The sequence below is a fragment of the Puma concolor genome, chromosome E4 (assembly GCF_028749965.1).
Source record: "Puma concolor isolate L17-30 chromosome E4, mPumCon1.1.hap2, whole genome shotgun sequence".
Taxonomy (NCBI): Eukaryota; Metazoa; Chordata; class Mammalia; order Carnivora; family Felidae; genus Puma; species Puma concolor.
Genome location: NC_141683.1, coordinates 45,114,685 through 45,377,364, shown reverse-complemented (window position 1 = coordinate 45,377,364; position 262,680 = coordinate 45,114,685). Strand labels below are relative to the sequence as shown.

The 262,680-nt window shown below is 44.0% G+C and overlaps 2 protein-coding genes and 1 non-coding gene across 5 annotated transcripts; 1 reads left to right on the top strand and 2 right to left on the bottom strand.

Annotated features, from left to right (window-relative positions):
• The first annotated feature begins 19,799 nt into the window (after positions 1-19,799).
• NMNAT2 (nicotinamide nucleotide adenylyltransferase 2) lies at positions 19,800-184,498 on the top strand. 2 transcript variants are annotated; one of them, XM_086694172.1, is made up of 12 exons: positions 19,800-19,992; positions 36,930-37,075; positions 150,853-150,941; positions 151,755-151,822; positions 153,873-153,951; positions 156,993-157,119; positions 158,785-158,865; positions 160,051-160,095; positions 164,239-164,315; positions 177,925-178,026; positions 178,164-178,231; positions 180,189-184,498. In XM_086694172.1, the coding sequence occupies exons 2-12, from the start codon at positions 36,991-36,993 to the stop codon at positions 180,289-180,291; spliced, it is 924 nt and encodes a 307-aa protein (XP_086550298.1). In that variant the 5' UTR covers positions 19,800-19,992; positions 36,930-36,990; the 3' UTR covers positions 180,292-184,498. The 2 variants fall into 2 exon arrangements, with proteins under 2 accessions (XP_086550298.1, XP_025776924.1); XM_025921139.2 differs by lacking the exon at positions 19,800-19,992 and having other exon boundaries at positions 36,849-37,075.
• A 2,994-nt stretch (positions 184,499-187,492) lies between these two features.
• LAMC2 (laminin subunit gamma 2) lies at positions 187,493-245,497 on the bottom strand. 2 transcript variants are annotated; one of them, XM_086694171.1, is made up of 24 exons: positions 245,226-245,497; positions 244,849-245,102; positions 224,538-224,726; positions 216,387-216,522; positions 213,111-213,209; positions 210,587-210,723; positions 209,496-209,618; positions 207,963-208,152; positions 206,896-207,008; positions 205,623-205,841; positions 204,811-204,993; positions 203,842-204,087; positions 201,788-201,933; positions 200,698-200,854; positions 200,231-200,436; positions 199,141-199,220; positions 197,688-197,837; positions 197,066-197,210; positions 196,269-196,418; positions 195,645-195,759; positions 193,929-194,128; positions 191,836-191,994; positions 191,643-191,742; positions 187,493-189,241 (listed from the first exon to the last, which is right to left on the bottom strand). In XM_086694171.1, the coding sequence occupies exons 2-24, from the start codon at positions 244,925-244,927 to the stop codon at positions 188,988-188,990; spliced, it is 3,576 nt and encodes a 1,191-aa protein (XP_086550297.1). In that variant the 5' UTR covers positions 244,928-245,102; positions 245,226-245,497; the 3' UTR covers positions 187,493-188,987. The 2 variants fall into 2 exon arrangements, with proteins under 2 accessions (XP_086550297.1, XP_086550296.1); XM_086694170.1 differs by having other exon boundaries at positions 244,849-245,063.
• TRNAQ-UUG (transfer RNA glutamine (anticodon UUG)) lies at positions 228,579-228,662 on the bottom strand. The gene has a single exon. It is a non-coding gene; the product is annotated as a tRNA-Gln (tRNA).
• Positions 245,498-262,680: the final 17,183 nt, after the last annotated feature.

Below are 262,680 nucleotides of genomic sequence, written 5' to 3'. Positions count from 1 at the left end.
GTAGTTATATTACAGAGTAATAATCTGTGGTAGAGGTCTTTGGAATCATTCCACCTTGAGATCAGGTGCAGGCATGAAATCAGATAACCCACTTACATGTCCCAGTCCACTACAAAGTCCTTGAGAATGAGATTTTGCAGAGTTAACTTTTCCAAATTCTATTACTTAGCAGGAAAAGGAATATATACAGTTCAACTGTCCAGAAAAGTGATGGAAAACTATAGCCAAAAGTATTTTAGACTACAATATACCTGAGAGATACAAAAACACATATATGAAGTATGACTACAAAACAGAATTGCATAGAAAATAGTCAGAAATACAATAAAATATTAATAGCGTTATTTCTGTGAGGCAAACTGTTTATGGGTGGCTTTTATTTCTCACATGTGCCAGTATCTCCCATCAACCAAAGAGTAATAAAGTAGATTAGATGGTTGTTGTTGCTATTATTGTCAGGAGTTTCATTTTTTGTCATTGTTTTTTAAAGAATGCCTGAGCTATCCACAACATTACAGGAGTTTAAAAGGAACATTAGAAATTGAAAAAAAGACAGATGAAAGATAAATGTAGTAGGTTCTCACATCCTGGTGATTGAAACAAAGATCTTATTATAAGCAATTCCTAAGGCATTTCCTAAGGCTTACCCCAATGCACTATCAGGTACTGATACTTTCATACAAACAAAAACTGATGGGGGTGGTCATGTTTGAAATGCATCATGACTGACCCTCTTTGGTAATTTTGAGTCCAGTGGAAACCATAACAGCCTGAGAAAGATGGAATTCCCTAGATGGGATTTACAAAAGAAACATTTTAAGTAAAAAATATCCAAAATTAAACCTTGGCTTAACCCTTCTGCCTTTTTACCTTTATATTACTCTTCTCTTCCATCAACTTTAGGTCACACCTCTGACCCCTCTAGTTATGTATAACCTGCATTTCCACATTTCTCTGGAATGTGACCAGTTAGGAACCTCAGCACTGTGCTTTTTTTTTTTTTTTTTCTTTTCTTTTCTATTTATGGGTGAGAAAGCAAAAGAGGCAAAAGAAGATCATCAAGTCTGGAGGAAGAGGAAGAATTGATGGATGAGCAAAGAAGTACACCCCCTGGTGGTAGTAATAGTTCTTAGATACCTACCTATTAGAATCTACTTTCCATGAGAGACATTAAGAAGAGATTAGATCCCCAATCTGATTAAAAACAAGAAAGGTGACCTCTAAAATATACTTCGAGGGGCACCTGGGTGGCACATTTGGTAAACGTCCAACTCTTGATTTCAGCTCAGGTCATGATCTCATGGTTCGTGAAATTGAGCCCTATCTTGAGCTCCATGCTGACAGGGCAGAGTCTGCTTGAGATTCATTCATTCTCTCTCTCTCTCTCTCTCTCTCTCAAAATAAATAAACTTAAAATATATATAGACTTCCAAACTCAATAATCTCTGTCTTCTGCATGAGACATCTCTGGTCTTGCTGCCTATAATCTGTGACAGTTAGAGATGATTCCATATAATGATACAGACGAAGGAGGCTGGTATACACCAAAAGAAATTGTGTATTGCCATTTTAAATTGATATTCTCTAAAACAAAAGGTATCATCTGAATTTAGCCTATCACTACAAAGTGGAAATGTCACCCTACAACAAACAAACAGGGACACCTGGATGGCTCAGTCCGTTAAGCATACTACCTTGGCCCAGGTCATGATCTCACGGTGAGTGGGTTTGAGCCCCAGGTCGGGCTCAGTGCTGACAGCTCAGAGCCTGGAGGCTGCTTCGGGTTCTGTGTCTCCCTTTCTCTCTGCCCCTACCCTGCTGGCTCACTGGCTCGCTTGCTCGCTCTCTCTCTCTCCCTCTCTCCCTCCCTCTTTCAAAAATAAATATTAATCAAATTTAATACTTTTTTGTAATTTTAAAACAAAAAATACAAAACATTACAATCCAGGCAGTTGCTAAACTGCTATCTACTCCACAGAAAGTCCTTTTTTACCTCTCAGGTAACTGAAATCATAAAGAACCAAATCTAAAAATCTCTTGTTTTTATTTTTTTCAAACTTTATGTTCCACTGGGCAATATGAATCCTATTTTCTTTACTGAAACTATTTTTACCTTGAATCTAGTGACATTTCAATTTAAAAAAAAATTTACCACCTAATCCCATCTTTAATTCATTTTATCGCTATGGCTCTAGTGATACCTAATAAATAACTGTAAAAATTCCTTAAATTAAAATAGAATGACAAGACTTAGCCACTTATTGGATGTGAGGGAAGGAGAGGAAGAAATCAAGGAGACTCCCAGGTTTCTGCTTGGGAAACTAAATGAAAATAGAAAACATAAGAAATCAGTTGGAGAGATGTATGGCTATGAAGATAAAAATTTGTTTTAGACATATTGAACTGCAGTTGTCTGGGGTTGAGAAAGTCTTGTGGATCTGGAGCATCTGAGAGAAATCTGAGCCAAAGTTGTAGATTTTGAGTCATTAGCATGAAGATGGTAAGAAAAGATACTTGAGGGATTTCAGAAAGCTTGCCTATGAAATGAGAGAGCTAGGAGAGGCTTTGTCTTATAAAGAGGGGAGAGACTTCAGCAAGAAAGGATCCAGAACAGAAAATAATAGATAAGAGATGCTAAGTAGACAGGAGCATGGCTTCTGAGGAAACAGAAGATAGATTCAGCACACAAGGGCAGAAAGGGGAAATCTCTTTTCTAGTAAAATAATAACGAGATTGTAATTGTGGGGTTTTCCTCTCCATACTCTCACTCCTATTTCTTTTATCTCATGTCCTTATGGATTTTAAAACTTAAGGTTACAAGATCTCATAGTCTAAAGAATCCAGGACAAAGACTGATGATATAAGGCTAAAGCTTTCAGCACTGGAATATATAAACAATTCCTCTAATTGCCTGCAGAAAATCAGAGATGAGAGCAAAACACAAGGAGACATTGTATTCTGCCTCCCACCTGAAACCAGAAGCCCCGAGGAGATTTATAGATATTCTAAATAGGTTTATGGCATTTGAGAATAGAACAAAAACCTCAATCCCCATTACTACACAAAGCCGAAGAAGGTAGCAAGACCACAGAGCTCCTCGCATCCACACTGGCACAGGAAAATAGTTAAAACAGTATTGTGAGCTCATGCTTTGAATTTCTACATCTTCAAGAACTGCAATCATAAAAACATTTTTTTTTTTTTTAAATTAAAAGACATCTCTGGGTTCATTAGCAAGATTATTATCTCTGGACATCAGGATTGAATGAGCAACACAACTGGGTTAATGAGGATAGAGCTGTGGCCCTGATATTCCGGGTCTGAAAGCAGGTAGATGTAGGCTAGGAGTCTGAATCCTCAGAGTAATGGAGAGCAATGGCACCCCATACAGAATATGGCCCCTTTAGTCACACTCACTGTGAAACTGGGATTTGGGAAAAGCTATGACTTGTACCCTGAGCTGGAGTTTAAAAAACAAAATGAACAAATGAACGAACCAAACATTACTTGTGTCTGGTAGTGGAAGGAAGGAGAGAAATTTCAAGATTTGTGCCAGAATGCTTTCCAGTCCTCTTTGCCAATATCCCTGATGAGGAACAGGAGCACTGAGACATGTACTTCTGGACTGGGGGCTGGGACAGGGTCTTAGGATCTACATGGGGGTTACATGGTGTAGGTAGAAAGATAAAGCTACCACTTAAGATGAGCTGCAAATTACAATTTGCACACAAGGCAAATTAACACTAAAAACATAGCCAACCCCTTAACTTAATTTTTGTTTTAATTCATCTGTTAGTTTCTAGTAAAGATACATTAAAAATTCCCAATACACTTGTTGATCTACTTATTTTTTTCCTGCAATTTTGTTACTTTTTAAAAATTTCATAGTTATAGGGTTAACTGGATAGAACTTCTTGGTGATTTTTTTCATTTTTTAATATAATGTAATTTTTATCAGTATGTAATGTCTCTATTAATAACCTACTTGCTTTAAACTATTTTGTCTGATACTGATATTCTATTCCAACTTTCTTTTGGTTAGCATTTGCTTATTATAACTTTTCCATTTCTTTATATTCAAACTTGCTGTTATTTTATTATTGGCAGATCTTTTATAAACAGCATACACCCCGGTTTTTGTTTTTTAATCTTGACTGTCTCCTTATTAATTGGGAAGTTCAATTAATGTAAGTATGATCTAGTTGAAATTCTCTGGGTCATTGCTGGCATGTACTTTTGATTTTCTGTTTATAGTGCTTTCTCCTGTTTTGTTTTTGGGTTTGTTTGTTTGTTTGTTTGTTTGTTTTTTTGATTGGTTGGTTTGCCTTTCCTGCCTTTCTTAGATTGAAAACCTCTTTTTATTCCTTTTCTTTTACTTCCACTGATTTGGAAACTACAGATTATATTTTGTCTGTGCTACAAGCAGCTACTTTTAAATTTATAAATGAATACGTAACCATTAATTTTCCTATTTATAATTTTTAATTTTTTAAATTATTTATTTATTTTGAGAGAGAGACAGAGACAGAGAGACCACAGGTGGAGGAGGGGCAGAGAGACGGAGAGACAGAATCCCAAGCAGGCTCCACACTTTCAGAGCAGAGCCTGATGTGGGGTTCGAACTTACAAACTGTGAGATCATGACCTGAGCTGAGATCAAGAGTCAGATGGATGCTTAATCAATTGAGTTACCCAGACACCCCAATTTCTAATTTTTTAAATACAACTGTCCTACTGTTCCAGTAAGACTGTGTTTTAGCTATCAAACATATTGGGCAGTTTTTGGTATCTAAAATTTTAGTTCCATATTTATTACAACATAACATAAAACAGGTACTATACAATCAATGTATAATTAATCAGTCTAATTTCTCAGTTTTTGCATTTAACACATTTTTAACACCACACTTTCATTGTTAATTCACTTTTCTTTTTGCTGAAATACATGCTTTATTAATTCATTCCATAAAAATTTGTGGTTGATAAACCCAACTTTAAAAGAAAAATTCTCTATTTCATCATTCTTAAATTATAGCTTAGCTAGGTATAGAAATCTGTGTTGCCAGTTATTTCCCCCTTAATGCTTTGGAAATATTAAACATTGGCCTCTGGTATTTGTTGTTATTGATGAGAATTCTGGCATCTAATTGTCATCCTTTTATGAGTAATCTATGTTTTCTTGATGGTGGTTTTTGAAATTTTCTCTTTGTTGTCAGTGTTAGGCATCTTCACTACAGCACATCTACGTATGAATTTATTTTCATTGTTCTGTACCTAATATACGCTTTCATTTCAAGAACTTCAGAAAATTCTCGGTATCAGATCTCCAAATATTACTTCCACCATGTCTTTTATTCTCAGACACTGCTAATTAGTTGCATCCTTCATGTGTTCTAGGTATTGCTGTGTAACAAATCATCCCAAAACATAGTAGCATGAAACATAAACCATTTTATTATACTTACAGATTCTGTTTGATAGGATTTCAGGGATAGCTTGACTCAGCTTCATGATGTTTAGAGTGTCAGATGAAAAGACTTGAACAGCTGGTAGTCACTTGAATGACTGGGTTCTTTTTCACTCCTGTGTCTAGGCTAGAGTGACAAAGGCTGGCCTCTACTGGAACTGGAGATTGGAGTACTTACACATGACTTCTCTATGTGGCTTTGGTTTTCTCACATCATAGTAACCATCTTTCATCAGTATGAAAAATGAAAATATGTATATGTTTGTAAACACATAGAATATCATGGAAGGATAGTTCAGAAATTAGTAATAAGAGAGGTGCCTGAGTGGCTCAGTCAGTTGTGTGTCTAACTTCAGCGGATCCTGCAGTCTGTGAGTTCAAGCCCCACGTTAGGTCCTGTGCTGACAGCACAGAGCCTGGAGCCTGCTTCGGGTTCTGTGTCTCCATCTCTCTCTCTTCCTCCCCCACTCACACTTTGTCTCTGTTTAAGATAAAAATAAACGTTAAGAAAATATTTTTAATTAAAAAAATAAATTAGTGGGGCACCTGGGTGGCTTAGTTGGTTGAGCGTCTGACTTCGGCTCAGGTCATGATCTCACGGTCTGTGATTTCAAGTCCCGCGTCAGGCTCTGTGCTGACCGCTCAGAGCCTGGAGCCTGCTTTGGATTCTGTGTCTCCTTCTCTCTCTCTCTGCCCCTCCCCTGCTCATGCTCTGTCTCTCTCTGTCTCAAAAATAAATAAAAACATTACAAAAATTTTTTATAAAAAAAATAAAAGAAAGAAATTAGTAATAATTGCCTTGGGGAAGAAAATGGAATCACAAAGGGAAAGAAAAAGGACAGAAATACACTTTAATGATATATTCTTTTGTGCCCTTTGCATGTTATGTGAGTGCATTATCTAATAAAAAATAAAAATTAAAAACAAAAAAATCCCCAGCCGTGCAGATAGCCATTTATTTATTCTTTAAATGTAAATAGACACTGCCCTACACTTGATGTTACATATGAAACACTGCACCAGCAATTCGAGGACTACTGAAAAGAAATATACCACACAGTCAAGCATGGCTCCTTCAAATAGAACATCGTACTACAGATTGAGTCCCCTTCATGTAAAGACACGAAGTGACTCTCAAGTGGTACAATCTACAGATCATTAAAGATCCATCTTACCCAAAACATTTCCTCTTGTTAACCTGCTTCAGTTCTGAAAACCCCAATCTTGAACTTTCTTTGTTAGGGTAAAGGCATATTTTCAGCAAGCCCCTATTATGCTGCAAATACATAACCTGGCTAACCTGGTAGCAAGATGGGGTTATTCATAGGTTCTCTCTAGTAGAAAGTTAACTGAGAAATGAGGTTGGTTTTGGTGGGAAGGAGTTAAAAGCCTCTGATGCATGCAACCCTGCAAAGGATTGCACCCTCGAGATTTGCCAAATGAGAATTCCTGCATAGTTAAGAGGATAATGAAGCTACTGAGCATTTAGGAGAAATGGAGAGAAGTATGCATCTTACAAACCTCACCTAGTTTTTATGAAGCAGTGTCTGAGTATATAGTAGAGTGAAGCCCTACACTGAAATTAACAGGAAAGTCAAAAGTCACAATAATTGACTATAGGTTGACAATTGATTTATGTCCCTCAGTAGTTTTTTTTAAGTCATTAGAGTAACATAACCTGTTATAGGGGCTCCTGGGTGGTTCAGTCAGTTGAGCATCTGGCTCTTGGTTTTTGCTCGGGTCACAATCTCACAGTTTGTGGGTTTGAGCCGTGTTTCAGGCTCTGTGCTGACAGCATGGAGCCTGCTTGGGATTCTCTCTCTCCCTCTCTCTCTGCCCACCCCTGCTCATTCTCTCTCTCAAAATAAATAAAACTTTTTAAAAAATTCTTAATTAAAAAATAAATAAATAAAAAAGAGTAATATAACCTATTATAAAATGGTTTCATACACATCATCTATCCTAATATTAATCAATGTATGTTCTGGACAATACTAGCCTCTTTGGATGTTAATAGACATTGCTAACATAATGTATTTCATGATCAAATACATTTGAGCAACAGTAGTTTAAGAAGGATTTTTTTTTCTTGGCGAGACTTCTTAGAGCTTATAACATGCAAGTGTATATTTCCCCAAACAAAAAATAAAAATGCAATGTGCACAAAATTATCTTCCCTCAGAACCCTTTTTTAAATCATAGCGCTTCTTATGGACTAATGTTATATAGGACACTTGGGAATAACTGATCCTTTCTACTCTTCTCCTGAGTAGAAATTTCTACTGATGGTCACCTTTGTCTTATCTTACCCTCCCCTGAATCATTCCATATCCTTCATTATGATGTTCATACTTGGAAAATGTTGATGACATCAAAAGTAATGATGAACTTCATGCAAGGTCTTCCTTACCGCTTGTTACCATATGCCTAGGCATGAGTACCAGCAGGAGGCTCTGCATTTTCTGAAGTAACTACAATCTGCAGAAAGACTCAGAGAGATCAGTGGCAGATAGGAGCAGACCTGAATGTAGTATCTCCTTGTCAGTGAGGCCTGTCCTTCAGGTGTCATGATGCTCTCTGTAATCTGGTCTTGCCTTCTCTTAGGCCTCAAAAACTGGGTCTAGGGCTTGGCCTTAGCCCTCCTTGAAGCAATAATAGTGACTTTTATACCCTTACAACTAAATTCCAAATGCTTTAAAGCTAAAATTAAGTTCCTTTGAGTTAGAAAGTCCAGGCCACAGAATGCCGCCCATCGCTGGCCAATGTATTCTCCAAAGGCAGGAGATAGCCATAGATGGTTGCACCACTGATTATGTTCCTCAAGAGAGTCTAGTAAAATATAGATGTATTAGTAAAACCGAACTAGGGCTTACTCCAGCCTTAATGTCCATCTGAATACTTCATCTCTTTCAAAAGAATCACAAACCCATCTTTAGAGAGCTTTGCAAGATAATTTATCTTCACTGAAGTCTTGAAGATGTAGCAAAGCAGTGAATCACACCATATACCTAAAATTTAGTTAACATCCTCCTTATTTATTTCCCCAAAGCCCCACGCCACAGAGCAGCTGCTGTCTAAATACCCCTTCTTTGCTTTTCAGTCACTCCCTCATCCCTCACTACCCTACTTTCTCTGTCCCTTTCCACTTACAGCTTCTCCATGGTGGGTAATCTCTTATCTTTTTAAAAATTAATGTAAAGGGGCGCCTGGGTGGCGCAGTCGGTTAAGCGTCCGACTTCAGCCAGGTCACGATCTCGCGGTCCGTGAGTTCGAGCCCCGCGTCGGGCTCTGGGCTGGTGGCTCGGAGCCTGGAGCCTGTTTCTGATTCTGTGTCTCCCTCTCTCTCTGCCCCTCCCCCGTTCATGCTCTGTCTCTCTCTGTCCCAAAAATAAATTAAAAAAAAAAAATTAATGTAAATCACTTTAGCTTCTCCAGTTCTATCTCTTATCACCCTTTCTTTCCATTACCTTCCCCAACTTACCTCATCAACTCAACAAGGAAGCTGGAGGAGAACAGAAATGGAGAAAATATAGTCTGTTGTTATATGTTACACTTTTCCTTTGTTTTATACATATGTAATATGTAACATATGTGTATATCGTGTATATAATGTTATGTAATATGTACAGCAAATCTTCAATATAACAATCCTTGCCTGTTAGTCTGTACAGTAAAATTGCTAGATTAATGAGCCAATCAGGTATTTGTTTCTGAAATCCAATAACTAGTTTAACTAGTTCTCTCTTTTTTTTTTTATGTTTATTTATTTTTGAGAGAGAGAGACAGACAGAGCATGAGCAGGGGAGGGGCAGAGAGAGAGGGAGACACAGAATCTGAAGCAGGCTCCAGGCTCTAAGCTGTCAGCACAGAGCCCGACATGGGGCTCAAACTCATGAAGCATGAGATCATGACCTGAGCTGAGGTTGGACGTTTAACCAACTGAGCCACCCAGGCACCCCCCCCCCCCCAATAACTAGTTCTCTTAAAAGTTCATACCCTTTAGTCAGTTCTATACATAGCCAATGGTGTTCTAAGTTCTCCAGAGGTTGTATAACTGGGCTGTGTGAGATGAAAACAAATGGGCAAAATATCCAGGTACTGGTCATTCGCATGAATAAAGCTGCCTATCTATCACCCTCTGATCAGACAGTCTGAGCTCACATGGGAAGACCCTTTTATGTCTACTTGTGCTAAGCGAGATAAGGAAACCATTGAGTAGGAACTAGGTCAGCTGCCTCCCACTGCTTATCACAAGTCATCAAAACAAATTTCTTAGCTTAGAAGTTTCATGTCTTTTAAATGGATTCCCTGTTCTCGTTTCTTCTCTACAAACCAGGACTTTGCTAAGCACCCCGCCTTCAGACAAGTTTATACATCATTGGGTGTATAGGCTTGTCTGATATTTCTCAACTTATTATTTTTTGGCCTGCATGCCTAATCATTTACTGGACAAATGCTTCATACATAAACTGCAAAAACACACATTCAGGCTGAATTTAAGGTTTTAGAATCAGAAGTAAGAACTTCAGATAAACTAGACTTGAAAAAAAATAGAAAATGTCAGCGTATACTCCCCAGTCTCCCTGCTGCTTGATGTTGGTCAGAGTGAAATCAGGATTCAGTGGTGAAGACCACATCCTGTTACCATGGAAATTATTGTACTGTCACAAATTTAGTACTATGACTTCATGGTGAAGAGGAACAGATGGTCTGGAAAAGAATGGAGGCCTAGGGTTAACAAAATTGTTTGGTGAATAAGCCATCGTACATCCTTTCTGGAAGTGGATAAGAACATAAATAATAAGCAAAAACGACTTTATCGGAGCCTTACAAAAGCCACTGAGGAAGGAGTTTAGCCAGGGTAAAACTACAAAGCTCTTTTCCAATGAGAGAAAAACAAGCATTTTACTGTAGGGTGAAGCACAGGGGGGAATACAATACAGCTTACAATAAGTCCATGTTCCACAGCTGCCCCTTCACTCCTTACCAGCCTCTCACTTAACCACCATTGAAGTAATATCTAGAGCCCTTAGGGCCAGCAATCAGGCCCGCACTTGCCACGCTTTCACACTGTCCCATTTTTAGGTATTTCTGACTCTAAGGTTTGATTCCTGCATCCTGGGTCACATGCTTCCAAACAGCCTGAGGAACACAGGCCAGTAGGGGTGGGCAGTAGGGTTACAGCCTGGCATGGGGGTGGAGGTAGCTAGCTCATCTTGTCTGAGTGGTCGCAGTCCAGACTGAGTTCTTGTCCAGCCAAGCTGGCACTCTGGAAACCAGTCCCACAGATTGGGCAATAAAACCAAGGTATTGCCAGCAACTCAAAAATTGACCCAAAGCCCTGATGTTTAGAACTGTCTGCCTAGCAACTTTCCATCGTGATACTGTTCATTTAAAGGGCAGTGAAGTTTCCCAAGCTTATAAATGCCACTAAAATCAGTCATCCTTAGAAACACACTTTATTTGGAGTAGAGGCAATGAGAAATCCCAGCATCATCATCCTCCGGGGATGATTATCAAGTAAATTAACTAAAAGAAGCTAACATTAGCTAACAACTAGTGTGTGCTAACCTAAATGCTTAAAAACATTTTTTTGTTTGTTTTTTAAATAACTTTAGATTTTATTCACAGGAGAGTTGCAAATACAGTACAGAGAGCTCATGGGTATCCTTCATCCAGCTTCCCCTATGTTAACATGTTATGTAACCACAGTACAAGATTGACACTGTGAAGTTAATGTTGGTACAATACTGTTGACTAAACTACAGACTTCATTCCGGTTTCACCAGTTTTTCCATTAATGACCTTTTTTTGGTTCTGAGATCCAGTCCGTGTTAACATTTAGTCATCGTATCTAAGTCCCCTTCAATCTGTGATAGTTTCCTGGGCTTTTTTTCATGGTCTTGACAATGTTGAAGATTATTGGTCAGGTATTTTGTAGAGCCTCCCCAAATTGAGGTTTCCCTGATGTTTTCTCATTACTAGACTGAGCTTATGGATTTTTGGAAATGACATCACAGAGGAGAAGTGTCCTTTTCATCACATCATGTCAGGGGTACATGATATCAATATGACTTATTACTGATGATGTTAACTTTGGTCATTTGGTTAACATGGTGTATGCCAGGTTTCTAGTAGAGAAATTTACTTTTTCCCTTTCCATACTCTGTTAGAACAAATCAATATGTCCAATACACATTCAAGAAGGCAAGGAGGCTCTACCTCCTAGAAAGGTGATTATCAAAGAATTTGTGGTCATATAAACATTTCATCCATCCTAATAACTAATAAATATTTTTGGTGTAATAGTTTGAGGCTATGTAAATATTCTGTTTCTAATTTTAGGGGATCTTGACTGCAGCAATTATTACCATGGTACGTCAATGGTTATTTTAAATGTCCCTGAGGGTGCCTGGGTAGCTCAGTTGGTTAAGCCTCTGACTCTTGGTTTCAGCTCAGGTCATGATTTCACAGTCTCATGAGTTTGAGCCCCATATCAGGGTCTGTGCTGACAGTGTGGAGCTGCTTGGGATTCTCTATCTCTCCCTTTCTCTGCCCTTCCTCCACTCATGCTGTCTCTGTCTCTCTCAAAATAAATAAATAAACTTAAAAAAAAGTTTTTTTTAAATCCCTGACTCCTACTACATGTATTATTTGAAGTCCTTCTGTAAGAAAGATTTGGCTTCCCTCACACACACCCTGCCACTACTAATGTATTTGTTTTCTTATTTATATCAGTATAGACTCATGGATACTTATTTTATTCTTTGAATTATAATCCAAAACTGTGACTCTTTATGTTGTTTTTTGGATTGTTCCAATTTTGGCTTTGGGGGCAGTTTTGGGTTGGCTCCCCTGTCTTCTTGATATGCCTTATACAGGAAAGAGCTAACATAGGTCAGAGGCTGCTATGTTCACTGCCTGCAAGGTTGTCCTTGGCCGGCATCTGGAAACCTGGCTTGTGAAAAAGTTCCCCATACTGGTATGAAAAGCTCTATATCCTGCTGAACTTGTTCTGCCCATTTAAGCAACTGAATACCTGCCTCCTTCTGAGAGACTGGGGTTGTCATAGTTGCCAGGCAGAGAATGCCAACACTACCAGCCCCCAAGTAAAACCCTCAACTCTGACTCTCCAATGGGCTTCCCTAGGAGAAACATTTAAGTACATGCCACTGCATTTTCACTACCAGAAAAGGGAGCACACCTAGTTTGCCCCCTCCTGGACTGGGGGGGGAAAGCCTGTGGATAGATTTCTCCAGATACTGCTTAATGCATCTTTCCCCCCTTAATGATCTGCTGTGTAAGCTTACTGTGTCATTGGAATGGATTTTAGCCATTAGTGCAACTGAATCCTGTGAGTCCTGCTAGCAGAGCACTGCAGTTGAGTGGTCTTGGATACTTCTAAACATGTCCTATCCCCCTTCCCTCCTTCCTTCCTACTTCCTTCCTCCCTCTCTCCCTTCCTCCCTCCCCCTCTCATTTTCTCTATTTATTTATCAGCACTTCCTTACTTTGTAGCACTACAAGAAGCTCCAGACTTGTATTTTCCTTGTCCTAGTCCTAGAAGGAGCCTTTTTTTTTTTCTTTTTAAGAGAATGATATTTAGAAAGCAAGGTTTGTGGATCATTGCTAATATGCTATCATTGCTTCTAAGCCCTTTGGGCAGATAGACAAGGATGTGTATATGTGTGTTTACTAACTCATACACACACGCACACACACACACACACACAATTTTTTTGAGGGGGAGGAGGGGTAGAGAGAAAGGGAGAGAGAGAATCGTAAGCAGGATCCATGCTCAGTGAGGAGCCTGATTCAGGGCTCGATCTCACGACCATGAGATCATGACCTGAGTGGAAATCAAGAGTCGGAAGCTTAACTGACTGAGCCACCCAGCTCCCCCAACCAAATGCATTTAAGATACATCTATGTTGTGTGAATCCATAGTTTGCATTTTTTTTTAATTGCTGAGTAGTATTTTACTGTATGGATGTATTACAGTTTGTTAATCTGTTCACCTCTTGAGGACATCTCAGCTGCTTCCATTTTCGGGTGATTACGAATATAGCTTCTATAAATAGTCATTTACAGGTTTCTGTATATACAAGTTTTCGATTCGCTTTTGTAATTACCTAGGATTCAGATTGCTGGGCCATATGATAAATGTATGTTCAACTTTGTTGAGAAGTGCCAAACTAGCTGCACCATTTTGCATTTCCACAACCAGTGACTCAGAGTGGTTGTTGTACCACATCTTGACCAGCACTGGGGGTTATCAATTTAAAAAAAAATGTACTTTTCTTTTTGCCATTGTAATGGAGATATCTATTGTGGTTTTCATTACATTTCCCTAATGACTAATGACAGAACATATTTTTATATGCTTATTCTCCATTTGTATATTTTCTTAGAAAAGTATGTTTTGTCTTTTTTTTTTTAATTGGGTTATTTGTGTTCTTGTTGAGAAATATAGCAATTCTTTATATTCTGGCTATAAGTCCTGTATTGTACATGTGATTTACAAATGTTTTTTCCAACTCTAGTTTGTCATTCTAACCATTTTTTTTTTTCAAAATCAAAGTTTTTACTTTCTGTAAGTCCAATTTATCAATGTTTTCCTTTTATGGGTTGTGCTTTTGGTGTCATATCTAAAAACTAGTTACCAAACCCAAGATGATACAAATTTCAATATTTTCTTCTAAAAGCTTGATAGTTCCTGCATTTTACATCCAGGTATATGATCCACTTTGAGTTGATTTTTGGATAAGGTGTGAAATATGTGTTAAGGTTATTTTTTTTCCTTTCTGCATATGTACATTGAAATGTTTTAGCACCATTTGTTGGAAAGATTATACTTTCTCCATTGAATTGACTTTGCACCTTGTCAAAATCAGGTGACTATATTTTGGTGAATCTTTTTCAGGGTTTTTCTGCTTCATTGATCTATGTGTCTCTCCTACTGTCCATACTATAGCTTTGTAGTAAATCTTAAAATTGCATTGTATGACTCTCCTCTCTGTGTCTCTATATATTTATATATAAACATATTTATATATTCATACATATATCTATTTTTATATTTATATATAATTATATAAACTATATTTGCTTCATATGTAAAGTGTATTTATATGTAGCATGCAAATATGAAATATAAATATATATATTTATATATAAAATATATAAGTAAATATATTTTTATATATTATGTATCATGTATATTATTCCCTGGTCTAGCTCTAACATCTATATCCTGAGTTTACTTGTGATGATTGCTTTGTCTATTCATGCTGCCAGCTTAGATGTTTTAAATGAGTTATCTCAAAGTTTTCAAATGCATCTATGACTTCAAAGAGGATTTTTTAAATGTTGCATCTACATTTTATGATCATCTAATGTGAGATTATTCTGGATCTTGTCACACAGTCTTAGTCCTCATGTTTGTTTCTAGCTGAGTTTGTACCAATGAATATCTAAAGTAACAGCATATAGTATTTAATTAGTGGAAAAGCATGTCAGACTGTTATTAATTTGCATGTCTTAAAGTCAAAATGACAATAATTTTCCTGCATATAGTGTTGTACTCATGGTAAATTTACCTGTTATGTAGCCAAAACTAAGCTTTTGCATTGATAATAATAATTGGAAAGATATTTTCATAGAAAAATGCTTTGGCTTAAGTTATTTAATAACTTGAAATTTTGGCTGATGAAAATTATGTAGTGCCAGCTAATTAGTAGTGGCTGAGCTAGTATGTAAATTTCTTATTTGCATCAAGTGAAAGCTAAATTATGTCATGCTAGCTCTCTTTTCACACAAAAGAAGTCTCTAGTAGTTTAAATAAAGGAGTAGAATTAAATAATCTGCACCATAAGAGTTTTATACTGCAAGTGGATGTATTGCTTCAGTGTTGTCTCTGTCAGTCCAGTTTTAACAGAGTATTAGCATAACTGTTGGTAGTATAAACTTAAAAAAGAATTTTGTATTAACTAGTATTTTTCCCAGAATTACATTTTGGGGTACACTGTTGAATCATGGACAATTTAATATTGGATTTGGAGTTAAAAACAAATTCATTGTTTAAAATGAAAAGTAGGGTATCTAGGTGGCTCAGTCAGTTAAGCCTATGACTCTTGATTCTGGCTCAGGTCATGGTCTCACAGTTTCGTGAATTTGAGACCCCAAGACAGGCTCCGTGCTCATGGTGTGGAGCCTGCTTAGGATTCTCTCTCTCTCTTTCTCTCTCTCTTTCTCTCCCCCTCCCCTACTTGCATTCTCTCTCTCTCAAAATAAATAAACTTTAAAAATATATATGTGATTAAAATAAACAAAAATAAATAAAAATGAAAAGCAGTAACAATAACAACAGCCCGAATTTTAGCCAGTTAAAAATCAAATTAAGTCCACAAGTGACAGAAAGCCCTCTCCCCCTTATTTGGACCTGGCAACTTCAACCTGAGTCCTTTGAAGAGAGGCAGCCCTCCCATGTATCTCATAAGGAGGTGATTTGGTAATCAACAATGGGACCAGGGCACGTGGCAAAGGAAGCGGGACCTGAAATCTATCTAGAGAAAGAAACAACTTTTCTAACTTATGAGAAGGTGTCAAATGGGGGTAATGGTGCCCTAGTTGAAGAATCCTTTACCAAGTTGGTTGTATTAGTCAGGATACATACAGCTGCAAGTCACAGAGCATGTGACAAAGACTGCCTCAAGTAATGAACACACTTATCTGGAGATAGATGGTTCCAGGGTTGGGATGTGGCTTGATGATGCCATTAAAGATTTTTTTCTTTTTTTTAATCTTTCCACACTGACATTCTTGAGTGCTGAAGGTTGATCCTTGCATAGTCATCTCCTGGTAACAGAATTGCTGCTACAGTTCCAAGATCACATCTTCATGGAATAGTACTGGACCCCCATCTCTGTTTTCATCAGAAATAAAAATTACTTGCAGAAGTGGGGCTCCTGGGTGGCTCAGTTGGTTGAGCATCTGACTTCAGCTCAGGTCACGATCTCACGGTTCATGAGTTTGAGCCCATGTACTGGACCCCCATCTCTGTTTTCATCAGAAATAAAAATTACTTGCAGAAGTGGGGCTCCTGGGTGGCTCAGTTGGTTGAGCGTCTGACTTCAGCTCAGGTCACGATCTCACGGTTCATGAGTTTGAGCCCCGCGTTGGGCTCTGTGCTGACAGCTCAGAGCCTGGAGCCTGCTTCGGATTCTGTGTCTCCCTCTCTCTCTGCCCCTCCCCCACTCCTTGTCTGTCTCTGTTTCTGTCTCTCTCAAAAATAAAAATAAATAAACATTTAAAAAATTGTTTAAAAAGAAAAGAAATTTTAAAAAAAATGATTCACAGAAATAAATCCATCCTTCCACCCCAGCCAACTTCCCCTCATGTATCATTGGCCAGAACTGGGTCACGTAGCTACACTGGCTTCAAAGAGAGGTGGGAATGACTGCCTAAAAAGGATGAAAATTGGCAACCAACAGTGTCTACCACACCCATAAAAGAAAAGGCTCTTTTTTTACTTTGTTTCAAAGGCAACCTCCAAACCTAGGGAGCAAAAAGCATCTCCACCACCCTTTTCTTGGACTCTGGAATTTTTCTTGAATCACTTTGTAATGTTTATACGATCACATTCATTCATTCATTCATTCAGACTAATTGGAAAGAAGATAAATCTGAGTTAGTTTGAAATGAAAAAAATAATAGAACAATCTTAGGAACTTGTATGTCTATCACTTTAAACTGCACATTATCAGTAAAAACTGGGCTAGCCAGAGAAATCCAAGGACAAATCCTTCGGAAGAAGCTTTACGGAATGAACACGCATCACCCGGGATAAATATGTTCTTTGTACGCAAACGGACCAAGCTTCTTAAACATGTTTTTTTCTGCATTCCCCTTGCAACACTGTTTGGCGTGTGTATTTTTTTGTATGCAGGGTGGAGGAGTGGTTAATTAAGGGAGCAACCAGGGGCACCTGAGTGGCTCAGTGGGTTAAGTGTCAGACTTTGGCTCAGGTCGTGATCTTCCAGTGGCAAGGGCGCTGGAGCTCTGCCCTGGGCTTCCCTGGCAGCTCAGAACCTGCTTCAGGTTCTGTCTCCCTCTCACTCTGCCCCTTCCCCGCTTGCTCACACACACACACACACACACACACACACACACACACACACTCTCTCTCTCTCTCTCTCTCTCTCTCTCTCTCTCTCAAAAATAAACATTTAAAACAGGAGAGCAACTAAAGGAAACTTAAGTAAATTAACATGATACCAGCTTTTCAAATTAGTTTAGTTTTAGTTTAGTTTTCAGTTTGGTTTCCTAACAATTCAATTATCAGGAATCTTGGTATTTAGGGAAATCCTATTTGTTACTCTTTCCCTAAAACAAGAACACATCAATAATCAAATAACTACTCCCTAATTATCTCTTGTGTAAATATGGATTTACATATCTGAAGTTTGGCTAATATATCGCATACTTTTCGGCCTTGGTTCCCCTTAGTTGTATTATTTTTAAAAGTATTCACATCTCTCATAACAAAAATTTCCAGGTAAACTCTTGTTTTTATGCTCCCTGAGCAAGACACTTCCCTCTCCCCACCCCCCACACACCTCAAACGAATATACCAAACCTCACTTTATGTTTTATCCAAACTTGCCTTTTTTTTTTTTCTTAGCAGAGCTTTTAGGAAAAGGTGTGAGCAGGATTCATTCTTCCCTCTCTGAATTCCATTCCCAAGGTTGATAAATTAAAGCTGAACCAGGTCATTCTTATGTGAAAAGTACTTTCCTTTCTTTCGGTGTCCTGGATTTGCTGAAGATCACGATGGCGACAGAAGGGAGAACATGTCACAATCGGCCACCAAGGCAGTTTCTTATCCATTGATTTGTGAAAGCTACTCCTTTTCAGTAGCATACTTCATTTTTTTTTAATGTTTGTTTATTTTTGAGAGAGAGAGAGAGAGAGAGAATGCGGGGGAGGGACTGACAGAGAAGGAGACAGAAAATCTGAAGCAGGCTCCGAGCTGTCAGCACAAAGCCCAAAGTGGGGCTTGAACCCACGAATCGTGAGATCATGACCTGAGCCAAAATCAAGAGTCTGAAGCTGAAATGACTGAGCCACCCAGGCGTCCCAACATACTTCACTTGAATCCACATTATGGCCTGCATTTTTCCAGAGGCTGAGTAAGCAAAAGACCCATCATTTCTAATTATACAGTTTGATTACTTCAAAGAACATTTTGGGTGCCATTTAGATGAGGAAATGATCCCTTTACTATTTGTTAACATTTCCTCTACTGTGATGAAATTGTTGAGATCATGTTGGAGACCACCTCAATGCATGGAGAGTCTTGAGTTGGGGACCTAAAATGGCCCATGCTTTCCTTTCGCCAGGAAGTCTTCCTCGAAAAAGATGTCCCCTGGGATTAAGAGATCCTAGAAGTAGGAGAAACTTGGAAGATCAGCTGAGCCAGAACACTTTCAAAGCCTCGCAATGGAAGGGGAAAAGGAGGCTCCAAGTAGAGGCGGGCTGGTGTGGGAGGAAGCAGGGCACAGGTGCTGGTGATCAGAGGCACTGAGTGCTGCCTTACCTACCCCATGTATCACCAGGATTCCAACTGGTAGGGCTCTGGCTGGCAGTCACTTCTGGATAGGTTGTTGTGTTCAGCCTCTAGATGGAAATGTCACTGGGCTTCAAAGTGGGCTGGCATAGCCTTCTGTCTTTGTCTAGGCTAGTTATCGTGTTTGAGAGCCAAAAGACCCACACCTACTTGATTGTCCCGCAATTGAGAAAGGAAGGTGTGTACCCCCACCCACAGTCTCCTTTCAACAAGCAGCTTGGGGCCTTGCAGTAGGAGTGGACCCTGGACTCCGACAGCCCTGGTTCCAATCCTGGCTCTGCCACGTGTAGTGGCTGAATGAATGATCTAGGGCAAATTATTTGACTCCTCTGACCCTTTTCTCATTTGGAAAATTGTAATAACAATCCTTGCCAACACGCAGGCTTTTAATAAAAAGTCAGAACACATGACTTTTAAGCTCACCTGACAATTTCCTTTCCTCCCTTCACTTAAAAATACAATTCTTTCAATAGTATGGAGAGTGAGAAGGGCTCCCATTCAGAGGGATGGCAGGAGAAAAATTTGCAGCCTATGCAGGCCAATGGATGTGTGCACAAGGGCAGTTCAAGAAGACAACATTAATCACAAGCAACTATAAAGGTGAGTCATATAATGCACCCTCCCCACCTTTACAAAATGAAATCTCAGCCCTTCCAGAGCTTGGGACCTCTCAGTGCATCTTTCCAGCTTCACTTCAAATATCTACATGGCCATCTGTCAGCATTAAAACTGAGAGTGAATTGGAGGGGAGGAGCCAAGATGGCGGAACAGCATGGACGCCTTTTGTGTGCCTCGGGTCCATGAAATACAGCCAGACCAACACTAAACCATCCTGCACACCTAGAAAACTGAGGATTAACACAACAATCTGCACAACCTGAACCACAGAATTCAGCAGGTACGCGGCGCAGAGCAGTGAACTGGGGGAGGGAAAAGCCGCGGAGGGCAGGGAGCCGCTTTTGTGTGTGGAGAGGACGGAGACGGGCGGGGGCGGGGAATACGGGAAAAGCACCCCCGCCAAAAGCAGCTGGAGAGAAAGTGGCAAAGTAGAAACAGCCGCAGGGAGTGAACTAAAAAGGGAGAAAAGAGAAAGGAGAGGGTTTACATTCCATTAAGACAGTAAACAGGGGGAGCGCAGAGTCTGAAACTCCGCAGCTCCATACCTGGCGGTGCTCTGGTGAGAAGAACGAATCCTCAGCAGCAGAGTGGAGTCCGGGGTTCTTCCAGCCACAAGGGGAGAGGCGGTTCCCCTGCTGGCAGGACACCTGGCTGTGTGGGTCCCCCAGAGGCAAGGCCCCAGTGGACCTGGGAGAACAACCACATTCGCTGGTGCTGGAACAACATCATTAAGGGTGAAGCCTGGTGCCAGATGTGTGTTGTGATTTGCCATAATCCCTGAAACGCTGCTGCTATACTATCTCACAAACTTTTTCTGGGGCGGGCTGGCACCTGGTCACAGTCTCTGGCCATTGACAGCATCATGGTCCCACAAACATTCCTGGGTGCAGCTGGCACCCAGCCATTTCTTGGTGGGAACCTCCTGCGGAAGGGCAGAACAGGTCAAAGCTGCAGTCCCTCAGAAGTAAGGGGACGGGAAAAACAGCCGCATCTGAGACAAGACTGGGGAAGGTGGTGCTGCCTGGCACTTGATCACGGACTGTGTAGGAGCTGGGGGTGGATGGAAGCCTAAGACAAAGGACAGGTGAGTGATTGCTGATCAGGGAGAACAGAATTCTCATACTAGAGACTGGCTAGCAGGGCGACCCCATTTTCATCACTACTGGCATGCGGATACGCACCTACAAGCGCCTTCTAGTGGAGAACGGAGTCATTACACTAAGCCGCACCCAACTGGGCCAACCTTACTTATCAAGAACACAAGTCTCACCACCTGCTTAGTTTATGGGCTGTAAAGCTCTTCATAGCTTGACTTATAGGGGAAAATGAAGTAATTTCAATCGTATTTCAGTCTGTTCAATGGTCCACCTATTCAATTTTCTTTCTTTCTTTTTTTCTTTTTTTCTCTTTTTTGTTTCCTTTTCTTGAATACAGAAAGAAAAATTCATTTTTATTTTCCATTTTTATTGAAAATATTTTTAGTTTTTCTATATTTTTTACTTTTGTGTAAATTTTTTCAAATTCTATTTTACTTCCATCATTTCATTTTAGTCTACTTCAGTGTATTCATTTTTTCAAATTTTCAAACGATTTCCTTTTTTTTTCTTTCTCCTTTTCTCTCTAATCTATCAAGCCCCTTTCAACACCCAGACCAAAACACACCTAGGATCTAGCATCATTTATTCAATTTTGTGTGTGTGTGTGTTTTTTTCAAAAATTTTTTTACATCATTAACTCCGTTTCTGCCTTCAAAATGACAAAACAAAGGAATTCACTCCAAAAGAAAGAGCAGGAAGAACCGACAGCCAGGGACTTAACCAACACAGATACAAGCAAGATGTCTGAACCAGAATTTAGAATCATGATAATAAGAATACTAGCTGGAGTCGAAAATAGATTAGAATCCCTTTCTGCGAAGATAAAAGAAGTAAAAGGTAGTCAATATGAAATAAAAATTGCTATAACTGAGCTGCAATCTTGAATGGAGGCTACGGTGGCATGGATGGATGATGCAGAACAGAGAATCAGTGATACAGATGACAAACTTCTGGACAGTAATGAAACAGAAAAAAAGGAAATTAAGGCAAAAGAACACGATTTAAGAATTACAGAAATCAGTGACTTATTAAAAAGGAACAACATCAGAATCATAGGGGTCCCAGATGAGGAAGGGAGAGAAATAGAGGTAGAAGGGTTATTTGAGCAAGTCATAGCAGAAAACTTTCCTAACCTGGGGAAAGACACAGACATCAAAATTCAGGAAACACAGAGGACTCCCATTAGATTCAACAAAAATTGACCATCAACAAGGCATATCATACTCAAATTCACAAAATACTCAGGCAAGGAGAGAATCATAAAAGCAGCAAGGGAAAAAAAGTCCTTAACCTACAAGGGGAAGACAGATCATGTTTGCAGCAGACCTATCTACAGAAACTTGGCAGGCCAGAAAGGAGTGGCAGGATATGTTCAATGTGCTGAATCAGAAAAATATGCAGCCAAGAATTCTTTATCCAGCCAGGCTGTCATTCAAGATAAAAGGAGAGATAAAAAGTTTCCCAGACAAACAAAAATTAAAGGAGTTTGTGACCACTAAACCAGCCCTGCAAGAAATTAAAAAAAAAAAAAAAGTTTTTTTTAATGTTTATTTATTATTGAGAGACAGAGAGAGAGCATGAGCAGGGGAGAGGCAGAGAGAGAGGGAGACACAGAATCCAAAGCAGGTTCCAGGCTCCGAGCTGTCAGCACAGAGCCGGATGTGGGGCTCGAACTCACAAACCACGAGATCATGACCTGAGCCAAAGTTGGACGCTTAAGCAGCCCTGTAAGAAATTTTAAGGGGGCTCTCTGAGGGGAGAAAAGAAAAAAACAAATAAAGACCAAAAGCAACAAAGACGAGAAAGGACCAGAGAACACCACCAGAAACCCCAACTCTACAAGCAACATAATGGCAATAAATTCATATCTTTCAGTACTCACTCTAAACGTCAATGGACTAACTGCTCCAATCAAAAGACATAGGGTAACAGAATGGATAAGAAGACAAGATCCCATCTATATGCTGTTTACAAGAGACCCACTTTAGACCTAAAGACACCTTCAGATTGAAAATAAGGGGATGGAGAACCATCTATGATCTTAATGGTCAACAAAAGAAAGCCAGAGTAGCCAGACTTATATAAGACAATCTAGACTTTAAATAAAGACTGTATCAAGAGATGAAGAAGGGCATTATATCATAATCAAGGGGTCTATCCACCAAGAAGACCTAACAATTGTAAACATTTATGAGCCAAATGTGAAGGCACCCAAATATATAAATCAATTAGTCACAAACATAAAGAAACTCATTGATAGTAATACCATAATAGTAGGGAACTTCAATGGACAGATCATCTAATCAAAAAATCCACAAGGAAACAATGGCTTTGAATGACACACTGGACCAAATGGACTTAACAGGTATATTCAGAACATTTCATCCTAATACACATTCTTCTCCGGTGCACATGAAACACTCTCCAGAATAGACCACATACTGGGACACAAATCAGCCCTCAACAAGTACGAAAAGATCGAGATCATACTGTGCATATTTTCAGACCACAATGCTATGAAACTCGAAATCAACCACAAGAAAAAATGTGGAAAGGTAACAAATACTTGGAGACTAAGAACATCCTACTTAAGAATGAATGGGCAAAAAAAAAAAAAAAAAGAATGAATGGGCTAACCAAGAAGTTAAAGAGGAAATTAAAAAGTTCATGGAAGCCAATGAAAATGATAACACCACAACCCAAAACCTCTGGGATGCAGGAAAGGTGGTCATAAGAGGAAAGATATAGCAATTCAGGCCTTCCTAAAGAAGGAAGAAAGATCTCAGATGCACAACCTAAAAATCCTCAAGGAGAAAGCAGGAAAAAACCTCTTTGATCTTGGCCACAGCAGCTTCTTATTCAACCCGTCTCCAGAGGCAAGGGAAACAAAAGCACAAATGAACTATTGGGACCTCATCAAAATAACATCTTCTGCACAGCAAAGGAAACAATGAGCCAAACTAAAAGGCAACCGATGGAATGGGAGAAGATATTTGCAAATACATATCAGATAAAGCGTTGGTATCCAAAATCTATAAAGAACTTATTAAACTCAACACCCAAAACACAAACAATCCAGTGAAGAAATGGGCAAAAGCCATGAATAGACACTTCTCCAAAGAAGACATCCAGATGGCCAATTGACACATGACAAAATGTTCAACATCACTCTTCATCAGGGAAATACAAACCAAAACCACAATGAGATACCACCTCACACCTGTCAGAAGGCTATCATGAACAACTCAGGCAATGACAGATGTTGGCCAGGATGTGGAGAAAGAGGATCTCTTTTGCACTGCTGGTGGGAATGCAAAATGGTCCGACCACTCTGGAAAACAGTATGGAGGTTCCTCAAAAAATTAAAAATAGAACTATCCTACGACCCAGCAATTGCACTACTAGGTATTTATCCAAGGGATACAGGTGTGCTGTTTCGAAGGGACACATGCACTCCAATGTTTATAGCAGCACTATCCACAATAGCCAAAGTATGGAAAGAGCCCAAATGTCCATCGATGGATGAATGGATAAAGAAGATGTGGTGTATATATATATATATATATATATATATATATATATATATATACACACAATAGAGTATTACTTGGCAATCAAAAAGAATGAAATCTTGGCATTTGCAACTACGTGGATGAAACTAGAGGGTATTATGCTAAGCAAAATTAGTCAGAAAAAGACAAATATCATATGACTTTACTCATGAGGACTTTAAGACACAGAACAAATGAATGTAAGGGAAGGGAAGCAAAAATAGTATAAAAACAGGGAGAGGACAAAACAAAAGAGACTCTTAAATATCAAAAAGAAACAGAGTTACTGGAGGGGTTGTGGGAGGGGGGATGGGCTAAATGGGTAAAGGGCATTAAGGAATCTATTCCTGAAATCATTGTTGCACTATATGCTAACTAATTTGGATGCAAATTAAAAAAAAAAATTAAAAAAAAAAACTGAGGGTGAGTTGGATGTGTTCATTAACTTGGTTGTGGCAATCATTTTACAATGTATACAAATATGAAATCATGCTGTACACCTTAAATATACAGTTTTATTTGTTAATTATATCTCAATAAAGCTGAGGGGGGAGACAGAGTGTATTTTTTATGGACTTCCAATGTTCTTTTTTTTTTAATGTTTTTATTTTTGAGAGAGAGAGACAGAGTGGGGGAGGGGCAGAAAGAGAGGGAGACAGAATCTGAAGCTGGCTCCAGGCTCTGAGCTGTCAGCAAGAGCCCGATGCGGGGCTTGAACTCATAGACTGTGAGATCATGACCTGAGCCGAAGTCAGTCGTCCAACCGACTGAGCCACCCAGGTGTCCCCAGACTTGCAATGTTCTATAGTGTCCTCTGTGCTTTTCTCTAGAGTGCATCTACTGAAATTTAAGAAATTTCCACACACACATATCCGTGTAGAGTAGCTCTCACTTCCCATACTCTCCTCTCCTTCCCTGAGTCCCCTTTATTTTTCAATGTATATTTATTTTTGAGAAAGAGAAAGACTGCGTGGAGGAGGAAGAGGGGCAGAGAGAGAGGGAGAGAATCCCCAGCAGGCGCTGCACTATCAGACCAAAGCCCAACACAGGGCTCCATCCCACGAACAGTGAGATCATGACCTGGGCTGAGATCAAGAGTCAGATGCTTGACAGACTGAGCCACCTAGGTACCCCTCTTTGAGTCCCCTTTAGATCCTCCTCTCTAACATACAATTGCAAGTGAGGTGAGATCCTCCCTTCCTTTCATTTTCTCTTTTCCCAGGGCAGCTGGAGGCCCTGCTAACCCTAAAGAGACTATTGTTTGCATTTACTGAGACAGGGGCTAGTTAGGGCAAATGCCACTAGACCTGGCCAAAGTGGGGGAAGCTCTATAGTCCCCCTAAGACAGTGTTTCCTCTCCCCCACAATTCCAAAGTCAGGGCCAGACACATCCATGTTTATCTGGTGCCAGTCATCCCAGGGACAGAGAACTATCTTCCTTTCACCAGATAATAAAGTGTCCTCCAGGCAGAAGAAATAAATCATGGAGCCAGCTCCTTTTGGTTCCTCTGGATGACAGCTTATTCATCCTTCCCTCTCCCCTGCCATTTCTGAACAGCTGTTTGAGAATCACACTGCCCTGGTGGAGATAGCTCTCTCTCTCTCCCAAGCAAGAACCCTTGCTTATCTGCACCTTAAAGTAGGATTGACCCATGTGATCGTAAGTGTTACAGCAGAGGTGGACACAAACATCAGGGGCCCTCTGTGTCCCAGTCACCATAAGTCACGACAGGAGCGCTCAAAGGGTGTTCTGTCTTAAATGTTACCTTTAGAACCAAAACTTAGTCTCTCACTTCACCCCAGTGCCTTTTTCCATGATGAGTCATAACAACTCAGCCAGACTTTTAAGTGCAAGAATAACTTTACTACAATATGGGAGCATCAAGCCAAGACTATCCACAGAATGCCAGATTTACCCAGTATAGAGACTGAATCCACTCTGCTCCTCAGTCCCACTGCCAGGCTGCACACACTCCACTGCTCAGAAGACTGTAGCTGAGAAACAAGAAAGAGGCACCCTCTGATCTCGAGAAAGGCAAGAATTTTTATGACTAGGCTCTATAGCCTTTGTGTTCAGATTTAAAAATAGCGTTGTCTATTCTTCTCGATGGCCTGAAATCCTCAAATCCCCCTCATTCTTTTTTTAAAGTTTTTTTAATTAAAACAATTTTTTTAATGTTTATTTATTTTTGAGAGGGAGAGAGACAGTGTGTGAGTGGGGGAGAGGGAGAGGGAGCAGACTCTGGGCTCTGAGCTGTCAGCATGGAGCTCGATGCGGGGCTCAAACTCTCAGACTGTGAGGTCATGACCTGAGCTGAAGTCAGACACCCAACTGACTGAGCCACCAGGTGCCCCCTAAGTTTATTTATTTTGAGAGAGAGAGAGTGTGTGAGTGAGTTGGGGAGAGGCAGAGAGAGAGAGAAAGAGAGAGAGAGAGAGAGCAAGAGAATTCCAAGTAGGTTCTGTGTTGTTTGCATAGAGCCTGACACAGGGCTTAAACCCATAAACCATGAGATCATGACCTGAGCCCAAGTCAGATGTTTAACCAGCTGAGCCACCCAGGTGCCCCAAATCTCCCTCATTCTTAAGCTAAACTAATTTCTGTAGCCAGCAGCCTGGAGGTTCTGATCTGGACACTTACTGGTTACAACCTTGAGGAAGGCACTTAAACTTCCTGAACCTTGTTTTCTTTCCTCATATCAAAAATTCAGAAAAGGGCCTGCAAATGCTTAGCTCACAGAATCATTCCTTGTAAGGATCCAATAGAATAACATATGTGAAATCACTGTGTATGCTAAATGGTTCCACACATGTAAGTAATTTTTGGGTCAAGTTCTTAATAAAAAATGTATTAATCACAACTGTGCTCATTCCCTTGTAGAACCCTGGGGTCCCCTGTGCATCTTTCTCTTTTCCCAGTCATTACCCATCATTCTGCTTGATTCATCCTTCCCACATTCTCCCTTCCCCTGCTCATGAAAGACGCATGCACAAAACCTATAATTCTTTCACCCATTATTCTAACTCCTGTCAATCAGTTTCTTTTTCATTGCGTATTTACATTTCCCAAATAACTGCATTTACATATAATTTTCTCTTGCCCGCACAAAAAGAGGGTACAGCTAGATACAGCATTTAAGGGGGTGTGTCAGATTTCAACTCAGGAAACAGAAACAATTGTAGGTATTTTAAGCAGAAAGGGATTAAAAACAAGGAATTAAGGGCTTATGAAATTCACTGGAAGAGCTAAACAAAAGGAAGTTAGGGGCCCCCACTGGGGTCTAGATTGTAAGGGCACATCACAACAGCTGTAGTCCAGAGATCAGCTGCCAAACCACCTCTCCACGCCCACGACTTCAGTGACTAAGATCTGGGGACTACTGGAATACGGGTTCCGGCTTCGGATGTCAACAGTGTTGCTTAGCAGCAAGAGCAGTAGCAAGATGGCCTTAGCCTCACTTCTGCCTTCCAAACCTCAGACAAGGGCATTGCCCTGGTAGATTTAATTAGTATCCAGAAATCTAGTTGCAAAGGAGCCTGAGAAATGTCATTTCTGACTTTCTAGGGCCAAAAAGTTCAGGAGTGTACATACAGGGCTTTGAGCATGGATGCCTACTTCCATCTGAAGATAATCTCAAAGGAGTGACTTTACGCTTTATGGAGTACACAACACTGTGATGACCTAAAAGAGAGCCTGTGGAAAGAGGGAAAGCAAAAGTGCACAGATCGTGTAGTTGCAGGCATTACCATCACCTGTTGGGATTTGTTTGGGCCAGTCTATTTCTTCGACGTTTATTTATTTTTGGGATAGAGAGAGACAGAGCATGAACGGGGGAGGGGCAGAGAGAGAGGGAGACACAAAATGGGAAACAGGCTCCAGGCTCCGAGCCATCAGCCCAGAGCCCGACCTCACGGACCGCGAGATCGTGACCTGGCTGAAGTCGGACGCTTAACCGACTGCGCCACCCAGGCGCCCCTGGGCCAGTCTATTTCTTAAAAACATGTAACTCAGAATAGGAATAAAAAAATCTCAGCCTACCCTCTACAAGAAATTGGAGTTCTAAATATTAACAAGACGTTCCTGGCTTCAATCAGATTGTTGAACTTGATATCTATAATATATATTTTCTTCTTATAGCAATGTTGGGGGCATAATTTTGCCAAGTTTGTCTACTGTGCTCTATTACAATCCTGCCCAGCCAAGTAGTGTGGATAGAGTTGGCCTCCTTCCTGTTTTCCTTCCCTTTCCAAGCCCAGTATGGGTAAATGACCCATGTTTGGCCAATTAGAATACTTCTCTTTTTAATCACAGTAATTGATCAGGGATGGGCACAAGATGAATGCAGGATAATGAGAGTCTTCCTTAAGAGTTTACTGGCATTCCTGGGAAGGATGTGCCCTCTTTCAAGGTGATTATGATCTGTAAGACAATGTCTTGATGGGGTGCCTGGGTGGCTCAATTGGTTAAATGTCCAACTCTTGGTTTGGGCTCAGGTCATGATTTCACAGTTTCGAGAGTTTGAGCCCCACAAATTCTCTCTCTCCCGCACTCTCTACCCCTCACTCAGTCTGTCTCTGTCTTTCTAAACATAATTAAATAAACTTAAAAAAAAACACAATGTAATTTGAGGCTGCCAGCAGCTACCTTGCTTTGATGGGGAGAGCACCCATCTGAAAATAAAGCAATCACAAAGGAAAGTAGATTGAGAGATGGTAAGAGACAGAAATGGGGTCTTAATGATATTATTTGAACTACTGAATACAGCTTTGCCTAAAGCTAGATCTACCCTTTAGGTTTTTGTTATATCTATGATATATTGTGATGTTTTGGTATCTTTAAACAACAACAAAAACAACAACAACTCTTCTCTTTCTGGGGAGAGGCTCTGTCCCAGAGGTAGTCAATTCTTAGAGATAGGAAAGGGCCCAACAAAGAGTATATGCAAACGACTTTGCAAACTTTGATATGCAAACTACTCCAGAGCCAGACCTTCTGTACCAGGCTCATGAACTCCAGGAGGCAAGATTCTCTGTCTTTATCATCCTAGGGCCAGGCACCAGGCAACTAGGTACCACCCCTGCAGCCCAAAGCCCTCCCAAATTATTCAAATTAGCCTATCCTGAACTGCTTACTCTGCTCTGCTTTGCCTTTTCTATGGAAGTAAAGGTCCATGGCCTAAGCTTTCACCTCATTCCTCTCTTCCACCTCCTGACTATCCTAGTGTTTTTCCCTGTGGCCCTTGCATGACAAGTCTCTGTCTCTTGTCTCTAGAACCTGTGAGAATATTAAACTTTGTTTTCCTGGGCCTCTCCTGTGTCTCCTCTTATTTATTTATTAACACTTTTTTTTTTAACATTTGTTTATTTTTGAGAGAGAGACAGAGACAGAGTGCAAGCAGGGAAAGGGGCAGAGAGAGAGGGAGACACATAATCTGAAGCTGGCTCCAGGCTCTGACCTGTCAGCACAGAGCCCGATGCAGGGCTCGAACTTGCGGACCACAAGATCATGACCTGAGTCAAAGTCGGATGCTCAACAGACTAAGCCACCCAGGCAGCCCCTGTGTCTCCTCTAATACCCTACTTGGCTGACCATCTCATAAACAACTGTAAAGTAATTTCCTACTCACATAGATCAATAAAATCTCTTTGTCTTAAGCTAGTTTAAATAGGGTTTCTGTTATGGATTTCTGAAATAGTCCTGAGAAAAGCAAGCAATTTATAAAATCTAAAAATGTACCAGACCAACCTTGAGCCTCCTCAACTTCACCAACAAAAGGAATACAGGTGGTGAAGATTCAAACTAACAGGTCCAAGTGGTACAAATTTTTCTTATGTCTCTATTCTTCTGAAATCAGTTTAATTAGTGCTGGCAAGTTGTGAGAATAGCTCAGCTGTGCCACTGTTGTTTTCTAGATCTCATAGGTTTGGGGGATCATGGGATTGAAATTCTAGGTTAGATCTGACTTAACCAAATTTTGAGGTAGTGACATCATGGGAAAGCATATTTTGTAGTTTAAGTTGCCTATCTTTTATTTAGCACTCCCTTGAGCCAAATGTTTTCCATTTGGGCGGCATAAAGGAGAGGCAGAGATATTCTCAGATGTCATTTCAGGGAATACTAGACTTTGTAATTATACTTCTAAGTCTGCTACAACTGATTTTTTCTATCTCCCACTTCTGCTCTTGGGAAAACTTTAAAAGTTGTGAGATTCTCAGTCTCAGGATGAAAATAGTGATTTATACTCTCCTCTCCCCGCCATCTGAAAGAAGCCATGGTGAATAAATTAGCAAATATCTGAGCTAGCTGAGGAAATTTATCTTTAATGATATACAATGCTTATTGGTTATAAAAACCTGTGTACTTTTTCCCTTTTGCCTGTGGCACCAGCAGAATGGCCATGTTTGTAATTGACAACCAGGCTTTAAATTTGGGCAAAGTTGGGACACCTGGGTGGCTCAGTAGGTTAAGCATCCGACTTCAGCTCTGATCTCGCGCTCCGTGAGCTCGAGCCCCACATCAGGCTCTGTACTGACAGCTTGGAGCCTGGAACCTGCTTCAGATTCTGTGTCTCCTCTCTCTGCCCCTCCCCTGTTTGCACTCTGTCTCTGTCTCTCTCTCAAAAATGAATAAACGTTAAAAAAATTTTTTTTAATTTTGGAAACATTTTTCATTTGTGAAATATCATTTGAATGATTAGAGAAATTATAAGTCTGAGTGAGGTTTTGGGGATTTAGAGCTAGAGGAAGGAGAATTTTGATCTAGGGGCATTTTTCACCTCACAGATGTAAAAATGCTTGCGGAGAAGATGGGGAGGGTAATGACAGCCATTTTAGCTGTATCCCTGAAGACATTTATCTTGAAGAAAAGTGGAGAAAACAAAGGAGAGAGAATTATACAAACACAGAGGAATGTAGAGCATCCCAAAGAGTCATGGTTCTCTCAGAACAATACTTTTACAGGGAAAATATAAGATATTCACTCTCTGACTTTATGTCAAGAACTAAAGAATTCACATCTAGGAGTGCCTGGGTGGCTCAGTAGGTTGAGCATCTGACTCTTGATTTTGGCTCAGGTCATGATCTCACAGTTTCATGGGTTCAAGCCCCACGTCGGGCTTTATGCTGGCAGCACGGAGCCTGCTTGGGATTCTCCCTCTCTCCCTGACCTTCCCTTGCTCACACTCTCTCTTTCTCAAAAGTAAATAATAAATTAAAAACTTTTTTTAAAAAAAAAGCAGAAGTCACATCTATGTGTGTGCCTTTTTGCTCTTCCTATAAAGGATGACCCCTAATACTACCTTGGAACCATTCATAAACATGGAATGTGATGTAAATGGATGATTAGTCTGGACTAGGTGAATAGGGAGAGAAGGGAGCATGCATAGCCACTTTGCTAAACTTTACATGTGTACATTTCAAATCAGACCCAATACACACTTATGCCTACCCATCAGAACAGATATTTTCAGCAAGGAGAGTTCTGGGTTGGAATGTCTATCTTGACCTATTTGGAAACTGAACTAGCTATAGCAGATTGCAAGATTTAGGTTGTAGGAGAATGACTCTGGTTCCTTTTCAGCCTAAAACAATTACCCAGCTGTTGGAAAGTTGAAATATTGGACCAAATTATATTACCTAAGTTAAAATAAGCACTCCTGAGAATAGATCACTACATATATTAAGGTACATGTATTATGCAAGAGTTGACATTCCCATTTCTATATCTTATAAACCAGCCTTGGAATCTTCCCTGAAAATAAATTCATTGTCAGTATGTTTTTGGCTATTTGTTTTTATTGGTTAATATATACACTATTGGCACATTTCCAAAGCTATTACCCTCTGTGATCAGAACTTTCAGAAACCTCCTTGACAAAGCCACCCATAGAAACAACTAAACACTGAAAAAACGATAGGTGTTTTGTATGGAACAACTATAGAGTATGACCTAAAGATGACAGTATGCTTTTTAAAAAGTCAGTAAGTCACACATGGTGTTATTTGATCCATATTGCACCCCTGTAAAGTACACATGGCATGTTTTATAGTATTTCCAGTTGACAAAATAAAGTCAGCAATAAATGACTCGCCCAAAGCCAAACAATTAACAAATGGCAGAACCAGGATTTGCTCTCCATGTTTTAATTTATTTTTTTTTTTTTAAATTTTTACTTATTTATTTATTTTTAAGTAGACTCCATGCCCAACCTGGGGCTCAAACTCACTACCCTGAGATCAAGGGTCTCATGCTGTACTGATGGAGCCACCCAGGTACCCCTATCCATGTTTTTGTATTCCAATTCCAGAGCCTTCTTTGGGGATGCAGAAGTTAGATATAAGCATAAGGAAAATGACAAGAGACAATTAGAATAACAACCAATTAGGAGCGCCTGGGTGGCTCAGTTGGTTAAGCGACCAACTTCAGCTCAGGTCATGATCTCGCAGTTTGTGAGTTTAAGCCTAGCATCGGGCTCTGTGCTGACAGCTCAGAGCCTGGAGCCTACTTCAGATTCTGTGTCTCCCCCTCTCTGTACCCCTCCCCTGCTCATGCTCTGTGTCTCTCTCTCAATAATAAATGTTAAAAAAAAATCATAACCAATTAATCTAATCGATAGCATTTAAACTAATCTATAGCATTTAAACTATTAAGACATAACCTACAAAATTGAAAACATTTATTGCATTGTATTGACACACTCCTGTTTCATTGTTACTCTCTGGGCACTGGGCTGGTGAAAAGATTTTTTTATCTTAATTCATCAGTAAATATTTACTGACCACTATTATGTGTGGAGATTCTGAGTTGGATATGTTTTCTTTCTTTTTACTAAAATTAACCTGTAGGGGCACCTGGGTGGCTCGGTTGATTAAGCATCTGACTCTTGGTTTGGGTTCAGGTTATGATTTTACAGTTCATGAATTCAAGGCCCACATTGGGCTCCATGCTGACACTGCAGAGCCTGCCTGGGATTCTCTCTCCCTCTCTCTGTGCCCCTCCCCTGCTCATGCTCTCTCTCTCTTCCAAAAATAAATAAATGAACTTTAAAAAAAAAAGCATGAAATTAAAAAAATAAAATTAATAAAATCAACTTGTAGCATTGAGTGTCTAGTCATTCCAGCAGGCTAACACAGAATTTTGTTGTCTACTTTTTCATTTCTCCTGGATAAAGAAGGGAAAACCTAAAGACGTGGTAGAGCACTTCTCAATCTGTTCTTCAAATCTCTGCTAAGAAGTCCCACTCTCTCATTTATTAAATAGGTATCACTTATTGATCATCTACTATATGCTACATAGTCTACATCCATTACCAGGAATCCTCAAATCTCGGTGGCTTGGTATCGTTATTCTCATTTTTAGGAATGTGGTTAGTATAGGGTAGCAGTGAAACACGGTGAGATAGTAGCATTGGATCAAGAGCAGGGCCTTCAATCAAAAACTACTAGAGTTGGAATCTGGCTGCATACATACTCGTTGTCTGAACTTGGAAGAGTTGTTTCATTTCTCTGTTCTCCCTTATGCTCATCTTTAAAATGGGGTAAATTACATGAACTTATTAGACTTATATGAACTCACAATCAGAGTTACTTTGAGTGTCAAATGAATTAACATCTGTAACCAGCTTATGGTGCCTGGGCTTCTTAGTGATACTCAAGGGATGTTAGCTACTATTAATTTGGTGTGCCCCAGGGCTGAAGCTGATGGACTCTTTTCTCATTTAGATATCTGTTACTCCCTAGATGACCTCATTTAATCCTATGGTTTTAAATATTAAGCTATACCGATGACTCCAGAATTTGTATCTCCTGCCAAGCTGATACTTTTCCAGTGTAAGTTAGCTCATGTCACTTCCCCACTCAAAACCCTCCAGTGACTTCCTATCTCTGAAAAAATCAAAGCCCTAACCATAGCTATGAGGCCCTATCTATTTGTCTGTTCTATTTTTCTGATGTGTCTCCTACCACTTTTCACTTTCTTTCTTTTCTTAAGCAATACAGGCATGCTTGCTGAACAATCCCAACCATTCCTGCTCCTTCAGGGTCTTTGTATTTGCTATTCTGCCGGGTATATTCTTCTCCAAATGACATATTCCTTCACTTGCTTCACATCCCTGCTCAAATACCATCTTAACAGAGATGCCGTCCCTGACCGCCTCATAGAAAGGAGGATTTTCCTTTCCTTTTCTTCTTACCCTGCTTTATTCTTCATTGTATCTATTGCCATTATATTTATTCTTTTTTTTTTTTTTTATGGTGTGTTTTCCCCTCTAGAATGTGAGCTCTATTAAAGTAGGGACTTTGTTTTGTTCACAGTCCCTAAAACAAGTGCCTGGCACAGGGCAGACACTCCATAAATATTTATAGCTTAACTATAATTATGCTAATTGCCCAGCTAGTGTCAGAGTTTCATACCCAAGTCAGCTTCCCTTCAATATCTCTTGTTCTTTTTACTCCACTAATCTGCATCCCATGCCAGGAAAGATACTAACCCCATTATAAATGTACATCAACTTGTAGGACTTTTGTATCTGAACTAGAAATTTTGTGCACATTAGGGTTGATTTGCAATTCAGCATAATTTAGCAAATATTTACTGCACAAATATTTATGTGATCTTGGATAAGAAACAACAATCAACCAGTAATATAGGGTAGCAATTTATTCAAGAAATCTAGAAGCCTAGGAAAGGTAAATATTTGTACTTGTGGAACTCTAAATTCAGAATTATTATGGACATCTAAAATTAATACAATGTAGTATGTCAATTATACCTCAACTTTTTAAAAGGCCATTAAAAAATAAGAATTATTAGGTCTATCTATTGTATCACAATGGAACACTTAGTTATCCCCCAAAGTTTCTTTCCCCACTTTCTCAATCTCAGCCCACTCCTTTGCTTACCCCAAATTTCTAGACATTTTCTTAGATTTCTCTTTTCCTCATCCCACACATCCAATCCATATGCAAAGACCATAAACTATCAACAAAACTTGTTGTTGTGAGACCATCTGCTTCTCACCAACTTCACCTTTATAAATCCTAGTCCAAGGACAACTCTACTTAGCCGAGGCCACCAGCAGAATTTCCTAAATGCTGGCCTTGCCCTCCTACTTTTCAACTGCCAGCCAGAGTGATCTTATAAAAATGTAAATTACTCATCACTCCTCTGCTTAAAGTTTCAGTGGTTTCCTTTTCTCATTCCTAAGTTATTCCACTTAGAAAAGCATCCCAACCCTATCCTAGCCCTGAAGTCCCATTCGATTCTGTCCTGATCAACAGTCCAATCTTGTCTCCTAGCATTTTCCCCTTATTCATGAACTCTAGTCACACTGGCCTTCTTTCACATCTATGAGCACAAAAAGACCTTTCTTTGTCCCAAAATATATGTACTAACAGGTACTTGTCCTTTAGGCTGCAGTTTAAATTTCACCTGCCCAGGGAGGCCTTTCCTGACTCCTGGATTTGAAGTGGTCCCCACTCTTCCATTCACCTTTTGTTTTGTCAGAGTGAATGGCATTCACTTATTGTGCATTGCACAATTGGCATTTAATATTTTCCTCCTGGGGTGCCTGGGTGGCTCAGGCAGTGAAGCACACGACTTCGGTTCAGGTCATGATGTTGTTGTTCAGAGTTCGAGCCCTGTGTCAGGCTCTGTGCTGACAGCTCAGAACCTGGAGCCTGTTTCAGATTCCCTCTTTCTCTCTCTCTCTCTCTCTGCCCCTCCCCCACTCATGCTGTCTGTCTGTCTCTCAAAAACAAATAAACATGAAAAAAAATTTTCCTCTTCTGTGTATTGTCTATCTCCTTCCAGTAGGGTTTATAACAGTGCCCCAAACATAGTGAGCACTCAAGAAACACTTGTTGGATGGGTAAATCTTTGTCTCAACTTTGGTGACTTATGTAAGATCACAGTAGTTTTCTAATACAACTTTAGTCACTCTGCCCCATCCATGTTTTCAGCATTGCTTCAACCCCCCCCCCCAAAAGTCCATCATTCTAGGGGAAGGATTCAGGATTTCAGATTCAGTTCAACAGTTCAAAATCATCAGATAAGGGGAAAAAGAAAGACAGAAATCAGTATTCCTGACATGAACAATTGTCATTTCTCACTTAAAAAATCGAGGAAGAAAAAAAATCCCAATTCTTAAGATCAAACACTTTTGGAGTTGGAAATGTTAGAGAAAGTAGATGTGGACAGGAAAATGTTAGCGTGTGGGAGGAAAAGTCAGAAGGAGGTAAGAGAAAGAATACTCACCATGCTGTGAGTATTCATGGTTCTGGGCGTGGGTACCACGTCTTACCTGCAGAAACACTAGGGAAGAGCGTGATGGAGTGAGGTGGGTGGGGGCGAGGAAAGGGAGGGGCGGGAGACCAGGACCAGAGACCTGGAAAAGGACAACACAAAAAGAAAAGAGAAGGACGGAGCAGAGCAATACAAAAGCAGCTTCGGATCTGGCCGGAGCTGCAAGCGTTAAGGGGAGGCGGGGAGTGACGCGGTTTGCGTCTGGAGCGGCTCCTTGGAGTCCACAGCATCCACCGCCGGAGCCTCGCCTTCCTTTCTCCCTCTGCAGACATATCGAGACACAAAAAAAGAGGCGACCCCTGGACCAGCGCGAGGGACCCACCCGCAAGATGACGGAGACCACCAAGACCCACGTTATCTTGCTTGCCTGCGGCAGCTTCAATCCCATCACCAAAGGGCACATTCAGATGTTCGGTGAGTCCTCCCGCCCACCCCCGGAGGCTGCTTCCGCCTCTCTCCTTCCCCGGCACCTGTATTTTCCAGGGCGACCCAACAGTAAGGCGTGTGCCCCTCGGCGGGATGCGCCGGCTGATCCCTCTGGTGGGAGGTCAGCCCCTCTATTTCGGGCTCCTGGAAGGGACGTAGACTGCGCTTCCCAGGCGTCACTTGCTCGGGCCAGACCCGGCACGCTGGGGGCCAAAGGGGTGGGGGAGGGGAGGGGCCGGAGGTGACTGGGTTTAGACCCGGTGGAAGATCGAGGTTCCAGAACTGGGGTGCGGTGGTGTGGTAGTTTGGTCACTTGGCGGGTGAGGATCGGGGTGGGGGCAGAGATTGGGACGCGGAGAAGGAAGGAGGGGGTTGGAGATAACGTGCTGTTTGTTTAGGATGGATGGAAAGCTCGCAGGAGTTAAATGATGTACATGCCTTGGAGACACAAACACACTGACACACAACACACCATTAGCAGGGCTGGGGCTCCGGGGAGATTAATTTAGGGTTTGGCTAATGGTTCAGGGCGGCCCAGGGGCGAATGTGTGAGGGTTGTGGACCGTATATTGCCCGCGCGAGGTGGATGGCTGAGTGAAAGGGGTGGGGGCTCGCCAGCCAGGGCTTGGCTGCCGGGACCCACTGCCTAGGAAGGGGAGGGGGCGGGGCGGCCGCTGCGGGCAGCCCTTTTCGAGGCAGCGGGTGTTGATGGATCCGGGCCCAAGTTGGCTGAGGCTCTGCCCAGGGCGGCGATGGCACCCGGAAGGCTTGCGGCGTGCGAGTGTGTGTATGAGTGTGAGTGTGTGTGCGCGCGCGAGTTGGGGCGGGGGGAGCGCGCATCGTTGCGCGTTTGTTTCTTGGAGGTTTTGGGGCGTGGAGAGAAAGGGAGCGAGCAGGGGCTCCTGGCTGCTGCTTTGGGATTCAGCAGGGGCAAGGGAAATGTGGTCAGTGCCTGTTGGAGATCTCGGGCCACTGGTGGACGCGGCTTCGCTGCTGCTCCGGTAGGACCCAACGGCGCGGGGACGTGCGCATTTAGACCCTGAGGGAGGGACGCGGAGGTCACTTTAAAAGCAGGCATAGAGTAGAGGTTAGAAGTTGGAGGTGCTTTTTCTCTGGCACTGAAGTAAACGAGAAGAGGAGAGAGAGTGGGCTGGAGATGGATGAGAGACGGGTGGGAGGCCCGAGCCAGCCTGCCAGCAAGGCGCTATCCAGAGGCGGCAGTGCTGAAGCGCAGGGCGATCGGGAGCTGGCTTGGGGCACACGTGTTTACGCGAGTCGGAGGATTGCGCGAGCCCTCGTCGGGCTGTTTAATGAAAGTCACATCATATTGGTAAAGAATGGGCGAGGTGGCTTTGGTTAAAAATACTCTGCTCTTAAACCTAAAAGGTGCGTTGAACTGGGCCCAATTATTTAAAACCTCATGAAAAGAATATAGAAAGACTATGAGCTGAGGGGAGACCAGGTATGCACATTGATAGGATCCAAGGAGGGAGACTGGGAGATAGCCATCCCTTCCTCACCATCCCTTCAGCTTTTAAAAGTGTTTTATTAGGAGCTAATGCTAACTTACTTGTTAAGTAAAGACTTTTGTTTAAGCATCAGAATAGACCAGAGCATCTCCTCATTCTTCTAAGGGAATATCGGTGCCCTGGGAACACTGTAAGTTCGCTGGTGCTTTTATCCCTGTCCTGCCTTTCTTCTCTGTCCATATTTCCTCTAGCCATTTTATGCCACTGTACTTTGTTCCTCTCAGTTGCCCAGGCGGGCTTCGTTGTGCTTTCCTATAGAATTCTTTGGCTCTAGAAATCTTTAATGAGCCAGCCAGTACTCTGCCTTTTTTCCTGGGGTTAAAGTAGTTAATTCCACTTGTTTTGGGTTTTAGGATGAGTCGATTTAACTTGAGAACCTAGTATTCCGTCTTGCAGCTGAAAAGAGTTTGGTAACAGTGATAAAGGCTTTTGTTAAGTCCATGCTGACCTGCCAATTCTCCATGAGTTTAGAGGATAGAATATGTGGAAATGGGCATGGATTACAGCAAAGAGGTTTAGACATAGAATAGGTGAAAGGAGACTTTCTCACAGGGGTAACTATTTGCTTGATATTGGAACTGAGGGATAAGAGAGAGAATATCTGTCAACAAAGCCTTATGAGTGTCCATTAGTTATGCATAATCTGAAGAGCAACATGGAAAGAGGATATGGTATGCTCACTGTGGCTATAAGGAGCTTATAACCTAATGGAGGATTTAGCACATATACATATGAAAGGAAACAAGAACAAGAACACAAAATACATATTAAACTATTCTTTGTGGACTCTCTCATGGCAATCTTTGAGCTCATGAAAAATTTTGTGATTTCTTTCTGTATATATGTGATATCACTTATTCCTAATAACAAAGTTACCAGAAAGGCATCATGATCTCCATTTTATGAATAAGAAACTGATGTTCAGAGGGGAAGTGACTTTCTTAAGTGGCTTAAGTGATATGGAGAGCAGGTGGCAGAGTTGAGACTTGAACCCCACATTCTTAATTCCTCTTGCAGAGACCTTTGCACTGTACCAAATGCAGGAACAAGTGCTCACTGATCTGACTGCATAATTCCATGAAGTCTATTTCCTTCAAACATATACTAACAGAGATTAGAATTAAGTTGGACATCAACTAAATGGGATTCCTAAATATGCATTTTGAGAGCTTCCCACCATCTCTAAAGAAACCAGTTATCCATGAACTATTTTCTTCTTTCAAATAGCTTTTAAAATCTTCTCCACACATTACAGAAATAATTAATGCAATAAAATTGTCAAACTTTCTTTAAGGTGTCTGAAATCTGTAATAGAATTTTTTTTAAGATTTGAACAGGACTTTAAAATTAGACATCTTTATTAGAGCTCCCATGTTTTGAAATCTAATTGTTTACCAAAGAAAAAAGAGAAAGATTTTAAACAAAAAGGGATGTGATGTTCAGAACTGAAAGCTCACTCTTAATCTCTGTAAAGTAGTACTTTTATAGTTCTCAATATTTGTAAAATATTTTAGAATGAGCTTTTCCTTTTATTTTGATGAATGGGAAGTTGTATTCCTAATTGTGGCTACAGAAACATATAGAAAAATTTAATATTTGTGAGAGAAATAGTTGACACCTATATACTTAATTATAAGTAAAATGTTTTCAGGGATAAGTAAATTTTTGGAAAAATCAATTCATAAACTAACAATGTTTTACTTCATGAGTCTGCCTTATTACATAAGAAACTAATATGACACTGGAAGGTTTTTTTGTGTTTTTTAACTTTTAAAAAATGTTTATTTATTTATTTTGAGAGAGAGAGAGAGAGAGAGAGAGAGAGCAAGCATGAGACAGGGAATGGCCAAGAGAGAGAGGGAGAGAGAGAATCCCAATTAGGATCCATGCTGTCAAGCACAGAGCCTGATGTGTGGTTTGAACTCAGGAATCATGAGATCATGACCTGAGCCAAAAATCAAGAGTCAGATGCTTAACCGACTGAGCCACCCAGGTGCCTCTTAACTTTTTTTTTTTTTTTAATGTCGATTTATTTATTTTGAGAGAGAGGGAGCTCAAACAGGGGAGGGACAGAGAAACAGAAGTGGAGAGAGAGAATCCCAAGCAGGCTCCATGCTCTCAGTGCAGAGCCTAATGTGGGGCTTGATCTCACAAAGCATGAGATCATGACCTGAGCTGAAATCAAGTCAGACACTCAACGTGGAACCCCTAGAAGGTGTTTTTTTTAAAATACCTAAGATCTTAATTATTAATTATGTAGTGATTATATTTCAGTATAATTTCTTTGCATTTATATTGCTGTGTTTGTCGATATATTCATGCCTGGGAAATCAGATAATAAGTTTAAGTAGAAAAATAAGAAAGGACTGATCAGAAAAGTTTTGCCATAAAAAATAAAGGAACTGAAACAATTAGAGCAGAAGTGAATTCTGGTTTTTGATGATTGAAAAATAACTAGATTTTCCAGTTTTTCTACTGGAATAGAAAATAGTAATATTTTTACTTTGAACAAGTGGGTCTTTTGAAAAGAGACATGATCCAATTCTGTTCCTCTTCAAGGGTAGTGAAGAGGGCTTTTTAATTATTGTAGAATTGGAAAAGCAGCCCCTATTGCTATAACTAGAAATCATAAGAAAAATGAATTTGAGTTGCTACTGATATAGATAACTGTCAGAAATCAAGAAACTGTTTAATATGCTCAAAATGGCTATAAAAAAAAGACCATTAAGCACAAAGTGGTGCTTTTTACTTTTGGCACCATTATCTTATTTGATTCTACTCTGCAAGTTAAACTGGATAATATTATCATCTCCCTTTTACAAATGAAAAAGCAGAGGTACAGGTGTAAGTCATTTGGTCGAGGTTGTAAGCAAAAGTCAAGATAAAACTAGTTTTCTGATATCTAGATTCTCTTTCTCCTTCAAGATGCCTCTTTATTCCTTCAGTTGCAACAGCACCTATGAAAAGAAAGTCACCTAAATTTAGTTATTAACAAAGGGTTATGGGAACTTTGTGAATATTTTCCTTGGTAGTACAGGCAGCCAACAGAATATATTCAACAAAGATATCTGTTCCCAATATCTTATACTATAACAAGGAAAGGCTGTTTCTTTTCTTAGTACCCTGTATTTTCCATGTAACTCTATCACTGGAACATTTTTTCCACCACTCTCTTACCTCCTCCTTCCTCCCCACTCTCCTGTTACCACAACTAACACCTACTTATTCTTCAGAGTTTACCTTCAGTGGTACCTCCTTGGGGAACCTCCACTGACTTCTAAATTAAGTATGGTTACCCTGACATTTGATCCCACATCACTTTATACTTTCCATGACATAACTCTCATCTCATTATGTTTAATGACTACTTTCCATGTGAGACCTTAAGCAATATTAGAACACAAACCATGCATGGTTTCATTATGGATTGATTTCCTTGTGCCTAGCATGGAGTAGGCTCTCCATAATAGTATAATTAATAAAAGTTACAAATAGCAAGTCTTTGCTCCATCATAGTTGTTGAGTAAATACAAAATAAATGAGTGTATAAAATCTTGTTCAGATAGAGGAATCAACCATGCACAAAGGCTGGGGTGGTAAGACAGAAAGCCATGACGTATTAGAACAAAGGAAAGTTTAGGATGGCTCAAGGAGAAGGGGAGTAAGAGGTAATACTGGAAAGACAGATGGAAGTCTAATCGATTATGAAAGCTTATTAAGTCATGTTAAGGAATTACGATTTTATCCCAGGGAATGAAAGAATATCACATGGTTTTTAAAGTAAAGGAACGTCATAATTGTATCTTTGAGGTTATGATTTAATTGAATTTTGAATAGATTAGTGTAAGGGTAAGAATGGAAATGTAGTGACCAGCTAGGCACCTATTTCAACAATACAGAGTTCAAGTAAGAGACGGTCACCTCACTCTGGTTAGTGGTACCTGGGATGGAAAGTAAGTGTATTTGAAAACATTTGATGGGTAAAAGGGATACTTATTTGGTGACTTGATGGGTGGTGGTGGCAAAGTAGACCAGGGTAACTCTCAGGTTTCTGTCCAAAGTACATGAATAAAGAACACTGGAAGAGGAGTTCATTTAGGGTTTATGGGGAAAGCGAAGATTCATACTGACTCTAAAATTTTGGAAATGTGCATTCTAATCCAGCACTGATGCAAAAGAAGGAAATACTGAAATTCAAAATGTCTTTTAGCTGGGACATCTGAATCTTCAAATAAAAGCTCCCAGTGGGTTCTAGTTGGGTTATTCAAAGTTCCTCATGTGAGAAAGATATTGAAATTCGTTAACATTATGGAAATAAAAAGATAAAAACGGGTGTGTTGACTTTTTTAAAAGTATGAAATTGGAGAAAATCAAGGTCCTAAAGTTGATTCTTTTTTAATTTTGAGGTTGTAAAATTGGGAATAGTCAATGCAGTTCAAAAGACCATTCTAGAACTTGCCCACCACTGTGATGAAGGCTGTGATAGTATATTCAAGTAGATTTGGGCATGCTAACTCACTGATGAGATAAAAGTCCACAATGGAAACTCACGGATCAATCATGGTTGTTTCACTGGCAGGAGCTGTGTCTGTTCATGACATGAGAATAAGGACTGAAAAAGAAAATTTAGACATTTTTGTTCACAAGAAGAGGTGGTTTGATTTACTTTATCCAGCTGAATTCATTAACTGAGCCTCATGTGGACACAAGCTAACTATGAAAGGCAAATATCCCATCTAGAATTCACCCCAAACCAAGGAATAAGATAAAACCAAGATGGTTGATGTTCTAACAATTTTGAAATGAAGTAATATTCATTTTCAGCTTTTCTTCCCTTTTTGTTTTACTTAATTTTATTCTATGTGTCTAAGCCTTTTATTCTAAGATATGCTTAGAACTATGAGAATTGGAGGTTCTATGCCTTTTAGGAAGAAGTACAAATTATTACTTGATACAAACATCCTTTAAAATGTTACGAATGTCAAGAGAAACATTTCTGTACACATTTCTAATGTTAGACCAAGCCAAATGAACAACCTAGAAATGTGGAGGCAAACTAAGAAACATACCTGCTAAGCTTCAAGTTTGGACTCCTCTGTTTCAGAGATATCCTCAGACATGAGAGGAAAATGCAAAACTAGATGGGTTATCTGCATTTCTGTTATTTTTCTACTGATAGGCAATAGATGTGAGAGTAGTATATGGATGACTGGGAAAGAGAATGAAAACCCAGTTTTAAAAGTGTTTCCTTGAGGAGTACCTGGCTGACTCAATCAGTGGAGCATGCAGATCTTGATCTCAGGGTTGTAAATTTGAGCTCCACATTGGGTGTAGAGATTACTCAAAAATAAAATCAGTCTGTTAAGTGTCCTACTTCAGCTCAGGTCATGATCTCGCAGTCTGTGGGTTTGAGCCCCGCATAGGGTTCTGTGCTGACAGCTCAGAGCCTGGAGCCTGCTTCAGATTCTGTGTCTTCCTCTCTCTCTGCCCCTCCCCTGCTCGTGCTCTGTCTCTATCTCTCAAGAATAAATAAACATTAAAAATTAAAAAAAAAACTTTTTAAAAACAGTTTCTTTAAAAAAGGTTCAAGTGCAAATTTTATAATATCATTGTCCTTTCAGCCACAGATACAGTGTTCTGAAACAGTGATTGTTTAATCAATATTTAATGATACTATAAAATATACACTTTCTGGTAGAGTTCTTGTTCATTTTCTACAAGTTTTCAAATCATCTTGAATTGCTCAAAAAGATCCTAAGGAGGGGGTGCCTGGGTGGCTCACTTCAGCTCAGGTCATGATCTCACATTTCTTAAGTTCGAGCCCCGTGTTGCTGATAGCTCGGAGCCTAGAGCCTGCTTCAGATTTTGTGTCTCCCTCTCTCTCTCTGCCCGTCCCCAGCTCATACTCTGTCTCTGTCTCTCTCTCAAAAATAAATAAACATTAAAAAAAAAAAAGATCCTAAGGACCCAAAGGAATACATTAAATAATTTTTCAACAGTACCTTTTTAAAACAATATTCAACTCACAAAATTTTGGTTAAGCAAGGCATTTAAAATAATCCTAACAACTTGATATAATAGCCTAAGAAATGGGATATAGGAATTTATTTTATAGAGAATTACATAACTTTATTTATGAATATGTTCCATATAAATGCAGCATTAGTTTACAAGGAAGAAAGTTTTCCATTGCCAGAGGTTTTCAAATCATAAGCATTCAATTGCATGAAACAAATATACTTTTTTTGGATACAGTTTGGCAGATAGCCTCAGAATTATCTTAGCCCAAAAAGATGTTATATGGTATGACCAAGGCCATCCTCCTAACATTGACATCCTCTTTCCATCTCTTGTACTGTACAATATATGACTATGAACTTTGCAACAAAGTCAAGTGTTTTAACCACTACTAGCATCATCATCTTCCACATTATCATTTTAATAATGGAGCTACCTTCTTTGAGCTTCTTTAAATTCTACCACCATTAAACTGTTTTCCATTAAAGTTATCACACAATTCTCTTTAGTTCAGAACAAATGAGACATTCATGAACATTCTTGTAATTCTGGAGATAAAGGGGTAAGAGGAAGAAGTAGAAAAGAGCAAGACAAAGAGGCTAACCCATGGAAGTGGTGGCAGCTTAAATAGCACTCTTTTTTTCTACTTTCTTCTGCATCAGGTTACCTCCACAGCAGTAGCCATGCTGCTACATGTTGACCTCATTTCATATTTACCAAACAGTAGGAGGGTGAGTGAAGCATAACCCCCAGATAAGACTAAATGCATATGGTTTTGCTCTTGTTCCAGTTGCTTAGGTCAAAAACCTTGGACTTTCTTGATCTATCTCTCTGCACACAACATCCATGTCTGCAAATGATTTTGGATCTCTCTGTCTTCAAAATACAAGTAGGGCCAACCACTTTTCCACATCTACAACCCTGGTAGAAGCCATTGGTCTCCTTCACCTGCATTATTTCAATAGCTTTTTAACTGATCTCCCTGCTTTCAACCTTGGCCCCAATACTCAATCCTCAACAAAAATAGCCAAAGCAATCCTTTCAAAATGTAAACCAGATCTAAGTCAGATCATGTTGCTCCTTTGCTCAAAATTCTCCCATGGCTCTCTTTCTCATTCAAGGTCACTGTCATTAAAATGACCTACAAGGTCTCCACAATTTGCCACCTTTCTCCTCACCGCACCCCCCCCCCCCGCCATAACACAGCTCTTTCCATCTAGTTCTTATCCAACCATAATGACCTCCTTGCTTCGACCTTACAGTCTTTGTACTGAATGTACTCTCTGCCTGTAATATGCTCCTCCCACATATCCCTATGTCTAATTCACTCTCCTTCTCAAAGTTTTTTTTTTTTTATTTATTTTTTTAATGTTTATTTATTTTTGAGAGAGATAGAGACAGAATGCAAGTCGGTTAGGGGCAGAGAGAGAGGGAGACACAGAATCCGAAGCAGGCTCCAGGCTCTGAGCCGTCAGCACAGAGCCCGATGTGGGGCTCGAACCCACAGAGCTGCGAGATCATGACCTGAGCCGAAGTCAGGCGCTCAACCAACTGAGCCACCCAGGTGCCCCTCAAAGTTCTTGCTCAAATGTAACTTTCTCATTGTCTACTTGGCAGATCCTATTCCTCTGATCATATAATTTAAAATTATATTTAAAATTATAAAAATTATAAATTATAAAAATTTAAATAACAAGTTTAATAATATTTACATTTAAATTATAAAAATTTAAATTATAATTTAAAATAATTGCAGCTCACACACTCCCAGGCCCCCTTATTCTCTCTTTTCCCCTTACCTCTTATCACCATTTAACAAATCATGTTATTTCCTTTCTTGTCACATTTATTATTTAATGTCCCCAGCTAGAATGTGAGCTTTTCATGGGCAGGGATCTTGGTTTACTCTGCTTACTAATGTGTCTCAGGCTCCTGGAAGAGTCCCTGACACATTGTAGATGCTCAATAAAAGTCTGTCAAAGGAGTGAATGAATGGGGCACCTGGGTGGCGCAGTCGGTTAAGCGTCCGACTTCAGCCAGGTCACGATCTCGCGGTCCGTGAGTTCGAGCCCCGCGTCAGGCTCTGGGCTGATGGCTCGGAGCCTGGAGCCTGTTTCCGATGCTGTGTCTCCCTCTCTCTCTGCCCCTCCCCCGTTCATGCTCTGTTTCTCTCTGTCCCAAAAATAAATAAAAAACGTTGAAAAAAAAATTAAAAAAAAAAAAAAAAAAAGGAGTGAATGAATGAAGTGTTATAATTACTTACCACCCTCACCTCAAGCCTGTATTCTTTTTGTGGCAGAAAGGGCAAAGAGCCTTGAGAGGAGTCAGTGGCAGTTGATTCAACAAAGGTTTATTGAGTTATGAAGGTGCCTCAGGCACCATGCTAGGCCTCAAGGACGTGACAGTTAAAGGCACTCTTCCCCATGCCCCTGGGAGGAGACAAGCTAAACATAGCACTTCAAGTCATAAGTGCCATAAAAGAGGTAGAGTGGGAACATAGAGGGAGAAGACATGGTGTGAAGGCCATCAGAGCAGGTATTAGTGAGAGTGAACTTGAAAGTAGGAGCTGCCCAGCGGACAGAATGTAGGATGGCATTCTGGGCTGAGATCGGGGTATGTGTAAAAGGCCTGTAACAGCGTGACACATTGAGGGATCTCCAAGGAGCTTGCTAGATAACCGGGTGTGGGTGGAGACAAGGAAGGGCAGGAGATGAGATAGCCAGAAAACAGGGTTGAGTGAAGAGGGGAGGGGGCAGTTTCAAAGAATTCAGGCTTTACCCACCACTGTCAGTGAGCCCCTGAAGGTTGATGGGCAAGGGCATACATTTCAGATGTGAGGCCTTGCATCCCAAATGTCAGTGTCCCTGTCACTGTGATTTTATCTAAATATCTTTAAGTTATTTCTGTATTACTCTTTGAAAGAAGGAAGTAAGGCTTTTCCTTTAAAAAAAAATTTTATTTGTTTATTATTTTCCTAAATGGAACCATTGTCTATCACACAAGCCATATCTACTAAAAAAATACATTAAGTGAAAAATAATGCTACGGTACAGCCCACCCAAACAACCAACCTCTTCCCTGATTGGAAGTTGTCCTCACCTATGTTCTAAACGTATGCCTTCTGTACATCAATAGGATGGCCCCTCATTGTTCAAATACTCTCAGATTTGGTGAACTTGATTCACCCTAGTTTGATTGTCCATAATTTGGTAGCATTTTAGATCACGTGTTTTCTCTCTTTTCCATAGGCTTAATTGTCAGGAGAGTAAAGACCATAGAGATCCTTTTCTCTGATGCTTGTTTTTAGCTCTCATCCTTTTAGGAGGTCTTGAAGAAGTATATTTATGCTCTTGCTATAAAACTATGAGTTTCCATGACTTTGAAATTTAGTGTTCTATCATTTTAAATCCTCAAGTAAGTGACATTCCAGTGGGGGGCTGGGCTCGACATGCTTTATTCTTCAACATTTCCCAACCCTTCATCTTGGTACCCACAGAGAGGCAGAATACTCATTCCATGCAGCAGTGAGATTAAAATACATCAATAACTATTCATATTTCTTTTGAAATATTTATGTGCTGATAAATATTTAGCAGTGTGTGGTTTGTCACATGAACTACGAGATCTGTAGGCAAATGTTTTTTGTTGTTGTTAAGTTAGAGACTGCTACCCATTATAAATTAAGGAAGACAACAAAATATTATACATATAAATTTAAGCCATAATTGCTTCACTTACCAGGAACCAATCTGGCTAAGCACAGTTTAAATTTACTTGTGATGCCCTGGGAATCAAAGTTTATAGATAATATGTGATTTTTGAATGTGAATAGTGTTGATAAAGAAGGGATAAATGTCTTAGTTTTTCCTATTGCTTCATTATTTCTCTATATATGGATATTAATAAACTGAATTGGTATTGATTAGGGAATATACTTAGTCTCCTTTAGCCTTTGTTTTCTCATGTGTAAATAGAGTGATTGATATAACCCAGGGTCAGCAAACTATAGCTTGCTGGCCAAATGTGGCTTCCAAGCCAAGAATGGTTTTTATATTTTTAACTGGTTGGGGAAAAAAAAGGAAAAGGAGAATATTTTGTGACACGTGAGAATTTTATGAAATATAAATTTTAGTAGTTATAAATAAAATGTTATTGGCATACAGCCATACTCAGCAGCAGATGTGAGCAGTTGTGGTAGAAACCTTATGAATTATAAAGCCTAACCTGTTTACTATCTGGCCATTTACAGACGTTTGCCTATCCCTGATATAACCTACCTCTGGGGGTTGGAATGGGGAGTGAATCTAAAGGTTTCCAAAAATATAAAGTATGTTGAAGTCCATTACCCAGAGGAACTCTTTAATGAACAATTTTCAGTCTAAACTAAATCACCAAAAAGACTTGTTTAAGCAGTAAATGCAGTTTCAATTTCATAATTGTAATTTTTCCAGCTGACTGAGTAAATGACCGTGTTCACAATGGGGATGATTTTCTGGTTTTCGGTTTACATTGGACATTGATTAGCCCCTCTGGCTGCTGTTGGGCATTTATCTGCCATTGAACATTAGATGTATTTTCCCAGAACATCCTTTTCTTGATTCACAGCTACCTCCTTCTTTAAATCTAATATCTTACATACTTTGTATTTGAGGATTTTAAAAGATTAGCACAACAGTTGCATCAGGCTTTTGCAGCCTGCTCTTGGAGTTACATCTCGTTTTTCTGCAGCATCTCACCTCTCTGTGAACTCTGATAGCACTTGGTTTGTACCTCTCTTATAGCACTTAGCACCTTGTGTTGTGGGGTGTAGCTATTTCTGTCCATGTTACATGTTCTCTATCTGATTTAGGCCCTTGCCAGGGTCATATGGCGTTCTGTATCTCCTGAGGTGCCTAGCACAGTGCTCTGGGCACATGGAAGTTTCTGTAAATATTTACCAAATAATTGAATGATTGAACTTTTAGGAGTATTTAGAATCCTAAACTGTTAGGAATATTTAGAATTCTCAAAGGTAAACTAGGTGATCAGAAATCAGACAAGAATTGGGGAATCGGCAAATACAGGGAAACAGAAATCAAGTATGACAGAGTCAGGCAATAGGACAAATCACAGAACACTCTTCAGGGACTTCAAAATTGAGATGACTGCTGTCCCAAGATGAGAAGTCTCATGTGTCCCAGAGTGGAATCCTATCCCAGAGTATAGCCTTTCCAGATATCCACAGAGGGAACCTACAAGTCATTTTGGGGAGCTATTAAGTAAATAACTTAGCAGGAGTGAAAACGTGGGGTCAAGGATGAAGGTGAATCCTACCACTGTCCCCTGGATTGCTTCAGTTAGATGCCTGGTACATCTAGGGATGGCTTCTCAGGGAGGTGGAGTAGGTTGGAGGATGGCTGAGGAGTTAAGTTTTATTTTTGTTTATTGACAGTTTGAAAAAGGTTTTATGCACAAGTCACCTGGCAAAGGAAACTCTGTACATTGTTTACTTCCAATAGGCAAAAGGAACAGAAAACCTGGTTTGTTGATTGCAAGTCTCCATCTTCGGAAATTGCAGAATCCCCACTTGAAGGAGATTTCAAAATCATGCAAGATATTCTGTACTGAAATCCCCTTTAAAACATTTCTGCCAGTGTCTGTCCAAACTCTGTGTCAGATCTTCCTGGCCAGAGAAGGCAGTGTTGTCCAAAGCAGTCAAACGGCACTTGGCACAGTCTTACTTTCTTTCAAGATTGCTCCTTCTATTAGGCTGACATTGGCCTTCCTGAGACTTTCCTGTGTTGGAAGTTCTTTTCCTCGTTTTTTTCCCTTGAGATCCACAGAAGAGGTTTAATCTGTCTTCTTCTACTTGTGAGACATTGGAATGGCTGAAGACAGCTACTCTCCTCCCCAGGCCTCTCTTTAGGCCTAAAAAAAACTCAAATTCTTTCAGCAAGGCATCCATTACTGTTTCTAGTCTTTATAACACTCTGGCTCATCTTCTTTGAACATATCTTCGTTGTCTATATTCCTCGTTAAATGTTATGTTCCGTTCATGATGCTGCATTCTTTTTTTTTTTTTAATGTTTTTATTTATTTTTGAGATAGAGAGAGACAGAGCATGAGCAGGGAAGGGGCAGAGAGGGGGGAGACACAGAATATAAAGCAGGCTCCAGGCTCTGAGCTGTCAGCACAGAGCCCGACGCGGGGCTCGAACTCACGGACCGTGAGATCATGACCTGAGCTGAAGTCGGACGCTTAACCGACTGAGCCACCCAGGCACCCTTCATGATGCTGCATTCTAATGTGGCCTGGTGTGTGTGTGATGTCTTATCTATTATTGGACTTAACTTACTGGATGTTCCCTTTATTTATGGGGTTCTGTGGATCTCTTTCTAATTAAATCAGGTAAGACAAGCTATTGCTACCCGCATGCTATAATGTCCTGATATTCTGAGTGATCAATCAATTTGGTGGACTAAGCTGTTGAACTAGTCCAATTTATTTAAAGATCTAGCTGGTTAAAACAACAAAAAACCTGACTGGTATATTGTCAAGATGTGGTATCCTCTGGAACCTTGCAGGTCTGCGCACATGCCTAGCTATGTGAGATGTCAGCCATACACTGGGAATGACATGCTGCCTTTAGAATAAGAAACTTTAGGGGCGCCTGGGTGGCTCAGTCGGTTAAGCATACGACTTCAGCTCAGGTCAGGATCTCACAGTTGGTGGGTTCAAACCCTGAAGCGGGCTCTGTACTGGGAGCTCAGAGCCTGGAGCCTACTTTGGATTCTGCATCTCTCTCTCTCTCTCTCTCTGTCCCTCCTCCGCTCAAGCTCTCTGTCTCTCTCTCAAAATAAATAAATAATTGTTTAAAAAAAAAAAGAAACTTTGCAGGTTTCCAGACAGGGATGAGACTAGAAGTCTCTGAATTCTTGAATTATCAAGTCTCTTGATATTTCATTGCAGGGTATGTTATTTTTTTAATGGGTTCTGTTGAGAGCTCCAAATAAGCTCTCATCCATGTTAAGTCTTGCTTTGGGGACTGAACTCAGAACTTTCTTCCTATCTTGTCTAACTCTTCCTGTCATGGTTATGCTATTGGCACTACCCTATTCCCAAGGTTCCCATAAGAGTGGCAGAAATGCTCTTGTTCCCAGCAATGGTGACTTTGTCCCAATAGAGGTGGGCAGTATCACATTTAAATTGGGCAGGTGGTGGGGCGCCTGGGTAGCCCAGTTGGTTAAGCGGCCGACTTCGGCTCAGGTCATGATCTCACATTCCTTGAGTTCGAGCCCTGCGTCGGGCTCTGTGCTGACAGCTCAGAGCCTGGAGCCTGTTTCAGATTCTGTGTCTCCCTCTCTCTGACCCTCCCCTGTTCATGCTCTGTCTCTCTCTGTCTCAAAAATAAATAAACGTTAAAAAAATTTTTTTTTTAAATAAATTGGGCAGGTGGAATTTAAAAACAAATAACAAAAAAAAGTCATTTTTCTTATGGAAATTTCCAAACATGCAAAAGTAAACAATGAAGCAATGATACGCGGAACCCCAAAGTACCTGTCACCCAACTTGAATGATGATCAATTCTTTGCCCATCTGGAGTCATTGATAATCAGACACAATTCCCCACGTTTGCCCTATATTTTTTGAAGTAAATCCCGGACATCCTATTGTTTCAAGGTAAGAGCCTTTCACCTAGTACATAATTGCTTCTCTGTCTATGTGAGACCTCCGTTAACAGACTGGATCTTTCTCCTCCTTGCTTCATGTTTGTTTGCTTGACAGCTCGAGTTGCAGTTGGGAAAGTGGGGGGACAATGTCTAATTTCCATCTTTGAGCAGACATAATAATGCCTTCACTCCAATCGACAGTAAGTGACACTTTATCATTGGAATTGCCTTCACAGCAATCTTTCTCATGTGGGGCCTGGAAGGCTCCCCTCCAGAGTTGAACTCCCACCGGACACAATGGGCCATTCTTCCTTGACCTACAACATTCAGCTCCTTATCCCTTGTCATTCAAAGCCATGAATGTCTGTGTTAGAAGATGTTCTACATCAGCGAGCCCCAAACTGGGGCTCTGAAAACCAGAGCTTCTCATAAATCAGAAGAGGGGTCAAGGAACTGTTTCGAGAAAGTGTATACATTCACCCTCCATATGGCACAGGGTAGGGGCATCTGGAGGGCTCAGTCAGTTGAGCGCCTGACTCTTTATTTTGGCTCAGTTCTTGATCCCAGGATCACGGGATTGATCCCTGTGTCACATTCTGCACTGAGCTTGGAGCCTGCTTATTATTCTCTCTCTCTCTCTCTCTCTCTCTCTCTCTCTCTCTCCCCCCCCCCGCCCTTCTCCCTGGCTTGCACTCTCTATCACTCTAATATATATATATTTTATATATACATGTACATATATATATGTATATATATAATATATATATATGGCACAGGCTAAGCATCAAGTTTCTGGGCTTTTACTTGCATTGTTATCAGTTTGGTGAGGTAAGCTCATGCTGATCAGGAGTCCTGCTTAGTGGTTATAGATGTCATTGGTGAACAACAACCAAAAAACAGTGGGAATTTTTTTCTTCCATTTCTTCTTCAGAGGAGGAAAACAAGTAAATTCTGTTTGGTGACAGTTTTGCTCCTGGGATAACATTTGAATTCTGAGCTTCCGTTTGGCCTAACTTTTACCCCTTGTAGGAAATTAAAATAAAATCCTTCTTATTGGTGCCTTAATCCTTCCCTTGTGCTGTTTTAAATCAACTTTTCAAAGTGTATTGTCATGCAGTTTTGTCACTATTTGCATTTAAATGTAGTGAATAAAGAACTCCCTGCAGAATCCTTTGGGGAATGTTGTAGCCCAACATCCCAGTTTGCCCGGTAAATCTAGCAGCTGTGAATATTCATAAAAGAGGTTTGAAAGACTTCTCCATTGCGGGCTGCTCTGGTTTCGTTAAGATTGGTTCTTCATGGTTTCATGCGTGGTCTTGGAGCTCTGGCCACGGACAGGGAAGCTGGTAAGGACGTTTTCCGGAGTGGGGGCTGTCATCACCGTGGCCAGTTGGGTACTTTAACGATGTTTTTCTGGCTTTGCCTGCCTGCATGTGCTCCCATCCCCCACTGCAAGCAACCCACAGCCATTTACACACTTGCATTTCTTTTAGATGCAAATTGGTTTATTTCAGTCTATTGTGATCAAAAAAATTTTTTGGTTTGTTTGTTTAAAGAACTGTAGAAACACTTTGTGTTTGAAAAGGCTGGGAAGGTGAAAAGGAGTAAGAAATGAATGGCTTAGGAGAAATTGTTTTATCATCTGACAATGGCTTTGGGGTAAAGTCCGAGCTTTGGAAATTAAAAGGATGAAGAAGAGGAAAGAAAACCCAACTTGTCAATTAGGTGATCTCAGCCTCCTTTCCCCTTCCTTCTCCTTAGGCTTGAAACATACCCAGAGGGTTCATGCCCAAAGGCCTTTGTGGGAAATGGAACCACAGCTATTCTTCCTGCCCCCAGGAAGCAGGGAACGACTGTAGCCTGACCTCCTTAATACCATGGAATTTTTCTGGCCTATGTTGTGACCAACCCTGCTCATCCTCTCTGTTAGGGTCAGGCGTAAGGCAGGGCAAAGACAGGAGTCAGAGGCTAAAAAATTTTAGCAGTCAAAGGCTTTATTTGGGAGGTAAGGTCTCGGGCGAGGTTCCGTGACTCGGGGGGGGGGGGGGGGGGGGGAGAGAGAGAGAGAGAGAGAGAGAGAGAGACAGGAGTCAGAGAGAGAGAGAGAGAGAGAGAGAGAGAGAGAGAGAGAGAGAGAGACAGGAGTCAGGGAAGTCGCGCCCAGGTGTGGTGGGGTGGGGTTTTTAAGCTGCAGCGGTTCCGGGTTTAGGTCCGGGTGGGCCTTTTTCGCGTCAGGTGGTGCTGTCGCTCGGTGATTGGTTGACCTCCAATTCGTTCTGGCAGCTACTAGGGCTTTAAGTTGGGTTGCGCTGGCAAGATGGCCGTCCCCTCTACTGTGGTTCCAAGGACATCTTAACACTCTCCAATAAATAATCACCATAAATGAACATAAGCTAATGTTTATTGAGTACTTACTTTGTGCCAAGCACTTTTTTTTTAAAGGTTTGTGAATGTTTCTTCTTCTTTTTTTAATGTTTATTTTTGAGAGAGAGAATGCAAGCAGAGGAGGGACAGAGAGAGAGGGAGACAATCTGAGGCAGGCCCTTCACTGTCAGTGAAAAGCCCCACGTGGGGCTCGAACCCACTAACTGTGAGATCATGACCTGAGTCCAAGTTGGACGTTTAACCGACTGGCCCACCCAGGCTCCCCATGCCCCAGGAACTGTTTTCATGCTCTTCTGGTCTTACTTCATTTAGTCCTTATTAACAATCCTATTAGCATTCCCATTTAGCTAGTGATCTAGCTAACTTGTGTTAGGTAACTTGTGTCAAGTCACACAGCAAATGTGTAGAGGGCAGAAATGTAGACCCAGATGCTGTGATTCTGGTTACTATTTTAGCTCCTGCAAAATGCTGCCTTGATCATTTGCTGAGTGAGAAGGGATGCTGAGCACTGGATTCAGGGCTGTGACAATGCAGAAACAGGCTGGGCCTCCTCTGACACTTGTATCTACCAAGTGGGCCACTGCTAGGGATCCTGCCCAAAGCAGCCAAGTGTGGAAGGGCCAGAGGACTCTGTGGAGCTCCAAGGAGACCTGTGGACAAGTCCAGAGGGACAGAGAAGAGAGCTACAAGAAGGGCTCAGCCCAGAAGCAGGGGAAGATCGGGAGCAAATCAAGAAGGGCCCTGGGTGACAACCGTACACGGAGTGAAATAGCCGTAGTCACCTTTCTGCTAACCTTTTTTAAAATGTTTATTTATTTTTGAGAGAGACGGAGTGAGCAGAGGATGGGCAGAGAGAGGGAGACAAAGGATCTGAAGCAGGCTCCACGCTGTCAGTGCAGAGCCCAACTTGGTGCTCAAACTCATGAACCATGAGATCATGACCTGAGCCAAAACCAAGAGTCGGATGCTTAAGTGACTGAGCCCCCCCAGGAGCCCCCCCCACCCCCTTTCTGCTAACTTTAAGGCACAGGGTCAGAGTGGACAGATGGAACTATAATATTCTCTCCTTTCACATTGTAGCTGGCAAGGGTGTCTACAACAAATTATTCAGTAACCTCCCTCCCCCGACACAGTAAAATGAGTGTATAATAGTCCCTAACCTACTGGGCTATTGTGGGCATTAAATAAAATAAAAGTGGATATATTGTCTTGTGTGACTGCCTGGCTTTCACTGTGGGCCCCAGTGCATTGTTTCACCCCTTGCAAAATCACAGATCTGGTCCCTAAGGACTGAGTGATGGAGACTTGACTCAATATTTTACAAAGAGATAGAAGGGGTTACAGCGTAAATCACCAGTTTCTAAAATGTCGCACTCACATCTACAGAAAGTTGGGTTCTTCCCCTGTGACAGCAGATCTGCCTCTCTTCCTCAAGCAGCTGCCCCCCACCAGCCCAAGTCCTTCCCACAAAATGCCATCCTTTCCCCCTCACTTTAACCCCACGCTTAGCTTTCCTGGCTCAGCTCCCTCTCTGTCACGCTCCCCACCTCTCTCAACCCCTCTGCCAGCCTGCCTACCCCACTTAGTAAGCAACAGCCCCTAGACAGACTCTGCCCAGCTGTAGTTCTCCAAGCATGCCCCAGCCCCGTATGCAAAGACTATAGCCCATCCCGTCACATACAGAGTTTTTAGCAAAGGGTCCGGCCCACAGTAAGTGATGGACGAATGTGGGGAATACTTGCAATCGTTTCAGTGTCTGTCCCCTGACATCTTGCCTGGGCCAGCATACAGCCACCCCGGAGGTCTGCCTGCCAGTATAGTGGGGGATTTGGGAAATGACAGAAAGGCAGAGTGTGGGTGATTGACGTCAGTGGATGCTGTGAGTGGGCTGAGACCTCAAGAGAGGCCTGCAGAAGTGTGGGCATTGCCGGTGAACATCCAGAAGTCACTGGGGAGGCAGCCTCCTGTCCAGCACAATTTGCTCTTCTCCTGTTTGTAATCACTGGTGGCTTACCTGTCAGCGAGAATAGAGTGAGTGCCGAAGGCATCCTGCCTGTTCCTGCTGGGCCGAGCGCCTCGTTTAGATGAGAGCCCTTGGTAGATCCTGCAGGGTAAGGATCTGTGCCCCTTGTCTCCCTGCAGAACAGTCTGCTTTTGCTGCTGCTGGAAAGATCTAGGGCCAACAGTCAAGTGACTGCTCATCCTCTGTGAGGGCTGGCAAGAGAACCAGGATCTAGGTCCAGATTTTTGCACCTGTCCTCACCCCATCATCCACAGGAACTAATGATGACTTAAGGTAGACAGAGTCTCCATAGAATGGACCATAATCAGATTTGTAGTTGGAAGAGACTTCAGAGGTCATGCAGTCGCTTATTGGATACTTTTCATGACAGCTCATTTCCAGTCTGTTTCATTGCTGGCAGCTTTATTTATTAGAAAGCTCTTCTGTCATGAGCAAAATCTGGGTTCTTATAACTTGGGGCTGTTTGTCCTAGCGTTGTCCTCTGAAACTGTCACCCAGGTTCTGTTTAGCTTTAAGACCACCCCAATTACCTAGCATCTAGAGTGGGACTCTTGCACATCTTTGTTATTCAAATGTATGATTTTACAGGGTCTCCATTCAACAGTTTGAAGCACTGTCCACCCTGCTGCCAGAGGAAGGATTTGTGGGTAACATGTTAATGAGTTATTGCTGGACATCCCTAACGTTAGCTCATCTGCTCTACTCTGCATTGACCTTTATCCCTTTCCCTTCATAGAGCTATCACCCCTGACGTATTTTAGGGGTCTTTAATTGTTTACTTGTTTATTGACATCTCTTCTCTAGCAGTAGACACCCCATGAGAACATAACCTTCTCCTGGTCTGTACTTAGCCTGTACCATATGCCCAGTGTTTAGAACAGTGCTGGAACAGAGGAAGAACACAATATTTGTGGAATAAAATCAAGAGTAGATTAGGAAAGTGAAAGTCCCAGATCCTGTCAGTACTCATTTGAGCATTCCAGGCGGAGAGAACAGCAAGTGAAAAAGCCCTAATGTGAGTGCTTCTCTCAAATGCCCAAGAGAAAAATAAGGAAGCCAATGTGCCTGGAGTGGGGAGAGACAGAGTGGTAGATGAGGCTAGAGAGATAATGGATGGCCTGATTGTATAGGACAGGTTGTTTCTTTATTTTTTTTTAAGCTTAATTATTTATTTTGAGAGAGCGAGAGAAGCAGAAAGGGACAGAGAGAGAGCGAGAAAGAGAGACTCCCAGGCAGGCTCTGTGCTGTCAGCGCGAGAGCCTGATGTGGGGCTCAAACTCACAACCTGTGAGATCATGACCTGAGTCAAAATCAAGAGTTGGCTGCTTAACCGACTGAGCCACCCAGGCGCCCCCAACTTGTTTCTTTAAAGACTGACTGGTAGTGGCAAGAGCCCTAATCCTGGACTCAGGGGACTTGGGTTCATCCCAGTTTTGCACTCATTGGCTGGGTGACCCTGAAGCTGATATTTAACTGCTCTGGGGCTTATCCTTCTCATGTGTAAAGTGGGATTGACACTCTCTGCCTTGTTCAATTTCAGAGTTGTCCTGAGGATGAAATAAAATTATATGGGGCCAAGAATTCTGTAAACTGGAAAGCACTATATAAATAGGAGTTATTACTTTTATGATATTATGATTAAAGATGTGTAATCTTGATATAGCAAAAGTATATTTAGTTCGAGAATGAACTTATCTCCGTCTTGAGTTGAATTAATTTCTGGAGCAGTGAAGGATCATACAATTTCCAGAGATTGCTCTTTATGATTTTTAGCAACATCCTCATGACCAATACTTATTTAAGTGCTCAGTATGTGTAAGCACTTGTCCAATTGCTGGAGATATATCAGAGAACAGAACAGATACAAATCCCAGTTTTAATGGCATTTGCAGTCTAGAAGAGGCAGAAAGACAATAAAGAAAATAAATAATTATGTAGTGTGTTAGGTTTATAAGCGCCGCAGAGTGCAACGGAGGAAAAAAAGAGCATGATAGAGAAATAAGGAGGACCTGGGATGGGGGTTGCAATTTTATTTATTTTTATTTATTATTAAGAATTTTTTAAAATGTTTATTCATTTTTGAGAAAGAGAGAGACACACAGAGCATGAGCAGGGGAGGGGCAGAGAGAGACACAGGAGACACAGAAACCGCAACAGGCTCTAGGCTCTGAGCTGTCAGCACAGAGCCCGATTTAGGGCTCAAAGTCACAAACTATGAGATCATTACCTGAGCCAAAGTTGGACACTTAACTAACTGAGCCATCCAGGTGCCCCATGGGGGTTGCAATTTTAGAGGGTGGTCAGACTTGAAGGAGGTGAGGGATTCAGCCATATGGGTATTGGGGTGAGAGCATTCCAGGCAGAGGGAACAGCAAGTGAAAGAGCCCTAATGTGAGTGCTGCTCTCAAATGCCCAAGAGAAAAATAAGGAAACCAATGTGCCTGGAGTGGGGAGAAAGAGTGGTGGATGAGGCTAGAGAGATAATGGATGGCCTGATTATGTAGGGCCATGAAGGACTTTGTCAGAACTTTGGATTTTACTTCAAAGGAGAAGGGTAGCCATTTGAAGGTCTTGATGATGTTATATCATCTGACTTCCATTGACTTACTCTGACTGCAATGATAAGAATAAACCATCAGGGATGAGAATAGAAACAGGAAAACCAGTGATATAGCTACTACATGTAATCTAGAAAAGAAATGATGGTAGTTTGGATCAGGGAGGTAAAGGTGGGAAGAAGAGATAGGATTCGAGATGTAATTTGTAGGAAGCTCCAATAGGATTTACTATTAGCTCTGTTTTGGTGAGAAGAAAAAGGAATCAAGGATGAGCAGAGGTATTTGGCATGAGCCACTGGAAGAATGGAATCACCATTTTTTGATGCGGGGTGACTGTGGGAAGAGCAGGCTTGGGAGGGAATATCGGGGGCTCAACCTTGGATATGTTACTTCTGAGAAGATGATTAGATATTCAAATGAAGATGTTGAGTAAGCATATACCAGCAGGAACCCAAAATACAAATAAACAAATAACTCAAAAGTCATCAGCACATAGCTTATATTTGAAGCCACTAGACTGGCTGAGAATACTGAGGGAGTGAGTGTCCGCAAGGCAGAGGTCAAGGACCAAGTGTTGTGGCACTGCAGTGTTTAGGGACTAGGGGCTGGGTGGGAGGGGTAGAGGGAAGGGAGCGACATTGACTTTGAAAGACAGCCAATGACGCTGTCTCGAGCATGCTATGAAGGCACACACACGAGTTGTGTCTTTCCACAATGTCAGCTTTATTCGATCATAAAGCAAGATTAAAGCAGGTTCAGGATTCCAAACTCAATGACATTTCTACGTATTTAACTTTGCTTCATTCAAGTCACACAAAGCAAAGCACAATACAAAGTCACACAACCAACAAGATACAACAAGGGGCAGGAAGTTAACGAACCAAATGTGAGGTCAGTCCATGAGTGCACAGTTGAGATGAGGCCTTGGTCCAGGTCAGCTCTTGACATGTACAGCTTATTTTGTTCAAGCAGTGGAGAATCCCTTGTTATGTTCAGAGATCAATCAGGCAGAGCCTTCATTGGCAGTTGCCTTTTTTGATGCAATCAGACATGAAAGGGTCAGCGTCTGGAGAGTCTACCATTTGCTGCAAAAGTCCTCCTTTTTAAAGGAGTTTAATCAGCTGTGGGCTTCTGTAGGCTTCCTTTGTTTCTGCTGGTTATCAGTCCTGGGTGCCATCGGCCTGTGCTGGTCTCAGTGATCTCTGGTCTTAGCTACTATGCCCTTGGCTGCTTACATAACTGCTTGACACGAGGGACTCCATCTTGCTCTCTACAGAGGCATAGGGAAATCAGGACACTGTGAGGTCCTGGAAGCCAAGTGAAGCTGGTGCTTCAAGGTGGGGGCAAGATCAACCACACTGAACATTGTTGAGAGGTCAACTAAGATGAGCTCTAGGAACTGACTGCTGGTGTCTCAAAGCAGAGGCCATCAAAGGCTTTGACAAGAGCAGATTTGCTGGAGTGGTGGGGGCAGAAGCTGGATGGAGTGAACATAAGAAAGAGGAGAGTAATTGGAGAGAGCAAATTTAGATGCTCTTTTGAGGAGTGTCACTCTAAAAGGAAGCAGAGAAAGAGCCAATGGCTGGAGGCAGCCATGCATCAAAAGGATTTTGTATTATTTTCGTATTATTGTTTTTTGAGATGGGAGAAATAACATCATATCTGTATGCTGATGTGAGTCATCCAACGGATGTGGAAAAATGGATAACATGGGAAGAGAGGAGAGAGATCTTGGAAGAAGGTTCTTGATTAAGTAAGAGGGTTGGGTCAAGGCAAAATTGCCTGGTGGCACTGGTAGTTCACTCATAGGAGAAGAGAAATCAGAGAATATGGAGTCACACGCGGAAAGGAGGATAGATATGGTGGTGGAAGTGTGTGGAGGTTCTCTTCCGTGAGTTCCTCCTTTCTCGGTGAAATAGGGGGAAAGGTCATCAGGTGAGAGTGAGAATGAGGGGGTAGGTACTGGGGTTTGAAGAGAAGAAAGAATGCAACAGGAGCAGGGACAGAGCATCACTGACGTGGTGCAGGTGTTTCTTTAAGGGCTTTGGTGCTGCACTCATGTGAGAGAGCCTCAGTGCTGCTGTGCCACAGAATACTAGTCGTCCCCATCCCTCCTCTAAGATTTCTTGGTCAGGTTTTTATTAATTTTTAAGCATAACTTTTGAAATTAGAACTCACTTGTGGGGACCCTTGGGTGGCTCAGTCGATTAAGCGTCCGACTCTTGGTTTCAGCTCAGGTCATGATCTCACGGTTTGTCGGTATGAGCCCCACATCTGGCAGCACAGAGTCTGCTTGGGATTCTCTCTCTCTCTTTACCCCTTACCCCCCCAACCCCCCATTCCCCAACCCCCGCCAAATGAGTAAATATTTTAAAAAAACAAAACAAAACACCTCACTTGTGCATCACTCAAATGATTCTAGGTTGTGGGGACTTTCAGAACTGTCATGGTCTTTTCAAAAATTGACTTCATAGGGGCGCCTGGGTGGCGCAGTCGGTTAAGCGTCCGACTTCAGCCAGGTCACGATCTCGCGGTCCATGAGTTCGAGACCCGCGTCAGGCTCTGGGCTGATGGCTCGGAGCCTGGAGCCTGTTTCCGATTCTGTGTCTCCCTCTCTCTCTGCCCCTCCCCCATTCATGCTCTGTCTCTCTCTGTCCCAAAAATAAATAAAAACGTTGAAAAAAAAATTAAAAAAAAAAATTGACTTCATAAAAAAAAAAAAGGGGGGCGGGGAATGCTATGCTCTGACCTAAGCTGACCTTCAAAATGTGCCAAATTTATGCAGTGTTCATGGCTTACCTTCTTCCTCACATCATTAGTTAGGGAGTCAATCAAGGCCTGGGAGAGGAGTTTTTTATTTCTGTTGTTTCAGATAAATGTGCTAACCTTTACGTTTCTCCCTGCCAAAGTGACTTTGGTTTATCTGGCCAGACATTCCTAGCCTGACTTATTTTATCTTTTTAAAAATTCCAAATGCTCCCTTGAATCACACTAGCTTTTAGACAACCAAGAGTCTTCAATTTTGGTTTTAAGTATAATTTGTCTAACTACCATTAGAATCAAGCATCTAACAAGTATTTGTAAGGCAATTAGGATGGGCCAGCCAGGAAATCATAATGTGCAGTGAAAGCTCTTCCATACTTGGCGTTAACAACGCGGCGGCGAAGGCAGGATGGGGCGTCTTCTTTGGCTCAGCTGCCTCATAATAAGGAACCTGAGGGCCGAGGGAGTGCTCACAGAATTAGGGTGGGAAGATGACCTTGGCATGTGACATTTCCTCACCATAAACCCTAAAGCATGTTCATTGTGGTCTTTAAGATCTGCATGTCTCCCTTTCAGGGCTGGCTGGTATCAGGGGCGTGTTTGAGTAGCTGTTTTCATAATGATGTACATGCTCCCCCTATTCAGTCACCTCTGGTTTAGAAGCAGCACACACAGAGAAAGCAGTGATGTTCCACTGCCTTCTCTCACCACTGCTACCCACAGGAACTGCCCTGTGTTATTAGATGCCCTCTGTCCCTGGGACAATGGAAGCAATGTTCTAAATAGTGATGAGCTTCATTTTTTTAAATTTTTTATGATGCTTATTTATTTTTGCACGTGTGTGTGAGAGAGATTGAGAACATGCATGAGTGGAGGAAAGGCAGAGACAGAGGGATTCAGAGGATCTGAAGTAGGCTTTGCACTGACTCCACAGAGCCCGATGCAGGGTTCAAACTCACAAACCAGGAGATCATGACCTGAGCTGAAGTCGGACACTTAAATGACTGAGCCACCCAGGCACCCCACAGTGATGAGTTTCTATGCATGATTCTGTAAAACCTCAGCTCTCCTTGGTTCATGAGTCCTTTTGGATAGTTGAGAATTTACTTCAAGGACAAAAAGAGGAGTAACATTTTTCTTTAATACCTAACTCTGTATCAGGTGCTTTTGCCTATTTTGTCCCATTTAATTCTTACAATAGCCCCTGTAGAGTCGGTCTTATCCCCATGTTTACAAGATGTGGTGACCAAGATGGTGAAGAGGTTATGTGATCTGACCGAGGCCACGCAGCTATAAAATCAAAAACCTTGGATTCCAGTTCAGGTCTTTGTGTGTGACAGAAAAAAAATAAAGATATGTGTGAAAAAGAAAAATGATTTATAATTTCCATATTTCCATCTAAGGAGCATGGATTCCAAGGGGCATGTCTTTCTACCTAGGGACCACAGATGTGAGGAGGTGCACGTGAGGAGGTACACAGGAGACCCAACATTGCTCAGGCCCAAGGGGAGCACAGAGATCCTGGAGGAAGGACAGCTGGAGACCTACAGTGCTGGGGGGGAGGGCACGTGGAACGGTAGAGGGATGGCCAGCTGGCAGGCCAGGAGCTTGCTGAGCACAGAGATGCCCAGTGGAAATTGGGGAAGAAACAGAAATGCTGTGCTCTATGCGAGGTCCTTCCTTCCTCCATCTCCCAACCCACCTCCGGCAAAACCCTTCCTTTCCCTTGTGCTTCATGACCTGTGTTTGCTTTGAGGGTAAGGGAATAGCATTGAAGCACTAACTCAGGGCTGGCCGGCACCAACAAAGGCCGCCCACAAGGGTCTGGTGAGCATTTTCAAAGTCTATTCTTTTTCAAATATTCGCTTCATGAATATTTACTGAGTTCTTTCTCTGTGCCAGGCTTTGTTTTAGGGTGCCAATAACACAATGATAAACAAGAAGGAAGTCTTTGCCCTTATGTAGCTTGTATACTAGTTGGGGGAGACCAACAATGAAAAACGAACAAGGAAACCTGTAAGGAAAAAGACACAACAGAGAATTCTTTTTAAAGGGTCAAATAGAAATATTCCTGAAATATTTTTAACACGTGACTGCTTTCTTAAGACAGAGCTGAGAATTGACAACTAATGGCTTATGACATTTGTTTAACAAAGTTTTATTGATTCATTACCATGTGCAGCGTCCAATTCTAGATTCTGTAGTGAGTTGTACATGGATCTTCAAGGAGCATCTGGTTAATAGCAGAGATGTGCTGGGTTTGTTAGTGATGACTAAGCTGCTACAAACTTTCCAATGCAGCTGGTAAGAGTGCATTTAAAAAATATATATTTATTTTTGAGGGGGGAGGGGCAGAGATAGAGGGGAACAGAAGATCCGAAGCGGGTTCCACACCGACAGCAGAGAACTCATGAACCATGAGATCATGACCTGAGTGGAAGTCAGACGCTTAACTGACTGAGCCATCCAGGCACCCCAGGAGTGCATTTCTTTAGGATCCTGAAATTGGTCTAGAGTGGGAGGAAGCCTCAGACACTCCACTCTGTGCCTTCACTTTGTTATATCCCTGCTTTCTTAATGTTTGACCTTTGCTTCACTCAAATAAACACGTGTGCCTCCGCGTCGCCCAGTTTATCAGCCTGTCTTCCTGCCCACGGCTGGTCTCCATTTTCTGGTACTCCTAACTGAGGTAGAAAAGCATAATGATCGAGTACATGGTTTCTTAGCTCTGTCACTTATAGCCAAGCCACCTGAAACCAGGCTGTCATCTCCTTATCTGTAAACTGTGGATAATATTGTATCTGCTTCATGGAGTTCTCAGGAAGATCAAGTTAATTAATTTTTTTTAAATTTTTTTTTAACGTTTATTTATTTTTGAGACAGAGAGAGACAGAGCATGAACGGGGGAGGGTCAGAGAGAGAGGGAGACACAGAATCTGAAACAGGCTCCAGGCTGTGAGCAGTCAGCACAGAGCCCGACGCGGGGCTTGAACTCACCAACCGTGAGATCATGACCTGAGCCGAAGTTGGACGCTTAACCGACTGAGCCACCCAGGCGCCCCTCAAGTTAATTTATTTATGTATAGTAATTAGAGGAGTGCCTGGCACATAGCAGATTTTGAGTTAGAGTTAGCTATTATTATTATTCTGGTGTTGTCTCAGTGCCCATTATTGGTATTTCAACTGACCTCACTCACCCTCAAGACCACCCTGCACCTCCCAAGCAGAGAGGCCACCAGTGCTAAGCACTTGGCACTTCGTAGTTTCAGAAAAGAGGTCTACTTTTTGTTTCCTTTTTAATGTTTATTTATTTATTTTGAGAGAGAGAGAGAGAGAAGCAGAGAGAGAAGGAAACAGAGGATCCAAAGCAGGCTTTGCACTGACAGCAGAGCCCAATATGGGGCTCGAACCCACAAACCATGAGATCATGACCTGAGCTAAAGTTGGACACTTAACTGCCCGAGCCACCCAGGCACTCCAAAAAGAGGTGTACTTTTACTTGAGGCATATGAAGCACCAGTGCAGTGGTATTTGAGATGGACCTTGGAGATGGACCTTGGAGATATTTGGGAATGGCAGATAAGGGGAAGGGATGCCATTCTAGTCAGCGAGAGTTCCATAAGCAAAAGAACAGAGGCCTGGCATTTGGGATGGCACCGATGCATGGGGCGATGTGATTTGCCTGAAGACTGAATGCATGAGGTCAAGGCCAAAAGGTAAGCGTGGAGACATTAGCTGACAAATTGTGGAGGCATATGAATGTTAAGATTATTGGTGGTAGACTTTACCCTACAGGCAAACAGGGAACTATTGTGGATTTTTAGGAAGCTGGATTTATTCTCAGCTATAATGTAGGTGTGTTTACCCCAACATTAAATACCCAAAGCAACTGTAATAATTTGAGGTATTCATTTTTTCCCCACTAGTTTTTTCTAGCTATTAGATGCTCCCCAGGGATTGGTCAAGAAAACCTAAATGAATTCATTATCTACAGTGTATATTCCAAATCAAGAATATTCCGTATTTTCTCAGCAAGAAGATGTAAAAAATAGATAGGGGTTTTCCATCATAGATACACAAACTTTTAGGGCTTCAGATGACATTTAAGATAACATTTAAGGGGCTCCTGGGTGGCTCAGTCAGTTAAGCATCTGACTTTGGCTCAGGTTGTGATCTCGCTGTCTGCACAGAGCCCGCTTCCAATCTTCTGTCTCCCTCTCTCTCTGCCCTTCCCCTGCTTGTGCTTTCTCTCTCTCTCTCTCTCTCTCAAAAATAAACATTTAAAAAATAAAATAAAATAACATTTAATTCATGTACCTATTTACTCTTGCATATTTAACATTACATACCATAAGAAATAGTGTATTCATTTATAAATATTGCCTTTCTTCATGCATATTTTATCAGCTTTATTCAAACTCATCATAGGCATTTTCAGCATCCCTGTCTTTGTCACTGCTAAGTGAATTTTAGAATTGTCTACTAGTTTTCCAGGACACAATACCTTCACATTTGTCTAAGTGGTTTGATATAAAGCCCTTTTTGCATCTGTGTATAATAAAATTTTATCCTAGGCTACACGTATTTGCAGAACATAAGGGTGGTTTTGATTTTTCATTTTTCCTATAGCTAGCTATTCGTAATTTCCACAAAATAACTAATACTATGTTGCTTTTTTTAATTAGTGAAGGATTTTTAATTTTGTGCAAAAATTTTGACACAAGGTCAAATGAAAAAGGCAGGTTACATAATTATATAAATATTATATGACCTTAGCTATGAAAAAATATCCAAAACAATTATATTTCTTTTAAAAGGTAATTTTTAAAAAGGTTACATATAACATCCAATCCCAGTTATCATAAAGTTATATCCCAGGACTAATTATTAAATGTGTGTTGAGTTTCTTTGCCTTGCTTTTTACTAATTTCATCAACTGTTTTCTATAAGCACCAAAACTTAGCATAGACTGTGGTTGTTTTTCAATTACCTAGTACAGTCCTCACAATGGGCATTAGGTATGTGTCTTCTTTCCCTTTGCTTCCCTGACATAATGACTTGGTGTCCTCCTTCTGTAACCTAGGCACCGGGGACTTATCTCCTTGGGCCCCCATCAACTGGCTTCATTTGCACCCATTTACTTGTCTGGGTCTCTAACTAGACACCAGGTGTCTTGAGGGCAGAGACTGTGTCTTGTTCATTGTCCCTGGCACAATGCCTGAATGAATAAATGAACAAATAAGTGTCACACATTCTCCTGTGATAAAGGACCATTCCAATATCTTAGAGAGCTGGTTCAAATTTCAAATGATGCCATATGCAGACTTTCATGTTTGTTGATTCCAACTATGTACACACTTTAAGACAGTTTCCATCTGTCGTCTAAATGTATGGGTGGCCAAATCTCATACATGAGGTGATGAATGGAGGACAGGCAGTGCCTGGAACTTAAATATAAAGGCTTCTCTGGAAAAAAAAAAAAAAAAAAAAAGCCAGGCTCAGCCTGTTTGTTTCCATTGCATGACTTTGGACTCTGTCTTCACAGAATATGTGCAAGTTCAGCAGGTCTATAAACCAGTAATCTGCTTTGAGTTTGTTTTATCTCAACTAGAACTTTTCCTGCCTCCTTCCAAAGTTGCCTTTCATAGGTGTATTTTTAGATGGTTAGATAGTTAGTGGATGGTTTTCCAGGAATTTCTGCCATCTGTGGGTGGTAGGCCATTGCTTCAGCCAACCTCCACCATCCATTGCTCATAGTTTCCACATAGACAAGCACACGTAGGCACGTACCCACCCAGAGATTGGGATTTTCACAATATTTTTCTTGCACCTATTTCACGTTGCTGTGGTCTTGATCACAGTTTTTATACAATGTCTTGCCACAGAACTCCACTCTGTCATACCTTATGACTGACAGGGTACCAAAAATATCCCATAGCCTTTCATCTTCAATGCCTTTCTTGACATTTCTGTGATTCTCTCAGCCGGGAATATCAGCACTTTCTGCCTCAAGGCAGTGACAGGCACTCACTCTCTGTGTGAGGGTATGATTTGGGAAATTATTACAGGGCCCAGAGCATCAACATTAGGACATGATGGGATTCTGGAATCAGATGCCTGGTTTGAATGTTGATCCTGCTGTTGACCAGCTATGTGATATGGAGCAAGACTCTTGTTATTCTCTCTGTGCCTCAATCCTCTCATCTGTTGACTGGGTATATAATAGTTCCTACTCCTGCTCTGGGAGCAGTAATTAGCTAAAATATGTGATGGGCTTAAAACAATACCTCATACAGAATAACTGTTAGTTTTAAGTGTGACTTACTATCATTTTTTATGGAGGTAAAATAGTAGCTGTTATTATTATATATGATACTGGCTCTGGTCAACTGAAAAGGAAATGACTTCCACAACTAGCCTAAATTGGGCTATCCTCTCCCAGCTCCCTCCCCTGCAAAGTAGAGCTTAGTTTTTGGTAGGACTCTTGGACTTGCTCTGCTTGCAGAGGTTGGGAGACCTGCCACTTTTCCATCCAGAACAGGAATCATGTGAATGCCTGTCCTTCTGGTCATTTATATAGTCAATTTCTTTCTCAGTTACCTTTACAACTAATCCTTTTATCCATCCAAGAGATTTCCTTACACTGGGCATCCCATTTAATCTCCCTCTCATCTCCTAATGGCTGGCCCAGGTTCTCCTTATCTCTCTCCTGGACCATTAAAGAAGCTTCCCCACAGTCTTCTCTACCTCTTATCCTAATATCCCCATCCAGTCCTCACAGTTTCCACAGTGGTCTTTCTAAAACAAATCTCATTATGTTTCTTCTCTGCTGAAAGCCTTCAATGGCTCCCTATTACCTGCACAATGATGTAAGAAGACACCATTTGGCTTTCAGAACCTCCTGCAACATGGTTAGAAGCTTACTTCCCCATACTCTTCCTGCTCACCTACTATTCCAGCCAGACAGAACCAGTACTTGTATTTCTGCTTCCTTCTTTTACTCAAGATATTTCCTTTCCCAAATTACCTTCCCTGCTACTTCTATCTGTTGAATTTTCATCTTTAAAATCTAAGGTGAGATATTAATTTTTATTTTTTAATTTTTAAAAAATTTTTAATGTTTATTTAGTTTTGAGAGTGAGAGAGAGAGAGAGAGACAGAGCATGAGCTGGGGAGGGGCAGAGAGAAAGGGAGACACAGAATCCAAAGCAGGCTCCAGGCTCCAGGCTCCAAGCAGTCAGCACAGAGCCTAACACAGGGCTCAAACTCACAAACTGTGAGATCATGACCTGAGCTGAAGTCTGATGCTTAACCAGCCGAGACATCCAGGCACCCTTGAGATATTAGTTTTTATTTATTTATTTATTTATTTATTTATTTATTTATTTATTTATTTAATTTTATTTTTTTTAACGTTTATTTATTTTTGAGACAGAGAGAGACAAAGCATGAACAGGGGAGGGGCAGAGAGAGAGGGAGACACAGAATCTGAAACGGGCTCCAGGCTCTGAGCTGTCAGCACAGAGCCCGACGCGGGGCTCGAACTCACAGATCATGAGACCATGACCTGAGCCAAAGTCGGACACTTAACCGACTGAGCCACCCAGGCGCCCCGAGATATTAGTTTTTAAAATGAGACTTGGGGCGCCTGGGTGGCGTAGTCGGTTAAGCGTCCGACTTCAGCCAGGTCACGATCTCGCGGTCTGGGAGTTCGAGCCCCGCGTCAGGCTCTGGGCTGATGGCTCAGAGCCTGGAGCCTGTTTCTGATTCTGTGTCTCCCTCTCTCTCTGCCCCTCCCCCGTTCATGCTCTGTCTCTCTCTGTCCCAAAAATAAATAAACGTTGAAAAAAAAAATAAAATAAAATAAAATAAAATAAAATGAGACTTTTCCCCCAAGATTTACCATCCCCCAACCCATTACCCCTTCAGTCAGAATTTTTTTTTTTGATTGAGAGAGAGAGAGAGAGAGAGAGAGAGAGGGCCCAAGTGAGTAAGGGGCAAAGAGAGACAGAGTTTGAAGCAGGGCTCAAACTCACAAACTGTGAGATCATGACCTGAGCTGAAGTCAGACTCTTAACCGACTGAGCCACCCAGGCGCCCTCCAGTCAGAATATTTTAGCCTTTCTCATACTACCATAGTAATTTGTGTATATCTCTATGATAATGCTTAGCACAGACTGCCTTGTGACACTTATTTTTAACTTTACTTATTTCAAAACTGTTTTCAGATGGCTAACAAAACAGCATGGTAATATTTGTCAAAATTCATTGACTAGTACACTTAAGATGGGTTTATTTTATTGCATGCAAATTATACCTCAAAAAAATGATTTTAAAAGAAAAATACAGTAAAAGCAAAGCTGAATAAAAATAAACAAATGGGAAAATTAGGATGAAGGGAAAATAAAGATGGAAAAATAAAATAGATTTAGGGGTAAAATTAGTATAAACATGCATGCCATAAATTTCCATGATCTAAAAATTTGCCTCTGATTAAATTTCCCAGCATCCAAAGGAAATAGGGAATTACAACCAGAGAAATAGAGATTTTCCTAGTTCTGAAACTTGAGCAAAATTTTCTTATGGCTTGCTTGCTTGCTTTCTTCCCTTCTTTCTTTCTTTCTTTTTTTCTTTTGTTTTATGTTTATTTATTTTGAGAGAGAGAGAGCAGGACAGTGGCAGAGAGAGAGAGAGAGAGAGAGAGAGAGAGAGAGAGAATCCCAAGCAGGTTCTATGCTGTCAGTGCAGAGTTCCATGCAGGGGTCAAACCCATGAACTGCAAGATCGTGACCTGAGCCGAAGTTGGACACTTAACCAACTAGGCCACCCAGGCGTCCCTGTCATGGTGTCTTATGAAGAGAACACCGTGTGATCTAAAGGACAGCTTTCTCAATAATAACCCTATGTTAAACCTAATAAGGAGTTATATAGGACTATTTCTTATAATATCTCTTAGTTTATGCTGCTGGAAGAACATCAAAGTGCAATTAAGAAAACAGCCCCATAAGGGACTAAACTAGTGCAATTCAAGTGCATGGCTTTCAGCTTTTGGCTAGATTAGGAAATAAAACTTAAAATAACTGTATAAATGGATGGATTGTTTATCCTTCAAGAAATCCTTTAAATTAGGAGTGCCTGGGTGACTCAGTTAAGTGTCTGACTTCAGCTAAGGTCATGATCTCCTGGTCCGTGAGTTCAAGTCCCACATTAGGCCCTGTGCTGACAGATCAGAGCCTGAAGCCTGCTTCAGATTCTGTGTCTCCCTCTCTCTCTGAACCTCCCTCTCTCCCTCTCTTTCTCTCTCTCAAAAATAAACATTAAGAAAAAATTTAAAAAGAAAGAAATCCTTTAAATTAATATGAATCCATCATGAATATATCTTTTGTTAATATTTGAGAGAGTTTAAAACTACAGAGTCTGTGGCCAGATCCTAGAATACAGGTGGCTTCTGTTATCAGTCAAGGACAGACCTTTGTTTTGAAACTGTTGTTAGCTGAATACACATTTATGATTGTTATGCCTTTTTGTTGAATTCACCCTTCTATCATTACGTCATGTCTCTCTTTGTCTCTGATAACATTCCTCGGTCTGAAGTCTACTTTGTGTGAAATTGATATGGCTACCTAGCTTTCTTTTAGGTAGTGTTTGAAGTCTTTCTTTGCCTTTTACTTTTATTTTTTTATTTTTTGTAATGTTTATTCACTTTTGAGAGACAGAGAGAGACAGAGTGTGAGCAGGGGAGGGGCAGAGAGAGAGGGAGACACAGAATCTAAAGCAGGCTCCAGGCTCTGAGCTGTCAGCACAGAGCCCAATGCAGGGCTCAAATCCATGAACCATGAGATCATGACCCGAGCTGACCCTTACTGACCCTTAACTGACTGAGCCACCCAGGTGCCCCTAACATTTCTTGTAGAGTAGGCCTGCTAGGAGTGAATTCCCAAAGTTTTTATTTGTCTGAGGAAGTCTTTATTTCTCCCCCACTCCTTTTTTTTAGAGAAAGAGAGTGTATGTGAGCAGGGAAGAGGGGCAGAGGAAGATAAAGAATCCCAAGCAGGCTTCATGCTCAGCATGGACCCTGACATGGGGCTTGATCCTACAACCCTGGGATCATGACCTGAGATGAAGTCAAGAGTTGGACGCTCAACCAGCTGAGCCACCCAGGCACCCCTCTCCCTTACTTTTGAGAGCTATTTCTGCTGGGTATAGAATGAAGAGTTGGTTTTTGGTGTTTTGTTTTGTTTTATTTTGTTTTGTTGTTTTGCTTTTCAAAATAGTACTCCATTGTCTTCTTGCTTAAATGGTTTGACAGTAAGTGTGCTGTAACTCTTAGCATTGTTGCTACGTAGCTAATGAGATAAAGTGCCTTTTTCTCTGGTTGCCTTCAAAATTTTCTCTTTGAGCTTTTGGATCTGTTATGATTTGGTGTGTCTCACTAATTTTGGAAAATTCTTGGCCATTATTTCTTCAAATATGTCTTTTGTCCACTCTCTCTCTTTTTCTCTTTTTTGTATTTCAAATACATATGTATTTAACACTGTATTTAATATTGTCTCACATCTCCCAGATTCTCTAGTCTGTTTTGTGTGTGTGTGTGTGTGTGTGTGTGTGTGTGTGTGTGTGTGTGTGTATGTGTGTGTTCTTCCTCTTTTTCTTTCAGTTTTGGTAATTTCTGTTGACCTATTTTCAGGTTCAGTAATTTACTGATTCTCCCGTCAGCCATGTCAAATCCACTGATGAGCCAACTGATAACATTCTTTATCTCTGTTCCTGTGTTTTTTATTTCTAGTATTTTCATTGGATTCTTTCTTAGAGTTTTCAACTCTAATGAAGTTATCTGATTTTTGATGTTGCTTGCTTTTTCCATGAGAGCCTTTAACACATGAATCACAGTTAGTTATTTTAAATTCCTAATTTAATAGCTCCAACATCTGTATTATTTATGAATCTGGTTCTAGTGATTGCTTTTCCTCTTCAGGCTTTTTTTTTTCTTCCTTTTTGTATGCTTTGTAATTTTTTGTGGAAAGTCAAATATATTGTATAATACAGTAGCTAATGAGGCGAGTTCATATTTTTTTATGCTTGAAGATGAACATACCTTTCCTTTTGGTAGACCTTTAGTGTAGGGAGTTTATGTTAACCTAGTCAAGAAGTTAGGCTGGGTTTGTTGTTGCTGGAGTTACACTTAGTGCACCAAAGCCTTCAAATTCCTCTAATGATAACTTCTGTTTATGGTATGGACTAATTTACAAGAGTTTTTTTGTCAATGTCTATTCTCAGCTTGACTTTTAATCTTTGTGCTTGAATTTCTCTTTTTGCACTGCACTGCTACCCAGTGAGAATCTGCCTTTTGTAACTCTCCCGGCTATATTTCAGTGTTATTTTTACCTGATGCTTATTAGTGCAGAGAAGATGGGTATGTGGAAGGGCTGTTCCCTGATGTTCTGATTAAGCCTCAGCTGTAGGCAGCCACTATCCATCTGGAACTCAAGGCAGTAGCTTTCCCAAGTGTTCTTGCTCTTCCAGATGTAATGCTGCAGCCAGCATGCATTTTCGTTCCCCTACCACAGGCAGAGTTTTCCCTTTCTTTCCTATTCCCTTACGCCAACTTAAGTGAGTTTCCACCAATGCCCTGAGACTACTGTTTTGCTGCCCTTCCTGCTCAATATTTTCTTCCTTAGAAAAGACAAGGGAGGTAGAATTTCAGCAATGGTTGTTGTTCCCTGTCAGCCAGTACCACGAGAGGAGCTTTCTCCCTAACCTTCCTTGGAAGACTTTGCTGGGATTCCTGGAGAAAATAATTTATAAGGGAAGCCTTAATTTTTGGCAATCAACTGAACAGAATTGGACTCCTCTTTATGAAAGTTAAAGATCCCAAACAGTTCTGGGGCACCTGGGTGGCTTAGTCGGTTAAGTGTTTGACTTCGCTTCAGGTCACAATCTCATGCTTCGTGATTTCGAGCCCAGCACCGGGCTCTGTGCTGACAGCTCGGAGCCTGGAGCCTGCTTTGGATTCTGTGTCTCCCTCTCTCTCTGCCCCTCACCCGCTCACTATCTGTCTCTCTCTCTCAAAAATAAACATTAAAAAAAAAATCCCAAATAGTTCTTAAGCCCAAAGAGACTGCCACTCTACCTTAACATGGAAGGGGCTGCTCGGGTTCGTGTAGACGGGGCCATGGTATTTATTGGACAAAACCTTCCAAGACTTATCTTCACTCTACCCATGGCACTACCCACCATACAGTCAAATGCATCTTCAAGGTTATAAAGGATTTCATGGGACAGTAAAATTAAAACAACAAATCATTGGGAAATCAACATCAGGAAAATCAACATCAGGTTCTCAGCTTTTCATTTTTCAGACCAAAAAGCACTCATTCTGCCATCACACCATTTCAGTATTAAAGGACATTTAAGATTCCCCCCACCCCACCCCCACAAACTACAAACAATGTAGTCTTGGAATAGTGACCAATCCTTTACTTGGAATGGATATAGCCCTTTGAAAAACTCAATATGGTCAACTTCAGTTTTCACCTTTAGCATCACAGATCAATGGGTGCTTAGTTATGGATCAGTACAGGCCCTTAGCCTGGTGCTCATGGGTTTGCTGCAGAGTTTGGCTATCTTTTCATGTAGTTCTGTTTTTTTGTATTTTTGTCGTGACCTTCTGGAAAGCAGGATCTTGTCACAATCACCCTTGTTTTTCTAACTTGGCCCTCAAATGTAGCCTACTTAACAGGTATTCAGCTAAAGATGATTAATAGCAATTACTAATAACATAATATATGTATATATATACATATATGGTGCTGTATGTGTGTGTGTGTATACATATGTATAATAATGTATAATAATGTATAATAAACATTAGCCGAGCTGAATTGACATCCTGTCACAATCTCTCCAGCACTCCTTAGATTCTCTCCCAGTGCCTCCCTAAACCTCCCTGGAAGGATGCAACATTTACTTTTATTTCTTTTCATCTTAATGGCATTTAGTGAGTGCCCACTTTGAGCAAGGAGGGTTTTTTATTAAGTTTATTTATTTATTTTGAGAGAGAGAGAGAGAGGCAGGGAGAGAGGGAGAGACAGAATCTCAAGCAAGCTGATCGTGTGGGGATCGGATCATGACCTGAGCTGAAACCAAGAGTTGGATGCTCGACTGACTGAGCCACTCAGGCGCCCCAAGGAGGTTTGTTTTTTTTTTTTTTTTAAGATGCTTTAGGGGATAAAAGGATGAATAAGACAAGAGTTTTGTCCTTAAGTGGTTTATAATTATTATGTACACAGGTATTTATAATACTAAGCAGAGTGTGATCAATGACCTAATTAAGGGTACAGAGTGCCATGGGAACAGAGAGAATGTTCATGTGCCCGTGTTCTCATAAATACCCTGAGTGGCTGCTTTGTTTTGGACTTAAGGTGGCGGGAGGAGAATAAGCATGGGTTTTGCTTTGATGGATGATTACAAAGAAATACTACTACCAAGGGATAAAGAAATAACCGATGTGGAAAGAGCATATGGAAAGGAGCTCAGAGAGGGGACAGCCACTCCCTTCTGGGGATGGGGGAATGGCAGGTGGTCAGTCAGACAAGTGATTAATGCTGACTTGGGGAAATCTGGAAAGGTTTCATAATGAAAGTGTGTCCTTGAGCCTGGACAGAACTTGGATGTCTGGATACGGAGGAGGGGAGTTGGTTACACAAGAACAGCCTGGGCAGAATCACAGGGGAGGACAAGTCAGAATCAGGAAATATAAAGTCATAATGTAGAGAGCAAGGTGTATGGAGCAGAGGGAGTGGGGACTACAAGATATGACTGGAGAGACTGGCCAGAATCCAAGTGTGGCTGGCACAGAGCAGGTGCTTAATGTATACTTGTCAAATGATTGGATGAGAGAATGACAGCATCAGACACGGGTTGTTGTTATTTTGTTTGCTTATTTATCGCAGTAGCTAAGGGTGAAGACTTTTAAATAGGGAAGTGGTATGATCACATTACAATGGCAGCTCTGTGGAGGAAACATGAGAGACAAGGCCAGCCATGGGCGGGACCCGAATGAGGAAACTATGGCGATTGTCCTAAATGGCCTCCCTGCCCCCAGTCCTGGAAGGCCTGCTTCTCTGCCTCTGTGAAAAGCCAGAATTGGAATGCTTCCCTCTTTTGAAACATTTATGGGTCAATGAACCTAGGGCTCAAGTTAAATGCAGGGTGTGCTTAAACATACACTGGGAACATCGACACACATCCTATTCCCAGGGAGGGCACCAAGAATCTCCTGGTTGCATATGTGTTAGGGTTCGCCTGGCTCCCAGGCGATGATCTGGGAGGTGACATGTGGCTTGACTCTCAGTCAGCTCTGAAGATTGCACAAGCCTCTAAATGTCCTAGGCTTGATGACTCTCGTTCCTGTCTCCTAGAGGGAAGATGGAAAGCCATCTGATCTTCCTTTCTTAACGCTCCTCATCTACTTGGTATTGACACCAATAAACGATGAAATGACAGGATTCAGATTCAGTAAATCTATTTTCCTTGCATGTGGTACAACACAGTTTGAAAATAAAAAAAAAAATTCAAATGCTCTGATGAAAGCAAAACTAATGCAAATTAAGGTCTGGAGAAATCCATCAGCATCTGAGCATTTATTGTGCTTTCTACTCCCCTTTCAATTAAACTAACACTATTTTCCAAAGCTCAGATGTGAATCACAGCCCCTTCTGGAATGAATGATTATGACTCTAGCCTAATTCAAACAGATGATCCCCACAAGTGTGGGGAAAGAGACCCTTCTCCATAGGGTAGGAGGGGCTCAGGCCTTGGCCTCGTGCAGGCAAACTGGCAGGTGAGGCCAAATTGCCCAGGTGAGGTTGTCTGAAGCCATGGGAGTGAAAACAGACACACGGAGAGTGTAGTTTTCTTTTTGATGAACCCATCACTTGTGCTTTTTAAATTTTGTTAATGCTTCTCATTAAACATTTTCAGTGGTACTATAGCATAGCACCCATCCCTAGATGTGTGACCTTGGGAAGGGTTAAATTCTCTGAACTGCAGTGTCCATCCCTCTAATTTGAGGACCCAGCACCTGGAGGACTGTATGGGGTTATACGAAATTATACATGAAATGTACTTAGCAAACTGGCACATGGTGAGCTCTTAACAAAGGGCAGTTCTTCCTCCTTATTAATAAAGAGTAAAGTTCAAGTATCTTAAAGGAGAAGGCAGAAGTCTTAGAATAATCATGGATACTTATTCTGGACATTTGTGCTTTCCCTGGTGATTCTGAAGTTTCACGGCTATTCTGAAGCATTTTGCCCAGTAGTTATTGCAGAAGAGACCAATGGGGGCTGGTCAGCTATGGGACTGTCCTGAGACAGTGAGAACCTGTTACATCTCCATTCGGCTCTCCATTAGGTCCCTGGAGGGAGCAGAGGGGAGAAGAAGCCGGTGGTGCATTAAGCCCGTGTAGAGTGTCCCTTTGCAGTCAGACCCCACACACAGGGCTCCGGGTGTCTGCCTCACATAGAGTACTGGCTTTTTGAAAACAGAGAGCCAGGTACTTTATTGGGCAATGCTGTCTGAGCTTTTCCTGTTGACGATTACCAGGAAGTGATCATTTGAAGTGTGCAGTGGCGTGAGCAGAGAAGCTATTCTGAGCTGGAGGGAATAGCCCGGACCCTTCTCATCCAACCCAGGGTCAGGTGCCTCAACAACTGTCCCAGGTGCTGGGGGTGGGGGGTGGTGCCCAGGGGCTCTGCTTAGAATCTGTCACTTCCAGGGATGCGACACCTGGACCTGGACTCTGTGGTCTCCGCAGAGGAGATGTTCCTTCCATATACATCCCAGAAGATGAAAGACATTTGTGCCCTCTGGTTTGCAGGAAGAATCCATGGAGGGTCTCTCCACCTGGGACTACACTGGGGAATTGACCTTCAATCCTTGTTTCTGCCCCAACTCCCAGGCTGAGCTGTTCAGACAGCAGCAGGGCTGGATTCCTTCCTGATCCCCAGAGTATGTTATCCCTATAACAACATCCCTTTAGACCCAGCTGTTCAGCTTGGTCATTTCCCAGAATCACACTTTTGAATTTTGATTTCCAACATCTCCTTGGAAATAATCTGGGCCATTAAATGAAAGGGAGGGGGCATGTTTGTGGTTGTGTTTGCAGAGTCCAAGTATTCCAAGGAAAGGACAAGGACCCAAGCAATTTTGCAGTAGGTTCTGAACTTTAGTATCACAAAAAAAGTCTGTTTTATTTTGAGGAACAGGAAGGATCTGGCGTTCTACCTGCTGTTCTGCACAGGTGGGCCCACACAGATGATATTTCATTTTCTGTATCTGAAGGCAGAGGCTGGTTCTCTGCCTCACCTTCCAGCTTCGTTTTGAACCCTGGCTTTTCAGTCCGTCAATCAATGTCTACCCCCTGGCCTTGCTGTTCCCTTCTTTCCTTGACTTTCTTCCCTGGCTTTCTGTAATGTGGAGTTTATTTCTCAACCATCACTGTTTCTGCTTCTGCCTCATCTCTGTCTTTCTGGCCTGCTAAGCATTTCTCTCTTAATTTTAATTTTTTTCACCAACCAACGCCCAGCAGCCCGTTTCCCTGAGAAGCATGCCTCGGTTACCTGTTCCAAATGTCCTTTGGAACTGCCCCTGATTTCTCAGGAGAAGCAGACAGAGCATTCATAGCTCACCTTTTGTTTCTCTAATCTTGAAGTTCCTTGCAAAAGAGAAAAGAAATTAGGGAAGCCCACCTCCCCCTTTCCTTCCTCTCCAGCCACCAGCGGACTCAGTAGAGCTCAGGACATCCCAGAGTTTCAGGTCTTTTCAGCTCTTTGGATTTACAGTCTCAGGAAGTTTGCCTTATGCTCCAGGTGGCTAAAAGCATCAGTCAAAATCTTTCTCTCTGCCCCCCCCCCCCACTCTGCTTTTTTCCTCCCCCTGTGGAAGGTATGGGGGAATCCATCCTATAATATTTTTCCAGGCAGTTTGCTCTTCCTAAGTAAAAACACATGCTAGGCACTGCTGTCAATTGCCACGCACTTGCTCACCGGCTGATCCAGGGGATATTTACCAAGCACCCCTTGCGTGCTACACCCCATGAGGCTCTGGGTCAATGGAGAGCTGCGCCGCGCTCTGCAGGAGCTGTCCAGCCTGCCTGCTGGCCAACGGATGGAAGTTCAGGCAGGGACTGGGCCATTCATGGCCTCAGTATTACTGTGAGCCCCCCGGGGGTCACCCCATCATCCTACTTTTCCTGCCAATACTTGAGGGGCAGGAAGCGGCACATATTTTTCTGGGGATGTGATTTCATTCCCCCAGTATTAACAAGTCTTAACCACTCCTCCTCAACCCTACCTCCTCCCCTTCCTCATTCTTCTCTCCCCTGAGCAGCCGGGCTGGCTGGGCTCCAGCGTGTTCATGGAGGGTTTTCAGTTTTCTCTCTGCAGAAGGTGAAGGGGAAAAGGAAGGAACGGGAGCTCTGTTTCTGCTCCGGGTCAGGAACTATGCCTGCCTGATGATTTACTGCACGGGGAACCCAGGTCTGTCTGAATCCCAAAGTCAGAATCTTGCCACTACAGCCTGCGTGCGGGTGCGCATGCGCGCAGGTGGTGGGCGGTGCTAGGAGAGGATAAAGTGAGCTGTATGAATCACCCCAGTTTCTTTTGCTCCCACCTTGAGTCCTGGACCTGAAGAGGTTTGCCACTCTTTTGCTTTTGCTCGGGGTGCAGCCGTGTGTCTCGGACAGATGGGGCATTAAGGACACAGGTCTCTGGTTGTTTCCCCAGAAGGACTCCTATTCTCTTTCCCACGGTTTAGTGGGCTCTAGGGCCACCTTCTAATCCCAGCTCTTCTGTTTGCTAGCTGTGTTATCTTGGGCAAAGTACTTAAACTCTCTGTGTTTCAGTTTCCTTTTTGGAAAAGAAGGTAATAATAATAATACCATGCTCATTTCTAGTCAAATTCAGAGACAGAAAGTAGGATGGTGGTTGCCTGGGGGTGGTGTGGGGTGGGGAAGGATGGAATAGGGAGTTAGTGTTCAATGGGTACAGACTTTCCATTTGGGAAGGTGAGAAAGTTCGAAAGTGGATGGTGGTGATAGGTGCACAACAATGTGAGTGTCCTGCAGACTATAGACTTAAAAATGGTTACAACAGTAAGTTTTTTTAATTAAAAAAAAAAAAAAGAGGAGGTGCCTGGCTGGCTCAGTTGGTAGAGCATGCAACTCTTGATCTCACGGTCATGGGTTCAAGCCCCATGTTGGCCACAGAGCTTACATTAAAAAAATAAAACATTTAAAAAATGTAAAAAAGAAAAAAAAAGTATTTTCTGCAAAGGATTTGAGGGAAGTTTGAATGAGATAATGCACATTAAACGCTTAGAACAGAGAGCATAACAAATACTGTAGAAAGGAAAGCACATTTGTGCTCCAGGCTCGCCTTTTCCAGGGAGATCCTCGAAGCCAGGGGCAGAGCTTTGTGGCACACACCTGTCTGTTGGCTCAGGGCTACATGAGAAGGCGGTGTCACAGCCAGCGTCTGGAGCGGTTCCCTGTGCGTGATCCGGCAGCTGTCAGGATGGGCTGGTGACTGTGCATTTTAATGGAAGAGCTTTCACTGCCCATGTCAAGCAGCAAGGTTATAAATGGAACACTGCTTGCTTAAATTACCCCATTTTGCACAGACTCACTCCGTGAGTTGCCGGGCTCTGACGTGAGGCTGAATTTGGTGGTTAAGCTAGAACAAAAGAATTATGAACCCACTGAGGACAACATCCAATTAAATGGCATCAACACAGTATGTCTGAGAAGAGAATGGTGTTTCAGTGTTTTCACTGGCCTTGCCCACAAATATTTATGGAGTGTCAGCAGGGGAGGGAGGAAGGCAAAGCACTTAGACTTCAGACCAGGAAACAGCTAGCCAGGTGTCAGGGAACCCAGGAGGGAAAGCAGACACGCACAGTAGAATGTCCCTGTATTGTGCTGGATCTGGGGGTGGGAGCTCCTTCACACTTCCTGCGTGCAATTCTCCCCAGACACTCCAACTCAGTCCAAAGCAGTAACATTTATTGTCTGGTATACACAGCTCGGTGAATTGAAGACAACCTGGACCGGGGCAGGGAGGGGGCAGTCAGGAGAAAAGACTCCCCTGGCCTTGTGTTCTTGTTTGAGCCCCCGAGGACCCTTCCTTGTTCACTTCAGCCATGATACTCACCCAATTCTGAACCCAGAGGACTCTGCCACCTGCCCAGACAGCTCTCCAATGCCCTTCCAGCTCAGGGCTCTAAGAGTTACTGTCTCTTGTCTCTTTTCCACATCTCCCATCTTAGCATAAGCCCTGGATATTCATCTGTTATTTATTTATTACTTTTTATTTTTGAGAGGAGATAGAGCATGCACACGATCAGGGGAGGGGCAGAGAGAGAATCCCAGGCAGGCTCCATGCTGCCAGTGCAGAGCCCAATGCGGGGCTGGATCCCACGACCCTGGGATCATGACCTGAGCCAAAATCAAGAGTCAGACACTCAACCAACTGAGCCACCCAGGCACCCCTCATCTGTCTTTTTTTTTTAAACATTTTTTTTTCAACGTTTATTTATTTTTGGGACAGAGAGAGACAGAGCATGAACGGGGGAGGGGCAGAGAGAGAGGGAGACACAGAATCGGAAACAGGCTCCAGACTCTGAGCCATCAGCCCAGAGCCTGACGCGGGGCTCGAACTCACGGACCGCGAGATCGTGACCTGGCTGAAGTCGGACGCTTAACCGACTGCGCCACCCAGGCGCCCCCCCTCATCTGTCTTTTAAATGTCCCCCTGTCAGCTCACACTCAGCGTATCAATGGCATCAGCCTCTATCCCTGTACTCTCATTACACGCTTCCTCTCTCTCACTTCCGGCATCTCTTTTGTTAATATCTGTTCAATTCTACCCCCTTCCCATGTCTCACATGCATCAATATTAATGATGATAATACTTTTTATACGGCTACTATTTTCGACCGCTGTGTGCTCCTATCAATCTAGGCACCTCCAAGCCAGCAGAGTACTGAGCCTGCTGTATAGGACTAAGATTAACAAGTGATGATAATGAAGATATCTAATTCTAATATGGTGCTTAATATGTGCCAGGCACTGTTCTAAGCACTTCACATGTAGTAATTCATTCATTCTGACAATTATCCTAAGATGTAGATTATTCTTTTTCTGTCATTCTATTATTCTTTTTACAGATGAAAAACCGAGGCACAGAGAGGTTAAGCGACTTGCCCAGGTTCCACAGCTTATAGAGGCTCAATGTTGAATGAATGAGTGAGAACACGAATGGGAGAACCAATGTAGGAGGCCAGAAAGAGGGGCTGAGCTGCATAATGACAATCTGTGTCATGTGTATAGTTAGTAGATTGGAAGCCATTCCTTGGGTTTCTTTCTAAGGAGGTGCTAAATGTTTGTTTTGGCGGTTGTATTTTGACCCGGGGCCTAGTAGTGCATCAGAGAAAATAAGAGTTTTATATACGTGATCAAGATAAATAAGGGGATGAAACATTCTTGATGGAGAGGGAAAGGAAATTGGCTGGTCCAAGGTATGATTTTAGCTGGAGATGTGAGTCGGGGGTGGTTTATCTGCAGTCTGTGCCTGCAGAGTGATATTGGCATCCTGCCTCATCCATCCCTTGCTACACAAACATCGTGACCAGCATCCCCCAGGGAGCCGTATACCTGGGATTTATATAGCACAACGTCCTGGGCATCTACTGGGGCTGCTGGCCACCTGTCATTGTCGTTTATTTAAAAAACCCATTCCTGATACACACAACTCCTCTATCACACTAAAGCCTGGTTACCACAAACTATTAACTGAACATTTCATAATCTAGAAAAATCGTGCTGCCTGGGCCTGTTTGCCATCTTCCCCAATTCTTAACCCTCCCTGAGCTTCCTTTCTGTTTCCATAGGGCTCCATGCTGTATGTCTGTGGTTCTGCCCTAACCACTGAGAAAGAAAAACAATGGACAGGGTCCTCCTCCCTCTTTCACTGTCCTCTACAACCAAATAAACATCAAGACACCTCCATTTTTTTCCTGCTATTCCTGTTTTCTTCCTTTCTCTCAGCTAAAAATAAACACTCGAATAAACTGCCCACTCTGACAGCCAGTCGGAACTATAAGAAATCTTCAAGACCTGCTGGTTCAACCTCTTCATTTTAAATATGAGCAAACAAATCTAGAGAAGGTTGAGGATCCTGTCATGGGGCACGATTTAGACGAAAACGCTTTTTGGGGAACATGAAGGATAGAAAGCATTCTCTCCTTGCCTAAATTCCTCCCTCCAGCTTCGACTTATGGGACATGACTATACTGTAAATTGATTCTAATACTTTCCTGTGATTTCTCCTTTTATTTCTATTCAGAAAAATGACTTTAAATACTTATCATATTTCAGGATGTCTAGGTGGCTCAGTTGGTTAAGCGTCCGACTCTTGATTTTGGCTCAGGTCATGATCTCACAGTTTGTGAGGTCAAGCCCCAGCTCCAGGCTCCACGCTGACTGTGCACTATCAGTGCAGAGCCTTCTTGGGATTCTCTCTCTACCCCTCTCTCTCTCCCCTTCCCCTGTTCTCTCTCTCTCTCTCTCTCTCTCTCTCTCTCTCTCTCAAAATACATAAATAAACTTAATATTTCATTTCTTCTCTGCTGGTTCTCTTCTCCAGAGTATGCCTTGACAAAAAAAAAATGAAAGCATGTGTAGGTTTTTCTCTCTTCCCTTCTAGTGGTTGTATGCAAATGGAGGAATTGCCATAAGATACCCGAGGAAAGGGGAAACCTCAGTGTCTGCTATTTTTGCAAGTCCAATCCTGTGTACTCCCATGATGAAAATCACTTTAGGGCAATCATTGAAATACAATGTTATTGGTAAACATCTGTTTATATACCCAATTTACCCAACACATGATGAGCTCTTTGAAGGTGCAAAACTATGTCGTAGTCCTTTTTGTGTTCCCACTATATTGCACGATGTCTTGCACATAGTACATGCTCAGTAAATGATTGCAGGATTATGGCTGAATGCAGTTATCAGTCTGGCCACTCATTCAGGACTTATACTCCCTTAATAGAGAATATTACTTAGAGGAAATGACCCTCAAGCTGAGCTTTAATGCAAAGACAGCACATGATAACAGGAGGAAGAAGGCTGTTTTTATGCACGTGGAACAGCCAGGCAAAGGCTTGGAACAGGAGACTAAAATTACTAGGTTGTCCATCAGGAAATTAAACAGCCTATCCATTCATTAGAGGAAGAACAAATGACAGGCCTTGTGCATTACCAGACTGTTAATAAGCAAGAACCAGACTTGCTTTTATGGAAAGCCAGACTCTGAATGTCATGTTACCCAGCTCTCAAGCTACCCATTCTTAAAGTCTTGCTATTCAAAATTGTGAAGATTGTATAGAGTACTGGTGCTAGGATAAGGGGTTACAATCCCTCTTTTATAACTGTCTCTGCCCTCCTTTTTTTTTTAAGGCCACTGAGATGGTTTATATTTGCTCAGATGATCTCATGCAGAGATCAGCAGGGCCATGTCACCCATCACCCAAAAGGGGAGGCATTGTTGTATGTGTGTGGAGGGGACCTCATAATAAACTCACTGGCCTCTTCGCATTGGAGGCCTTGCCTTTTGGACTTCAATCCATTCCACTTGCCACGTTGAAATTGGTCCACCTGGGTCAAATACATCTTCCTAAGGGAAAGCATGTCTACAGTGAGGGTGGGGTGATGAGGGAGTCTAATACATTTTTGAGTGTCTTTTGGGCACCCCAATCTATGCTTGATGCTTTTACATCTCATTTGTTCTTCATAATAGCCCTGGGAGAGAGGTTTGACCTCTTTTTTATGGATAATAAAGCTAAGGTTCAGAGAAATAAAATAGTCTTGCTTGAGGTCACATAGCCTAGTGGTGTAGCTAGAATCAAATACAGGTCAAATACAGGCAAACCTGTGATCCTTCCAACATGCTGTTCATTCAACAGCTGTTATAAAAACATCTAAGGCCAACAAATCACCCAATTTTAAAAATGGGCAAAGCGTTTGAAGAGATATTTCTCCAAAGAAGATACGCAAATGTCCAATAAGCACAGAAAAGAAGCTCAACATTATTAGTCATCAGGGAAATGGAAATCAGAAGCACAATAAAATACCATTTCACACTCACTAGAATAGCTATCATAAAAAAGACCAATCATAACAAGTACTGGTGAAGATATGGAGAAATTGAAACTCTTGTACATTGCCGGCGGGACAGTAAAATGGTACCACCACTTTGGAAAACAGTCTGTCAGTTCTTCCAAAAGTTAAACACAGAATTACCATATGATACCAACAATACCACTCCTAGGTATATACCTAGAGAATTGAAAACCCAAGTCCTCACCACAACTTGAACATGCATATTTATAGCAGCATTATTTACAACAGACAAAAGGTGGGAATGACCCCAAATGTCCATCAAATGATAAATACATGAATAAATCGTGGTATATCTACATAATGGAATATTATTCAGTCACAAAAGAAATGAAGTACTAATACATGCTATACTATGAATCAACCTTGAAAACATTATTAGAGTGAAAGAAGCCAGTCACAAAAGGCCACCCACTGCAGGATTCCATTCAGACACACAGTCCAGAACAGTCAAATCCACAAAGATTGGAAGTAGTGGTTGCCAGGGGCTGGTGGGGAGGGGGGATTGGCAAGTGACTGCTAAGAAGTGTGGGATTTCTTTACCAGGTGATAAAAGTGTTCTGGAATTAGACCGTGATGATGAGGGCACCACTCTGTGAATATACCAAAAAGCGCTTCATTATTCACTTTAAAAATAATGGTAAATTATCATAAGTATATTAAATCTCAATAAAGCCATTACAAAATATATATCTGAGGCTAGAGAGTTGGTTTAAGCTAATGTCAGGTAAGGGGTATGTGAGTGGCTCAGTCGGTTAAGCGACTCTTGGTTTCAGCTCAGGTCACGATCTCAAGGTTTGTGGCTTCGAGCTCCACCTCTGGGTCTGTGCTGGCATTGCTGAACCTGCTTGGGGTTCTCTCTCTATCCTTCTCTCTCTGCCCTTCCCCCAGTCTTTCTCTGTCTCTCTCTCTCTCTCTCTCAAAATAAATGAATAAACTTGAAAAAAAAAAACCCACCCTAACTCATTGGGCACATGCTACCAAGATACAGGATTTAACAATAAAATGACCAATAGAATGCTTGCAGGGAGTGTCTGTATATGATAGGCTTGAAAATGAAGTTCTTGATAACCAGCCAAAAAGGTGAAAGAATGTCCGTTTTGGTTGTGGTGTGAGACACATCACTCATTACAAATAATATTAATCTATCTCACAGAGATTAAGGTGCTGGGAGTATATGGTCGATAGGAGACATAAACCATCTTTTATAATCCAATAGTAAAATAAAGGCAAGCACAGTGCTGGGACCACTATTACTACTTCCATTTGTTCATTTGTTAAAAAATACTTATCCAGCATCTAGAATGTAGCAGGTACTTTGCCATTTGTGTTAGAATTTATCAGGTCTATTCTTCACAAACACCTCATAAAGTATTAGTCTCCCATTTTACATATGAGGAAACTGAGGCTCCGCAAGGTTTAGAACCCTGCACAAAGTTACATAGTTAGTGAGTAGTAGGAACAGTATTTGTGCCAAGATTTGTCTGACTCCAAAGCAAAGGGCCAGCAGATTGGATTGGAGAGTAGAGAACAAGCAGTGGCTGGCCATGTGTGGACAACATCAGGATGGGAAGGATAAGCACGCTGGTAGAGGGAGTTATGTCTGGCCCAGACCCTGGACCCAGATGCTTAGGTTTGAATCTTGCCTCTGCCATCTCATGGGGATGGTGTGCAGATGTAGTAAGTTGTGAATGTAAAAGTGCTTACAGCAGTGTTTGGCGTGTAGCGAACATTCAATGTGCAGAGCAATTATTATTATTATTATTATTATTATTATTATTATTATTATTTCATCTGCACACATGCATGGTCATGGCTCTGAGGTTAGGGACTGTTGCTAAAAGGGTAGAAAAGCCTCTCACAGATTTACAGTCAAAACAATGGTTATTTCTGCAGAGTGGGGTTAGGAGAGGGGGAGTGTAAAGAAAGAGGAAGTGGGGGCACCTGGGTGGCTCAGTCGGGTAAGCATCCAACTCTTGATTTCAGCTCAGGTCATGATTTCACAGTTCCTGACTTCAGTCAAGCCCCACATCAGGCTCTATGCTGACAGCATGGAGCCTGCTTGGGATTCTCTCTCTCTCCTTGTCTGCTTCTCCCCTTCTCTCTCTCTCTCTCTCTCAAAAATAAATAAAAAAATAAACATTTAAAAAACAGGAAGAGGAAGGATATTCTCACCCTCCCTTATTTTTATATTTGAACTTGTTACAATCATGCATTACTTTTTAAAATAAAACACAGCTGATAATTCTTTCTCCAATAAAAGAACATTTGTACTTGGGGAAAAAAAACAAAACAAACCTGGGGATATCTGTATTTATTTTAATTCCTGGGAAACCCAGAAATTCAGCCTTCTATATGCAACCCACAGACCAGAGTCTTTGCAGTGAGGGGCATAGTGCCAATTTTGCACATTCATTACCTTGCTCTCTCAGCCTCTTTTCCATTATGGGCAAATTTGCTGTAATTTGATCTTGATAGATGACCTGGCAGGCATTTCTAGGCCTCAGCTCTGCAGGGGACACTTCTCAGATTCCTCCCTGCCAGGTACTCCCTGGATGGGTGATATTTACAGGAGTCTACCAGCAGGACCTTCCTCCAGGAGATTGGAAGGTGACAGGGAGACTTGTTTGTGGAGGTGGAGCCTGAGAATGTCAGTCATGGGTGGGATCTGGGGCTCGGGAGAAGGAGGAAGAGGAAGAGGCAGGCAGTCACATCCTCCCAGATGTGAAAAGACAAGCTATGTCCATCATCTCACCCTAGGGAGCAAAGGTTGGCCCTACATCTCTCATCTTACCCAGCCTCAAATTTTCCAGGTCGACCCTACCAGGCTGTTCTTCCTTGGTTGAGATGCAGCTTTCTCATTTATGAAATGGGCTTCATATTTCCTTTTTTCCAAGGGTTTTAGGAAATCAGTTAGCTTTGGCCTGAAATGTATCCTATAGGCTTCTGGAAGCAAAGCAGAAATGATACAGAAATATGGACAGGAGAGAGTGGAGTGACTCATCACTGGTTTGTCTCTCGACAGGAAGAATAACTAGAGGATTTAAACAGCCCACCAGAAAAGAGCCTTAAACCAGCAAAACTCTAGTGTTTTACACTTAACTTTATATAAGGAAGGGTATGCTTGGGACAGACAATAAGGACACAGGAAGAAAGCTGCTAGAATGTTGGAAGCAAAAATGCTGTCATTATCTTGCAGGTCTCTCTGTAGGAAGAATAACTAGAAAAATTTTAGATCCAGGCTAAAGTTCCCAGAACAAATGCCTTCCAGTGCTTCCTGCCTTTAAACCACACTTGTATCCTACCTCTATTGGATTCTGTCTCACACATTTCTTCTTTGTCCCTCTCCCACTGCTGAGCCAGATCTTGGCAAGGGGACAGGAAGGAGACAGCCCCAAGGGACATGTTCCCACCAGCCTTGAACTGACTCCATCTCCATCCCTTACAAATGACTCAGATGCCCTCTGTCCCATTCTCCCATACTTGGAAAAAGATATACCCAGGACCAGTACAGCCTCACCCAGAGGAAGGACAGAGTTCATAGCTCACATGGCTCAAAATATAAAGTGATCCAGGAAATTAAGAAACAAAGACAACTGGCATCTGCTTTCCAGGGCTGTTCTTCTGTTCTCATCCCAGAGCGACCAGACAGTATAAGATGGGATGAGTTGTCATTCCAGCTGACAAACAAATCTGGTGGTTCACAGCCCGCTATGTTTTCTTCTCTAGCCTATCTGTTGGGTTGGAAATGGGAAAATGAGGGGATTTCCATTTCCAGAGACTCCTTTGTCTCCTTATGAGAAGGTTCCTAATGGCAGCACTATATGTGTGTTATAAAGAAGTTCTTGGGGCACCTGGGTAGCTCAGTTGGCTAAGCATCCAACTTTCAGCTCAGCTCAGCTCAGATTCATGATCTTACAGTTCGTGAGTTTAAACCCTGCCTCGGGCTCTGTGCTGACAGCTCAGAGCCTGGAACCTACTTCAGACTCTGTGTCTCCTTTCTCTCTGCCCCTCCCCCATTCATGCGCATTCATTCTCTCTCTCTCTCTCTCTCTCTCTCTCTTTCTCTCTCTCTCTCTCTCTCTCTCAAAAATAAATAAACATTGGGGTGCCTGGGTGGTTCAGTCAGTTGAGCGTCCGACTTCAGCTCCCATCATGATCTCGTGGTCTGTGGGTTCGAGCCCCGCGTCGGGCTCTGTGCTGACAGCTCAGAGCCTGGAGCCTGTTTCAGATTCTGTGTCTCCCTCTGTCTCTGCCCCTCCCCCGCTCATGCTCTGTCTCTCTTTGCCTCAAAAATAAATAAAAACAGTAAAAAAAATTTTTTTTAAATATTAAAAAATTTTTTAAATAAAAAGTTCTTATTAACCAACATAAACTTTCGGTAGCATGGCATTAAGGAGGCCTGAAGGGACTGGGAGATGCCCTATACCCCACTTCCAAAAGGAAAGGACATTTTTGGAAATGTAATAGAATTATATCAAAATTAAAATAATAAAAGGAACTATATGATGAAATAAGTTTTATGTGTTCTATAATTGGTATTAAAAGTCACACCTTTTAAAAAGAAAAATCAAGATAGGACATTTTATAAGTATATTTAAACAACTCAACAAATAATGACACTTTAATTGTACCATCTCTGCACAGCTGTTTGCTGCCAGCCTGCTTGCACAAGCTTTGTTCTCATGAATGCCTGCATGGTTCTGTATTGTGAGGCACACACATTCCTGTTCCCCTTCAGTCAGGGACTGACTTGCTACTATTATATTCAAGTAATTCAAGCTCTTCCCCTCTATTCCCAATCCTTAAGCATTTTGTTTATGCTATCCCATTAAATCTTGTTTTGATTATGTGATGCTTCCTTTCAGAAAGAAGGGATTGGTCCCTTTAAAAGAGAAGTCAAATGATAAAATGGAAGGAGCCAGAAAATTTTATAACAGAAAGTCTTCTGAGACTTCTTTATCGAATCCTCTTGTTTTATAATTGAGGGAATTGGGAACCAACAGGTTAAGACATTTGCCCAAGGTTCCACAGAGCAAGTGTCAGAGACACCAGAGGCCACATATCTTGAATCCCCTTTCCTTACATCATCAGGATGTTTCTACTTTTGGATCATTCATGCAGTGTAGCCTGAAGGGATTAAGAGAGGCTTGACAGGGGGCATGTACCAGCTTTAGTGTGTGCCCCAGACCTTTCAATGTGCTGCCATCCAGAAAAGAAGAGCAGAATGTGAGAGGGCAGAAAGAGTCCAGCTGCACACTTTTGGCATGCTGGAAGATTATAGAAATCTTTTAGACTCAGCATGTTTAGGAAACTGAAATTGTCAGGCCAAGGAATAAGGGAGAAAAAGTGATGAGGCAGGTATACCTCACAGTCCTGGTAGCTCCACTCCCCCTTTTGCTCTGCCTTCGTTCCAGGTCTCTGGTCTTAGTCTGGTCACTCAGCTCAAGATGTTGCAAATGTGTTTGCAATGTTTTCACTTTTGCACCTTTGCTTGAGCTCTCCCTCTATCCTCCCCACCTTTATGGCCCAACTCAGAAAATCATGTTCTTTATGAGGGCAGCCCTGAAATACTCTACTGAATTTGATGTCTCTTTTCCCTGAGCCACCCAAACCCTTGGCTGTGGCACCTAGGTTCTGCCGTAGATTATTTTACTGCACTTCTTCTGCTTCTCACCAACATCCTCCACACTCTGCATGCAGCACCCCCCCCACCCCGCCCAAACATTCCATGTAATCAATTATAAGCTTTTTGAGAACAAATGTGTCTTGTTGATTTTTATATTATCTATAGCACATGGCACAGCCCCAGACCACTGTGGGTACTGAAATTGAACAGAATATTGGCTATGAATTGTAACAGTAGACCTGATTCTGTTAGTAAAAAGTTGTTTGGGTTTTAGAGGCTCATTTTCTGACAAATACAGTTTAATCTAGAAGAAAACCATCTCCTGGCAGCCCAAAGGAATTTTAGCACCTTTCAAAGGTGAACATTTCTCACTTTCTTGCTAGTTAACTCTGCTTGTTTGTATACTGTGAACACAGAGAGTCACAACCACTTGACTCAAGCCCACAGTTTCTCCAGTTGGTCTTGTCTCTGGCCTGGTGTTAGTGGGGTCCACAATCTAATGGGAGTCAGGTCAGAGCACAAGTTTGAACAAAAGATTTGAGATCCAGGATAAATGCACATGGTAATGATGCTGCATTTTTGCACTCTGTAATTTAGCAGGTACGTGCTAAACCACACACTTGGCTGGTGGTGTCCTAGCACCCTAGGGCACTTCCTGGCATTGCTGAGTGGAAAGCCTTTGGTGCCAACAAGCTGCTCAGATGCACCCAATAGGCTGGCTCTTTGCCCCGGAAGTGGTTCTAAGAGTCTGTGGCTCTCTCTAACGGGGAATAGCATAGTATAATGCTTAAGAACAAGAAGTGTTTGGACAAAACTAGATTAAGTCCTGGTTCCACCGCTACTAAAGGAGTGATGTAAGACAACATACTTAATCTCTTTAAGGCTTATTTAAAAAATATATGTGAAGTGGAGTAAGAGCCCACTTCATGACATTGTTCTGAGGATGATGTGGAATTGCACATTTCTCTGTGGTGTCAGATACATAGTCAATGCTCAGTACCTGCCACCTATTGTGAGTTGACTACTCTCATGTGCTTAGTCCTCTCTGGAATCAGTTCTTCATTAATTCTGGCTTTTAAGCAGCAAGTGCTGCTCTCAAAAGACTAAGTTGAACCCACGCTACCCTCAGTGTAGCTCTGAGATTTCCAGAAGAAGGATTTAAAGGGTAGAGAAAATAATGATACGACTCTAGTTGTCAAAAACCTTTCCTCAAGTGTGTAGGACTGGAAGAAGGGCAGCAGATCTGCTGTCTCTACATCAGGGGCTCCATGGGTTAGAACAACAGCATAACACATATGGCCTAGAAACATGCTGTGAACAGAGTCTGAGCTGGATGGGACCTGGCTACAGGTTAGCCGTTAAAGTCTGTGGAACAGAGCAAGCTTCAGGAGCCTACACTGGGACTACATTTCTGATCTTGGCCACAATAGTATCTATCTTTCCCAGTAAACCCTTGTAATGCACATTTATTAATTCGTTCACTCAACAAAATCTTATTAAGTGCCTGCTCTCTGCCAACCACTGACCTCATGGAGTTTTCATTCAAATTGGGGAGACAGGTGTCAATCAATTTGCCACAGGAATAACAATATAGTACTAGTTCTCAAACCTTAGTGTGCATCAGAATCTCCCGAAAGATTTGTTAAAACACTTCATTTCTGATTCAAGAGGTCTCAGGTGGAGCCCAACATTTGCCTTCTTAATGAGTTTCCAGGTGATGCTGGTCTAGGAACCATAGTTGGAGAACCACTAACATATAATAAGGAACTGAGATAGGCTCTCTGGGGTGAAAAATAGACAGGGTTCTGGTAGAGTGTATCAGAGGGTCATAACTCAGATCAGAAGAGTCTTAGAACTCCTTTCTGAAGAAATGGCATTTAAACTGAGATCTGAACAGGTGGGAAAGAGTGGGGGAAAGAACATGGGCGCTGTGAGGAGGAAGGGAGTATGGTGAGTTGGAGAAAGAGGCCGGTGTGGTAGGCCCATGGTGGGTGGGGGGAGAGCCATTCAGACAAAGTCAAAGGGGCAAGAATCAGGACCTTGTGGATGGGCAGAAGGTTTATGTGCTAAGCACAGTGGGAAGCCATTGTTGAGCAAAAAGTGGCATGCTTTATAGTTTTAAAATTTAACTGATTGCCACTATATGAAAGATGGATTAGATAAAAGCAAAAAATGGTAGTGGGAGAATGGTTAGGAAGCTATTATAGAAGTCCAGCTCCCCCACCCCAAAATGGTGGCTTGGATATCGATGGTGCCTGTAGTAGGAATGAGGGAAGTAGGTAAATCTTGGATATTGTTTGGATGTAATACGGCTAAAATTTGGTAATGGGTTGGATGTGGAAGAGAGGAAAAGAAAACAGTTAAGGATGGTTACAGGTAAGTAGGATGAAATTGTAGCCGTGGGACATGCCTGATGACCTTCCTGAGAAAGTGATGGAAATTTTGTGTCCACATCCACTGGCAGTCTTCATTTGACCTTACCTTTCGTCCTTCTTTTCCCTTTCCCCTCTCATCTCTTTGTCATCAAGCCAATCTGTATCCATCTGCCATTTCTCTGGGCTAGTTAAGCTATTTGCTGTGGCAGTAGGCTATCTGAAAATGAGGGCAAGGCTCTGGTAAGTTTGACCAAAACCTGTGGGCATTGGTTCCCAATCTGACAAACATAGTGGGGAGAAAGGATTGTCCATATCTACAAATGTTGTATCCCTTTCAAGCTCTATTAAACTCTTAAAACATCAATAAATCTTTTTTTTTAACGTTTTTTATTTATTTTTGAGACAGAGAGAGACAGAGCATGAATGGGGGAGGGGCAGAGAGAGAGGGAGACACAGAATCGGAAGCAGGCTCCAAGCTCTGAGCCATCAGCCGAGAGCCCGACGCGGGGCTCGAACCCACGGACCGCGAGATCGTGACCTGAGCTGAAGTCGGCCGCTTAACTGACTGAGCCACCCAGGCACCCTAAAACATCAATAAATCTTAATATTGTCATCCTTATTTCACTGGGGCAACACTGAACCATGGAGCAAAATGACGTATTCCCTGCCAGAGAGGGAATGAAGCCAATTCCAGAGCACGGGTGTGGGGCTTCCTGGCTCCCAGGTATCTCACCAAGGCCTCTTGCTCAAGTAAGTAGAAGTAGGTCATGAGCTGCAATTAGGGACAGGGACAGGATGTTTCCAGCTGGAGGTGTGAATACCAGTGAGTCAAAGTGGAGGTTCCCATGGCAACGGTAATGCCATCTCTTTTTTGAGACCAGCAACCTAACAATATGGGGGTGAGTCAACTGCTGCTTTGAAAACCTGTTGTATTTCTCCACAATCATATCTCAGATTGGGAATATCTGTGATGGCTTGGTTTGCAGGGATTTGATAGCATTTCAGATGGTTTTCCACATGGTGATGTAGTCTTAGGATAGAAGCCTAGAAGCACCATTTCGTTCTGTGTCTTTCCCCTTGTCCACTGAACCATCCCCTGGGAATGATAGACTTTAGGGCCCCAATGGTGTGAGATTTTTTACTAGCTTAAAAGTCTTTCTCAGGGCATTACAACAATTTCCAACTTTTCTGATTCTAAGAAATATCAAGATGGAAAGGATGAATGGAAAAGATCCTTCTGTTTCTAAAAGATCTCTGAGAACCTTTGCTCTGGCTCCTCTGTCTCTTTAGGAGGTTGGCTTCAGCAAAGATGGCCAGGGGCTCCTCTCCAAGTACCCTCTTCATGCTGCCTTACTCATCTGGTCAGATCGCATGCCAAGGCCATGCGGATACCCTTAGGCTCTATCTCAGGATGAGTCAGAGAACTCTTGAATCACAGAATATCAGAGCTGGAAAGGGCTTCAGTCAGAAAGGGGTGAGCATGGAACTACCTTAGAATTTCAGACCTCATTCAGGTGAGGTTTCTCATAATGTAGGACCTTGGTGTGGTCACTGTGTTCCTCCTGCAGCCAGCCATTTGTTTAATAAGTCTAGGCTTCGTAGACTGACATAATAGCCAGGTTTGCAATAAAATGGCATATAAACTCAAATGTCTTCATTTGCATTTTATAATGGGAGAGATTCCATTTCAGAGGCAGGATTTCTCAGGTCTCTTATCCAGTGTCAGAGTATTTGAAAGATAGAATTGATAACCAGGAGCTTACTTAATGATTAAAGCTTTAGAGCAAAGGGAAGTAGACGACCTTGAATGATCTTTTATCTGTGACAGAAACTCCTGCTGAAGTATACCTGCCCAGCAACACACATTTTTGGGTTACAGCAGAATGTTCACATGCCCCTAAGCTAGCTGTTCCCTTCCTAAGACAGTCTTGGGAAAGTAAATACTGATAAATTCTGTTCCTTTCAGCTTATGTGGAGCCACTCAGACCATATCCCTGTCAGTAACATATTACATTTCATTGGATTTCAATGGTCTCAATGCGAAAATCACTTGCAATCATGTCCACTCAAATCACATCCTGGTCACCCTGTCTCCTGATTTATTGATGTTCTCTTAGTATAGGTTGACTGTCAATAGTGTCCCTTTCCGAGGGTACCCAATTTGTATATTTTTACAGGGAGCCCACTAGAGCCTCCTCCAGGACTGTAGAAGGACCAATAGTTCTCCCAATCTAACACTTTAAACACAAATTCCTAGGGCACCTGGGGGGGGAGGGCTCAATCAGTTAAGTATCCCACTCTAGGTTTCGGCTCAGGTCATGATCTCACAGTTTGTGAGTTCGAGCTCTGTGCAGACAGTGTGGAGCCTGCTTGGGATTCTCTCTCTTTCCCCCTCTCTCTGCCCCTCCCATGTTTTCTGCCTCTCCCCCCTCTCAAAATCAATAAATTAGCTTTTTAAACAAGTTTAAAAAAAAATTCCCAATGCCATATCCCAGCCCACCTTTACTTGAATACTGCCAACAGTGCGGAGCTCTCCACCCTCTGGGGCTTCATTTTTTCAGCAAAGACCCTAGGCTGTAAAGGATGAGCCAATGAGATAATATTATCAATGCCCTTGTGTGTCTAGCACCTGCCTTGTGGATGAGGTTTTTTCTTGAGGTGCCACCAGAGAAGAGTAAATGACATCAGGAATGGGTAGCTGGCCTGTTGCATAATTTCCACAGAGAAGGAGGGTCCAGACCTTCAAAGACTCGGCAGTTTGTGTCCTCCACATCCCTGGTGCTGGTTCAATCACTTAGAACAACTGCTGTCTATCCAGGGCTCTAGGAGTCTGCTATTTTGATGGAAAAAGCTGAATCCTGGAGCTCCTGAAGGGGAATATCCTGCTACTAGGTCCCCCTGAGGCTTACCAGAGTGTCTGAAAATCCCTCCATGGTTTCAGACCCTCGTTTAGTTTATAGCACTGTCTCCTGAAGGTTCCTTTTATAATGCAAATCATTTTACATGAAATCAGTAACAGATGACAGCATAAGTGGCTGAGCAATGAACAAGACCTCCCAAGAAGGGGACCCAGGTGCTGGAGCACTGATTTGGAGGATGGGACCCTCTTCTAAAAGAGGAAAATGGACTTTTTGAAGGATAATTGTTTGGCTGCTAACAGCGATGGGACATGGCTCCCAAGGACCCCCATCCCCACCCCAACCCTCAAAAACAAGATTCCATGGTGAGATTTCATTGCTATTTTTGCTGACCCAATTCTGGAACTGGGGAATTTTTCCTCCAAATTTATCTTGAACTCAGTAAACTAGCTTATTGTTCAAATCCCAGCTGTACCACTTAATAGCTTTGTGATCTCATGTATGGTACTTAATTTCTCTGAGCCTTAGTTCACTCAGCTATAAAAAAAGAAGAAATCGTACCTACCCAGAAGGACTGCTTGTGAAGAGTAAATGAAATTACATGTGATGTGTGGCATGCGGTAGACATGCAGTAAATGGAAATAATCATTTCTCCTCTTATTTCTTATAGCAGCTTTCTTTAGTGTGTCCATAAAGAATTCCTTCTACTCTATTTCCAATAGTCTCACCCAGATGTACAATCATTCACTCCAGGAGTTGAATTGCAATCAAGCCTAATAACAAAAGTGAGTTGTGACAAATTAGCATTGGCCTCTGAAAGTCAGACATGTATATGCCTTACTAAAGATAACTTCCAGACTCTGAGCTATGGAATCGTGGTAATAAAAGGAGGGTCCCGTTCTTTCCTTTGGTGCTCCTTTCCCCTTTATGCCTGTTTCCTTTATCATCTAGACCTTCAAACTGCAGGATATCTTTGAACGGATTTATCTCAGTTTTTGCTCCCAACTGACCACGGCTGACTGGGACACTTCCGTGATCTCAGTGGTGAGCAGAAAAGGGGACTCCCTGGTCCTCCAGGACACTCTAGGTCATGGCTTTTGCTTGGCGTGTAAAGGAGGGGGAAAGAAGGAGGACCGTGACTATCATGTTATTCAATTTATGTATTCATAGCACTTACCATCCTCTACAGCTCTGTCCGTTGGAACCGGAGCTCCACACAGGACTGTGTGTATCTCATATACTTTTATGCGCTCAGGGTTTACACAATGCCTGTTGCAGAGCAGGGATTCAATAAATATAGAGTGAATGAATGCATGGATGTGTGTGATTGTAGCCTGGGAGGGCAGGGCCACAGGCAAGTCTGGGAAATTGCTGAGCTTAGGAGCCCCAGACTACACTCTGCCAATCCCTGAGACACGCATCTTCTAGCAAGGGCCATGTTGGGATGGTTTCTGTGCTTTCCACCCGGGAAGGGTAAATCTCTCAGTTCTCCCCACCGCCACACCCCCAGGCTCCCAGTCTGCGAGGTCAAGGTACATTTCCAGCGGGAAATCAGTATTTGATGTTCCCTTCCTTCCCCAGCCTTTACGTTTGCAACTTTGGGAATCTCATGTCCTCTTCACACCACCCAGAGAGGAGATTTCTCCCTCGGCTTTTACATTCTGGGCCCAGGCCACCCGCTGGTGCGGGGGATTCTAGGCATATTATTTTCTTCCCTGAGAGCCAACAGCACACTCAGTACTAGACACAAACATGCAATGACACAGCTCTCGCCTGCCCCAGAGGCTGGCTGGGTAAGTTAAACAGATAATAAAATGCAGACTTCAAAAATGTCAGAGGAGAAGGCATTTAAAATTCTCAGCGGGGGCTGGAAAGAGAATGCTTTTAAAGTCTTTTCATTTCTTTCTCTTTCCTTGCCTTCTCATCCGAGCTGCCTGAGAGCTGTCCTGCCCCTTCTCCATCTGTATGACCATATAAGGATGACTGGTCCTTTTGTGAGCGGGCAGAGAGTTTGAGCTGCTGGCGCTGCATGTGGACAGCTGCTCCCAGGCTCCTCCCATGCTGCCTGAAGGAGCAGAGGCACCTACACTTGGCAGCAAACATTTCCAAACCCGCTTTCAATTCTGCCGTGCAGAACGGCGGTGTAAGCTGATGATTCAGGACTGCAACCCAGCAGAGCTCTGTCCTTTGGGGGAAGTGTAATCCACATGACAGGTTTCACTTGAGCTATTTCTGAATACCAGGAACCAGTGTGCAGGACAGTGTAGATCAGGAAGCGGGTGAGCTGGGCCCCATGGGTCAGGATCCATCTGGCAGGAGTTTCATGGGTGATGCTCTCACTGCTTGCCTTGGTCTTTGCAACAGACCTCCCTGGGGCAGCATGGGTCCACCCTGTGTTCACACTGGTGTCCCTTTCTCCTGGTAAGGACCTAAGCTGCGTCATCGGCTCTCCTAAGTAGACACGAGGAGAGTCTACAACGACGTCCAAGGATTCACGCCCTCGTCTTCTGCAGAGGCTGTCTTTTCGAGGAAAAGTTATGCTCATTGGCTGATGAAGGGATCAGGACTCAAATAGTGAATTCAATAGGTTGGGCATCAAGATCTCACCAAAACCCAAGGCCTCAGAGGGTGTATTATCTTTCCTGAATCTGGAATGTGTGGCAGGAACAAATGAAGGAGAACAGTTTGGGGGTTCATTTTGTGAAAGAAAAAGACCCTGCTGAGATGTTACTGATCATGCAGGTACTGGGAAAGACCCTTTGTTCCAGCAGATTTCCAAACACCATGTGGGCTGCAAGGATGGTCTGGCGCATTAGGCAAAACATGTACATTTTCTCTATCATTCTCCCTCCATTTCCCTCTTTTATGTTGTGTCCCGTACATTCCTATCAGTACACAGGTCTTAGCAGCAAAGAACACAAATATCTTTGTAACTAACATTTTTTGCATTTGGTTCTACTCCTCGTTCACAGGGAAGCACCCTGGATGGACATTTATGGTGAGGGGGACAGAAGTGATCTAACAGCACTCACTCAGTGTTGCCAGAATAAATTACTTCCATTCCCCCTGCTGCCTATGCATGCACTTACACACTCATGCATGCATGCACTTGTGCGCATGCGTGTGTGTGTGTGTGTGTGCGCGCGCGCACACACACACACAGAGATTAGGACCAAACAAATCATGTTGCTTATTATTTCAAGGGACTAAAAAACCTCTAAAAGATGTCTTTGCTGGGTTGCCATTGTTTTAACTAAACCTCAGGCTGGATTGCAAAGGAGAGAATGTATCACCCATGTTGGGAAAATAAAGGAGCAGGGCATTTTATATACAGCTCCTGTCTTTTCAAGAGAGGCGGGCGAGGACACATTTATCTTTTCTTTTCTTTTCTTTTCTTTTTTTTTTTTTGGTAATATTTATTTATTTTGGGGAGAGCACAAGTGGGGGAGGGACAGAGAGAGGGAGACAGAAGATCCTAAGTGGGCTCTGTGCTGATAGGCTGACAGGCTGACAGCAGCGAGCCTGATGCGGGGTTTGAACTCATGAACCACGAGATCATGATCTGAGCTGAAGTCAGACACTCAAATGACTGAGCCACCCAGGTGCCCTGAGGGCACATTTTTCAATATGGGGTGTGGGGGGTGAAAGGAGGTGGAGCAGGAATTCTCTTGGGAATGATTTTCAATGTTCTCATTCACTCCTCCTACCCTGAGTTATTGCTGAATGTAGCCACATTTCTGAGAGTGTGTACCAGCTCACAGAGTATTGCCATAAAAATAAAAAGGTTGAGGTCAACTGATGTGAAAGAACAGGATGGTTTGGGGCCTACCTAACAGGTGGAGCGTGGTGGCATTGGAGAACAAATAGTTCCCATTCAAAGGTCTGCAATGGAATAGGAACCCCTCTTATATGCTGCAGTTACAATGATCTTCAAAGAACCATGCTGTTGCATTCATGCATTTGTTCAAAAATATTTTTGAAAATTCCTACATCCATAGCATAGTGCTAAGTGCTTCAAAGAACAAAGCTATAATTAATAGCAACATTTTTAGGATGCTTACTATGTATTAGGAAATTTCCCATATAATAACGTATTTAATTTAATCCTCTCCACAGCCCCATGAGAGAGGTGTTATTCCCATCTTATAAGTTATGAACCAGGAATTTGTGCACTACAGCAAGGAGGAGTGAACGAGAACACTCACAGGAGAAAGTGATAAAATGCCAGAGAAGAAACTACAAAGGATATGCTAAGGTAGTTTGTAAGAAGGAAAGGTCAGTTCCAACCAGGAAGATCAAGGAGGGCTTCATGGAGGAGCTAGCCTCTGAGTGGACTAAAGGAATTCCATCTTTAGCTGTGCTGGAGTTCTTCAGTGATAGGAGGGCCAGACCAAAGTGTGGTTTAGTTTTATTAATGGTAGGTAGTGATCAAATTGTATGGAAAATTAGATCTATTTCATTTCTATTAGGATTGGTACAAAGGTCAGGAGAGAACTACTTCTTAACTCTTGAGATCTATTTTGATGTCAGGATCATAATTAGAAGTTGGCCCTCACGAGACCATGAGTTGCTCAATTTGGGCTGCAGAGGCAAGTGAGATAATGAGGACTAGGTTCTCAGCTGACGTTCATTTACTATCTACCCTAATACAGTGGTCCTTAGTTTGGGGCAATTTGTTCTCCCAGGAGACACTAGCCTTTTTTGGTTGTCACACCTGGGGTAGGAGGGCTCTACTGACATCTAGTGAGGAGAGGCCAGGGATGTTACTAAACATCTGTTAAAAACCAAAATTCAACTGACTAATTATAAAGCTCCAATTGGCTTTATTTAACAATCCGTGAATTGGGCAGCATCCCATTTAATGGACAGAAGGAAGCTCCGAGGAGTTGTACAAAATGGAAGGACAGAACAAGGCAGAAATAAGGCAGGACGTGGAGGTTATTAGCCAAAGGAAAGAAAGGATTATAAGCAAGGTCAAGGCGAGGAGCAGGGGTCTTATCATGCAGATGGCCTCACTAGTGCTGATCAGGAAATTCTAGACTGATTGGTTTAAAATTCCACTCCTGGGAGAGGCTGGAAGTGCACTGGAGTTAGGGATTAAGTCTTATTGAGGTTTAGCAAAATACTCCATTTTGGGCCTGTTGTTTCTTTTTAACATATCTTACAACTCACAGGACAGTCCCCACAATGAAGAATTATCTAGTCCAAAGTATTAACAATGCTGAGGCTGAGAAAGCTTACATTAATGCACTTACTTATTATTCATAAAGCACCTACTAAATGCCAGCTCTCAGCACAGTGTTGAGGATATAAAGATGAAAGTCAAATTTGTGTTCTCAAATTGCTAACAGTATTATGAGGAGACAGACATGCTCAATGATATGGAAATAGGATGTGTGTTATCATGGGGGTATATGCAAAGACCAGTGGAAACAATGGAAAAGAACCCAGTATGGTGGTTGAGAATCAATCTCTTTGGAGTTGGTCAGCCTTGGATTTGAGTCCTACTTCTAATCCTTACCTGGGCAAGTTACTGCACCCCAATGAACCTCAATTTCCTCACCTATAATACAGATAATTATGCTGACCTTATTGTGCTGTGTGAGGATTAAATGAATTTAGCACAGTGCCAGTATATAATAATTGGTCAATAAATGGTAACTAATGATAATGATGAAGACGTTGCTGTTGCTGGTGATGACGATGATGATGATGATGATGATGATGTTTACCGGCCTAAAGATTTGGGAAAGCTTCACAGAGTAGCACTTAATCTGAGGCTTGAAGGATGAGTAGAGGTTTTCTAGGTGAGCAACAAGAGGCATTTTAGACACAGAGGACATCATGGGCAAAGACTCCAAGAGAGGTTAATCAAGACTTGTTTGAAGGCCAATAGATCAGTACTGCTAACGTTTACAGAAAGTAGGGGTATATCTACTCAGTCCCAGCTGAGGTTAGGGGCTAGCAGGAGAAGAGGCTGGAGAGGTAGGTGAGGCCCCATCTTTTATTTAATGCCAAAGAGCTCAGATTTTGCACAATAAATGGTGAGGAACCACTGGAATATTTAAAATGGGAGAGTGATGAGATCAGGCTTAGGAGTTGGGAAAAATAAATCATTCTTTCTGAAGTCTGTAGGGGAGATTGGAGGGAACCAGTAGACATATAAGGAGACTTTTGCAAAAATTCAGGAGGAGCTAGAATTGAAGCGCCCAGAGTCTAAGAGACCCCAAGAACGAACCACCAGAGTCCAGAGTCAAAGCTAAGCAGCAAGGGTCATTTATTGCAGGTTCGAACCTGGACCTCTGCGTACTCGTTGCCGGTGACGCTAAGAGGCCCCGAGAGAGGTTTTTACACCCCTTTTATAGACAGGTAAAAACAAGTCATGGGGAAATCAGGGATTTTCCACAGTTACAGAGCTGCGATTGGTTGATGTTTAAAGTTGGACACTTAGCAGTATTCGATTGGTTCCTGCCTTTAGGTCAGACCACAACCGGGGGTACGGGTATCTCAATGATTGATCAGGAATACACGGGCATGCCAAGCAACAATGATTGATCAGGAATACACGGGCGCGCCAAGCAATTGTACAGAAGCGGAACAAGCTGGTTAGGCTTGGTTAGGTTTCAGTTTCCCGTAACTTAAGCTTTTAAGTTTCAGTTTTCTCAGACCTCTGAAAATAGGAGCTAATGCCTTATCTCTAAGCATAGTCTCCATTCACTCAAGTAATTTTTACTGAGCATTTACCATGTTCTTGGTGATTGGAATACCATGATAAAAAAGATAAAATCTCTGATATCATAGAGATTGCCTTCTAGTGAAATAAACATAGAATAAATGAAAAAATGAAGAAGTTAAATGTTGTGTAAAAATTAAATTAGGCAGTATGATGAAAAGACTGACTTAGAGAAGCAACTTTAGGCAGGATGGCCAAGAAACGTCACTCTGAGCAGATGACAGCCAAACTAAGACCAGCAGATGAAAACATTGTGGTTGTTCAGTAGATATGTGTTGAATGAATGAATGACCAAATGAAAGAACAAATGAATGAGCATATAAACATGAGTACTAGCAGTGGGGAAAAAGAAGAGGGAACATCAATCAGAGAGATTTAGAAAGAAGAATTGGGGCACCTGCGTGGCTCAGTCAGTTAAGCGTTCAACTTTGGTGCAGGTCATGATCTCAAGGTTCATGAGTTCAAGCCCCACGTCGGGGCTTGGATGTGGGGATTAAGAGAGGAAGGAGTCCAGGATGGCTAGCCTCAACGATGGCCTCAATGGCCCAATGGTGATATCCACTGAAATAGGAATGAGAATGAAGAGTGGATATGAAGACAACAGATCCTGAGTTACACTGTGGTTAAAATGAACTTGAGGGGGCGCCTGGGTGGCGCAGTCGGTTAAGCGTCCGACTTCATCCAGGTCACGATCTCGCGGTCCGTGAGTTCGAGCCCCGCGTCGGGCTCTGGGCGGATGGCTCAGAGCCTGGAGCCTGTTTCCGATTCTGTGTCTCCCTCTCTCTCTGCCCCTCCCCCGTTCATGCTCTGTCTTTCTCTGTCCCCAAAATAAAATAAAACGTTGGAAAAAAAAAATTAAAAAAAAAAAAAAATGAACTTGAGATGACTTTAGAATAGTCAAAGGATTAAGTCAAGGGACCATTTGAATTATAGGCCTGAATACCAAGAGAGAATTATCTGGGGTTGTGGATTTGGATTACCAACATACGGGTGACTGTTGAAATCATGGTCCAAAAAACAAGAGTGTATAAAGTACTGGGTGGAGGACCAAACCCTGAAAAACCTGACAGACAAGAAGAGGGGCATCTAGCTCCTTCTTAGAAATATCGTAAAGATCTGCACCTCAGAGAGTTAACAAATAACAGTGTGCATTATGTGTCATGGTGGTTTCAATGTTCCTCCAGCCTGTTCCAAAAAGGACTTTATGAAGCTCTCTTCAAGGGCTAGAAGTACAAGCCTAAGAAGGGTGGGGCCACTCCTAGTGAGATTTTTCTGGCAGTGTGGGAGGTTTCTCAATCAGAGACACTGCTTTGCAGGTTTGGGTCACAGATGGGGCAGCAGGCAGGGGCCCTAGATGACAGAAGGGGCAGCAGAGAGGAGAGTGGTCTGTAAGGACCACTCCCCCCAACCAAATTCAGAGATGGGATTCTACCCCCATGTAAATGTCTTTGGGGCAAGCCATCCAAAAGGAATGGAGCTTGGTTTCCATCAATTAATTTGATAATTGTGTGTCCAGACAAAAAACACTTTAACGAAATCAAGGGAATATAAGTATATTGATATATTTTCCAGTGGGCTTCTGAGATGCTTTCCTCTGAGTGCTCTTGATGGAAATCAATCTTAAATACATGAGTCTGGGAAGTAACCTTAATCAAAGGAAACAGTTTATCATATCTGACAACAATTAACATTTATTGGGTGCCTACTATGTATGGCCATTTGTCCCAAAGCACTTCACTTATCCTATTTGAAAATATTATGGTTGCCATTTCAGAAGCAGGACAACTGACTGGTAGGTACATAATAGAGGTCCTGAATTCCTGGAATCTCGAAGTGAACCACAGTGAAATGCCTTCTTCTGACTCACAGCATTCAGTCCTACCAACTTGAGCAGTCCAGTGTGCCATAGAGGAAAGGGCCAAGGACACAGAGTTAACAGAGTTGGGATCAAGTTCTAGCTCAGTTGTCCATTATATGCACAACCTCGGGGAAATCACTTAGCCTGACAGAACCTCAGTTTCCTCACCAGTAAAATGAGGACAAGTCTTGCCTTAGCTCACAGCTTGTCATCAGCATCTAATGAAACAGTACATATGGAACCTTTGTGAACTACAGCCTACCCCAGGTAAAAGATATTATTCTAATAATCACTACCTGCCTTCAGCAAAAATCCAGGTTGTTAGGTGGGGCTTCTGGGTCACAATTATTTTGCTGCCCTGCCAGCACAGCACTTGCTGGATGCTGTAATTAAACCAGCGACATGGCAGATCATCTTTGGGTTATGCTTCCTCAGTCCAGCATGGCAGGCCTGGAAGGACAAATATCTCCTAGCATCAGGGCAGATGTCTTCACGCCTAAGTCAAGGAGGTATTTGGAAAAATTTCCCAGTCCTGCTGTCCACAAGAAGCAGCTAAACAGAAGAAACAGTGGTAGGATCCAAATGGCCATTAGTACCAGCCACTTCACCTCCCGGGTACCATCCAGCTAGCTGTATTTGAGGATGTGCCTTCTGTGGAAGCAGGGTGAGAGGCTGGGTTTGCTAGCACAGTTGTTTGCCCTTTAGCACTTTGGTCCCCTGCAGGGAGGCAGCTCCCAGGAAGGGAGAAGCCAGGCAGTTTGATTCTCTGGCCTGAGGCCCCTTGCAAGGCTGGTTAGAAGTGGACCTTAAGGAAGGCGATGGGACCAGGATCTCTGCAGATTGCAATCATTCTAATCAGCCCCCTGGCTCTTTTGATGGTCAAAGGGGCCACTCCTCTTTCACATGTTTGGGTTTCCAGGATGCTGATTCTTAACAGTAGTAATGGCTCCACCTGTGTGTCCCAGACATGAACACTTCCAACCCTCCTCTCCTCCCCCTACTCCCAGCAGACATGTTCTCGTCAGAGACCCACTGGACCATCCAGAAGGCAGAGATAAAGGTGCTCTTTCATAGGCAATGTCACTTTACTGGTGCACATGGTACCTCTCAGGTACCATGATAATTGCCAGAGCAGTTATCAAAATTGCACTGTGTGACAACTGAGATAATCCACGTCAAGTGCTTAGAACAGTGCCCAGCACAGTGTTTAATTAATATTAATCAGCATTATTACCTTTCTTACAATACGTTATGAAGACGTATTGTTATTATCAGAAAATTTAGTAGGAAGAAATTGGAGCTCGGAGAAAATGGATCTTTTCCCAGGAAGCTTCAGCTTGTGAATGATGGCCTTGGGACTTGAACTCAGGATTCCTCAGAGCTGCACTTGCACCCAAAGCAGTGTCCAAGCACTTACTCTGGGCATCAATCCCTGAGGACTTAGAACTGTGATCTCAGGAACAGGAGCTGCTGTACCTGTCATAATGGGATGCCTGTCCCCAGAGGAGCCCTTGTGGAGGGACTGGGGAAAGAGGGGCCTCTGGCAGGACACTGTGCGCTCAGCCAACAGTGAAATAGAGGCACTTGGTTCTGATGCCCCGAGACATTTCCATCTCTCTTCCAAGCCCTGCCCTCTCCGCCGCACCCCACTGCCATTGTTAGCCTGAGACTGGCAAGGAAGCATCCAAAAAAAGGCTGCCTGGCCAAATTCCCCAATGTGGGGGTGTTTCTAGTTGCTTCTTGCCCTAACCCAAGGCCGCATTGTCCATAGCACTATCGCGGGCAGCTGCCCTCCTCTTCCACAGCCACCTGAAGCCAGGTGCTACTTCCTGAGTCACTAATGAATAAGTGGTCTAGAGGCCATTTTTCAGACTGATGGAGTGCACTCCGGAAATCTGACTTCTAGATTTAGCTTTTCCATTTACCAACTTGTACAATAGTAATTGCAAACACTAATACAGCATTGACAAAACAGCCTTTTAAGCCCTGTTTCATTTAATTCTAAGACCATGTGGGTGGTCAGGAAAGATTCTTTTATTCCCATTTTACAGAAGAGAATCCGAGGAGCGGTTAAGAGCCTGATGGAGACTGTACCTCTAATACGTGAAAACCAGGACACGAACCCGAGATCCTAGTAGCATTTCTGCAATGTCATTTCTCTCCCTTCTCCCCTGACCCCATACAAACACACAATGAACCTCAGGTTTTCATGTGTGAAGTGAAAGTTTGCAATGAATGAGCTCTGAGGCCCCTTCTAGCTCAAATAGAATTGAGTGTCTTTCAGGTTTCTGATGCACCCCTATTCATCTGAAGAACTCCGAGTTTATGATACCTTTGTCAGGGTTATGATTTTTCAGACTTATGTGCACTCTTCTAGCTGTATCCTGTAACATTGCCATTCTTATAGCGCATGCAATATACTTTCTTTGGGGACGGGACCTATTTGATGCCAATAATAAGAGAAATTACCAGGTTATTCCTTAGATTGCACTAGCAAATAAAGTATTCTACAAGGGTGTGTACATTTAAGCAGTTCCTTACTCAGGCATTAAACCTCTGAGTGCAGCTCAACCTCTCTCCGTAAAGAAGCCTGGTTTGCAACATCTTCTAGCATCATCTACGAGGCATTTAGACCTTTGGAAGATGGCAGTAATAGTGCAAATGGATCGAGAGTATTGATGGCTCAAGGTATTTAAGTGATTAAGAATTTAAAAATGGAGCAGGAAATGATTGTTGCCAACAGAGAGAAGCTTCTTCTGAATCCTTGGTCCATTACTCTTGTAGGAATAATTATAATAGCCCACAAACTGATAGCGATTCTCCATTATAGAGGCTTCTCAAACATATGGCATTTTTTGCTGCAGAGAGGAGGTGGTTAAGTTTATTGGTAGTAAGGAAACCTAAATTCAGGGCCTTACTTTTTAATAAATTACTTAACTTCTTTATGTCTCCAGGTTTTATTTATAAAATTTTTGTTATGATAATAACATAAATAATATATCAAATAGTGATGTGATGATTTTAAAGTAAAAATATAACTTGTATCTTTTTTCCTTTTTTCCTTCCCTCCATTATCTCATTCTCTCTCATTGTAGAAATGCTTCCCCACCCCCCATTCTTTTCATTCTTGAAAACTGAGGTAAAATCTATACAGAGTGACAAGCTCAGATCTTAAATGTACAGTTCAGCGAATTTTGATAAATAAATACACCCATGTAACCAACTCCTTAGCCAAGATATAGACCATGTCCACCACCCCAGAAAGTGTCCTCATGCCTGCGTCCATACAGCCCTTATCTCTTACAGGAAGCTATTTTTCTGATTTTTGTCATTGTAGGTTAGTTTTGCATGCTTGAACTTCACATAAATGGAATTACACCTTATATATTATTTTGCATTTGGCTTTCTTTGCTCAACACAATACTACTGAGATCTATTTGTGCTCTAAAGAGTAGCAGAGTTTATCCTTTCTAAACTGCTGAGTAGTCTTCCATTATATGAGTCTTCCACAATTTGTTTATCCAATCTGTTGATGAACGTTTGGGCTGTCTCTGGTTTGGGGCTATTATGAACACAGCTGCTATAACCATTCTTGTAGAAGTATTTTTGTGGACATATGTTGGCATTTCTCCTTGGTAAGTATTTAGAAATAGAATTGCTGAGTCATATGGGAACTGTTTAACTTTGTAAAGAACTACCCAATCGTTTTCCAAAATGGCTGCCATTTTACAACTGTACCAGGACCAGTTCTACCACATCACCACCAACTTTTGGCTTTGTCAGTCTATTTAACTGTAGGTCTTCAAACTGGTATAAAGCGAGGTAAAATGTAAACAGTGGGAGAAACTGGGTGAAAGAGTACATGGGACCCCTTTGTACTCTGCAACTTCCTGTAAATCTATAATTACTTTTAAAATAAAAAAGGTTTAAGAGTACGTTGTTTTTTCAAAAGAACAGGTGTGCAGTGGTATCTCACTGTACTTTTATTTTGCTTTTCTCTGATTCCTAATGATGTCGAATACTTCTTCATGTGGCTCTCGGTCGCTCATCTATCTTCTTTTGTGAAATGTGCATTCAAGTTCTCATGCATTTTCCTTTAATTTGGCTGTTTCTCTTCTTATTGAGCGATAGTTGTTTATATATCCTAAATAGAAGTCCTCAGTTACATATGTCGCAAATATTTTCTATAGTTTATAGTTCACCTATTCATTTTCTTTAAAGTATCATTTGATAAGCACAACTTTTAAATTCTGTTGGAAGTTTAATTTATCACTTTGTCTTTTATAGTTAATACTTTTTCTGTCCTAGGAAAGCTTTGCCTATTCCAAGGTCACACATTTATTTGTATTTCTCATAGAAGCTTTACGGTTTTAGCTTTTATATTTAGATAAATGTGCTGTGCTCCATCTCATACTAATGTTTGTGAATGTTGTGGATAGGAGTGGAAGTTCTGGGTTTTTTTCCCATATATGTATCTAGGGTTAGCGCAGATTATCGACAAGACTTTTCTTTCCCCATTGATCTGCTTTTGTTGCAAATCAATTGACCATGAGCATGTGGGTCTCTGGAAAACCTTTTAGTCAGATTGGATCTTCTGAATTCATCTTCTACCTTCTTTTTCTCTTCTATTGTTCTTTGTCTTCATGGTTTACTTTATGTGATTTCTTCAACCTGGTCTTCCCACTTTTCTTAGAATTTTAATTTTTGGCCGTGATATTTTTTTTTTTAATTTTTTTTTCAACGTTTATTTATTTTTGGGACAGAGAGAGACAGAGCATGAACGGGGGAGGGGCAGAGAGAGAGGGAGACACAGAATCGGAAACAGGCTCCAGGCTCTGAGCCATCAGCCCAGAGCCTGACGCGGGGCTCGAACTCACGGACCGTGAGATCATGACCTGGCTGAAGTCGGACGCTTAACCGACTGCACCACCCAGGCGCCCCTGGCCGTGATATTTTTAATTGGCAAGAGTCTTTTCGTGTTCCCATGTTTGCTATCTAACCTCCCTCGTTTCTATGTTCAAATGTTACATTCTCAGTGAGATTGACTCTATGTTTAAGTTTATATAATCCTTCCTTACTAGATCTGCCTGACTCCCTTCCCTATTTTTTTCTCTCCATAGCATTTGCCAGCAGCTGGCATACTATATATTACTTATTTCTGTGTTTGTTATCTATCTCTCTCCATGGAAATGAAAGCTCTGTGAGGGCAGGGTTGTTAAATGTGTTCTATACTAAGGCTATTGCTGCTTTCAGCACCTGGGATAACGCTGTGCACAAATAGGCCCAGTAAATATCTACCGAATGAACTAATAAATACTTGTTCCTTTGTTATAGTGTTTCCATCTTCATGGATGCAAAATCTTTTCTCTCTCTGATATTATACTACCTTTGACATTTTTATCTATTCTCTGCTTTTCTTCTGTTTCTCTGAGTTTCCTCCTCAACTCCATTGTTTATTTTGATTTTCCTCCTTTATGTTGACTGTGATCCTTGACTGTTCATTCATAAGCTGGGCCTCATTGATTCAGAGATGGAACCTTTTGACTAGTGGGTTTTATGGACACATAAGGGTGGCTCCACCAACACCCATCCATGTTTTCTTCTTGAGCCACTCAGTTTCCCCAGAGAGGAGTCCTCAGTCTTCTGCTTGAAGAACATAAACCAGTCTGCCAGTGTTTTGGGAACCTCATGAGAAAGGAAGCTGTTTAGCATGGAAACCTTCACTATTTACCATGGAAACTTTCCTTTAATCTCCTTGTATTCCAGAAAGCACTTCCCCTCTGCCCTTCACTTTGGCTTGTTTCTCAAAGTCTAGAACCTCTTAGGGTTATTTGCTCCAGAGGCAGATATTCCAGTTTCCTTCATGGATCAGAGAGAGGCAATAAACACACTACATGGAGGACGTCAGGGAGTGTGGGGGTCTAATCACCCTTTTTGCCTATTCTGTGTTCAGAATACCAATTTTTCCCTATTCTGTGTTCAGCTCCATGCTTTCTAAGGTAATGGCGCTTCAAACCCTGACTCTTAGATTCAATCATGTGAATGAGCTTTAGGCCCTTAAGTTTGACTTTCTCCACTCTGCTATGTCAATTACCACTCACGCTTCTATTTTTCACCTTCCAAAAACTTGTGGGTATCTTTTGTCTGGTGTTACCCCCCCTCCCACTTTTTTTGTCCTTAACATTTTTACTTTTTTATTCCTTTGCTTTCATTTTAGTGGGGTTTTAAGAGAGTGGAAATAAATGTACATATTCAGTCTGCCATGTGTAACAGAAACCTGCTATAAGGAGTAAATGAAAAGTGAAGGGGACAGTGAGTGACTCATAGCATTAATTGTTACCATGTTCATTCAAGTCCCCCAGCTTGATTCTGAATTGAGTCCGGTAGGTTTAGATTTGATCGTGGTACTGCTCTAGTAACACCACAGTGCTCATACTGCTTAAAAACCAACAAAGAGAAGTTCACTGTCCTGATTTAGGGAGGCTTTAAAGTCTGTTGCCAGGGAACAAAGTTGGTATTAGAGGAAATCACATAAATTCAGGGAGTAATTCTGAATTCTGACTAGGCTTTAGTTCTTCCCAGAAGCAAGTTTCATAGAGTTCAGGTGCTTTGCTGTGGAAGGCTCTGGGTCCTACATCCCTATAAACCTCTTCATCTCTTAAGAACGTCCTATGCACAGAGGACAGGCCAGCTTCTCATATTCACAGATTATTTATCCAGCAGGCATTAATAAGTATCTATAATATGCCAGGAACTGGCTAGGCTGGGGATTACAAAATAAGCTAAACCTTGTCCTAACTTCTGAGATCATACAATATAGTTGTAAAAACATAAAAATAATAAAATGGAATAAATAACCTTACTTAGGGTTAACTACAAAAAGAGGTATGCTTGAGGTAGTGTGGAGGCACAGAGAAAGGTATGGTCAAGTTCATCCTGGAATACAAGGGGAGGATTCCAGAGGAATGTTATGTGTGATCCCTTCTGGGAAGTTATACTTTTTTCCCCAAGCTTCAGGAAAGCGTTATACAGATGGGAGAAATGCCCCATACATAGCTATGCTGTAACTGAAGGTGACCTGATCAGAAACATTTTCAAGCAAAAGCACCTTTGGATCAGAACAAGAGCCCTTTGACCCTGAACCACCGCAACACAGAAGGGGACATGGAGGTGATGACCACAGTGGTGGTTCATTCATATTTTACATTAATGAGTGAAGGACTGTCTCCTTCCCACCTGCATCTGTAGCCAGAGATGTAGATTTTCCAGGACATAAGGGTGAATTAAGTGGAGAGATGTAGAGTAGGACAAGGCCATGTGACTTCTATCAGACATTTCTATTTGGACATCTGAATGGATGGTACTGCTGTTAATAGAAATGGGATCTAATAAGGAGGAGGGAACCTGTTCTGTTGGGAGTTGTAATTTTGGCTGTGGTTTGGTGACCTTTCACAGAAGCCCAGTAAAATGAGAATAATGGGATAGTAGAGTGAATTAAATGAGGGAGCATCTGTAAAGTGGTTGGCAGGTTATATTTGATAATTATTATTAATCAGCATGATAAGGAGGTGGGAGACACGGCTGAATCACACTTTTGTGACAACCTAATCCCACACTGTGCTCCAGTTCCTTAATTCTCTTCACTGAGGACAATATCATGTGACCTCTTCCTGACCCACTGACCAGAGAAAACAGGAAGTGGGCCCAGAGTCTCCTCACTGGAGCCTCCCAACACCCATGCTCCGCCTTACATAGGTGTTTGAATTGGAACCCAAGGTGCTAGGGTTCTTGTACTCACCTCAGTTGCCCACCCCAGGGCCTATGGCAAGAGCAGGCAAAGGTAGACTTTGATGTATTTGTATGAATTTAGTAAATATGGCTTTCAGCCTCAGTCAGCTTTCATGGAAAGCACAGACTGTGTTGAAATGCAACAGGAAGCATCTCTATCATGGGGCATTAAGGCCTGGGAGCTGCTGCCTTTGGTGACAAAGTTGGAACAGAAGAGAGTGCTTATTCCAACTGGGGCTCAGTGAATCTCGATACGGGCTTGTGTCTGTGCAGTGGGGAATAGGGACAAAAACCTTCCCCTTGAGGAGGCAGTGCAGAAGGCCACAGAAGGTCTCCATTAACATTTCTTAACCAGACTGCCTAGGTGACCATGAGGGATGGAGTAGGCCCAGACTCATGACCTGCTTGTCCTTCCAACACACCCTGGGCCCTGGGCTCCAGGACAGTACTGTGTGAAGGCAAACCACAGTGTGTGTGGCATGGTCACGTAATATGGTGCTCCGAGTGTGGTGGGAAGGAAGCTTTGAGAAGCTCATCTGCTGGAGGGGATCCTTTCCAGTGTCCTCTTCATTCAGTGAGGAGGAGCCATCATGCACATTTCTCAAAGCCTCTGGACTCGTATTTATCATTTCCTCCTTCCAGCGTTCATACCTCTGGGAACAGTTAGACTGCACTGGTGGATCCCTGAGATAGCTGGAGAGAACGAATTCACAGCCAGAAATGACAGAATTAATGACAGCATTATTAATTAGGCAGGAGAGGGAAGCACAAGCCGTAGATTCTCTGTGAAGAAAGCTAAGAGGTGCGCCATGTTTCAGGCTTACCCAGAAATGGTTTGCGTCATGGGGAAGTCAAATACCTTAGTCAGTGTATTTGGTTTCTATTACTGCTGTAATAAATTGCCACATGTTGATGGTTTTAAACAACATACATGTATTTCCTTACATTTCTGGAGTTCAGAAATCTAAAATCTGTCAGGCAGGCTGCTTTCCCTTCTGGAGGCTCTAGGGGAGAATCTGTTTCCTTGCCCATTTCATCTTCTAGAAACTTCCACATCCCTTGGCTTATGGCCTCCAGACTCTAACCTTCTTGCCTCCCTCTTATAAGGGTGCTTATGTTACCTTAGGTCTACCCAAATAATCCAGAATAACCTCTCCATCTCAAGATCCTTAACTTAATGACATCTGAAACGTCCTTTTGGCCATGCAAGGTGACATATTTACATGTTCCAGAAATTAGGATGTAGACATCTTTAGGGGGACATTATTCTGCCTACCATGGTAGAGATGACCTTCTCAACACACCCCCAATTTGAACTTTCTTATGACGCAAGAGTCTATCTTTGGATCTATCTGAAGATGTTCAGTAATACCTCTGAGTGCTGGGATATCCAGGATTCACTTAACCAGCTCCAAGCATTCTCTGGAGGGTTCTCTGGGCAATAGCCTCCTCTTGAGTTTTGTTCTTTTCCCTGAAAGAATTTTGTGTAACTGGGTAGAGTCCTTTTCCATGGGGTTTTTAGTGGGGGCTGGATGCATCTCAGCTCTGTGCCAGCATCACCCGGTGACATGGACATCACAGCCTTGCCCAGCCATAAGACCGAGGGCAACCTCCCTCCATTATTATCTCATTTTCTATTACCCTGTGGTTCCTGATAGGCCGACGGCTGTTGCTGTTGCAAACAAAATGAGGGCAAATGTGCAGAGGTTTCAAAGGCCCCGAAGCCAGCAGGAAGGGTGGAAGGGCAGGGTGCCCGGACCTGTGTCAGGCTGGGAAAATTCCATGGTGAGTTTGGATCCCCAGAGAAATAGTCACATTCAAGGAAGTCATGGAATTTCCTTCTGGTCCAGCATAGCTTAAAAGTCACTCTGGGGTGGCCCTCCTGGGCTTAGATAGCATGCTGTCATTCAGACAGACTCAAAGGCAGGCAAGTGTCTTTTTGACTTTTTTGAATTTCTTTCCCCGTTTGGTGCAGGGCTGGCTGATGACAGTAGCTGATTGCATTTCACTTCCATCCCACGTGCTCCCGCAGCTCCCAAAGCTCATTTTAAGTCTCTTCTCCATTGTAGCTGCCCTCAGTTTCCCCTCCCTTTGGTTCCAGTCTACATGACTAGAACCTTAATTTATTCAGCACTCAGTGCCTTTTACACTGAGTATTCTCAGTGATTAATATCATATCCTGCCTCTTATCATTTAACTCTGTCACACCTCCTGGGTTAATGGCATCCCCAAAAGACAGATACGATAAAGTTGTCTTGGAAAAAAAATTCCATGTTGGTGAGATCAGATAATACAGAAAGTATTCTCTTTGGGCTTAACTTTGTGAATCTGGGCCCTGCATTTGAATTCTAGAACAGGCCCACTGGCCCTTTGTTTGCAGTAACATAAAGTTCTCTAGCAGAGAGCCAAACTGCTGGCTGCAAGGCACCTGCGATATTTTGGCAGAGCTCTTATCAGGGGACACAGGTTCAACCTAGAGAGTTGCAAAGGGGTGCAAGATGGGGCATGTTGCTGGCAAGACGGTTGCCTGGGTGAGTGGGGGACAGACTGCTCCTCTGGGATTTGTCAGCATTGTGTCTGGCCATCTGAAAAGGCTGCTGCGTGAGAACCCAACAGAGTGAGCAGGGACCGCCCCAGAAAGAAAGGGGGGGGGGGTCAAAAAGGAAGCTTGGTAGCTTCTCATTATGAGGAAAGATGTATAGATTCCAAGCTCCCTGATTCCCTGGGCCCGCCCCTGCACCAAACCTGCCTCCGCTTCCCTCTGCCTCTCAAGGGACGGTATCTGCTTTCCTTTCATCTTGTCTATGCAGCAGGGTCCCCTGCCAGCAACTCGCCCTCCACCTCCCTTCCCTACGCCTTCTGGCTTCCCTGTCACCCTCCTCCTTCCCATCCTCTCCTCATCCCCAGCTGCGAGCTGCAAACGGGCCCTGGCAACCCTCCACCAGGCCCTCTCCCTGGTTGCTGTGCATGTTTTATGACAGCAGCTGTGACGGACATCTGCCTCTTTCCAGCGCGAGTGCTCAGTGCACCACTGCCCCCCACCACACCTCAGTTCTTTCAGTGGAATCGCCCTGAGGGGTTCAGGTGGGAGGGGACCCCAGCTCAGTCTCTTTGCCTGAAAATCCAGCATGGACCTTGAACAAACCTAGGGAAATGAGGGGGATTGGGGGGGTGGGGGAAGAGAAGCGGGGAGCGTCCTAGCAAAGGAAGGAAACAGAGGATGTTCTTTCCATATTTCTGAGAGGCTGAATTAAGATCTGAGTGAGATGTTGGGATCATTAGATGGAGACTAGGAGCTCTGAGCCCTGAAGGGGTGAAAACCTTTTTCCACATATTTTACTCTAGACCCCTGAGAGGACATTAAAGGGAGGGGAACTGCCAGTTGGAATTGATTTCAGCTCACTGTCCCTGTTTGAATTAATCCTTAAAGATGCAGGTTGGAAAACACCAACAAAAAACAACCCCCAAACCTCAGATGCTTTGGGGTTAGTAAGAAATGCCTCCTTGGCTTAGGAGTTCCTTTTGTGACCCAGCGCTCCCCTCCCAGGCCCACCCAGACTTCAGGAAGCACTCACACCTCCTCCAGCAGGAGCCTCTGAAGCCCTCTCCTCCCACCAGGCCCTGCTTGTTGAGAGTGGGCGGAACTGGCCAGTCAGCATGTGGCCCCACTGCCACCCACAAGGTTCTCAAGGGCACCGCTAACGAATGCACACTTAGAATATGGAGCTTTCCTGAGGAGGGCTGGTGGTGGGCAAGGTGATGGGCTACATGTTGATGTAGCACAAGCTGCAAGCCAGCATCGTTCCTACCCCCCTTTCTGTGGGTCTCCGCCTGGCTGCTTTTATAACACAGCCCTGATGTTGAGAGACTGTCCACCTGATGCCCCAGGATGGCTCTGCCCCCAGACTCCTCATGAGATCTTGGATCTCCAGAGGCTGCTTGATTTTACTTAACAAACAGAGAGAGAGCACTGTATGTGCCAAGCACTGTTCAACAGGCTTTACTCACATTAATTATAATGCTGTAACAACCCTCTGCAATACTCTTTTCATCTCCCATTTTACAGATAAGACAGCTGAGGCACAAAGTTGTTACATCGCTGGCCAGACCCAATGCCGCTGGGGAGTGGTGGAGGTGGGATTTGAACCTGGGCACCCTGGAAGCGGATCCACTCTCTTTATCACCCATTATGCTGGTGCCATGCTGGCTCCCTTTGTCTCCCTGCTGGGTTCCCTGTCACCCTACTTTGGGTGGTAAGAGGTGTCTTGGAGAGCAAGTAGAGCCCAGCCCGGAGGTGGATAAACCTGGCTCTAGTATCTGCCCAGGTGTCCCTGTGCACCTCATTTGAGCTCTCTGTGTCCCAGTTCTACATCTTTAGCTCAATGGCTTCTATACCACTCTAACACTGAATGCTTGCAAGCCCTCCATAGAACACTCGTCTCTCCTTGGGCCGAGCCATCCCTGCAGCTGCCTGGACCTCACCTTGGGGGATCCCTAGAGGAAGAGGAGGGAGGGAGGGAAATGAACACACTTGGCAGAAAGGCAATGGGTGGGCAGCCTCATTTGGAAAGATGGACAGCTTAATGAGGCTTTGTCCTGCATGAGGGGGACAGTATGGGTTTGGACAACAATCTTAACAGAGAGAGCCTGTTATGATTATGATCCCCATGGTGGTAGTTATGGTTATGGTCCTCATGGCAGGATTAGTAGGAATAATCAAAGGCTAATGCAAGTAGATCTCTCACACAGGTAGTAATAGATAGATTTCGCCTACTCCTTAATGACTCGGAGACATATACACTTTAATTGCATTTAAATGAACCATTTTACCTAATTAAGAGTCAGGATCAAAGAGTTAAAAATTGAAGTGTCCTATTTCCTCAATGCTAAGACACATGCTTTTCATGTTTAACATTTATTTAAAAAAATTTTTTTTTAATGTTTATTCCTTTTTGAGAGAGACAGAGACAGAGTGTGAGCAGAGGAGGGGCAGAGAGAGAGGGAGACACAGAATCTGAAGCAGGCTACAGGCTCTGAGCTGTCAGCACAGAACCCAACATGGGGCTCGAACCCATGAATGGTGAGATCATGACCTCAGCCGAAGTCAGATGCTTAACCGACTGAGCCACCCAGGCACCCCATCATGTTTAACATTTCTAAAATTGGAACAAGTCATACAAACTTATTTTTAATGTAGTGTCTCTCCCCCAACACATACACACATATACATACACACACAAAAATTATTGAATGCTCATGGTGCATGTTAAAATTAAAGAAATATAATAGGGTTATTGTTGCTTTCATCTATGTTGGTGGTAGGGACAGAAATCACTTCAGCAAGAAGAGGGACTTTTTATAATAATCATGACCTCTGTGGGCAAGGATGGGCTTCAAAGAGGCTAGAAACTCAAATTTGGAATGCTGTGGGGATTCCTTGAAGTATATTCATCTCTCATAATTGCCTCTTCTGTGTACCTGATTCATCATTCACTCATTCTGCTGACTTGTGACCTCTAAATCTCAAGATTCACAGCGTAAGGTGGCCAACCATGGCCTCACAGAAGGGCCAAATCTTTCTGTCTCCATGTTTTTCTGTCTGTCTGTCTCTCTCTCCTCCAGTCCTAATATCAAGGGGGAAATTCCTCTCCATTTTTCTAGTCCAATCAACTGTGAATGGAGTGGAGAACAAGGACACATTTTTCAAGATGGCTGCCAGCTCCTTGTCTCTGTGAGTTCTCAAGTCAGTATAGGGAGACATTGTGAATCGGGCAAACATTCCTTAAGATCTCCCCACAGGAGGCAGAAGTTTACTACTGGGGAGCAGCATTCCAGTGGCACTATGTGTTGGAGCTGGGAAGAACTGTAGGCAGGACACCAGGAGACAACTCCCTCAGACTAGAGCAGGATGACTTCAGGCTCTGATGGCAAACCTGGTAGGCAGGTCAGCAATGGCAGTACTGGCTCATTCGGGGCTGCCTGGGGCTTAGTACAGATCTCCACCTCCAGCAGGAAGGACTAGAAGACAGAGGGACCATTGCACAAGAACATCTGGGGAATGGCAGGGAGGCAGAGACGGTGAATCACAGAAGGGGACTCTTCTAGAAAGGCTTGTTGTCGTGTTAGTACCACAAAGGCACTTTCCAAAATGCTCCCTGAGGGTCCAGATTTGCTGATCTCAGTCTCAGACTATATCCAAAGAAAGCTTAGCCCCTTCACAGTCTTTGTAGGTAAGAGGGGTGGAGAGGAAGCCAGGGTCCTGGCCGGTGGTGTCTGGCCCCTCACCTTTTTCAAGGACCTGCCAATTCAGCGTGCTTGAGTGGCTGGGGTCCAGCTGCAGTGCTGTGCGGTCTTCAGTTCCAGGACCAAGTGATAAATCCCTCACATGACACCTTCCTCTCTCCTCTCTGGCCCTGAATTCTGGCTGCAGCAACCTCCCTGTCATGGAAGCTATGTGGGCAGCTGACATTGATGAGCCACCGACCTAGAGTTTTGGCAAGAGAGCGGATTTGCTAATTTGGAGAGGATGTTAAGTGAGAAAAGGTAGTGTTCGGTGCTAGCTCCTCTGAAACCCAGGGGAGCCAGGGAGCAGACAGGGGCAGGGAGGAGCTGGGAGGAAAAGCAATAGCCTCCCAGGGCAAAAGAAGAAAACCAGCAGCCAAAAGGACTATTTTCATTTCCAATTCTCCAGGCACCAATCCCAAGAGATCTGCCCTAATGACTCACGAATGTCCTTGTGCACAGAGAAATCACTTGGTATGTGGGCACAGAGAGCTCTGTGCTGCCAAATAAATAGCCCTTCTCTTCTTCAGTCACTCAGCCCTACCACCCATTCCATGGTAAACCATTCTAGGAAACTCTAGTCTCTGTGCAGCGTGCAGATTTCTGAACCGGTAAGGTTGTTAGAGGAACAGAGACAGTAAGAGGCAATGGTACATGTGAACTGTCAGGTGACAAGGGGGGTTGCATGCAAATATAGTCTATTTGGCTTGCTGGATTATTGATTCTTAGGCCAACACATGTCCATAGTTTGCTGTGTGGATGGAGATCAAGTATCTCACCAATTTCTGTTTCTATTTTCCTATTAAAGAAAGAAAAAAAAGAACATGAGCACTGCTGGAAAGTGGCAATGGCAGCAAGCCATCCAGGACCCTTTTACTCCTGTGTGGTGTGACTGGAGACTGATTCCACTCATCTCCTTACCTTGGTTCTTCCCCAGTCTCTTTCCATCCACCTAGTTATCCAAGCCCTTCCCTACCCCCCAGAGCCAGATCCTCAGGTAACCTCATAATTCTTCCTCCAGTGTGTATCTTGAGTCCGTCCTCCTCTTTCCATCGACCCGCCAACTCTTACCTCGTCCATGGCAATATCCCTCCTCTAGCTTCTCAATCCATTCTCTTCACAGCCCAGAGTACTTTCCTAAAATGCAAGTGCGACCATGTCACTTTCTTAAATCCCCTCAATGACATCACCTTTCCCTTAGAGGAAACGTCCAACATGGTCTGTTGCCTGCAGAACCACTCAGTGATGCTAGACTTTCCATGTTCTGGAGCACGCTGAACTTTCTCCTGTCTTCGACTCTTTGCTCCTTCTGTTGTGTCCACTTGGAATGCTGGGCCTCTAAATCTCTGTCCCTGGATCCTCCACCTCCTCCATACTTCAAATGAAAAGTATTGTTTCCAACCTAGCTTCCCTGACAACCATATCTAGGTAGTTCCCTTCCCCTGTTGCATGTATTCCTAATTGCCTCATTCTGCCCATTACCTGATTATTGCATCCTGTTCATGTTTCTCAATTTGAATTTATGTGGGTGTTTATGTATACACTTCAAAATAAATACTGGTCTTCTCTGTCTCCCTGCTCCAAGTTATAAGCTCCACGAGGGCAGGGACATGTTCCTTTGGCCCACCTCTGACCATTAGCACTCAGGCAGGGTACCCAGGATATAGCAGGTGCTCAATAAATATTTATATACTTCTTTCTTGAGCACCTATAACGTGTGAAGAATTGTATTATGTGATGGGCAAAGAGTGAGGAAGTAAAACAGACTGCCCACATAGGGCTAATGATCATAACATATAATTTAACTACTTTTTGATTGTGAGGGGAAAAGGTGATGCCTCTTTTAATATCCAAACCACACTGAAATTGCATTAAAAAGAAAACAAAATAATAACAATAGACTGATCAGGCTTGCTCCATTGGGGAAATAATACAAGGTCGAGGTGTAATACTTTGGGTCTCTTTAGACATATTCTTCACAGGTTTCTGCTGCACTTTCCCCAAACCATCAAGCATTAAATTAGCTTGAAGAAAACCATAAATATTGCCCTGAGTCCCTTAAAGAACATGACACTTTTCATTTTTCCATTTTTTGTTTCATGCAGATAAATGTATGTATCTCTCCAGAGTATTTATGGATTTTAATCCTTTTACAAGGTGGCTGTGTTTGCATTCAGTTGAAAGAAAGGGAATAAAATCCTTTTACCTACACTGAGGAAGAAATAGAATATAGAATGGAACTTCCTGAGGTAGGGAAAGAGCCCTGGCTAGGGGTTGGGATGCTCAGATGTGGGGGTCAGTCCTAGCGGGAAGTAACGGGCAAGTCAGATCATCTCATGGGGCCTGGGGTTTCTCACTTGGAGAGTCAAGGGGCTGGACTTAGTTAGGTGTCCTGATCTGCTGGGGGCAAGAGACCAGGAAGGACCATGGTGAAATGGGATACCCTGAGCCAGTGGCCCCTAATGATATACTCTATACCCAGAAAGAGAATTTGGTGTGACTGCTGGTTCCTGGGTAACCCTGAGGATTTCTTGTTTGGACCACAGTCATTGAACCCACATTTACTCTGTGGTAGACACTACTGGGTGGGTTCTGGGGATCCAATGATTCATTCACTCAACAAATATTTATCAACAACCTACTCATAGTAACAGGAACTAGGTACATAATGGCGATGGATGAAAAGTCTATGTTCCTGCCTTCAGGGAATTTAAATCTGGGGGAGATAGGTAGCAAGCCAAAGAGAAAGAAAAAAAGCACAATGTTAAGTGTTGAGAAGATGGAAATGAGGGGCAGAGTCACAAGAGCCTACTTAGAAAGGGGTCCGAGAAGACTTTCCAGAGAAGGTGGCATCCACCTGAAGGATCAAAAAGGAGGAAGGGAGGGCACATTCCAAGGCAGAAAAAGGCTTGGAGTATTGAAGGAATCCAAGGAAAGCCAGAGAATCTGGCATTCAGTGTGGTCCAGGAAGAGAGGTTTGAAATGAGGATGGTGAAGAAGATAGAAGCCAGACTATGGAGGGGCTTGGGAGTCAAAGTGAGGGATTTGGGTTTGGATTTTAAGTAAGGGAAATAATTGGGTTGACTTGTCACCAGTGTGAGATTATCCACTTTGAACAGTACAGTGTGCAGACACTTAACTTTGTTTATTTCCCTATGACGAAACTTAGCTAATGAGAGTCCATTTCCTCTCATCAGTGCAGATGACATAGAAAGTTCTGGCGCTCTCTTTTAATACCCTGTGAGCAATTCCAGAATTCCTCCTTTCCTTTTCCTTCTCTCTTTCTCCCTGGATTTGCTCAAAATTCCAAGGGGCATGTGTATCTTTCTGATGCTGAAGGAAGGGCACCTGACCCCTGCTTGTTCTCTGCTGGCATCTGCTGTTTTAATGTAGCTTGGCTTTTGTTCTCTTGCCCTGGACAGCATGAAGTCATTTCTCTAGGGGAGCTGAGGGGTCACCCCTTCCGAGTTCTGCTCTTATCGCTGTGCCCCCTCTCAGATCCCCAGTTAGGTCATCTACCCTGAGGCTTCTGACTTGGGGTCCCTTTGCACATTTTATGAAGACCCCTCCATCGGGCCCCCAAGCTAACCTTTGTCCCATTTTGGCACATAGGCATTGGTCAGATCTCCCCATTTTATACGAAGCAAAGATAATGGGGCAGGGCAGGGGGAAGATGGCAGAGAAGGTAGTATCCCAGTCCCTTTCTCTGCCTAAATCTGCTCATTTACAGTAACAGTGCATTCCTTGATGGCACTGAAATGTTTTTCAAGGTTTGCAGAGGGCAGTGGGGTCAAGTTTTTTCCATCTCAGCTTCTCAAACTTTGCCGATTTTAACTCCAGGCCATAGTAATGAGGGGTGGGGGCAGCAGTGAGCCGGCTTCCAGCCTCGGGGTTTAAACGTGCTGCCTTTCCAATCCCCGGCTCCTCTCATCTCCACCCCTCTGGTCATCCAGACAGAGATGAGTGTCACTTGGAGTATGGTGGTGGTGGTGGTGAGGATGGAAAGGAGCCAGTGGGGTTTAGAGGCAACTGATTGGTCAGATGGGGCTAGGGGTAGGGGTTATGGGAGAGGGAGAAACCAAGGATACCTCCCCAGAGGTGTCATTGTTGCAGGGAGGGAGCAGATGGTGAGTGGTGGTACAGATTTGGGGATGGATATCAAGAGTCTAGTTTTGTATGTATCAGGTTTGAGATATTTGTGAGAGACATCCGAGCGAGAGACGTCAGGCAGATAATTTGATTTCTGAGATTAAAACTCAGGGAGAGGTCTGCAAGGTGTCGATATTTTGGAGTTGTCAGCAGACAGATGGTATTTTAAAAAAAATTTTTTAAGCGTTTATTTATTTATTTTTGAGAGACAGAGCACCAGCAGGGGAGGGGCAGAGAGAGAAGGGAGACAATCCGAAGTGAGCTCTAGGCTCTGAGCTGTCAGCACAGAGCCTGACATGGGGCTTGAACCCATGAACGGTGAGAGCACAACCTGAGCTGAAGTCGGATGCTCAATTGCCTGAGCCACCCAGGCTTCCCTGCAGACAGATGGCATTGAAAATCAGGGGAATGGACCTTAACCAGTCTCAAGTGTTCAGGGAGTGCTTAGGCTTCGCTGTGTAGTCCTGAAAGTTTCACCTTGTGGTTTGGCTGAGAAGAGCTTAGGCTCCAGATGGCTGTTCCAGGGGCCCTGGGGACCCAGGTGGTGGATCAGTGGTCCCCTGACAGCTGCTGAGGCTGCTACTCACTCTGCAGACTGTTAGTCTGGTGATATGTAGGAGGTCCCAGCTGGGGACGGTGACTGGGACAGGCCCCGCTTGGGAGGAGTCAAGGTAGGAGGAGGGAGAGGTCTGGCCATCTGGATGGAGTGGGTGGAGCACAATATTTCTAGGCGAGAAGGAGCTATCTCGCCCTAAGTGGTTGTAATTATTCCTTGAGCATCAAGTCTGCAGGTGCAGCACCGGTTAGTGAAGAAGGAGAATTCGGGGCCCAAGGAGAGCCTGGGGCCAGACGCCTGAACATGTTCTCTCCCTCAAGGGTCCCACAGTCAGATGACACCACAATCCCTCATATTTGTCCCCCTTCTTAACCCATAAGTCACATAGTACAGTCTCAGGGGGTGTCATATTCAGGAACGGCCATTTAACACTCACTGGTAATTTAAAAGTTATTCCATCTTTACTGTCAAGGATGTTAAAGGCACTCAAATGTGTAGTCCTGGTAATGTTAATTAAAATCCTATTTTTTGTTCTATTCATATAATTTACATACCACAGCTGCTCCGGCCGGCCACTCTCAATCCTGTCCCTCCCTCCCCCATAAATAAACCCTCTCCTACGCCAGCCTCTCAGGATGCCTCCCTCCCTGGCCTGCTCTTGCACTAAGCCCTTTATTATGTATGTGTCTGGCCTTTCTCCTAGGAGGAAAGCATGCATCCTTTTTGAAAGTGGGGAAGGAGGCTTAGGGAAGTAGGTTGGAATAACTCTCTCTAGTGGGGAGGAGGAATGGACCTTTTTGTGTCATTGCACACTTACAGGTTGACTGACACTTCCATGCCCTCCTTCCAACTTCTCAACAACCTTGCAGGGTAGTTGTTATTAATCTGACTCTATAGAGGAGGAAACCGAGGCTCAGATATGAGGTAACTTGCTCAAAGCCCATGTCGCTTTAAAAAGACAGGGAGAGAGGGGCGCCTGGGTGGCTCAGTCGGTTGAGGTTGAACGTCTGACCTCGGTTCAGGTCATGATCTCACGGTTCGGTTCATGGGTTTGAGCCCTGCTTTGGGCTCTGTGCTGACAGCTCACCAATCTCCCCTCATTCCCTTTCAGCTGCAAGGATGCGGCAATTCTGCTCCTTGGTCAAGAAATTAGGTGAGAAACAAGGACCTGGGGCCTGTCTGGCTCCAGTCTGTTTCTTTTTCTGTAACAAAATGAAGAGGTTAGAACAGGTGACTTTGGATGAAGTTCTGTGAGTGTTGGTGTAACCCACCCAAAACATAGCTGCCTGGTGATCCAGTCCCGAGATGGTGATATACTCAGAGAAACAATCTTTAGATAGCCAAAAAGTCATTCACGAAGAAATTCAAGCCTCTGCTAAAACTGCTCAAAGAACACCAAAAGGGTGTTCTGCTCAAAATAGAGCAACACTTAAAAAAAAAAAAAATCTCTCTCACCATGTACATTTTGAATACAGCTACCTCTCAAGTATTGTCACCTCCCTCCACACTCCCCAAAACTGTCCCCAAGCCCAGAAGGTTCAGATCCTTCTCATCTCACTGAGGATCTATTTATTTCTCTTCCACCAACGACCCAGAGTTACTTTCCAGAGGAAATCAGTCCACCCAGTGTGGTCCCTCTTTACCCCAATTCGGCACAGAAGACAGTGCTACTCCAGAGCTCCCCTCCACAGGCAGAGTAAGGAAGAGGCTGTTATAAAGATGTATAAATCAGTTTTCTGCATATTGGGATGGGTCCCGGAAAACAGGAATGAGGGGATAGGGATTCTCCACAACACAGGTGCAGGACAAGTCCTGGAAAACTGCCCCCCCCAAGGGCTTCTTAGGTTGTGCCCCACCCTCAACCCCACAGCTGGGATGATGCCCTGACTGCTAACTCCAGTATGATCCGGAAGGAGTATGCTGGTGGTCGCCCTGTTGAGGACTCCCTTGGGACACTCATAGAACAGTGGCAGACAGAGCCAGAGAGGGAAGGCGGGTGGGGAGGGAAAGGGTAGGAAAGAAGGAAAGGAAAGGAAGAATGGCACTGTCACTGGACCAGGTGGAAGCAAGAGGCACCCCCTGGCCTGCTGTGTGGAGAGGCACTGATGAGAGCGGAGGGATTGCCCTGAGCTGCTCTGGAAGAGTTTCCCATCCTGCTCTTGGTTCTCCTTTGGCTTCTAAGGCAGCTGGCTCAATCTCAGGAAAATCAGGGCGATCCTTGGATTCACTCAGCATCTGCACATGCCATCTCATGAAACTCTACAACCACTTGGGCACGTAGGCATTGCACTGAAATCATCTGTTTAAAAGTCTTTCTCCCTCCACTAGTATACCAACTACTCAAGGGCAGGACCGTGATTTTATAAATCCTTGTATTTCCTGCCACTCAGCACAGTCATTGGCACATAGGAGATACTCAGTATTGGTAGAACGGAAGGCTGCAGGGCAGATTTTGTTTTCAGGAGAGTCCACTAAAGCCCAAAGCCACCAACTGGTTTCCAGTGGAGTCAAGACCGGAGCAATTCAATCTTGACTTCTACTTCAGTGAAGTTTCCATTGTGGGAGTCCTGGGGGGTATTACGCGGGAGTATACACACACGTGTGTCCCCAGGGCATGCGCTTCTGAGTCCAGACCTGATGGGATCCTGACTCTGCCATTTTTTAAGCAAATCCTTCATTTCTCATCTGTAGACTGTGCTTAAAGATACCACTCCCCTCCCCTTCCCGGGGTGCCTGGGTGACTCAGTCAGTTAAGCCTCTGGCTCTTGGTTTCTGCTCAGGTTATGATCTCACGGTTCATGAGTTCAAGTCCAGCATTGGGCTCTGTGCTGACAGTGCGGAGCCTGCTGGGAAGTCTCTCTCTGCCCCTCCCCTGCTCTGTCTCTCTTTCTCTCTCTTTCAAAAACAAACAAATAAAAACTTAAAAAAAAAGATACCACCCCTAATAGAGGCTGGTGTAGTGATTAAATAAATAGTAACAACCAAAAGGCAATTTAAGAAATCCTTAGTGGATTTGCACTCCTTAGCCCTTCCCTCTTTCCTCAGGCACCCAGACCCCAGACCACACAGCTCTATGTCTGGGACACGAATGTCCTCTGCTCCTGCGGCTGATTGTGGAAGTCTAGCAAGGTGGAGGCAGAGATCAGCAGCTTGGTGGTGGTGTGTGTTCACAGACCTCATCAGATGGAGCCCAGGGCCTCTGGCTCACCCAGGCAGGAAGGACTTAGGACTTTCCCAGGGCTGTGCAAGGTTCTGCTGCCCTCTCCTCCTGACCCCTCCCCACCCTGTTCTGGACCTGCCAGCCCCAGAAGTTCCTCCCCTGCCACCCTCTCTGTGGGAGATTTCCTTTCTCAGGGAGGACAAGATGACTTCGCTCTGGTTTCGGAATTCCAGAACTGAACAGGAATAAATCTTCTAGAGCTGACCTAGCCTCCAAACCCAGAACTCGGCTCACTTCCTCCTTTCCTGTGGGCATCGCCTCTGTATCGCCCTCCTCCTCTCACATCAGGAGCCAGCTCCAAAGGCAGGCCCCGTTTCTTCATCTAGCCTGGGCTTTTCTCAGACAGGCTAGGCCAGGGTCTGCAAACAGGTGGGAGAGCTTCAGGGTGGAGGCCCGGGAAAGCCAAACTGAGAGGAGCGAGGGGCTCAGGGTCTGCTGCTGGGGCCCCAGGCCTGCTGGGGAGGCAGGCATCGAGCAGCTGGACCAGGGTCAGAGGTGTACTTTCCCACCTCCATCAGTGGAGCTCAGAGCCTCCATAGCATGGCGAGCTTCTCTCTGTCATTAAAATAATTAGGAACTGTAAAGCCTGTACACAGTGTCCAGCACATAAAAAACACTCAGAAGATTTGACTATTATTACAACTCCGAATGCTATTGTATTTGTCTATTTATGTGTCTCTGCCTCACACTGGGGGAGTTATCTGTATCTAGTGCTTAGTACAATATCCAGTTCACAGCTGATGCTAACAAAATATATATATATACATATATATATACATATATATACATATTTTTACTATATATATATATATATATATATATATATTTTTTTTTTTTTTTTTTTTACTTTGGACCGTAGGCAAAACTTTTTGAATAGCTCCTGTCATTATCATAGGTAGGTGCCTGTCTCTCGACCAGTGTCGAAAGCCCTGGAGTTAACAGCCTTCGGGTGGGGGTTCAAGAATCCTTTTCTAGCTCTAGAGGTTAGCTTCTGCACTCTCTGGGCCTTTACCTGTCTGTTAATAAAGTGAGGAGGAAGCTGAATCAACTCTAAAGGGCTTTTCTGTTTGCAGAGACTGGAGAGGTGACTAGAGTGCAGGTGGGGAGGCGTGGGGATCAGAGAATGCAGAGGGGACCAGAGCTCAGGCCCAGGGTGGGGCTGGGGTGTGGGGCTGAGATCCGGCAGGGTAATGCTGGGCCTCCCCTCTGTGATAGAAGGGCGGACTGGTCTGGTCACATTGCCCCGTGGCTGCCACTTTTGAGATATGACCCAAGGGCTCCGACCTAGAGTGACCTCCCCCAACTCGACACGGACTGCTAAGATGATCACTTTAGAGTTGCTCCTTTGGGGAGGCAGGCTGAGGGCTCTTGTTCAAATGTATGTGTTAGAGTCAGATCAGGTAACATTTAGAAAATACACACTCGTCTAGTGCTTAGTCAGGTCGGGGCGCTAAGTAACATCTGGCTCAGGGCGGGAGGGAGGCACTGAGGTCTGGAACGTGGGATGCTGAATGAGAGTTCCAAAATGCAGAGCCGGGGCCTGGCAGGAGGCCTCAACGCTGCTAGCAAAGCCCTAGGTTTCCACTAGTGGGGAGACGGGGAATCAGAAGGGGCTGTTCCCAACGTATGTTGCCTACTATGCAATATTCCTATGAATATTGGTCTGCTTTTATTCACTCGCTCACTCAATGTTCATGGAGTATCAGCAGTACTTAAGATGCTCTGCCAAGGGCTGGGGGTGGGGTGGGTAAGGCAGCAAGCCGCATGGATACAGTCCTGCCCTCCAGAACACCAAGTGTCCACGTGCCTGGATAGTCCACCAGGAACACATGCCCTGCCAGCTTGGAGTCTGGGGAGCCCCGTGGGCTGGTGGGCCTTGGCACTCCTGTAGCCTAGGGGAAAATCTGGGATCGCTGTTTGGCTCGGCACAGGATCTTCTCAGACACAAAGAGAAAAGGTTAGAAAGAATGAATCCTCTCCCTTTTCAAGCTAGAGAGCCTACAGGGGAGAAAGGAATGGGCCCCTCCCCCCTCACTTCCCATCCCACAGAGTGGCCCTTGGTGGCACGGAGGAGTCAGGGAGATAGACACGCCCCCCCTCCTCCAGGTGGCACAGACCCTGGGCCCTGCCACCTGCTCCCTCCTCATTGGCTCTCTGACCTATGTCAAAGTAAATTCCAGATCCTAGGAGAGAAGGTCCCTGGGAAAGCAAGCACATGGGGTGGGGTGGGGTGGGGAGGACCCCATGATGTCCCTAAAGCTTTTCTAAAGAAAGCTGCCTCACCACCTCAAGCACCCCAGTCTGTAGATGCTGTCCGGACTGGCACAGAGTGAGCCCAAGGAGAACAATACAGGCTGACCGCTCCCACAGAATGGTGGCTTATTTTGATAGTCACTAAGGAGAAAAAGACATCTACAAACCAGAAATGAAAGACTGGTTACTCTGAATTTGGTGGTTTGCTCAGTCCCTGGGGTACTCTTCTATTTCAAAAGCAGTTTGAACATGATGTCTTTAATTTGGGTTGAATTAAACATATACCTACACACATACAGCACACATCCTGTGTAGACTGTGCCGACGAAAGGAATGCTGGACTAGTTACTACAAATGTCACCAAATATGCATGATGTGTGTGTTCACCAAGGTGAAAATGCTGTGCCATTGGGAAACTTGGTACTTATTCTTTATTTTGTTAAAACAGTGGAGATATAAATGAACCCTTTTGGGTTTTTTTTAGTGTTTTTATTTTTTGAAAGAGAGACACACACAGAGTGCAAGAGGGGAAGACCCAGAATCTGAAGCAGACTCCAGGTGCTGAGCTGTCCACACAGAGCCCAACGTGGGGCTCGAACTCACGAATGGTAAGATCATGACCTGAGCCGAAGTCAGACACTTAACCAACTGAGCCACCCAGGCGCCCCTAAATGAATTCTTTTAAAGGCAAGTAGAGAAGTACTTTACCTCTGGGGCTCCTGGGTGGCTCAGTTGGTTAAGCGTCTGACTTTGGCTCAGGTCATGATTTCATGGTTCTTGAGTTCAAGTCCTGCATTGGGATCTGCACTGATAGTGAGGAGCCTCCTCAGGACTCTCTCTCTGTCACTGTGCCCCTCTCGCACTGTCTCTCTCTCTCTCAAAAATAAATAAATACATAAATAGAAGTATTTTATTTCTATCTGTGTGTCTGCCTCACATGATCTCAGAGTCAACTACAGAGAGCTGTCACAGTAGGATGGATAGTCCATTGAATAGACTCCATTTTTTAATTTTTATAATCATCCCTGTCTTTGTGTTGTGGTAAACCAATGTTCTAGATAACAAGAGAAAAAATAATTGGTTGGAATATGTACATAAAGTGTTAATTTAAAATTGTTTTGGGCCTAATTATTATTTTATCTCTTGAAATCTCTATGAGGTAATGTTAGGAATTTGAATTCACAAAGGTTTTTTTTTTTTTTTCTAACAAGTTACTATATTTGCATGCGAAAAATTCACCTTCAGACTGGCAATTCTAGCTCTCAAGGTGGCTGCACTTTTGCACCTACGTGTGCTGTAATTCAGTGCAACGCTGTATACATCTCGAGCGCTGGTTGAGTATTGCCTGATGTCTAAGTGATCAGGAGGGGCCAGGTCCTGGAGATGCCAAAGAAGAGTCAACCACAATCCTTTGGCAGGGGTTACCGAGCTGGGGAAGGGCATTTGAGGTGGAAAGAACCCAAGGGTGAAGGCACCAGTGGGGCGTGTTCACGAATCCCTGTTGCTGGGGGAAAAGGGCATGCTTGAAGCAGGAGCAGAGGTGCAGGAGAGAGCCTTAAGGTTCAGATTTAAAGGGGTCTGCTTGGGAGTTTGGGCCTTATCCTCAAGGAGCTGTGCAAGGCTTGCAGGCGTGTAAGAGGGTGCTTGGGTGCCTCTGGAGACAAGCAGAAGGTTCCATGTGGGGCACATTGAAGGCTGCTCGACTTTCAGCTGCAACCACTGTTGGCAGAGGCATCCTCATAAACATGAGGCCCCAGGCTGTGCCTCAGCCAAAGCCACCCTGTTCCCAGTAGCCACACACCTGGCAGGTCCCTGGAGAGAAAACTCAAACCACAGCTTTCTGCTTCAAGGCATTTCTTCCAGCCTTTGCCTTTGGAGCTGCCCATTGATAGTAGCTAGTGATTAATTGATCTGACCTGTTGTCACTGGATTTTTAAAGTCTGTGTCCCAAAAACAAATGCTTGGAAGTGGAAATATCTAAACATCTTGTGAAAGGGCCGGGGACATAGTAAGCGTACTTTAAATATTAGTTTTTTTTTTTCCTTCCTAACCAAATACCCAATTATCCATGTCTAGGGAAGGAAAGTACAACTGGTTGACCCAAATACCCCGAAGCCAGGGGTCTCCCTGTGTTCAGGGGTAAATAGCTCAAATCACCACCACCCCATTGCTTGTGAAGAGATATGATCTCATGCACACTAGGTTCTTTGTGGTTGTCCTACATTTCTTAATTTTTTTTACTTTTCAATTTTTTAATTTACATTCAAAGTTAGTTAGTATATAGTGCGATGATGATGTCAGGAATAGATTCCAGTGATTCATCCCCTATGCATAACACCCAGTGCTCATCCCAACAAGTGCCCTCCTTAATGCCCCTTACCCATTTAGTCCATCTCCCCACCCACAGCCCCTCCAGCAACCCTCAGTTTGTTCTCTATTTAAGAGTCTCTTATGTTTTGTCCCCCTCCTTGTTTTTATATTATTTTTGCTTCCCTTCCCTTATCCTCATCTATTTTGTATCTTAAATTCCTCATATGAGTGAAATCATATTTGTCTTTCTCTGACTAATTTTGCTTAGCATAATACCCTCTAGTTCCATCCACATAGTTGCAAACGGCAAGATTTCATTCTTTTTGATCATAATATTCCATTGTATATATATAAGTGGTTGTCCTACTTTAAAGCACAGGTATTTTAATAACCTTACAAGAAATGAAGTTTTGTCCTATTCTGTTCTGTAGTATGCTTATAAATTTCTAAATGTGTCATGGTTAAATTGAACAGAAGACTGATGTGGGTGTGTGGGGAGGGGAACTATCAGGGAGAGAAAGAAATTAGGGAGATTACATGTTTGATGTCAGCTCTGCCAATGAAAATAGGGGGACTAGACTTCATAGCAAAGGGTACTGGCTACAGAAATACTGGAGAATAATAATCCTAAATAATTACAGGGAAGTAAGAAGTGGAAAGAAAAGGAGACAGTAGCTACCATAAAGACTATTGTTATTGTGTATTGTTTCACACGTTAAGCCTGTCTGTGTGTAGTCTTACTTGGTGACTTAGTTCATTTGGTCCTCCCAGCGACCTATGAAAGAGATACCAGCATTTTCCCCATTGTACAGATGAAGAAACCTAAGTAGGTATCCAAAGTCACACTGCCGGAAAGCAGTGAGGCCAGGATTTGAACCCAGATGTAACAGGAGATCCTTGGAAAATCCTATTCTGCTTGCCAGACTTTTAAGCCATTTGCCAGTTGTTCAGCTGTCCTTCAGTTGGAAAAGGACGAGCTTAATAAACTGTCACTAATATGCCCTTCTTGTTAGGACATACACACGGGAGTATTTAGGAGCAAAGAGGCAGCTTACTACCAAATAGTTGAAAAAGTAATAATAATCGAGTATGCACAAAGCAAAAATGATAAAGCAAGGGTAAGATATTAACAAGTGGGGAATCTGAGTGAATGGTATGGTGTATGGGAGTTCTGCAACTTGTCTTTAAGTCTGAAATTATTTAAAAATAAAAATATTTTGGGGCACCTGGGTGGCTCAGTCAGTTGGGCATCCGATTTCGGGTCAGGTCATAACCTCGTGGCTTGTGCGTTCGGGCCCCGCGTCGGGCTCTGTGCTGACAGCTCAGAGCCTGGAACCTGCTTCGGATTCTGTGTCTCTTCCTCTCTCTGCCCCACCCATGCTCACGCTCTGTCTCTCTCAATAATAAATAAATGTTAAAAAAATTAAAAATAAAATAAAAATAAAAATATTTTAAAAGACAACACAAACCTGTGACAATGTGCTTAGAAAAAGTGATTCTCCGTCTTTCCCTATTTCATAGTATGCTCCCAAATTTCTAAATCTGTTTGGTTAAATTGGGTAGAACACCAGGAGAGATGTGTGTGCGTGTGTGTGCGCGTGCACGTGTGTGTGTAGGGGGCCAGAAGTGTGAGCGTATTGCACAACTATCTTGCCCACTTCTCAGGTTCTGAATGAGAAAAGTAGTAACTGCATTTTGTGGCTCTTACTCATCAGGTTACAAAGCAGACCCTCCTGTCCCCTGACCTGAGAAGCGGGAGGCAGGTCCTTCCAAGGGAGCTTGGCTAGAGAAAGCCTCTCTGTCCACTGCCTGCCAAGACAGTGCAAACAAGTCCCTGCCATTTGAACTTCCAGAAAGAAAAAAGAAATCTTTAGCAGCAGAGTGCCAAGAAAACAGTGCAATTTGTTTTACCTGATTATTATATAATATTACTTTGAGCCTAGAAAATAGATGGCTGAAAATCCTTTTGCTGTTGCTTGTCTGAATTATTCCCCTCACGGTTTTTCATAAGGAACCATGAATTAATTAGGGCCTGCAAGGAGAAAGGGTCTCCCTTGATCTCTAGCCAAGGATTCCCTAAATCACTCAGTCTGCTTGGTCCAAACTCCTGTGCTTTTTAAGTACTATGCACAGAAACCATTCGTTCTGTCAGCTCAGGGGGATTTCTGGAGCTTAGATGCATGACTCCCTAAGCTGAGGTTCCATTTGTAAAAGCGAAGGGATGGGAGCAGCTAGAGGGGGAGAAGGCAGCTGAACAGAAGCACCATCCTTCATTCAGAGGCGAGTCTGGATATTCAGCCTCTTAGGGTGACACGAACCTCCGGACTAATCTCTTACAACCCTCCTGGATCACTTGGAAATCCTTTTGTCACACGGGGCATTTTGTCCTAATGATATTTGACTTGGTCACTTTTCCCAGTAACAGCCCCTTGAGCTAGAAGGGGTGGAAAGGTGGACACTGAAATCTCAATACCCTTGTTCTTCTTCTCTTGGGGCTATAATTCTTCCACCTGTGTTAGCATCATTAGTTCCCACTTTACCTTTCAGACAGAGGCCTTGTGTTATGTATCTGGAACATGGTCTCTCAATCTTGGTACTGTTGACATAGTGGACCAGGTAATTCTCTGTTGTGGAAGCTGTGCTGAGCACTGCAGGATGTTTAGCAGTATCCTGGCCTTTACCAGCTAAAAGCTAGTCGTACCCCCCTTCCAACTGCAACAACCAAAATCCTCTCCAGACATTGCCAAATGTCCCCTGGAGAGCAAAATCAACCTGGTTGCAAACTGATCTAGCACTGCCTTAGGAATAGTGGTCTTCCTGGTCTTCTTGAGAAACCACTGGGGACAGGAGAGGGATCAGAACAGGTTAAAGGCATTTGATTCAGCTTGGGCTGATGGAGCAAAGAGAAATAGTTGTGATTTGACGTGTGAGGCGTTCTGGAAGACAGGGCTTGCGGTATTACCCTGGGTGCTAGATCGAAAGTCTTAGGACTCTGTCATGCTCTGTGCTGGCTGTTCACACAGGAGTTTCTGAGAGCCATCTCAGGATCAGGGCAGTATGGGAAGCTGACCTAGAGGTAGTAAGATCCAGATTTCCTCTCCAAGGTCTTTCAATAATTAGAAACACGGCATCTTAAGAATGTTTGGGAGCGTCCGTCTGGGCCCCGCCCAGACTGGCTGCACATTTACCTGATCCTGGCAGTCTTTCTCTTTGCTCTGTAATTAGAACTGCCCTCCCGGCAGAAGGTCACAAAGCTCATCTTGTACATTCCAAAGAGCCGAGCTGTGGACCGCCCAGGGTGAATTTCCATGAGTCTTCAGGTGTCCACCCTAATTTTTCAGGAAACTGCTCAGAGGGTTCATCCAAGAGAAAATACTTGTTGTGCCTAAAATTAGGATGAGAATATCAAATCTGGTCTTCTAGGGGGCACTGTAACTTCAGCTAAAAAAAGGAACAAAACCCAGAGAGAGAAGTATGCTTAAGCACATGCATAATATACTTAAGAGCATGAGAATATGGGATTTACTGCTTACTTAGGCATTTTGCACAGGTTTTCATAGTTCTTGGGGTCTGCTTTCAACTCTTGGGTTTGGGGGAGCCATACTGCTACCCATTTCATAAACTAACAATATAATATCAGATTGTTGAATAAAAAGCCATGTTCTAGAGAAAGGATCTGACCAGATCAAATATGGTCCTGACAAAATAACCTTCATAATTAATCAGCTATTGCAAAATTTAATCCCACTGTAATATTACTCTCTACTTCATGCAGGCCTTTATACTTTTTAAAATAATGTTTAGTTATCAACCACCTTATAAGATGCCATTTACCGTGGCTCCTTCAGATGGGAGGCCTGGCCATTTGCAGTTTCATGCCTGTCATTTCTCTCCTGGACTTGTAATCGTCACCTAATCCCCCTTGCTCCCCCCACAATTTTTCTACCCAATAGCCAGATGAGCTTTCAGGTTTTTGAAAATTGCAAAATTGTCAACATTTCAAATTTTAAAATTTCAAAAAATATCATTCTCCTGCTTACAACCATCCAAGCGCTTAAAATAAAATCCTAAACTTCTTCCCTGTTCCCAAGGCCCTTCCCGGTTGGTCTCCCTCCAACCTCCCTGACATCAGCACCAGCCTGGACTTTGTACCCATTGTACCCCATGATCATCCACACTTTCCCTCCTGGTCTTCGTGTGGCTGGTGCCCTGTCATTCACTTCTCTGCCTCCTTGTCACTTCTGCAGAGAAGTCCACTCACAACACCCAATCTCCACCTCCCCTCCCCATTTTATTTTCTTCATTGCTCTCATAATCACTGCCTGAAATTATTTTACATGCATATAGTTTTATTCAAACGCCACCATACTATAGGTATTGTTCTGTGACTTGAATATTTTTCAAAATTCATTGTTGAATTTATTTTTTTATAATTTTTTTTTTCAACGTTTATTTATTTTTGGGACAGAGAGAGACAGAGCATGAACGGGGGAGGGGCAGAGAGAGAGGGAGATACAGAATCGGAAACAGGCTCCAGGCTCTGAGCCATCAGCCCAGAGCCCGACGCGGGGCTCGAACTCACGGACCGCGAGATCGTGACCTGGCTGAAGTCGGACGCTTAATCGACTGCACCACCCAGGCGCCCCTGTTGAATTTATTTTTAACAATGTGTCTTGTCTTAGAGCCCTTCCCTTGTCAGACCGAATAGGTCTACCCCATTCTTTTTAATGGCTACATAATATTCCTTTGGCTGTATGTGTTGTAATTTGTCTGATAGCTTCCACATTTATTTCTGATTTTTTATTATTACAAATAATGCTGAAGTGAAACATCCTTTTGAACACACGTCTGTGTGCATGTGCAGGTTTTTTCTGTAGTAATGATTCCTGGAAGTGAAATTGCCAGGTCAGAGGTTATGCCCATTTGTCATTTTGATAAATGCTGACTGCCATATTGCTTTCCTAAAAGGCAAATCAATTTGTACTCCCACCGACTGTGTGTTAGAGTGCACACTTCCCCTCATTCTCACTGACACTAATTGGATCATTTATAAAAAAAAAAAAATGTTGCCTTAAGGAATACACAACAAAAGTATCTGATTTCACATCACGATCCTGAAGGCCATTGTAGGATCATTTCCTGCTGATGTCCCTTGGAGTCATGCCTCCAGGTCAGCTTGGGGAAAGGCAGCAAAACCCTCTGTGAGCTCTGAGAGTTGCCGAAGACAAATGAAACCTTTGAAAGCAGTCTCATCCATTGCAGCAGAAAGCCCCTCTGTCCAGCCACCAGCAGAGTGCGATCAATAACCTCAAGAGCAGTGGGCCAGCCTGACATTTCCTGCATGTGCCATTCTCCTCCATCCATCATCCAAACACATCCCGGCCACTCAGCTTACACTGAAGAGAGTTGAAATCTGCCCAAGCACAGCAAGCCCCCACACCCAGTCTTGGCTTGTCTGGCATTACTCGGAAACTTCTGTTGGGTTGCACTTAAGGACGAGGGGAGTTCAGGGGCTGGGGATAGTCAGACACTCGTTCTCCAGAAATGGCTTCTCAAGCCCAGAGAGGCACATCTGCTCTCTCTAATCGAGGGTAGGACAGCTACAGCAAGCACCAAGAAAAATCTCTCATTGCAGGGGCACCAAGAGCGTTAGGACGAAAGTAAGATTTACACTTAATAGCCCTACAATGACAAGCTGCATATTTTTTTTTAAGAGTTTTTGATTTTTCCTTGTCCCACCTTCACTTTTGTAATAAGGAAAAAACTCAGTTTTCCACCTTCTATGTAGGGAAAAACTCAGTTCTTCCATACTAGGACTCTCTTCCCTGGATGTCTCCTTTATTGCTCAAGCTTCTGACATTTCTGGTCACCAGTTGCGTGGAGGTTTTTCCCCAAGACAAGCCCTTCTCTGTGACACTAGCTGGATGTCCTACAACTTAACTCAATTCTGCCACTACCTACCTGGAGATAGCACCAGATCCCACAGGTAAGGTCTCAGTCCCGCCAGCATGGCCCCCTCCCCCTACTCACACACATCTCAGGAGCCAGTAACAAGCCCAGGTTTGTCACCTGTGCTTTTGCCCAACCACCGGCTGTAGATCGGAGGTTCTAAAGACCCTTCCTTGGGTTTGATTAATGTGCTAGAGTGGCTCACAGAACTCAGGGAAATACCTATATTTACACTTACCTGTATTTACCAGCTTACTTTTTTTTTTTAATGTTTATTTTATTTTTGAGAGAGAGGGGGTGTGCAGAGACAGAGAGAGACAGCAGGTCTGAAGCGGGCTCCACGCTGACAGCAGAGAGCCCGATGTGGGGCTTGAATTCATGAACTGCGAGATTGGGAATGAGCCGAAGTCTGGGGCTTAACTGACTGAGTCACCCAGGCGCCCCCATTTACTAGCTTATTAAAGGATATGGTAAAGGATATAGAGGAACAGCCAGATGAAGAGATACATAGGGTGAGGTCTGAGAGGGTCCCAAGCTTAGGAGCTTCTGTCCCCATGGAGTTCACATGTGTCACCTTCCCCATGTTGTATTCAGCACCCTGGAACCTCTCTGAACCCCCTACTACTGGAATATTATGATGGCTTCTTCACATAGGCAGACCAAATATTAACTCCTTTTCCAGCTCCCTCTTCTCTCTCTAGAGGATTGAGAGTGGGAGTAGGTAGGGACTGAAAATTCCAAGCTTCTAATCATGGCTTGATCTCTGCTGACCAGTTCCCATCCAGGAGCACCAAGAGTCATCTCATTTACAGCAAAAGACACTGCTATCACCCAGGAGATTCCAAAGGATGTGGGAACTGTGTGTCAGGAATCAGGGTTATAAACCAAATATCAGAATAATAGATGTTCCCAGTGCTCTTGTCACTTAGGAATTTACAAGGGTTTTAGGAATTCTGTGCCAGGAACCAGGGTCAGAGACCAATATGTGTGCACATATATATATATATATATATATATATATATATATATATTTTTTTTTTTTTTTCTATTATCTCATAACTTTCCTCCCCAAAGGAATTGTTAGACTTCCCCAAGAAAGAAAAGTATGGCCAATGTTTCCTGGGTTCTAGTGTTATTTTACATCTATTATCTGACAACCCTGTGAGCTGAATAATATTATCTCCAGTTTAGAGATGTGTCGGTGGCCAGAGCAGTTGAGTAACCAACCCAAAGTCACCCAACTAGTAATGCTTGGGACAGGATTTAAACCTAGAGTCTATAAACTTATGCTCTATTGCCTCTTAGGCAAGCTCCATGTCTTAATTTAAGGAATTCCAAAGGCTTAATTTTGGTTGTTCATAGGTTATTATACATTTCTTTACTTATAGTTTCCTTCAAAGAGAAAACTCTACAATATCAATGAAATTGTTTCAAAACCGTGCCCTTTCTGCGACCCTGAAAGAGTCCAACACATGGTACATTTCTGTGAGCCAATTTCCTTTCTCCACTTCTGCAGGAGTTGATACTTGTCCCTTGGTTCCATTCATGTAGAACAAGACGGAGTGGTTCATTGGTTCACTGGGCACGCTGATTCAAGGAACAGGAAGGGTGACCAATTGTATCAGCTTCTTATTGCTGCTGCAATCAATTACCACAAACTTATCAGTTCAAAACAATGCAAAGTTATTGTCTTATAGTTCGGAAAGTCCTAAAACTATTGTTTTATAGTTCTTCCTGGAAGCTCTGGGGGAGATCTCCTTCCTTCCCCCTTCCAGCTTCCAGAAAACCGGTACCTTCTTGTCTCACAGTCCCTTCCTGCATTTTCAAACCTCTCACTGCCCTCTGCTTCCATTGTCACATCATCCCTGAATCTGGCCCTCCGGCATTCTCTCAGTGAGTACATCGGCCCCACCTGGAGAATCCAGGATCACCTCCCCATCTCACCCCATGGCAAGGTCCTTCATTCATGTCACACCTGCAAAGTCCCTCTGGCCATGTTCAGGTGACCTATTTACAGGTTCTGGGGATTAGGACGCAGACTTCTTTGGAGGCCTGGCTGTCATTCAGCACACCACACCAACCATCTCACTTTGCTGGGGACTGCGAGCCCTTCCAGGTCATGGAAACTTCAGTGTTGAAAGTAGGAAAGTTCCAGGCAAGCCTGGAGAGTTAGTTGCCCATAGCTGGGGGGGGGGCCCTGGATTCAGGAAGATATTTTTACTGATTCATGGGAAAATAGAGAGGGAAGATGAACACAAGTAAGAAAGCTGTACGAGACACAGTGTTTTTCCAATAACATTCTTAGGGGGAAAGTAACCTTTAACTTTTAAGCAGGCCCGTGCCGTGTGGCCCGGCCCTAGAGCCTCAGCAGGACCACATCTCTACAAAAGGGACCCTTCTCTGCCTGATGCGCTCTACTTGTTTTACTTGGTAAAAGCAAAGCTATTCCCTCGATAAACTCTACTTCAGAGCCTGAATTATCCCTAAATAAGAAGCCTGTGTGGTGAACCTGTGTTCAAAAAGATTAATGGTTAATAAAGTGTGAAATAACAGACGTGTAGTTAAAAATAGAGCCTGATTCCATGCAAATGACAGAAACCTGTCAAAAAACTACAGTGGGATTTTCACATCATGTGTGCTCTTCTGTCTTTATTCCTTCCCCCGCCTTTCCCCTCTCTCCCCCACCCCCACCCAGCCACCCACCCAGTTATATTTAGTATTACAGTCTGTGGGTTTTTAAAATAATTCTCCCATGTGTTTATGAGTCTCACTGAAGGGAAAACCAGTTCACGCCATATTTTTACATATATATTTAGCTTTCTATTTCTGAAGAAATAAATAGAAAAAAAAATCATTCCCAATAATGGGCGAATTCCAAGAAGTGTGGTTTGGAAAGAGTGGAGGCAGGGATCTGGGGAGCTTTTCCAGTGGACAGGATTCAAATGGAGAGGCCAGACTTCGGGGTGGGCACCTAGCAGCCGGGACACATGAGAGGTTCACCCTGGCTTGGTGTGTCAGAAGTGGCAGTCGTGGAAGTGAGGGTCATAAATCATTTCCTAGCTGTGAAGATGAAGGGACATGAACTCTCCCAAGCCAGAGGTAGTGGAGCAAGTAAGATGAGCAGTCATGAGAAGGGAACCATGCCGCTCTGTGCTACTCCCCGACAGCTGGTTCATCCTTGCACATAGAAGGGGCTGCAAAAGCCAGACACGTGGATGAAAATCCAGGCACCAGAGGAAACCCAGGTGTGCAAGGAGTTCCGGGAAGCATTACCCTCCCTGGTCAATTAAGGCAGCCTGAGGTGCATGCACTGGGAATGGGGGCAGATGGTGGGAGCAGACAGACGGTTAAGAGAACTGGATTCTGTGTCCAGGGTCGCTGGTCAGGGGGTGCAGGGCTGCCCTGAACATGGGTCCGTTCAAGGGCCTCAGATGGACCCCCACAGGCATCCTGGGGACCCCGTCGTCATCGCCTTGGGAAATGTAGCCTTCCTGAGTCAGAGAGATAGGAGTAAGCAGGTGAAGAAAAAACTGTGCTCTCATAACCTCAAGAGACTTTCTATTTCACTGCTTCTCTTACAGTTAAGAGTACCCGGTGAGGAGAGGAGGGGCCATTGTTCTGGTGAATGGACACCTTCTCCGCCAGTTCCACTGAGATGTGATGGGAGCGTTGGTACATGGCTGGCTGGGGAGCAGGGCTGGCCAGCTCCTGGAAGAGCTAAGCCAATTGCTCCCCATGGAGACTGGGTCCATAACTAGCCTGCACTTATTACAGGGGGCCTGCAGCCCACTCAGCTAGCAGTGACCAAGGAATGGCCCGGTGGGCTTCCATGGTCCCACTCATGGGTCAATGTCAGGCACAATGCTCCCTTTCGTACTTCTTTCAGATTCAAGTGGTTCGCTCACTTGAATACTGTCTTACGGCTTAGGTTAGACATCTCAGAGAGGTAGGACCTGGTATGATCCATCGGTTCGCCCACCCAGGGGAACGTTGATCACCCGGCTCTCTGCTTCCCAAACACATTGGGACTGGAGGGGCTGGGAGTAGAAGGAGATCCAGGAGGGTCCAGGTCACGTTGGGGAGGGCAAGACCCCCTTAGTGATGAGGCATAAAAACAGTATCATTGCTTTTCAGGCAAAGAAAGCCAAGCTCTAGAGCCTTCTGTAGGACCTGGAGACTCCATTCCTGATTCAGTCCATTTGCTCATGCCACCTTTTCCCCCTGGAATGAGTTTCTTTGTTCTGCTTTAAAAATCTAGGTTTTACTGTTGTTTGGGTGTGGCGAAGCCAACAGATCAGGGGACCATCGCCACTGAAAAGATAGTGACACTCACAGATCCCGAGAGTAGAGGGCACGTCTTGCTGCAGAAGGGCCACACAGGGGAGGCACCAGTCAGGAGATTGAGGGAGCCAGGGAAACACAGGCCAGAGCCTTTATTGTGGTTTCCGCAGGAAGGAAGTGGGGAGGCAGGGGAATGAGGTTTACAGTTAGCCAGTATGAATACTTCCAGTGGTTCTGTGATGTAGAAGCTGTCTCTATTGGTTTGGCACCTGGTCCTGGGGTGATTAGGGCAGGTGGATGGGGCAGGGGAGGGGTGGCCTGCAAGAGACCCACACAGAGGGTGTGTTTGTGGGTATGGGCTCTGAATTGGTTAGTTTGCATTTGAAAGGTGTGCTCTCGGGTGCGTTGTTTACTGTCTTTAGGATTTAGCTAACCCTGGGAGTGGTGTCCCCTTGAGGGCCAGCAAGGCTCCAGGTGTCCAAGCATCAGAAAACAGAAAAATAAAAAGACACCGTTAGTACGCCTTCCTCTTCTCTACTGTCAGGACCCAGCCCAAGTCTCATCTGTTCCAGGAAAGTTTCCCAGGCCACCTGATCGATCCCATTGGGATCACTTCCTCCCATGAAATCCTATAGCATTTTAATGTTGCTGTTGTTCAGGTTTATGTCCATTATCTAAGCAGAGCATATTGTGTCCCTGCATCAAAAACCAAAGATCCTTGGAAGTAGGGACTATGTCTTTTACTTCTCTATGTCTCCCACAGCACCACCTGGCACAGAGCCTTGAACATGAGAAATGCTCACTAAATTGTTGTTAAGGAATGTCCAAGGTTCAGTTTGCTAGGCCACAGGGTTGGTTCCTTTAAAAGAAAAACAATTTCCAACCCCTGAGCAGGAAGAACCCTACTTTGTTTCTTCCCTTATGATCCAATAAACATTCTAATATTTAAATTAAAAAAAAAACAACTCTAAATTTTAGAATGTGTACAAATCCAGATCATGATTGTGAAACTCACAAATAAGAAAAATTCAGGCAGTTCCAGCTGTGAATACAACTCAGAAAGGGTCATTTCTAATTGCAGCTGAAAAGGAAAAATGGAGTTAGTATCGATGCCCTGACCACAGTGTTTCCTCCACTAACTCTCTGGAAGAGGAGAATAGATTACACCCATCAGCTGGTTTCACTGTGTAGCCAGGAGGCAGACGAGACATGTCTGTCTCATGAATTATTATTAATGGACAAATCATCTGTGTTGTGTCTGTCCGTGGCTGGTAGGTACAGCACAGGCTGTCAGGGGGGGAGATTTACCTGGTTTAAAGTGGCCTGGAATGAGTTGTGAGACAATAGTGGATCCTCTTGGTGCTGAGGGCAGGAAAAAACAAGGCCACCCCATGGCATGGGCGCCTCCTCTGTGAATACAGGAGAAAGGAGGGTAGGCCAAATGGAGGATGGGTTGGACCTGAGTGTAAAACGTTAGAGGGATTTGGCTCTGCCGCTGGGGCAGAGCTGAGGGACAAAAATAGACCACATCTCGGGAAGCTTGGCATGAAATTAAATTCCAGGCCCTAGCCACAGCTTTGCCAGGAAACTACCTGCCAATGTCCAGAAATGCCCTTATCACGCAAAGTGGAGGTGGTGGTGGAGTTGGGGCGGGAGGAGAACTTCTTTTGCGGGGACCCTAATGTTGCAGGGGCTGCCGCACCTGTCTGTAGTCCCTCTCTATGCAAAATATAGTCTACAGGCCAGCAGCAGTGGTCCCTTCAGGAGTTTGCTGGAAATGCTGACTCTGGGGCAGGGCTGGGAGTAGTGTGAGGCCAAAGGGGAGAGCTCCCTCCGGTGCAAAAATTAAGGGGGGAATTCAAAAACTCAGTAATGGAGATAAATAACATTTAAAAAAATCAAAATTATTGCAGAATATCTATGGTGAACAAAATAAAGTAATTTTAAATGAAGACAGGATCTGACCCTGCACTTGAACGATCCTGCCCTTTCCCCCTCACCCTAATCCTGGTCCTGATCTCAGGCCCCACCCAGACCATTGGAATCAGAATCGACATTCTAACAAGATCCCTCAAGAGGATTCACATGCACATCAAAGTTTGAGAAACACTGTTTTGGACAATACCTCCGAAGCCATAACAACCCCAAATCTTGGAATCCAGACAGCAACAAAAATGGAAAAGGCTGAAGAGAGAAAAGTTTTAGAAGCACCCAGCCCCACGAGTTTGCTTGTTCATTTGCCTAGATTTGCACACTACCACCTTACAATTGTGCCATGTTCCATAGTTTACTGTAAACTTAACAAAAAAATTTTATTTTGAAATACAGTTTCATAGGAAGTTGCAAAGATAGTACAGAGAGTTCCCCCATGCTCTCGACCTCTATTGGTTACATTTTATGTATCTATAGTACAATATGGAGGTGAGGAAATTGACATTGGTATAAAGTGTATCTATAGTTACATGTCATCTTATCACACGTGTACATTCATGTAACCAACACAATTAAGATATAGAACTAGTCCCTTACCACGAAGATCTCCCTGGAGCTACAGCTTTCTAGTCACACCACCTCCATTCTCTGCCCCCACCTCTGTCCCTAACACTTGGCCATCACTAATCTGTATAATTTCTGAGACGGTTATGTAAATGGAATCATACAGTATTCAACCTTTTGAGATTGGCTTTTTTCCCCACACAGCACGATGACCTAGAGATCCATCCTAATTGTTGCTAGTTTTTTTCCTTTTTTTGCCAAGTAATATTCCACGCTATGCATATACCACTGTTTGTCTAACAATTTACCCATTGCAGGACATTTTATTTATTTACTGTATTTGGTTATTATAGGTAAGGCCAGTATGAATAACCATGTGCAGGTTTTTACATAGACATGTTTTTATTTCTCTTGGAAAAACATCCAAGAGTATAATTCCTGGGTTATATGATTGAGTATATTTAGTTGTTTTTTTTTTTTTTTTTTTTTTTTTTTTTTTAAGAAATTGCCAAACTGTTTCTCAGAGTAGCTTTTTGCCATTTTCCATTTCCACTGCAATGTAGGAGAAATCCAGTTTCTCCATGCCCTTGTCAGCAGTTGGTATTGTCATTATTTTCTCTTTTAGCCATTCTGACTGGTGAATTGGCAATATCTCCTTGTGGTCTTAATTTACATTTCTCTGATGCTTAGTGCTATTGAACATCATTTCATAGACTTATTTCTCATCCACATGTCTGATTTGGTGAAATGTCTCTTCACATTTTTGCCCATTTTCTAGTTGGATTGTTTGTTTTTTTGTTTTTTAACTATTGCGCTCTAAGAGTCCTTTTTATATCCTAGACATGAATCCTCAAATATGTGGATCCTCCCAGTCTGTAACTTGGTTTTCCTTCTCTTAACAGGGTCTTTGACAGAGCAAAAGTTTTTAATTTTGTGAAAGTCCAATTTATTGGGTTATTTCTTTTATGCGTCGTGTTTTCAGTGTCATGTCTGTCTTCACCAAGCCCCATGCCCAAAGATTTTTCTCCCACATTTTCATTTAAGTTTCTATTGTATGTAATTTAAATCTATGATCCATTTTGAGTTAATTTTTCTATAGGGTAAGAGATTTAGGTTGACTTAGGGTTTTTGTTGTTGTTGTTCTTGTTTATTTTTGTCTTTGGCTGTCCAGTTGTTTCTGCATCATTTATTGAAAAGACTATCCTTCCTTTATTGAATTATTTTTACACCTTCGTCAAAATGCAGTTGGCCATACGTATGTGGAGCTATTTCTAGACTGTATTCTGTTTCATTGATTTATGTGTCAGCCTCTCTGCCAATACCTCACAGTCTTGATTACTATAGCTATAAAAAAAGACTTAAAATTTGGATAGATTGATTTCCCTACTTTCTCATTTTTTTTTTAAGTTTTAACTATTCTAGTTCCTTTCCCTTTCCATGTACATTTTAGAATTATTTTGCCTGTATTTACACAAAAGAATTTTGCTGGAATGTTGATAGGAAGTGCATTTCATTTACATATTGGTTTGGAGATAATTAATATCTTGCTATGTTATGTCTTCTAATCCATAAACATGGTGTGTTTCTACATTTATTTAGATCTTCCTTGATTTTTTTTAATCAGCAGGTTGTAGTTTTTAGCATGTAAGTTCTGTATATGCTTTATTATATTTATATTTAAGTATTTCTTTTTTTTTTTAGTGGTCTATTTAGTGGTCTTTTATAAGTGGTCTTGTGTTCTTAATTTCAGTTTCCACATGTTTGTTGCTAGCATACAAAAATACAATTAACTTTCTTTTGTTGATCTTGTGTCTTATGATCTTACTGAACTCATTTATTAACTCTAAGAATTCCCTTGTAGATTTCTTGGGATTTCTAAGTAGACTTTTATGCCATATGTGAATAGAGATAGTTGTTTTTTTTTTTTTCTTTTTGATCTCGATGACTTTTCTTTTTCTTGCCTTCAAGTACTATATTGAACAGCAGTGGTGACAGCAGATGTCCCTGCCTTGTTCCTGATTTTAGGGAGAAAGCATTCTATCTTTTGCCATTAAGTATGACATTTGCTGTAGGTTTTTAAGGATGTTTCTTATGTTGAGGAAGTTCCTTTCTATTCCTCATATTCTGAGTTTTTATCATGAATGAATTTTGAATTTTGTCAGCTGCTTTTTCTGCATCAATTGATACAATCATGTGAATTTTCTTCTTTATATTGTTAATTTGGGGAATCACATTAAATGATTTTTCAGATATTGAAACATCATGCCTGAAATACATGCCAATTGGCTATCATGTATTATTCTTTCTATGTATAGCTGGATTCTATTTGCTAATATTTTGCTAATGATTTTTGCATATTTTGTACTCTCTTTGCCTGGCATTGGTATCAGGGTAATCCTGGCTTCATGAAATAAATTGGAAAGTGTTCCTCTTTTGTCTATTTTCTGCAAGGGACTCTAGACTTGTTTCGTTTTTAAAATTTCAGCTTTACTGAGGTATAATTGGCATATAAAATTTAAGATACTTAAAGCATACATTGTGGTGATTTGATAGACACAGACATTGTGAAAGGACTCACACATCTAGTTTATTAACACATCCATCACTTCACATACTTTTTTTGTGTGTGAGAACATTTTAGTTCTACTCTCTTAGCAAATTTCAATTATACAATACAATGTCATTGTGGTGTTGTGAATTATAAAAAGCACCTATCTGGTTGTCATCCACAGTTCCTGGCCCACAGCTCTCAAAGCCTTTGAAATGAGAGCAAGAAGAGCATATTTTGTTATAATATTTGGTCTTTTTTTCTCAGTTCCTGAAAATGCTTCAGAACCATAAACGTGAAATGGGTGTCTTGTTATTCATAGCAAACCCCTCTCGCCACAACTAGGTTTATGTTAATGAAGCGACTTTTGGAAACACCTAAGGATGGAGGCTCCTGGCCAGGGAAATGAGCTATAAATAGAGGGTTGGGACTTTCAGTCTCACCCCCTGATTTCTGGGGAGGTGACTTGGCTTGAGGCTGACTCAATCATCAATGGCTACTGAGTTAATCAATTATGCCCATATGATGAAGCCTCCATAAGATCCCCAAAAGGAGGGCATTAGGAGAACTTCTAGTTTGGGGAACCAGAATGCTTCCATTTACCTTTATGCTGGATCCTAAACACCATGAGACCCCAAATTCCACAAAGGCAGAGGCTCTTTTGTTTGGGACCCTGCCCGGTGTATCTCTTCATCTGGCTGTTGATTTGTATTCTTTAATATCCTTTGTAATAAATTGAGTGAGTAAATGAGCTTCCTGAGTTCTGTGAGCTGCTGTAGCAAATTAATCAAACCCAAGGAGGTGACGGTGGGAACCCCTGATTTATAGCCAGGTGGTCAGAAGTATAGGTGACAATCTGGCCTTGCAATTTGGCATCTGAAGGGGAGGAGGCAGTCAGTCTTGTAGGGCTGAACCCTTAACCTATGGGGACAGATACTATCTCTAAGTAGATAGTGTCAGAATTGAGTTGGACTGTAGGATACCTGCTAGTGTCTGAGAATTGCTTCGTGGTGTGGCTAACACACAAACACATACACGTTAAAATTGGGAGTTAAAACCATTTTAGTTTTCAACTACAGTTAGCATGTTTTATATTAGATCCATCTGTAGCTTTGTTTTAAACTCTTCTTTAAATGTTTAATAGAATTCTCCAGTGAAACTATGTGGGGGTTGTGCACCTTTATATTGAGAATTTGATTTGATTTTCGTAGCAACCTTGCAAAGAAGGCATTTTACAGATATGGAAGCTTAAGGCTCGGAGAAATGAAGTGGCTTACCCAAGATCTAGACATCTTCTGATTCCAAGTTCAGTATTGTTTCCACAAAACCACACTTCCTGAGTTAGATGTCACTAGGCAGACTCTTCAGGCATTTGGAATCTTTTTGAGAAACAAGGAAAGAGAATAATCATATCTGTTCCTGGCCACTTGTGTTTAGCTGGGTGCCAGCTCTTTCTTGCTTGACATTACATTCAAGTTAGGGGATAATCAGGCAACTAATGAATTGCTGGGTATAAAACCTAGTACTATTAGCACAATCATAAAGGTGCAGGCTACGAGATTGATGACACATACATTGACACATCCCTCTGCAAAGTCTCAGAAGCAAAGCAAACAAAAATGTCTGAAGAGAGAAGGAAATCCTACTTTCGCGGTCCCTGGACATTCCCTGGGAAGTTTCGATGGGTCATCTCCCTCCTCCATCCCTCAAGACCTGACCCCATATTTCCCACTAGGAATGACTATCTTGTTTAAGACAGGATTTTTCACCACCTTCACTCTCCCTTCTGCGAGTGAATTTTCTTCCAACTCAGAGCATGTCACTTCCTTGTTTAATAGCCTTCCACGATTCTCTGTTGTCTATACTTCTCAACTTTATGGTTGTTGTCTATGTATGCCTATGGTTCTCAAATTTCAGAGAACAGAAGAATCACCCAGGGACACTAATGGAAAATGTAGACTCTTAAGTCCTAACCCCAGAGATTTTGATTCAGTAACTCTGGACTAAGACCCAGGAGTCTATATTTTAATAACCTCCTCCTAATGATTCCCATGTAAGTGGTCCAAGGAATATTGTTGACCAGATAGCAATCACTGGCATAAAAGTTGTAGTCCTTGGCCTGGCTTTCGGGGCCCCCTGAAGTTTGATTCCAACTTGCTTGGTCAATAGTACTCCTCCCTCACCCTCACCCTTACCCCTACCAGGCCTCCTATAGACCAAAATAATGGGTAAGACTGAACCATTTGGCTAGAGTGCTTTGGAAAGGCAAACTTAATCTCTCCTGTCCCTTTTCCCCCTGCCCTTAACATCTCAACATCAGCACAGAGTTGTTCAAACTATAGGTTGCCACACAATAATAGGTTTTGATCAGCTTTTTATTTAAATTTATGATTGCTGGAATAGAATACATGGAAAATGTCAGTGTGCATTGCTGTAGTTAAGGGTATTGTAATATATTTGTTTCAGTTAATTATACATATACATGGGTATGTACTATGTCAGGATATGAAATGTATTTCTTACTGTGGGAGTACTACAGCAATAACATTGAAAGCCACAGCTATAGAACTCACCCACTTTGCCTCTCATTGGATCCATCAGGATAGCCTTCTGTTTCTCCATTATTGTGAACCTTTGGAGAATAATAAATACTCTTACCATAAGATCCAGCCATTGCACTCCTAGATACTTACCCAATCGAATTGAAAACCATGTCCATGCAAAAACGTGCACATCAATGTTACATCTGTTTTTTTCATAATCAGTGAAAACTGGAAACAACCAAGATGTCCTTCACTTGGTGAATGGATCAACACATGGTACAAATGGATAAACAAATTGTAATACATCCAGACAATGGAATATCATTCAGCAATGAAGAAAAAATGAGATATCAAGCCACAAAACTACATGGAGGAAACTTAAAAGCATACTGTCAAGTGAAAGAAACCAGTCTGAAGAGGCTACCTTCTGTATGATCTGCTTGGTGTTTTGGAAAAGGCAGAACTAGAGAAGTGATAAAAAGATCAGTGGTTACCAGTGGCTGTGGGGGGGCGGGGGGGAGAGGTATGAATAGGTGTGGAGCACTGTGGACTTAGAGCATAGGGAAGCTATTCTTTATGCAACTGCAATGGTGAATACATGTCATTATGCATTTGTCAAAACCCAAAGACTCTACAACACAGAGTGTCTCTTCATGGGAACTATGGCCTATAGTTAATTAATCATAATGCATCAGTATGGACTCATCAAGAGTAACAAATGTACCACACTCATGCAAGATATTAATAATAGGGGAAAACCGTGTCGGGGCAAGATAAGAAAGAAGGTGCGGGCTGAGTATATAGAACTCTGCATACTATCTGCTCAATTATTCTTTAAATTCAAAGCTTTGCTAAAGAATAAAGTCCATTAATTTTTTTTTACGAAACTAAGAGATTTCACATTGAAAGAAAAAAAGGCAAATGTGATGAGAATTATTTTTGAGTTGTAAGAGAGCCAACAAGGAAATCCTGGAAACTTGCTTGTGAACTACACAGCCAGCCTCGCCACTCAAGACCCCCCTTAATCCCTCGCCTGTCAAATAAGTCCAGGCCACATTTCCTCAGCAGTATAAGCTCGGGCCCTGTTGGGTTTGCACGCTGAACCCCTTTGGAAGTCAGAACCAAAATTTTCATGCCCTTCCTCGTTTTCTAGATTTTCTCATGGAAATGAGATTGGGCTTGTCTGGTAAATTTGAAAAAGCAGCATCACGAATTCCTTGCAAAGGAAAAAAAGCTTTTCTGTGTCTGAAGTTTTCTCAATCAACTATAATGATGGCTTTCCTGTTAATTCTCCCTAATTATGTAGGAGGCCTTTTAAGTTTGTTTTGGTGGTTTTTCTCTTCTGAGAGAAGGCCATCAGCCCACCTTTCATATTATAAGAAGGTGGTGGCAGTTACTGCTTCTCCTTCCTCCTTTTAAGCCACTCGTCCATTTTAGAATTTCTGTGAGTGATCACAGGTGTAAATTCCCATTTGTCCCTGGAGTGGCTCTCAGTGAGGTGATTGTTCTAAATCCCTCTAAGCTACCCACTCGTCAAGCAGAGGACCTTTACAATTGGACGAATCCCCTATTGTAAAGCCTTTTGCTTTGAGGGCCAGAATCTCGCTCCATAACCTTTTTGAATCACCAACATAACTTCAAAAATTGTCACTTTCCATTTAAATGGCAAGAAAGCTGTCAGGACATAAACCCTACAGAGAGGGAATGTATTGATTTCAATGATCACCTTTAATCCACACCTTTCCTCTTTATAACGTGTGGTTTTCTTCTCTTAATTAGAAAGAGCCAGGGATTATCTGCACAAAACTGGAAGGTTTATTGTGATTGGTGGGATAGTCTCTCCTGTCCACGACTCCTATGGAAAACAGGTGGGTTCCTCCTTCACCCTCTCTAACCTGATGGCTCCTCTGGCTGCCCCTGCTGCCATCTCCACTTCACTCCCTGGAAACACAAGATGCCCGAGAGCTGGCGTCCTGCTCCCATCTCTGAACCACAGTCAGACCTGGGCGGGTGGGGGCCGGGCGGCAGCTGGCAGGAACAGCTGCCCGTGACCGCGGCTGCGCGCAGCTCCAGGCCCCATCGGCACTCATTAGCAGCAGAGCCGGCACACCCGCTGGGGGCCAAGAGTGACTTGGCATGGAAGCCACCCTGGCAGCTGGTGATGGGCTGGGCAAGTCTTTCCCAGATTTTAGGAGGAAAAGACCTATCTCTGCCTCTTACACTCTGGTTTAAAATTCCTTTCCTTGTCGCTCCCTCCTTGCCTCATGTCTGGGAAAATCTAGGGGTCCTCCCGGCATTTCCATCCCCCTCCTTCCCCAGATACACCTCACACCTCTGGGGAGGTCACCCAACCAGCCAGCTTGAGCCCAGAGACAAGGCAACGTTTGCCTGGTTAAGTCTCGTCCCTGTGCCGGGCACAAGTTGGCCACTTCATCGGAGAGGTCCACCTACTGACCCTGTCGGGAGTGATGTACTCCCACGCCCTCCATTCCTTTTCTTTTCCCTCCGCCCCTCCCTGTGTGTCTCTGTGGCAGATGGACTTGCAGGGCGGCCACACCCTCCTTCCCTGTCACCACTGACAAATGGCTGCCCTTGAATAACCGGGCGGCTAGGGATGGCGTCTCAAGGGCGGCTGTGGGGAGTGGAGCCAGCCTCCTGGTGATTGCTCTGTTGCTCCCCAGGGCCTTGTGTCAAGCCGACACCGTCTCATCATGTGTCAGCTGGCCGTCCAGAATTCCGACTGGATCAGGTAGGGCTGGCCTGGTGTGTGTGGATCAAGTGGGTGGCCCTGGGCCTCACTGGGGGTGAGTGCAGGAGGAGGAGGAGGCGTCCTCTCAGCCATTTGGATCCCACAGGGGTGGGGAGGCCAGCCCAGACGTTAGCCACTGTGGAGGGAATAATTATACTGACCTTCAGAGGTGGCCCAACTGAGAGCTCTATCTTTTAACCAAGCCATAACGCCCACCAAACTGAAGAGGGAAGCTTCAGTGTTGATTCTGCCCCTGGACTTTTGGATCCAGTATTCCTGAAGCATCATTGGATTTAGGGTGAGGCCTGGCCAGGAAATCCGAAAGGCCTCTCCACTTTCCTCCCCAGTTGCTTCCTGCGAACTCTACCTTTTAAGGGAATATTCCCTGGCCCTGGCTATTTCCCCTTCCAGGACTCTGGCTCCCTAGGGCTCCAGGCTGACCGTGGCACAGAGGCACTGCAAGCGAGCACTCAAGGCCTTTCCCTCATACTCTGGGCACAGTCCTCACTGAGATGGCAGACACCATTATCTGCACGGCTTGCCTTGTAATTAAAGCGAGGCTCCTCCACTAGTTATGCTAATTACGCTCCCCAAAGTTCCTACGGTTATCATTTGCATGAGAAAATGGCGTTTAAAAAAAATAATGGCGCACCATTTGTACCGTAATATCTCCCCCTGGAAAAAATAAGCAGCACCTAGAGGTTTCCGTGAAAGGAGGGAAACGAAGAAAAGCTGACCTCAGAATGAGACGGAAGAGACGGCCTGGGCGGGAAGGAGAGCAGCGAAGTGAAAATTAAATAGTGATCCTCACCATTTGTGTGCAGTGATTTGTGTAAGAAACCCTTGCCCTTTACAGACTATCTCATCCCCTGAAGATGTAGGTTGGGTCGAGAGACAGCTGCCTTCTCTCTGATGAGAGACATGCCCGGAGAAGTCGAGGGGTTTGAGCATGTACAACACATCTGTGGTCAAGTTAGGGATAGAAGCGAGGCCTTTACACATTCTGGCTCCCGATCTTCTGGGGAAAGCGGGGTCCAGGGGGGAAATACTGGGCAGGAGGTCTATCCTGATTGGATGTGATTAGAAGATCCTGAAATAATTGCTTCATTCATTCATCGAATGTTCACCCAGCACTTCCCACCTGCACTGCTCTAGGCAATTGGGAGAAGGCAGAATTCTAAGAACTGAGATCACTAGCAAGGCTCAGGTAGCTCTAGAGATAAGGGCTGAGCCCCAGGACTTGGCCAGTATGGTGTCTGCCTGTCTCAGGGGAGGCGGTGGTTAGGGGTATGGGGAGCCTGACACACAGGCTGACTCTCAGGGGTTTTTGGTTAGGGAGATCTTACCCCTGGGAAGCTTAGGTGCATGTGCATGGTGGGAGGTGGGCAGGGAATGCTCAACTGCTTAGGAAATGTTTGAGAAATATCCCAATTTACCAGTTCATTAAGTTGGCAATTAAGCCCGAGTGCTGCATCAGTCTGGGGCTGGATCCCTGCTCATTTCACATCTGCGTGTACAGGAGGGGTGGACCAGCACGCGGGTCTGCACCTCTCAGTCTGACTGATATACCCCCCCCATGCCACAAGGCCCCCCACCTGCACAGGGAGGCAGACAGGGGCCGATTCCCCAAGTCAGATATCTGCAGCCACCACTCAACAAGGGCCTGGCTTTTAATCCTGATCACAATCCTAGAAGGCCCAGAGGAGAATTTCCATCTCGTGGGCAAGCACAAGAGACTCTATATATAAAACTCATTGGGCCCTTCCAATAACCCCACAAGAGAGTTACCGTAGTTATTTTACAGGTGGGGAAAGTGAGAACCCAAAGACAACGTAACTTTCCCAAAGCCCCATACTCCTCTGGTTTTATAGAGGGGGCAGCTGGGGGGTAGAAAGGTGTTTCAAGCCCACGTTTGTTCTGATTTGGGATCTAAGTACATGGTGTGAGCAGGTTTGCTAAGTGCTCTGAGCTATACAGTCTCTGGAAGGAACTACTAAAGAAAAAGTGTTGAGAATGGAAACCCAGGGAAACCTGTTTCTGGTCATGTCAGGGTGGACCCGTGGGAGTGCTATCAGGACACCTGGCAGACAACCTGCAGTGTGCTGGAACATCATCGGGACCTCATGAAGGTGAGCTGGGCTGCGGCTGAGGGGCGGGTGGCCCCCAGAAGCCGGGCGGGCCGGTAAGGGTGCTGCTGCTGGCCTACTGACCTGGTTCAGTTTCCTGCTTCCCAGACAGCTGTGTGGGAAACCAAGCCCCGGGCAGCAGGAAGGAGGGCAGTGAACTCGAACCCAAGCAGCTCCAGAGCCTGTTCCCCTGTCTTGCTTCCTCTGCTCAGTATGACTCGGGGCGATGTTCACCTTCCAACAGCAAATCCAAGGTGGGATTAAGGAGACCCCCGTGGGAGGATTTCAAGGCAGACAATGTCCTGATCCGTGTTATATTAGTGGATAAAAAAGGAAGCACAGAGAGGTGAGCCAACCTGTCTGAGGACACACAGCCACTGCTCAGTGGCTTGTGCCCAGGTTGTAGTGACTGAAGAGCTGCTTGCCAGGTTAGAACGAGTCCCACACCAGTCAGCAGCACTGGCCAGAATATGTAGAAAGCACCCTTCCCAGATCAATACCAGCCCATCGACTTCCACAGTAACGGATGTAGAGCTGTGCCATCCATAGGAGGAGGCCCGACCGACCGAGACAAGATGCAGTGGACCCTACTCACCTCCACTGGCATGGCCACCATGCCTTCCCCAGCCCGAAATGGCAGTCCAGATAGCATTGTTCTGACTCAGGGAGCACCTCTACCCACCTGTGTTTTCTGTCAGTGGGGCCAGAACCTTCTCCTTGGGGAGCCATCAGCAAGCCCCCATCTCCTCACACTCCACCAACCATGCAGCTGTGCTTCATGTTAATAGTGCTGGAGTTTAGGGCTCCCAAGAAGCCAGGGAGTCAGGAGTAAGAGGAGGAGGGAAAGGGCCTAGCTGACTGTTGCTTCATCTACTAGGTTTGTCCCTCTTGGAATTGAAGAAAACCCATTTTCCCTTCCTTCTGTTTTCAGAACCCTTCACACACATCCTGAGTCTTTTCCAGTCCCCTTGAAAGGATTCTGAGACAGGGTGGCCCTGACTTGACCCTCTGTGCTGGTCTCAACAACGGCAGGAAGAAAAGACATCCTGTCTTACTACATAAGGGTGTATCAGTCAGGATAGTCTAAGATATGCTGTAGTAACAAACATTCTTAAACACTTAGCAACTTCACATAAGTTTATTTCTCACACTACATGGCAGTGGGGGAGGGCGACAGCTGGGGGCCTGGGCTCCTTCTAGTCACATAGGAGCCTCAGGCTCCATGATGGAAAGGAGGAATCAGGGACCCTGCAGACATGCCTGAGACCTGGCTCTACCAGCCATGAAGCCTGGCTGCTATTTTGCTATCTAAATGCCTGGGCCTCCCAAAGCCTCCCTTTGTTACTCATGCCCAGAGGCAGGAGTCTGGGCCAGAGGAGCTCAGCCAGGAGTCCCAGCTGTTGCAGGGACGGGCACAGGCTGGCAGAGAATGTAAGTCCCTGTCTTGGAGCAGGAGCTGATAGCTCCCCATCTCTTCAGTTCTGGCGTCAGGCCATGCTCCTGTTGGAGAGACTACCACAGGGCACACTTCACAGGTGACTCAAGGCCGTGCTTGGAAAGGACCCTGAGGATCTGAGAGCCCACGGAGGGCCAATGAGGGCAGCACAGGGCATGTGGCTAGTCCTTTTCTTCTCTACCCAGAACAAGTCCATTGGGATTAATGGTGCAGTGCAGCGGGAGGAAGAAATTCTTCAGCTACCAGACCTGTTATTAAATGAGAATGTGGCCTTTTCTTTTCTGGAGCTGAAATAATACTAAAAAGGAAGCAGGCTGCCCCTTCCACTCCAGCAACCACCACTGGGCAGAGAATCCCACAAAACAGGCTGAGAAGACCGTGCTGTCCCGGCCTCAGCTGGCTCCCAGATGTGACTGGATGCTGCTGTGACCTCCTCCTGTCCGAAACACGACAGAAGTGACAGGTCACCCCTCAAAACAAATGTCAGCCCTTCTGGGGCTTGGAAGGATGCCGTGCTGCCCTGCTTGTGTGGAAGGGGTCCCTTCCGAGGGTTGCCACAACCGTGGGGCTTGGGGCTCTCTGGCCTCAGGACTCCATAATCCAGAACGAGTCATGGGCCGCGGGGTGGGATGCTGGCTTTCAGGGAAGGGACCTTGAATCAGCAATGGCCCTTGTGAAGCTAAATGGATTGAAAATCCATCCTTTGTTTCTCAGTTGCCCAGTGGCAGGCCTCCCACCCACCATGGGGAGGGGGGGTTGCTTCTGGGTCAGCTGTGAAAAATGCTGCCTTATCAGCTCTCTGCTTTCTGCGGCACCAGAGGGAAGCAGCGGGCCAGATAACACAGGACAATGGATAATACACATAGAATTTCCGTTTGGCTCTGGAATGTGTATTCACACTGGCAGGCAAGCGCAAGAGTGCCCAGAACCCCACCCCCTCTTCCTGCAACACAAACACATCCTGCTCGGCCTGGCACCACTCTCTGGCTCTGCCCGACATTGGCATCTCTGGCCTGGAGAAGCGGCAGGTGGTGATAGTGCCTGGTGTTTGTATGACCTTTCCCAAACTCACACAGCCCTTTCGCAGACATGACCTCATTTGAGCCCCGTGAAGCAGGCAGGGAGGGCAGGTATGCACGTTACACAGAAGGTTACAACATCGGCCGTCATGTGGCAAATACTCTACCTCTACGGGCAAATGCTTTGCAAATGCCCACGTGTTAATCCTCCCACAACCCGGAAAGGCAGCTATGTGGCCTGTCCATGTTCAACGCCTGAGCTGAGGTTCAAGAGAAGTTAACTATCCAAGGTCACGTAGTGACAGAGGGGGCTCAACCTGAACCAGTGTCCATGCAACAGTACATCGCATGCTTTTGCAGCACTGAACTGTCCGGCCTCCTGCCAGCCTAGTGCAACCACGCAGTGGGGCCGTGTCTAGAACCCGCTCTTGCCACCACTGCGCTCTCCCTCAGCTCCGAGTGGCCTCCCCATGATAGATGAGCAGATGAGCATTGGGAGATAACTGGGAAATGCTTCTCATAAGTAACTTGGCTAATGACACTGACCTTGCACCTCTCCCTTTCCCCAGCGGGTGACTGGCTGCATCCTCTCCAATGTCAACACACCCTCCATGACGCCTGTGATCGGACAGCCCCAAAATGAGACCTCTCAGCCCATTTACCAGAACAGCAATGTGTCCACCAAGCCCACTGCAGGTAGGGCAACATGGATGTGGGGCCATGGTTCTCAAACTTCAGAATCACCTGGAGGGCTTGTTGAAGTCCAGGTTGCTAGTCCCTTCCCCAGAATTTGATTTAGGAGGTCTGGGAGGGAGCCGATAATCTGCATTTTTAACAAGGTGATACGGATGCCCTGGTCCTTAAAATAGAGCATCAGAGAGAAATAGTCACAATGAGAGAGAGACTGAGAGAGACAGGGTTGGTGGTGTGCATTTTTTCCCCTGCATTTAAATATAAATAGAATTCCTTTAACTGGGAATTAAAGATACAATAAGGCAGCATTTTTCTCTGCCTCTTCCAAGGGGGTTGAGGATCTTGCCCAAGGTCACACAGTGAGGAGGTGGTGGGACTAGGAGTCAAACCCAGGCATCTGCATTCAGCATCTCACACTCTTAGCCACCTTTTCAGTGACAGAAACGGCTTCAACATTTACTCAACACCTGTTACTGTAGGCCTGTACGATGTTCAGTACTTTCCACAGATTCTCATTTAGTGCAGTAATTCTGCGATATAGATATTATGTTCCCATTTATCAAGAGAAAACTGAGATTCAGAGAGGGTAAGGAGTTTGCCGAAGATCACACAGCTCAAAAAGTAAAAGAGCCAGAATTCATATTCAGGACTATCTGATTCCAAGGTCCCTGTTTTTTCTTTTTAAAAAAAAAATTTTTTTTTTCATGTCTTTATTTATTTCTGAGACAGAGAGAGACAGAGCATGAGCAGGAGAGAGAGAGGGAGACACAGAATCCGAAGCAGGCTCCAGGCTCTGAGCTGTCAGCACAGAGCCCGACGCGGAGCTCAAACTCACGAACTGTGAGATCATGACCTGAGCTGAAGTCAGTTGCTTAACCGACTGAGCCACCCAGGCGCCCCGGTCCCTGTTTTTTCTAATATACACAAATATATATATATTTTACCAGACCAATTGTAAGAGACAGATCCTGGTATTACTTTTCAAGCCTAGAGGCCATAAGCTGTTATGTTATTAGTCTGTTATAAACAGGGTAGTCCATAAAGAGCCAGAATTACTTAGCTCTCATGTGGGGGCTCAGAAAAATTTTTTGGATTACAGCCCAGAGAGATCATCCAAAACCAGATCCCCCTCAGCCAAAGTGGGATGTCTGATTATTACAAAGTCTATCTTCATGGGAAGGCATGAAGGCCAAGGCTCATATTAAAAAATGAAAAAAGCCAATAGCCTCTATGCCTTTTAAATGCAGACTACAATCCAATTTATGCAAACATAGCTGCAGAATATATATATAAATATTTTTAATGGAGGAAAGGAAATACTATACCAACATGTCAGTGGTGTTATTTCCAGGGGTGGGGTTATGGGTGTTTTTTATCTTCCTCTTCTTATATTTTCCTCTTCTATATTTTCCAACTTTCAACATGAAATAATAAACATGAGCAGAAAAGAGATTCCAGTCTGTGGTTCAAAATGCCTGTGCCTTGGACTGCAAATGAGAAGGAATGTTTGCTGTCATATTTCTGTTCTTTGTCTCTACCCTCCTGCCTCCCACCGCTCAACCCCTGCCCCCTCCAGTGCAACCCCGGTGTTTAAGTGGCCCAAATGCTGGGCATAAGTTGTGAGTGGTTCTCTCCCTCTGTCCCTGTCTGTCTTGCTCTCTCCTATAGCCAAGATCTTGGGGAAGGTGGGAGAAAGTCTAAGCCGGATCTGCTGTGTCCGCCCACCAGTGGAGCGCTTCACCTTTGTGGGTAAGGGAGCAAAGACCTTTCCCGGTCCCGTCTCTTCTTGGTCCCCTCCCTTCATTCATTCAGCAAACATCGCCCTGCCTTGGGGTGACCATTTATAAAGCAGTGATGGAGAGAAAACAGTGGTAAACAGGAATGTCCCCAGGCCAGCAGTGCCAAGCAGTTAGGGGAACCCCAAGGGCGTGACCCACCTGCACTCGGGCTGCCGGGAGACCTCAGCAGTGATGTGTTCATTTCCCATCTCCCACACAGAATGAGGCCACATGCTGAAGAGTTTTCAGGGGCCCAGAGTCCTCCCTCAGGTCCTCCCAGTTCTGGCAGTGTCTGTGTTCCTGCTGATAGGCTACAAACACACATGCTCTTTCCTTAATTTTCTGCTTCTGGCTGTTCCCTCAAGGGCTCAGCAGGGATGAGAATATCTGAAGTCTGTGGGGCTCTTTCAGGGTCCCCCAGTTCAACTCTGCAGAGAGCTAAAGGTCCAGACCTCATTCCTTTGACTCTTTGGGGCTGATTTCTGCCATTTCTGAGATGTCCATTTTCTGGCATCTTGGAAAGGAACTAAGAGAGATGGAAGAGGAGGAAAGGAGACAGGGGACCAAGGTGGCACCTCTGTTGTTCAGTGCACACCCAGTGAACCCCCATGCAGGCATTGTACACTTAAGAGCACAGGTCAAAGTCTCTGTCTTTCTCATCTTCCATGGGTGTTTGCTGTATCTGTCACGTGACAAATCTCAACATACTCAGTTTTGCTTGTTCTTTGAACCAGGTAACCACCAAGGAGAGAGGGTCACCTCCTTGTGAGTCTAAAAGCGGTCTCCCTAGGCTTAGAGGACATTGCTTTTGTGGACTACCTCCCTAAAATACAGAAAGAAACAGAAGGCTCTCAGCATGAGTGTGTGTGTGTTCGTCATTGGCTTCCCAGAGAAGCTGTCTAATTCTTAAAGTCCCAGAGATGTGAACTCCTACCCTGGACCGTGAGGAGATGCTCCCTCTCCATATTAGGCTGGACATCTCTCCACTCACAGATGCCCCCTCCCCTGCCACCCCCATGCAAGGAGGCGATGACCCCCTACTCCCACCTACTCCATCCCATCCCACATACTCCTGAGTAGGCCCCCAGGCGGACCATGTGTTGGGTAGCATTAAGTCAGTTCCCTAATGCTTCTCTGTTCCCTCTTTCCTCCCTAGACGAGAATGCCAATCTGGGCACGGTGATGCGGTACGAGGAGATTGGTAAGTGTGGCTGGAAAAGCGGAAACACTTGGAGCTTCCTGCCTCAATTAGGGGCAGAGTGGGGAGGAGAGAGGCTTGACTCCCTGGGGTTCTGTTTGCAATAGGGTCTACTCTCCGAATGATTGTTCCAAGCTTGATCATTCTCTTCGTTATCTATCTGGCCAGCTCCCAGGAGGGAGGACTGAATGGCTGGTAATTTTCCCTTCCGAGCCTCTTCTCCCTCATCCAAAACATGTAGACCTTACTCTTCAGTGCCAGCCAAAGAGATCATTCTTTTGCCCACGACATTGCATGAGACAGAAGAGCTCCCCTGCCCTTCCTTATCTTCTTCCTTATTTTGTGAGCTTGGAGGACAAGGAAGAGAAGGAGTGGAGAGCCACCTCCACAACCTCCCCCCAGTCTTGGGTGGACACTAAGGCACCCACTGTCTGTGTGAGGGCGTGTGTGGGCCCAAGGCCAGAGCAGGTGGACGGTGGCTCCACTGAGCTGTCGGATGGGAAGGAGCTGACCCATCGGTGGGAATGAGCCGAGTCCTGTGTAACCCTGGGGAGCGAACCAGAAAACTGAATTCTTTCCAAGGTTCCAGAGTGGGTGAGAGACCCAAGTGTGTGAAGCTGAGGAAAGAACAGACAGATGCCAGGATGGAGCTGGTTTTGTCACAGTACCAGGTGACAGGGAGGGGCCAGTGACAACTGGAATGCTTGGGGCTCTAGCATGATGGGCAGCCTGGTGTCCAGCAGACATACTCGATCTTAAACTCCAGCTGCCAAGATACTCCAGGCCATCCCTTCCTGGTATTCCTGTGTCTAGGGCTGGAGGTCAGGTGTTCCTGCCATGGCCCCGGGAGCCTAAGACTGTGCCTAGAGCATCAGGTTCTCTTCCCGGAGGCCCAGCAGATGTGACATCATTTCCAGGGGCTCCTCGGGGTCACGTCCTCTGATCTGCAGAGCAGTGGCATACCTGAGTTAACTCCTACTGTTTTGTTAGAACCATTTCTAAGAGTTTCAGGACTTTGGCCAACTCGTTGTTAAATGCAGCCAATACCAAAGATTATATTAGGTAATGATTAAATAAACTGTATTAACAACAAAGATAGTGGCTACTCAAATCTCCTCACTTCTGAATTATTTTCTGCATTTTAATGTCCTTTATTTACTGGCACTTCACTGTCTTAAGGTCACACAAATCCCAAACACCCCTGACGGCAAGGATGAGAGCAAAGTCTTGCACTCCTACTTCCTGCATTTCCATACCTGGCAGGGAACTACCTTCCCGGGGAAGTCTTCCTGAGCGGCCAAGCTCAGAGCAGTCTTTAGACTTTCAACTGTGTTCAATGTATGTTTCTCTAGTTCCTTGTTCCAGAAAGAACTGATGGTGGCAAGCTTCAGCCGTGACCTTGTTCACTTTCCCAGCACCCAGGGCCAGTGTGTTAGGCCACACCTCTTGGGAGCTCCCCCTGCGGCAGAGGCCATGCTGATGGGTGTTTGCACAGTGTGTTGGTGTGGCCAGCACCCTCAAGTTCCTTACCTCACTGTAGCCTTGTCGGGGGCAGGGCTAGCCTCACCCCGTCTTACTCTTCTTTCCAAGAAAGAAAAGCTGGGTGGCCACAGCTGTCAGGATAGATTCACGGCCTGGTGTGATACAGGCGGCCATTGCCTCAGCCTGCAGGGAGCTGGAAAGGGCCCCAGGGCCTGGGCTTCACATAGCCAGGATTCCTGGGAAGGGAGGGTGGCAGGACAGTGCTGATTCTGCCTCCTGGCTCTGGATCCCTGGATGAGGATGAGCTGGGGGGCGGAAGGAAGGTGGAGAGGAGAGGAGGTGGAAGGGGAAGGAGGCTGCCTTACCTCCAGACTGCTGTACCGGGAGGCCCTGTGGCTCACGAGTCCCCTTTTTGAAATCCCCTTGCACCTCACAAGAAACAAAAAGCCACTTTCTCTTAGCTCAGGTAGCATGTAGGGCTACATTTCCATGTCCTGCTCCTGGGGGTGCCCCAGACCAAAGGCTTTGTGGGCTGGAAACGCTTACATTCATCTCACGCAATAAACCAGGAGAAATCGCTGCTGCCCCCCAGCGGCCATACGTGGGATCCCAAGCTCTGCTAAGGCCTCTGGTCTGTGACAAATGCATCTGTTCCGGCCCTGCGAGAACAGGTGGAGGCCCCACTTTCTAACTGTCTGCACATTGGCTTAAAAAACAAAACAAAACATTATACTCCAGTGGAAAAGTGAGTTCCTGGCTTGGGAATAGAAAAGAGATTCATTTTCGTGGCTGTAGAGCAGGCCTTCTCAACTGAGGACCATTGACATTTGGAAACAAACAATTCTGTGTGGTGGGGGCTGCCATGTGCATTGTAGGGTGTTTGACGGCATTCCTGCCCTCTGAGCACCAGATCCCAGTAGCACACCCCTCTCCCCGGTCTTGACATCCAAAAATGTCTCCAGGCATTGCCAAGTTCAGGAGACAAAACTGCCCCCCACTGAGAACCACAGACGTGAAGAAAGGCAAGGGCCAGCACTTCCTCTAGATAATGCCACCTAACTGAAATTTTAGGCAATCAGAGTTATAGAGTCTCAGCTTCTTTCTCTTCCAACAAAGGACTGACCTGGAACTTGGTGGTTCCAGGTGGGAGATGGGGAACAATAGGATCCCAGGAATGAGCCCAGTCTTGCTCCTCTCAGCCATACGAAGGCTGGTTCATCTCCACAGATAGGGAGTTGGGTCAGAAATCCCACGGCATAACATGGAAGGAAGGAGACACCAGCGGCTGGGACAACACTTTCCCTAGGACCCCCATGCTGCAAAACAAAGGCCATAATTGTCAGCACAGCCATCAGTCTGCCCAGAGGCTCTTAGCAGCTTGCCTGCATGGCCTCTGTGGTCAGCCTGTCTATTGTTCACTTACTCAGTACATCCTGAGCACCTATCATGTGCAAGTCATTCTGGCAGGCCCTGGGGACATAAGATAAATTAAGGTCCCTGCACATAAGCAGATGATTGGGCTACAGGTTGACTTGGAGAAGAGAAGAGGAGAGGCTGCAGGAATATTTAGGAGTTAAGACCCCAGTGCTCCCAAGGGCTTCCTGAAGACGAGCTGCATGGTGGGTCAATGAGATACAGGCACTGTCATCAGCTCAGCAGCCTTCCTTTTTTGTACCATCTGGAGACTCCTGCAGTAGGGAAAAGTTCACCTTCTGAAAGTCCTTGTCAGGTCCCCGAGCAGACTGGGGGGTCTAAGGCAGGCAGACCTACCAGCCATCTCTCAGCGTCAAGGTCCAGGGAGGCAGTGGTCTGTGGAAGGCTCTGAGCAGGGCTGTCTCACTGTTTCGGACAAGGTGCCCACAGCCGTGGCCTCTTGTTGGAGGGCCCAGGATGCCTAGGAACTAAACACTCCACACCGAGGCACTCCCTGGCAGAGGTCTCTCCCTCCCTCAGTGGTTCTGAGAATCTCAGGATTCTTTGCTCCCCATTGCTCAGTGTCAGTAAGTCAGTCAGTTTGCTGCCTGTGTGGATGAGCCTTGCTGGGGTAATTCAGAGTGGGCTTTAGGAGGGGAGGCGAACAACAGAGAAGCAGGAAGTGCACCTGGGCCGGGGCAGGGCAAGGCACTCAAGCCCTTTGCTGAGGACAGTGGCCCTGTAAAGAGAAGACATCTGTAATTCAGCCACTGCATGGGTACACTCAGTGTTCCCTCAGACCCCCCATCATGTCGGCATTTGTGATGAAAGACAAACCCTGCATAATGCACAGCAGCAGAGAAGCCAAACTCAATGTTGACACTTGAGTTCGCTATGGAGTCCAAAGGGCCCTTCGACCTTAGATAAGGCACATACCTGGTTCCGTCTCTGTTAGGATGACCAGTCGTCCTGGTTTAGCACAGAAAGACCCGTGTCTCCAGAAACCCTTCAGTACCAGGCAAACCAAGACCCTCCTTGAATGGGTAGTTCCTCCCACAGGGGACAAGAGTGGTCTGTAAATGAGCCCCGGGGGAGTGGCAGGCCAAGGTTTCTGCACTGCACACACCATGGTACCAGGGAGCCTGGAAGAGCCAGGTGTTGGAACCCCAGGAATTGGTGGCTTCTGTATTTCTCAGGGGAAAGGCTGGGAGTCTCCACTTACCCTTTGCAAACTTTGTTTCCCCTCCTCAGAGCTGAGGATCTTGTTGCTGTGTGGCAGTGACCTGCTGGAGTCCTTCTGCATCCCGGGGCTCTGGAATGAGGCAGATGTGAGTAGCAATGCTACGGCAGCACCACACACAGCTGCCATGGGAAAGGTGGGGAGGGTGCACTGGGTTTCAGCCTCTGGTCTCCCCTCCTCCCTACCGCTTCTCCCCCACCCCCAAACCTGACTCTCCTATCTCCTCTGAGCTCCCAGCAGGACCATCCATTCATATCACTATGGGAGAAAATTCTCACCTACCCCAAGCTTTATCTCTGACTGTATTTTTACAGTCACTCTTCCTGGTGCTTGCTCCTGTAAAGCCCCTGGGAAGAAAGCAATCATCAAATACCTTCTCCAAGTAGTACTTGCAGCGTGGGTGTGTGGCAGAGGCGGTAGGTGGAGGAGGGGAGGAAGGGATTAAAAAAAGCCTTTACCCCTTTGAGGTTATCGTCTGTTTTGTTTTCCTTTGATTCCTTTTGAAGGGGTAGTAAATACCACGCTAGCATTCCCTCAACAAGAAAAAAGGGGGCAGAAGGGGAGGCGTGAATGGCAAAAGGTCAGTAGGATCCTCCTGGAAATTGACCGGGGGTAGAGGGAAACAGGAAGTTAAACTTGTACCACTTAGAAGCTGAATCAGCATCTTTTGTTGCCAGATCTGATGGTGATGGCCATAAACCAGCTAATTCATAAGTTACTCACCCTTCATACATACATTCATTCTTGCTCTTCCATTAATTCATTCATCAGATAACCTGATCTATTGCTACCTCTCAATTCCAGAGCCCTGTGCAAGCTGGATTCTCAAGGCAGTAATTCCAGACCCAGTGCTTTCTTTATTAACTTGTTGCATGACCCCATGCCAAGCACTCAACTCTCTGGGCATCAGTGTTTTCCAGTTTTATTGAGATAGAATTGATATGTAACATGGTATTAGTTTAAGACGTACAATGTAATGATTTGAGATATGTGTATATTGCAAAATATTATCACAGCAAGTTTAGTTACAACTCGGTTGTGTTTTTTAAATCTGTAAATCTATAGAATGCTATCTATCACATTCTAACATTTCAAAAAATATGCAGTACAGTCCCTACCCACAAGTGTCAGGTGGCAAGACATATACCTATGAAATTTTTTTTTCAGGATATATATACAGATATATATATCTCTGGAGAAAGAGAGAGGGAACATTCAAGACCAGACTCAAGATTCCAGTTCTATTCCAACACAGCTCATGACAAAATCCATTTTGAGCCCCAGTTTTTCCCATCTCTAAAATGGTGTAATAATAGTGCCTACCTCATAGGATTTAGGGAAAATTAAATGACAGTGTGTACCTCAAGTGCCTAGCCTAGTGCCTGAAACACAGCTACATGCAACGAACATTCATAAGTGAATTCACCTAAATAACCTCATAGACATACACATAGGTATTCCAGGTGAAGTGCTGTGGGAGGAACGGGAGGGCAGGGAGAGTTTCCCGGAGGTGAATTACACTGTATGGGCCTTTCATCTCCATCCCTGGACCATTTCTCGGAGGTGAAATTCTAAACCTTCATTCAGTTCTGGATTAAGTGGCTTAATGAACTTTTACTTTCCTCTCTACTTCACAAGGTGCTGTGAAAGTAGACAGTCATGTGGCCCAAGTTATGTACAAGATCTCAGCAGAGCTCTTTGAAGAATCTAGGCACATCCGGACAGCTGCAGGGGAGTGCATCCCTTGGGGAGGCCTGGGCAGTCCTGGAGGGTGCACTCGGCAACTGGGGGCAGCCTGCAGGGCCGCTTACATGAGCGGAGAATCTCTAGGGCCCCCTCTCAGGGGCAGACCCAGGCTTTGTGGAGCGTGAAACTTACAGCATTTGGGACCCTGGAGGCACAGCCGGTCCCTCTCTGCTCCTCCCAGTTAGATTGCTGATTTCTGGTCCTCTGACTTCTCTCCAAAATGGCTGCTCTTGCGGTTGTCAGATCCGACGTTTGAAGACCGAGAGAAGGAGCCCCAGGTCTCTCCTCTTCCCACTGGGCCCTGGTGCTGAAATGACATGGTGGTTAAGACAAAAAATTGGAGGAACCAACAGCTGTTGATTTACTGGGAATGTGACAGGGAAGGTGGAGCAAGACCCTCATTATTCAGCTGTGCTCCCCCTTGGTTGGTTACTCTGAAGACCCAGAGCCCCCAGCCTGGCTACTCCCAGAGGGCACAACAAGGGGCCCAGCAGGAGCCCATATCTATACTGGCCGGGTGGTAAGAATTCCAGTCCACAGCACAGAAAGCAGGGGTTTGGGTGCTCAAAGCTCACTCCAGAAGGCTTTCTGGAACCTAGGGCTCTACCTCCCCATCCCCACTCAGCCAAGTCCTCTGTCCCCTAATTTAATCCACAGCCAATCTGTGGGGTCCTTAGAATTATGGCACCTGAGGTAGAGGCCAAAAAAAAAAAAAAAAAACCTCAAGGAGCTGTTTTCTTACATAACGAGTGTGAATCTCAACCCACAAAAGAGGTGTGCTAGAAATATCACCTTTGATTTATTTAAATCAAATTAAAATTCAACTCCAAATCTATCCCACAGCGTTGATGGGAAGTTAGTCTCAGTTATTATGTTAATGATTAGTAGAACCTGAAAGGCTTTGGTGGACCCCGAACATGAACATTAGTTCATCAGGTTCCCCGCAGACATCGTCCCTGTCTGGACCTTTGTGGTCACTTGAAGGTGGTAACGTTCTGCAGGGCTCATGGCTGAGTCTGGAAGTCCAGCGCTGGGTCTCACCTGCCAATGATAACCAGGCCCCATTTTCTTCTGAAGTTTTGCTCCTAGGAGGGAGCAGGGAGGAGGGAGTAGCTCCCACAGACCTCTAGCTTCTTTCTAGAAGTGGGGGTACGGTGGGCAGGGAATAGCAGAACCTCTTCTTTCTATTCTACAGGTATCTTTCCTATTTTCTCTCTTCCTCGGGATACCTGGCAAAATCTCTTCAGTGAGTTTAAAGCCACTGACTGCAAAACGTTGTTTTCTGCTCTGCAAATTAGAGAACCAGGTCCAGTAAAGGGTCTGGTCCTCTGCTAGAAGTGGGGTTGGGTTGGGCAGAGGGGGATGTAGGGAGGACAAAACTAGTTAATAGCTCAGTGGATTACTCCACTGGCCTTGTTTGAGGATGGTTGGATCTCAGGGTCTAGAAAAGGAAGGTCTTACTTTCAAGACAGGGTACAGGGTGAGTCCCGCTTACTCTACTAGAAAGTTCTGTCATCTGGAGTTTGCCTGGAAGGACTCTATTTTAGGGTTTTCAGTTCCTAACATGAGAATACCAGGTATGAGGTTTGTGAGACCTGCTTCTATCCCAGATTTCATTCCTTCATTCATTCCTTCATTCATTCAAGCCTTATCAGAACACATTGTTCTTCATTGCCTGGTATCCCAAGTTATATTTGTTGACCACAGACCTCCGTTTAGTGATCATGAGCCCAAACCCCTGAATCTGCCCATGACTGGGAACAGGAGGTGGGGAGGAGAGCCAAGCTCCTTGGGAAGGTTATAGGCCCTGGCTCCACACCCAAGCCTCCCCTATCCTTCAGACGCCTCAGGATTCTGAAGGCAGGAGAGAAGCCACTAGTTCAGACAGGTCTGGGGAGAAAGGAGACTCTCCACCCTGCTGTAAAGAAAGCTCAAAGGGGTCTGTGGAGCAGCTTTGCCCCCATCCAGGCTGGGAAGAGGCTCATTTGATCTGTCCTGCAGCAGCACTACCAAGGTGTCCTCCAGCCGGGTCACAATTTCTATTCTCTTCTCCGCTGAATCCATCTAGTTCTTTCAATCGGGATTCCGGAACCAGGGCTCTCCACCCAGAAATCTAATCACACAGCTAAAGGAACAACCCCACCTCCTAACACATCCCTTGGGCATTTCCTATTAGGCACAAAGATCCATTAGCCCACAGTGAATTCTGACCTCTGACCAATGACACACCCTTCCCCTTACATTCCAGGGGAGAAGATTCCATACATATTCATCAAGTTTCTCTCCATGGAATACAAAAGAACTGCTTGTGCAGCCTGGCAGTTGGCTTTTTCATTCTTGGTTCCTGAGAGAATTCAAGATCCAGGCTCCTGGGCCAGCCTTGGGGATCAGCACTCATGTTCCATAGCCCCATAGCCCCATAGCCACTGAGCCCATCCCATCCCTGAGTTTTTATTACAGAGCTCGTCTACCCTTAGGGGACCTGATCTTTGCTGTGCCACACCCAGGCACCAGCACCAAAGCAGGTATCCAAGCATGGACCAGGATCTGTGGGAAGTCAAGGCCAAAGGATAGACGGTGACCAGGAAATTTGTGACCAGGAAATTATACTCACTCCCTTCCCCCAAAAAAACCCATTGTCTAGGGCTCTTATGCTGTCAGCTTCTTTGTCCATCATATTATGATGGAAGGCAGTCTGGCAAATTAATTCCAATTTAAGCATTCTTTCCTTCAATCAATCTTGCAGTGAATACTTACTGAGTGCCCAGTACTAATATAAGTATGCTATTTGTCCTTAAGGCACTTGCAGTCTAAAAATATCTTTTTCATTATATCAGTTTTTTGTATTACATAAAATAAAATCGTAAAAAGTTTAGAAGAGTTCCTGAACCTCGTAAGCACTCAATAAATGTTGGTTGTTATTCATCTATTGGTTTTAAAATATTCATTGGGTACCTACCAAGTGCCAGACATTGTTCTAGGGCCGAATGAGCAGAGAAAACAAAATAGCCAAAGTTCCCCACTGTGTGCACTTTACTTTCTAGTGAGGGAGCTACACATAAACACTTCGACTGTTTTTCATGGATTAGTGCAATCAACCCCTAACACACTCCTGTGAAGGGGAATCTCTATTCACATGTACAGGTGTGAATGCCAGGGCTCACATGGATTGTGACTTGTCAAAGACCACATAGCTGTTAAACAGCAGAGCCCAACTTCACACAAGTCATCAGATCCCTAATCCATAAAAGACAGACAATGAGAAGAATTATATATATATATATGTGTGTGTGTGTGTGTATATACATATACATACATATGTGTGTGTGTGTGTGTGTGTGTGTGTGTATAATTCATGGCAGGCTGTAAGAGGGGAGCACCTGGGCTGGGCTTTGAATGAGGGGCAGGATTGTGTTAAGTGGGTGGAAAGAGAAAGGGCTTTTCGGTTTGAGAGTAGGCTGTAAAAGATCTAATGGTGGGAACAAGAGCTTCTGGGGAGATGGTTCTGGCTGGTTGAAATAGAAGGTTTATCTTGGTCTTTATTTGAGAAAGCTTTTTGACTTTTCAGCAAATAGACAAAATCATTAAGTTCAATGGTTAAATGTATTAGCTGCTTTTGAATGTTATTTGCATTTTAAATGAGCAACATTTGGGGCGCCTGGGTGGCTCAGTCGGTTAAGCGTCCGACTTCGGCTCAGGTCATGATCTCACAGTTTGTGGTTCAAGCCCCGTGTCGGGCTCTGTGCTGACAGCTCAGAGCCTGGTGCCTGCTTCAGATTCTGTGTCTCCCTCTCTCTCTGCCCCTCCCCTGCTCATGCTCTTTCTCTGTCTCAAAAATAAATAAAAACATTAAAAAAAATTTTTTTTAATGAGCAATGGTTACTAATTGACCCGAAGGAATGAAAATCTAAAGGTGGAACAGTAGGCACCAGAAGTAGGTTGATGAGGAAATTGTTTTTTCTTTTTCTTTCTTTTTGTACTTCTTGAAACCCAGCATTCTAGCCTCTGATTGGCTATACCCTACATTTTTCCAGCCAACGAGTCATGGGCCAACTGCTTCCTACATCCACCAGCTATGGGAAAACAACCAAGGAAAATAAACAGAGGAAGAGCCTGGGGCACTAGCCACTCCAGAAGAAATCCCAGGGCTCCAGGACTAATAGAGCAAAGACAAACATTTGGTCTTTCAGGCTCAGATGGTTTTTATCAGACAGTCCAGCTCCAGCCAGGAAGCCCGATGGACACTTCCACCCCGGGGAATTAGGCCCCCACACTGATAAAAACCAATGCCGAATTTACAGGCTCGGGGTAGGAGGCTTAGCTCCTACCATGGGAGATTCTGGTTCTCATGTGAAAGATAATGTTGGTTTGGAGTTCAAGCTTTTGACTTGAGTCTGGAATCTCTTGCCTTCCCACACCCCCAGTCAAATTGGAAATGGGGATGGGGATAATTTCCTCTGGGAAACCCCTCTGAAGGATCATTCATTTGCCCTTAAGAGAACCATTGTGGAAATGCCTTCCCACTTTCTCAACTCAGATCATACTAACCTCTGCCCTGATTTCCCTCCAGAGAGGAAGAGAGGCCAGAACAAGGGTGGAGGATTCTTTTTTATTTAATTCTTTAATTATTTATTTATTTATTTATTTATTTATTTTAATTTACATACAAATTAGTTAGCATATAGTGCAACAATGATTTCAGGAGTAGATTCCTTACTGTCCCTTACCCATTTAGCCCATCGCCCCTCCCACCACCCCTCCAGTAACCCTCAGTTTGTTCTCCATATTTATGAGTCTCTTCTGTTTTGTCCCTCTCCTTGTTTTTATATTATTTTTGTTTCTCTTCTCTTATGTCCATCTGTTTTGTCTCTTAAAGTCCTCATCTGAGTGAAGTCATATGATTTTTGTCTTTCTCTGACTAATTTCACTTAGCATAATACCTTCCAGTTCCATCCACGTAGTTTCAAATGGCAAGATTTCATTCTTTTTGATTCCCGAGTAATACTCCATTGTATATATATATACCACATCTTCTTTATCCATTCATCCATTGATGGACATTTGGGCTCTTTCCATACTTTGGCTATTGTTGATAGTGCTGCTATAAACATGGGGGTGCATGTGTCCTTTCGAAACAGCACACCTGTATTCCTTGGATAAATGCCTAGTAGTGCAATTGCTGGATTGTAGGATAGTTCTATTTTTAGATTTTTGAGGAACCTCCATACTGTTTTCCAGAGTGGCTGCACCAGCTTCCATTCCCAAAGGGTGGAGGATTCTTTACTGAAATGGGTGGGGCATATTTCAGAAGCTCCTAACCCACCATGTGGCTTCTGCTGGACATCTTTCCTTGCATCTTTTGCAACCCAGTTGGAAGTATACAAAATTCTATACTCCAGAGGGCATTGTAGAGTAATGAATTGAGAATGGCCCATGATAAACTTGGAGGAAAAATAAGAGAATATATTTTCAAACCAAAAAAGTTTCAAGTTGCTAAAATGCAAGTAGAGTAATGAATTGAGAATGGCCCATGATAAACTTGGAGGAAAAATAAGAGAATATATTTTCAAACCAAAAAAGTTTCAAGTTGCTAAAATGCAAGTCTTAGAAAATGGATCTAGAAGAGGTTTAATGTGGCAGAAAGAGCCTTTAAAGCAGACCATGAGTGTCCCATGTTCATCCCTGAACATCCTCATCTGAAGAAGAAACACAAGTGGGCCCAAGTCACCTATGTGCTGTACCTACAGAAGAGAGCACTGTTTGGGGGAGATGGTCAGGATTCTGAACCCTGATTTCAGAATCATACTATAGAGGATCTAACCAGGTAGGCTTGCCTGGGTAAATCAATGTACATTGGATCCTATTGTCAATGGAAGTTAAACCTTCTGTTTAAAACACTCCAATGGCTTCTGTTTGCAATTGGAATGAAATCCCATCTTTGATCTCTGGTCCTTGTCTGCTTTTCCTACTTCTCTGTGCCTCAGTCATACCTGTTTGTTTTATTTTTGAATAGTTTTTCCCAGCTCAGGGCTGCAGGCTGTGTGCTAACTGGGAGTGCTCCTGCCCCAGGTATCTCTAAGTCTGGCCCCTTCTTGTCATTTTGGTTTCAGCTTGAAGATCATTTTTGTTTTACATTCAATATTGTACTTAATTCCACCTCATGTTTTTTTATTTACATTTTTGTTTATGGTCTCTCTCTACTGGAAGGTAAGGTGTGTGAGTACACTATACGTGCCTGTCTTATTTGGCAACACCAGGATAGTGCCCCGTTCACCATATACACACTTTGTTGAATGAAAGAATGAAAGGGCACCTGAGTACGGGTTGATTGGAGGAGGTTAGCCCATAAGATAGTTAAGTTCACCATGAGATATGGCCCAAACTTTTACCAGTTACCCATTAGACATTAACCACTAGAAGATATTAGCCACTCAATAGTAACCTGCCCTTGTCCTTCATAGCAAGGGATACAGTTGAAATAATTAATCCTTTGTTTAATGCCTCCTGCTAGATAGTGATTGATCCAGGAGATGAAGCCATATCTGTCTTATTCAACACTCTGTCCTTGGTGCCCAGGAAAGTACTAGGCTAAGAACACAGGGCACCCCCAACTCGAAGCATTCCCCAAATCCAACAATGCAGATTGTGAAATTCAGTCTCCTGGAGAAGTTCACATCCCTTCTAGGAGATCTGCCGCCTGGGTCCTCATGAGTGTTCTCTTTCCCAAGGCCAAGTTGCTTCCTGCCTCAACATGTCTCATATCCTTCCTTCAGATTCCCCACATTTGGGGAAGCAGAGTCTGCCTCCTCCCACTTCCTCTCTCCATCCCCACCCCTGCTTCTCCTGGGGAACCTTTGACCAGAGGATGAAAAGATATAATCAAAAAGCTGTGCCCAAGAGCAGGAAGTTGAAACAGGATAAATGTCACAGACCCCCACCTCAGACATGACAGACCAGAGCTACACTGAGAGGGCCACTCTATGCCGGGGGTAAGGGGAGATTGTACCCTGATCCTGCTAACTGTGCTGTGGCAGTATGGGATCACATTGGTCACCATCGGGAAAGGGACTTGCCAACCAAGACAGCTCTGCTACCCTGGCTACTCACCCACATCCCCACCCCCAAGGCAAGACCTGCAGAGAATTCTTCATGAACATACAGGAGACATTGGCCACATCCTGCTGGAATAACAGCTCCATTCCAGGGGCCTGAGCACACTCCTGCAGGCTTCTTGGGCAGGGAGAACCTGAGCAAACTTCTGTTTCCTGGGGTCAGATGTCAGCCCCAACCACCCCCACTCCCTAGGGCACAGGGTGACCTCCTCATTTTTGCTGGAACCCTCAGAGGTGCTTGTCTCACGAATATCTCATTTTGGCCTCCTCCCAAACCAGGCCAGAGAACTAGCAGTTTAGGCAACTGCTCATGTGATTTACAGCAACAATTTCCCAAAGGTTGGTGCACATCAGAAGGATTAGGGAGCTTTGTGAAGAGAGGGGCTACAGCCCATCCTAGACATGTTATATCAAAATCCCTGGGGTAAGAGCTGGGGCATCTGCTTTTGTTGTGAGTTTTAAAGCTCCCCCAGGTGATTCTACTGACCAATCAGATCAAGTCTAGGAGTCTGCAAAAGTAAGCTCACCCTTACTTATCATAGGATGTGAGAGTCTATCTTTCACATAACTTCTTTGGGGCTCCAGAACTCCCATTAAGTAGCATGGGCTCCTTGCCGGATCCCGAGACAGGGAGACCTTATCAGTTAATGCCTCAGAGATGGCTGCCAGACAAGACTCTGCAGGAATCTACTTATTCAACAGCATTTATTAAGCATGTTTGAGGTGCCAGGTTCTTTTCCCTTGGGACAGTGATGACTAAAACACACAAGATTCCCTGCCCTCATGGAGGCTACCTTTATAGGAGAGAAAGGGACAAAAATAAGGTTAAACAACAACAACTCTGTGTGTGTGTGTGTGTGTGTGTGTGTGTGTGTGTGTGTGTATGATGTTAGATGGACACAAAGGCTAAGGAGGGGTGTGAAACCTAGGAAGGTGTAGGGACTGTGAAGGTGTGGGTTGCATGTGGGTCTGTGTACATAGCATGGTCTTGAAATGGTGTGGTCTCATTGAGAAGGTGATATTTAAGTGAAGAGTTTTGAGTCAAGGAGCAGCATGATCTATTTTAATACTTTTAGTCTGGCTGTTGGGAATAGACTGAAAAAGGCAAGAGAAAAACAAGGAGACCTGAGCAATCCAGGTGAGAGGCTATGGGGATGAATTAGTCTTCTGTTGCTGCAAGTTGGTGGCTTAAAACCACACACGTTGATGTTCTTACCCTTCTGGAAGCCAGAGGTTCGAAGAGGTTTCACTGAGCCAAACCCAAGTTGTTGGTAAGGTCACATTCCCTCCAGAAGCTCCAGGGGAGAATCTGTCCTTGCCTTCTCCGGCTTCTTGAGCTGCATTGGTTGTCTTCCTTGGCTCATGACCCCTTCTTTCCATCCTCAAGACCAACAGTGGAAAATCTTCAAATCTTCTGCTCTCTCTTTGCATCATCTCTCTTCTGTGTTAAATTTCCCTCTGCCTCCCTCTTGTAAGGACACTTGTTATTGCCATTAGACAGCTCACCTAGGTTATGTACGATAATTTCAAGATCCTTAGCTTAATCACATTTGCATATATGTTGCTTTATAAGATAAAATTCACAGCTTCCAGAGATTAGGACCTGGTTATCTTTGGGGGCCATTATTTAACCTACCAAAGGAGGCTTGGACCAGGATATACTTGATGGAAATGGTGAAAAATAAGCAGATTCTTGGATTTGTTTTGAAGATGGAATTGATTTGGTTACCTTTAAAAAAAAAAAAGGTTTTTTAACATTTATTTATTTTTGAGAGACAGAGAGAGACAGAGCATGAGCAAGGAGGGGGCAGAGAGAAAGGGAGACACAGAATAGGAGGCTCCAGGCTCTGAGCTGTCAGCACAGAGCCCGATGCAGGGCTTGAACTCATGGACCACGAGATCATGACAAACACGCTCTAGACCCAGTGCCCTAGGGTCTGGCCAAAGTTGCAGAAAAGCTCTGCAGTCTCTGACCCAAACCTCTGCAGATATGAGGCTTGGATGTGGTTAAGCTGTGTCTTGTCCTGTAGACCCTGTCTCCCTTGCCCCGTCTGGGATCCCCAGGGGGCAGGCCTGCCACCTGTTTCTGGAAAAAGAATATATCTCAAGCAGCAAGGTCTCCATCTGCTCGCCACCCACTGAGCCACCTGGCACTGTTACTGATTGAGTGCTCAGATCATTAGTTCCTGAGTGGGAAGCAGCAGCTGCACTAATGTCACCCATAGGGTGATCCCCCGTGAGGCCCGACTCCACTCTGAACCACTCCGAACGAAAGTTTTCATGCTTCCAATGAGAATGCTCACTTCAAACAGCCCCATTATTTCATGCATCATATATGGAACACTACCAGGTTCTCAGAATCAAATTGAAGGTATTACACCACGTACACCAGGTATCTTGAAGCAACTACATAGCCAGGCAGTTGAGGAAGGTCCATGTACACCAACTTGGATGGATTCCTCTCTTCCCCTCCCCCACCTCCCTTCCCCTCTCTCTTTCCCCTCCTGTCCTCTCCTCTTCTCCCTTCTCTGTCTCTACACTACCATTTCCCTGGAGTTTTTTTAATTTTTTTGTTTAACGTTTATTTATTTTTGAGACAGAGAGAGACAGAGCATGAATGGGGGAGGGGCAGAGAGAGAGGGAGACACAGAATCGGAAGCAGGCTCCAGGTTCTGAGCCGTCAGCCCAGAGCCTGACGCGGGGCTCGAACCCATGGACCGAGAGATCGTGACCTGAGCCGAAGTCGGACGCTTAACCGACTGAGCCACCCAGGCACCCCTCCCTGGAGTTTTAAGCAAAACTTAGACCACCAGTCCTCAAGCTGGTTGCGTATTGGAATCACCTGAGAAGTTAAAAAAAAACCTATTGATGCCTGGGTCCCATTCCCAGAGATCCTGACTTAACTGATCTTGGGTGTGAGCTGGGCTTCAACAATGTTAAAAGCTCTTCAGGTGATTCAAATTTGCAGCCACATTTGAGAGCCAGTGCCTTGGGTTACCTACCAAGTAGTTGGGTCTACCTCCAACTCCTTGCCCGGCCTCTCCCTAACATTCTGGTTTATAGGACAAATGTGTGGTGCCAGTTTGCCCAATCTGAACACTACCGGGAGATGCAGCATGCTGTGTAAGGCTGTGTTATCTTCCAAATGGCCCGACCCAATGGGGGCTCTGATGCTGTATACGTAGCTTCCAAATTCTCTCCACAGTCTCCCTCCCAGGGTACCTTCCACCAGCTTTTTGTCTCAGCAACATCAGAGTTCTAGCCGCGACTATAGCTCCAGGTGTAAGCAATGGAGAAGTAGGGTAAAGGTGGATGGAAATACCCAAGGACACGTGTGCACATGCACGGGCGTGCACGTGCATACTCAACCATAATCGATAAATTAGACTTAGAAGTGGAATTCTGCTTATACAGAAATTGTCTGATAAAGAAGTGGCCACAGTGCTCCATTATGTCTGTTTTTGTGGCACTTATTAGGAGGAAGACCCGGGTCCCTTGCCACCAGAGCAGGTCTTACTCAATGAGCTGCACTGCTTAAAAGCAACCTGTCTCCCCCTCCCTGCTTTCCCCGTCTGGGATCCTTAACTGGCAAGATCTAAACAGTAATATGCCTGGGCTAGACCCAAGTCTATTAAATGCCGTAACTTTCAGGCTTTTTGAAAATAAAAATTTGCATGAGTTTCCAGATAGCAACTTGGTAATATGTCTCAAGAGCTTGAAATATGTTTGTGATACGTTCATCTATATCATGCATCATAAATATGTTCATATATATCAGTTTTTATGCTTTAATCTAATTATTTTACTTCTTATCCTAAGACAATTAAGAAGGGGAGAAAGATTTATATATAAAGATCTTCAACAAAGTGTTATGTATACTTATAAAAAATAAGAAGTAACTGTATACATTTTATAATACCAGATTGGTTTAATGTCATGTATAGCATAGTACAGATAATGAAGTATACAGACTGTTAAAACTTAATGTTTTCAAATAATTTTTAACAATGTGAAAAATGCTCACAATATAATGCTAAATGAAAAGTATAGGAAAATGATTAGTTTTTTCAATTTAATCCAGTTGTAGATATATACACTTCTTTGTAAAGAAGGAAACACTGGACAGAAATACACTATGTTAAGAGTAGTTATCTGGATTGTGTGATTGTGGCTGATTTTTACCCCCTGAATTTCCCAAGCTTATACTGTGTCTGTAACCAGAAAAAAACATTTTTTTAATGAAAAGGTTTCATTTCTCATTATGGCAGCAAGCATTTATCAGAGGCTGATCTCAGAAGTGACCCCATAATCATCTTCCTATCACTGCCTGTGGGCACACAGGCATTCCAAGCCCTTCTGTGCTCTTCACCACCCTTAAGCCCCCAGCAGCTTTGACATGGGTGAGCGAGGGAGCATTCCATCCTTCTGAGTAGTCTGGCTGGGAGCTGGGGTGCACTTGCTGGGCAGCGGGACCTGTGGCCTGTGAGGGTGTCTACCACGTACGGACTATGTGTCCTTCCTATTACTCTTCAGTATAATGAACTCAGCAGGAGCCTCAGGAATTGGAGAGGTCTTGCCCAGACATGCAGGAATGCATTTATTCATTCAGTCTGGAGGTATTTATTTAGCATCTTCTGTGTGCCAGGTGAAGTTCCCACTCGTCCCACGAACACTGTTACAGGTTGTTACTTGAAGCAGCTGACTCGTAGAGTTGAGAAGGCAAGCTGAAGACTAAAGCTTGCGGTTCCACATGGAAGATCATTCCACCTGCTAAGGAGTTCCTTAGCAGGAACTTAGGAGTCATGGTCTCATCAAAGGATGCTTTCTCTGTTTTTTCAGATGGAGGTGATTGTGGGGGACTTTGGGATCGTGGTGGTGCCCCGGGACGCAGCTGACACAGACCGGATCATGAATCACTCCTCAATACTCCGCAAATACAAAGTGAGTCCTTCATCTCCTGGCTGCTATAGCTCTGTGGCGTGTTCCTTCTCTGAGAGGCCTGGGGGCTGGAGGAATGAGGGCACCCACGGAGTGTAGTGTGAGGGACTGGCAACCCGCTTTCTCTGCTCTATCCCCAGAACAACATCATGGTGGTGAAGGATGACATCAACCATCCTATGTCTGTTGTCAGCTCAACCAAGAGCAGGTACGCTTGGCAAACAGCCAGAGGGAACTTGGTCAAATGGGCTCACAAGTTTTATACAACTTTCCTCAGTTCAAGCTGACCCTTACATTTGCTGACACCCTGCTGCCTGGTATTCAGCCTTCTTTGGGGACTTCATGTATTTGTCCCCAGTCATTTACTTAAAAAAAATTTTTTTTAACATTTATTCGTTTTTGAGAGGCACAGAGAGAGAGACAGAGTGCAAGATGGAGAAGGGCAGAGAGAGAGAGAGAGAGAGGGAGACACAAAATCCGAAGCAGGCTCCAGGCTCTGAGCTGTCAGCAAAGAGAGGGAACCGGGGCTCAAACTCATGAACCTTGAGATCATGACCTGAGCTGAAGTCGGATGCTTAACGGACTGAGCCACCCAGGTGCCCCTCCCTCCAGTCATTTACTTTTAAAGGGGAGCAGGTCCTTGACTAGTTTTAGCTGGTTTGTGGGGGGAAGGGGATGTTTTTAATTTGAGACTCTTTAGTGTGAGGTAGTTATGAAGTACTGTATTAATAAGAGTATAGGCTAAGCTGCTATAACAAAAAGAGCCAAAATAGTCACAGTTTAAGAAAATGTCTATTTCCCTCTTACTGAAGTCAAAAGAAACTGACCTCTGACCTCTTCGATGTGAAGCCCCTATCTGTGGGTCCACAGCTGCTGCCATGACTGCTGGAAAGAGCAGGAACTTGGTCTTTAAAAAGGTGACTCAGAGTTGTGCAGATCACTTTCCCCTGCATCCCACTGGCTCAGCCTCAGTCACACGGCTATACCTCCCTTCAAGGGAACCAGGGAAAGAGACAGTATGTGCTCATGTGTAAATAGTTAAAGAGTAGCATCAAATTGAGAGGTGAGAGCTGAAACCCAATGGCAATGGCCAATGAGGGGAGAGGAGAAGGATTTGGCTCCAAACATGGCTGCACAATAAAATCACCCCTCACACTTACACAAGCACACAAATTCCTGTGTCCCATTCAATCCCACTGAATCGCAATTTGTGGTGGATGGGCCTAGGAATTTGCTTCCTGGGTGATTCTGATCAAGTTGGGGTTAGCATTTGGAAACCACAGATACAGACCACTTTTTCAAGAAGTTCCCTGTGAACTGTTCAGGGAGCCACTTAGGGACCTAGCTTGCTTGCAAGATCAGGACAGTATATGCATTGAAAAGGCAACGAGCCAGCCTCTGAAGAGGTCTCACAGGGCAGGGCTCAGATGCCTTTTAGAATCTCAATATCTGGAGGAGTATGTGCATTTTTTACAAATAGCTCCTTGGGGCCTGACATTCCCAAGACCATCATATGAGTAGAGAATGGAAGCAGCCAGACCAAGTCTGGAGCACAACTGTGAAGAAACCAAAGTGTATCACCAGAACGCTTTCGTACCTGGTACTGCCTTCCTCCACAGCCTCCAGGGCTTGTGAGAAGGGGCTCAGAAGAGGTCATCTTCTTCTTCTCTGTCAGGGCTCCAGTAGGAAGGAAAGGCGTGGTCAATCAGGAGATTCATTTTCATGAATGCAGAGAAACACAAAGGAGTGAAATAAGAATAGCTAACACACTGAAATACCTACTGTGTGTTTGGACTATTCTAAAGGCTTTGCATAATGATGCATTCAATCCTTTTATTTTTTTCAAAACCTTTTAATAACTGAAGGAGATAGGCCCAAACATTACCCTCATTTTACAGGGGAGAAAACTGAAGGACAGGCTTAATTAACTTGCTTCAGGCCCCTCAGTTAGGAAATGGCAGAGCCAGGGTGAAATGGAGTCACCGGGGTGTGGGAGGGATCCTGGGACAAGCAAGCTCTCCCCCCCATAGGGAAGCCATTTATGGAGCCCAGCAGAGGCAGACACCGGGATGTGGGGTAAACCCTTCCTCTGATGGAGAAGGGGCAGGCCAGTCCTCCTGCCTTGCAGGGAGGGTGTCCTCTGACGACCGTCTCTTCTCATCCAGGCTGGCCCTGCAGCACGGGGACGGCCATGTCGTGGATTACCTGTCCCAGCCGGTCATCGACTACATTCTCAAGAGCCAGCTGTACATCAATGCCTCGGGCTAGCAGCCACACGGCGCTGGGCTCCACTCTCCCCTCGTCCTCCACCAACACACTGGCCCCTCGTTTTCCTCTCTGTTGCTCCGTCTCCTCATCCTGACTGTTCTCCCCACTTGCTGACTCAACCCTCCACGGTGTGGGGGCCTGCAGAGAACCACGGCACACCCTATTCAGCAGTCATCTTTGGACAGACTTTCCTCTAGTCTCCGGGTCGGGGGTGGGTGAGGGAATAGGGTGGGAGTTGGGGGGAGTGCAGTCCTTAGAGATGTGCTGGTATCTGTCTCCCAGCATGCTCTAGAGAGCGGCTCCGGGGCCCGTCCTCCCAGCATGCTCTGGGGAGGCGGCTCTGGCTCTCGCCTTCCCAGCATGCCCTTTACCATGAAGGGCTATTTTTCTTTCTTTTCTTTTTTTCTTTCTGCTCTTGTTTTTTGGTGTGGTTTTTTGTTTGTTTGTTTGTTTGTTTGTTTGTTTGTTTTGGTTTGGTTTTTGGTTTTTGGGGGGTTTTTTTGGTTTTGTTTTGTTGTTCACTCCTCATAGAATTTGGATGAAATCCGTTTGCGTGGTTCTTTATGTTTGTAGTCTCAATGCATTCCTGTGGGGTTAACCTCCCTTTTGATCGGACACTGTAACCAGCCTCAGCGCTCAGTATGTGGGTGAGGGCCACACCCGGTAAAGAAGGTCAGGCTGCCTCCACTTTCCCAACACTCCCTCCCCCACTCACCCACTCACACCCTCCACACCCATACACCCACACACAGCAACAGTCTAGGGTCAGGACTGAGGCTTCCAGGTTCTGAAACCTGGAAGGCATATGTGGGAATAGTAGGGTTTCTCAGAAGAGTTTGAATCTGTTTCCTTTGTTTTAGAAGATCATTTTCCTGATGCTCTGGGCCTGTGATCACACGGAGCCAGTCTATCGTCATATCCTAGTGGCATTTGTACAGTTTCTCCTTTGGACTGTGACTGATGGCACAGTGGGTTCCCTGCCAGCCCAGCATTTCCAAGGAAGCTTCAGGTCACCACCTAAGCCCTTGGAGGTCATAGCTAGCTACATCCCTGCCTCCAAAAAGAATCACATATTCAAAGCCAAATCCTACCAATGCAGTCATTTCTGAAATAAAACATGCTAGGAATTCACTCAACCCTAGAGATCTTTGCCAATTGGAATTATTTTTTGCCTGTTTGGCTGGGAGATGTTTTTGTCGTGCTAGAAGTCCAGGATGGCCAAGGAGAGAGCAACTTGTTGCCCTGATGGAATTGATGGCTCTCACCTACTCTCGCTGTGCTGACATAGCTGGTGCCTGAGGTCAGTTTCTTCTGCAGACACACTACTTCGGCCTTGTTTCTTGAGCTACTCATATCTCCTGCAGAGCCCAGAAACCATACTCATCGCCTGAGGAAACGTGTCTGGCAGGGGAATGGGTTCACAGAACAGAGGTCATGGCGGGGAGGGCATCAAGAGCCACTAAATTGTTTCATTTTTTCTAACTTCTTACCTTGTCTGCTGCTCCTGGAAACGGTTCTGACAGACTGTTCTAGTTGTTCAGGTCTCATTCAGGCCCTGTTTCGAGAGCCAAAAGAAAATTATTCTCTTATGCTCTGTGTCTCTCATCTAGTCTCTGGCTCTGGGGTTTCTGGTTGTCTTCATGGAATGGGTCTCCAAGGAGCTGGATAATTTTATCAAAATCTAGTGCCAGTTATGGTCCGGGAGGGGTGGGGTGAGATCTGACATCAGGGACACCATTCTTCAGCACACATTTCACATCTGTGACATTCTTCAATGGCCTCCAGGAAAAGGAACAGGATTCAACAGAAGAGCATGTTACAGCATCATCTAGGAGGGTGTTATTCCTCTTGGATTATGAAAATAATCTCCAGAGGAGGGAATGAAGATTCTAATCCTGGGTTTCGGTGTTTGGTTAAGGCTCATGAAATCATAAATGGAAAAAAAAAACCCACAACTTCAGAGATTAGTTAATTCAACATTCTCCTTTAAAAGATGAGGGAGCAGAGATCCACTGGATTAAATGGCTGGCCCAAGGTTACACAGCAAGTGTAGAGCCTGGCAAAAGGATGTTGTTTCCCTGACCCTTAGGTCATCCCACCCCGTTCTCTCTGTCCCTCTAGTTCCCCCATGATATTGACCAGGTAGCATGTGGTTTCTACACTTTTCAGCCTTTGTCTGGCATCTTTCTTTTAAATTATGTCTCACCCAGGTGCTCCTATATAGGGCATTGTATATGGCAGTCCTGAGGGAAGGGAGGAAGGCCATAGCTAGGTTTCCCTTAGAAATCAAGAGATCTCAACAACTTAGAGGAAATCCCAAAAAGTGACCCACTGAATCCAAGAAAGGATTGCTTTATGGAAGGCTAAGAAAGACCTGGAATGTTCAAGATGACACTAGACAGAGAGACACAGAAGAGGCTTTTTCTGGGCAAAACGGTCCTAATCCAGGAAAAGAAAACAGGGAACTGAATTCCCTAGGGCAACATGGCATTTTTAAGGATGTGGAGTTTCTCTATGGTTAGAGTTTATTATGAGGATCTACATAAGCACATCTGAGAAAACCCAGACGTCATTTGTCTCTTTGGTGCACCCTGTTACTCTGCTGGGCTCTGTGATCAAGTCCCATTTGGTCCGCAGCCCATGATAGGGAACTGGGCTGGCTGTGTATACTCTGTGTGGGGATAGGCAGGGAAACAACAGGGGCAATAAATATGTCTGGAATGAAATGGGGCAGATCTTATCTTGGTGGATCACAGAGATTATATTAAAATAGCTTTTCTTTAATATAAGGAAATGTGAATTTCCTTTTGGGTAGAATTGTCCATTCTCCAACCTGCCCCATTCTTCATTTGCTAGGGGGAGGTCAGAGCCCCTATCTCAGTCCAGGGCAGGACATTGTGCCTGTGATGCTGCAAAGGCTGGCACTAGAATGACTCAGAGTTTGAAGTAGTGCCCCAGGTGCCACAAGGATGACCTCTAGGCCCTGACTTCCCCCTCTGGGGTCCCACTTCTTCCTACAAAGGCCAACTCAAGGCTGGCATGGCTCAGAGATTTTGAGAAACACGTGGGGTACAATGATCATGTTAACAGAGAGGTCAGGAGCCTCATTTCCTGCCTATCGATGAAAAACATCCCTCTTGCTCTTCTGAAAGTGGCTGAACAGGCAGGAGGGAAACCCTTTGTGCCAGTGACTCTCACCTCAAGGAGTGGCCCTCTGGGGGGTTCTGTGCTGCTACCTGGTACCTCATTCGCCACCCCCAACCCCAGGCAGTCTCTGGGGCCTTCTTGCTTTCATTTTCCTTGAATGTACATAAGAACAGGGGAGGAAAGTCTCTTACTGAAGTGCCTGAAACCCAGAGCTAGAGCTTCTAGAGACGCTATCTATTCTTCCATCTCCACTTGGCCAACTTTCCCCAGCGTTCTCTGGTCTCATGCTTCAGCTTCTCAGAAAGAAGAACTTGCTGTTCTAATTAAGTAGAAAGTGAGACTCAATAATCAAACTGCAGCAAAAGGCAGAGGATTACGAGGAGACATGACTTGTATTTTAACAGCCCAAATCTACTCTCCCCAACTGATAGAAACACACACTTTAGGGGACTAAGAGAGAGAAGCATGTTATTATATTCCATTCATCAAAAGAGTAATGCAAAAATAAATCCATAGAATATGAAAAGCTCAGGATCTCTCCCAAGGCTACTGCAGGAAGGCTGACAGGTGAGATGGGGAGGATGGAAACAGGGACTGATTTTGTAGCTCTTCCAATTAGGATACCCGAGGAATAGCACTGTGGTCCGATTCATCCAGTCTGCACCTTCCTATAGCTGCCCAGTGAACTGAATTCTTCACGTGGTTTCTTTGTCGTGTAAGTTTGGGGTGTCCTATTAGCTTGTTCCAGTTACTTAGGAATGAGTTACACTCTTTCCCTTCAGTCTAGCCCAGGGCCAGAACTCAGTTTGATCCAAACGGTCTCAAGGATTGGCGTGGGGAGGGGGAAGCTTTTTTTCTGAATCACTTTTGGTCACTGAGTCTGCCGTTTTGAGAGTAAGATTTGCTTTATGAAAATCAATTCATTAATAAAAACTACATTAAAGTTGCGACACCATTTCACAGTGAAATATTTTGAGTAAAATTTTGTTGCTAGAATAGTCACGGACAAAAGTTTTATCAGCGAAATGTTTCAATTACGTTAATAAATAAGACAACGATATTTGTATTGTGTCTTTGTCCAGAATCTTCTCTGTAAGCTGCAGAATTAATCACTTTTTTGTCATAGTCTTACTTGACAGGAGCCAACAGTTGCAAAAATGTTCTTAGAGCAGAGATTTTCTGCCCGGTTTAGCTGATGTCACATGTGTAATATGAAAGAATATACAGCCATACCCAAGGGTCATAAGCAGGGAAGGATAATTAGCAAAGTTGTGAATTATGCCTAAGAGTTTTCAATTAAAAAAAAAAAAATCAGATCTTAGAACCTACCTAATCTGCATTGTCTCATCTTGGTTAGCTTTGGCTCCCGAATGAAATTAGCTCTTTATAAAACAAAAATGTATTTGTAAAAACTCAGCTCAAATAACTCACTTTTGGTATAAGAGATCTTAAGACAAATCATTAAACTCTCAATTTGGGCAATGTAAATAAGCAAAAAAATGAATAATTTGTTAATTGTTCAGTTCTGTTCTATTAGTCCTTATTTCATGTGTAGTTGTAACACATATTGTGTGTTGACATAGATCTAAATGGTGATTGTCATTAGCTAGTATCAGTCGTGATTCAGAAGGTAAGATAGCAATTCCCCTTTAGGACCCTCATTTAGGGCTTAGCCACTTGTTTGTCAGATTAGTTGTGATTTTTTTAAAAAATCATTTTGGTTTTTACTATGTGTTTTGTTGTTACTGTTTACGATTGGGAATAGTTAGCTTTTGTGTGTATCCATCTGGGTTTGGTGGCACATCATAATGATGCTTGATATGCCTTGTAAATTGATTACTTGTGTTTACATTTGTTATTTTGGCCACAAACCGAAACCATTTTTTTCTGTGTCCTGAGAGTATGTAATGTTGAAAGCTTGGTTTAAAATTGGGCATAAACATTGGTTTAATTTGCTAACTTACATGAACTTATAAAAAAAATATGCACTCACTATGAACTAACATACATGTACCTACACATTTCTTCTCTTATGACCCATAAGTAAGCTTCAGAGCTTAGAATTTCTTAGGAAGTTCCATGTAGTCCATAGTGTAGTCCAAGCAAAAAAAAAAAAAAAAAAAAAAAAAAATTTAATGTCTACTTTCCAGGTGGGAAAATTGGACCATAGTGAGAATCCACAACATTTCCATGACCATGTAAAAACATTAAAAGAAGACCTAATAAACATATTCCTGGTCCTTGAGCCTCACTCCAAACAATGGACATTACTGAGTATCTTCTTACCCCTTTTTTCTGGCCTCCCAAGAGTACTGACAAGAAACCACATCCTGGGATAAGATCAGAAATACATCTGCTAAGAAGCTATAGTCTATGGGCAGCTCCATTCCTACCCACATCTCCAAACAGAAATCCCTGTGAGTCAAAGTAGATGATGATGTGTGTAATAGTCTACCAGCAGCGCAGTTAATCAGAAAACTCTCAGGAGAGAAGTACAAGAGAGTTTTCAGTACCAATTAGAAATACTGATCAGAACCAGGAAACACAGCTCCCTTAATCTGGCAGAGTCAGGACAAGACTCATAACAGAGGCTAAGTCCTGAGTAGGCTATCTCTCAGCCACACACCCCTTCTCTCTTCTTATAAACAGTTTGTCAGGTCCACAGAAATGATGGGATCATGTCTACATCAAGGGAGTCATATGAGTCACTTTTCCACTTCCCATCTCTACTCAGGAATCCTCTCCCATTCTATGACCTTCTTAATGATTCATCCCATTGAGGAATAGTTTTATAATTGTGTGTATTTTTCTTGATGTTTATTTATTCTTGAGAGAGAGAGACAGTGGGAGCAGGCGGGGCGGGGGGGGGGGAGACATAGAATCTGAAGCAGGCTCCAGGCTCTGAGCTCTCAGCACAAAAGCTGGATGTGGGGCTCAAACCCACAAACCGTGAGATCGTGACCTGAGCTGAAGTCAGACACTTAACTGACTGAGCCACCCCGGTGCCCCTATAATTGCATGTATTAACTAATGGAATCCCGCAGCAAGTTCCCTGGAACATGTACTGCCAAATCTCATACTTGGCAGAGACAGACGCCAATCACTTAGCAAAGCATTCTTCCCTCTCATAGTGTAGGATTGTCACTGAGACATGGCCTCCTACCAAGGGACTCTATTTCTCAGACCCCTTGCAAGTCAGATATGGTTCTAAAACTGGGTTCTGGACCATGGAATGTGAGAGAAAGTGACTTGCATCCCCTCCAGGCCTGACACACAGAAACATTTCAGGTGTCTCCCACTTCCATGTCTTTTTCCTTTTCTACTCACTGGAATGGAAATGAGTCCCAAGGCGACCTTGCAAGTCACATGTTACAAATGGCAGGGTCCCTGGAATGACTATGTAGAGGGTCACCCTGCCCACTTGCTCCCTATCCGTTATTAGAGCAGAAAAAAAGTCTATTGTGTTTGAGCCACATACATTTTTAGGTCGATGTGATATAGTAGTTAATCTAAGTAATACATATACATTTCCTGGGTACTAGTTGTTAGTTACAGTGAGAGATTTATAAGATATGTGATTGACTATGCCAAGACAGGATAATAAATTCACTTCTATAGAAGGTAAAGCTAAGTGATTAGACCTGTCAGAATTTGAGGGATTAATGTGGACTGGAGCAGAATCTTTTTCCTTGGCCATTTGGGTAGATGACCAATTCAGGATCTTAATTTATTAGATTTTAATTTATTAAAAAGCATGACAATATACCACAAACTATTGATTTTACCTTAATTTCATAGCCAAAGGAAGAAAGGCAAAAATATTAATTATAACCCCACTCTGCTCAGGTTGTTCCAGAAATAAGTCCTTCTTTATGCTTAGGAGACAGCACCAATTAACTCTCATAAAGTGCTCTCATGGGTGGAAATGGCAAAACAAGATGTTCAGAAAAATACAAACTCTAGGACCCACTGCTCTGTGACATTTTGGTTTCTATTGTTTTGGTTCCTCCATCTTAGGCTTAGAGTTTGACAAATTAGAAACTGACTACAGGCATCTAAGAATTGTTCTTTATTTAAAAACACATCCATGAAAAGCCAAGGAGCTATAGAGGCAAGGCTGCACCAATGTCTTCCAAGCCGAGGTGGAAGTGTCTCTGGATTTTCCAGCAATTCCCAGGGGTGTCATAATGACTCAACAGTCTGTTGCAATCAGATGTGGAAAGGGGAGGAGTGATGGCTGGAATGCAAAGCAGTGTGCACAACCCAGACCCATCCCAGCTTTGCCAAACCCAAGTGCCCCCATGGGAGTGTCTTGCAACATGTTCTGTTGAGAAATGAGGTTGCCAACCAAGGGGTTATTGCAATAAAAACTACTTGTGATGAACAAGAGTTGTAATTTTAAATATATTTTTTTTAATGTTTGTCTTCCTTACTAGACAATCAACTCTGTGAGGGCAGAGACTACGTCACCACTGTACCCCAGCCCCTGACACACAGTAGGTACTCAATAAATATATGTTGTAAGGATGGATGGATGGAGGGATGGATGGATGGAAGGATGAAGGATGGAGCCTACCCAGCTCAAGTGTGAGTAGAAACATTCTCTGCTACAGGGAGAGGGAATGAGAAAATAAAACACGTAGACACACATAATTTTTAGTGTTTGAAAAGTGGGATTGAATTAGGACTAACAAATCTTCTAGATAATTGTAGTTCTTTCAATGCTCAAGCTACATTTTTCTATCACTTTGAAACCCAAAAGTAAATACTTTCCCAGTGTTTGCTTTGCTGGTCAGAAGTGCTTTAATAAAAAAGTAGTCTCTAAGTTGCCATGGCGTCACTGGAGAAAGGATGGCACTTCTAGGCCCCAGAAGAAACTGAAGGTGGCAGGACCCAAACAGGCACCATTGCTCCAAATGGACCAGCCTTACAGCCTCTCACTCCACCACTGCTCATTTCTCCCAGCTTGAAAGTGGACGACACGTTGACAAACTGGGTGGTAAGTGGGAGGAACTCTGGTCAATGAGAAGCCTGTAATTGGACACTACAAGGTAATAGTATTTCACTGGCCACAGTGTGACTGGACTTCACTCTCTGTTCAGACATTAGGGAGAACTGTATGGGTGGGCAAAGTAAAAATATTTCTCCTTTGGTCATATTATTCAAAGAATAAGCTGACTATAGCCCAGCAGCATACTCCATACTCCATACACTGTCCATACTCCAGGACTCAGTGTGTGACTATCCCAAGGCAAACACCTGCCCATGCAGCTTGCCCTTCCATCCAGTCTACCCTTTGGGGTCTAGGCCCTTGACCAGTCTCACACCCAGTGCTATTTGCCTCACTGCCCAGCATCAGGAAGCAAGTAGTGTCACACTGGTGCGATAAGACATTTATCTGGCCAAGGTCTCAGGGATGGGATCAGGTTCAGTTGACCTGAGCATACCCATTCAACATGCTCAAGTGTCTCCATCCCACCCCAACCACACGAGATGGCTCCTGAGGTCTGTATCCCAAGAACCTCAGCTGAGAAATCTCTATGGCAGATTCACTGTTGCTCAAGAGCCTGTGTATTATAGCAGCCTGGCGGCAGGTTGTCCCTGATGTTCTCCAGGTTCTTCACATCAGCCAGAATCCCGTCGATGCTCGTCTCCAGCAAACGAAGGTGGCGCTGCTGCCGACGTGCTCGATCTTCCAGCTCTGACACCAAGGGCCGCAGCTGGCTGTTGATCTGAGTCTTGGCTCGGAAGAGTTTCTGCTCCAGTAAGATCAGTCCCTCTTCATCCACACTGCCAGGCTGGTCTATTTCAGGGAATGAGAAAGGAGTTAATATAGAAGACCTGTGATTAGATCTCCTTGAACACACAAGGGCCTTCTACACCCTTAACTAAAACCTGTTTCCACCTGCCCAGAGAAAATGGTATGCCATGCCTTTAAAAGGCTTATTTCACATTGGGAATAATATAGAAAATATTCTGAGAGCTCTAGCCTAGTTACTAGTTATGAACAGCCCAGTTCAAGCCTCTGAACTCTATAGTTAAGCAATATGAAGCTTGGATTTCTTTCACTTTAGGGCCAAGTTCACGCTCTGAAAAGACGAAGGCTGAAGGCCATAGGAGACTGAGTACTGTCCAAGGTGTCTGCCCAACACGGCTCACCCTAGGATCAGAATCAACTCCAAATTATGTTTACTGAACTAACCTTGGGAAATATCTTGCTGTTTTCCATTAGAAGACCTTTAGAAACTGGCTGGGTTTGGGGTTTAAAGAGGCCAAGGTATGCTTTGACATTTCGGGGATAGATTCCAGCTGTTAGGAGGTGATGTAAGCTATCATTCTAGCCTGAAACAGTGGGAATCTGGCTAGTTATTCGTTTATTTCCAATATTAAATGTAGTCATATTTGTTGAGGTATGTTTCACCCATAAATAATCTAAAACTAATGTCAGCAGGAAGGGCACCTGGCCAAACCTATTTAATGTGGAAAGGGTTTGAGTGGCCTTTGGTCAATTCAAACTCAAGGTCAGGTTGCCTCACATATCTGAGCCGTGGTGTGAGCATTTGACTGCCTGAGTTTATTACACCTAGAGATTAAGCTGTTACTGTTCCCGGACTCCAGAGAGTAAACAGGAGAAACAACACCCTAACAAAAATGTATATCTGGTAGATCAGACCTTCACCTCAGAGCAGGGGAGAATTCCAGAATTCCGGGTTCTATGACATGCTGGGAAAGTTAAATAAGCTTGGGAACAAAATAACCATGTCCTTGGAGAGGCAGGACGATCTGCTCAAAAAGGGCAGGAGCCTTGGAATCAAAGAGTCCTCAGTTCAAATCCCACCTCCACAGTTTACTATGTGATCTGTGGGACTTATCAACCTCTCTGAGCCTCAGTTTATTCCTCTGTGAAATAAAATAATAAAAATAATAAAACCTGCCTCACAGGACCTCAAAAAGGCTTAAATGACCAGAGAACACCTGGCATGGTGCCTGGCACCTGGTAAAACGCTCTCATTTTCTCTTGAAGGGCCCTGTTTGTTGCATTACCTTTTTCAGGACACTAAACAAAGCTGCTTGTATCTCCACTGGGGAACTGGGTTTTGTGTTTTTTTCACCCTCAGAGGGTATTTACTCTTTGGAGCTAATGGGACTACAAAGCAGACTCATTAGTATAACAACACAGGCAACATTGATCTGCCAGGGTGAGGATGGTACTCCACAGAAAAATCAGATTTTAGAGTTGTCCTACCGAATTGAAAAGGTAAAACCAAACCTTTCCCTGAATGTGGCTGGAATCCATGATCAAATCCCTCGTCCCCTATCTGCTGCAGCCCCTGACAAATCAGGCCAAATGAGGGTTCGATATCAGGGGGAGGGATACTGTGGGCAAATCTGAATTGTTGCCAAACTGTGCCATTAAATCTATTTTATCCGAAAATTTTGCAGTATCTCTTGTCCCTACTATCTTTACATTTCTTCCGGGCTATCAATCAGGCAGGTCAAGTTCCCGCTTATATCAAGGTATAACTGTGGGTTGGGAGGGACAAACAGTAGAATCAGCAAGTGACTCTTGACTTCACAGTCTGGGAGAATCTCCCCCACTCACTACTACTACCACTATTGTATCAGAGTTCAGGCTTGGCCACCTCCCTCCTCAACTCCTTCCACCATTTCCAAAATGGTCTCACTCTGCCTTTTGTCTAACCCACCTCCAAGCTCTCCTCCACTCACTCCTGCACTCCACTCAGTGATCTTTCTGAAATATACAGTGATGATGTTATTACTCTGCTTTAAATTGTCCACTAGCTGCTCAGGATGAAGGCCAGAACCCTTAGCAGGACTGTCAAACTGTCCAGTCTTCTCTTTAGCTGTGAAGGTTGAATATACTGCCTCCACAATTTACTATGTGATCTGAGGGACATGATTAACCTCTCTGAGCCTCAATACACCTTCTCTAAAGACACCCAGATCTTTGACCTACAGATTTTCACCTCCAAGGGCAATAGGTACTCAATGACCCATCTTACAGACGTTAAAATAGAGTCCAGAAGATGTAAAGTCATGTAAAGCCCAAAGTCTCTGGGTGTGGAAACAAAGCAAATACCCTTTAAGGGTATCAGACTTCCATTCATCAGGGCTAGGTCTAGCTAATTTTCTGGGCAAAGCCCTGAAGCATGGGGCTGGAAGATTGTGGATACTCCACATACCCATTAGATCTAAGATGCTGTCCAACGTGTTGAGGGTGTCTTGGATCGTAGCTCCAGCATTCTTGGCTCTGTTATCAACTCTTTGGGCTTCTGTAATTACCTGGAGAAAAAGAAATACAAACCAGTATTGAAAGGGTGTCTCTCACATTAGCAAGTTTAAAGGGATCTCCCATGGAAAACGATGGAAACTGACCATCTGTACTGTGTCCATATCCAGGTCAAATTCTTGCTCCTTCCTTGCCAGCTCTCCTTCCACTTCCCTCATCTCGCTCTTCAGAATGGCTAGTCCCTTCTCCATGGCCAAGGCTCCATCTGCTGTCACGTTGGCTTCCAAGTTCAGACTCCCTATCTCCTGGGAGAAGAAAGGGAGCCAGGGACGGGAGGAGATATAGGGGTGAGGCACAAAAACATCCCAGAAACAAATACGGAAAAAACACAGCTGCAGCCAGGCCCTGATGGAGTGAGTTGGATGAACAACGGGACAGTCAGACTTGCAGACACACCCTTTCCCAAGCTCTGCTTGAAACAAGTTACTTTGAGGGTCTGGCTGTAGGTCCTAGGAGGGTCAGAAGTGAAACACTGGTTCCCTGTCAAGTCAATGTTCACCAAAAAGTGAACGCAATAAAAAACTATTTGGGAAAACTCAGAGGGTGAGAAATTCACATCATTTCCTGTCATAGTTCTTTGCTGCCACAGACTTTTGAGTGATTTTACTAGGATCCCTGAGACAGTTGAGTTTGAGGTGCAGAGAATGAATGGGCTACAGCTGTGCTTTTGTTTCTATTAGAACAAAGTTCATCAGTACCTTTATCAATAAGCTGTTAAGCATCAAATTGCAGTTATCTGTGTGCTAGAAGCTATACAAAGAGAGGCACATGAAACTGGTCTCTCCCCTCAAGGGACTTACAATTAGAAATTATTCTTGCAAATTACCAAGTGGTCAAATAGTCCAGATACTAAAAGTTCCCTTTGGGCTTTCTAGAGCTGCAGAAGCTTTTTAGAAGTCATGCTTAAATGAGACATAAGAAGCTCTCTTCCAGCCGAGAAAGCAAAGCTCCTACGATAGCATTTAACATGTGGGTTGTGGTGTAACTAGTCTGTCTCTCCCCATTGCACCAAGTGCTCCTTGAAGAGAAGGACTGGCTCTTTCTCATCTCCATATCCCCAGCACCAAGCACAGTGCTGGTACATTGTGGGAGGGGGGAAAAAAGGATATGTGGTGCTTAGACATAGAAAATAGAGATAAGGGATGCAGAACTCCAGAATTTCATAATCTTGAATCAAACATCGATGATAGTTGTTGAACTGTCATCCAGTGGGGTTGAACTGTGTCCTCCAAAAAGATATGTTGGTGTCCTGACCCCCAGTATCTCAGAATGTGACCTGATTTGGAAATAGGGTTGTTGCAGATTCAATGACTTAAGATTGATTTCTGACTTCTAGCCTCCAGAATGGTGAGAGAATAAATTTCAGTTATTTTAAGCCACCTAGTCTGTGGTACTTCATATAGCAGCTCTAGGAAGCTAATACAATAGTTGATAAAAGTATATATACATATATCTTGGATGGCTCTGCTCATGGTATTCTCCAAAATGGGAGCTGCAAATGAAGCCTGCAGCTTTCAGAGACAGCCTTGTGAATCAATCAACAAAAAGAGGCACCCGTGGGGAGACAGGTTCTACTTACATAAACGGGTTAGAAGAAAGCTTAGGGCGGAAAGCCACTGCCACGTGGCGAAAACGCCCGAGGTTAGCCAGCGAGGTATTGTAATGGGATCACAAGTAACTTGTTATATCACCTGCAGGAAATTACCTTCCAACTGATGCCAATATACTGATGTATCTCGATCACAAACACCACTTACCCCCCCCCCCCCCACCCTTTGCTTCCTACACCCACAAGTTAATGATTACTGTTTGATTGTTTTTCCTCATTCACACGTGTAAGGTGTTGTTTTCTTCACGTTCACCACGTGGGTAGTATCTCGGGAGCTCCATAAATACGGAGACAGAAGCCCTGTGCGGGTCTCTTGCCTCCTCCCAGGCGTTAGTTTCTCTCATGTTCAATTCTGCCTTTGTTCTCTTGCAGCTAGGGAGTACTCCAGAGTCTTAGTCTGTGATAGGTACCTGTGTGGATCTGGGGCTGCTATAGGCCCCAACGGGGCTTTAAGTTGTAGGGATCAAAAGTGAGCCTGCTGCGCGCTCTCGCTCTATCTCTCTCTGGCTTCCTACGCCGCTCTTGCGTTTGGGACTTCTAATGCCAGCCTACACTTCGACTTCAGTTTACCTGTTCTATCTTGTCCGTGATCTCCAGGGCCTCCCTGGCTGCGGTCTTTGCCCTCTGGGCATCGGCAGCAGCACCGCCCAGGGCTGCTTCTGCCTGTTTAGTCTTGTCACTAGCGCTTGCAACCTTCTGGCTGATATACGAGAGTCTCTTCATGGCCTCTTCGGCTTCTGCTTTTCTGTCTTCAACCTGCAAGTCAAACTCTGAAAGGCAAGAAAATATTGCCGTGAAGATAAAAAGTGACTTCTAGGGGCACCTGGGTGGCTCAGTGGGTTGAGCGTCCGACCTCGGCTCAGGTCATGGTCTCACAGTTCGTGAGTTTTAGCCCCGAGGCAGGCTCTGGGCTGACAGCTCAGATTCTGTGTCTACCTCTCTCTCTATCCCTCCCCTGCTTGCACTCTAAGAACTCAAAACCTCAAAAAGTGTTTTTAATGGCTCATAAAGCTTACAAATGAAGGTGAATGGGGCTAAAGTTTTCATGAAAAATTCTAGGAAGAGTGTTATTACTGCCTGGGGGCAAAAGCAGGGGAAGTTGTGGCTCCTTATCTAGCAGAAAGTATCTTAAAGGACCCATTGAAAGAGCCATAATCAAGTTCTTAGAAAAGCTGACAATCAGCCTGTACTTGGTCCCCACCACTGCAAAAGTATTAAGACCCTAAAGTAGGTAAAAAACAGGTAGAATCTTTAACATTTATTTTTGAGAGCGAGCACTCAAGCATGAGTGGAGGAGGGGCAGAAAGGGAGACAAGGATCCAAAGAGGGCTCTGAGCTCGAGCAGAGAGCCTGACGTGGGGCTCGAACCCACAAACTGAGATCATGACCTGGGCTCAAGTCAGATGTTTGAGCCATGCAGGCACCTAGAAAGCAGGTGGAATCTTTGAAGCCCAAAGTTTCAAGCCAGAGCCTTAAACCTAAGCTACCAATGAGGATAGTTAGAGGCTGGATAGAGGGAGTAGAGGCTCTTTCTGTGAGGAAAATCCCAAGACTCTAGGAATGTTTTCTTTTTGTAAGTTAGTAAAGAAACCTGAAATCCTAAAACCTCTACAAGGCACAAACACAAATTTCCTGGGATCTAGATGTTGTGACAAAGCTTGCTCTATCACCACAAAACAACCACGTTGATTCTACACTTAAAAAAAAAACCTTTAATGTTTATTTTTGAGAGAGCACCAGCTAGGGAGGGGCAGAGTGGGAGGAAGACAGAATCCAAAGCAGGCTCCGGGCTCTGAGCTGTCAGCACAGAGCCCAAGGCGGGTCTCAAACCCACAGTGAGATCATGATCCTAGCTGAAGTCGGACCCTTAAGCCACCCAGGTGCCCCTAATGCTGAGCCATCCAGGTGCCGTTAATACTACATTGGAACCAGCCAGGCTACGAAAAAAAAGGAAAAATATCTGTGGTAGTAGGATGCTGGATCTGTGAAAGGACCTTAGAGATCACTTAATTCAACCTTTTCTCTTTAAAAGAGAAGACCTTAGGGTCTGCAAAGGCTGTGACTTTGCCTGCAGTCAGCCCAGCAAAATTCAGAACTCAAGCCTTCGGACATCAAGCTAAATTCTTTCTGCTACATCCAATATTAATACTTTCTAAGAAAGATGTTTATTAAATGTCTGTTAATATCCCAACGTATCTATCATTTAGAGAGCTACATATGGATTCGAGATAAAGTCATGGTTCTACCTTTAACCTAGTCAAGTGACCTGACCCATGAGGTACTTACCTCTGAGATTCTTCAAGATGTTCTCAACTTCATAAAAAGTGGAATTGCCCATACTTAGTGCTTCTTGGGCTCTGCTTTTAGCGAGGTTGGCACGGGAAAGCAGCTGATCTGATTTCTGTAAAGAGGCAGAATAAGATTACAGTAAACGTAACCTACACTGAGGAAGAGTATTCCTGGCAGAACAGCAGAATCACCCGGGCACACTTCATGACGACAGAGTGCTGCGATTCACCAGGAAGTCTTAGGGGTGTTGTTGCAAAGCCCTCCACAATCTGGGACAGAGCGAGCTTTATAACCTAACGACAAATCCCATATAGAGAACAGTCACAAATTCTAGTCTACCATCAAGGACAAGTACAGTTTTGCAAATCATAATCTTCTACTCTGGATACTTCCTAAAGCCAAGCTAGTAGAACAAGCTGGACCAAAATTGAACTCAGGCCTGAGTCCAATTCCTAGGTTTGAGGGCTGATCCAGTGGGTGGAAATGAATTCTATCAAGTTGTCTGTTACTCCATCTATAAGATACCATGACCTTCAGAGTTTTCTGTGGTTCCTCTTGCCATACTTATTCTCTTAGTAGGCATCCATTACCTGGTTGTTGAATGAATTAACAAAAGGATACCTGTCTCCCATTCTTTCCGTTCTGTAAGAGCTGCTGGGTTTCTTCTTCCCAGTTTCCCAGATTGCTTTGCATGTGCTTGAACTCCTCCATACGTCTAGTCACCAGGCCTGAGAGAGAATCTGCTTTTTGTCTGATCCTTTTTGCTTCTACCTATAAGCCCAAAGAAATGGAGTCTGACTTTCGGCCTATCAGTCACCACACCAGCTGCCTTAGGAGCTGGCATCATTGTTTGAGAATAACTGCAAAATCTAACAGAAACGAAGCAATATATCTAATGATAGCAGCATCAGACAAGTTTTGTCTCTTAAAATTTACATGTTTACATATGCATGAAAATGTTGTAGGAATCATGGTGAGTGCTTTTTGCATAGGTAGAAAGCTGAATCTTTAACTATGTGACAGTTAAAGGAATTGATGACAGAAACAACGTAAAACTTCTGAGAAGAACAAAAGGCTTCTGAATGGCAGTACATAGAGATGTACTATGGTTTGGACCCAAATGTAAAGACCAAGCTTCATCCATGGTAACTTCCCACAGGTTTCAGTAGTCCCCAAAACAAAGGAAGAGACCTAAAATTCTTATCAGCCAGCAGCTTCAGGATGTGGGCTAAGGCTTTTTCAGAGGCAGACTAGGGTTTAAGAACAAGGAAATAGTTAAGAAAATAAATACACTCCCTAATACAATGCAAGAAAGGTCCATATGGAGGGAAAGCTGAATGATTTGAGATTATGGAACCCCAGAAGAAGCAAGCACTATGGCCCTTCTGTCCACCAAGCACATCAGTACATGCCCTCACCTGAAAAGACTGATCACTGACTCCCTGAAGCTGAGACACGGAATTGAGAAGGCGAAGGCTATGCTGATAAGACCTGTCTGCCTCAATGTCAGCTTGAGTGGCCTCCCCAGACAGCTGCTGGGCCAGGGACTTGGTTTTCTCCAACCTGCAGGGTGGGGAGAAAGAACTTTGAGGAATCCCTTATTAAAAGCAAACATTCATCCTGTCGTGTAAAAAGTATGGACGTTGGAGTTACCGGAAGAACCAAATGAGGTTATGTGCCAGATGTGTCCCTCTCCATGATCTAAACATAAACCTTGAAGTTTATACAGATTAAATCAGAATTCAGCCCGAGTTTCCCACTCGTTGATAACATTTCTACATTCCATGCCACCAGATGGGTTTACTCACATCCTTCAACCACAACTTCCCGCAAGTACTGCAGTCTCTCAAAACACAAATTTTACTTAATCACCCTTTTCTTCCAGCCGTAAAGGCATGTCCTTTCCCCCAAATCAACACACTCCCCTTGTCCTTTAGCATTATTTGCTAACGAAACATGATGTGCCCCTCACGTGGTTTGCACCACACCACAGAAGGATGCAGATTATCTTGACCCGTGTGAGGACCCGTTGAAACCTACTTTCCCATAAGGCCTTGCACCGCAGAGCCCTCCAGGCTGCCCCTTCCACCTCCTTCCCGCTGAGCCTTGCGTGCCAGCGACAGCGCTTGTTTGGAGTAGTCCTCGGTTTCCCTCACCAGCCGCTCCATGTTACCGGCTGACGCAGCATGGCTGAAAGGATTGAAAACAAAGAATCTGAGTTTTCATAGCACAGGGCCTCCTTCAGGTGTCCTACTTGAATGAAGGGAGAGGAGTAAAGGAGCTAGTTTGGCTAGAAACGCCAGACGTCATCGATCCAGGTTAGTCGGAATGAGGGGATCTGTAGGTGTTCTGGAGATGGAGCCCACATCTTAGACCGTGGCTGCTGATTTTTTCCGTTCATGGTGGAACCAGGGGGAGCGGGGCGTGGAGACGGGTGCGAGCAGTCCGGGGGGGGGGGGGGGCGAGGACGGGCGGATAAAACACTGCGTTTATAAGCTGTTCTGTGCCGCAAGAAACGCCTAGGTCTGATTTCATCCAGAACCCACACCCCCGTACTCTTGCTGCCACTCGACATTGGACCCTCCTCCAGAAGGGGGCAGAGCCTGTCCGTAAAAGTCCCCCACAGGCTTAGAAAGTGATTTTAAAAAAGGAGAAACAAACTCGAGGCAGCTCATGCTACAAAAACACAAATCGGCCCCCTTCACTGGCTGAATTCCATCTGGATTAACTGAGCCTTGCCACCGTGCTGAGCACTCTTGCTAAGAGCAAACCACTTCACCAGGGTGGTAGGATTTAGTCGGGCTAGGACTAGGGAGCCGCCTGGTACCACTGGGGCCCTGCAGAGCCGGTTTTTGGGAGGAGGCTCCCCGTCTACAGCCCTGGCCCCCACAGGCTAGTGAACAACTCGTTGCTACTTGTTCCCAGGCTCGAGGTGGGAGCCTGGGAGTCCCTCAAAGCTGCAGAGCGTTCTCTTCCAAAGGCTGATTTCATTTCACGGACCAAAAAAAAAATCCCCTCTGACACACACACCAAAGCCATACTGTGAGTCAGAAAAATCTGTGGTAAAAAACACCTCCACCCGCAACACTTGCCAAACGACCGTGGCCCAGTGGCCACCTACATACACTAAAAGCCAAGAGGTTTAAAAAAATGGCCCCAAGGCAAGGAAATGGCTGCAAAGGAGGCTGGAGGCATCGAATATGTCGCTTAGGTCCTGAGGATTCTACAGTCTTTATAAGGCTTTTTATTTTTTAATGTTTGTTTTTGAGAGAGAGTGATAGAGGAGCAGAGAGAGGAGACAGAATCCAAAGCAGGGTCTAGGCTTTGAGCAATCAGCACAGAGCCCGACACGGGCTCAAACTCCCAAACCACGAGATCGTGACCCGAGTGGAAGATGCTTAACCGACTGAGCCACCAGGTGCCCCCTGAGGATTCTACAGTCTTGCTCGAGTCTGGCCTTGCAGAGGCAGCCTGAAGCAGGGGGTCTGCTCACCTGTCTGCCAATCTTGTGGCCTCCTGAGCCAGGCTTTGAAAACCATTTGGCCCCACGTAGTGCTCTGAGGGAGGAATGTTCTGAAAAAAGGAGACTTGGTTAAGACTTTGCACTCGGCCCTGAAACCTAAGCGGGTTTATGCATCTGTCCTGTTAGAACTTGTTATTAGCCACACAACATTCTACACCCTGATGTCAGGAGTCCCTAGTCACCATAATTATTACACTAAAAATAAGAATAAAGTAGAAATCCAAGACCAAAAAACCCTGTATACAGATACTGATGCATGTAAAAATATATTCATGTTAATATGTATTTTCATATGTATTTAAGGTCGATAGACTATATACCAAGTTTCAGTGGTGGTTATTAATGGCATCAGAGGATTATTTTCTATTTTCTACAAAATATTTTTGTAATGAAAAAAATCAATATGGATTTTTTAAATCCTTTCCTCAGCATATGATGGTCTTGCAATCTCCTTTATTCATCTTTCACCCACTTATTGTCACCATTGTCCTCTGCATTGAGAGGAGAGGGCTCATTCAAATCTCTCCCTCCTACCACCCTAAAAACTACAGCATTAAGAAAATCATACTGGCAACACTCCCCCCCGCCCCCCCTACCACCCTAAAAACTACAGCATTAAGAAAATCATACTGGCAACACTCCCCCCCCGCCCCCCCTTTTCAGAATCCTGTCTTCAGAGATTCCTTCCTTCCTTCCCACCTTTCCTCTTTATTCATTCATGCATCAAACATTTATCACAGCCACACACTATGCTGCGGGCTGGTAATGCAAATATGAACAAAACTAAATCCTGCCCGCTGGCAGCTTAGGGAGGTGTGTAGTGAGAAGGGAGAAGAGAGCCAACAAGAGGGGTACGGTTAGTGAGAAACGAGCTAGGAAGAACACAAATGCAGTAAAACCGGGAATTCCAAGAAGCCAAACAACACGAATAGTTGTGCCTGTTTCCAGAAAAAGTCCAGCTACCTGTCAGGCGGACCTAAAAATGGGAGAGACGGAAAGTCTGCAGGGGGGTCTCCCGATAGAGCGGGGATCTTCAGTACCCTATCCCAGCAACACCTACAGTGTTTCTCAGGGAGGCCTCGCTTTCCTCCAGGCTCAGGCGCATCTGCGTGACCAGCCTGTGAGTATCTTGAACTCGGTTCTGATACTGACTGCCCAGGGCCCGAATTCTTTCCACGGCCCTCTTGAGGTCATCCAGGCGGCTCAGGTAGCTTTTCTCTTCACTCCTTGCCTTGGCCAGCTGGAGATTGAGAGATCTAATAGCACCTGGTACAGTAAGGAAAAGAAGGATGAGAACTTTCACAATCAGCACAGGGTAATCCAACGTGGAGGGTTGAAAAAGTTACTTTGACTGGCTTAGGGCAAAATGGTAAAAACCCAGTAAATGAATGAATGCACGGAACTGCTTTCATTGCCATCATTCAGGTCTCGGGAGAGTCCAGGATAGTCCTCCTCTCTGCAAGTGCTGGGCAGAGACACCTGCTCAACTGATACCCACAGGAGATTATGGAAATCGGCCTTCATCACCTTCTGAAATCTGGGCTTCTCTCAGAATGTCCTGAAGGGTCTGCTCAGCTTGCCGCATCCTGCCTTCCAGCTCCGTGCTGGGCACTGCTCCACCACCACTCTGAGCCCTTGAAACCAGGGCCTCCAGGCTCTGGAGCTGCTGCCTAAACTGGTCCATCTGAAACCACATAGGAAAGAAGATCAGAACAGAAGGTGGAGATCACCGTCCAATACCAGGTACTCAGGGGGGATAATAGTTAAAAGCCCAGAAATGCTTGGCAGGTCATGGTAGTAGTTAGACTAGAGCCTAGACTCTAAGTTTGAATCCTGGCCCCCCTATTTATTAGCTGTGAGTGTGACCTCAGGCAAGTCACTTTTATCCATTAAATGAGGATAATAAAATATCTCCTAGTTATTTGGGCTAAGTTAGTACCTGTATAGGGCTTAGAACAGTGTCTGGAACAAAAAAGTGCTATAGAGGGCAGGTAAAACTGATAAATTTAAAAAAAAGTTGAATTTGTTCTAATCTTCAGGGTTTGGGCCTTCTCTGCCTCCGCCCTTCACCCTAGGAAATAGTAACTAATAATTAACATCCATGTCCTTCTCTGGAATGTGAAAGAAATTTCTGGAGGCCATTCTTTGATGAACAGTCTTGACACCTTCTAGACTCCATGGATCTTCTATATATTTTTGTTTTGCAAAGGACCTCTCTTACAAATCCAACTAGAAAGTGGTATAAGTGGAAAGAGTACTGAATTCACAGGGAATTCAGGGTGGGATTCTTGGCTCCACTTGGCCATGCGACTGAAAAGTCGCAGATGTCCTGAGACTTGCTCAGTGAAAACGGATGTCAGAATACGTTCTCTTGCAAATTCACAAAGTTATCAAGTGTACCAAATGAGACAGTATCTGCAAAAGGGTACTTTTGAAAAGTCTATTTAAGAGCATCTGAAACCTATTACTACATTTTAACATAGCAATTCTTAAAGCAACAAATAGTAATCCCCACCCTCATCCCCAGGAGGCTAGGAGGGTCCTAGATTTGTGACAGACCCACCCAGTAGACACTTAGACTGTCCTTATGGGGGTGAGAGTTGGGTAACATGCACACCTGAATCTTCACTTGATTATAGCAAGCTGGGCAGCTGGTTAATGCTGCATGCTCACAGGTGAGGCCGCCATACCCTGGCTTGCAAACACAGCTGCCATCACTTCGGCACTCCCCAGGCTCTGAGCCCATTGGGTTGCAGTTGCAAGCTAGAGAGAAAAGACAAAGCATTCATATCAAGCTAATTCTAGAAACTGGAGTTATAGCAAAGGTAAAAGGATCAAGTCACCAATGGCAAAGAATCCTTCTTTGCCCTGGTCAGTTCACACTGTGCTAGATTCCTCTCTTGCCTGGGACTCCAACTACATTTCCAGTATAGATAGAGCTTGGGAATCCTCTAGTAAGTTTGGTGAACGTGTGGATAAAGAGGGACTACAACAGTGCATCCTTTCTGGTGGTGCTTTTTTCCTCCCGTTAAGTCGTAAAGCTGTTGGATATTCTGCAGGTGCTCTAGCTCACTTTATTTTATAGATGAAGAATAGGAGCTCAGAGGTTGAGTCATCTGTAGGTCACACGGCAAGTAAATGGCAAGCCAGAATGAGAACTTGGAAAAGAGGCAATGCTCTTTTCCTTTTGCTCTGCTGCCTTTGATGTAGGAAATGCAGTTAAAAAAAAAAGTATCTTTATTCATGCATACTGATTGAGCACCTATGTGCCACACTGTTCTAGGAGCAGAGGATAGAACAGTGGGTGAGTTAGTGCACTAAGGGAGTTAAAGTGATTCTCTTGGTTGCTCTATGACACTCATGAAATACTTGGCACATAATATCACATATGTAAGTGTCTTGTTACTTACATATTTTTGTCTTATTAGCATATGATCTCTTCGGGGGCTGGAACTGACCTATTCATTGCTATGCCCTAGCATCTAGTTCCATATATGGATACTTGGCAGGGATTTGACAAAAGATAGTTGAGTGAAGAAATGTATAGTTTAAAGCCAGTAAAGTCTCTTAATAACTCCTTATCGCTAGAGTTATTCTGTTTACAGTGTACTTTCTCATATGCTCTTCCATTTACAACCACTTTGAGCTAAATATTCATCCATATGAAGAAGCTGAGGCTCAGATTAACTGCCATAACCAGTGTAATACAATAGGTAAAAAACTAGACTTGAACTCAGTACTGCAAAAATGGCATGTGGGCTCTTCCTATCATGGGGTACTTCCTAACCCACAGGGTTGGGGTTAGGGCAGGTGGGATCTCTGCCCCTGTGTGGAAGCCTCAGGTTGCACAGAGATCCTTAGGCATTTTCAGGGGTGGAGGTTCTGTGGGCTGGGCTCCCTGCAGACCTTACAAGGAACTGGGAGTCCTCCAATCTGGGTCCCCAGAGGCCCTCGTGGCTCTGTTATGATAAACAAGCCCCTGCATTCTGGGCATCAGGGCTGGTCTGGGACCTTTGCAACTGAGTGTAGGTCTGTGGGGGCAGGCCAGCTCCCTAGAACTGAACTTCTTGAATATATGACATGTGCAGAGGCTGGAAAGAAGGGCCGAGCGAGAGGACCCATGTGCACATTGGCGCTTTGATCTGAAGCAGCCCTAAGGAGTGCTCCCAGATAGCTGCTGCTTTGAAGCCAGGTCTCCTTAGTAGAACTTGAAACTGTTACCTTTGTCTACATCAATTACCCAGACTTCCTGAGAGGGTCTCTTAAACTGCTTCACAGCACCCCCCTTGCCACCTCCGTGTGTTCAGGCTCAGTCTCAGGTCCTTTCTTGCTGTCCTGTGAGAGGCTTTTGCCAACACTTCCTCTGCCAGCCTTGGAACCAGGCATACAACCTGGCCGCTTCGCACCTCCTCTTCCACTCAGGAATGTAAGCCTGGCCTTCTCTACTTCTCCCACCCAGCTTTAACCCACTCGACACCCTCCAGCTCTGTCTTCCAGAACCCTGCTGAGGGGTCTTAAGGCCTTTGACCGGTGAAAAGTCCAAACTGTTCGTGGGCCAGTCGGTCAGAGAAACCACAGTAGCATCCTATTACCTGCTGCTGGCCCAGCTGATTTGTATGTTCTTACATGTGTGCACATGCACACGCCATCTGTCAAGGGATGCCGTCTTACCTCGACACTTGTCCACTGGGTTGGTAGCCAAAGGGTCCCCAAAGTAGCCTGCTTTGCACCGGTCACAGTGGACACCAGCTGTGTTGTAGATGCACTTCAGACACCTGCCTGTCAGGCGGTCGCAGTTCCCGGAAGCACTGGGATCCACGTTGTTGTTGCACTGACAGGGCTGACAAGGCCTCACTGGGCCATGTTCCCCAAATGGGTCCCCAAAGTAGCCATCAGCACAGAGCTCACAGCGGGCACCTGGAAGAAACAAATGCCTGAGCCTGAGTGGTCATCTGTCGATGGCAAGAACAGGCACAGGGGCCTGGGTCCCAGTCACCCTCTGGAAGAGTCTCCCACCCTGGACCCCAGAACAATAGCAGGAGCAGGTGCCCAGGGCAGGAGGTCAGCTCTTCCATTCCATGGTGGTCCCAGATGTTAGAACACAGCAGCCCTACTAGGAGGCTTCCTGCCGATTAACTAGATGGTTGAGGAAGTCAGATTTATAGTACCATCACTGAGGCTGTTGCTGAAGAATGAACTTTCAGACTGCCCAGCAGACAAATGTGACATTTTTTTTAAAGTAACTTCTACACGCAACATGGGGCTCAAACCGACAACTCCAAGATCAAGAGTTGCATGCTCTACTGACGGAGCCAGCCAGGTGCCCCAAGAGAGGTGGCATTTAAAATGCCACTAAGTTTCCCTTCTGTACTGCGGTTCATCTTGTAAAACTGAAGCCACATATTTCCTCTGCAGCCTTCGCCTCCTAATTACAAACCTCCTAAAACAGCATTGGCCACACATACATACCATATAAGACCATGCGCTGCCCTTCCTCACCTCTCGGGCATATTCTTCTCTTTAGAATGAGCCCGTTTACGTGAACGCTAAGGAATTATAATTCCCCAGAATTTTTTTGGAAGAGCAGCTGTTGATGTGGATTTGTGGCATCAGGACAGGGAAGCAGGCCATGGGCCTTACCGGTGACCCCGTGGGGGCAGTTATTGCACACCACCTCCTCTGTCTCGGGCATCACGGAGCAGCTGAACCCGTTGCGGCAGGGGCACGGCTTGCAGCTGCGGGGGTCGTGTGGATCGTTGTAGAAACCAATAGGGCAGTCGGCACATTCGATGTCAAGATTTTCATCCCCTGAATAACAATCTCCTGGGAGGGAGCAAGAAAGGAGGGGCAGAGAAATGAGCAGGGTAAAACAATACACTTCCTTTAATATGGAGGAGGCGTGGGAGGCAGAGCGGAGTGACCAAAACCTTCCTTTTTGAAGCTTTCTCCAAAGTGAGCACTGGCATTCACCTTTGCCTTAGTACCAACTCCAGACCTGGCCACGACCCTGAATCTCACCCTGGCTCTCCTACACTGAGACCTAGCTTCCTTTACCATCCATACCTCAGTGCTGCTCCCCCAGTCCCCACAGCCTGAGGCCATTTGTCCACACATTCATTCAGACCCTGACATTGCCTTTGATGTCTCCATACAATTCTCGAAACTCAACACCAACTACACCAACCCCCCCTCCCCCCACTGAACCCTGACAGCCATTTCCTGTAACCTGGTACCTTTCCCACAACCTTGTGGCATTTCCATAATGAAAAGGATTGAGTGTAATAAAGCTCCATGTCCATCCTGTCAGACTCCAGCCCCTACCTTCCTAACCCTTTCCCATCTCCAAAATGAGTTGAGGCAGGGTCTTTCTCACATAGCTCCGTTTCTTCCTCAGGAGTCCCCAGCCCCCTAGCAGTACCCCAGCCACCTGGAACAGGTGTCTTTTCACTCACCTGTGTCTGGATCGCAGGCTCCTCCCCCTTGGCAGTTACATGGAATACAGGTGCCAAAAGGTCCCAGTCTGGCAGAATCTCTTTTGTAGCCAGAAGCACAATCCTGGCAGAACTGCCCTTTGTACCCAACGGGACATACGCATTGTTCAACCCAGGGTGCCGGGGCTCCGGAGACGGGGCGAGCTGAAATCAGGGTCACGTTGTCAAGGTACCCAGTACCTGCAATACGGAGAACAGGTTTAGAAGCCAGCAGGTGGTGAGGTCTGAAGATCTAAAGTCAGGCCTTTCTCTAGATTTTAGACTTAACACCCTAACAAAGATGAGTGGCGTTCACTCACTATGCCACAGGTACAGCAGTCCGTCATGACTGACGCACATCAGAAAAGCCAGGGTTTAAATTCTGGTTCCACCCTCACCAACTGTGTGAAGTGGGTGGGCAAGTCGCATAACTTTACAACTGTTTCCTCAACTGTAGAAGTAAGAATGGTCTCTGCCTCCCATGTTGGTTGTGACATTAAATGGGACAACTGCATATGTTACGTGCTTGGTTCGAGGTAAAGATTCAATAAACTGTTAATAAACGCTGTTTCCTCTTAATGCAAATAAAGCAGGGATGATATAGAAATTATGCATGCCAGCTATGCTTCCTGTTTAAGTGTGGAAAAAGCTCAAACTCCCATATAAATCCAACTGGGATGAGAAATACCCCACATGTGAAGGTCAATAAACGGAGTTAACAGGGGTGCCTGGGTGGCTCAGTCGGTTGGGTATCCGACTTCTGCTCAGGTCATGACTTCACGTTTCCTGGGTTTGAGCCCCGTGCCGGGCTCTGTGCCGACAGCTCAAAGCCCGGAGCCTGCCTCGGATTCTGTCTCTCCCTCTCTCTCTGCCCCTCTTCTGCTAGTGCTGTCTCTCTCAAGAATAAAAATTAACAAACTTAAATATAAAAGTAACAGAATAAACGTGATGTCTGAACATGGTAGCCCTGAGTATAATCCCAAAGGAATTCCAGGAATAGAGGGCTCGTTCTGGACGCCATTGTCTAGCCTAAGGGAACATGCCCAATTGTTGCAGATCCTCTTCAAGTCCGCTTTCACCTAAATCTGGAGGCTCTTTTAAGCAAAGTAGCATCATTTCATTCTTCATTGGTGTTAACCTTCTTTTAGAGAAACATTACTTGTAACTTCTAGAATGTGAAAATTTAGACCCAGAGACTCGATCATAAACCATCCTGAAACAAAACCTAAAGAATTCATTTCCCTTCATCGCTTACTGTATTCTCCATAGGTAGCTCGGATCCGCAGGGCCGTGAGGTTACGCAGTAACCTCCGATACTCAAAGTAACTCAGCTGGGGGCTCCAGTTACTGCTTGGGCGTTCGTTTAACCTGCAGGATTTAAAGCCAAAAGCTTAAGAATCCAACTCTTATCAAAATACACCCAAGAATGTGGGAACAGCTAAGCCCCTTCACAGCCCTGCCTAACCAGGGGGACGAAGGATGGGTAGCTGCATCTTTATAGGCATAAACTTGGAGTTTCCTCCCTCCGCGGGGGGAGGCAGTGATAGAGGGCACCTCAGTGTTGGAAGCCCAGCTCCAGGGCTCATGGCATCCGGTGAGGGTCCAAGTCTTCAGAGCCCACTTCCTATTCTTTGCCACACAAAACTTAGTATCAGGAACATCTCCGAGTTCAAGAAGCCCTGACCCTCAAGGGAGCTGCCATTAGCTTTTGGTTTTAAATGACTTAGCACATTTCACTTACTCTCTCCAAGAGTCCGCTTTCACGTTCTACACTGCCCACGTCTTGATTTATCATTACAGTATCTGGCTGCATCAGATCACCAGCCCCTGCGCTCATCTTCCAGATTTTGGTTTGTGTTCCAGAAACAACCCTACCCCTTCTGTTTCATTCCCTGACCTCACTTCTCACCGTATTCCTGTCCCCAACTCCACACTTCACTCATGCATCACTGCTTAGAATTTCCTACTGCACAAAACCTCCTCGAGCATGACTTAACTGCCTCTGCCTGGCTAACCTTCCCCCAACCCCTCCTTCTTTCCTTAGAAAACTGTTCATGTGTCATGTGTTCTTGGGAAGCTGTCCGTGACCACAAAATATGTGTGCCCACCTTGTCCATCTGGTCACTTTCAAGCCACACTGTAATACTGTTTGTTTTTTCTCCCGTTAGCTTGTCAGGGGCTTCAGGGCAGGAAGCACATCCTGTTTCTGTATATAATACCATGTCTGGTACGTGAAAGGTGCTCAGAAAAGCTTGTTAAATGAACAAAGGAACTGGACTTCAATCAGTTTTGGTGTTTGACCTGTGTGTAGTTCACTCTTACCTGAACGTGTAAGTCTTGGTGATCCCACATGGCAGTGTCTTGCCACGTGGCATCAAGGGAGCTGTGACCCGCAGACCAGCACCTTCCAGGATCACATCGTGAGCAGATGGGTGTCTGCCTCCCCTGTCCACACGGTAGTCAAAGGACAGGGTTTGCCCATAGCTCACCTGTTGATTCCCAAGAAATTTGGCTATGAAACAGAATTTGAAAAGATTGAGATCAGTGTGAAGCTGGAGAAGCAAACGAGCAAGCAAGTTTGGCATGAATGTTGATTTCTGTGGGAGTCCTGTGTTTGCCAGTGTATCGCCCTGCCCCAGACCACCCTTCCAGAAGAGCCAGCTCACAGACATGGCTATACTGCTATTGGTTACAAAGGAGGGTTCGTTACTAAAATGCTAAAAGGGCCTCGTTATAAGACCATTCCACTTATTAGATGATGTATAAAGATCCGAGGTATGTTGGCAATAGTACCCTCTGTTACATACACTTCATAGTTCAGACATCGTTACATTTGGTGTTAATTCTTGGAGGTATTATTCCCATTTGACAGCTGAGAGAGTTGAAATTTAGAAACGTTAAGAGGACAACTTGCCTAGATACTGCATATTAACTGACGTGAGTTAACGATTTTAATTTATAAAGGGTTAAAACTTTGAGCAATGCCTTATTTTCACTTTTCCACCTGCTTCTCAGTAGGTCCACAGATTTGACCACTATTTTGTCTTGGTGGGAAGCCTAGAAACTTCCCACTTGATTAAAGTAGGAACTGCAGCCAGACTCTGGCTGCCTGATACAGTCCTGTTTTTTTTTTTTAATCAACATATACATTTTTTCAGGAATAGAATTTAGTGATTCATCACTTATGTATAACAGCCAGTGTTCATCCCAACCAGTGTCCTCCTTAATTCCCCTCGCCACTTTGGCCCTTCCCCCCCCCCCCCCCCACCACCCAACACGCCACCAGCAATCCTCAGTTTTTCTGTATTTAGGAGTCCCTTATGGTTTGTCTCCCTCTGTTTTTATTATTTTTACTTCCCTTCCCTTATGTTCACCTGTTTTGTATCTTAAGTTTCACATGAGTGAAATCATGTGACTGCCCTTGACTTCTTCCTCTGACTTTAGCATAATACATTCTAGTTCCATCCACGTTGTTGCAAATGTCAAGATTTCATTTTTTATCACTAATATTCCATTGAATATATATACCACATCTTCATGCATTGGTCAATGGACATCTTGGCTTATTGGTCGTGCTATTGGCTATAATTATAGTGCTGCTATAAACACTGGGGTGCATGTGCCCCTTTGAAACGTCACTTCTGTATCCTCTGGATGAATACCTAGTGCAATTGCCGGGTCATAGGGTAGTTCTATGCCATGACTTTGTCAATAGGGCTGAGGCTCCAACCATCGTCTGGAGATAGTGTTCAAAACAGCAATGAGTGACCCGGTTTTCACATTCTCTACCTCCATTTTTCTATCATGACTTCGAGTCTTAAAAGTTGGATTCTACAAGAAAAATACCATACGTACCAGGAGCTACAAAGTAGACAGGGTCTGATCGTCGTGCAGAGCTAAACACATCTCGATGGCGTTGTGACCACTGCAGCTTTGCAGGAGCCCCATATCTTTGGACAGCCTTCCAGCCGTCAACATCTAAAACACAAAATCACTCTGCATTCAGACAAACCTCTTCATCTATTGAGTTGAACAAGACAAGACTTGATTGCCAAAAAGTCCCAGAGGTGAATAACTAGTGGGGTTTTCTTTTAAAAAAATTTTTTTTTCAACATTTATTTATTTTTGGGACAGAGAGACAGAGCATGAACGGGGGAGGGGCAGGGAGAGAGGGAGACACAGAATCGGAAACAGGCTCCAGGCTGTGAGCCATCAGCCCAGAGCCTGACGCGGGGCTCGAACTCACGGACCGCGAGATCGTGACCTGGCTGAAGTCGGACGCTTAACCGACTGCGCCACCCAGGCGCCCCCTAGTGGGGTTTTCTTAATAGTTCCACACTTCCCTGTGCCCTTCTCTACTTGGGCTTCAACTTCACCTCCCACCCCGCAGCTGCTTTGACTTGAGTTTGATTCTTGTAATTCATACTTTTATTTACATAAGTTCTGGCCTTAGTTTCTCTTTGAACATATTAGACCCTCTTAACTAAGCTGAAATCCTATCCATCCCCTATGTTTTTATGGTGTTTTGTAGCTTGGTAACTAATTTCACATATATTGCATGTAATGTATGTGAAAGCAGTGTTAGTGTTATTAGTATTAGTTATCACATAACCCCCCCTCCCCCCGCTGCTGCCCCCATCCAAATGAAAGACTCTTTTGTGGTTTTAAAATACATGGAGATGGGAAATGCCAGGGACATGAAAATTTGGTCTCTTTAGTTATTTTACATTTTTCATGTGCTAATATAAGGAAACTGTTCAGGTAGGACTTTTTCAAGTCATTAGGATCTGTCTTCTTGCCCTGACCAATTAATGTATGTTAAAAGCTAGAAGAGAAATGCTAAAGATCAGTCAAGAGTCCCGTGCTATGATGAGGAGGGAGGTTGTCTGTATAAACACAAAGCCCTATACAATATTAAAAACAATTCTAGAAACAGGACACTTTACCTTGATGGAAAGTAGAGATGATTTTATGGACACTGTAGTCTCCAGAGCTGTGGCAGTTGGCTGAATGCCCATAGCAAAAACACTGGGTGCAGCCCTCGGGGTTTCCCCCATCCAGGTGATAGTAACCTGGTCGACACCTGTAGCAGCATTTTAGAAATCGGGACAATGTTATGGGTTACTTCTTAGTTCATATAGAGAGCATGACGACTGATCTTTCTCTCCCACCTGGCCCTGTTAATTCCCAGAGCTAGGAAATCCTAAGTTACACGTACCACCCTCACTCCCAAACCTGATGGACAATCACAGCCGCCCACTGAGACAGCATGAACATTCACTTTCCCTCTGGTAGAGCAGAATCACATTTGACTTGGTGGTCTGGGAACTTAGTGATTTTTCCATTCGTGCTGAGGAATTGAGTGGAGGCCACATGAGTGGGACAAAAAGAGGGCAAGAGTATGTAGAGCTGGCCCTGTCTTAGAGAAAGTGTTTGGAGGCAAAAGAGTGGGAGGTTGGAGGCCAGGCAAGGAAAGGCAAACACCCGGGTCCCAGCACCCCCTCAGCTGTACTGACCCGCATGAAATACCAGGTGCTGCCCACCATCCCTGCCCCTTAACCTGGGCTCTGGCCCACAGGGGAAGGGGCAGGTGAAGGTATGACAAAGAAGGATGGCTCTCCACAAAAGCAAGATGTAGGCTGGCATCCCACCTGCCAGTAGCTTCTCTGAGGACCACAGCTACCAGGCAAGTTGCAGATGTTGGGGTCACAGAGAAGAAGGAAAAACTGGGGAGGACTTGTTTCTCCATTTGAGTTAGTTACATCCTTCTACATGAAATAATAGTTTCAACTATCATTTATTTAGCACTTATTTCCAGTGTTCTTAGATGAAGACACCCAGGTCAGGGAGGTTAAGAAACTTGTTCGAGGTCCTACAGCTGGTAGGTGACTGAGGCAAGATTCAAACCAGGTACATCTGCCTCTAAGTCATGTGGTCTAATCCATGGGACCCTGTGTTGGGAGTCTGTTCGTTGTGCAAAATCACAGAAAAGCAGGTTGGCTGTGAACAGTAAATGCTTCAGAGAATAGCTGTAAGTAAGCATTCTTTTTTCTCTAGAGAGCAAAGGCTTAAAAAAAATATGGTTTCTGTGGACGAAACCTGTAGGTTAAAAGGGATTGGAAGGAAGGGAGGGGCACAGAAAGTGAGGGGAAGGAACTGAGGGAAATCAGGCGCAAAACTAAACAGTGTTTAGGGATGTACTTGGGTAATAACTTATGAAGAAAAGGAAGGAAGCAATTACACAGGTCGGAATAGTGGTCACTTCTAGAAAGAAGGGAGGGTGTCGTCAGTTGAGATGGCAAATTTTTAGTGAAGGTCTATTTCTTAGAATCAATTGGTGATGCTGATGACATTTATGGTATGTGCTTTTCTATTTCTGTCCTACACTTTGAACTTAAAAACCTTTCAACAAGTGACTCCTCTTTTCCATACCCCCACCTCAGCCCCAAGGAACTCCCTGAAAACACAAGCTGGGAATGTATCTGGAATTTTCTCTGCCCAGGTATAAGTGATTGTCAGAATGGCAAAGAACTGCTTTCTTTACTTTTTTTTTTTTTCAACGTTTATTTATTTTTTGGGACAGAGAGAGACAGAGCATGAACGGGGAAGGGACAGAGAGAGAGGGAGACACAGAATCGGAAACAGGGTCCAGGCTCCGAGCCATCAGCCCAGAGCCTGACGCGGGGCTCGAACTCACGGACCGCGAGATCGTGACCTGGCTGAAGTCGGACGCTTAACCGACTGCGCCACCCAGGCGCCCCAGAACTGCTTTCTTTACTTTAAGGAAATGAGAAGAAAGCCTTTACCGCCTTTACCTCTTGGGCCAGCCTCATAGCACTCAGCTCACAACAATCTTAAAGGAGAGAAGAGTTTTAGAAGTCTGGGCAGTCTGTCCTTAAGGAATATCTTGCAAGCAGCAACTGAGGGTGGATCACTGTTTACTGTGCCACCTGCCCCAACATGGCTTGGGGCCCAACGGGCTCGTACGTCTCCCGGCTCGTGTGTGTGCATGTAACCACTGTTCTGCCCCTGGGCGGCTCCTTTTCTGCACACGATGGTTCTATATGGCCATACACGGAGATCTTTCCTCTTACAAGCATTTTCCCAACGTGCTTGATTAGGCCAGGTCTTTTCTGGGACCCAGCTGAGTCATGTGACCTCACTGCATACCACCTTATATGGGAGCACCTAGGATTCGGAGTCAGCTGGCAAGGGGACTCACTGGGGCCCTGTGCCTCTGCGGCCCTTGTAAACAGAAGGGGCCCACGGCAAGAGCATAGAGTCCAGTGAGACTCGGGGGCTCCGTGGTATTTTTTTAAAAAGCAAGTTTTTGAGGACAGAGGGCAGGACCGAGGTCCTCAGCATTTAAGCGTCCCTTTTCCACAACCACACTCGGAGGATAAAGCCTCATGCTAGTTGCCGGGAGACTCTCCCTCCCTGCTGTGTCTGAAGGGCCACGGCTACACACACCTATCACAGCGCTCTCCGGTGACAGCTGGCTTGCAGACGCAGCGGCCTTCGTCACAGGGCCCCGAGATGCCAGCTGGCTCGCAGTCACACTTGGAGTCTCTGGGAAAGAAGAAAAAGAAAATGAGGGGTGTGTTTCCAAGGGCTTCTCAACCACACACCTAAAGATCAGGGGCTCACAAGCAAATGTCAGCAACTTAAGTTTTTCATCTTCCCTGATGCCTCCCTCAGCCATCTTTATCGGTGCTAATCTCTCGCAGACCCCGTAAGGGCTCATTTGTCTGTGTTCCTGCTCCTCTGATGGCGACAGCCAGTCCGTGAACTGTCTGCTACCCAGCCCTAAGGAGAGAAGGGGATTGCGCCAGAATGTGAACCAAATTCCTCACTAAGCTGGGTAGTTTGGCTTGGTTTGGTTGACTGTTTGGTTCAGTCGCTTTCTCGTCCTTTGCTTCTCTATTGCTTGATTCAGTGATGACTGCTTTCATCAGGACTGATCCCATCTACTTGGTATTGTATTTAATAGCTCTTTCTCTTGCTAATACTCCTATCAAGACACAATTCTCATTCCATGCAATTTAAAATGTACAACTGAAGGGGCGCCTGGGCAGCTCAGTCGGTTGAGCATCTAACTTTGGCTCAGATCATGATCTCACAGCTAGTGGGTTCGAGCCCCGCTCCGGGCTCTGTGCTAACCGCTCAGAGCCTGGAGCCTGCTTTTAGATTCTCTCTCTCTCTCTCTCTCTCTCTCTCTCTCTCTCTCTCTCTGCCCCTTCCTTGTGCTCTCTCTCTCAAAAACATTAAAAAAATTTTAATGTACAATTCAATGGCTTTTAGTAGGTTCTCAGAATTATACAACCATCTCCATTTTAGAACATTCCCATCACTCCAAAAAAAAAAAAAAACCAAACAAAAAAACCTGTGCCCTTGGCAATCACCCTCCACTTCCTTCCCCCCCAGCCCAGGCAACCACAAATCCACCTGCTGTCTCTATAGATCTGCCTGCTCTAAACATTATCTGTAAATGGAATCCTACAATCTTCGGCCTTTTTGTGTTTGGCTTCTTTCACTTAGTATGTTTTCAAGGTTCATCCAGGTATCAATTTTTTATGGCTGAATACAGTTCTGTCATATGGATAGACATTTTGTTTATCCATTCAACAGGTGATGGACATTTGGGTTTAGCTATCATGAATAATGCTACAAACATTTGTGTACAAGTTTCTATGCAGAGATGGATGTTTTCATATTTCTTGAGTGTATTTCTAGGAGTGGAATTGCCGAGTTTGGTGGTGGTTTTTTTCCTTTTTTGCAAGACATTCTCAGTGGAGTCAATGTTTCCATTTAATTTTGATGCAATCTGTCTCGTGCAGACCAGTGCTTTGGCTAGTAACTAGTGTCACTCAGATGGGCATATAGTCATATGTGCCTATATTGTGGGTCTAAAGCCAAATATGCTGTCTTTTCCCTACTGTTCTGTTCCTCTTCTGACTTCCCTTTGATCCCATCCAAATCCTACCCAAGCCTGGATTGGACTCCCCTCACCCCCTCACATTTCTCATCCAATCAGATTCCAGGTCCTGTCAGGCTCCCTGAAGGTCCCTTCCCCAGTGTGGGAAAGTGGATCTTTCACTTGCAAGGGTCCCCTCCTGTCCTGCCCCACCACATGACTAACTGGACCCTCTGACAAACATTATACAACATCTAGTGGTTGCTAAGCACCAGAGACACTAAGAAATGGGGTCCTGGTCTCTAGGAGTCTCAAGGCAGGGCAGAGCTTGAACAACGCTGGCAGTGGAGCATAAGGCCAGCTGGAGCCAAGCAGGAGCACAGCCTGTGTGCCTCCCCCTGCTCTGGGCACTGGGAACACAGTAGTGAACAAAACAAAGCCGACATGGAGCTTCCAGTCTAGTGGGAGAGACAAATACGTAAAGAAAATGAGGGATGTTGGGGGTGCCTGGGTGGCGCAGTCGGTTAAGCGTCCGACTTCGGCCAGGTCACGATCTCGCGGTCCGTGAGTTCGAGCCCTGCGTCAGGCTCTGGGCTGATGGCTCAGAGCCTGGAGCCTGTTTCCGATTCTGTGTCTCCCTCTCTCTCTGCCCCTCCCCCATTCATGCTCTGTCTCTCTCTGTCCCAAAAATAAATAAACGTTGAAAATGAGGGATGTGAAGTAACAATGGTCAGAACACAGAAGGTGGAAAGGCCTCTGTGGAGAGTGGATGAGGTGAGGATAGAGCCTGTGAAACTCCCTGTGGCCCTGTAGGAAGCAGGAGTGCTCTAGGCCAGGTCCAAGATCGCTTGGCTTAGCTCCTCTGAAGAAGGGAAGGCAGGCTGGTAGGGCTGGAGTGCAGGGGGCCAGGGGGAGAGGGGTGAGAAAGCCAGGGAGAGCTCACTGCTGACGGCACAGAGGGCAGAGGATGTTGTAGGGCCCTGCTGGGCCTGCATAAGAAGTTCGTCTCATTCGGAGTGGGAAAGGGAGCTACTGGAGGGTTGCAAGCAAATTTATAAAGCATTTCCAAAGGGACACTGGACTGAGGGAAGGGTCTCTGAAGACCATGTAAAAGGGGCAGGGAAGGCCGGAAGAGAACAGTCTGTGTGGAGGCCCAACGGGTGAGAGGACTTGGGACAGTGGTCACCAGGCCGGTGCAAGCATGGCTGGAGGGCGTTCTCCCACGGGCAAGGTGCTGGAAAAAGGGGCAAACGGGAAATGATCCTCTGTGGGCACCCCCTAGCTAATGGCTTCCCTGCCAAGCTCCCCTTCCCATAGTGTCTGCTGGCTCTGCAGCTCTGTGGACTACTTAGGTGACTGATAATGTGTGCTCCCTCCTCTTCCAGAAAAGCCTCTGAAGAGGGACGGAGGACGCTTCAAACTATAGGGATAAAATAGTGCAGAAAAATTTCTCTAGCCCAGTTCATGTTGGGTTGAAATGGGTCCCAGGTAAGAATCTGAAGGACTCTTTACCTCCATCCTGGTTCATCTAAACTGTGGGCAATCCTCAGGGTGGAGAACGTGGGTTCCAGAGCCAAAACTCTGGGCCTAAATATTAGTCCACCCTCACCAGTAATATTGGGCAAACTTAACCTCCTGGGGGGCAAATTTCTGTCTTTAACATGAGCTAATCCCAGCCTCCAAGGGTTATTGTGAGGATCACGTGCCATAACCCACATGAAGTCCTCAAGCAGCGTTTGGCACACAGTTAGTACTCAGTAAAGTGGCCACTGATGTCACGGTCATTGTCATCACTCATGGCAGAAGCTGCAGTAGTGGGTGCAGGTGCTTACAGTGGCCTCTGGTCCTGGGTGCACCCAGCATCGGTGAGTGTGTGGAAGCCTGGCAGACACCGGTCACACCTGTCTCCTGTCACACCTGGTTTACAGCTGCACCGTCCAGAGTTGTCACATCGAGCGCTGAGGGCACCTGTAACCCGACGGGGTCGGGGTTGGGGGGGGGGGGAGGGAAGAAGGAAAGGAAATACTTAATCTATTTGGCATTAGGAAACAACTGTGTGGCCCCGTGGGAGCACAAGGAATATCCACCACCTGCTGCCGCTAATAATTCCACATTGTCTGAGTACATGTCCACCCACTGGGGCAAGGTTTCACGGCCAAGGATGGCTTCTTCAGGCGAAGAAGCGGAAATTACTCTTGAAGGCATGCATTTTTACTTAGTATCTGTTCTGATTTGAACATTAGTGTGTAGGCCACTGCCTTGTAAGTTGAATCCTGGAGATCTCAAGAAGAGGGAAAATTTGAGCCCATCAGCCTCCTCAAAGAGAGTCGGTAGGAGAAAGTGAGCAACGTCTTCCCTTATTCCTGGCAGGCAAAAGCTGTATTTTAAGTGTCCATGCTTGAACAGTATGATTCTTGAGTGTGAAGAGGCTTCCTAATCTAAAATCTGTACCTACCCGGAGCGGAAGACATTCTCGTCCTTGGTGCTATCTCCCCTTCCCCGTGCATCGTACCTGCTTAGTACATATGGCATTTGCCCTGTGATCAGTTTTGTACAGACGTGCTCGTACTGGTCAGCGGGCCCTCTGACTGAGCGTTGCTGAGAGAACGGTGCTGAGGACAGCAACTGTGCCACTACGGAAGCCGGACTCTTCTCCATTCTCACTGCCTTCCCTTCCCCCGCCACAGTTCAAGCCTCTGTCTTTTCTCCCAGGACCCGGCCTCCCACTCTCTCTTCCCGGCCTCCATCCTTGTTTCCTTTCTCTCCTCTCATCTTCCTTTAAAAATGGAACTCATCTTGGGGTGCCTGGGTGGCTCAGTCAGTTAAGCATCCAACTTCGGCTCAGGTCATGATCTCACAGTTCCATGGGCTCGAGCCTTGCATCAAGCTCTGTGCTGACCGCTCGGAGCCTGGAGCCTGCTTCGGATTCTGTCTCTCCCTCTGTCTCTGCACATGCTCCCACCCCGGCTCATGCTCTGTCTCTCAAAAATAAAACATTTTAAAAAATGGAGTTTATTTTTAAATGGGTGGTTCAGTTGGTTAAGTGTCCAACTCTTGATTTTTGGCTCAGGTCATGATCTCACAGTTCATGGGTTTGAGCCCCATGTCCGGCTCTGGGCTGACTGCACACAGCCTGCTTGGGATTCTGTCATCCCCCTCATCCCCTGCCCTTCCCTTCCACTTGAGTGTTCTTCCTCTCTCAAAATAAACATTAAACATTTAAAAATTGAATTCCGATCACATTACTCATCTGTTTAGTCCTCTGGTGGCTCCCCACTGTAAGCAGCATAAAATGCAAACTATATCATGGCCCACAAGACTCAACCTCTCCTTCCTTCCCTCGGCTCCCAGCCCCCCAGCCTTGCTGGTAGAACGTGCCAGACTGCTTCTCTCCTCAGGCACCTGCACTTGCTGCTCCCCTGGCCTGGAACCCTCCTTCCCCAGAGCGTCCCCTGATTGGCCCGTCCTTGGCTCTCCGGTCCTGAGTTACTACTACTTCTCTAGTGAAGTCTTGGATCCCCAAATCTAAAATCTCCATCCCACCACTACCATAGTCCTGCTTCCTCAGGATTCCCTCAGTCTGTGTTCCCTGCTGTCCCCAGTGCCCAGGACAGAGCCCGACGTAGAGGAGATGCCCAGAAATCTGTTGGATGAAACCATGTACGCCATGAAAGAGGTCGGGGCTGTTGGGAGAGGGTCAAGGGTAGCAAAAGCTGAGCAGGAAGGTGGTGAGAAGTGTACCTCCTCTACTTGACGATTTCCCTGTGCTGGCAGAATGATCAAATAATCCGCCTGTCTCAGGGGACCGTAGTAGCTGGTACCAAGCCGACAGGACACTAACCAGTTGCTCCTTTCTTTCTAATCAGTTATTTGAATTTTTAATTCACTGGTAGATACAATTCAGATCGATAAAGGTATTGGCTCTGCACCTACATAAAGGTTTTTATGCCATCTGTGGAACATGAACAACACCAGTCACACTCAGAGCTGGTGGAAGACCCCATGTCAACTCTGTAAAGCTTGAAGGGGCCCTTCTACTCTACAAGCTGTCAGCCAACACAGCTAAGAAGGAAAGCTGCTTTTTGAATTATGCTCTGATAAGTAACATTCAACAGGAGACATCCCTCTTTATTTAAAAAAAAACACTAAACGTTTATTTTTGAGAGACAGAATGTGAGCAAGGGGAGGGGCAGAGAGAGAGAAAGGGAGAGAGGGAATCCAAAGCAGGCTCCAGGCTCCAAACTGTCAGGACCGAGCCTGACGCAGGGCTCAAACCCACAAATGGTGAGATCATGACCTGAGCCGAAGTCCTGAGCCACTCAGGAGCCCCAAGACATCTCTTTAATACAATTAGTTGTTTTCTTTAACACAAATGGGTGTTGATGGGTTCAGAAACACATTTTTTTTCTCCATTCCAATTTATGGAAATCACGCTTTTGACTTAAGACCATTCTCCCTGCAGGGGTGCCTGGGTGGCTCCATCGGTTGGGCGTCCATTTCGGCTCAGGTCATGATCTCGCAGTTTGTGGGTTCGAGCCCCGGGTCAGGCTCTGTGCTGACCGCTCATAGCATGGAGCCTGCTTCAGGTTCTGTGTCTCAGTCTCTCTCTCTGCCCCTCCCCGACTTGTGCTGTCTTTGTCTCTCAAAAATAAATGAAAAATTTTTTTTAAATTCTCCCTGCAGTAATTTTTCAGAAATGAGTTATTCTTAGAAAATGGAAAAGACTGTACTTTGCTTTGGACTCTGGCCTACATAGACCAAAATGGTTATTCTACAAAACACTGTTCTGAGGGAAATTAATGCTCTCATGAAAATAGGCATTCTATGTTCAAAAGAGTTCGGGAAATGGTACACTCTAGGCCTTTCAGAGACTTATAACTTCATTCAGTAGGCATGACACTTGTTTAACTCTTAAGGCCAGTGTTTCCAACCATTATTTGACATTCTTACAGGCCACGTCTATTATCTTGAACACTGTGCTCTACAGGACATTATCTAGAGAATTCTGCTCTAGAAACTGGGGGTCAAAGTGCCCAGACTTTGAAATCCAACAACTCTCCCTTCAAAACCAGCTCTGCCACTTAGCTCTGTGTCCTTGGGTAAACTGCTTACTCATCGCTTATTTTAAGTGAGGGTAACAGCCTATGCCTCTTGGAGCTGTTGCAAGACTTTGAACTAAAATATATAAAGGCCTAATTTAGTGTCTCGCACGTAATGGGCCCTGGAAGAATGTAGTTTACGCTGCTATCTCAAGGCCTCCTGCAAACCTTGACACAGACATGTGCACGGGTCCTTACTGTGAAAGTGACTACTTTATTTCACATTCTAAAACTGCCAAAGTAATAGCACTGGGTTTTCAAAGTTTCTCATTAAGATAAAAACCCTTGTCCCAATTCCTACATTGTGAGTTGCTTTTAGGGATTGTGAATAACTGGGTTGAAAGAACAAAATAGCTTCCTGTTTTGTGTCCCAATAAGCTCTTTTAGGGCTTCTATAGTTTCTGTGCATCTGAGGGTTCAAGAAGTTATTCTAAAATGATTACTACTTAAAAAACAGCAAATTAAGGGGCACCTGGGTGGCTCAGTCAGTTGAGCGTTCGACTTCAGCTCAGGTCATGATCTCACTGTTCATGGGTTTGAGCCCTGCGTCAGGCTCTGTGCTGACAGGTTGGAGCCTGGAGCCTGCTTTGGATTCTGTGTGTCTGTCTGTCTCTCTCTCTCTGCCCCTCCCCTGCTTGTGCTGTGTTTGTCTCAAAAATGTTAAATTTTTTTGATAAATAGTAAACAAGAGGGTATGTCCGTTTGAGAACCATTTATATATACACACACACACACACACGTATTTTAAAGTAACAAGAATTTAAGAATTATAAGTTATTTAAGACCTGTTTTGGGACACCTGGGTGGCTCAGTTAAGCGTCCGACTTTGGCTTAGGTCATGATCTCACGGTTCATGAGTTCAAGTCCCACTTCGGATTCTGTGTCTGCCTCTGCCTGCCCCTCTCTCTCTCTCTCTCTCTCAAAAATAAAACATTAAGAAAAGTTAAGGCATGTTTTCAATAATAACCAAAATGTTGTATTATGAGTAATCCATTGTCAGGATCATAAATATGTAAATAATAATTAAGAGAACAAGGCCAGTATCCTTGATGTCCATACAGGTCTCAAGAACTTAGGTGTCATGGAAAGAAAAAACCACATGTATGTACAGTGAATTTCAAAATATTTGCAAAAGGTTTTCAGGGCTTTTACACACGTGGTTATAAGAGTTGAGGAGAACTCCGCCCTGTTGCTGAACCCACAAAGTCATCACCTAAAAATAAGCCTGGCTGCTATATTTATGAGAAACTGATGTGACATCCAAAATCTGTGACCACTTTGGGGATTACGGATGCTGTTGGCTTCATTCACCATACATGGAATGATTGCATTTTTTGGTAAGGTGTGTTCTTCATTTTGAGATTGAATATATGATAAATTCCCTTTTAGGTGATGCATATCTTCTGGCTGATTGGGAGACTGAGAAATCCCATAGGGAATTAAATTTGTGCCACTGGGCTGGGAATCTGGGCAGCCACAGTGTCGTGGGAGACGGCACAGGGTGGGAACCATCTCTGTCACTAACACGCCACTCAGGCTCGCAGGTCAGTCTCTGGAACGTCACCTTCTTCGTGTCCATAACGGTGGGTGGAGCGTGCTAACACCTGCAGGTTGTCAAGTTGTTATGAACACTGAAGAAGATCTAGCCTATAAAAATATTCTGGAAAAATATAAAGCACTACCCAGATCTTAGGAAATAAGATCCATGAAGCTTTTCCTGGACATCTAATTGTCTGATGTTGGGGATAAAAGAACAGCATTCTGATGCTTTATTTGTTCATATGGAAGGAATAAGAGAATAGTTCTCCATCAGAACTCTGGATTATAACTTTAGCTTTTGCAATTGCTTGTTAGAGGACTGGAGGCCATCAGCTCCTCTAGGCCTCCCTTTCCCCACTCTTTAAAAGACATTTGAGGGGCGCCTGGGTGGCACAGTCGGTTAAGCGTCCGACTTCAGCCAGGTCACGATCTCGCGGTCCGTGAGTTCGAGCCCCGCGTCGGGCTCTGGGCTGATGGCTCGGAGCCTGGAGCCTGTTTCCGATTCTGTGTCTCCCTCTCTCTCTGCCCCTCCCCCGTTCATGCTCTGTCTCTGTCCCAAAAATAAATAAAAAATGTTGAAAAAAAATAAAAAAATAAAAAAATAAAAGACATTTGAAAAGTTCACTGCCAATTTCAGGATATTAATAAGAAAATAAAATGCTAATAGTTTCAGACCAAATATATGGCCTTGACAGCATTCCTTCTAAAGTAGAATGTAACTTAAAAAAGCCGGTGTCCCAGGAAACTGCCACACTGATCTGTCCTAATTAAAAAAAAAAAATCAACTACAATTTACTGAGTTGTCTACCACGTGCTTAACACAATTCTCACACAATCCTGTGGTGGGAAGAGCATGATGTCCCCCTTCTACAGATGGGGACACAGGGGCAGCAAGCGGTGAAGGGACATGCCCGGAATGACACAGCAGAAGCGGAAGTACCAAGATTTGAACCCAGGCTCTCTGGCTCCAAAACCCACCACTAGTCTTTACATTACCATCTTTGATGTCAGTGCACCTGGGGCTGGCCACCTAGCTACACAACCTTCAACAAATTTCTTCACCCCCCTCTCTAAGGCCCTGCCACCTCATCCGTAAAATGGACATAATAATAGCAACCTCTTCATATGGTTATTTGTGAAGATTAAATTAATTGCTGGATGAAAGCATCTAGCAAAGTGCCTGGCACAGAGAAAGTGGGTAATGCATGTTAGCGATCATATAAGCTATAACTCCTTGTTGGGCTCCTCCTCTGTCTACCAAGATGTTCACACTGAGCCTGGGATGTATACTCCCCAAAAGCAAAGAAAAAGCCAGGCTCATGGATGCTGGGCGAGCAATGGACTCGAGTGAAAAAGAGATGGTGCGGCAAATCCTTCATTACCATCTCTCAGCCACGCGGCAGCCTCCTTGTCTACTGTACGGACCAATAACCTTGTCTTCAGGCCAGGCTCTCCAGCTAAGTTAATTAAGTTTCTAATTACATTCTAGCCGATCGTCTTGCTGGGATGACACAACTCCAGTGACTCACAATGAAGCTGCATATCCTAAAGGGTTCTGGGCTTTTCAGAAGGGTTGAATGCCCACTAACATGGAATAACTTTTAAAGAACTTCATAAAAAAAAATTCACAAGAATTGCTAAATCCAAAAGATTCTGGATGCTGACCCTATGCCACAAAGCTGAGCAAATTGGACTCAAACACACCGTAACCGCAAGTTTGGTGAACTGGGAAGTGTTTGCTGGAATTTGGGTCTGCATCAGCCTGAGGTCATCCCCAGTGTTCTGTAATTCTCTCCAACACACTCTCCCAGCATCTCCTGGCTAGACCAAAACCTGCCCATTTTTACGTTCATTAAGCTGTTTATACCCATTAAGCACACTAACACTTATCCTATTATGTTGTTAAACACTTTCTAACAAAGAAGAGAAACAGATATTTCCAAAAAAGATAATAGACAAGGTATTCTAAAAAACCTCAACTTCTTTAACAGAACTACTGGTCTCTCCTTCTCTATGTACTAACTTGTCTTTACTGTCCATGATGAATATAGCACAACACGTACGTCTGTGTAGGCAAGAACTACCCACAGCTGTGCGAATACAGCACTGGGCGACATGCTTTAAAAAACAAAGGATTCCTGCTATGAACCAGCCATCTTGTAGGTATTTCCTATTTATTGATTGTATTTTCTTTTGTGAACAAACCCATCAAAGACTCTAATCTGCCTTCTTTTTTTTTGAGAGAGAGAGAGTGAGTGAAAGAGTGGGGGAGGGGCAGAGAGGGAGACTCTTAAGCAGACTCCGTGCTCAGCGGGATCTCACAACCCTGAGGTCATGACCCTGAGATCCTGACCTGAGCAGAAATCGAGAGGAGGATGCTTAACCAACTGAGCCACCCAGGCACCCCTCTAATCTGCCTATTAATCAGGGTGTCTCTTGGACTAATACAACTTTATATTGCTAGCACCTACCATAGCACCAGAAACAGATTTTCCTATCCCTTTATTTTTCGAGAGGTTGGTCAAAGGCATTGCTATGGATGCACTGGAAGCCTACAAAGCTTCCTTTGTCCCTGGGCCAAACTGTCATCTGCCAGGGAAAGTAATCATGGGCCTCTTGCTACTAGAATTCAAGCCAACTGTGTCCTAAAGACTCCAGCTGATTCCTACAACCCAGACTTAAGACAGAAAAATGTGTTGACTTTCAGATAGAAATGCTAAGACACTACACCACCAGTGTCTAGTAGATTCCCAATTGTTCTAGATGTTGAACACCACTCTCTTGCCTTCCTGGCTTCTCTCTTCCTTCCCCCTCCCCCTCTCTCTCTATTTGCCTTTCCCCCAACTACTTTTTTTTTTTTTTTTTTAGCATAGTCAACACACAAGGTTACGTTAGTTTCAGGTGTACAACACAGTGATTCAACATCTCTGTAGGTCATGCTGTGTTCCCCACAAGTGTAGCTACCACCTGTCACCATAGGACACTATCACAATATCACTGTATTCCCTCTCCCCTGCACCTATTTTGCCCATCCCCCCCACCTCCCCTCCCTTCTGGCAACCATTGGTTGGTTCTCTGTATAGGTCTGATTCTGCCCCCCCTTTTTTTAAATTTATTTAATGTCTACACCCAACATGAGGCTCAAACTCGCCACCCCCAAGATCAAGAGTCTCCCACTCTTCTGACTGAGCCAGCCAGGCTCCCCTGATTCTTTTTTGTTCACTCATTTGTGGGTTTTCTTTAATTCCGCTTAGGAGTGGAATCATATGGTGTTTGTCTTTCTCAGTCTGACTCCTCTCACTCAGCATACTACCCTCCAGGTCTGTTCTTGCTGTCGCACATTACCTCTGGGGTTACAGTTGCAGGGTAAGCAGCGATCCCTCTCTCTCTGTCGGTAGAACCCCTCCTTGCACCTCTCACAGTGAACGCCATCGGTGTTGTCAATGCAGTTGAGGCAGCGGAACCCGTTGCCTGTCTGTCTGTGAAGCTCCTGATCAAAGACGCATTGGCTGGACTTCCCATTGCAGTCACAGACTAGGGATGGGGGAAGAAAAAAGACCTCGCTAGTAAAAAGCTCAGAGACAATGTTATCATTAATGTAAACTATGCGCAGGGTACTAAATATTCACGCCAGCTACTTGGAGTAAGGTAAGGATGACATGGGCCGAAGGAAGGTTGGGAGAGTCTCTGCCCCACCCAAAGGGAGCAGCAGCATGCTGGGGCAGGGGGGTTGCTGTCAGGGAGAACGTGAGTTCAGGGTTGCCCGACTGTCCCATTCCCCAAGAGACACCAAAAATCTTACGTTATGTATTTTTTTTAATGTTTATTTTTGAGAGAGACCCAGAGCGTGAGCAGGGGAAGGGCAGAGAGGGAGGGAGACACAGAATCTGAAGCAGGCTCCGAGCTGTCCGTGCAGAGCCCAGTGTGAGGCTCGAACCCTTGAACCGTGAGATCATGACCCAAGGCGAAGTTGCACACTTAATTGAGCCACCCAGGCACCCTTCGTTATGTATTTTTATGTACAAATTCCTGATTTAGATTTGCAAAGAATTCATTTTTACAGCCCTGCGCAACCCCATAGAACAAGTCTACCGGCTAGAGAAAACCTGAGGACTGCCAGCGGGTGCGCTCTGGCAGAGCTGTCCAACAGCTGACGGCGTCCTCTGTTCAAGATCCACGATAGCTGTCCCTCCTTTGATGGTCAAGGCTGAGGAGCTAATGTGACTGGACAGGAATCTCCCTCTGCCCTTCACTGTGCCTTGAGTGTCCCTCCCAGAGCCAGGTGCCAACGGGAACCAGAGTCCCATGAAGAATCAACTTTCCCAAATGTCTAGGAAAGTTTACCCCATTGAGTGACCTCTCCATGGGGGACCTAAAAGTCAATGAGGAAACGTGGAAATACTCCACATAATTCCTGTCAATGAGGAAACGTGGAAATACTCCACATAATTCCTGGCACACAGCAGACTCTAAAAAATGTTTGTCACAACTGAGAAGACAAAGATGATAAGCCTTGAGGTTAAAAGAATTGGACCAAATCAGTACTAGTTCTATTTTTGGAGGCAAATCTCTTCAACTCTCTGAACCTTATTTCTTATAAATGTAAAAGGAATTACCTGCCTCCCTGGACTGTTGAGAGGATCCCAATGAGAAAAGAATACCAAGCCCTTCACACCTGCTAATTCACTCACACAAGACAGGCATCGCCTCAGAGGAGTAAAATGCATTTCAGAAAGGTTAAGTAATTTGACCCAGTGGAGAGCTAAGGTTGGAACCTGTGTCTGATGCCAGACCTCATTTTCTTTCCACCAGGCACATTGTCCATTGGCCACGTGGCCTCAATAAGAGTCCACTTCTAGAACTGCCTAGGGCCACGACTTACCCAGAGCACTGATTTAAAAAAAAAAAAAATGCCAACGCACATGCTGAACAGCTGCCCTGTGCAGGCCATGTCAGGGCTCTGAAGGCACAAAGGGGACTAAGTAAACGTGATGAGCTTCTGAAGCGACTTCTTACCACACACATCTCTCCAGAGCCCATGCCGTCTCTAGCACCTCACACATATCAGCTCAGTTACTTCTCACAAGAACACATCAGCACGAGTGGTCTTGTCCCCATTGACCGGATGAAGAACCTAATGCTGGATATCTTAAGGTCACACAGCTAAATGGCAACCATACAATTTGCTCCTAAGTGTGTCCAACCACAAAGCCTTCACCCCCCACCCCCACCCCCACTTCTTGAGAACCTGGTTACCACTGCAGGTAGCCGTTCCTCCTAGAAATCCCTCACAAAGGCTCATTCAGCCCCTACGTAAATCCTGTCCCGCCACAGACCGCACTGGTTGTTCCAGATTACTTTTTCGGGAGTTTTAACTCTGCCTCCCTCCCTGTAATTTTTACTATGTGTCCTTGCTCTTCCTTGGAAGACACACGCACACCTACTGTGGTCTTCATTTACTTATCACTTTGTTTCAAACATGGCTTTACAAGCACTGTGACAGCCGGGGCTTTGTCTGAAGACAGCTATCCTATCTCCCTCTCTAGCCTTCTCTCCTTCTGGTTAAACTGGAGGCCTGTCACCTCCATGTCTTTCAACCGTTTCCCATGGGATGATTTCTAGATTCTTCTTGACTGTCCTCCAAGGAACATACTGATTTCCCAATGTCTTTCTTAAAAGGGCCTGAATTTATCACAGTCCTCCAAGTGTGGTTTGACTAGCTCAGCATGCAACACAACTGGGTGTTAGAATTCTATGGACGCAGTTTTGCATTTCGTTAAACTTAGTGTGTTAAGCTTACACTCAATTCAGACTCCCAGCTCTCTTTGCAGAACGGGTGCCAACTCCAATCTTCCCCAGTGAATGCTTGTGTAACTGATGTTTTGGATCCCGAACAGATGTGCCACACAGCTGTCATGTGCTGTGAAATTGCTGAGAACATCCTTAGGCGTGTATAAGCGCTAAATTCAGCCAGCGACCCTTGTGTGAGGTCAGTCGCCTGGATCACGCAGTGTGCCAATGCCCTTTCTGTCCTGGGTGCCTTTTGAGGGCAGTCTCAAGACAATTACAAAATTTTCACTGTGCCTTTCTGACCCAGAACAAACTTTCTGCTGGTAATCATTACCTTTATAAGGATGGCTCATGATATATTTAGAACACTATTTCAAAAATAGACACCCTTGTTATAATCTGGTGTTTAATGCCTCCCTCGCCTTCTGTCCTCTCTCCTGTCAGGCTCTACTCTGAAAAAACTGTGTTCTCCCTTTAAATCCCCCAGCCTTCTGCAGAGATACATTACAGTTTGAGCAAGGGGGATCTTCAGCCAGCAACTCTGCTCTGGAACTTGCTCACTGCCAAATCCCCCTCCTCTCTCACTGGGCTTTCCATGAAAGCCCAAGGTTGTGCTGACTGGGTAGGGCCAAGTAGGCCTTGTGTCGGGGAGTGTATAGGCCTCCTATGTCTGCATCGTGTGAGAACCTCATGAAGATGTTCCCCAGCCCTGCCTGCAGGACTTTGAGGTTTCCAAGCTGCACTGAGCTCAACCCTTAGCTGCACTGCACTTTAGCTTAATATTGAGTCTTCTGAACCTTCACCCCCAGAGAAGGAGGGTAGAGACTTTGCTCCTCTTGCATGAGATGACCCCTTTTGTCGCTGATGCTTTTGAAACATGGTCTCAAATCATCTCCCAAATTTAGACCAACCTCCCTAAAACTATTACTCATTCTCGCTACTGGGGGAAAGAAATGTTTTGAAATTCCAGAATATTCTTGCAATTGGCTTAATAAAATAGGCCTCATACAGCTTGAGCCTGGTCCTTTTTTTTTTTTTTTTTTTCTTGAGACTGTGTGTGTGAGCGTGAATGCAAGTGGGGGAAGGGAAGGGGCACAAAGAGAGTGAGGGGAGGGAGAGAGAGAATCCAAGCAGGCTTCATGCTGTGGGGCTTCATCTCACAAACCAAACAGGTAAGATCACGACCTAAGCCAAAAAGAGTCTCAAACGCTTAACTGCCTGAACCATCCAGGTACCCTGAGGCTTGTCCTTTTTATTCTGTGACCGATTTCTGCCTAACCACTACCATGGGCATGCTGGTTGCTGAAGGGCACTGCCCGGCTAGGAATGAGGTGACTGGGAGCAGTGGGGACTCTGCCAACAGGGCTAAGAGGAAAAGCAGCCGAGTGTAGCCACATGGGGATCCTGCCTACTGTGGTCAGCATTTCCACTCAGGTTTCTAAAGAAAACAGAAATCTGGCCCTGTAGGAAATCTGATCTTTTTTATTTAAAAAATTTTTTAACGTTTATTCATTTTTGAGAGATGGAGAGAGACCATATGAGTAGGGGGAGACACAGAATCCGAAGCAGGCTCCAGGCTCTGAGCTGTCGGCACAGAGCCCGATGTGGGGCTTGAACCCACGACCACGAGATCATGACCTGAGCCAAAGTCAGATGCTTAACCGACTGAGCCACCCAGGCACCACTAAAATCTGATTTTTAAATGTTGGCCAAAAAATATATTTTTTTTTATATTTCTGTTTGAAATAAATCTATGTCCAAGGGCAAATCTCCGCTCTTCTAACAGGCAGAAAACACATGTCCTGCTTTAGAAAAAGGAGAAATGAAGCCCTAGTATATGGCACAGTGGCCTGGTCGTAGTGGATGTTTGATGTGTGTTTGAAGAACAAATGAATGAAAATTCTCTTGAACTTGTAGAAACACAGCTCAGGGGTTCCTAAATTGAAAGGACTCCATGTGTCCCATGTGTCTTAACATGCCTTAAAAATATAAATACTAATATTTAGCAGTCACTCTCTTCCCTGTTCCATGAAAGGATGCTTTTCTCTACAGAAGACCAGTCCAGAAAACAGCCTTCCTTGGTAACTTGTACTGCAATGACTTATTTAGGTTAATAAACCCAAATATAAGCCTTGGCTACATTTTAAAACAAACTCTAAAAATTTATTATACTTCTTTTATATTTGGCCTTGTTCAAGTTTGTCTAGAGCTCTTATTTCTTTTTTATTTTGTAATTTTGCTATGCTTCCGAATTTCATAAAAGGTTTATTTAGTTTCAGGGCATCTTTTTTTTTAATATATGAAATTTATTGTCAAATTGGTTTCCATACAACACCCAGTGCTCATCCCAAAAGATGCCCTCTTCAATGCCCATCACCTACCCTACCCTCCCTCCCACCCCCCATCAACCCTCAGTTTGTTCTCAGTTTTTAAGAGTCTCTTATGCTTTGGCTCTCTCCCACTCTAACCTTTTTTTTTTTTTTTCTACCCCTCCCCTATGGGTTTCTGTTAAGTTTCTCAGGATCCACATAAGAGTGAAAACATATGGTATCTGTCTTTCTCTGTATGGCTTATTTCACTTAGCATCACACTCTCCAGTTCCATCCACGTTGCTACAAAGGGCCATATTTCATTCTTTCTCATTGCCACGTAGTACTCCATTGTGTATATAAACCACAATTTCTTTAGCCATTCATCAGTTGATGGACATTTAGGCTCTTTCCACAATTTGGCTATTGTTGAGAGTGCTGCTATAAATATTGGGGTCCAAGTGCCCCTATGCATCAGTACTCCTGTATCCCTTGGGTAAATTCCTAGCAGTGCTATTGCTGGGTCATAGGGTAGGTCTATTTTTAATTTTTTGAGGAACCTCCACACTGTTTTCCAGAGTGGCTGCACCAGTTTGCATTCCCACCAACAGTGCAAGAGGGTTCCTGTTTCTCCACATCCTCTCCAGCATCTATAGTCTCCTGATTTGTTCATTTTGGCCACTCTGGTGTGAGGTGATATCTGAGTGTGGTTTTGATTTGTGTTTCCCTGATGAGAAGCGACGTTGAGCATCTTTTCATGTGCCTGTTGGCCATTCGGATGTCTTCTTTAGAGAAGTGTCTATTCATGTTTTCTGCCCATTTCTTCACTGGGTTATTTGTTTTTCGGGTGTGGAGTTTGGTGAGCTCTTTATAGACTTTGGATACTAGCCCTTTGTCCGATATGTCATTTTCAAATATCTTTTCCCATTCCATTGGTTGCCTTTTAGTTTTGTTGGTTGTTTCCTTTGCTGTGCAGAAGCTTTTTATCTTCATAAGGTCCCAGTAGTTCATTTTTGCTTTTAATTCCCTTGCCTTTGGGGTTGTGTCAAGTAAGAAATTGCTACGGCTGAGGTCAGAGAGGTCTTTTCCTGCTTTCTCCTCTAGGGTTTTGATGGTTTCCTGTCTCACATTCAGGTCCTTTATCCATTTTGGGTTTATTTTTGTGAATGGTGTAAGAAAGTGATCTAGTTTCAATCTTCTGCATGTTGCTGTCCGGTTCTCCCAGCACCATTAAAGAGACTGTCTTTTTCCCATTGGATATTCTTTCCTGCTTTGTCAAAGATACTAGTTGGCCATACTTTTGTGGGTCTAGTTCCGGGGTTCCTATTCTATCCCATTGGTCTATGTGTCTGCTTTTGTGCCAATACCATGCTGTCTTGATGATTACAGCTTTGTAGTAGAGGCTAAAGTCTGGTCCATCAGGGCATCTTGACAGAAAAGCAAGTGATGAAGGGTGCCTGGGGGCTCAGCCGGTTAAGCATCTGACTTTGGCTCAGGTCATGATCTCACAGTGTGTGAGTTCGAGCCCCACGTCAGGTTCTGTGCTGACAGCTCAGAGCCTGGAGCTTGCTTCAGATTCTGTGTCTCCCCCTCTCTCTCTGCCCCTCCCCTGCTCATGCACGTGCTGCATGTGTGTGTGCTCTCTCAAAAAATTATAATCGTTAAAAAAACAAGCAATGAAAGTATAAAGATGGGGGTTTTGGACATTTCCTAAGTTGCCTGGGAAGCATTTATCAAGGGTCCATTCACTCAACAAATACATATGGAGTATCTAGTATGGATACAGTGGTAAACAAAACCAATAGATGTCCCAGCCCTCATGAAGTTCTCATGTGAGGAGGGGGGAAAAATAAGTAATACAGAGAATATTTGGATAGTGATATTTGTCAAGGAGAAATACATAAAGCAGTGAAAGGAAACAGGAAGTTGTGGGGTGGGAGGGGGGAGGTGAGAAAGTGACATAAGCTGACTTTTAAAAATTTTTTTTCAACGTTTATTTATTTATTTATTTTTTGGGGGACAGAGAGAGACAGAGCCTGAACGGGGGAGGGGCACAGAGAGAGGGAGACACAGAATCGGAAACAGGCTCCAGGCTCTGAGCCATCAGCCCAGAGCCTGATGCGGGGCTCGAACTCATGGACCGCGAGATCGTGACTTGGCTGAAGTCGGACGCTTAACCGACTGCGCCACCCAGGCGCCCCAAGCTGACTTTTTTTAAGATTTTTTTTTTTTAATCTCTACACCCAATGTGGGGCTTGAACCCACAACCTTGAGGTTGAGTCGCACGCTCCACCAACTGAGCCAGCCAGGTGCCCCTGGTCTACTTCTCTATTTTGAGGCTGGTCTGTTCATGAGCTTTGTCGGCTTATCTACCAGGCATGGTGTTTTTCTTACCAATTATGAATTACCCACCAAATGTATCAAATTATTCACCTCTCATTTTGTTATGTATTTTCTTTTCCTCTCCTGATAAATCTTTCTTTTCCAAGTACCTCATTGGTAGATTTTTGTCTTACTGGTTCTTACTCCTCCCCCCTCCTCCTTCTGTCCTTAGTCACTGAGATGTACATCCATTTCACTTGAACAAAGATCACTTCATGGGGCGCCTGGATGGCTCAAGTTGTGATCTCGTGTTTCGTGAGTTCAAGCCCCACATTGGGCTCTCTGTCATCATGGAGCTGGCTTCGGATCCTCTGTCCCTCCCCCCTCTCTGCACCTTCCCTGCTTGCACACACATGCGCTCTCTCAAAAATAAACTAACATTTTAAAAAATGAATAAAAATCATTCCTGACAGAGAGGCCACACTGGATGTCTGCATCCTGGGACATCATAAGCCAGCATGATTTCAAAAAAGGGAGCTGCCGATGTTTTATGGTCACATAAGATATGATATGTGTAGATATTTAATATATATATTGGGCTTTGTCAAATACTTCTCACATTATTCATGTTTTTCTCATTTCACTATGGACAGGCATGGGTCTGGGACCTGGTGCTAATTTATCACTGCAGCAGAAAAAAGAAACAAGTTCCTCTCAGACCCTGAACAGACCCAAAGCCTTACAGGGTCTAGGAATCAAGACAGGCAGGTTTTTTTCTCCCTTTTTCACTGAACTCCTTATCCTAGGTGCCAGGTTCCATTGTTATTCTTATTTAACTCCTCATTTGTCCCATACTCTTTCCAAGCTAGAAACATCTCTGCAAGGTTCTGTCCTTTTCGCTCTCTGTCCTGTACTCCAGCTCCCGGAAATCCTGGTCTCTGTCAGCCAGGCATCTCTCCACGGCTACAGCAATAAAATTCGTCAAGTTGACCTCAAGCCCTGTGTAAACACACGTGAAACCAAGTCATTTTACTCAGATTTTCACATATTTCTTTCAGTCTAGTAAAGTGTGGGTGGTTTTTGTCTGCCTCTCTGTTGCTCCTTCTTTGGCACTTAAGTATTTATTATAATAATCACTATAATAGCATACGGTTGCTGACCCTCAAGGTGCTTCTTAGAGGAGCCCTCCAGGCTGCCAGACACAGGCTGATCTGCCCACAGCCACCCACACTCCCCCAGACTCGGCAAACAATGGAGCAAGTGTGCAGAGCCCCTCAGGCTCACTTCACAAGGCTCCCACCCTCGCTCAAACACACAGTTCCGACAGGTCCGGACAGGAAGCACGGGGCAAAGGCTGTTTCCAAGCTGCATCCTTAGGAGAATGAAAGGAAACTGAAAATACAGGTACTTCCTAGGTTTGCACTGTGGCAAAGCCTTGGAATAATCAGCATCAGCGGCTGCTGTTCATCAAGACCTCATTTTAAGTTCCCCGTAGGACACACTGCGAGCAATTACGAGAAAGTTTAACAACTTGGCGCCAATCTGATCATTTGTGTATAAGCAGGTCTTTTCTATTGTTCAAAGCTGAAAAACATGCTCAGCTTTTCACCGAGGTGATCTAATTTCCATCCTCTGTACAGCATATGGGATCATCGTGCTTTTTAGTGCTCTCACAAGTAACAACAAATTAAAAAATCCAAGCTCCTTTCCAAACCCTGAAGATTTGGCCCCGCCGACGTCTCCAACTTTACCGCATTCCTCTTTCTCTCTCTTGTTCACTGGGCTCCAACACACAGACCTTTGCATGAACTCTAGGAAGTACCACCTCCTTCCCACCTCAGGCCTCCAGGCTTGCCACTTCCTTTGCCAGGAGCGCTACCTGCCTCCACCTCCCTAAATCCACACAGCCACAGGCTAATCTTTTAAAGAGCATAAATGATATCGTGCAGGGCCCCCGATGGCCCTTCTACAGCTTCTCCCTCCTCTGAATGCCCACGGGACTTCATCCTTGCCTCCATCCTGGTACTTCTCACCTTCTGTCCTGTCTTCACTATTTGTGTATGACTTACTTCCTCCATAACGTTTTCTACGTTTGTATCCACATGGGACCTAACACAGGGCGCAGGACTGGGATGGGTAGGTGGATGGATGGATGGGAGGGAGGCAGTCTGACTCTAAGAAAAGTCAAAAAAAACAAACAAAACCAACAAACCCGAACATACAGAAATCTCCCAGGAGTCCAGAGACCCGATATGAAATTTTCTCAACACACCAGATTTGCGTTGTCTACATGTGGCATTCAGTGTAAGTATAAAAAGCTAATGTTTCAATCAAAAAAATGCAGGGTGAGATGGGAACAGAAAGAAAGGAAAGGTGATCCGTTCACTTAGAAGGAGTGGCTGAGACTTTCTGGTTGCTCTCACACCAGAGGAACTATTACTGCCTCCAGGCCACCTCCGCACTGGTGGTCCCAGACCCCCGGGCCGCAGTGACACCCAGCCTGCCCTCTCCAAGGGCAGCAAGGCCAGAGCCAGGTGGGCGGAGGGGCCTGAGGTACGGCCTGCCTGAGACCAGGAGATCAGTTTGCAGTGATGGGGGCAGCCTTGACAGGCAGGGTGCACTTGGCGGGCGCAAGGGAAGATCTCAGGGGCTAGGAATCTGAGCGTCGTGTTTGAACCTGGCGGCGTGTGCTGGCCACCCTCGCCCACAGCTCTGCCGCCCTCGCTTCCACTTCAGGGGCTCCGGGCGCTAGTGCTGACTCAGTTACAGGGCAGTAGGTTTGGAAAGTGTTCCCCGTGATCTGTGGATGAGTCCATACAGAGATGGCACCCGTGTTCTTCCCTATTTAGCCCTGTCTCCCCAGCATTTTGTGCCCCTCGGTCCTTTTCCAAGATACCACATCTTTTTCTCTCCTTCCCTTTTGAAATGGTCTTCCCTTGGACACTAGAAGGCCATACTGTCAGATTTCCTCTTGGCTTCTGACCTTGTCCCCCCACCCCTACCCAAGTCTTTGTGGCTCCTCTCCTTACACTAACTCTAAATGTTGGGGTTATTCCAGGCTCAGCCCTGAGCCTCCACGAGGCCTCCCTCTGGGACTTGCCCATCCAAGCCAAGGGCTTAGGTAACCATGATAGCTGTTGACCGGTATGCCAAGGTACTTCCCGGCCCAAACTTCATTGTCAACTCTAGACCAGCCATCCGCTTTACATGTCCAGCTGGCTGCCTCACAAGCTTTTCACACAAAATGTGTTTAAAACCAAATTCCTGGTTGTCATCCCTTCGAGTCAGAAGGCTGGAAGCTATTCTTCTAGGTTCTCCGTCATTCTTCCTTGCCCGTATTCTATTCAACACCAAATTTTATTGACATAACCCACTAAATAGCTCATTCACCCAAGTCAATGTCCACAATAGCCTTTCTAGACCAAACCCCTATCACCTCTTGCCTACAATACTTCTTGACTGAATGAATTCCCAGAAACTTCTCTTGCCTCCATCCAGCAGTCGGAAAACCTTACCAAAATATATTCTACCAATACCTCTCTGCTTACAACTCTGATAATTCTCCTTGACTTTTAGGATAAAGACAGAATTCCTTGACATTGCTACAAATACTTCCGTGGTCTAACCCTACCTACTTTTCCAGCCTAATTTCATATAACACTCCTCACTGGGACATCTTCACCTCTCTCCCATTCATTTCATTTATACCTCACTTTGTCTTTGCTTCCTCAGCTTTTTAAAGTTCTTTTGTGAAGGAAAAGCATCATGGTGGGGAGAGATGAGTTGGGGCTAACATTGGCAACCACCATGTTCCCTCTTGTTTGTCCAAAGCAGTTACGCAAAAAATTAAGCCTCCATTGTCCAATTGAATATTATTTCCTTCCTCCGAGTCAAAAAACTGGCCTCCTGTAAACTGACACTTTTATGCTCAAAGATAGCTGCCGTCACCTCCGAGAAGTCACTTGTAATGAGGCTCTTTAATAGGAAATCCAAATGTAAAGAGCTAGACTGAAAACAGTGAACAAAATGAATCTTGAGAATAGTATACTCAGATTAAAAAAAACAACCCAGCAAATGCTTATCTTCAGAACAAAAGCAATTATTGAAAGTGTCCTTTATTAATTATTTGAGAATATGTGAGCAAAGGAGAGGGACAGAGGGGGTGGGGGGGAGAGAGAGAGAGAGAGAGAGAGAGAGAGAGAATATCAAGCAGCCTCTATGTTCAGCGTGGAGCCCAACGTGGGGCTCAATCCCACCACCCTGAGATCAAGACCTGAGCCAAAATCAAGAGTTGGACACCTGACCAACTGAGCCATCCAGGCACTTTGAAAGTGTCCTTTAAATAGCAATCTATTCTAATGTATTCTTTGTTATTTTTACACATATTCAAATTGAACATATGAAGTCCAAAGCAAGATCAATCTGACATCTATCAGTGAGGTAGATACCAAAGGCACTGATAGCTATCATCCTATTTGCAAAAATCAAAGTCTCCAAACCTGAAATGCTCAACATGACACGGTATTTTTGCCATATTGTACTTACATGTGATGATGAAAATGCTCTTAAGTATTTTCTAGTTTTAAAGCCTCCTACATGAAATTTTTCTTTCCAAGATTTAATATGTTTCTCAGGTTGGGTGAATACTTTAAAACAAAATCTGAACATTTCTTCGTTTAATCTTGAAATGTTGTGGATTAATGTGTGAATGTCTGCTTCCAGTTTTATCTTTTTAAGGCATGTCACAATATGTTTTCTAATTAAAATAAAAAACCAAAATGGCACTTCCCTCACGAAGAGTCTTTTAATTGAACTCAGTTTTTTCCTCTCATATTTTTCACAGCTGCCTTTTAAGCCAACAGAGCCAGAACCACTGATGTGTATCCTGCCTGTTTGCTTCTCAGGGTATGTAAATGCCCAAGCAGGTGTGAGTAAGTCTGCACCAAGAAGTGCCCTAAGGAGAGGAACACTTCAGGTGTTCTAATCACATGGGCAATTTGGGATGTTAGAATTATGGACCAATCTTTTGAACTCTTAATAGTCCAAAGTCATCAAGAGTCAAACTCAGGTCACCACATTTTCCTTTGGAATGATTATGACTTAAAAGGAGTCACCTAGTTTCACTGAGTTCATAGCATATTCTATTACAACCTAGATGTGGAAACGGCACACATGGACCGCAGATACTCCACCTGGTAAGGCATACACCAGGAGACCACACCTGGAGATGTCTTCCCCTAATCCCCCACTAGGGTCCAGGCAGACAGCAGGGAGAGGGAAAGAACATCCCAGCCAACAGGGAGGTTGGGGACACCAATTTTCATCTAACTAGCAAAGGAGTTCAGGGTACAGGAGGAGGCTCAGTCTGAGTTCAAAGGTGAAAGAGAAGAGGAGATTAGGACATGAGATACAGAGGAGTCTCCCCTTTCCTTGCACCTGGCACCTACAAGGGCTCTACTCCGAGACCACAAGTGTCAGCCTCAGTATGGAGGCTCAGTGAGTGTGCGTGGTAAGGATTCCATATGCAAATATCCAATACTGCTATGTAAACCCACACTCTTCTGCCCCCGTATATAGCAATTTTCTGTATTTCTAAGAAATCATCTATAAAGAAAAACATCAATATGGAAAGCATATTTGACTAACTTCAGAGTACAGTATTCATTGAGCATTTCCACATGACTCAACAAAAGGTATCCTCTGCCCTCTTAAGAATCAACTGAAATAAACAACAGTAGAGTGCTCAGGACAGCTAGAGGTGACACCTGAAGCAATGAGGACCAAAAGAAAAAAAAAAAAAAAACGTGTATAAGGGGTCTGGGTAAAGAAAAGCTAAAAAGGAAATTCTGATTTGTACTGAAAATGCTTTTCAGAGTATACATATTAAAAATGGTTTTTCAATCATTTCAGTTTGTTTTGTTGGCTCCTTTAAAAAGTTACCAAATAATTCCTTTTTAAACCTTGCATTGCTTTCGTGAACAATATACTTCTGTACAAGGAAATTAGCCATAGATTCTTCTGCTGTCTCTACATCCCTTCACAATGCTGAACCCGGTTAGGTATGCATATGCTTACTGTGCACCACAGCAGTTCTCAGTTTGGACAAAAGAACAAAATGGTAATTCATGTGCATTTACAGTGTTGGGAAAATATGTATGAAGTGCATTTATAGAAGCTTCCTTAGAGATTCTTTTCTGAAAAAATCCATCTGAAAACAGTAAATTAAAACTGTACTGCTTAACGTCAGAAGAATGAATTAAGTTAACGTCTCTTCAGGGACCAACCACTTTTTATACCTCCATCAAAAGTTAACGAAGATCACAGACTGGACCATGAAGCCTCCACCAGGGAGCAGGTGCAATGTGTCTTGTATCTCAGCTGAACAAATGTGCTGCTACTGCACTGTCACTTCCCATGGCAGGTCAGCTGTGGCTTCAGCATGTGAACGTCCCCTCCCACCGTGTACAACAGCCCCCCACCCCTGGCCCCACGAGGCAAGAGCAGAAGCTTTGGGTTACTGTTGGACCTGGTGCTATTGCAAAGTAGACCGGTCTATCTGCTATGAGAAATGACCTTTCAACATTCAGAATCCCCTTTTACCAAAAGCAAAATGGGTGATGATTTGAAATAGTAAGTATGTGCAAAGCTTACAATGTTCTGGCCATGAAACTGTCCTGATCCTGAAAGACTCTAAAACTTATACCAACGGACTCCAACAGGGGGAGAAAAATAGCCTCGGGACATAAATATGCATGTATAGAATCATAATGTCAACAGTCATTGAACAGCGGTAAAAAAAAAAAAAAGGCTTATCCCTACCCCTCAACTGTCCTTTTTTTTTTTTTTTTAACTGAGCCACCTAGTCAATTCCAACCTGCATGACAATCTGACAACAGAGTTGAACAAAAAAAGAATAAAAGAGAAAGAGAAAACTTAGTCATTTAAAATCTGTTCTTTTGTCAATGCCCCACCAACTAGAGTTTGTGCTTGGTCTTAACCTGTGGTTCCCTGACATTTTTAAAAGAAAGGCCACCATAGGGAGTCACGTATACAAATAAAGATTTGAAAATAGCCAGGACACAGATGCCCCTACTAGAGACATAGGGATATTCTTATAATCAAGATTCCACCAAGTGTGAAAATTAATTTAAATGAAAATTTTTAATAAGAATTAGAAATATTAAACTAGCAACTGAAATCTGGTCCTTTTACTAAGTGCATGGCTCTGGTCAAGGAAATAACTTTTCTCTGCCTCAATTTTCCTATCTATGAAGGAGGATTACATACGTGGTAACCCAGCTCTGATGTAACTGAGAATTCACACAGTTCCTTTGCCGGCTGGGTATCATTTTTCTCACCTACAAAAGGAGAAGCTTTTGTAGAGAACCTCTAAGGACCATTCTCATTTAAATACCGTGATGCTGGGGTGCCTGGGTGTGGGGTGCCTCCCCACAAAGCCTGGGTTTGTGATCTTGTGGTTCTTGAATTCGAGCCCCTCACTGGGCTCTGTGCTGACAGCTCAGAGCCTGGAGACTGCTTTGGATTCTGTGTTTCCCTGTCTCTGCTTCTCCCCCGCTCATTCTCTTTCTCACAAGAAATAAACATTAAAAAAATTAATAAAAATTAAGTAAATACCATGATGCTGTAATAAGAGGAAAAAGTATGGAAACCTGCAGAACTTTTTATAAGAAATGCCCCAAATGAGTGCAGCTAAAGATGTGAATAACTTTTCCAATGTTTAAATCAGTGTGGGAAATGATTTGGCTGCGATTTAATTTTTTCTAGACTGTGAATATTCACAAAATGAATAAAAATAAAATCTGGAAAAGAAACAGCTGGCATTCTGTAAATGGTCGCCAAGCCTGAAGAAGTCTAGGATACATAGACCTTTACCCAACTGATCTCCACCTCTCCTCTGATACAGCAGAAGGGAAAGGCTAGAGCCCTTACATTGACCAGTGATGGAAGAAGAACCATTCTTTTCTTTCCTAATCGTGACATAAGGAAGCACATGACTGTTGGGCAGGCACCTATACAGACATACAGTCACCCACAGACACAGAAAAGACTTAGCTTTTGGCTTTGAATATAATTCAAATATTACATCATGTACCTGGGGGTTATATTAGAGCACAGCCCAGTAATGATTCAGTAATCTGCTAGGCCTAATTTGTGACTAAATTAGAGTTCCAGAATCTATGGCACTCCTATTTCTACACTGGTCTGTAATGATCCAAGTCTTGTCCTTGGAAATTTCTCTAGGGTGTTAAAAAAAAAAAAAAAAAAAAAAAAAAAAGTCAATATACTTGAGCCCACTAAGAGCTTAAATGGGAAAAGTATTCCCAAGATTGCCTCAACAACTTAATTTCATGCTCCTGACTTTCCCATAAACATTGATCACAAACCAACATTCTTCCTCAGCTCCTTGACCAGTGGAGCTAAACCGATGGCTGTCCCCAGTTCAGGACCCCAGAATTTAAGTCTTCATAGGTGTTTCCAGCTTATGCCCCCAATTCAAATCCATACTCCTATTTATTGCACACACTTGAATATAATAAGGTGGGAGGTTTTATTTTTCCGGGGGGAGGGGGGGAAGGTCACATTTAAGTCTTTTCAAAATCTTTTCCAATTACTTTTAATTTTAAAATATTATTTGCGGAAGACCTGTCAATTTGAAATGATGTCAGTCAATGCATTGGATACTTATCAGTAAGAAAAAGCCTAGGCTATTGAACCAACCCTCATAATTGTTCATTATCTCACAATATTGAGTGTCGAAAATCATAAACCTTTCAAGATGATTATGCTGTGAAGATTACAATGTGCGTTGAAGGATAATCTTTAAATCTTTTAGACATTTTGAAAATGGTGTACTTTACAATGACGGTGTGAAAAGCAGACACAAATGGAGCTATATCTCAAGCCACCTAAACCGAAGCAAAGAAGAAACTGTATTAAACTTCTGTTAGCTGCTAAAGGTGGAGTTTGAATGTAATTACTTCATAAAATGTGAATTTACAAACTAATACTTGTAAGTTATTTTATAAATTATGTGACTTTAGGTTTGTGAATTAATGTGCTACATTACACACAAAAAGCCATGTGACCACTGCATTTACACTGCTAAATGGTTTCATAATCAAGTTGGCCAAACCCTTTTTTTGGTGGGGGATGGGGAAAGTCTCCAATTAAGAAGTGAGAGAGCAGCTTATGGAGTGCTCATCATATATTTGAGCATGTTCTAGAGAGCAATAGACCTGCTGAATCTGTATGTGATAAGATCTGGTGTTTGCCAAAAAGCAAGAATAAGAAATGATACGACATCTGATCTTGAAATTCCATCTGCTCTGAGTCCCTTGTCAGGAATTCCCATTTATTTCATTGGGTAAAACTTGGGGTTCATTTCAGCCTGAGCAGAAGGACTCCTCATCACCTTTCTTGAGCTAATGAAAGGAACCTCTTAAAAAAGTTCACCGCTTAAAACTCAGAAGACAGTATGTTGACATTCAGCATTGGCAGGAGAGTTCTATGACAATGATATTGAACACATAGTGCTTACTAGGCACTGTGCAAAGTGCTTTAGTATGCAATGATTGCAACAACTTATTTTCCTCATCTTAGAGACCAGGAAACTGAGTACCAGGGGAAGTAGCTTGCCTAAACCCCACAAATAGGAAGTGGAGCTACCATTTGAACCCAGGCCTGCACCTGTATGCATGATGCTGTACCATTTCCACAGTTTAAGTAACAGAATCCAGGAGAGAGTATAAACCTTTCCAGGGCTCTCTTCCACGATCCACAGCATCTCTCTTCCAGTATCCGACCATGAGAGAAACAAGATTAGTGTTCTATAATCATCTTGGATGTTGAGCTCATCATTCTAGAATAATTGCTTCAAAACATAACTGATGGCTGAATCCAACAGTATCATGTTGATCCTCATTCTTTGTATATTTATAGTTTTATGTCTGAATACCATTTATTATACCTACATTGTTGTAGATCTTCCTTTGGCTAGCAAAACATTCCTCTTTGATAATGTTCTCTATTCTCAAGGTCCATTCCTCCTTATTCTCCATTGTTCTTCTATCTCCTTGGTAAGTGTTGAGGTTTCTCTTCCCTCTGTGTCCCAGGTAATATCTATTGTCAGGGCTTTGCTTTCTCCCTTTGGGCTCACCATTTTATATTTCAAACTGTTCTTCTAAACTTCAAGATCACAGTTCCAGCCGTTCACCAGGACTGTTGGCCATCTCCGCTGGCATCCCTGATTTAACATATCCCTATAGGAACTCATTCCTTCCTCTTCATCCACTATCCAACCTTGCTCCCAATTTGGATCCTTGAGTTCTCATTTCCTTTAAGGGCATCACTATCTAACCAATCACACTCACCTGAAGCCTCAGACCCATCCTGGACTCTTGCTTATTTCTCATGACGTCCCCTTCTATCCCTGACACACACTCATTGGATCACCAAATTCTTTCAACTTTACCTTCTAAATGTTTCTGTAATCTGTTTCACTTTGCTATTTCTGCCACCACAATGAAAGCCTTCATCATCTCTCATTTGGATTCTTGCAATGGCCATTTATTGCCCTCTCCTAGCTCAACTCCGTCTAAGGCGTTCAGTGAGCGACCTTGCTAAAACATGAATCTGGCCATGCCCACCCCTGCTTCTATATAAACCATCTGCAACTTTTCTTTACCTATGAGGCACTATCCTAGCTGTGCAGCCTGGTACATAAGGCTCTTCACAGCCAGGTTCTTGGCTACATTTCTAGTCTCACTCTTCTCTACTTCTTGCCCCTTCTCCAGTCATGATCTGTGTGAACTGTGATCCAGACCAATGGAGCTATATGCCACATTCTCTCACACACCAACTATGAGCTCCTGAAGGGAAGTCCTTATCTTGCTTAGCAATCTCTGTGCATCCAAGTTCACTAGTTTTATCTCGACTGTTGGCTTCAGAGTTTTTAAAGAAACATGGTTCTAAGCATTTTAAAGCACTTTACAATAATTTGTCATCCTTCCAACAGCTCTGCAAGGTTGCAGAGTACTGCTGTTCCCATTTAACAGGTGAAGGAGAAGATTCCAAGAAGTTGAGGAGCCTGAATAGTTACTAGTAAGAAAATAGTAGCCAAAATTTGAAGCCAGATCAGGCTGACCCTAAAACCTGTGCTTTAGCTGAGACCAACCGTGAAAGTCTCACTGATGACATCTAACACATAATTTCACCTTCAAGGGAACAGCCGGGAAGCAATGCCATGGCTTTAGGCTCCCATAGGTGCAGCCCACAGGGTGCACAGATGCAGGTCACTTTGGCAAGTGGCCAGTCCCATATTTTAGTCCAACTTACACCACATCCCAGCAGCCCGTGAATAGAAAAGCATGGGTGCTCTACCCTAATGCCAAACTTTTCACACTCTCATTGAACCCCAAAATGAAGCCCTTTTTGAGGAGGGAGTCTAATATCTTAAGCAACCTATCTCCAAGGAAGGGGAGAGTCTAGAAATGAAACTGAACATAGCTTCTGACTTACTGGTCTAAATAGAATACTCAGTTTGTCTATCCTTGAGTCTGTCCTCTTGAGTCTGGTTTTATTTAACAACTGATAAAATCCTACATATTTATTTCTGTTATCTAATGCTAACACATTAGATGTGGCCAATGGGGAAATTGCTTCAAAAATTACCCATTATATAAAACATATGTACTTGCTCCCTTATTACTTTACAATGTGGTCCCAAAAGCTCCAGCCTAAGAACTCCTGGATCGAGTGCCAGATGTGTCCCTGCCAACAGCTGGTGTATAGCTTTGTGCAAATCCAGTTCCATGTTTTCGTATTTTAAGCCAAGGGCTATAGTACTTGATCCATAAGCAGTCCCTTTGAATTCTAATATTTGGAGACTCTCCTTACTTTCAGGATGTTTCTCACTAGGTTAACCATAAGGGAACCTAACCTACATCATTATTTTCATAACTGGCTTTTAAAATGGTAATCAGGGATGATGGGTTGGAAGTTAATTCCAAGATTATTTTAGGGAAAAAAAAACACTGTATCAATTCATTCAAACACATGCCAAAATATCCGTGCCATTCAAATAGAATTCAAGCCAGCTATTTATGGAAAGCATAAGATAATGCAGTGCGTGCGTGAACATTGTCTCACATTCACATATGTGAAAATGACTCTTGGACCTAGTGAAATAATTACTGAAATGCCATCAGGTGCAGGGAGTAATCTAAACATGAAAATTCAGGGTAATTAAACAAGTGAATATCATCGGTCAAACCAAGTGACAGGGAAAACACCCGTTATGTGTTGTCATAACTGACCCGTGCCTATAGCAAACAGTTGCCAGGTTCTCAGCAAGTTTTGTTTACGTGAGCGACTTGAACTTCTCACAATATGACAGCCCTTGGACACCCTAGATAAGATTAAATGATCTATGGGGTGCCTGGGTGGCTCAGGTGGTTGAGCATCCAACTTCAAGTCATGATCTCACAGTTCGTGGGTTCAAGCCCCGCATCGGGCTCTGTGCTGACAGCTCAGAGCCTGGAGCCTGCTTCGGATTCTGCGTCTCCCTCCCTCTCTCTCTCTCTCAGCCCCTCCCCTGCTCATGCTCTGTCACTCTCTGCCTCTCTCTTTCTCTGAAATAAACATTAAAAAATATTTTTAAAAAATCAAACAATCTATGACATAGGCACCCAGTAAATGCCTGTTGAATTAATGTGAGAATACTATTAGAAGTAACATTGTGCGAAAATAAAGTGCTGCTAAGACTCCTAGGGCTCTGTTTCCATCCCGAAGATGAAATGAGGATTCCAGAAGGATTATTAGAGAGGCTCCTTTTCAATCTTTATGGTGTTCACACTCACAGAAAACATTCCCACCACAATTCCATCAACGAAAACACGTGATGGGAAAAGAATTCGTACGCCGGCATATTCCTGATCAAACAGGGCCCCACTGATCCAAAAAGCAACCAAGACGGCACATTTTTAAAGTAAGGAAAATCTTGATTTGGCACAACCTACTGGCTCCCATTTTAACACCAGACAGCCGTATAGAACATTAGACTTTGGTTACACCGCGTCTCTGGAGAAGCCCCAGCCGCGGGAGGAGGGGGGAGCTTTACAGAAGTTCTCGACTCAGCGGGAATCGTCGGAGGTGCGCTCGGCCGTCGCCGTGTGCAGGGCCAGGGCAGCGACGTTTCCTCCGGGAGGCCGACTCACCTTCCCTCCTGGAGGTGGCCCGGGCGTTGGGCAGGAGCAGCGCGACGCAGAGGCAGCCGCACAGCCAGAGCGCGCGCATGGCCGGGCCGCGCGTCCGTCCACCGCACAGGGGTCGCCGCCCGCGCCTCGCGGCTGCTGGTTTGCGCTCCGCGCTCCGCTCTGCCTTCCTTTTCCTTGATCAGGTGGTTTTATCGACTCCTCTACCTGACTCAGTCCTGACAGGAAGAGAGCCTGTGCTTCAGGGTGTGACTCACCTGTGAATAAGGAGGACCCAACCCTCAGCAGCCAGACAAACACACACCGCGCACACCGCGCCGCGAGAGCGCTCACCCCCGCCGCCGGGCTCCCCCCGCCCTCGCCGCGAGAGGGGTGCACACCTGGCCCGGGCCGAGGGCGTGGTGCCGAGGCTGCGGCCCAGGGATCCCGCTGGAGGAATGCGCCCGCTGCCCCGCAGCCCTGCTTCTCTCCCGGGGTGGTCCGCCGCAGAAGTCGCACAGGTGGACGGCGAGCAGCCTGCCCCCTCTCCAAGGCGCAGACTCCCAGCCGGCAACCCCGATCGGCTCCCGTCTAAAAGACGTCAAGGAGAACAGGCATCACGAGGGGGTGCTCTCCACCCTCTGGCCTCCCCTCAACCGCTCTGAAGTACGGCAGGCCTCCCCCAGCCCACCCACTCTGCCAGCACTTCTTTCCTTCCCTCCCCATCACCGGGCTCCTCTCCTGGGCCCCCTAACTTCCTGATCACCTGGGCTGGCGACTGTCAAGTCACCTGCTGACCTGACCGGTGGGCCTCCCTATGAAGGCGGGGTATCGCTCGAGATCCCTAACAGCTCGCGCATTTGCTGGCGCACTGTCAGCTCGGTAAATGTTCTGCGGAACTGAAGAAAACGGAGAACCCGGAGTTCATATTCCTTTTACCTCTTAGAGCATTTTTCTCATACCGTTCTCCGTGGGCGCACAGGAAATGTTTGCAGAGACTCACAGTGAGAGGCATCCAAGTCTCTTGTGTTAGGTGAGGGGACTGATGTCCAGGAAACTGCAAATCCTGGTGTATCCTACATCGCCCCTATCCCTAAGGAGGCTGGTGGCAATAATTCAGAGAGACTTCTGTCAAAGAGAAAGCTTTGGTTCCTACTAGAAAATTAGAAAATTAAAAATTACCAGAGGTTTGTTGGTGCTCAGTATATACGCACAATCTGTCCCAAACAGTCACCCCTACTTTTCATGATCAAGGCCTACAAAGGCCCCTGGTGAATATTGTTCACTGGCTAAAGGAATGCATGTTCTCTAGATAGTTCTATAGATAACCTAAGGCAACAAACAATACAACATGGTTACTGTGTGTCAAAAGGTGTAAGAATTTCAGTTTATGCATGTAAGTGAGACCAGTTGGGCTGGGAGAGCTTGGGAGGATTATGCACAAAACCTGAACCATGAACTAGGTAGGTGTTGGGGAATAATCAGGATCTGAATACAGCACCAAAGAACCACAGAGGGAGACCATTCACGGAACACTGGCTACCATCTATTCTAAAATCTCCAGCAACAACAACAACAAAAAGAATAGAAAGGAATCTCCAATTTTCTCATCCCAAGCTTCTACTCTCCTCTTCCACTCTGTTCGGGATTCACGCAAATAGCATAAAGATTCTTCTCTCTCAAAGTTCACAGTCTCCAGTTACTGCTAGTTTCAGGTCCTGGAGACCAGTAACTGTCTAGTTTTTCCTGTCTAGTAACTAGTATGTTGTAGAGGCTGAAATCATGCCCCCAAGTCCCTGATCCATGCACTTCTACCCATCAGTGTTGTGCAATCCACAATCCTGCAAGAACAGGAACAGAGCCCTGCAAAAAAAGGCTTAAAGGTAAATTTCATTTTAGTACAGATTATTAGAGTTTATTCTGTCTCAAAAGTTGGAACAGATATTTTCATCTATCACTTCTGGATAGTGATAGAAATAATAGCTAACATCTATACAGTACCTACCATTTGTAATTGCTAATGTGAATCTTTTATACAGAACAACACTTTAATCTTGGAAACAATGCCATGGGACAGGTGTACTATTAACTTCCCATTTGACAAATGGGAATACAGGCACAGAAAGGTCAGGTAGCATGCTCAAAGTCACACTGGTCCCTAAACTGAGTTTAGGGGTCAGATTAAAGAGCCCCATAAAAAAGACAAATTCACAATACTGTATGAATTAAAAATGCAGCCAATGGTTATTCATCAACATCCATTACAAACCAACCAGATTGGCCCACATCGATAATCAAGTCCCAATGACTCTGAACAAGTATTTCTGATTTTGCCTAACGTGTTAGCTCTGAAAGGACCCCCAGAGGCCACCTGAGCCTGGAATAGAAAACGGGCAGCAGAACCCTGGGCACCAGGCCAAACAGCAGCCTCTTTTATGTGAACGGTACACTTTGGTGTTTCTCCATTCCTACCCCTTTTCATTGCCTTATTCTGGATCTTTTCACACATCTCGACAACCTGCCTGGCTCAAGCTTGAGACCTCTGTTCTGGCCGAATCTCCTCCCATGCTCGGAGACCATAGCAACTGCTCTTTGCCAATTTGAGGATTTTTCTGTAGTGCTCTACTAGTCAAAAGTTGAGGTTCTGCAGCAGATCCCCAGGGCCAAATCCTGGCTTCACGTCCCATCAAGGTAGTTTATTTAGTTTTCTCTAAGCTTCAGTTTCCTCATCTGTAAAATGGGGATAATAATAGAACTGTTACCTGGTAGCGATACTGGGAAAATTAAATGGCCTATCTAGTGCTTAGAGAAGTATCAGACATATGCACTATGCAAGTAAGCTATAATAATTGTTGCTATTGTTACCACTAAGCACCATCAGTTTTCCTTTATTGTAATTATTTAATAAATATCCTATAAGAAAGATGGGATTTTTTGCTTCAACTCTTCTACTAATTGACTAATAGTAATTAAAATTTTTAATGTTTATATATTTGTGAGAGCAAGAGAGACAGAGTGTGAATGGGGGAGGGGCAGAGAGAGAGGGAGACACAGAATCTGAAGAAGGTTCCATGCTCTGAGCTGTCAGCACAGAGCCTGACGTGGGGCCCGAACTCACAAACCAAGCTGAAGTCAAGCTTAACCGACTGAGTTACCCAGACGCCCCTATTGAATAGTAATTTGAAACTTCTGTGGAACTTTTGGTCTACTCCAGGTTCCTATCCAGATTGCCAACATTTACTTGGAAGTTGTTAATTTTTATTTTCACTGCGTATCTCAACATTTCCTTCACATTCAGATCTTCCTGTCCAATGTTTTAAGACTTAGAATTTCATTTTTAAAAAGTTAATTTTTTTTGTTTTTTTTTTAAGGAGCGAGGGTGTGAGTGGGGGGGAGAGGCAGAGAGAGAGAGAGAGAGAGAGAGAGAGAGAGAGAGAGAGAGAGAATCTTAAGCAGGCTCCATGCTCAGCATAGAGCCCTATGCAGGGCTCCGTCCCATGACCCTGGGATCATGATCTGAGCCAAAATCAAGAGTCAGATTCTCGACTGAGCCACCCAGGTACCACTAGAACTTCATTTTAAATAAGGGGTAGGAAGATCTTATATTTCGGGGAAAATTAAAAGTAAGATGGATTTAAAGAATTCTTACAATTAAACTCACGCAACACATGTTTTTCAAAAAGGCAGTGAAAGTCTGTTTGCTTTTCCATGTGACCCCAATAAATCTTTCTTTTCCAAATCCATACAAAAATCATTAGATACCACTCAGCAATAAAAAGGAATGAACCACTGACACATACAGAACATGGATGAATCTCAAGGCATTGTGGTAGGTGAGAGAAGCCAGACAACAAAAGACCAAATTGTATATAATTCCATTGATATGAAATCCAAAAAAAGGTGAAACTACAAGGAAAGAACGTATCAGCGGTTGGCAGGGGTAGGAGATTGACTGCAAGGGGCGTGAGGCTCATTTTCAGGGATAAAAGAAATATTTTTAAATACAATAGTCAAAAGTCAGATTATACACAATCAAATTACCTATTTTAGGTGTACAAACTATACCTCAATAAAAATGGTATTGGTACGAAAAGTAAGATAATCTCAACAAATCTACATGATAAATAAGATGATATTCAGCTCAAATGTGCAAACTCAGTCCCAGGACTAGAAACACACCGCTGTCTGCACGAGCTGTGACAAAGCCACAGCAGAGTCCAGTCCTAACACTCTGCTGGTCCTCATAAGCTCTAAAGGGCTTCAGGCAGAAATACTACCCAAGAATTGCAGGGGGACCCATCTTCTGGAAACATGTCTCTTTGGGCAGTTTATGGGAGGTCAGAGATGATGATGTGAAATGTTTGCTTTGGGGGCACAGATTTCAAACCCCCGTTGGACTTTTGTCCTAGGAAATGAGCACTTGGATTTTCATCATATCGTCCCCCAAATCGCCACGATCATCTAGAGTATGGCCCCCGATATCAGTGGGGATGAGGTTTCATGCAGAAGTTCTCCAGTTCCGGAGACGGAAAGGTACTGGGGCATTTCCTCAGGGTGTGGCCGGGAAGTCTGAGCCTTGGAAGTCCCCTAGGTCCATTGTTTTATTTGCAGCTCAGTCATAAGTCACCCAAGGGACTTTTCCTTTTACAGTGCCGTGTAAATCACTCCACACAACTGTCATCTCTCCACCCGCAACCTCCCAAACAGAATTGCAAGTGACATGTTGATTTTTGCTTTGAGTTCCATCGTTACCTTAGCTAGCTTTCAGAAGGAATGTCTGGCATGTCACCCGCTTTCAAGCTCACTTATGATAGAAACTGAAGCACTGGCTGTTAACATGCCAGCAATAGACAGGACTGTTGGACTCCATTCCCTGCCCTTAATCTCCCCCAGATAGTTCTAATTATGTCAGCATTTGCAGAAAAATTTTACATATAAAATGCAGCAATTGGAGGCGGGGCGGAAACCCAACTCCCCTTTGTTCTTAATTGATAAAGGAAAATGTCCGTAAATGGAAATGGTTCAGCGTTTCCTGGATCGTCTGGGTAAATTCTCTAAGGTTGGCCGGACTCCAGAAAACAATGTTCTCTGAAGCAAGCACTCTGGCTGAAGGGGCAGGTTTCCATGTTATGCAGAAACCTATATAGTGTTCCCACAGCTACTTTTCAGGGGGCAGTAGAGGCCAGGCCAGAGCTCAATAATGACTTTCATTTTTTACTTCTTTTTTTAATGTTTATTTTTTTAGAGAGGGAGAGAGACCCCGAATGTGAGTGGAGGAGGGACAGAGAGAGGGAGACAGAGAATCTGAAGCAGGCTCCAGGCTCTGAGCTGTCAGCACAGAGCCCGAAGCAGGGCTCTGAACTCTCAAACTGCGAGATCATGACCTGAACCCAAGTCGGACATCTAACCAACTGAGCCACCCAAGCACCCCTATGCCTTTTACTTTTTTTTTTTTTAATTTTTTTTTTTCAACGTTTATTTATTTTTGGGACAGAGAGAGAGCATGAACGGGGGAGGGGCAGAGAGAGAGGGAGACGCAGAATCGGAAACAGGCTCCAGGCTCTGAGCCATCAGCCCAGAGCCTGACGCGGGGCTCGAACTCACGGACCCCGAGATTGTGAGCTGGCTGAAGTCGGACGCTCAACCGACTGCGCCACCCAGGCGCCCCTGCCTTTTACTTTTTAAGGGGAGTTGATCCTTTTTCCTGTGGTTGACTGGTGGCACACATGGGCAGGCAATGTGGTGGGAAAGGAACAGCTACACACAAAGGATTTCACTGCGTCTTTTTTGGTGTAGTTATTACAGACAAGTATTCAAATCCTACATTTGTTTACCAAAACGACAAGCAGGGAGGAGCAGAGAGAAGAGGGACACACGTGCAGAACCAGATGAGATAGACATGGAAGACATAACGGGGTGAGAGATGCTGGGAACTTTAGCAGATTTAGGGCTTTGCCAGATGTTACGTTCTCTTGGACTGAAATGTCACCCACTCACCTGTGAAATGTCCACTCGTAGATTAAACACGCTGCCTGCAGTTCCTAGGCCACTTGAATACTTGATTTGTAGATACTCAGAGTTGATTGAGAGGTGAAGGAGCCCACACAGTGAACATTCTCCCCTGGATCGCACTGGTAGGGCTCAAGGGCTGCAGGCATGCCAAGATAGGCTGGAAGTAAGAGGTGGCCACCCTTAGATCTGAGATCCCCACCCATGCCTTCCCAAAGGAAGAAATGAGTCCAGGAAACAGTGTTTTTAAAGGTGCTTAATTTCAATCTGGAACTTTCCCACCTTTACTATAAAGTCTGAAAAACCCCATAGCATTGAGAGTCTAATTCTCTGTCTTTAGACAGGAAACTTAGGACCCATTTTAAACATCTAATCATTTTGCCAACCACGATACTGAATATTCTGCATGTGCCCAGCTCAGTGCCAGAAGTCTTGCAGGGACTTAAGAATTCATTCGTCACCACTGCCCTATGCACATTTTCTAAATTTCTAAATAGAAATCCCCTTAATTATTATCCACATTTTGAGGTTACTCAGGCTCCCTCACAAATCCCTGCCAATGCCACTCTCCAGAGTAATTATTCAACTACAATATAAAAACAAATTAAGCCTCTCACTGAATAAACACACACTTCCCCATAAAAAAAAAAAAAAAGTTGAACCTTTAAATAAATTAAAACTCCTAGTCCTTATAACATCTACAGGACTCCTGCAGATCAGCAATAAAGGTTTGGCTACTAGGGGTGCATTTTCCTTTTCACATTACCTTTTGTAATTCGTCAGTGTACAATGACTTCAGATTCTTACGCAACATCCTTTTACATCATCCAACCAGGTCTTGATGCTTTTCTCTTGGTCTGATACCTTAATCCAGGTATAAAAGCTCCTTTATTAAGTAACTTAGTAACTCCTTAGAATAGTTGGAAATTATTTTCAGCATAGTGTAAAGAGTCTGAGCAGTCTTAAAGAGTTCCAGAATTTAGTAGCTCTCTCCAGGTTACACAGAAATCCCCAAACATTCCTGGGTGGGTCTTTTGCAGGAAGCCTGTGGATTGGATTAGACTTTGGTTACAAGGTGCAACTGTCAGACCATTGCAATTATGGAGACAGCTACCAATAATCACTGAAAAATCCAGAGACACTCCTCACTAGCCTAAAAATTTCCCACAGCCTCAATATGTCTACTTAGATTAAGTAGGAGAATTAATGCACTGTTTCAGACAATTTAAACCAAAATGACACATTTCCCTCCGTTATCTATCCATTTTAGGCGAATACATTGTAGATCTGAGTTATTCAGACAAGAGTTTCAATTTTCTGCTTTTTATTGTATGAATACACAGCAAAGCAATTGCTTTATTAAGGTTGCTAATGCCTTTGCTACTTTCTTATCTCAGAGTCCTCTGTTCACATAACCTTTGGAAGTAATTTAGAAAATCTCAGCCAAAGCAAGAATATGGCTACTTGGTTTGGCAACAGAATTGTTTATGAAGAAACGAATACATTTTATGCAACTTAGGTAAACATAACATGGATTATTACATCTATGCTAAAAATTCTACACACACACACACACACACACACACATGAATGTATATTACTTGAGCTCTAGGTAGAAAACTCTATGGAATAGAATTATTACTTCATTGTCTACCAAAATTAATATAACACTGTGTGTTAACTTTACTGGAATTGAATCTTAATAAAATATCTTTTGATATTTTAATTAATAAAAAATCTTTTGAGTAAAATTTTGGGGCTTTTATTTAGTCGGTTTGCGTTTTGGGTTTTAATCTTCAATACTTTCTAAGGAAAGGGCCACTCTAAATCTTCTGACCCTTCAGGGCCTGATTACAAAACCCATCTTGGCAGTAACTGTCTCAATGTTATCTGCACTCTAATCTTCCCTGTTGAAATTTGCTGAAGAATTCTTATTAACTTTATACATTTATACTAATAAAAAATTAATTTAATGAGCTTCCTTTCAGAATCCGATCTTGTCTGACCAGTCAACCATAATGCTGGTTTTCCCCCTGGAACACAGAACCCAAAGAGTAATAACCTGTACCGTTTACAGTACCCTGCTGATTCCGATCAATGTCCCCTTACACAGACCTAGGCTGCACCTCATAGGAGCACCAGTGGATATTTTGAAAGTGGGTTGCTTCCAATGACACTAACTTAAATGTTTAGGAAAACGATCCAAAATATCCTCATATTTTCTTAACATATTATAGAATTATTCTCTGTGAAGTTAACCAACTCTCTTTTAAACAGCTGTATTTTCTAGAAGTTTTTGATCTGCTATATAAAATTGACTTTATTTCATTAAAAGAACCTCTTCGTTGTCCTCGGTTCTAATACTTTAGGCTTTGTTAGACAAAAGTATATTTCAACCATTCCCCAATCCCTTATGACTTTGTAAGCTTGATCTATAGGTCCGTTCCCTTTTTAGCTGAAAGATCTATTTTTAGACTCATCTAGTATCCTGCCCTCGTCATGATTTTGGTGGCTCTCCTTAGAATGTCGCCAAGCGTTCCTGTGTGTGTGTTCACAGAGACCAAGTTGCGACACTTCTTACGTTTGGAAACCCCGCAGCCTGCACACTGGTGGTGTAGAGTTTGGGTGGACGGCCCGGCCAGGGCACCTTATGGGGTTATGCGTCGCCCAGGACATCTAGCAGAGGAAGTGTGTGGGCTTCAGGGGGAGTAAAGCACTGACATCCACACACGCCTCTTTGGCCAAGCTGTGCACGCCAGCTTGCGTGCATCCGGAGGAAGGAAACCTTTCTCCTGCTTGGTCTACGGGGAGGGGCTCCATCAGCAGGAAATGGGAAGCAAAGGATCAGTCTACATGAATTCTTGATTTTGTCCTTGATGTGAAGCTGGCAATTCAGATATCCTCATTTAGTTCTAATTTGGATTATTTTCCTTTAAATATAATAATGAACACCAGTTTTCACGGAAGTTCACATTTTACCTTTCCACTTATTCCAGGTCTTGTGAGTTTTTCCAGAAAGTTTCTTTTCTCTGCACTGATTCAGTGTGTAGCACCAACCTCAGCAAAATACCTTCTGGGAGATTAAACCATGTATTATGTCTTCTAGGCAATTTACAATCATTTTAGAAAACCTTGCTTACCACACCAATCTTTGGAGGATATTACTTCTAGCAGTTTCCTCCATCCCCCAAACAAGCTTCCTACGCATAACAAAATATTACCTCTGCTTCTAAGGTGACAGGAGTTTAAAATGTCTGGTGTGTAAGTTTTGTAACTTTCTTGAACATCCACACAAACTATTGATGTTTCTATTTTTTTTTTTTTTTTTTTTTTTAGTGGAGAGGACACAAGTGATCAAGGGGCAGAGAGAGAATCCAATGAGGGGTATAGAGGGAGGGAGGGAGGGAAGGAGGGGGAGAGAGATGGAGAGTGAGAGAAGCAGGGTTCACCAGGGGCTCATGTTTTTGCCCAAAGTGGGGTTCATGCTCATCTGAAGTGGGGCTTATGCTCAGCCAATGTGGGATTTGAACTCACCAACTGTGAGCTCATGACCTGAGCTGAGGTCAGATGCTTGACAACTGAGCCGTCCATGTGCCCCTCTATCTTGTCTTTAAATTCATTTGTGCTCCAGAAGAGCCATCCTAGTGTCATCAGGTGTCCTTTTCCCAGAATCCATTATTCTTTGTCCAGAATAGGTCGCTTGCCCACCTTCATTAAAGATTCTTTGTTTTTTATGTTTATTTTTGAGAGAGAGTCAGAGCGAAGGAGGGGGTAGAGAGAGGAGGACAGAGAATCAGAAGCGGACTCTATGTGGATAGCAGAGAGCCCGACGCAGAGCTTGAACTCAGGAACTGGGAGATCATGACCTGAGCTGAAGTCAGATGCTTAACCAACTGAGCCACCCAGGCGCCCCTAAAGATTCTATCAGCTTGACTGCCCGTCTGTACTTCTTAAGGCAGTGCTGCCCAGTGGAAATTTCTGCAGTGATGGAAACGTTCTGTTTTTGTGCTTCCTAGGGGGATAGCCACAAACCACATGTCTATTGAGCATTTGAAATGTTGTTTGTGCAAATGTGGAGCTTAAACTTTTTATTTAATTTTATTTAGATGTCAATAACCACATGTGGCTAGAGGCACTGGTCTAAGGCCTTCTCTGCCCCCCCTTTAAAAAAGACTTTTTTTAATGTTTATTTTTTGAGAGCGAGAGCACACGCACAAGTGGGGTAGGGGCAGAGGGAGGAGGAGACACAGAATCCGAAACAGGCTCCAGGCTCTGAACTGTCAGCACAGAACCCCACGTGGGGCTCAAACTCACAGACCGTGAGATCATGACCTGAGCCGAAGTCGGAGGCTTAACCGACTGAGCCACCCAGGCGCTCCTGCCCCTCCTTTTTCAATGGACATCTCACCAAGTACCTTCTTCACAGTGGTCACTTGTAACTAAGTGAGTAGATAAAATGACTTCTGATGGGAAAATTTTTTTTGAAAGTAAACAATAACTTCTTGCTTAAGTATTAAAGTTTTAGCCAGCAGAAATTTTCTTCTGTGTTATCTAAAATTTTCTGACCCTGGAACACCTGAGTGGCTCAGTCGGTTGAGCGTCCGACTTAGGCTCAGGTCATGATCTCACGGTTTGTGGGTTTGAGCCCTGTGACAGGCTCCATGCTGACAGCTTGGGAGCCTGGAAGCTGCTTCAGATTCACTGTCTCCCTCTGTCTGCCCCTCTGCTGTTTACACTCTGTCTCTCACATTGTCTCAAAAGTAAATAAACATTAAAAATTTAAAATTTTCTGACCCTGCATTTCTATTGGCAAATATCATTTTTACATTAATAAATTCTTGTAAACCAGATGCCTGGAAATGGGATACAAGTTCCTTGCTCTGACTTTTAGTGTCACCTTCTTGTGCCTAAAATTTGGAAGTTGTACATTTTTTTTCCATTTCCTCATTTATTGCAAAGTATTCACATTGCTTTATTTGAAGGGTATTTTATGAGAAGCAAAATAGTTAGAATACATTTTTTCTGACATTTTACAAATACTAAATTGCTTTCCCAGAACACGCTTGAAAACTTAGGTGTTGTAATCACCTACAAGTGGAATTTATCTTCAGAAACTGTCATCACAAGGCAGATTTTTATTTTATGATTTGATCTTTTTAAAGAAAATAATATGACATGAGAAAGAGGAAAGAAGTGCTTGTAATCTGTCTTTTCAGTGACCCTAGGCTAAATTCTTAATATTAAAGTCTGACAGCTTTATTTCATTGAGATAATTTTTAAAAAAATTTGTTAACGTTTAATTTTGAGACAGAGATACAGCACAAGTGGGGAGGGGCAGAGAGAGAGGGAGACACGGAATCCAAAGCAGGCTCCAGGCTCTGAGCTGTCAGCACAGAGCTTGATGCAGGGCTCAAACTCACAGACAGTGAGATCATGACCTCACTGTCATGCTACTGACTCAGATGCTCAACTGACTGAGCTACCCAGGTGCCCCTATTGAGATAATTTTTATAGAGAATCCTTTTTTCACAGTATTTTGTTGTGCTCATTCTTTTGCTTAGTTGTTCGATGCGTTTCTTGGAGCAGCTACTCTGAGCCAGACGTGATGGTGGGCACTTGATCAATCCTATAACTCCGCTCTACATAACCTATGGGAAAGGGGAAGACAGGTGCTACAGAAACTATTAAAGTTTCTGGGCACGAAGGGAACCAAAGGAGCAATATGATCATGAAGTACAGTTTCCAAGCCTTGTCCTGGTAGAACGAATTGCACTGGAAAAGAACAATGAACTAATCCCTTCACTCTGTAATGAATGGCTACTCAACTACTTATTAAGGCTATAAATCAGCTTAATGAATAACAAGAATTCATCAGTTCTGTCTTGGTATTGCTGGGAATATTTAGGCTTGTCAGAGAATCTGTAGGCTAGTGACCCTCTGAACAATTCCCGTCTTTCTCAGGATAAAAGCATTGTTGTGGGGCCTGTAAGGTCATACACGACACGCCCCACCCGTCTCTCTCATTCATTCTGCTCCAACCCGACCGGCCCTCTGCTGTTGCTCAAACAAGGAAGCGTGCTCTGCCTCAGAGCCCGTCCCACCTGAGGTTGAAAATGACCATGATCAGATACCATCACCCAACTCTGCCCAATCAGCATCGACTCCTTACTTTGCTTTCTGTGTTGTCTTACCATCTCTTACCACCTCCCATCAGACATACGAATTTGTTCTCTGTATTTCCCTCCAGAACATAAGCTCCAGGACAGTCGCAACTTTATGTCGTAAAAAGGCCTAAAATACTCACTGTCTGGCTCTTCGCAAGCCTTCAGTAACATCTTTTTTTAATGAATGAGTAATGCATGTTTAGCATTGATCTTTGCAAGACCAAATTGACTTGCCTTTCTATATCACAGCTTAAATATTAATATGATGAGGGACATTATCTAATCTAAATTACCCCTTAGCAATGTTAGGAAGATGACTAAGTTAATACTATACAGATTGGACCTGCTTGGAAGAAAAGCAATTCTAAAACTCAAGTTCCCTTATTTTATTAAAGTAATTGTGCAGGCCACCAAAGCTATAAATTCGTACAACTAAGACTAAAATGAATATAAAACAGTGGCCTATAAACTATAATAAGAATGGCATAAAGAACATTAAACTTCTAAATGAGATGCTTCTTCTAAAAAGTACTTTTTTTTTTTTTTACATTTTACAAGTGGTTATTTGTTATTGTTTTTGATAAACTCTTTTCATTAAGGCCTAAGGCCTTAGATCATTTTCATTATTATACTCACCAATCTAGGTAATTAAAAAGAGCCATTTAATTTCCTATTTTTCGCATTTATTTTTAATGAGAGAAAGGAAATTTTACAGAAGCAGGTGTCAACTCTTGTTAGCATTTGCACCTTTGAAAGTCATAAACTTATTTTAAAATGTTCCATCTGATAGGATGCATTTAGCTGCAAGTAATAGAAATCCCAACTCAAAGTGGCTTTGACAGTAAACAAATTTATAGGCTCACATAACTGAAAATCCAGAGGTTGGGTGGGTAATAGGGTTAAATTATCCTGTGGTCCAGTGATGCCATCAAGGATCCAAGTTCTGTCTTTCTCTTCCATTATCCAGAGTCCACTTCATCTGAAGGTTGATTGCCCCCATAGTTGTAGACTGGTTGCTGGTAGCACTATTCCATACTTCTTTACTCATGTGGGAGGCTGGAGATCAAAACCCTCTCCCCCAGACTTTAGACAAAAATCTTTCCCTTTCCTGACTGGGCCAATTTAGGTCACATGCCTATCTCTCAGTAACTATCACCAGGAAAGGACTTTATGCAGATTGGTTTAAGCCTGGTTACCCTAATCACTGATGGGATGGATGGGATATCTATGATTGGCTTAGGCCCAAAGTCAGCAAACTATGGCTGTGGGCCAAATCCTACCCACCAGCTGTTTCTGGAAAGTTTCATCAGAACACAAACTCTTTCCCCACATTTTATGCATTGCTACTTGTACACCACAACAGCAGAGTTCAGTAGGTGCTAACATAGACCACAGGGTCTGTAAATGGTCAAATATGTACAGTCTGGTCTTTTACAGAAAGTTTGCCAACCCCTGGCTTGGGTCAACATGAACCCACTTTGGAGCTGACTCCAACCCCCTAAATCATGATGCTACAGGAGAGAAAGTCAGACTCGGTTGGACCAATATAAGTCCCTCCTCACATGTCAACCTAAGTTGATTCCCCCCCACCCCTGCTTTCCTGAGCAGAGCTGAAAAAGAAATGAACATACCAGCTTCAGAACAAAAGCCTTAGTTTTGGAAGTTCACGAACTTACCCTCATTCTTTTCTTCCAGATTGATGGGTATCCGTTCCTTACATTGATCTGTGTTCCAACCTTGGTGGCATGTTTTGTTTTGTTTTTCTGAATTGTCTGCAAGTTATTTGTTGGTTCTGTGAAACCAGACGACTCAGGCCCTCTGCCGAATCTCCAACCCAACAGCGGTGGTAACATGGAGTCCCCCAGAGTCCTGCTGCAGTCCTAGAAGAAATCTTCCTCAAACCAGGGCCCTGCTCTGCAATGCCTGGTCAGTCACAGGAAGAATCATTCCTAAGCACGCTCATATCACGATTTTCCAGGTAAGCAATTTCCTGGCAAAACAACAATCTGAACTTTCTTATACACACACACACACACACACACACACACACAGTATATGTGTAGCTTTTCTTGTTTATTTCTATTAGGATAGGAGCAACACATGTACTTTTTTTTTTTTTTTTTATTAGAAAACAGATAACCCAAGGGGAAAAAGAGAAGCCTTTTTGCCACCCCATGCCCAGGGAGCTCATAAAACAAACGGCGTGCTCCACTGGAGCCGTCTCCCCTCCAAGTGATCTAAACCAGCTTTGACTTTTCTAGCAGGAAGTCGTGATGGAATATTTTACTTTTAGCCCCCTATATTTATGAAGTTACTGAATGGGTCTATTCTTTGACTAGCCTTTTCAAGGGTCTTTATTAAGTTGTGAACTTTATGACCATTTAAGGAAATTTATGGAAAAGGGCAGAGTTTGAGGCGCTGCTGTTTCAAATTGCTTTCTCAAAGTCTTATGTACATCTTTTGCAAACATGAAAGGGAATCTACTTCTCTTCATTTGGGCTGGCACATGCAATTTTATCTTATTTTGTAAATAAAAGGGAGTCAACCTTCCTGAAATATAGGGTTGGGAAAATATGTTCAGCTTTACAAATCCTCATTTAGGCACACCTGTGGGTTTCCTAGTGCTCATTATAGAAACCACTTGAAAATGCCCGAAGGCTGGATTGTTTCCAAGACATCAGATGGGTACAACCCTTAGGTTTAAGGTTAGAACAGACTATAGGATGGGATTCAGTACCACTGCAAGTCCCTGTGGGGATCTGAGCGTGGGATTGGGGCCAATGTTGTAATTGGAAACCCGGCGTTACTTCAGAGAGTGGGGCTTTCCCATCCTGCTCACAGCACTGCCCCCACCTCCATTATTTCTCTGTTGAGTCTACACAGTACAGCTGTGGGGCATCATAAATTTGGCCCTTTATAAACTAAGAATAATTCCTGTTGAAGAGAGTAGGAGCCCCTGAGTGCCTGGAAAAGGAGGAGTCAAGTGATGATAGAGGTTACAAGAACCCTGACTCCGGGCCCAGACAGTCTGGATTTTTATCCCAGCTCTACCCTTACAGGCAGGGTGAGCTTGGGTCCTTTAATTCTCTAGGTGTCCTTTTCTGCATGGATGAAAGAATGATAATAATAGCACCCACCTACTTCCTAGTGTTGGCTGCTGTGAAGGTAAAAGGCAATTAATGAGCTACAAACTTAGCACAATGCTATGTTAGTATTAGCTTTTATCTTTGAGGGGAAAGGGTCCAAAATGGGGAAGCTGGGATCTTGGGAACATACTTCTCTTCACAGCATTGCCAGAATGGTGGATTCCATATTCGTAGGGCTCTGACGGCCCAGGACTGCCCAATTCGTGATTAGACTTTCTGCATCAGATTGTGTGAGAGCAGGGTGTTTACCTTTCATTCAAGTAGGTTTTTAAAACGGATTTTATTTTCTAGAAAAGCTAAAGATTTATAGAAAAATTGAATATATAGTATAGAGAATACCCATATACCCCATGTTCAGTTTCCCCGATTACATCTTACGTTAGGATGCTCTATTTGTAATACAGCAATGTTGATACGTTACTATTAACTAAAGACCGTATCTTACAGATTTCCTTAGTGTTTTTTTTGTTTTTAACATAATATCCTTTTTCTATTCCAGGATCACATCCAGGACACCACATTACACTTAGTTGCCACGTCTCCTTTGGCTCTTCTTGCCTTCGACAACTTCTCAGACATTCCATGTTTTTGATTACCTCGTTAGTTTGAGTACAGGTCATGTGATTTGTAGGATGTCCCTCAATTGGGATTTGTCTGATATTTTTCTCATGATTAGACTGGGGATGTGGGTTTGGGGGAGGAAGACCACTAAGGAAAGGGCCATTTTCATTTCATTGTGCCAAGGGTACATGCTATCATGCATGACATCCCTGTTGATGTTGACCTCACTTGGCTGAGGCAGTTTTGCCAAATTTCTCCACCATAAAGTCACTCTTTACCCCCTTTCCATACTGTGCTCTTCGGAAGGAAATTACCACATGCTGCCCACAGTTAAGGAGTGAAAGTTAACTTCACCTCCTTGAGGCAGGATACCTACATAAATTATTTGAATTCTTCTATGTGGGAGATTTGTTTTTTTCCCCTCAAGTAACTTTTCTAGCGTAATCTTTGCTTGAATGAATGGTTTCGTTTTTACCAGGCACCACTGAAACCTAGTCTAAAGCCAATTGCCCCCCAACTGATTTCTTTAAAACTTCCCACTTTCTGTAATTAAAGTATTAATATTTGAAGTGTTCTCAAGCTGGACATGGGGCAAACAGGAGAAAACAAGATTTCTAAAACCTGATTTAATCTTCTAGTTCAGCGTCACAAATGCCAGCTCTGGAATTAGTTTCTTGCTAACCCTATACAGAAAGGCCTGAAAATGAATGAGGAATTAAAAATAAAACAAGTGGGAAGGTCAAAACCAATATGAATGAATAGCTGTGAGCCAAGTAGAAAAGCATCCTTTGGCAAGTTTAAACTGGTTACCTCAGCATGTCCTGAGAATGTGCTTTTAGTGTTCCAGGCCATTAGTGTTCCTTTTGTAGGCATGAATCTGTCCCTCCTTAAGAAGGAAGCTAGTGCTAGGCCTCTCCTAAAACCTACATCTTCAGATTGAACTGGCAGTAACATGCTGTTAAAAATCCCTTTCCGCTCTTCTCACCTCCCCCTTCTCTCTCTCTCACACACACACTCTCACACTCTCTCACACTCTCACACACACACACACACACACAAACACACCACCACCACCACCACCAATTTGAGAATAAATTCTATGTCCTAGAATTAAAATAATTAGAATAATTGGCTGGGTAGCTGAAAATCCACTTGAAGTTTTCCTTAGACTTCTTGTAAAACAAAGTTGCTGTTGGGAGTCATTCATTTGAAAGAAAATGGGGGAAGATTATTGTTGGGTCAGCCTATAATGGCTCTACATTTCTTTGGCCAGATCAAACTTTAGCCACCAATCTTTTTTTTTTTTTTTAAAGAGAATTTTTTTTTTTTTAAGCAATTCAGAATTTGCTTCCAAAGCATAGGCTTACAGAAATAGGCAAGTGTTTGTTCACTTCTTCAAAGTTTACCTCAAAACAGACCTCTAATGCACTCAGAGGGTTCCTCCACCCCACTGAGGTCGGGCACAGCCCTAGTCACAGCGTCCACCGTCCTGACAAATCCCTTTGCAAACCCACCATGGCGTCCAGAGGCATTCATCTCCTATTGGTAGAGGCCCTGGTTCCTACCTTATCCTCTTCTGTGCTTTCACTGGCACCAGAGGACAGCCCTTCATGTTGGTCTATTAGCTCAGGCCATTAAAATGAGCAGAAGGAAAACGTCCTTGAACAGCTCCTGTATATCATCATGAAGATTTTTTAAATGAATTATTCTCGCCAGTTAGAAACCTTCTTAATTTCCCACTTCTTATAAAGGCAGCAAATGTAGAATCCTCAATTAGATAGAAAGTTCAGGAAAGAAGATGTTGGGGTTGGATATGGTTTCTGGCTAACTAAACCCCTGCTAACAGATTTTCCTGAAGTATGGCATTTCATTTTCCAGACTAAGGCATTCATGCCTTCATTTAACAAGTTAGATGCCCTCTCTGGCACACAAGCTGTCTAAAGCATGATTATTACAATCCTTCTTAAAGAAGAATC

What these genes read in the sequence shown, in the direction of transcription:
- NMNAT2 (XM_086694172.1), top strand. Translation starts at nt 36,991, where the DNA reads ATGACGGAGACCACCAAGACCCACGTTATCTTGCTTGCCTGCGGCAGC. An exon ending in GGCTCTGGAATGAGGCAGAT is followed by an intron (nt 164,316 to 177,924) that starts GTGAGTAGCAAT and finishes CTGTTTTTTCAG; the next exon opens with ATGGAGGTGATTGTGGGGGA. An exon ending in GTCAGCTCAACCAAGAGCAG is followed by an intron (nt 178,232 to 180,188) that starts GTACGCTTGGCA and finishes CTTCTCATCCAG; the next exon opens with GCTGGCCCTGCAGCACGGGG.
- LAMC2 (XM_086694171.1), bottom strand. Translation starts at nt 244,927, where the DNA reads ATGCGCGCGCTCTGGCTGTGCGGCTGCCTCTGCGTCGCGCTGCTCCTG. An exon ending in TGTCTACTTTGTAGCTCCTG is followed by an intron (nt 208,153 to 209,495) that starts GTACGTATGGTA and finishes TCTGTTTCATAG; the next exon opens with CCAAATTTCTTGGGAATCAA. An exon ending in CCCAGTGGACAAGTGTCGAG is followed by an intron (nt 201,934 to 203,841) that starts GTAAGACGGCAT and finishes TTTTCTCTCTAG; the next exon opens with CTTGCAACTGCAACCCAATG.